General features: G+C 41.1%; 2 protein-coding genes and 1 long non-coding RNA gene across 10 annotated transcripts; 2 read left to right on the plus strand and 1 right to left on the minus strand.

The window, feature by feature from the left end:
* Positions 1-60,166: 60,166 nt before the first annotated feature.
* LOC140476252 (exocyst complex component 3-like) lies at positions 60,167-122,277 on the plus strand. Its single transcript, XM_072568559.1, has 12 exons — positions 60,167-60,249; positions 70,661-71,106; positions 74,372-75,026; positions 77,325-77,442; positions 84,426-84,554; positions 104,573-104,673; positions 110,228-110,308; positions 116,817-116,940; positions 117,016-117,138; positions 117,244-117,399; positions 121,052-121,170; positions 122,103-122,277. Exons 2-12 carry the CDS (start codon positions 70,707-70,709, stop codon positions 122,275-122,277), a joined length of 2,181 nt encoding a protein of 726 aa, XP_072424660.1. The 5' UTR covers positions 60,167-60,249; positions 70,661-70,706.
* Positions 121,169-141,395, minus strand: LOC140476254 (uncharacterized). Of its 3 annotated transcripts, none has more exons than XR_011960438.1 (8): positions 141,274-141,395; positions 140,744-140,794; positions 128,481-128,529; positions 125,340-125,399; positions 124,309-125,057; positions 122,859-123,012; positions 122,623-122,760; positions 121,169-122,141 (listed from the first exon to the last, which is right to left on the minus strand). It is a non-coding gene; the product is annotated as an uncharacterized lncRNA (long non-coding RNA). The 3 variants fall into 3 exon arrangements; XR_011960437.1 differs by lacking the exon at positions 121,169-122,141 and adding an exon at positions 139,782-139,863 and having other exon boundaries at positions 122,648-122,760; XR_011960436.1 differs by lacking the exons at positions 121,169-122,141; positions 140,744-140,794; positions 141,274-141,395 and adding an exon at positions 136,093-138,413 and having other exon boundaries at positions 122,648-122,760.
* LOC140476253 (tumor necrosis factor alpha-induced protein 2-like) lies at positions 141,252-211,531 on the plus strand. 6 transcript variants are annotated; one of them, XM_072568563.1, is made up of 14 exons: positions 141,252-141,369; positions 152,108-152,211; positions 153,709-153,818; positions 154,856-155,125; positions 173,263-173,902; positions 180,175-180,286; positions 180,483-180,605; positions 184,556-184,656; positions 197,461-197,559; positions 198,388-198,511; positions 198,842-198,964; positions 200,251-200,406; positions 206,210-206,331; positions 209,442-211,531. In XM_072568563.1, the coding sequence occupies exons 3-14, from the start codon at positions 153,794-153,796 to the stop codon at positions 209,596-209,598; spliced, it is 2,052 nt and encodes a 683-aa protein (XP_072424664.1). In that variant the 5' UTR covers positions 141,252-141,369; positions 152,108-152,211; positions 153,709-153,793; the 3' UTR covers positions 209,599-211,531. The 6 variants fall into 6 exon arrangements, with proteins under 6 accessions (XP_072424664.1, XP_072424663.1, XP_072424661.1 ...); XM_072568562.1 differs by lacking the exon at positions 152,108-152,211 and having other exon boundaries at positions 141,252-141,410; XM_072568560.1 differs by lacking the exon at positions 152,108-152,211.
* Positions 211,532-269,275: the final 57,744 nt, after the last annotated feature.

The raw sequence follows: 269,275 nt of genomic DNA on the forward strand, positions 1-269,275 counted from the left end.
CAAAATTGCCAGCTTCTCCCAAGCGAGGGTGAAGTAGAAACCTCCAAATGTGGCCTGCATGATTCCACTGCCAGCGCTGCATCCTAGTATTTCTTAACACACCCCCTCCTCACCCCAACACAACAAGACTTTATGCTCTCTGACCTTCAGTTTCCAACTCCCATCCTACCTCATCTAACTGCACCACTCCTGTGACCATTTCTTTTGCTTCACCAGATGCTAAGACTGAGCCCAAGGCATGGATTTTCCTCAGTATGGATGATGTCCTGGTCAATGTCTTCCTAATCCTGGCTGACTGCAAGACAACAGCCTCAAAATGATCTTAGCCCAGCCTAATGCTGACTGTAGTACACCTTTGGCTGACCCAGTGTTCATCTCCTTCACCACTTTTGACGCTCCTTGTTGCTCAGACATCACCATCCTCTCTGTACTGCTTTCAAGTCTCGATGTCCTTCAACCATAAATGACACCTTGTAGTGTTCTGCAAATGTCAGTCTGAAGCCTGCCCAATGTTTGCCGTGTGTCAGCTGGGCTTGGAGATAGTCAGTGTCACAGCCTTCCTCCAACCATTTCTGAAGGTCTTAAGACTTAAGAAACAAAAGATTCTCAATGCACTTAATCTCTTTGAAAGATTCATAGTCACCAGTGGGGCTTTTTTTGCCAACCATTGCTGTAATTTAATTTATGATTTATAACAGGATATTTTTAAAGCTGAGAAGTGTAGCACCTCCATATTTATGAAACATGCCCAGAAACAGATTTAACTGCCTACATTTTTGCCTGTTGACCATTACTGAAAGCACTATAATTGTTAGATAGTTATAAGGATAAATGTGCAAGTCGACTGACAATGATAAAGAAGATTGATAGCCCCTTTTATAAGTTAAACCTGATAAAGATAGATGCTGTAAAAGATTAGAAGAAGGAAACATGTAACAGGTACAGAATTAGTAAAGACTGACAATTTACTGTTAGCCACAAGCGAAGTAGCTATAATAAAACCAGGCACATTTTTCAAATTGTCACATCAACCCTTATCGGATAAAGTCAGAAGGGATACAACAAAGAAAGAGAAAAGTAGTTGTGATTAATGCCTTCCAGAATCTGGTTAATCTTATTCAACTTCAATTTCTGAATGATTGTAAGAATTTTATACATATGTTAAAGTTGGAATGAAGTTCTCAATAAATTCACGTATGGCCTTTGAATAAATAATTGAGTTTTGAATATCAGCAGCTACCAAATGTGATTCAACACCATTTAAAAGTATACATATAGCTAACACAAAAGCATTTTGCACAATAACATACTAGACAACTTGCAATAAGCAAGTGACTCATCAAGTTTCTATTTCTTACTATGGAATAAACACTTGAGTAACAATGCAATTCACAAAAGTCATTTTTGAGCCTGGGACATAGTAATAACATCCCTTCCTCTGAGCTAGGAGATCCAGGGATGTGTAATAACATCACTGAACAGGTTGATTGGAAAACATGAGAAGTAGGAGTTGGTGTGGCTGAGGAAGAGTGGGTGGTTGTGAAAGGTTTATGCTTTGGAAGGCATGATGTGGAGGTGCCAGTGTTGGACTGGGGTGGACAAAGTTAAAAATTACGCAACACCAGGTTATAGTCCAACAGGATTATTTCGAAGTCCAAGCTTTCGGAGTGCTGCTCCTTTGTTAGGTAGCTAGGGGCAGGATCATAGGACACAGCATTTATAGTAAGAGATCAAAGTGTTATACAACTGATGAGACGTACTGAACAAATCTAGATTGCTGTTAAGTCTTTAATCAGTTAGGATGGGGTTGCAGGTTTCAATTCATTAATATGTAAATCCCAGAACTTCTTTCAAACCACATTTCCAAGATAATTTAAAGTTTTATTTAAAAAGATGCCACCTCAGCTCAGAAAATACATTAAAGGTGTGAGGTTAGAGTTTGTCTGTATCCCAACCTTGAATCAGGCTGGTTCTATTTCAAAGTAGGAATTGATCAAATGTCACATGGACTGACTGCCGACAGATTGTGTGCTTTTTGAACAAAATAGAATGTATCTGCAAACGCAAATTCACCCCATACATTTAAAGGTATTTGTGTGTGCACACACACTTGAGGGAAAGAGAAAGAGAGAGAGAGTGAGTGAGTGAGTGAGTGAGTGAGTGAGTGAGTGAGTGTGTGTGTGTGTGAGTGAGTGAATGTGTGTGTGCATGCACGCTTGATAGAGTGAGTGTGCAAGAATGACAGAGTATATGCCTGTGAGAGGATGTGCGCGTGAGTATGGGTGTGTCTCTCTGAGAGAAAGTGTGTATGAGAGGGGTGTGTATGTGAAAGTGTGTGTGTAAGAGTGTGTGCAAGTTTGTGAGAGTTTCTAGTGTAGCTCCCTCTCAGGTGGGGAACACTTCAGCGGTCAAGGACATTTGGTCTTGGATCTTCAGGTGACCGCCCTCCAAGGCAGACTTCAAAGGCTGACAGCCAAGTTCAGTACCCGTGAGGACAGCTTCAACCGGGATCCTGGGTTAATATCACACTATAGGTGACCCCACTGCACTATACACTCTCTGATACACAAGCATACATACACACACACTTTTACACATGATCGCATTCACACAGATCCTCTCTCATACATACACACACCCTCTCACAGGCATATACTCCATCACACATGCACACTCTTCATCAAGCATGTGCACACTCTCACTCCCTCACACACATGCATGCAAACAAATATAAGTCTATGGGGTGAATTTGCACTTGCAGATACATTCTATTTTGTTCAAAAAGCACACAATCTGTAGGCAGTCAGTCCATGTGACATTTGATCAATTCCTACCTTGGGAATTGAATCAGTCTGACTCAAGATAGGGATAGACAGACTCTAACCTGTAATGTATTGTATGAGCTGAATTGTCACCCTTTTTTTCAATAAAGCCTTACATTATCTCAAGGCTGTGACTTGAAAGAAGTTCTGGGATTGGATACACATTAATGAATCGAAACCTGCAACTCCATTCTAAGCGTCTGAAGACTTAACGGCAATCTAGGTTTGACCAATACATTGCATCAATTGTATGACACTTTGATCTGTTACTATAAATTTTGTGTCCTATGATCCTGCCTAGGTAGCTGATAAAGGAGCAGCACTCTGAAAACTTATATTTCCAAATAAGCTTGTTGGAATATAACCTGGTATTGTGTAATTTTGTTACTTTGGCAGACAGAGTCCTATAAATGATTTGAAGAAAGGAAGTGAATGTACTCCCACTATTGCTTAAATTTGCAGATAACACAAAAAAAAAGTGGAAAGGCAAGGAGTAAGAGGGAAACAAACAGTTTACAGAGACATTGATAGGTTAAGTAAGTGAGCAACAAGTTGGTTTAATAGAGTATTATGTGGGAAAATGTGAAGTAGTTATTTTTGGAAGGGAGAACAAATGAACTGAGTATTATTTAATAGAGAAAAGCTGCCAAAAGTTGCAACACAAAGTGATATGTGCACAAACACAGAAAGCTATCACTTAGATGCAGCACTTAATCAGAAGGTTAATAGAATGTTGGTCTTTATTTCAAGCAGGTTGGAGTATAAGAGTAGAGAATCTTACTGCATCTGTACAAGGTGCTGATAAACTACATCTCAAGTACTGTGAGCAGTTTTGGTCCCTTTGTTTAAGGAATGATATCATTTCATCAGAAGCAGTTCAAAGAAGCTTCACTAGGATGATCCCCAGTATGAACAAAGGCTAAACAAGATAGGAGTCTACTCATTGAACTTTAGAAGAATGAGGTGTGATCTCACTGAAACACACAGGATTCGTAAGGGGCTTGAAAGGGTAAATACTGAGAGGATGCTCCCCTCATGAGAGAATGTAGGACCAGAAGCATTGTCTCAAACTAAAGGGGCACCAATTTAAGACTGTGATGGGGAGGAATTCCTTCTCTGAAGGTTGAGAGTCTTAGGAACTCCTTACCAGAGTGAGCTGTGGGCTCAGGGACCTTACATATGTTTAAGACTGAGACAAATAGATTCTTTATCAGTAAATGAATCAAGGGTTACGATGAAAACACAGGAAAATGAACATGAGGAATTTGGATTTGCCACGAACCTACTGAATGGCGGAGCAAGCTCAAGGGGCCAAATGGCTTACTCCTGTACCAATTTCTTATCATCTAAATAATAAAATGATCATTCAAATACTCCAACACCCACTCTCCGCTCCCTGTCCTCTGAACATTTCAATTCAATTCAATTAGTTACCCTTCACTTAGTCCATACTTTGTTCTCCTCTGCATTCTCCCATGTGGTGTCTTCCCAAAGGATTCCTGAAAATTGAACTATAACATGTGCACTATTTGTGTCTCTTCCATCCATTAAGTTTGTCATTTTCTCAAATTAAACCAATCAGGACTGCCAGCCCAACCTTCCTTTGTGAAAATCATGTTGGCTGCTTCTAATTATTTTCCCCTTATCTACAGTATATGCAAGTTGATCATTATCAATTGAATGCATGCAGATCTGATAAACAGCGCATCAGCAACAATGGTGCTTAGGCTAATCTTGCTGAGGAGGAGCCGGTGTTGGACTCAGTGTTGGACTATAATCTGGTGTCGTGTGATTTTTAATTTACCATCTACCAGGCCTGCTGTCAAGGAAAGGCGACCATCATTCTCAAAAATTCATCCCAGCCTGGCATTGTTTTTCTACAACCTCTATCATTTGGGGAGAAGGTACAGAAGCCTGAACACATGCACCAGCCGATTTCGTAACAGTTTCTACCCCACTGTTGTTAGAATACTGAATGGACTCACAAACTCTTAACGTTTGCCTGTACCTGTGTTTTTGTTTTTGCCACTGTTTACCTATTATTTACTTATCTTTGCTACTTAGCTATGTGATCTGCTCACAAGACAAAGCTTTTCACTGTGTCTCGGTACACATGACAATAAATTCAATTCAACTCAATGAACCAACCCAACATATTTGCTCAGCTCTTAAACAGCAAACATCCTGTTACAAACAAATAAACTTTTGCTACAATAAATTAGTAAGTGTAAACTTATCATTTTTAATCAAGCAGGTTTCTTTTGGTCGTAGTAATAAAGAGAATAACAAAATGTGACAATAATTCTGCTTCCATTATGGCTGTACACTAAGGTCATTGTTCTGTTGGCCTTTCAACGCTGTGATGTCATTGCATAGATTGCACATAATGAATTTCTTCAGCTGAAGAACATTCTTATTCCCGATATTCAAAACTAAAATATTTGCTTGCATGCAAATTATTTCATATAACACTGCTACGCACAATGTAGGTTTGCAGCACACCAAAAAAGTTGTGGCAATCAAAACATTAGTTGCACATTGTTTCAACATTACTGCTGAATAGCATTTTACTGTCAGAGAAGCTGATTTAAATATAATTACAGTCTGTTTGACACATACCTGCATGTAAATATATCTGATATTCATCAATTCTTTTAGCATCACTAATTTGAATATCTGTTGAAAGATAAAATACAACCATATCATAATAACTGCAGGTTCTTAATCAGCTAATTTTATTAATTGTGATTGTTACATACGTAACATGCTGATCTTGTGTACCTACATAACAATGCTGGAAGCACGGTGGCTCAGTGGTTAGCACTGCTGCCTCACAGCACCTGGGTCCCAGGTTCAATTCCAGCCTCGGGTGACTATCTGTGTGGAGTTTGCACATTCTCCCCGTGTCTGCGTGGGTTTCCTCCGTGTGGTCCAGTTTCCTCCTGCAGGCCAGGTGAATTGGACATGCTAAATTGCCCATAGTGTTAGGTTCATTATTCAGAGGGAAATGGGTCTGGGTAGGATACTCTTCGGAGGGTCAGTGTGGACTGGTTGGGCCGAAGGGCCTGTTTCTATGCTGTAGGGAATCTAATCTTATCATTAGTGGGCGGCATGGTGGCTCAGTAGTTAGCACTGCTGCCTCACAGCACCAGGGTCCCAGGTTCAATTCCAGCATCTGTGTGGAGTTTGCATATTCTCTCTGTATGGGTTAGTGGTAGGTTGGTGCAGAAGAGTCCCTCTTTAATGTACTTCTGGGTACATTATATGAACTGATCCCCATTGTTGCCAGTCCCCCTTAGCCTCTGAAACCCAAGTCCCCCTGCCCATTCAGCCCCTGTTCCCAAGGCCTGCCAGCTTATCCAAATCCCCATTCAATGCCTCACGGTTCTGCTACAAAGTTCGAGTGAGATGTAAGCCTTGGATTGGTCTGCATTTTTCTTATGCAGGACATCCGGTTCCTGAGAGGTGAAAATCTCCCCTCCAACTGAAATGCTGCATGACAGTCATTGTTGCCCTGAATAGAGTCTCCCCCAAATTTCTAGCCAGAGTAGAGAATCTGGCATCTTGTAAGATTCAGCTTCACATAAACACATGTTATGAGGTTCATATTAAATGGTACATAAGACATATTAAGGTTGAAGGAAGTAGGCCACTTTATTTCATTTTTCTATAATACCAAAATTACTGTCTTCCCATTAGAATTTTTATTTCTCAATGAAATCTAGAATACTGGTTCTAATTGTCCTCTGAAGAAATACAACCTGATATCTCTGCTAACTTACCTTCCAAGCCTCCCCATGTACTTTATCTTTATGCAAATACAAAATACTATGGATGCTGGAATACAGAAGTGCCAGAAAACTCAGATCAGGCAGCATCTATGGTTAGAAGCAGAGGTCTGGGCTGAACTCTCCACTTCCTTAAGCAGCATGGAAAACTGTGAGAATGTTGAAAAAATATGGCAAAAATGGAAAAATATGATTTTCACCCTCATGCAAGAAATTTCTGATTTGTCCCTTGATATTTAACCCAAGTTCTGAATCTCACTAATGAGTGGCAATTACCATGCATTTATACCTCAATAATGGCTAAACTCACCTCGCTTCTATGGCGCTCTTAAGTCTACTCTTCTTACCTGAGAAGCTAGATGGCACCACATCCTGACGTTCAAAACTAACGGGAGAGGAAAAAGATTTAAAGGGACCTGAGGAGCAACTGCCAGAGGAAGTGGTAGATGCAGGAAAAGTTACAACATTTAAAAGACTTTTGGATAGATACGTGAACAGGAAGGGTTTAGGGGGATATGGACCAAATACAGGCAAGCGGGACTAGTTTAGTTTGGGAAACTTGGTCTGCATGGACAAGTTGGACCAAAGAGTCTGTTTTCGTGTTTTGTGACTCTATGACTGTCTAAAAGACAGAATGTTTACCTGGCAGCAATAGTGTGCTGCTTACTTCTCTGGAGCTTCAGACAACTCTGACCTCACCACAATGTCCTGCATTCTCCATAATTCTGTACTCTTCTAACCTTTAACCACAGAAATGAGCATTGCCAAATTGTCAGCCTCATTACATCGTTAGGGGTAAGACATTCAAGACTGAGATGGGGAAGAATTTCTTCACTCTGAGGGTTGTGAACCTGTGGAATTCTCTCCCACAGGAAGCTGTTGGGGCAATTTCACTAAATATATTCAAGAGGGAGCTGGATGTGGCCCTTGCAGCGAAAGGGATAAAAGGAAATGGAGAAAAAGTAGGAATTGGATACTGAAATTGCATGATCAGCCATGGTCATATTGAATGGTGTTGCAGGCTCAAAGGGCTGAATGGCTACTCCTGCACCTATTTTCTCTGTTCTTATTTGGCTGATTTTGAAGCAGTATGCATCACATCAGTCACTCCATACTCCACTATGGAGCTCAGGGACACACGACTTACATTATTTTGCCAGGTTGTTCTACACACGGGGGTAAACAAGCATGTCATGCATACACATGGGATGAATCTTATGGCTGTTAGCTTACTTTCCTTGTGCTGACTCACTTTGTGCATACTCACAGGCTGCCAGCCTATTTGACTTGTACTGCTCTCCAGTGTACCGAGTGGGCAAGGTAATGTCTGTCTCTTCACACAGAATAAAATTGTTTAAATGGGAGGCCCTGCAAAGGCCAATAGCATTATTCATGTATCCACAGATTCAATAATGCAACCCATTAGATATCAAATTGCAATTCATGGGAGGTCATTCTTTTTGAGGAATGAACATTAAAAATTATGGCCTCAAACAATCAAGGCTATTTCATATTTTGTACTAATTGCCTGTTTGTCATATCAGGTAAGCAAATCTATTTGGGTACAAACTTGAAAGTCTCACGTGGATTTACAATTTCTAAATCACATTTTATACATTTTACATCTGACAACATTTTGGAGCTGCCACATTTGCACGCTGAACTGTAAGTATGTAAGGACATGGTTTGTGATGGTCAAGGGTGGGTTCTTTTGGATGCAGATGCTGGCATGATGGATTAACTCCAGAATTTCACTTCCCCAATGTAGTTCTTGCACTTTGAATCTGCAACATGCATCTAGATAATGCTACACAGCTCAGAGCTACTCATTGAGACCTGATATTGCATTCATTGTAAAACCTCTGTGGCCCACTGTGTGATGCTATATGTCATGCTTCATTGTGATTCACGCGAGACGTCAGTACTGTTAGTAAAATGCTGTTCTATTTCGGACACTCCCCACAAATGATCAGCTCGCGAATCTGATATGGACTTGGCAATTGGTGGACTCCTTGCAACTTTGCTGCACAGATTAAGATTGCTTTGAAGGAGAGAGCAGTTATAATGTTGTCAGGAAGCTCAAAAGAACAGTAACCTCCAATGGCTGCCACATAGGAGAAGACCACGTCCCCACCCCTGATCTCTGAGGAGGCAGACGGGATGATATGACCTAAATTCCTTGCCGTCATTTTCCACAGCTTTCAGGAAGACATTGTAGTTACAGATTAAAGATGTCTCAGGTCATCTACTGGAGCAAGGGTCCTGAAGAAGGATTACACCTGAAACATCGACTTCTCTACCTTCTGATGCTGCCTGGCCTGCTATGTTCTTCTAACCTCCTGCCTGTCTATTTTGGATTTCAGCATCTGCAGTTTTCTTATCTCAAATCTACTGGAGTAAGATTTGCACTTGGAGGAATGGGTGACCAACGTTAAACTGCCTTGAATTTTTATGCCGAGATTTTTGTTTCAGAAAGTATCCAGGGACCTGTGTGGCACTGCCCGACCTTTGACCCACAAATGCAAGTGACTATTACTGATGTTACTTTCTCCAGTTGAGACCAGTTTATAAATATTTTTAATCAACCTGTCCAGACACGTTATGACATATGTCTGAAGCAGGTGGGACTCAAACCCAGATCTTCTGACCCAGCGGTTGGGACACTAGCACTGTGCCACAATACCGCCAACACAATTTATATCTTCCATTATGACAAGGAGAGTCAAGGAGCTTTGCCAATGGGTTTCTCCACCATTGCTGACTTCCTATAAGTGTAGGCACAACTGACTGCACCCAAATTGTTCTCAGAATGCCCAAATTACCAAACTGCGGAGTCCAGCAACAGGAAAAGCTTCTATTCCATCAATACTCAAATTATTTGTGACCATCAGTGGTAGATTTTGGATATATGCACCATATAATCTGGGAGCTACCATTATGCATGTATTCTACATATTCCTTTCCAAGTCCTTGTGTCACACAGGAATGGCTATTGGGAGACAAGTGGTACATCCTCTAAAAATGGCTGATGACCCATTTATGTAATCCTCAGACTGACACTTAATGGAGATACAACACTGCCCACAATTCCACCTAAGTCATTGTGGAATGGACTAAAGGCCTCCCTAAGATGAGATTCCAATGTCTGAACTGCACTAATACCTAGAAATGCTATGCTGCATCATTATGACAAGCTGTGCAATTCACTACAGAAGCTGACAAAGGAAGGCTATTTCCTCAATGCAGAAGAAATGTGGCTTAATAGAAATTTTCTAACAATGGAGATGAGGATATTGACTGAGAGGGAAATCCAAGAGACCAAGACAGTGTTATGAACTGTTCAGCAGGAGAAGTCTGACAGAACCAAATTTAAAACTGTTTCCAAGATGAATGAGCTTCATTTCAAATTCACTTAGTTACATAGCGTTCTGTTGGTTATATTGCCTTTAGGTCCTGGTCCTCAGTAAGTTTTATGTTCCTTAACCTTCCACTCAATATAAGTGTAGTCCAAACGACCACAGCTGAGGTGCTCTGTATTTGGACCTGTTGGCCTAGAAGACTCAACTGGTTGTCCAAGAAAACTCAGGCCTGCTAAGAAGCTCCTGTCCAGATACATGCTTGTCTTTTGTAGGCTTTAACATCATTTGTAAGAGGGAAGTGGACAGGCCAAACACCTCTGGTATGTGCTGAGAGGAAGCTTCTAGAAGCCTCTGAATGTGACTCCTCCTCCCTATGGGTGCTACTGACATTAGTTTATCTCTGAGAGGAAGGGGAATCTGGAGTTCCCTCTTCCCACTCTCATCTTGCCATTGATGCTGAGCATCTGTTACTATAGTGATGGAGTGCAGGTTTGTATGTATATATCCAGCAGACACAGAGTACTGGATATGTGTTTCAATGGTGGTAACCAGACTCCCAACATTCCAGAGCCAGCACGGCACTGTTAACATCAGTTGATAACATTATACTTCAATTAGCCTAATGAGTGCCTCAACCAAACCTGCTGCTCCTGTTCCCCTCTGTACATTTTGATGAAATCATTAACTGCCCAGACCAAGAGGTCAAAGACTGTGTGGGCCTGAGGAGGTAACTGGGCTCCTGAGGTTCCCTGACTGCCCAACACCTGGGCATTTCTTACTCAAACAGCTGTAGACATTGTCAGTGATGCATTCACCAGATTAATAAAAAAATGATGGCCTAGTGGTGTTATCGTTAGAGATTAGGGTGGTGCTAGAAAAGCACAGCAGGTCAGGCAGCAAGCAAGGAGCAGGAAAATCAACGGTTCAGGCAGGAGCCCTTCATTAGGAATGAGGCTGGAAGCCTTTGGGATGGAGAGATAAATGGGAGGGGGTGAGGCTGAGGAGAAGGTAGTTGAGAGTGCAATAGGTGGATGGAGGAAGGAGTAAATGTTGGAGAGGAGGGTGGAGCAGAAAGTGGGACAGGTTATGAGGATGGTTCTGAGCTGGAAGTTTGGAACTGGGATAAGGTGGAGGGAGGGGAAATGCGGAAACTAGTGAAGTCCACATTGATGCGCTGGGATTGAAGGGTTCCGAGGCGGAAGATGAGGCGTTCTTCCTCCAGGCATCGGGTGGTTGAGGGAGTGGCAGTGGAGGAGGCCCAGGACCTGCATGTCCTTGGCAGAGTGGGAGGGGGAGTTGAAATGTTTGGCCACAGGGTGGTGAGGTCGATTGGTATGGGTGTCCCAGAGATGTTCCCTGATGCGCTCTGCGAGAAGGCGTCCAGTCTCCCCAGTGTAAGAGACTGCATTGGGAGCAACGGATACAATAAATGACATTGGTGGAAGTGCAGTTGAAACATTGATGGCCTCCTTTGGGGTCTTGGATGGAGGTGACGGGGGAAGTGTGGGTGCAGGTTTTGCAATTCCTGCGGTGGCAGGGGAAGGTGTAAGGAGGGAGGGTGGGTTGTTGGGGGGCATGGACCTGACCAGGTAGTCATGGAGGGAATGGTCTTTGAGGAAAGCGCATAGGGGTGGGGAGGGAAATTTATCCCTGGTGATGGGGTCTGTTTGTAGGTGGCAGAAATATCGGCGGATAATGTGGTTTATGTGGAGGTTGGTGGGGTGGAAGGTGAGGACCAGGGCCGTTCTGTCCTTGTTGCGGTTGGAGGGGTGGGGTTTGAGGGCAGAGGTGTGGGATGTGGATGAGATGCATTGGAGGGCATCTTCAACCACGTGGGAGGGGAAATTACAGTCTTTAAAGAAGGAGGCCATCTGGTGTGTTCTGTGGTGGAACTGGTCCTCCTGGGAGCAGATACAGCAGAGGCGGAGGAATTAGGAGTACAGGATAACATTTCTGCAAGAGGTAGGGTGGGAAGAGGTGTAATCCAGGTAGTTGTGGGAGTTGGTGGGTTTGTGAAAAATCAACGTTTCGGGCAAAAGCTCTTCATCAGGAATAAAGGCAGAGAGCCTAGAGAGAGAAGGAAAACTTCTTCAAAGCAGGCATCCTTGCAAGAGGATTCACAGTAGGGTTAAAATCAACTAGATAAAAACAATGACTGCAGATGCTGGAAACCAGATTCTGGTTTCCAGCATCTGCAGTCATTGTTTTTACCGGGTTTGTAAAAAATGTCAGTGTTGAGTCGGTCGTCATTGATGGAGATGGAGAGGTCCAGGAAGGGGAGGGATGTGTCAGAGATGGTCCATGTGAATTTAAGGTCAGGGTGGAATGTGTTGGTGAAGTTGATAAACTGCTCAACTTCCTTGCGGGAGCACGAGGTGACGCCGATGCAGTCATCAGTGTAGCGAAGGGAAAGGTGGGGAGTGGTGCCGGTGTAACCATGGAAGATGGACTGTTCTACTATGCCTGTCTCTTTGTCAGCTACGCTGGGGCCCATACGGGTGCCCATGGCTACCTCTTTGGTCTGGAGGAAGTGAGAGGATTCTAGAGAAATTGTTGAGGGTGAGGACCAGTTCAGCCAAACAAATGAGAGTGTCAGTGGAAAGGTACTGTTGGGGACATCGGGAGAGGAAGAAACGGAGGGGGTCAGAGGCCCTGGTCATGGCAGATGGAGGTGTAGAGGGATTGGATGTCCATGATGAGGAGGAGGCATTGGGGGCCGGGGAAATGCAAGTCTTGGAGGAGGTGGAGGGCGTGGGTGGTGTCCAAACATATGTGGGGAGTTCCTGGACTTGGGGGATAGGACAGTATTGAGGTAGGAGAGGAGTTCGGTGGGGCAGAAACAGGCTGAGACGATTGGTCAGCTGGGGTGATTAGACTTGTGGATCTTGGGAAGGAGGTAGAATCGGGCGGTGTGGGGTTCCCAAACTATGAGGTTGGAAGCTGTGGGTGGGAGATCTCCTGAGGTGATGAGATTGCGTATGGTCTGGAAAATGATGGTTTAATGGGGGGTGAGGTCATGGTTGAGGGGGCGGTAGGAGGTGTCTTCGAGTTGGTGCCTGGCTTCAGCAGTGTAGAGGTCGGTGTGCCAAACTACCACTGCACTCCCTTTGTCTGTTGGTTTGATGGGGAGGTTGGAATTGGTCCACTGGTTTGATGGTGAGGTTGGGATTGGTTCCGCTGGTTTGATGGTGAAGTTGGGATTCCCAGGAATGGTCTGGGAAGCTGGGTTTGAATCCCACCATGGCAGATTGTGGAATTTGAACTTAAAAAAAATGAATCTGTAATTAAGAATATAACAATTACCATGAAACCACAGTCGATTGACAGAAAAACACATCTGGTTCACTCATATCCTTCTTTTAGAAAAACTGTCATCCTTAACTGATCTGGCCTATATATGAGTCCAGACCCACAACCATGTGGTTGAGTCTCATCTGCTCTCTAGGCAAATAGGGATGGTCAATAAATGCTGACTTATCCAGAGGTAACCTCATCCCATGGATGAGTAATAAAAAGGATTATGCCTCAGAGTCTAATCTAAGTAGTGAACCCACCAAGGTGAAAGTCTCCAAGTTGGTGAAAGTTGTAGGTGAAGGTGCTGGTGCTTCCTCTGAGGGTTGAATGACTTCCTCCTGAGAGATAAAGATGAAGGTGAGACTGAGGATCTGTGATGCTCTCAGCCTCTTTGGATCAAAATTGTGCTGGGTTGTGCAAGTAACTGCGTACGAGAAAAGAGAGAATTAGCTGTTTATAAGATATAAAAGGTTGTGCATGTTAAGAATCAGTTGGTGTTGGTGATAGTGGGAGAACAGAACAGGACAATGAAACTAACTGGGTTGGTTGCTAGTGGAGGCACTCAATGTCACGCCATCATGAGAGGTGATGTATTCTTCTTCAGAAAAATCCAAGATCTTCCCTTCATTTGGAACAAGGAACTTTATGTCCGTCATGACTACCCATGCCAGTCTTCACCTTCTTGGTCCAATTGTGAGATGTTTTATTCATACAATGAGACAAAAAGGAGAAATGTATGGGACAGAAATTGACTGAGTAGGAAATGCAAAAGGAAGTAAAGGTTAGTAGTTTGGTGGGAGATTTACTTGTATGATTCGGGAGGGTTTAAACTGGTTTGGCAGGGGGGTGGGAATCAGAGCCACATGTCTGAGAGGGGGTCAGTTGCAGATGGGGCAGTCACAGGATGTATTGAATCTATCAGGAAAGTTTCTCACGCAATGAAACAAAGGGATCGGTTAAAGTGTGTCTGCTTTAATGCAAGGAGTGTCTGAAATAAGCGTGATGAACTTAGAGCATGGATCAGTACTTGGGGCTACGATATTGTGGTCATAACTGAGACATGGGTTTCACTGCGGCAGGAATGGTTGCTTGATGTTCCAGGGTTTAGAACGTTTAAAAAGAACAGGGGCGGGGGGGTGGAAAATGAGGAGGGGATATCGCATTGCTAATCAGAGAGTGCATCACAGCTACAGAAACGAAGGTTGTTGAGGAAGGTTTGCTACTGAGCCAGTATGGGTGGAAGTTAGGAACAACAAGGGAACAGTCACCACATTGGGGGCTTTCTACAGACCACCTATTAGCAGTAGAGAGATTGAAGAACTCAATAGGCGGGCACATTCTGGAAAAATGCAGAAGTAGCAGGATTGTTGTTATAGGTGATTTCAACTTTCCCAATATCAACTGAAACTTCCTAAGTGCAGATGGTTTGGATGGAACCTTTTTTGTCAGGTGTGTTCAGGACGGTTTCCTTATTCAGTATGTAAACAGACCAACGAGGGGAGAGGCCATTTTGGATTTGGTGCTCAGCAATGAGCCAGGACAGGTGTCAGATCTCGTGGTGGGAGAGCACTTTGGTGACAGTGATCACAACTGCCTCACATTTACCATAGCCTTGCAGAGTGAAAGGAGCAGTTACTGAGGGAAGATATTTAACTGGGGAAAAAGAAATTATGACGCTATCAGACAGGAATTGGGAAGTGCAGACAACGAGCAATTGTTCCACAGAAAGGGCATAGCAGACATGTGGAGACTATTTAAGGAGCAGTTGTTGCAAGTGATGCAAAAAATTTGTTCCTCTGAGATAGGTAAGAAGGGGTAAGATTAAGGAACCTTGGATGACGAGAACAGAGGAACTTTTCGTCAAAAGGAAGAAGTCAGCTTACGTAAGGTGGAGGTAGTAGTGGACCCAGCACTGATCCTTGTGGCACACCACTGGTCACAGGCCTTCAGTCTGAAAAGCAATCCTCCACCACCAACCTCTGTCTTCTACCTTTGAGCCAGTTCTATATCCAAATGGCCAGTATTCCATATGATCTAACCTTGCTTACCAATCTACCATGAGGAATCTTGTTAAACAGAAGTCCATATGGAGCCGTAGAAGAAATGGAAGAGTGTGGAAGGTTATCTGGTACACTTAAATAAAACCCTCTCAGATTGAGAAAGGAAGGAACATCTTACAGAGTCAAATGGAGACTGTAGAAAATTAAAAGTTGTCTTGTAAAACTGTACAACAAAAGATATGTAACCAGTCAAGATTCTGTAAGAACCTGAGCCAGCATCATTTTTAAGGAATTCAAGTTCCCATTCTCATCCAATCCTAACTCCATTTGTAAAAGAAATGTACCCTTGACTGCACTGTCCCTTATTTTTGACCATGAGTCTTGGAAACAAATTGAAAAACATTCCATCATTATCTTTATCCCTCAAAATCAATTCACCAACATTTGCTCTCCAGTTCACCAGCAATGGTAGATCTTGTGGCACATTCAAAGATCTGAAGATTAAAATCCCAATAAAGCAGTATGTAAACAGACAAACGAGGGGAGAGGCCATTTTGGATTTGGTGCTCAGCAATGCACCAAATGGCTTCACATAATTCAGTGAACAACAGCAGAATTTCTATTTTCCTCTATATTAGGAGTGGGCTCACTGAATGGACACTGGAATCTGGTTGATGCAAGAGTATTGTTTAAATCAAAACTGAAAGAAAAAGGTTTCCTAAAATAATAAAAAAAAGAGCCTTTCTTAGGCTGCAGTGTTGGTTTGCATCACAAGGAGGATTTTAGCATTAGCAGGCTGTATAGTGCTAATATTTGGTATGTGGTTTTGACCAGTGAAAATTCAAATAGATAACTGGAAAGCTAAATGACTTGATTGTGGATTATGGAGGCTCCACTGAAATTACAAAATTGGGAAAAAATCAAAACAGCCACAAATATTTTGCCAAGGTGATTTTTTTTCTGAAAGATTGTCAGTCTCAATGAACTAAAAATTTATATCTCCCATTAACTCAAATATTTGAATCACAAGCTACTATTCTGCAGAGTTTAATTATTTTATCTATGAAGTACTTTTCTAACAAGTTGTTTACTTGCTAAATTCCGCCAGATACAAATTTTCATGAAGAATAATCCATAGGTGATGAATTTAGATCTGTATCTCATCTGACAATTTGGTGTTTGTAAAAGATTCCATGGCACTACTTTAAGAATAGCAAGGAAGTTACCAATATTCCCTAATTCCTCAGCAATCCTCAATTAACATCACACATAAAAACAATTCTGGTCATTAGCTCTAAACTGTTTGTGGAAGTCTGTTGAGCACGTATTGATTGCCTTGTTTCCCAATTACAACAGTCACTACATTTTGTAAGTACTTAATTGACTGTAAAACATTGAGACATCTGGTAGTTCTGCAAAGTGCCATGTAAACGCAAGTGCTTCTTTTTAAAAAAATGTATATACAGTGTGGACCTGTCTTGGTCAAAGTTTATACCTTTTTTGGAATGCCTTTACAGACTCTGGGATGCTAGGTCAGCATTTATTGCCATTATTAGATATCAAAACAGCTCAAGTATTTAATGGGAGGTTAGAAAATATTATTGAAACACAACAAAAGCATGGAGGGCAGTAGAATGTAGAGATCAATGGACAGTGTCAAATACGAAATGTAGGAAACTGAAGGCTGTACAAATCTGCACTTGTGATCTGGGCTTTTGCACACTGCAGAGAAAGGGGACCGACTACCTGGAGCACGCAAGGGTGGAAAAGATGGTCTACTGGATGACTGAATTAGACAGGAGCTGAAATTTTGATTACCTAATGATGCTTTAAAATTTAGAGATTAAGTCAGTGATATGTTTGTGGCATGTTGGCTTCATGCTGTTTGCTATTGACAGTTCCCCATTTTTAATACCTTTGCATGTCATGAATAGCTATTGTGAGAAACGAAGCTCACTCACTTCAATAATTTCAGTCCGAGACAAGATCTGAAGCAATCAGTATGTTTATTATACACTTGCAAGCGTGGTGCCTAAAATAGATGCACAGAGTTCAGCAAGTACATATCTTATATAGGATTCACTACTCCAAACCCGGTGCCCATTACTATTGTTTATCTCTTGCCTTATCCGGCCTTGTGCATAACAAAGTACAAGTTTTACTTGGCCATTCATCACATCCTGCTGTTAGCTATATCCTCCTTCACTGCTATCTACTTCCCCCACTTGTGACATTTCCTCCCTTTCCCCAACCATATTGATCCTTACGATCTTTTAATTGGGGTTTGTTTTTGTTTTTGCAAAAGCGGGAAACAGATGCTTATAACTACTGCTTGTAGAAGCTTATCTGGCTTAACCTACATCCTCACAGCACCTTATCTATTTGTCTGTAACATCTACCATTGTTTGCAGGCACGTTTCATTCTTGTATGCACATTTTAGCTAATACAAAAACAATTATGTATTTCCTTCACATAGTTTTCGTTCTTGTTGACTCAGCTCTTGGTTGAAACAATTATACACTGGTGTGAGTTCAGTTACCTTGCATAAGTAATTATAATTGCAAAAGTAACACAACTTTACCTACATTCCACAGTTATTCATGGGGAAGCACACCAGATTCAGTCCCACCTTCCAAGATTTAGTCAATGGTGCAAATGAAACTCATATATTCTGTTTCTAAAACAGCTTTTAAAAAAAAGGCATGCACCAGTGAGGTTGCTCAATCTTTTCATGAGTTGAAGTCTAGTCTTTGTCTAAATCAGCAGCTTAGGGAATGTTAGCAGGGGAGGAGAACACAGTGGATAAGGTGGGACTGCAAGATATGATGCTCAATTAGCATAGCAATTGGGTTGGTCAAAGGGCGGGATTTGTGGTCTGGTTGTGAAGCAGCAGCACACCAAGGCAGTGGCGTATTTGGGGACTGGAACAAATAGTAGACTGAAGGGAGCCAGAAATAGCTTAGAGATTGGGACCATCATTAAAATAGTCTTGTTTTACATATCCAGAGGAGACAGTATGGAAAATAAAGAACATGAAAGCAAGAGAAGGGTTAAAGCATGGAGACTGGACTCGGCAAGATAGCGGCGATTCTGTAGAACTGCTGTGGACAGCTCTGCCTAACAGCCAAGGCATACTGCTGCTTTTTGCCATCCCCGGCCAACTTATGTGGTGGAATCATTAGTTTAAAAACTTACAGAACACTTATTTGTTCATATTTGGGAGTGGGAAGGATGCCAAAGGGAAAAGGAACAAGCAAACAGCAGCAGGGAGGACACTCCCCTGCAGCACCTACGACACCAGAGACTGCAGCAGCAGCAGCTTCTCCTGAACCCCCCGGGGACCTGACAGACTCACAGGAATGGGCTACAGCGACAGAGAGACTTACCTTGAAAGTTGCGGCTGCGATTGAGGAAATCTGTGGGGAGATTCGTGCCCAGGTCCAACTTATCGCATCCATGCTGCAGAAGCATGAGCAGGAGATCCAGGGCCTCGGGGAGAGGCTAGAGGAGGTGGAGGGTCGAACTAAGGCCTCAGAAGCTGCAATGGAGTCCTCATCCAGTCGGATCCAGGTGCTGGAGAGAGAGGTCTTGTGAAACCATATCGACAACCTCGAAAATCAAGGTTGGAGGATAAATCTCCGAATTATCGGGCTCCCTGAAGGTGAGGAAGGTGAGCAGCCAGTCAGCTTCTTTGAAAGCAGGCTGCCGAAGTTTTTGGGCCTTCACATGGAGTCCAGCAGGCTTCAGATTGAAAGGGTGTATCGGGTTACAGTGCACAGGTCAGGGCTGGTGCAGCATCTCTGCTCGGTCCTAGTGCACGTCTATTCATATAAGGACAAGCAAAAAATCATTGAAGCTTCCAGATCCCTGGGAAAAAGATCCACAGTCACTGCTGTACAAGGGGTCAAAAATCATGTTTTTCCAAGATTTTTCAGCAGCTGTAATTCGAAAGAGGAAGTCCTTCGATGAAGTTAAAAAGAGGCTGAGGAACCTGGGCATTCAGTACTCCATGAGATACCCTGCAGTGTTTCGTTTCAGCCACGAGGACTCAGTTTATACATTTGACTTGGCGGATAAGGCTAAAGACTTTGTGGACACTTTAAAATAGTTGAATTGGCCTAAAGAATATGGTTAATGTTTGTTCTCTTTTCTATTTTTCCCCATGTTTTCCCTTCCTTTTTTTTTATTCCTTTCTGTCTCCCTAATCATTTCCTTTTTGGAAAAGGGGGAAAAGACTTTGGAATAAGTTGTTCCTATTTTTTTGAATAACTGGATTTTCTGATGGGAAATTTTGTGGATGTTCTTTGTTGTCTCTCCCTTTTTTTTGTTTGTTCTGCTTCTCTTTAGTCACAAGTAGGGGTGACATCAAGCCAGGGATGGGTGGAGTGCTCATCCTGACTTTGTCTATTTTTTTGTTGATTTAAGGATCATCTCCTTGTTTTTTTTCTGGCCTAAGGCTGGGGCACAGTCCAGGTTTGAAGGAGCTGTGAAGGAGGGGATGGGTAAGGCGAGTGCCCCCCATGGGCAGGGGGAAGAGTCTTCCATTCAAGGTTCTATAGTTGGTTTTCTTTGTAGTTTTTTGGTATAAGAGTTGTTTATAGTTATGATAGAGTAGTTTTTGTATATATAGTTTTTCAATTCTATGAGCCTTTATTTACTTATGCTCAGCACTTTGTAAGCAGGGTTCTCCCTCCGAGGGGTTCAAGGGTGTCTGAAAGGGGATATGGCTAAGTGTCTTATTAAATGGTGCACCTGAAACATTAAGGGAAGTCATTCGCCCGTTAAAAGGAAAAAAAGTGCTTTCTAGCCTTAAGAGGGAAAGGGTTGATATCGCTTTGTTGCAGGAAACCCATCATGGTGATGGGGAACAGCTGAAATTACAACAAGGGGGTTATGACCGGGTATTCTTTTCATCCTTTACTACTAAAAGTAGGGGAGTGGCGGTACTTATCCAAAAAATCTTCCGTTCACATTATTAGAGCGGATGAAAGACAAGCAGGGATGGTTTGTGTTACTTAAAGCCCTGATACATGGGGAGGAATATGGCATTTTAAACATTTACTGTCCTCCGGCACATCCCCTCAAATTTTTGATTAGTGCTTTCTCTAAGTTGAGTGCTTTTGGAACACGGCACATTATTATAGGGGGATTTTAATTGTTTTTGGATCCGACAGTGGACAGGATGCCTTGTGGGCCCCCAACTATTTCTTCGCAGGCCAAGCAGGTGGTTGACTTACGTGGGGAGTTGGGTCTGGTGGATATTTGGAGATGTCTTCACCCTACCGGCAGGGACTTCACCTGTTTTTCAAACCCACATAAATGTCACACGAGGACTGACCTCTTTCTGGCTCCCTCAGCCCTTCCGGATTTGATTATAGGTTGTAAAATTGGGAACATAGCTATCTCTGATCATGCGGCAGTATATTTGGAGGTTAAGGCCAAGAGTGAAGGGCTAGGTTTGCGGCACTGGCGTTTGGACCTTTTCTCCTTAAGGATTCCAAATTTGTGGAATACCTTTTGAAGGAGTTTCAGGAATTCTTGACTATCAACTCAGGTACGGCTAGTAGTCCATCCATGCTATGGGAGATTGTTAAGGCCTTTGCTAGGGGATGAGCTATCTCCTATTCGGCTAGCCAGAAACGACAGAAGGAGGAACAGCAGCGTCTACTTGAGACACGGTTGAAAGCCGCGGAGGCAGCACATTTTGCACAGCCTTCGGTGACTAAGCTACAGTGGATCACAGTCCTTCGGGCTGACTTGAATTCAATACTGACACAAAACGCAAAGAAAGAACTTCCTTTTGCTAAACAAAGGCTGTTTGTATATGAGGATAGGCCAGGGAAGTATTTAACGTACCTGACTAGGAAAAAGCGTGCTCCCCAATCCATTACTGCAATCAGAGACAGCGCCAGGGTCCTTACATACGATGTTAAAAAGATTAATGAGGCTTTTCGGAGCTTTTACTCTGAATTCTATCAGTGTGAAGGTTGCGAAGACAGGAGGGCTAAAATTGAGACTTTTTTAAAGAACCTGGACCTCCCAGGGGTAACGTTTGAACAGGCCTCTCTCCTTAATGTCCCCTTGACAGTTCAGGAAATACAGAAGGCAGCTAGGCAACTTCAGAGTGGGAAAGCGCCTGGCCCTGATGGTCTTCCGGGTGAGTTTTATAAGGAGTTTATAGGGATTCTTTCAGGGCCGATGTTGGAGATGTACAATCACTCCTACATGCATGAATGTCTACCACCATCTTTGAGAGAAGCTAATATTTCCTTAATTCTTAAGAAAGGGAAGGTTCCTGAGGATTGTACCTCATACAGGCCCATCTCTCTATTAAATTCAGATGTCAAGATTCTGTCCAAGATCCTGAGATTGGAAAGGGTGTTGCCCCATACTATTAAATAGGACCAGACAGTCTTTATAAGGGGCCGTAGGTCCTCTAATAATATTAGAAGGTTGCTGAATGTGGTCCAAGTTGTCAGCAACGATCGATTCAGGGGTTGGTGATTTCCTTAGATGCAGAGAAAGCATTTGACCGGGTGGAATGGCCGTATCTTTTCTATGTCTTAGAACAGTTCAGGTTGGGTGGGGTCTTTGCTCAGTGGGTGGAGGTTTTATATTGCCACCCTCCGGCTGCGGTCATCACCAATGGGGTGAAGTCTGGGAATTTTACGATTGGTAGGGGTAGTCACCTTCTCACCATTGTTGTTTACGTTGGTGATAGAGCCGCTGGCAGAGGCCATTCGTCAGAACATCCACATAACTGCTCCGGAAGTGGGATCGAGGATACACAAGATTACACTGTATGTGGATGATGTCCTTCTGTTTTTATCGAACCCGATGACCTCTGTACCCTATTTGGTACAATGTATCCATTCATTTGGGGCTACTTCAGGATATAAGATTAACTTTGCAAAATCGGAGGCTATGCCTTTGGGGAGCCTTAAGGATGTGCCAGAAGTTGAAGGTGGCCCTAAGTTCCCTTTTAAATGGTCATGGGCAGGGTTCTAATATCTAGGTATTTTTATCACCCCCAAGTTTGATCTGTTATTTCAGACTAACTTTGCTCACTTACTCGACAATATTAGGCGGGATCTCCAGAGATGGGACACTGTTCGAATTTCATGGTTGGGCCGAATATCTCTCATTAAGTTTAATGTTCTTCCTTGTTTGCTTTAGTCCATGCTATTGCTCCCTATAATGTTTCCCAGGTCAACACTGTGGAAGCTTATGGGGTGGTTTGGTTCCTTTGTCTGGCATCATGGGCAGCCCCTCATCAAACTTACTAAATTGTGGTTGCCTCAAGGAGGGAGACGAGTTGATTTCCCAGACATCAATTGAATTCCTTGCTGTCCTTTATCTGCGATTGGCTAGGTAACGATCCAAACTCAATATGGCTGGATATTGAGGCCTCCCAAGCAAAGTGCCCTCTTATTAACCTGTTGTTCAAGGATAAAATGAGGACAGTTATGGACCACTTCCGGAACCCCATTGTCATTCGTACAGTCAGGGCTTGGAGGGCGATACATCAGAGTGAGGGTTGTTTATCCAAGACTTCACCACTTACACCTATAGTTGACATGCCAGGGTTCCGACCAGGGATGATGGACTCAGGGTTCAAACTATGGGCAGCGAGAGGAGTTTCTAGTTTGGGAGACTTTTTTTGAGGGGGAGGTTATGATGTCTTTTGAGCAACTGAGCTGCAAATACGGGTTACTCAGCAGAGATCTTTCTGTTTTTTTCAGATTAGGGATTTCATCCAGAAGAAGACTACGTTTCTCACTAAGCCCTATAAACCAGATACAGAGAGGTTGTTGCTACGTTCCACAAGCACCCTTTCGTTTAATGCCCTCTATTGCTTGCTGGGTGGCAGGGCCTGGCAGGATATTAACCGGTTATGTGAGGTCTGGCAGCAAGAGCTAGGAGTGAAGATCTCTTCTGAATCATGGGAGAACATACGGGAGAATACTCGAAAGATCTCAATCTGTAATAGGACATATGCTATGCAGTTAAAAGTTCTGCACAGGACTCATATGGCACCAGACCATCTAGCGAAGTTTAATAAAGGGGCGTCTTCAGTGTGCCCCAAATGTAAAATAAGTGCAGATACTCTTACTCATTGCTTCTGGACATGCCACAGGCTCCGTGTTTACTGAAGTGCTGTGGTGGGAAGAGATAGGGAGGGTATTGAGGACTAAAGTCAAAGTAGACCCGATATCTCTCCTCTTAGGTCTACCAAATTTACCATCTTTAGACGGGCATGGGAAGAAACTATTTAATATTCTTGCATACTGTGCACAGAAGAATATTTTGATGAATTGGGTGTCTGAGAACCTGCTAGGCTTACTGGGATTGCAGAAATTAATTATGGAAATTAATTAACATTCCTTTTGACCTTTTTACAAACATGGTGCACCACACAACAGACTGTTTTTATAAGACATGGCAGCCCTACTTGAGTTATTTGGAAACAAATTTGTCAGTTGTCTTAACGAGGGCATTTGTTTAACCAGGATGGTTAGATTTGTCAAGGCCTGGGCCCTGGAGGGGGTCTCCTGAGTTAATACGGGTATGTATACAATGTTCCCGTTCCTCTGTTTGGGAGCTTTGTGCAGAGCATAGCTGTTCTGTATTTTTCTTTTGTTTTTTGCTTTTTTTTTTGGTATTGCTTTGCACAGTGTTAGGGTTTGTTTTGTATTAGAAGGTAAGTTACTAGTTAGGAGACAGTAGTTGTATTGTTTTTGTGTTTGTTATCTTTTTATTATACTGATATTTATTATTGATTGTATTTTTCAATAATTTTATATGTTTGTAAAGTTAAAAAAAATTTGCTTATAAATATTTTTACAAAAAAAAGGCATGAAGACCACTGCCGATCTGGTGCAAGGGGTCTGTGGAACGCAGGATGGGATAAGAATAGTGGAATGCTCTTACACCAATTAGCAGAGTAAGGCTAAGTCTGAAAGGTCACTATGGTGAGATGAGATATCTCAGTTAGTAAAGTTAGCCTCCCTGTTAAGTATCATTATGACAAGACTGGGACCATAAATATTTGGAAATGATATTAAATATCTAATTAATAGTTAATAGAGTCAGCCTGCTTGAGACTATTAACAATAAATATCTAATCATGGCATTAGGAAAATATTAAGTATGGTCTGGAATGAAAGACCATTGTTGCAAAAGCTGACATTAGAATAGCATTAAATAGAATGTAGGAAAAAGTATGGTGAGACAACTAAAGAGATAATGGGAACTAACATCACTAGTTTATTGTGTAGCTAGAATGAGGTACTTTGATTAACATGGTTGGACATGCTGATCAGCTAACAGAAACATGATAAAAAAAATATAAAAAACCATGAACCCAGAGGTTCGGGGGCATTCAAGAATCTGCTTTCTCAGTGTCACTGTGTTTTGTTTGCAAATAAAAGACCTACTTCTTGAAGAACTCTTTGCGTCTCCTAGTGATTCACTACATTTTCTCCATGACAACAGCTGCATCAAAGATGACAGGTCAGCAAAATGATATTGAAGCCAGAGCAAATCCAGCTGCAGGATCTCACTGTTGGTGTCCATTGATGGGGCTGCTAAGAAAATGCTGCCTTGCTGGAGATCAGGTGCCGTAAGGAAACTTATGCCTTATCGACAGGTTGTTCTGAGAGGCAGCCACTGTGGAATGAGACACATTCTGTTTGTGGCTGATCAGAGTATCATGGAAACCCATTGGTCAGCTGTAATTGACTTAGAAATTAAAGCCATGTCAACAGAGCGCTTGTATTCCTTCTTGCCACCTTCTCACAGTTCAATTTATAGATTTACAATGGGCTTCATACACCCAGACATTTTGCAACCTCGGGTGGTGGAGGAGAGGATTCTCCAGTTGACAGCCTTACTGGCACAGTATAGGCCATAAAATTGATATGTGGCACCAGTCAAGGGGATGGAACCCGGGAGAAACTGAACCAAATCATTATCATTGAAGAACATTGGAACATCAGCATGCACTCCAATTATCTCCAGGTGTCTCAGAGTCAAAAACAGAGATAGCTAAGGTTTACAAACAAGATGACCACTTGCCTGACTATGCACTCTTAATGAGATTTGCAACTCTGTAGCTGTGAAGGAAACCCCATGCCAGACATCCCCTGCCCTGTACCCTCACCAAGTACAAGCTCTAAACATCTCAAACACTTGAGTGCTCTATGTGTCATTTCATAGGCTGCAACACAGATGTATATAAGAGATGACAAAGGCTAGTCATGTCATCTGATTAGCAGTTGCCAGAAGCGAGGCAGCTAGACCAACTGACTTCAGGCCTACAGCATAGTTCACATAAGTCCATGATGTAATCAAAAGGACACAATTGGCCAATTGAGTTCTCTGTCAGCAACAAGTTGCATTTGTAAAGAAGGAGGTTCACTCCTATAACTTTCAAGATGTCTGTAACTACCAAAAAAGTATAACGTAGGTGTGTACTAATTTTCTGATGAGCTCCAATAGCACATAAATCTTAAACTCCTAGCTGCCTAATCATAGGGTTGGATCCTGAGCAACAAGGGCTATTACCTCAGAAAGCAGTTTATAAGAACAGCCTTTTTACCCCTTTTATTGTATTAGTTAATGGGATTGGGTAGGATTTTCTGGATAAATTGCACTTATTTCCCATTTCCTATTGCCCAGAGGACATTTAAAAGTCAATTGCTGTGGGTCTAGAGTCACATGTAGGCTCTGCCAGGTAGGAGTAGCAGATTTCCTTCTCTAAAAGGACATTAGTAAACCAAATAGTTTTATGTGGTAATCAACAGTGGTTGCATGTAGTTTTCTTTATCCTCTAGATTTTCCATTGAATTCAAATTTCACCATCTGCCTTGGTTGAATTTGAGCCCATGTCAAAACATTAAACTGAGTTTTGGGATTACTAAATCGGTGACAATATCATTACATTATTGCTTCACTCTGAAAGCCCTCTAGACCAGTGTTATAACACTGCACAGTGTTCAACATGGGCAATCTTAGAGCATACTACAGAGTCTCAGAATTTTTACAGCATGGAAAGCATGTCTATCGTCTCCATGCTGGTCATGAAACATCCATCTGTTCTAATCCCATTTTCCAGCACTTGAACAGTAGCTTTGTATGCTATGCATTCATTTAAATAGTTCTTAATTGTGTTGAGGATCCTTACCGCTGCAATCCAGTGAGTTCCAGATTGCTACGGCATTCTTGGTGATTTTGTTTTCATTCAAATTCCCTCTCAACCTCCTGCTCTTTACTGTATCCATAATTATTGACCCCCCTACCAAGGGGAAAGATTCTATCTATTCTATCTATGCCCCTTAGAAATGTCTACACAATCAAATCAGATCCCCCCTCAGCCTTCCCTGCTTCAAGGAAAAAAATTTCCAGAATTGCATACTCTGAGGAGTGCTTTCTAGATCTTAATCACTCACTGTGTGAAATTATACTCCCTCAAATTGCCTCTATCTCTTTTACAACCATCTTAAATTGATGTCATTTTAACTTGTCTGACAATGAGAACAGTTTCCATCATATACCATCTCAATCACTCTTGATTGGAAAATAGCTTCAGCTTTGCCAATCCACCCACGTAACTAAAGTCTAAAACACTTATTGAAAATAAAATCACTATATGTTGAGCTTTTACAATAACATCATAAGAAAGTTATTTACCTCATGTGAATTTCAGGTCACACAAATTATTCACCAACACATTGCTTCCAGTAAAGGCCTGAAAGGAGACTGCCATTTATGCAAAACTCCGCTAATAGCATGAACCTCTCTTGGAAGCTATGGTCAGCTTGTGAAACCAAAGCATGCAGGCTGGCTCAGTGTGCTGCATTTTGCAACCACGAACATCATCAAGGCTTTTTGGAGACTACAATACTGATCAGAGCAATCCTCATTAAAATTTAAAATTTCTATAAATTTAGGTTTTGCTACTGGCGCCCTTCTCACCCATAAGAAACTACTGAAATGGGGACAGCAGCAATGAATTTTAGGGATGGGATACTCAAAAGTGAATTTTACTTGTTAACAGTTGCTGTCTAAGTAAATTGGTCAAGACCAATCTTCACGACGATTAAAATAACTTTTTTTCCTGCAAATTCTCCTCAGACTTTAGACTTGCACAGCTAACCATACCTTTAAATTTGATCTACTATTCAGAATATATGCCTCCTATAATTAAGACAGCTCTCATTCAGTGTCATACTAGGGGTTCATAGTAATTATTTGAATCTCCTGTTATGGATCAGACAAAACTCCCTCAAAATATGTCAAGGAGATGGACTAGACCCTAACTTTCTCTTATTTAAAGGCATTGCCAGCCCATTGCATTCTGGGTGCAATTCAATTGGTCAAACTATTAGGCTTAAAACAAAATACACTTTATTAATTCACTATAGTAAAAATACAGACAAAATTTAAAAATTGCTTAACTAACTTTATTGAAATACTTAATAAAGTAATGAACTAGTCATTAACTCTTCAATAATAGTAATATCCCATAAGTACACCCTTGCCAAGGATAAAGTCATTAAAATAGATTGCCTCACATGCAAGTCTAGCAGCAGGAACAGAACTCTGGGTTTTAGCTGCAACAAAGAGAGGAATAAGAGTTTCCACATCCAGCTTTAAGACCCCATTAACTGCTACTGAAAGCTAAGCTAAAGATCCTGGTTCAGTGAGAACTTGACCACACCCATTCAGGCTGCTTCTATTGTTCCAACTTTTAAAAAAAAACCAAGGCCTCACAAGCCCCCCAAAACATGAAAAGGTGCCTTAAAAGTTTTTAACCTGGTTTTGAATAATTCCAAGCATAGATTGTCCTGGAACTGCAGAACTGGGCTAAGATGAGATCTGCAAATAGGCAAAGAAAATTAGGATATTTTAAATTTATGATTGAAATGTATAAATACATGTGAAAATCTCCATCAAATCACTTACTAAAACCAACAAAGTTGTTGCAAAGTATTTGAGCTTCCTTGGCATATATTTTTGATTATATTTATTATCTGACCTAACCATGATCAGCACTATATACATACCAGTACTGAGCCAGCCATACATGTCATAATAATAACTTGTTTTTGCAGAGCATTTTTTGTTTAGTCACATGAATGCTTATAAACAATTTTTGATACTAAGTCAAAGGGGGAGATATTAAATTGAGGGGGGAGCAGAAATGAAGATTTGTTTAAGGGAGATTTAAGGACAACATTCCAGAGTTTAGGATCTAGGCAGTTGAAGACACAGTTACCAAAGGCAGAGTGAATAGATTTGGGGATATACAAGGAGCCAGAATTCAAGCAACAAAGATCTGAAATACTATTAAATTAAAGAAGATTATAGGGGTAAGGAGGGGCAAGCTATGCCATAGAGGAAGCAAGATTGAAAATGCTAAGACTCAAGTAATTGACAAACCAGAAGTCACTACTGATCAGTAGGCACAGAGTTAAGTGGTTAACTAAGCCTTGTGAAAGCTAGGTTATAGATAGCAGATTTTTGGATGAATTCAAGTTAACCAGAAATCAGGCAAATGTCAATTTTTTTGAGATCCATGGAGGTGTTCTCTGCCCAAGTCCTCGCATGAGAAAATTTGCTGCTTCCTAAAACTTACCTCATTACCTATATACCACAGCCCTCTCCTAGTTTCTTTCTTCTGAATGCAGGTGGAAGAACTTGCCACTGCTCGGACCTTCCAGGATTTCTGGCCATATTTAAAGTGCACCAGTTTAGGTCATGTTAGTGCAGAGGTACCCTGCATGGTTTGTTTGAATTGCCCAAGCATGTCGGAACAGAAAGAAACTAGCAACTTGTTTTGCTGATAAGGACCTGGAAGTCCTGCTAGACAGGGTGACACAGAGAAAGGCCATCCTCTTTCCTCAGGAATGGCAAAGAAAACCACTACTAGATCCTGACATGCTGAAATGAGGTTCCAAAGTCTGGAGGACTGCCCAATGCAAAAAGCGGGTCAATGACACTCCACTGAGGTAAATGTCACCATCTTCTCTCTACTACCTCACACTCACTTCTATCACTGCTGCAGCATCTACCTCCCCACCAAGATTTATGATTTACCATTCCCACAATATCTTCTCTCCAGCTCAGATACTGACACCTCTGAGAGTATTTTCGTGAGATTAGACTTGGGAGCACAGGCAGATGAGTACATCACTGCCACATCTCTGCAGATGGTAGATCTAAAAACACCCCAGGTCACTGGCACTTAAAGGCCTGCAGAAACCAGACACATGCATGGCTACAGACAGGAGAAGACCCATGATGATGGCAATTCAGATCCTCACAGAAATGCAAAAGCAGACTCAGGAACATCAGGCTCATTTGTTAGAGGCACTGGGTGAAGGGTTCAAGGGATGAAGAACTTCACAAACACTTTTTTGCAGTTGTGAAGTATCATCTTGTTTCAAAATGTTAATTCTTTCTCTCTTCATGGATGCTTCTAGACCTACTGAGTTGCTCCAGCACTTTGTTTTCATTAGCCCCAAATGGTGACTGACCAGAACCCGATTGATCTGTGTGCCACTTTTTGAATGGCCAGCTCGAGTTGTGGATGGGATTTCTATCACATGCATTAATATTATCCTATGGTTCTGTCCAGCAAGTGCTTTCATTTCTTTCAGGTAGAATTACCTTAACTGATACAGAAGGCATAAACTGGCACCAACCATAAAAGTAACATCAGGTCAAAGAAGGGTATCTGGGGCAGAATGCAGTACTGCACTCGTGTGCCCTTTGGCTTGCCATAATAATGTGCTCTTTACTACAAGCAGACATCCAAATCAATAAAGAGGCGGTATAAGCTAAACTGTCACTCTGTAATCTCACAACAAAGGGTGAATGGAAAGAACATTCTGGTTTCCTTCTAAACCTACTCTCTAAAAGTGCACAATTTTAATCAGATTCTTAATGCAATCCAGGAAATATATTTTATATATATATATGTAACCAAGATTACTCACTAAACTGCTAATTAAGCAGAACATTAAGCAATTGGAAGGTGACACAACAGTTGTCATCCTTTTATGAAAAATAAATTCTGCACAATGGATATAATTTTCCCACAATTAACTTTCTAAGTGAGGTAGGTGAAGTCATGAGTCGTTGTCAATGTTTCAAATGAATCTAAAGCTACTGAATTCAAGTCAGATGTCACATAATCATGCTCATGGACATTTCAGATTACCATAGTAACATCTTCTGTACCTTGTCAGTGTATCTCATTGTAAGTCATCTTTCTTACATTTTTCTCACAGTTGTCATTTTGCTCACAAAATTGAAAGTGATGTGCATGGATTATATTTTGATTTCAAGTCAATGCAAGGTGTATTCCTACTGCTCTAACCATTGGTGTTCAGAACAGCCTGGCAGGCAGTCAAGAGTACAATGCCATTTATACATGTTCCTTGACAGTAGCATTAATCTTGGTGCAAACTGAAGAATATTTATTGTTTAATCAGCAAATCAAAATCTATTTTAAAAATTAAAGTGAGTAATACTAAATAATTTTGTTAAAACCAATAGGAGAAAAGCATAGATTGTCCTTAGAAAATGCTAGATGGAAATGTTAGATTATTAAAAAGTGTTTTTAGAATCAGGGCATAGACCAATAACTTACAATTAGTTTATGCGACAAATATACAAGTAATAGGTGTAATTTGTCTGGAATTTCAAAAGGCCTTTGATAAACTGCCAACAATACAAAATGATAACATCAAAAAAAGTGAAGTCTGAGGGATAGGTGGCACAATAGATTGCTAGTTGGCTTGAAGAAAGAAAGCGGTAGAAACAAAGGAGGGTTATTCAGAGTGGCAGAAAATGGGAAGTGGATTTCCCCGAAGCTCAATGCTTAAATCATTGCTGTTCACAATTTACTGTTACATTAAAGATTTGTACTTTGGACTCAAAAACACATTTTCTAAATTTAATATGACACCAATTTGGGAGTTCAACAATACTGGAGATTCCTGCAACAAGTTACAGAATTGCATTAACTTGCATAATAGGCAAATAATTGACAAATGAAGTTCAATACTTATAAACATAATGCAGTACATCTTAGGTGGTCATGCATTATTTGGAAAGTGCAAATCTATGTAGTGTAGGGGAAGATATTCAGAACTAGGAGTAAGATGTAGCAATCAGTAAAAGTTGTGTCACACATTATCAAGTATATAAGATGAACAAAGAAAGCACTAAGTTTAATTTCCAGAAGGATAGACTTGGAAAGGGAATTATGCAAAGCCTTACTGAATCTTGGTAGGTGACATTTAGGATATTGTATGCAGTTTGGTTGCTATATTGTGAAACAAATAGGGAAGCACTGGAGAGAGTACACAAAACGTTTCCAAGGACAAAACTAGAAATGCATAGTTATACTTATCAGGAAAGAATTGATAGGCTAGGCTGGGACTCCTGTTTCTTGAATCAAAAATGTTGAGAAGTCTTTAAAATTATTAAAGATTTGATAGAATAGATACAGGTAAAATGTTTCCAGTTGTGGGAAGGTGTATAACTAGAGTCTATTAATATAAGATAATCATCAAGAAATCCAATAAGAAATTAGGAAGAAAGTGCTTCACCCAAAGAGTGGTAACAATGTGGACCTTGCTCCCATAAGAAATGGCTGAAGCCCAAATAGTATGGATGCATTTAAGAAGCATTAAGAGGAAAATATAGATGATTTAGAAAACAGGTTCAAGTGAAGTATAAACACCAATAAGAGCTAATGGACCTTTCTCTATGCTGTATATTCTATGAAATCCTTTGAAACAAATGTAATTGTTTATCACAAAATACAAGGAAGTAAAAGGCAGATATAATGACGAGAACAGGAAGCACTGTGTGGGTGTGGAAGTGAAAATGTAGAAGCAGGGAAATGAGGCTTTTGAAAACAGAGGGGTGGAGCCACAAAGGATGGTACAATGCTGTTTCACCAGATTCAAAATAAACTATAAAACTTAAATGCAATATTACCAAGTTTTCTGAGTTTATCATGAGAGATGTAATTTGCAAAGAAATTATTTTATGATACAAATTCTCAAAATTTAATCTTTGCAATTAGTTGCTGATGTAGTTAAAAGTGGATTTACAACTTCAGTGGTTCTCAAAAGGGGATCTGTAAGGACTTTGAAAAGGTTCTGAGAAGGTACGTGGATGAGACCTTTTGCTGAAACAGTGCAGATTGGGCACACGCCATTAACCATTACTTAGATTTCCTTCAGCCACTTGCACAAGCACAACCAATGGTTCACACAGAAGAGAGCTAGATATTATGTTCAGGGACACGCACACAAAGACACTGATAAGCAATTGCTAGGTGGGCATTCAGGTCCATTAAATGCCTGCTTCCAGAGACTCCTAGAGGAAACTGAAAATAAATTGATTTATCCTACTTGAGCTGACTGAAAACCTTGAGAGAGGAGACAGAGGTCTCATGGTCATAGTTTTGCTCAGCTGAGGATGGAAAAGGATAGCAGGAAGCCTCAAACTGCCCAAAGGCCTATAATGATGATCAAGCTGGGTCTTGTTTACTCAGTTCAGCAACTGGGATTGTGACTTTACCCAGATTAAAACACCCATCCTAATTACTGGTGTGTCCTAATGGCAGAAAGGTCACATATAGACCGTCAGCTGATGGAAGTGAACTGCAGAAGTAGTTTGCGGTTGTGGATCAGGTTGCAAATTTGCTCGCTGAGCTGGTAGATTTGTTCTCATTTCATTGCCACGCTAGGTAACATCATCAGGGAGCCTCCGATGAAGCACTGGTGTTTTGTTTCGCTTGCTATTTGTGTGTCTTAGTCTGTTGTGGTGGGTTATATCATTTCTGGTTCTTTTTCTGAGAGGTTGTTAAGTGGGGTCCAATTCAATGTGTGTGTTGATAGAGTTCCTGTTTGAATGCCAGGCCTCTAGGAATTCCTGTGAGTGACTTTGTTTAGCCTGTCCCAGTATAGATGCATTGTGCCAGTTTACTTGTGTCCCTCTTTATCTGTGTGTATCGATACTGCTGATAGTTGGTCATGACTTTTGGTGACTAGTTGGTGCTCATGTATCCTGGTGGCTAGTTTCCTGCCCGTCTGTCCAAAGTAATGTTTGATGCAGACCTTGGAGGGTGATTTGTATATAATGTTCCTTCTGCTGGTTGTTGGTACGGGGTCCTTTAAATTCATCAGGAGTTATTTCAGTGTGGTGGTAGGTTTGTGGGCTACCATGATGCCTAGGGGTCGGAGTAATCTGGTCATCATCTCCATCTGTATGGCAGGGTGGCTAGAATTTCTGGATGTGTTGTTTAGGTCTGTTTAGTAATCAGCGGACTGCACTTAATCAAGTTACCCATTGTTCCTGAATACGTTATACAGGTGTTTTTCCTCGGCTTCTCTTAGTTCTTGGGTGCTGCAGTGTGTTGTGATTCTTTTAAATAATGTCCTGATGCAGCTCTGTTTGTGGGTGTTGTGATGATTGCTCCTGTAGTTGAGTGTCTGGTCAATTTGTGTGACTTTCCTGTAAACACTGGTCTGTAGCTCTCCATTGGCTTTGCGTTCTACTGTGATGTCTAGGAAGGGGAATCTGTTATTGTTCTCTTCCTCTTTGGCGAACTTTATACCAGTAAGGAGGTTATTTATGTGTTTGTGGCTTTTTTCTAATTTGTTGCATTTCATGATGACAAAGGTGCTGCTAGAAAGTTGTTTTTGTCTACTTACCTGTGGTTGAAGTTCATCTCTCGTACTAGGACAGCTTTTTCCGGTTTCTATTGATTACCAAAGGTACATAAACAAGGGACCCCCCTCAGACCGGTACACCGGTACTTCCCGGTACACCGACGTACAGGCTAGCAAAGGAACTGCAACGCAAACTGAAACACCAAGTAGAAGACTCAACTAAGTCTATCCACTCCACCCAGGAATTCCTGAACATCAAAAACACCAAGGTAGAGGACAGCATGGTCATGATTCCTTCAACATGACGGCCCTATTTACATCAATAAACATCACCCTAACTAAAGAAATACTGACCTCACTGTTAGACGAATCAAGGACACAAGCACTTGACAGCACCAACTTCATCAGCAAGGACAGTCTCCAAAAACTAGTAGACCTGTGCCTCACAACCCACTTTCCCTTCAATGACAAGGTCTGCAAACAAATCAATGGGACGCCTATGGGATTACCAATATCAGGACTCTTAGCAGAAGCAGTTTTGCAGAGGTTAGCATGAACATCCCTTCCCAAGATCCAGCCCAAGCTTTGGGTCTACTTTGTGGTTGACTCCTTTGACATCATGAAACACAATAAATTAAAAGAAACCCACAAACACATAAACAACATCCTTACTGGTTTAAATTTACCAAAGAGGAAGAGAACAATAACAGACTTCCCTTTTAGACGTCATGGTAGAACGCAAAGCCAATGGACAGCTACAGACCAGCATTTACAAGAAAGCCACACACACTTCCCTGATATTCAGCTACAGGAGCAATCATCCCAACTCCCACAAAATGGAGCTGCATCAGGATATTATTTAACGAGCCACTCTGCAACACCCAGGAGCTAAGAGAAGCCGAGGAAAAACATTTATACAACATATTCAGGAACAATGGGTACCCAATAAATAGTCTGCCAATTCCTACACAACAAACCTAAACCAAGACGATACAACACACCCAGAGACTGTAGCCACTCTGCCATACATGAAAGACATCTCGCAGATGATGATGACCAGACTACTCTGACCCTGAGGAATCATGATAGCCCACAAACCTACCACCACACAAACAGCTTCTGATGAATTTAAAGAACCCCATAACAACAATGAGCAGAACGAATATCACATACAACATGCCCTGCAAGGACTGTAACAAACATAGCATTGGACAGACGGACAGGAAACTAGCCACCAAGATACATGAACAACAACTAGCCACCAAAAGGCATGACCAACTATCATTGGTGTCCATACACACAGACGAAGAGAAGCACCAGTTCGACTGGGACAAAACATCCAGCCTGGGACAGGCTAAACAAAGTCAGGGACAGGAATTCCCAGAGGCCTGGTGTTCAAGTTGGAACTCCATTAACAAACACATAGATTTCGACCCCATTTACCAATCTCTCAGAAACACAAATATAAATGATATCACCCACCACAACAGACCAAACGGATAAATTCCAAGCAGAGCAGAACACCAACCCTTCATCGGAGGCTCACTGATGATGTTACCTAGCATGGTGACGAAACATCTCGGAACAAATGGGCGGTACAGTGACACAGTGGTTAGCACTGCTGCCTCACAGCGCCAGAGACCCAGGTTCAATTCCCGCCTCAGGCAACTGACTGTTTGGAGTTCGCACATTCTCCCCGTGTCTACCTGGGTCTCCTCCGGGTGCTCCAGTTTCCTCCCACAGTCCAATAATGTGTAGGTTAGGTGAATTGGCCATGCTAAATTATCTGTAGTGTTAGATGAATGTAGGGGAATGGGTCTGGGTGGGTTGCGCTTCGGCAGGTCGGTGTGGACTTGTTGGGCTGAAGGGCCTGTTTCCACACTGTAGGGAATCTAATCTAATCTAAAGAAAATCTATCAGCTCAGTAAGCAAACTTACAACCTGATGCAGAAGTAGTATTGTATATACGGGCCTGAAAGGGTTAATAGTCGATTGGGGTAAATGTTACACTTCTTATTGTTTACTCTGTAAAGTTTCTCTCATTAGACCAATAAGGAGGATGTACAAATCCAAACTGGGTCACTTTGAAAGTCCTTTGGGCCTTGAAAGAATCCACATGCAAGACGACATCTTGAAACTCTCAACAGCTGTGTAATAATGTCAGAGAGTTCTACATCACAGAGACAGGCCTTTTAGCTGAAACTGGTTCATGCCGGCCAAAATGCCCATCCATGCTAACCCCATTTCCCTGCTTTTGGCTCATATCCTTCTAATCCTTTCCTATCCATGTATTTGTCCAAATTTCTTTTAAATGTTGTTAATGTACCCGCCTCAACCACTTCCACTGGCAGCTCATTCTACATGCATAATACCCTTTTGTGTAAAAATGTTGCCCCTCAGGTTCCCTTTTATTCTTTCCCCTCCTCTAACCTTAAACTGATGCCCTCTAGTCCTCGATTCCTCACCCCTGGGAAAAGGACTGAGTGCATTCACCCTATCCATGCCTCTCATGATCTTATACACTTGTATAAGATCTTCCCTCAGTCTCCTACGCACTAAAAGAAAAATGTCCTAGCTTGTCCAATCTCTCCCTATAACTCAGACCATTGACTCCAGGTAACATTCTTCTACATTTCTTCTGCACTCTTTCCACTTAATTAACATCTTTCCTATAGCAAGGTGATGAAAACCAAATACTCCAAATGAAAACCAAATGAAAAACAATACTCCAAGTGCAGCCTCACCAACGTCCTGTACAACTGCAATATACCTTTCCTACTACTACACTCAATGCTCTGACTGATGTGACTCCACTTTCAGAACTGTGAACCTGAACTCCAAGATCCCTCTGTTCTATGAACCATTCAACATGAAACGCCTACCTTGATCTGACTATCCAAAATGCAAGTCCTCACAATTATCTATATTAAACTGCATTTGCCATTTCTTGGCCCACTTCTCCAGTTAATCAAGGTTCTGCTGTAATTTCTTTTAACTTTACTCATTGTCCACGATACTGCCTATTTTAGTGTAATCAGCAAACTTATTAATCATGCCTAGTACATTCTCATCCAAATCATCGATATAGATAACAAATAGCAATTGGCCCAGCACTGACCCCTGAGGCACTCCACAGTCACAGGCCTCCAATCCGAAGAGCATCCTTCCACTATCACCCTCTGCTTCCTATTATCAAGCCAAATTTGTATCCAATTTGCCAGCTCACCTTGCATTCCATGTGACCTAACCTTCCAGAGCAGACTACAATGTGGAACCTTATCGAAGGCCTTACTGAAATCCATATAGATTACATCTAATCACCCTGCCCTCATCAACCTTCCTGAAAGAACGTTAACAAATCTGTGAGGCATGATCTCCCATGCACAAAGCCATGCTGACTACTCTTAATCAAACCCAGTCTTTCCAAATGCATGTATATCTTCTCAAGTATCTTACCTACCACAGATGTTAGGCTTACTGGTCTATAGTTCCTAGGGTTTTCTTTGCAGCTGTTCCTGAATAATGACAGAACATTCACTACCCTCCAGTCTTCCAGGCCCTCACCTGGGGCTAATGATGATGCACAAATATCAGCCAGGGCCCCCGCAATCTCTTCTCTAACCTCTAGCAGTGTTCTTGGATATACCTGGTCAGGACCGGGAGATTTATCCACCTTCATACATTCTAATACATCCAACACCTCCTCTACTGTGATATGGACTGTCCCCAAGAGGTCACCACTAACTTCCGCAAGTTCCCAAGTCCTCATGTCTTTCTCTATGGTAAACATAGGTAATAATTTGACTGTTGATGAAGGATTACACCTGAACACCGCCAACATTCCCAATACAGCTCACTGAGCTGAATCTCACTCCAGGATGATATGGGAGGCTTCATGTAAAGAAGTGCAATATTTAAGAGGCAGTCTGCTAAAATTCTGGGTTTACTTTTCAACTGAAGGAAAGATAAAAAACATTCTCATCACCAATCACAGCACTGTTCATGATATCAGCAAATGTTCATTCCTATATTTTTTTAAACAGGACATTGAGGAATTTTTATACTGACAAAAATTCTGGAATTGATCAGGTGGTCACATGAATAGAAAAAAGTTAACTTTAAACTTTATAATTTTTCATTAGTGCTGGGAAAAATTCCAGATGTTACTTCAGTAAACAATAGGATAATCCCAGCAATTTATGATTTATCTATAATAACTTAAGGAGCAGTTCAATCAAAAATATTTAAATGCTCCTGCAATACTTGCACATTGTAATCCCTTTAATCCATTCTGTTACCCAATTTTTTTTCATGCCCACCAACAGATATCTGCTGATTGCCACAGCCAGCTTCTCCCTCTTCACATTTACTTGTTTAACTTCTCATTGCAATTCCTTTTCCTTGGAGCTGAGGCTCAGAATGCTCCTGAACTGCGGGTAGCTACTTGTGTAAGTGGCTCTTAGAGCCATATGTTGCACACCTGCCCATGAATGGGTGATTTTAGATCTAATGCGTAAGGAGATAGGATTTATAGAGAGAGCTCATAGTTGAGAATTCTCAGAGGGGTAGCAATCGCATTTTTTTTCACTCATTCAGGGGGTGAGGGCATTGCTGGCTAAGCCAGTATTTATTGCACATCCCTAATTTCCCTAAAAGAGGGCAAATAAGAGTCAACCACATTATTGGTCTGGACTCACATGTAAGTCAGACCAGACACTAAGGGTGGAAGTTTCTTTCCCTAAAGCACCTGAGTCAACCAGATAAGTTTTTCTGACAATCGACAACGAACTTATGATTATCATTTACACGCTTAATTTCAGATGTTTATTGAATTCAAATTCCATCAGCTGGCATGATGAGATTCAAACCAGAGTTCTGAGAACATTAGCTGGGTCTCTGGATTAACAGTCTTGTGATAATACCACTAGGCCTTCGTCTCCCAATCTCAAATTCAGTTTGAGGGAGAACAACTGGTTCTCAAATAATTTCTTTCAATTTAAATAAGGGCAATTACAGAGATAAGAATAAAATATTATCTAAAGTAGGCTGGGTAAATAGACAAAGGGAAAGTTCAGTGGATGAGCAATGAAGTTAATTTAAAATTAATTTAAACATTTAAACAGATGACCTATGAAATCTAGAAACATAAGAAGTAAGACCAGGAGTAGGCCATTCAGCCCTTTCAGCCTGCTCTACCATTCAATTTAATCATGACTGATCATCCAACTCAGTACCCCTGTTGCTGCTTTCACCCCATATCCCTTAATCCTTTCAGCCCTAAGAACTCTGTCTAACTCCACCCTGAAAACATTCAATGTTTCGGCCTCAACCACTTTCTCTGGCAGAGAATTCCATAAGCTCACCACTCTCTGCGGGGGGGGGGGGGGGGGCGGGTGGAGGGGTAAACGTTTATCCTCATCTCAGACCTAGATGGTTTATGGTTAACTAAGGTGGTCAAGGAGAGTATCCAATCAAAGACTAAGCACATAAAGTGGCGAAAGCTAGCAGTAACCCAAACAATTGTTTTTTCTTAAAAAAGGAACAACAGTGGATATCTAAAGAGTCAATAAAAAGGGAGAAAGTTGATCATGAAAGTAATTAAGCAAGAAACAAAAATGAACAGTGACAGCTTCTACTGATACAAAAAGAGCAGTTAAATTGAGTGTGGGACCCTTTGAGGATGCGAGTGGGGAACTGATAATAATGAGGAATAGGGTAATTACAAATAAATTTAATATTATTTTGCATCAGTCTTCATTGTGAAGGATCCTATAAAAATCCCAAAGTTATCTGATAAACAAATAATTTGACAAACTACGGTGATGAATGGTAGGCGAACTTGCAGGATGCAATGGCCTATACCTGGAAGTTTTAAAGAAAATGACAGCAGAGATAATGGAGTTTGTGATCAAAATACTCCAGAACTCACTGGATCCTGCAGGGATCCAGGTAATTGGTAAACTACTAATATGAGGGCCCTGTTCAAGAATGGAAGGAGCAGAAAGAAGGAAACATAGGCTAGTTAGCCAAACATCTGTCACTAGGAAAATCCTAGGGTCCATTACTGAGGAAATAATAGCAGGACATTGAGAAAAGTTTAACACAATCAAATAGAATTAGATGATTTTGTGACAGGGGAATTGTGTTTTACAAATTTACCAGAGTAGTTTGAGAACAGAACAAGCAGGGTTGATAAAGGGAAACTGGAAGATAGATTTTCAAAAGGCAGTTGATAAGATGGCCCATAGAAAAGGTTATTACACAAGATAGAACCTCATGGTATTGACAGTCATGTGTTTGCATGGATTGAGAACTACCATAGTATGTGTTGGATCCAAATGGGTCTGAAAGCTGCTGTCTAAGTAGTCTTGGTGAGTTGCTGTAGTACATTTTGTAGATGGGACAGACTGGTACTATTGGTGGTGGAGGGAGTTAATATTTGTGTGTGTGGTGCCAACCAAGTGGGTTGCTTTATGCTGGATGGTCTCAAGTTATTGGAATGTTGTTGGAGCTGCACCCATTCAGGAAAGTGGTGAATATTCCTTCATACTCCTGATGAGTGCACTGCAGATTGTGGACAGGCTTTAGACAGGCAGATGCTAAGAATTCTACAGTGAGTAACTTTAATTCCCCAATGACTATCCACTGTCTACAAAGCACAAGTCAGGGACTGAGGAATACTATCCAGATGGTTGGATGAGCACAGCTCCAACAAACTCAAGAAACTTGACACTATCCAACACCACATTAACATTCAGTCCCTCCAATACCCATCAGCGGTGTATAAAAGCTAAAAGATGCACGGCAGAAATTCCCAAGGTTCCTTAGACATCAGTTTCCAAACCCTCAACCACTAGAAGGACAAGGGCAGCAGCTACATGGAAATGCCATTTGCAAATCCCCTCCAAGCTACTCACCACTCTCACATTCCTGGGTCAAAATCCTGGAACTCACTCACTCTCAGCAACTATTTTTAAAAATCAGATTCTACTATGTGCTGTGGTGAGATTTGAATCCAGGTCCTGAGGGATATCTGGATTACTAGTCCAGCAATAATTCCATAATACCATCATAAACCCGTGTCAGGTTGATGGAGTCAAGGCAGAGGGATTGTAGGTGAGGGACTTTAGACAGGAGGGGATATATGGATGAGACCTGTGACCATCATGCCAGAGGCAGATTTGAAGGGTAAAACTGGTAGGAGGGAATTGTTTAATCCACAGAGTTCTTAAAATGAGCAGCACTTATTTTTCATAGAGGGTTTTGCAAGAAAGCAATCAGACCTCAAAGACCGACAATTTGATCTTGCCTACTACTGGAAAATGTGTTGAATGAAAAGCATTATAGCTGTTTGCACTCAGCAGAGATTCCACAGCAAACATTGCTAACTTGCAGCTGGCAATCTCAAAATTTCAGCTGGTAATTCCAGAAGGGGTCATGACCAAACTGTTGGTGAAATACTTCCCTTGCTGCAGATGGTGGGGTTGGTGGTGAAAGGGCGAATAATTGGGCGAGTTAACCCTGGAGAAATACTCACCCACTTCTCACCAATTAAGGGTGAGAATGTCCACTGGGCTTTCTTTACCCACCACAAAGTAAGACCCTTAAATGGTTAACTAATTCAATTTTAGAAATTCAATTCACTTCTGAAAGCTACACAACTGCTCTTATCTCCAAACCCATTGATCCCAATCTCCTAATGACAAGAAGATAAAGGCTAGAATCCTTTAGAATGACATGGACAATGGTGAGAACTTTGGCAGAATCACACAATAAGTTCAGCAAGGTCAATCTTGATGTCAGGAACAACTGTCTGCATGGTTTAATTAAGCTCTGGGTGTCAAGGAGAGATTGTTGTTAAGCAGTGGCAAGTTACCTATTTGAAGGGAATTATTACTTATTTACAACCTGGAGTTATGGAGTTCAACCTGGATAAATGCGAATTGATGCATTTTGGAAGGTCGAACTCGAATGCTGAATATAGGATTAAAGGCAGGATTCTTGGCAGTGTAGAGGAACAGAGGGATTTTGGTGTGCAAGTACATAGATCCTCAAAGTTGCCACCAAGTGGAGAGGGTTGTTAAGAAAGTATATGGTGCTTTAAGAAAGCACCGTGGCTTTCACTAACAGGGGGATTGAGTTTAAGAGCTGCGAGGTTTTGCTACAGCTTTACAAGTCCCTGGTGAGACCACACTTCGAATATTTTGTCCATTTCTGGTCACCCTACTATAGGAAAGATACAGAGGCTTTGGAGAGGGTGCAAAGAAGGTTTACCAGAATGCTGTCTGAACTGGAGGGCTTGCGTTATGAAGAGAGATTGAATAATCTCGGATTTGTCTCTCTAGAGAGAAGAAGGAAGAGAGGTGACAAGAAGTATCGAGGTATACAAGATAATGAGAAGAATGGATAGAGACAATAGCCAGAGACTTTTCCCCAGGGCAGGATTGACTGGTACGAGGGGTCATAGTTTTAAGATATTAGGAGCAAGGTATAGAGGGGATGTCAAAGGAAGGTTCTTTACACAGAGAGTTGTGAATGCATGGAATGCGTTGCCAGCTGTGGTAGTGGAAGCAGAGTCATTAGGGACATTCAAGTGACTGCTGGACGTGCACATGGATAGCAGTGAGTTGAGGGGTATGTAGGTTAAGTTATTTTATTTTACATTAGGATTAATCCTTGGCACAACACCGTGGGCCAAAGGGCCTATGCTGTACCTTTCTATGTTCTAACCTACAGGTCTCACCTCATTAATAAACAATCCCCTATTATAGTACGCACCACGAGCAAATAGATGTGCAGAATTCTTGACAAGGAAGTCAGAGTGGGGACCTTGAGACTTTGGCTCACCACTTACTCCAACACACCTTCTTGCTGGACACCACAACAACTTAGGGCACACTCCATGGTCACTGAGCACACTCCCGTGGTCATTAGCTTCTAACAGGTACTAACCTCCAAGAATCTCATGACACATCTCTGATCCACTCACTGCACTTGCAACCATTCTCCAGCCATATATATATATACAGCTCTTATGAAATTAGCCACCACCACTCTCCATTCAGTGCATTCCAAATGCTAATAACCCTGATCTCACTCCTAGCTCTCTGGCTGACACAATCTTGAAATTGCTACTACATACTAACTTGTGGAAACAGAATATCATTCATTACCCTATCAAAATTGTTCATAATGTTAAATGACTCACCTCTTAACCTTCTCTGCTACAAGCAGAATAAGCCCAATCTAACTAATTTTTCCTTGTATTATTCTCGGCAATCTCCTTTGTACTCTGTCCAGGGTTTTAACATCTTTCCTTAAATGAGGTGCCAAAACTTAACCCAACACTCCAAATGATTTATAGAAGTATAGCATCACTTCTTTGCTTTTATACACTATGCTTCTATCTGTAAACCCAAGAATCACATAAGCCTTCTTAACTATTATCTCAACTTGTCTGACAACAAAGAACAAAGAAAATTACAGCACAGGAACAGGCCCTTCGGCCCTCCAAGCCTGCGCTGATCCAGATCCTTGATCTAAACCTGTCGCCTATTTTCTAAGGATCTGTATCCCTTTGCTCCCTGCCCATTCATGTATCTGTCTAAATACATCTTAAGTGACACTATCGTGCCTGCCTCTACCACCTCCGCTGGCAACACTTTGCAGGCGCTCACCATCCTCTGTGTAAAGAACTTTTCATGCATATCTCCCCTAAACCTTTCCCCTCTCACTTTAAATTGTGATCCCCAGAAATCAAGTCCCCCACTCTGGGAAAAAGCTTCTTGCTATCCACCCTGTCTACACCTCTGATGATTTTGTAGACCTCAATCAGGTCTCCCCTCAACCTCCACCTTTCTAATTAAAATAATCTTGATCTACTCAACCTCTCTTCATAGCTAGCACCCTCCACACCAGGCAACATCCTGGTGAACCTCTGCACCCTCTCCAAAGCATCCACATCATTTAAGTAATGTGGCAACCAGAACTGTACACAGTATTCCAAATGTGGTTGAATCAAAGTCTTATACAACTGTAACATGACCAGTCAACTCTTGTACACAATACTCCGTCCGATGAAGGGAAGCATGCTGTATGCCTTCTTGACCACTTTGTTGACCTGATTTGTCAGCTTCAGGGAACAATGGAGCTGAACACCCAGATCTCTCTGTACGTCAATTTTCCCCAGGACTTTTCTATTTACTGTTACGTTTGCTCTTGAATTGGATCTTCCAAAATGCATCACCTTGCATTTGCCCAGATTGAACTCCATCTGCCATTTCTCTGCCCAACTGTCCAATCCATCTTTATTCTGCTGTATTCTCTGACAGTTCCCATTACCATCTGCTATTCCACCAATCATAGTGTCATGTGCAAACTTGCAAATCAGACCATCTATACCATCCTCCAAATCATTTATGTATATCACAAACAACAGTGGTCCCAGCACTCATTTTGAGAAACACCCTTACACTACTACTTTCTGTCTCCTGTTGCCCAGCCAGTTCTCTATCCACCTAGCTAGTACACAACCTTCAGAGATTATGCACGTAAACCCAAAGGTTGGTAAATGTGGTCCAGATTGATGTTTTCATTAATGGAGTTCCAGTTTGAATGCCAGGCCTCTGGGAATTCTTGTGCATGTCGTTGTTTAGCCTGTCCCAGGATGGATGTATTGTCCCAGACAAACTGGTGACTCTCTTCATCTGTGTGTATCGATACCAGTTTTTGGTATCTTTTGGTGGCTAGTTTTCTGCCAGTCTGTCCAATATAATGTTTGTTCCAGTCCTTGCAGGGTATTTTGTATATGATGTTCATTCTGCTGGTTGTTGCTACAGGGTCCTTTAAATTCATCAGGAGCTGTTTCAGTGTGGTGGTAGGTTTCCGGGCTACCATTAAGCCTAGGAGTCAGTGTAGTCTGGTCGTCATCTTCGAGATGTCTTTAATGCATGGCAGGGTGGCTAGACTCTCTGGGCGTGTTGTGTCTTCTTGTTTAGGTCTGTTGTGCAGGAATTGGCGGACTGTGCTCATCAGTACCTGTTGTTTTTGAACATGTTGTATAAGTGTTTTTCTTTGGATTCTCGTAATTCCTGGGGGCTGCAGTGCGTTGTGGCTCCTTTAAGTAATGTCCTGATGCAGCTTAATTTGTGGGTGTTGGGATGATTGCTCCTGCAGTTGAGTATCTGGTGAGTGTGTGTGTGTGGTTTTCCTGTAGATATTGATCTGCATGTCTCATTTAGCTGTTCATTCTACTGTGATATCTCGGAAGTTATTGTTATTGTTCTCTTCCTCTTTGGTGAACTTCATACCAGTTGTTTATGTTAAGTATGTAAGTTAGCTCGCTGAACTTGAAGGTTTATTTTCAGATGTTTCATCACCACACTAGTTAGCATCATTAGTGACAGTCTCTGGTGAAGCACTGATGGTATGTCCCACCTGTCTATTTATGGATCTTGGCTTCTTAAGGTGGGTGATGCCATTTCTGGTTCTTTTTTTTCAAGGGAAGGTAGATAGGGTCTAAATCAATGTGTTTATTGATGGAGTTCTGGTTAGAATGCCACGCCTCTAAGAATTCTCATGTGTCTTTGTTTCACCTGTCCTAGGATGTATGTTGTCCCAGTCAAAGTGGTGTCCTTCTTTGTCTGTATGTATAGAAACTAGTGATAGTGGGTCATGTCTTTTGGTGGCCAGTTGGTGTTCATGTATCCTGGTGGCAAGTTTTCTGATAGTTTGTCCAATGTAGTGTTTTTTTTACAAGATACCATGCAAGAACTCGAAATGATGTTAGTTTTGCTAGTGATATCTATTGAATCCTGTAGGTTCATTAGTCGTTGTTTAAGTGTGTTGTAGGTTTGGGGGCCCCTTGTTTAGGTACCGTTGGCAATCTGTAGAAACAGGGTGTGTTGGATCCTTCAGTTTTCATTCTTTGGAAGTCTGTCTTGTTAATTTCACCTGTCTTGTGTAGTTTCCTCAGGGAATGCTGCACTGCAGTTTTCTAGCTGTGGAGTCAGGTCCATCATCACTTGTTGGTGGGTATCGATGTCACATCCCGTTTCTATGGACTACCAAAGGTACATAAACAAGGGGCTCCTTCAGACCCATAGTCTTACTTCCCAGTACACCAACATTCAGACGAGCAAAGGGACTGCAATGCAAACTCAAACACAGAGTAGAAAACTCAACTAACTCCGAGCCAAGTTCGGTACCCATTGACAACAATGCAAAGTGGCCGAGCAGAGGCGATAGCTAAGTTTGCTATCCATGGGGATGGCCTCAACTGGGACACTACAAGTGACCCCATTGCACCACACACACACACACACACACATATACATACACACGACCCATACATCTTCTGGATTAGTGGTGCTGGAAGAGCACAGCAGTTCAGGCAGCATCCAAGGAGCTTCAAAATCGACGTTTCAGGCAAAAGCCCTTCATCAGGAATAAAGCACTCAAGCAGACCCTCTCTCATACACTCCCATACTCACACATGCTCCCTCTCACAGACTTATACCCCTTTACACTCATGCACATACACACACTCTCTCAAAAGATACTCATAACCCCTGCCTCCCCCCTACCCCACACACACCCACATGCACACATACAAGTTAACGGGGTGAATTTGTACTTGCAGAATTACATTGTATTTTGCTCAAAAACATCATGAATCCATGTAAGATTCTGTAAATGCATTTTTAGAATCGAATCAGTCTGACCATTGTGACACAGACAGTCTCACACAGGGCAGCTCACATCTTTTTATATATAGATATTTTTATTAGAAATTTAACATTTTTACAAGTTTACAAAAATAAACAAAACTCTCAAGTACAAACATGGATATACAATTAAATCTTAAATATATAATAACCAAAATTTAACAAAAGAAAAATACCGAGAAAAAAAAACTCAACTAGCTACTAATCTAACCTACAACTAACCAAAGTGTATATTTAAGTCTCTTACATTATTCAAATAAGAGAAAGAGAAAAAAAAAGTGGATAACATAGAAATTGGGTAGTGAGATACATGCTCGGAATGTGTTAATATCAAATGTAACAAAACCCGTATTCGTGCGGGATTCCTCTCCCAAGGGGCCCCGGACCAGCCAGGTTCATAATCTCAATTAAATAAAAGCCCTTGTTAGGATAGCCGAAATATCTGTATTCATATAATTCAAGAAGGGCTGCCATAATTTATAAAATAATTCGGTCTTTCGGTGCACCATACTTGTAAGGAAGTCAAGGGGAATACATTCCATAATTAATCTGTGCCAATTTGAAAGTCCAGGGGGGCCCTCAGCCACCCAGTTTACCAAAATATTTTCCTTGCACGGAAAGAGAATAGAAAATAGTCTCTTCCCATGCATATCCAGAGAAGGTAAGTTTGAAAAGCCCAAAAGGAGAGAGATACGGGGTCCACTTTAATTTCCATTCCTAAAATTTCTGTCAGGGCACTTGCTACTTTAGTCCAGTATCTACGGATCTTATGACAGGTCCATAGGCAATGAACAAGAGTGCCCACCTCTATTTTACATTTGGGACACATTGGCAAAATTTAAGGCAGGGGCATCTCCAATCGATCCGGTGCTATATGGGCCCTATGAAGTATCTTCAGCTGGATAGCCTGAGTTCTGTTACAGATGGTGATTCTTCTGGCGTTTTCCCAAATGTCATTCCACGTTTCTATAGAGATTTCTAGTCCCAATTCCTGATCCCATGTTTTAAGCAGATTGTCCATATCTCCCGATATTTCATCATGTAGTAAATGATGAATAGTACTGACGGAAGATACCCCCATTGGTCATAGTACTCTACATTCTCTATGTGATTTATAAAGATTATCTAATAACATAGTCTTCTTCTGAATATAGTCTCGAATTTGGAAGTATCGATAGAGGTCTCCATTAGGTAATCCAAATTTCTGGCGCAGCTGTTCAAAAGACATCAAGACCCCATCTTTAAATAGGTCCCCTAGACATGAGATACCCCTGGATCTCCAGAGTTTAAAAGTGGCATCTGTAAACCCCGATTGGAATCCCCATGCTCCCACTATCGGTGCATAGGGGGATGTTTTATGTGAGTTGCCCTCATTTTGCCGCATTATATTCCAAGCTTTAATTGTATTTAGTATTATAGGGTTTTTACACTGATCCGTAATGATTTTCCTCTTGTCTGAAAATAAAAGGTTAATAAGTGGGCATTTTACTTGAGAAGCCTCGATGTCCAGCCAGATTGATTGAGGGTCAGACAAGACCCAATCAGCTATGTAACTTAATAGGGAACTTAACTGATATTTCCTAAAATCTGGGAAATCCAATCATCCCCTTGCCTGTGGACTCTGTAACTTCTTCAGCTGAATGAGGGGCCGTCAATGATTCCAGACAAAGGAACCCAATCAGCCACATAATTTACGTAGTGCCTGCCTCGGCAGCATCACCGTTAGCATTTTCATAGGGTATAGGAGACGGGGCAGGATATTCATTTTAATTAGTGCTATTCTACCCAGCCAGGAAATTGGAAGGTCTCCCCATCGCTGGAGATCCTACCTTATCCTTTCCAGTAAATGCACAAAGTTAGCGTTGTATAACTGACCAAATACTGGGGTACTAAAAATGTCTAAATATAAGAAACCCTCCAGGGACCAACGAAAGGGAAAATGGGATCCATCCACTAAGTGGGGTATCATAGCAAGGCCACCCATTGGCATAGCCTCCGATTTTAAGAAATTAATTTTATAGCCTGAGAATGCGCTAAATGTATTAATAACTTGGATTAAGCAAGGTACGGACATCAGAGGATTACTGAGGCAGCTCACATCTTAAGTGCATTATCTGGGACGACATGACACCAATTGTTAAAGTTCACTTGAGAATGTAGCTTTTAAATAGAGTCAAAAAGTCATAGAGATGTACAGCATGGAAACAGATTCTTCAGTCCAACCCGTCCATGCCGACCAGATATTCCAATCCAATCTAGTCCCACCTGCCAGCACCCGGCCCATAACCCTCCAAACCCTTCCCATTCATATACCTATCCAAATGCCTCTTAAACGTTGCAATTGTATCAACCTCCACCACTTCCTCTGGCAGCTCATTCCATACACGTACCACCCTCTGTGTGAAAAGGTTGCACCTTAGGTCTCTTTTATATCTTTCCCCTCTCACCCTAAACCTACACCCTCTAGTTCTGGACTCCCCGAACCCAGGAAAAAGACTTTGCCTATTTATCCTATCCATGCCCTTCATGATTTTATAAACCACTAGAAGGTCGCCCCTCAGCCTCCGACGCTCCAGGGAAAACAGCCCCAGCCTCTTCAGCTTCTCCCTTTTGCTCAAATCCTCCAACCCTGACAACATCCTTGTAAATCTTTTGTGAACCCTTTCAAATTTCACAACATCTTTTCAATAGGAAGGAGACCAGAATTACACGCAATATTCCAACAGTGGCCTAACCAATGTCCTGTAAAGCCACAACATGACCTCCCAACTCCTGTACTCAATACTCTGACCAACAAAGGAAAGCATATCAAACGCCGCCTTCACTATCCCATCTACCTGTGACTCTACTTTCAAGGAGCTAAGAACCTGTACTCCAAGGTCTTTTTGTTCAGCAACACTACCTAGGACCTTACCATTAAGTGTATAAGTCCTGCTAGGATTTATGCAGGACAAATGCAGCACCTCGCATTTGTCTGAATTAAATTCCATCTGCCACTTCTCAGATCCTGTTGTAATCTGAGGTAAACCTCTTTGCTGTCCACTACACCTCCAATTTTGGTGTCATTTGTAAACTTGCTAACTGTACCTCTTATGCTCGCATCCAAATCATTTATATAAATGACAAAAAGTAAAGGACCCAGCACTGATCCTTGTGACACTCCACTGGTCACAGGCCTCCTGTCTGAAAAACAACCCTCCACCACCACCCTCTGTCTTCTACCTTTGAGCCAATTCTGTATCCAAATGGCTAGTTCTCCCTGTATTCCATGAGCTCTAACCTTGCTAATCAGTCTCCCATGGGAACCTTGTCGAACACCTTACTGAAGACAAAACAGGTCACATCTATTGCTCTGCCCTCATCAATCCTCTTTGGTACTTTATCAAAAAACTCAATCAAAAGTTTGTGAATCATGATTTCCCACACACTAAGCCATGTTGACTATCCCGAATCAGTCCTTGCCTTTCCAAATACATGTACATCCTGATCCTCAGGATTCCCTCCAACAACTTGCCCACCACCGAGGTCAGGCTCACCAGTCTATAATTTTTTGGCTGGTCTTTACCGCCCTTTTTAAACAGTGGCACCACGTTTGCCAACCTCCAGTCTTCCGGCACATCACCTGTGACGATTGATGTTACAAATATCTCAGCAAGAGGCCCAGCAATCACTTCTCTAGCTTCCCACAGAGTTCTCGGGTACACCTGATCAGGTCCAGGGGATTTATTCACCTTTACCCGTTTCAAGACATCCAACATTTCCTCCTCTGTAATCTGGACATTTTGCAAGACGTCACCATCTATTTCCCTACCGTCTATATCTTTCATTTCCTTTTCCACAGTAAATACTGATGCAAAATATTCATTTAGTATCTCCCCCATTTTCTGCGGCTCCACACAAAGGCCGCCTTGCTCATCTTTGAGGGGCCCTATTCTCTCTCTAGTTACCCTTTTGTCCTTAATATATTTGTAAAATCCCTTTGGATTCTCCTTAATTCTATTTGCCAAAGCTATCTCATGTCCCCGTTTTGCCCTCCTGATTTCCCTCTTAAGTATACTCCTACATTCTTTATACTCTAAGGATTCACTCAATCTATCATGTCTATACCTGACATATGCTTCCTTCTTTTTCTTAACCAAACCCTCAATTTCTTTAGTCATCCAGCATTCCCTATACCTACCAGCCTTTCCTTTCACCCTGACAGGAATACACTTTCTCTGGATTCTTGTTATCTCATTTCTGAAGGCTTCCCATTTTCCAGCCGTCCCTTTACCTGCGACCATCTGCCTCCAATCAGCTTTCGAAAGTTCTTGCCTAATACCGTCAAAATTGGCCTTTCTCCAATTTACAACCTCAACTTTTAGATCTGGTCTATCCTTTTCCATCACTATCTTAAAACGAATAGAATTATGATCACTGGCCCCAAAGTGCTCCCCCACTGACACCTCAGTCACCTGCCCTGCCTTATTTCCCAACACTGGATCAAGTTTTGCACCTTCTCTAGTAGGTACATCCACATACTGAATCAGAAAATTGTCTTGTACGCACTTAGGAAATTCCTCTCCATCTAAACCTTGAACACTTATGGCATGCCCAGTCGATGTTTGGAAAGTTAAAATCCCCTACCATAACTACCCTATTATTCTTACAGATAGCTGAGGTCTCCTTACAAGTTTGTTTCTCAATTTCCCTCTGACTATCGGGGGGGTCTATAATACAATCCCAATAAGGTGATCATCCCTTTCTTATTTCTCAGTTCCACCCAAATAACTTCCCTGGATATATTTCCGGGAAGATCCTCCCTCAGCACAGCTGTAATGCTATCCCTTATCAAAAATGCCACTTCCCCTCCTCTGTTGCCTCCCTTTCTATCCTTCCTGTAGCATTTGTATCCTAGAACATTAAGCTGCCAGTCCTGACCATCCCTGAGCCATGTTTCTGTAATTGCTATGATATCCCAGTCCCATGTTCCTAACTATGCTCTGAGTTCATCTGCCTTCCCTGTTAGGCCCCTTGTATTGAAATAAATGCAGTTTAATTTATTAGTCCTACCTTGTCCCTGCCTGCCCTGACTGACTCACTTCTGTTCTCAACTGTACCAGTCTCAGATCAATCTCTTTCCTCACTATCTCCCTTGGTCCCACCACCCCGCCCCCCACCTTACTAGTTTAAATCCTCCCAAGCAGTTCTAGCAAATTTCCCTGCCAGTATATTAGCCCCCTCCCAATTTAAGTGCAATCCGTCCTTGTTGTACAGGTCACTTCTACCCCAAAAGAGATTCCAATGATCCAATAATGTGAATCCTTCTCCCATACACCAGCTTCTCAGCCATGCATTCATCTGCTCTATCCTCCTATTCCTGCCCTCACTAACTCGTAGCACTGGGAGTAATCCAGATATTACTACCCTTGAGGACCTCCTTTTTTAAATTTATGCCTAATTCTCTGTAATCTCCCTTTAGAATCTCAACCTTTTCCCTTCCTATCTTGTTGGTTCCAATGTTGACAATGACCCCTTGCTGGCCCCTCTCCCCCACAAAAACATTCTGCACCCTCTCTGAGACATCCTTGATCCGAGCACCAGGGAAACAACACAACATTCTGCTTTTTCTCTGCTGGCCACAGAACCATCTGTCTGTACCTTGGACTATGGAATCCCCTAACACAATTGATCTCTTGGAAGCCGACGTACCCCTCATTGCATTAGAGCCAGTCTCAACACCAGAAACTTGACTGTTCGTGCTATGTTCCCCTGAGAATTCATCACCCCCTACATTTTCCAAAACAGCATACCTGTTTGAATTGGGTATATCCACAAAAAACTCCTGCACTTGCTGCCTACCTCTCTTACCCCTCCTGGAGCTAACCCATCTATGTGACTGTATCTGAGACTTTCCCCACTTCCTATAACTGCCATCCATCACATATTGTTGCTGTTGCAAATTCCTCATCAATTATAACTGTCACTCTAACCGATCCATTCGATCTGATAAGATTTGCATCCAACAGCATTTATGGCAGATGTAATCCGCAGTAACCCTTAAACTTCTTTAAACTCCTACATTTGACAAGAAGTGCATATCACTGCAAAGGCTATTTTTGCTCCTCCACAATCCACAGACCCAGAAAATAACACCGTCCTATTCCTCTACAAAATACTGCACCAGGTTAAATTAATAGTTATGGCTTATATTTTAAGTTTAATCAAGAGACTTATCTCCAAAAACACATAATCAAGAAAGAACCCACTGTACTCACTACTGCAGCCTTTCTATTGGACAGATTTAAAACAACGATTAACTTATCTGATTCTGTGTTGTGAACTTTGCCCAAACCGGTTCCTCCAAGATTAGTTGTGAAATTCACTGTTTGCTCATTTTCCCAGATGTCCAGTGCTCTGATGTCCAGCGATATATGAATTCAAAAACAGCAAAGGCAGTAACTGTGCAGGTTCTCTCTCTCTCTCTCTCTCCTGCACTGTCCTCACTATGTGCTTCCTTTGTCTGTTCTTCTCCCTTTTAAAACTGCTGTTGTTTTGACTGTTTTTCCCCAAAGTTCTAAAACAATGCAGTAGCATATAAAACAGTGATTGCTGCTCCTGGAATTCAAGGAAATCACCTCCAGCACCTAAAATACCTCAAAAAAAAAGGAGTAGCTGTTACAGCCAGAATTTTTTCCCATCCTCCATCTTGGATTACCCAGAATGCTCAAACTTGGTTCTGTATTGAATTATTTTTGAACACCTCCCACTGATCTACCCATTCACAGGTTTAGATTAGAATAGATTCCCTACAGTGTGGAAACAGGCCCTTTGGCCCAACATCAACCCTCCGAAAAGTAACCTACCCAGACCCATTTACCTCTGACTAATGCACCTAACACAATGGGCAATTTAGCATGACCAATTCACCTAACCAGCACATCTTTGGACTGTGGGAGGAAACCGGAGCACTCGGAGGAAACCCACGCAGAACGTGCAAACTCCATACAGACAGTCGCCCGAGGCTGGAATCAAACCCAGGTCCCTGGCGCTGTGAGGAAATATTCTGCAATTTACAAATGAAAGAACTGAAACCAATATGTTCATTCTAAAAGATGATAGACTTTACAAACAATACAGGTCTTTTTCAAGATATAATTTCAGTTAAATCACACTGTAAACTTTTGCGATAAATTCTGTGTCTTACAATCTTATACTCCACAACCACCTGATAAAGGAGTAGCGCTCCGAAAGCTAGTGCTTCCAAATAAACCTGTTGGACTATAACCGGATGTTGTGTGATTCTTTAACTTTGTACACCCCAGTCCAACACCGGCATCTCCAAATCACAACTAACTCCATTCACTCCACTCAGGAATTCCTTAACATCAAAGGCACCAAGGTAGGGGATGGTGAGGTCATGGTTTCCTTCAGTGTGATAGACTTATACACATCAATAAACATCACCCTAGCCAAAGAAACACTGGCCTCACTGCTAGACGAACCAAGGACACAAGCACCTGACAGCACTAACTCCATCAGCAAGGTCAGTAAGTTCAACCTAGAAGACAACCCACTTCACCTTTAACAACAACATCTACAAACAAATCAATGGGATATCTATGGGATCGCCAATATCAGGACTTCTAGCAGAAGCAGTTATGCAGAGGTTAGAACCAACAGCTCTTCCCATGATCTAGCCTAAGCTTTGGATTGGCTATGTAGATGACACCTTTGTCATCACAAAATGCAACAAATTAGAAGAAACCCACAAACGCATAAACAACATCCTTACTGGTTTAAACTTCACCAAAGAGGAAGAGAACAACAAGATACCCCTTCCTAGATGTCACAGTAGGACACAAAACCAATGGAGAGCTACAGACTGGCATCTGCAGGAAAGCCACACACACACTGACCAGATATTCAACTACAGGAGCAATCATCACAACACCCACAATCACACTGCATCAGAACATTTAAACAAGCCACAACACACTACAGCACCTAGGAACTACAAGAAGCTGAGGAAAAATGCCTATACAACATATTCAGGAACAATGGGAACCTGATAAGTGCTGTCTTCCAATTCCTACACAAAACACCTGAAGAAGCCACATCATGGCCAGAAACTCTAGCCACCCTGCTATACATCAAAGATACCTCGGAGATGACGACCAGACTATACCAGCCCCTAGGCAACATGCTAGCCTAGAAACCTACCACCACACTGAAACAGCTCCTGATGAATTTAAAGGACCCATACCAACAACCAGTAGAACGAACGTGATTTACAAAAATACCCTGCAAGGACTGTAACCAACATAACATTGGACAGACTGGCAGGAAACTAGCCACCAGGATGCATGAGCACCAACTAGCTACCAAAACACATGACCAACTATCACTAGCATCCATACACACAGACGAAGAGGGACACCAGTTTGACTGCGACAATACATCCATCCTCGGACAGACTAAACAAAAACACACACAGGAAATCCTGGAGGCCTGCCATTCAAACCAGAATTCCATTAACAAACATATCAATTTGGACCCCATTTACCAACCTCTCAGAAACAGAACTAGAAATGATAGCACCCACCATAACAGATTGAGTCAGATAAATAGCAAGTGGGACAGAATACGAACACTTCACTGGAAGCCTACCGAAGTTGTTACCGTGTATGGTGACGAAACGTTTGAGAACAGATCTACCATCTCAGCAAGCAAATTTACAACCTGATCCACAATCTGAGCTATAAATCTTCTCCAAAATTTCATAAGAAACATCTGGATGATTATTTTAAAATTTTAGGCTATGGGCCCTAGTGCAGGTAAATGGGATTAGTGTAGTTTGGTGGTTGTTGGCCAACAGCCAGGGGATGAGTCAAAGGGCCTGATTATTGCCGAATTACTATGATTACTTGCAATACAAAAGGCAGCCACTCAGTCAGCAACACAACAGGGAATATGAAGGCTACAGGAAGGCAAGGACTGCTAGTCAATTCCATGGCTTCACCCCCATTCCCCCCACTCCAGTTACAGGTTCCGCCCTGACTCCCAGCTCCACACACACACCAGATCCCAGCTCCCACCCCTGCAGAGTTTTCACCATCCCCCCCCAGACCTCCCCCTCACTGAGGATGAACGATCAGTCCTCAGCAAAGGACTCGTCTTCATCCCCCTGCGTCCATGCATCAATGAATTTAATACACGCCGTGACATCGAACAGTTCTTCCGTCGCCTCCGCCTCCGAGCTTACTTTCACAATCAGGACTCCTGCCCACCTTCCGAAGACCCCTTCGCCCACCTCCAATACACTGCATCTACCTGGATACCCCGCACTGGCCTATTACCTGCCCTCGACCTCTTCATTTCCAACTGCCACCGGGACATTAACCGCCTCAACCTGTCTACCCCCTTCCCCCACTCCAACCTCTCACCCTCACAATGCGCAGCCCTCCAATCCCTCTGCTGCAATCCCAACCTCACCACCAAGCCAGCGGATAAAGGGGGCGCAGTGGTAGTCTGGCGCACTGACCTCTACACCGCTGAAGCCAAATGCCAACTTGAGGACACCTCTTCCTACTTCCCCCTCGACCATGACCCCACCCCCCATCACCAAACCATCATCTCCCAGACCATACAGAACCTCATCACCTCAGGAGATCTCCCACCCACAGCTTCCAACCTCGTAGTCTGGGAACCCCGCACTGCCCACTTCTACCTCCTTCCCAAGATCTACAAGCCTGACCACCCTGGCCGACCCATTGTCTCAGCATGCTCCTGCCCCACTGAACTCATCTCTACCTACCTCGACACTGTCCTATCCTCCCTAGTCCAGGAACTCCCCACATATGTTCGAGACACCACCCACGCCCTCCACCTCCTCCAAGACTTCCGTTTCCCCGGCCCCCAACGCCTCATCTTCACCATGAATATCCAATCCCTCTACACCTCCATCTGCCATGACCAGGGCCTCCAAGCCCTCCATTTTTTCCTCTCCAGACGTCCCCAACAGTACCCTTCCACCGACACTCTCATTCGTTTGGCCGAACTGGTCCTCACCCTTAACAATTTCTCCTTTGAATCCTCCCACTTCCTCCAGACCAAAGGGGTCGCAATGGGCACACGTATGGGCCCCAGTTATGCCTGTCTCTTTCTTGGTTACGTAGAACAGTCGATCTTCCGTAATTACACCAGCACCACTCCCCAGCTCTTCCTCCGCTACATTGATGACTGCATTGGCGCCATCTTGTGCTCCCGCGAGGAGGTTGAGCAATTCATCAACTTCACCAACACATTCCACCCTGACTTTAAATTTACCTAGACCAACTCTGACACCTCCCTCCCCTTCCTGGGCTTCTCCATCTCCATTAATGACAACCAACTTGACACTGACATTTTTTACAAACCCACCGACTCCCACAGCTACCTGGATTACACCTTTTCACACCCTACCTCTTGCAAAAATGCCATCCCGTATTCCCAATTCTTCCGCCTCTGGCGTATCTGCTCCCAGGAGGACCAGTTCCACCACAGAACACACCAGATGGCCTCCTTCTTTAGAGACCGCAATTTCCCTTCCCACGTGGTTAAAGATACCCTCCAACGCATCTCGTCCACATCCCGCACCTCCGCCCTCAGACCCCACTCCTCCAATCGTAACAAGGACAGAACACCCCAGTGCTCACCTTCCATCCTACCAACCTTCACATAAACCAAATCATCCGCCGACATTTCCGCCACCTCCAAAAAGACCCCACCACCAGGGATATATTTCCCTCCCCACCCCTTTCCGCCTTCCGTAAAGACCGTTCCCTCCGTGACTACCTGGTCAGGTCCACGCTCCCCTACAACCCACCCTCCCATTCTGGCACTTTCCCCTGCCACCGCAGGAACTGCAAAATCTGCGCCCACACCTCCTCCCTCACCTCTATTCAAGGCCCCAAAGGAGCCTTCCACATCCATCAAAGTTTTACTTGCACATCCACTAATATCATTTATTGTATCCGTTGCTCCCGATGCGGTCTCCTCTACATTGGGGAGACAGGGCGCCTCCTAGCAGAGCGCTTTAGGGAACATCTCCAGGACACCCGCACCAATCAACCACACCGCCCCGTGGCCCAACATTTCAACTCCCCCTCCCACTCTGCCGAGGACATGGAGGTCCTGGGTCTCCTTCACCACCGCTCCCTCACCACCAGACGCCTGGAGGAAGAACGCCTCATCTTCCACCTCGGAACACTTCAACCCCAGGGCATCAACGTGGACTTCAACAGTTTCCTCATTTCCCCTTCCCCCACCTCACCCTAGTTCCAAACTTCCAGCTCAGCACTGTCCCCATGACTTGTCCGGACTTGTCCTACCTGCCTATCTCCTTTTCCACCTATCCACTCCACCCTCTCCTCCCTGATCTATCATCTTCATCCCCTCCCCCACTCACCCATTGTATTCTATGCTACTTTCTCCCCACCCCCACCCTCCTCTATCTTATCTCTCCACACCTCAGGCTCACTGCCTTAATTCCTGATGAAGGGCTTTTGCCCGAAATGTCGATTTCGCTGCTTCTTGGATGCTGCCTGAACTGCTGTGCTCTTCCAGCACCACTAATCCAGAATCTGGTTTCCAGCATCTGCAGTCATTGTTTTTACCTAGTTGATTCCATGTGCCTACTTTAATGCCCACTTGATTGATCATCTCACAGATGTTGCAAGTGTTGGAAGATTTGAGCTACAGGGAGAGGCTGAACAGGCTGAGGCTGTTTTCCCTGGAGCGTCGAAGGCTGAGGGGTGACCTTATAGAGGTTTACAAAATTTTGAGGGGCACGAATAGGATAAATAGGCAAAGTCTTTTCCCTGGGGTCGGGGAGTCCAGAACTAGAAGGCATAGGTTTAGGATGAGAGGGGAAAGATATAAAAGAGATCTAAGGGGCAACTTTTCCACACAGAGGGTGGTACGGGTATGGAATGAGCTGCCAGAGGAAGTGGTGGAGGCTTGCAACATTTAAGTTGCATTTGGATGGGTATATGAATAGGAAGTGTTTAGAGGCATATAGGCCAAATGCTGGGCAAATGGGACGAGATTAGGCTAGGATATCTGGTCGGCATGGACAAATCGGACCAAAGGATCTGTTTCCATGCTGTACATCTCTATGACTCTATGACTCTGCTGAGGCACCTAAATCTTTCCCTTCCTTACTTCTCAGAAACCCATCCCTGTCCTGAGACTGCAAACCTCCCTTTCTGAATCCCTTCTTCCAACCCCAAGCTGAATATCCCTGCCAAGGCCCTAACAGGTGTCACTGAACTCCCACCCTCTGATTTCCCATTACATTCCTTCCTCACTCCAAAGACTGCTATCATTCAGAAGGCATCAGACTCAAAATGTTAACTTTGTTTTTCTTTACACAGATGCTGTGAGACCTGCTAAAGTTCTCCAACACCTTTTCTTTTTGTAAAAAGCGAAGAGTAATTATTTTAATTACTTCGCTGTCTAAGAAGCCTTCAACCTGTTAGGCTGCTCAGCCTGGAAGAAGACTGTTGCTGTTGCTATACAGTTCCTGGGTGCTAGATATCACTTTTGGACCGGGCTAGAATAAAACCAACATTGGGAACAGAACATAGAAACCACAGTAAACCTGCTAAACCTTTGTTGGCAGGTTCATTTCAGATTAGTGGTCTTCATTTTTTTTCATTACTCACTACTAAATCTGCATCAACAATCATTTTTGAGAATGTTCTAGAATACAAACTTTTGCTGTGTTAAAATTTTTCTTCATCTCCTTTCTAATCATTTCGCCAATTAACTAAAAATTGTATCCACGGTTACTGATCCTTCTAACAGTGGGTTAGGACCTGACAGTAATTTACTTGTTAACATGAATAGAACTAAGTAAAGCATTAATCCCTAGTTTCAGCTAAAAAAAAAAGTCCCTAAAAAATCAGCTCTTCTCTAGTTAAAATTATTTTGATTTATATTTAAACCTTTGGACAATATGACACTGCCACACATGCAAGTGTCCAGGGTATGATAACCAGTTAGTGTTGTATATACTTGGACTCAAATCTGCTTAAGTCCTGTACAGCATTTTCAGTGAAAGAACACTATCAAAGCTGAATCTTTTTGACGCAAATTGGGAAATTAATAGTTATAACCATACAATTGATAATTATTTAGCTTTACGCCGATCGACCTATTTCTAGACCTATGACTAGTAAAGGCGATTTGACTGATGAATTTAAACAGACACTCCTCACAATGAAATAAGAAGCTGATTACAGTTCCCACTCTTAAAAGGTTAAAAGTTGGGTGGAGCATATCTCCAGTTGTTTATTTAGTCCTTACCGATTCTGGGAAACTGCCATAACGAGGCGAAGGTGAGAGGTATTGTTTTCTATCGCGGTTCATAGGGTGGGGGAAGAGAAGGTGATAGCGGTTAGAAAAGGATCCTGCACTTTCTACTTGGGTTCACAAACCTCAGCCACGCGGAGCTCCACCTGGTGTAATCAGCAGCCGGAACTCGCTTTAGGTGCTGGCCTCGGGCAGGTTTCTTAAATGACCTGGACCCTGACTGACTGGTAACTCAGATGGATTCCAATTTAGCATTGTCCAAGCCTAATGTTCTCCTCTTATGTATATATTTTCGTGTCTCCAAATTGTTAACAGTTTTGTAAAGAGTTCAAGTTTTAATTGTCTTTGTTCTACTTCCTTATTTCTCACATTTTGTTTTCGTTTTCGTTTTCGTTTTTATTTTCATCTTTTATTTTTTTAGGTTTGTCGAAAAATATGTTTATAGTTTTGACAAGTGAATTGAATCTTAGAACGTTTGCAAGTTTTCTTACTACTAAGCTTCAGTTTTATTTATTTTAAAGAGTGTATGTATCATTTTCTAGGTCAACATTTGATTGCCCTCGAGAGGGCGGTGAATGTCATGAACAAAAAAAAATTTTGGTTGGAACTTCCCGTATTTTTTTAAATGATTGAGGTTTGGTAACATGCTACTTTTTAAGTGTTTGCATTACACTACTGACCTGTCTGATCAAAAACTTTTTGCCTTTCAATGCTTGCACTACTAAAGTAGGCAGCAACTTCAGAAATCCAAATGTGTAAAAATCCAGAAGTTGCTTTGAATCTGAGTTTCTCCAAATGATATGCAGTCGAAGGCCTCATCAGTACAATCCCTAAGCAGTAAGTTGACCAACCAATTTTTCCAGTTAGTTTCAACGTTAAAAACCTTTGAAAACATTACCTGTCTTTTGCACTTCTAATGTTTGAGTGTAATAGTTATTATCCCAAACCATCACTGTTTTTTGATGGTATTGCCATTGTTGAAGCCCCGTGATCAATATCCTTTTAGGAATCAGGAAGTGGAGGTGGGGAAGGAGTTGAGGTTTACTATTTGAAAGAAGCTGAACTGGACCAGCTAACTAAACACTATGGTTACAAGAGGATGTTAGAAGTTAGGAATTCTGCATTAACCATCCTCCTGTCTTCCCAATGCTGTTCCTTACGAGGCACAAGTCGTGAGGATTATAGAATACTCTCCACTTGCCTAGACAGTTGCAACTATCTCCTGCAAGGGTTTGGAGAAGTTACTGGAGGAACTGCAACATGACCATATGGATGGTTTGTATGAAAGCAGTAGTAATAAGTTGTTTTTGATAGGTTAAGAAAGTTTAAAAATCACAGGTATTAGGCAAGAACTTTTCAAAAGCTGATTGGGGGCAGATGTTCACAGGTAAAGGGATGGCTGGAAAATGGGAAGCCTTCAGAAATAAGATAACAAGAGTCCAACAACAGTATATTCCTGTTAGAGGTGAAAGGAAAGGCTGGTAGGTGTAGGGAATGCTGGATGACGAAAGAATTTGTGGGTTTGGTTAAGAAAAAGAAGGAAGCATATGTCAAGTGTAGACAAGATAGTTCAAATGAATCCTTAGAGTATAAAGGCAGTAGGAGTCTGCTTAAGAGGGAAATCAAGAGGGTGAAAAGAGGACATGAGATAGCTTTGGCAAATAGAGTTAAGGAGAATACAAAGGGTTTTTCCAAGTACATTAAAGACAAAAGGGTAACTAGGCAGAGATTAGGACCCCTCAAATATCAGCAATGTGACCTTTTGTGTGGAGCCGCAGGAGATGGGGGAGATAGTAAATGAGTATTTTGCATCGGTGTTTACTGTGACAAAGGACATGAAAGGTAGAGAATGTAGGGAAATAAATGGTGACATGTTGAAAAGTGTCCATATTACAGAGGAGGAAGTGCTGGATGTCTTGAAAAGCATAAAAGCAGATAAATCCCCAGGACCTGATCAGGTGTACTCTAGAACTCTGGGAAGCGAGAGAAGTGATTGCTGAGATAGTTGTATCATTGATAGTCACTGGTGAGGTACTGGCAGTTGGCTAATGTGGTGCCACTGTTTTTAAAAAAAGGTGGTAAGGACAAGTCAGGGAAGTATAGACCAGTGAGCCTGACATCGGTAGTGGGCAAGTTGTTGGAGCGAATCCTGAGGGACAGGATGTACCTGTATTTGGAAAGGCAAGGACTGATTATGGATAGTCAACATGGTTTTGTGCTTGGGAAATCATGTCTCAGAAACCTGATTGAGTTTTTTTTTGAAGAAGTAACAAAGAAGATTGAGGACAAAGTGGTAGAGATGATCCATATGGACTTGATTAAGGCTTTCAAAAAGGTTCCCCATGGGAGACTCGTTAGCAAGGAATACAGGGAGAACTAGCCATTTGGATACAGAACTGGCTCAAAGGTAGAAGACAGAGGGTGGTGGTGGAAGGTTAAGGCCTATGACCAGTGGAGTGCCACAAGGATTGGTGCTGGGTCCACTACTTTTTATCATTTTTTAAAAATATAAATGATTTGAATGTGAGCATAATAGATTTACTTAGTAAGTTTGCAGATGACACCAAAATTGGATGTATAGTGAACAATGAAGAAGGTTACCTCCGATTACAGCAGGATTTTGATCAGATGGGCCAATGGGCTGAGAAGTGGCAGATGGACTTTAATTTGGATAAATGTGAGGTGCTGCATTTTGGGATAGCAAAACTTAACAGGATTTATACACTTAATGATAAGGTCCTGGGGAATGTTACTGAACAAAGAGACCTTGGAGTGCAGGTTCATTGGTCCTTGAAAGTGGAGTTGCAGGTAGATAGGATAGTGAAGAAGGCGTTTGGTATGCTTTCCTTTACTGGTCAGAGTATTGAATACGGGAGTTGGGAGGTCATGTTGCAGCTGTACAGGACATTGGTTAGGCCACTTTTGGAACATTGTGTGCAATTCTGGTCTCCTTTCTACTGAAAGGACATTGTGACACTAGAAAGGGTTCAGAAAAGATTTATAGGATGTTGCCAGGATTGGAGGAGTTGAGCTATAGGGAGAGTTTGAATAGGTTAGGGCTGTTTTCCCTGGAGTGTCAGAGGCTGAGCGGTTAGCTTATAGAGGCTTATAAAATTGTGAGGGACATGGATAGGATAATAGACAAAGTCTTTTCCCTGGGAGGGGGGAATCCAGAACTAGAGGCATAGGTTTAGGGTGAGAGGGGAAAGATATAAAAGAGACCTAAGGGGCAACTTTTTCACACAGAGGGTGGTACATGTATGCAATGAGCTGCCAGAGGATGTGGTGGAGGCTGGTACAATTGCAACATTTAAGAGTCATTGGATGAGTATGTGAATAGGAAGGGTTTGGAGGGAAATGGGCTGAGTGCTGGCAGGTAGGACTAATTTGGTTTGGGATATCTGGTCGGCATGGACGCGTTGGACCGAAGGGTCTGATTCCATGCTGTACATCTCTATCATTGTATGACCAGGTTATCGTCCAACAGGTTTACTTGATAGTACAACATTTGGACTGCTGCTCCTTTGTCAGGTAGCTAGTGGGGCAGAATCATAGGGCACAGAATTTATAGTAAAAGATCAAAGTGTCACACAACTGATGCAACGTATTGAACAAATCTGTAATCGCTTGGAATTGGGATGCAGGTTTTGATTGATTAACATATAAATCCCAAACCTTCCTTCAAGTCATGTTCCTGAGATAATTTGAGGTTTTATCAGTATTTTTTAAAAAAGTAACATCTCAGCTCAGTGCATTAAAGGTGTCAGGTTAGAGTCTATCAGTATCCCAATCTTGAGTCACACTGGTTCTACTTACAAAATAGGCATTTATAAAATGTCACATGGACTGACTGCGTGCTTTTTGAACAAAATAAAATATATCTGGATATGTAAATTCATCCCATAGATGTGTTTGTGTGTGAGTATGTGTAAATAGAACCAGTCTAACTCAAGATTGGGATACAGACAGCCTCTACCCTGACACCTTTAATGCATTGTCTGAGTTGATATGTCACTTTTTTTAATACAGATAAAGCCTCAAGTTATCTCGGGAACATGACTTGAAAGAAGGTCTGGGATTTAATCAATCAAAACCTGTGTCTCTATTCTAATTGATTGATTAAAGACTTAACAGCAGTCTAGGTTTGTTCAATACATCGCATCAGTCATATGACGCTTGATCTTTTACTGTAAATTCTGTGTCCTATGATTCCCCCCCCCACTAGGTACCTGATGAAGGAGTAGCAGTCTGAAAGCTTCTACCGTCAAATAAACCTGTTGGACTATAACCTGGTGTGTGATTTTTTTTTTAACCTTGTCCACCCCAGTCCAAAACTGACACCTTCACATCATGGATATGTAAAGGTTGATGGAGATATTAGAATGGTTGAAAAGTTGCAAAGCGGTTCTCAGGATGAGAAATGACTCAACCAATGTTAAACATAAAACTGTACAACTGAGTACATATCAGTTTGTTTGAATTGGACTAGAAAGTTTTTTTTGATTGATAAATAAGGTGGATAATTTTGAATATAGGCTCAATGTTACAAGTGCCAATGGTATTCAGGCCTGAGATGTTGGTTTGCAATTCATAAGTTACCAGATATATTAGCGTCAAATAATCCTCTACAGTTTAGAGATTGAAATATTTCAGAGTAAGAAGGGAACCTAATACCACCATATGACTGTACGTTAAATGCTGCACAAAGAAGTGTACACGCTGAGAAAAGACCTATTGCAGAAGTGTTTTGTCAGTCACAAACAACTGGATAATTCTGTGTTCACTTATGGCCCAATTCAAGATTACAACAGGAATTAAAACACCATCTTAGGATAAGACTTTGTTCAATGTAAAATTTAGGCAAACTAACTGAGAGAAAAGCAAGATAAAGTGAAGATTGTAAAATGACCTCAGATTCTCTGATTAAGACAGATCAGCCAATGTCACAGTCCAAACCATTAACTTTGATTACTGACTCAAATCTAAAGTTTAACCCAGAGGTGTTGAGAGAGAGCAGAGATAAATTAGTGGAAAAGGAAAGATATACTCTGATAAATATAGGGCAAAGTCAGCATAGCTTCATCAAGGGGAGTTCGTGCCTGACAAATCTGTTAGAACACTTTGAGGAGGTAACAAGCAGGTTAGACCAAGGAGAGCCAATGGATTTTATCTATCTGGACTTCCAGAAGGTCTTTGATAATGTGCTGCAAGGAGACTGCTGAGTAAGATAAGGGCCCATGATGTTAGAGGCAAGGTACTGGCATAGATAGAAGATTGGCTGTTTGGCAGAAGGCAGAGAGTGGGAATATAAGGATCCTCCTCAGGATGGAAGCCAGTGACTAATGTGCTCTATAAGGGTCAATGTTGGGGCCACAACTTTCACTTTATACATTAATGATCTTGAAGAAACTGAAGATTTTCTGGCTAAGTTTGCAGATGATACAAAGATAGGTGGAGGGGCAGGTAGTATGAGATTAGATTCCCTACAGTGTGGAAACAGGCCTTTTGGCCCAACAAATCCATACCGACTCTCCAAAAGGTAACCCACCCAGACCCATTCCCCTATATTTACCCCTGACTAATGGACCTAAACTATGGACAATTTGGCATTGCCAATTTGCCTGACCTGCACATGCTTTGGATTGTGGGAGGAAGTCGGCCCCTGGAAGAAACCCACACAAACGCAGGGAGAATGTGCAAACTCCACACACAGTGGCCCAAGGCAGGAATCGGACCCTAGTCCCTGGCGCTGTAAGGCAGCAGTGCTAACCACTGAGCAACTGTGCAACCTGAGGATGCGGGAAGACTACAGAAAGATTCAGACAGAAGATTAGGCAAAGAAGTGGCAGATGAAATATAATGTGGGAAAGTGTTAAGTCATGCACTTTGGTAGACGGAATAGAGGCATGGACTATTTTCTAAATAGGAGGAAAATTCAGAAATCAGAAGTACAAAGAGACTGGAGTCCTAGTTTCTTAAGGTAAACTTTTAGGTTGAGTCGGTAGTTAGGAAGGTGAATACAATATTGTCGTTCATCTTGAAAGGACTAGAGTTTAAAAGCAGGGATGTATTCCTGAAGCTCTAGTCAGACCACATTTACAGTATTGTGTGCAAGCATGGACCCCAAACCTCAGGAAGGATGTGTTGGCCTGGAGAAGATCCAGAGGAGGTTCATGAGCATGATCCCAGGAACGAAAGGCTTAACATAGAACATAGAACAATACAGCGCAGTACAGGCCCTTTTGGCCCTCGATGTTGCGCCGGTCCAAACCCACCTAACCTACACTAGCCCACTATCCTCCATATGCCTATCCAATGCCCATTTAAATGCCCATAAAGAGGGAGAGTCCACCACTACTACTGGCAGGGCGTTCCATGAACTCACGACTCGCTGAGTAAAGAATCTACCCCTAATATCTGTCCTATACCTACCACCCCTTAATTTAAAGCTATGCCCCCTCATTATAGCAGGAACATATGAGGAACATTTTGATGACTCAGACTATACTGTGGAGTTTAGAAAGATTGGTGGGGTGGGGGGTGAAGAGATCTGATTTAAACTTCTAGAATACTGAATGGCCTAGACAGAGTGGATGTTTCCATTGGCAGGAGAGACGAGGATGTGAGGTAACAGCCTTCAAGTACAGGGAAGACTTTAAGAACAGAAATAAGGGAAAACTTCTTTCATCAAAGAGTGGTGAATCTGGAATTCATTGTCACTGAAGGCTGTGGAGGCCAGGCCATCGGGTATATGGATGGCACAGTGGCTCAGTGGTTAGCACTGCTGTCTCACAGTGCCAGGGGCTTGGGTTCGATTCCCGCCTCGGGCCACTGTCTGTTTGCACATTCATCAGTGTCTGCGTGGGTTTCCTCTGGGTGCTCTAGTTTACTCCCACAGTCCAAAGATGTGCAGGCCAGGTGAATTGGCCATGCTAAGTTACCCATTGTGTTAGGTGGATTAGCCAGGGGTAAATATAGGGGAATGGGTCTGGGTTGGTTGCTCTTCGGAGAGTCGGTATGGACTTGTTGGGCCGAAGGACCTGTTTCCACACTGTAGGGAATCCAATCTAATCTGTATTTAAAACAGAGATCGATACGTTCAAGATTGCCAAGGGAATCAAAGGTTATGGGGAGAAAGTTGGGAAAATGGGGCTGAAAAACCTATCAGCCATGATTGAATGGTGGATGACACTCTATGGGCCAAATAACCTAATTTCTGCTCCTATATCATATGGTCTAAAAAGCAAAATAATTCGGAAAGGTAATTGAAAGTTTTTGGGAGGTGTAAATGAAAAAAACATAACTCCTCTGGCTTCATTTGAGGTTTTGGTCAATTCCTTGGTCTCAGACTGGGGAACTGGACTTTGAGATAAATAGATTTATACTTACCTTGGGTGTGTGTTTAGCTGAAATTCAAAGGTGACTAGTAGATGTAAAAATAGAAAATGTCTTCCTATTTGGCTCTAGCATGGATAGCAACAACACAATGATCCAGTGCTTACTGAAATATTATAGTACTCAGAATTTGACATTTCGATTCCTGGGTAGCATTTCACTGCACGTGCCAAAACATGGGTTGAGTGTAATGAGAAGGATGGTGGTCCTTTTGTCAATGGCAGCACATTACTTGAATTACAATTGTACATGTGAAGACACACACATTTTTGTTTGAACTTTTGTCCTACCTTGGTTTGACCTTCTAAAGTGCAATATCTCTCTCTTATTTGTGCTGAATTGCATTTGCCAATCCTCACCTTTTCAACTTTTGTTTGAAATTTTTGTTCAAAGATAGGAGTAATGATCCTGATGATGAGGTTTATGGTTCAGGGAAGAATAATTCTGCTCTTAAATGAAGCACTCCTCAAGAAGTAGAAATTGACATTAAGAAATATTTTTGTATAAAGTATCTTCTTTCCTTCACTTTTTAAGACTGGGTTTTGAGGTTCATATAAGGCTGTCTACCATTTTTCTTTAAATTAAGTTTCATTTAAAATTAGTTGAATCTTGATTGACTGACTGATTTGCAAATTTATTTAATGCTCCATGTGTGATTATGGAATCCAAAGTAGACAAAGAAGGAGATTGGAAGAACATAGCAAGCCAGGCAGCATCAGGAGGTGGAGAAGTTAACATTTCTGATAACTCTTCTTCAGGAATATCTCACTTAGAGTCACAGAGTAATACAGCATGGAAATAGGCCCTTCAGTCAAAACTGGTCCATGCTGATCATGATGCCCACCTAGCTTTGATTGCCTGCATTTGGTCCATATCCGTCTAACCCTTCCCATCTATGTACCTACCCAATTTGTTTTTTAAATGTTGCTATTGTACCTGCCTCAAACACTTTCTCTGGTAGCCTATTGTACATATGCACCAATCTCTGTGAGAAGGTCCTACTCAACCCTTTCTCCTCTCTCCTTAAACCTATGCCCTCGGAAAAATACTATATGCATTCATCCTATCTATGCCCCTCATGATTTTATACACCTCCACAAAATCATCCCTCATTCTCCTACATTCCAAGGAATAAAGTCCTATCCTGACCAACTTTCCCTTATAATTCAGGCCTACTAGTCCTGGCAATGTCCTTGTAAACCGTTGCGCTCCTTCCAGATTGACTGTGTCTTTCCTATAACCAGGTGACCAAAGCTGTACATAATACTCCAAGTGCAGCTTCACCAATGTCTTATACATCTGTAACAGTGTCCCAACTCCTATACTCAGTGCCTCAACTGATGAAGGCCAGCATGCTAAATACCTTCTGCACCACCCTGTCTACCTGTGACACCACTTTCAAGGAACTATGTAATTGTACTCCTCGTCTCTCTGTGCCACAACACCCTTCCGTTTACAGTATAAGTCCTATCTTGGTTTGACCTTCCAAAGTGCAACACCTCTCACTTACCTGTGTTGAATTACATTTGCCAATCCTCAGCCCACTTCCCCATCTGATCAAAACCCCTCTGAAAGCAAGAAAAGTTATCAAAAATTAGAATGCTACTTCCTAATTTTGTATCATTTGCAAACTTACTAATCATGCCTTGAACATTCACATCCAGATCATTTACATAAATAACAAATAAGAGTTTTCAGCACTTACCCATGTGGCACACCACTAGTCACAGTTCTCCAGTCTGAGAAACAACCTTCAACAGTCACCCTCTGCTTCCCCTTCCATTGAGCCAATTATGAATCCAATTAGCTAGCTCTCCCTGGATCCCTTGTGACCTAACCTTCATGACTAGCCTGCCATGTGGGACCTTGTCAAAGGCATCAAACTTGAATTGTTTCTTCTAGCTATATACTTTATTTAAACTTGGAACTCATAGTATAAATCACCTCTCCATATATGGTTTAACTATCATTTTGTGATTGAATTTCTAAGAAATTAACTCAGCTGTGACTGTAGCAAATTCTAATACGTTGTTTAATTTGGTGTAAGATTTAATAGTCTCCAAATTGTTTCTACTCCCTGGTAATGTTACTGTTTTTGGCTTTGATCCAGAATCTGAGAGCTTGAATAGCATAGTTGGTATATGTATTGGTCATGTCCCTCAGTGCTATCTGAGATACCCTGGGTAGATTCACTGCCACCAATGATCCAATTAGGTTTCATTTTTGTTTGAGATATTGAGACCATGGACCATAAAATGGAAAAAGTAGTAGTGGGTCATCCAGCCCATTGAATCTGCTCTACCATTCCATGAGATTATTGATCAATAGTCAGCTCCACATTCCTGATGTATCTCCACATTAAGAAGAATCACTACTTTTTAATGATCAAGAATTGCTGTCTCAGCCTTGCATATACTTAATGACCAGGTCTTGTCAGCTGTCTGTGGTAAAGAATTCCAGATTGACTATCTGCTGAGAGAATAAAATTCCTCCTCCTGTCTTAAATGGTGACTCCTTACTCTGAGATCATGCCCCCTGGTCCCGGTCTCAAAGAACCTTTATGCATTTACCTTATCAAACCCCTAAGAATCCTATATGTTTCAATAAAGTATCTCTTCATTCTTCTGAACTCCAATGAGCACAAGCCCAACCTATCAAGTGGAGAAGGATGCCCCCACTAAGATTTTGACAGAAGAGATGATTTGTCTATTTGAATGGATTTGTTTACTACATAGTACTTAGTCTCTTGCGAGACTCAATTATTATGTGGGCCAGACTTGAGAGTGGATATATTACTACTCAGCTGTATAGAACTTGGCACTGTAACAACACATGAGTGAGTATGTCTGAGGAATGGTTCTTTGTATCTTTAAAGGGCAAAGCTAATCTTGTATGCTAGTTACCCTTAAAGCTGCCTTTTGAATGTCATATAATCTAACTGTTTCAAGTTTGTTTTGGACAAAAGATTATGAAAATAGAATTTAACTGTGGCTACTGCACTCTGCAAGAGAAATTGGTCAGTGTTACTAAATTCCAACTCTAAGTATTTGGAAACTTTTTTCTTAAATTCTAATATCATTGTTCCATTTCTTTAGTTGATGCGGATTGTTCAAGTACATTACATGTAAGGCACTTGTATGACTAAAAATCTTTAACTCCGTACTGAACCATGTAAACTTTCAGAAATGATTAATTTTATTCTTTTGAGTGTCAACAAGATACTGAAATTTTACTCTCATTCAGAGGCACAACAGAAAATTGATGACAAAAGCTGACAACTTCGAAAATAATGTCAACTGATGGTTTACGTGGAGAGAAAGATTCACCTGATGGAAGCCAGGCCACTTGCAGTCCTTCAGGTGTTAAAACTGGAACAACCAAAAAGAAACCAAGCTCCTGCCATAATAGTAAAAAAGTATCTCTAGAAACCAATGACATAGAGGTTGATGAGCCTGATGCAGATCCAAGAGAAGAAACTGGATTATTTAGAAATTTAAGCAAAAGGTTAAGCAAAAGGTTAAGTTTGGCATCATCTTTCTATCCAACCAAAAACAAAATTCTCAATGTGTCAGATGGAAATACAGTAAATAATTTGAAAGTAGACGTCAAAGAACAGGAAGAAAAATGTGATTCAGTAGAAAACAAAGACGGTAAATGCTCAAGTGAGAACACAAACTTGCCACTGTCAGGTAAGAGACAAAGACAGATGATTATGAATAAATGGGTCTTTTCCAGAATGGGAAACAGTGACAACTAGTGAGATAGCACAGTGATCACTGCTGGGCCCCACCTATTCACAATATACAGCACTGATTTGGATGAGGGAATTAAATGTGATGGGCGAGATTTTCTGGGGAATGGCAAATCTCAAGCAGATTGCCATTTGCTAGAAAATCTCACCCATCATATTTCATGCAGATTGCCAGTCCAGCCCTATTTTCTTTCACTAAGAAAGGAAGGTCAACATTTCTGAGAGCGTATTCCACTAGGTCTCCCTCAGAAATGCAGAGCCATATTTCCATTCTGAATTTCTTCCATAGCATAGAACTGGCCGATGAGGCAAACCACACTTTCTTTTCACAGTGGTCACCTGCCATATTTTGAAGGTCCCAGTTAAGATCCTGACAGCCACTCTGACACCCACAGTAAGCAGGTGATTATGATTTTAAGGTGCCAAAAGGAGTGGGAGTAGGTCTTAGGTGTTCAGGTCCGATCTGGTGTGGGAGGGGAATTGCTGGTCAGTCTGGCAGCATAGATGTTAGTTTTGACAGTGGGGTTGGGGGTATGAGTGGGGATTAGTTCCAGTGGCAGGAGACCAGGGTAGAGTGGGTCAGGGGTTGACTTGGGTCTGGCAGAAGGGATGGGGGAGTCGGGTCCAGTGGCTACAGCAGAATGAGTTTCAGGTCCTGCGTAAGGTTATGTCATATCCCTGGGTTGGAGAATGTTGGACTTTGGGGCTGTCAGGTCAGACTCTGGGGAGTGTAGTTGATGGTGTGTGATAAAAGTATGGGGTCAGTTTAATAGTTACTCAGGAATTAGACTATTGAATACATAGCCAAACCTTTCTTAAGTGACAATTTTACTGAATTTCATCAGAACTATCCAAAACCTTAAATTTTTATGGAGGCTTTCAAAGGGTTTCAGACTTAGAGAAATTGGCCAGAAGAGATTTCAGTTTTCTAGGCAATTCCTTCAGTGTGCTACAGTGGGGATTCTGCAGGGTCCCCATGTGCAACTCTGATCTACTCTGGAGTAACAACTGTCCAGTCAGTAGAAAATCTACCCTAGTATTTGCTGAGAACGCAAAACCGAAATGGAGTTGAGTGATGGAGGAGGTTAAAAGGCTTCAAGGTAACTTAGACCAGTTGAGTGAGTTGGCAAAAAGCATGTAATATGGATAAGTCTGAAGTTATCCACTTTGGCAGGAGAAACAGAATAATGGATTTTAATTTAAAATGTGACCGGTTAAGGAAGTTTGGGCTTGAATTTCTGAAGAGTTGCACTCTCTCTCCGATTCCACTCCGGCCTTTCTCTTTCACAAAGGAAGGGTGGTCTGAATTTCTGAGGAGGTTCCAAATCAAGGCTCCCTAAGAAATGTGGAGCCATAATTCCATTTTGACAGTTCTTTAGAACACTCAGGAATGAAACCTACACACTGTTTCCAAGACAGTCAGCTACAGTATTCTGAAATTTTAAATGCCCTGACAGCCATTTTGACAGCTGCTGTCAAATCCTAAGTACATAAGGTAAGTGTGATGTTGGGGTGCTGAAAGGATAGTGTTAGGCAGGTAAGGTGCCTGCTAAGGAGGGGGTAGAATGCCAGATGAGTAGTGGTACAGTGCCAGATGGGTATGATGTGAAGTGGAAAGGATTATGGTGCCAGGGTGCAAAATGACATGGTAAGTTGATTCATTATTTAGGGTGGGACAAGATGGGGGTGAGAAATTTGGTGTAGGAGGGGAAGGTTTGGGTTAGGTTTGAAGCGTTCAGGTGCAGCGATGGGGGACACCTGGGGGTTTAAGTCTGGTCCTGTGGCAGGTGCATTGTCTGTTCCAGTCCAGTCCAGCAGGGGAAGGAGAGGTGACAAGCGGTCAAATTGGGTGTTAGGGAGTCAGCTCCAGCCTGTCCCCCAGTAGTTGAGTTGGGAGTTATTGTTGTCAGTCTTTGTAGTTACATATGAGTGAGGCAAGTGTGGCGTGTTTTTGTTAAATAGTTACTCAGGTGTTGTATTATATATTTAATAGTCTAACTGCTCCTGAATAACTACTTTAGTTAATTTAATCAGAACCATCTGTAGTCTCCAATTTAAATAGAGATTTTTCGAAGTTTTGAGTGTAATGGATTTGCCCAGCAGAGCAGAACTGGCCTGTTTCCACTGAGTTTCTGTTTCTAGGTTTTTCTGAAAATTTAATCACCGAATCTTGCATGCGTTAAAGAGCTGCATATAACTTGTATCAAAACAAGGATGCAATCACATTGCTTACACTTAAAAAAAACTTTCATCTCTGTCACTTCTGTAGCTAACTATAATCTTCAAACTTTAGAGCGGCTGCTACCAATAAAAATTAACTTTTTAATTTCTTGGGAAATCAGGAGGAGGAGGAATGCATCTTGACTTCATGCTCCTCCTGATTAGAATGTGCATGCAGATATAAATTAAGCCAGAGGACCAATTTTCAGCTGCCTTTTCCCCTTAATGTTAGGGAATGTACTCTAAGCACTGGGTATAAATCAATTTCCTTGCCTGTGGATCAGTTTTATTTATTTTATTTTGTATTGCCCAAACATCTGAATGCTTCCTTTATTTCTGGTTGCCAAAGAAACTGACTTCTCAAAGTGCGCTCTGCAAAACACACCATAGTCAAAGAATCTTGACTTGTAATCAATTGTTTAGGATATGACCATCGATGTTCTACTAAGTAATTTCTATACAGTGCAGATCTTTCAATCTATAAATTAATAGATAACTCATCTCATTTAAATGATGTATGAATTTTTATATCTTTTGTAAGATCAAAGTCTGAAGTGTGGGAATCCTTCAATGTCCCTCTTTTTTGGAGCTCCAGGTCAACAAAGATAGTTATAACTCCAAATCCCAGATCCACCTGAGCATAGCTAATTCATTAAGGATTGAACTTAGAAACTTACTGGTTACTGAGACTTAATGCCACACCACACATTTACAGATCAGGCCATTGAAGGAGCTTACAAATTTCTTTACTGAAAACCTACTCTGTTTATGATCAAATCTTTCTATCTCAGAAGGAGTTCCTAATACAGCAGAAACACTAGAATTTGAAATATTCTTCAAAGCCTTCATTCCTTATCACATATTGTGTGCACATTTATCCTTGAAACCCAACAGAGAAATAAAAATTACAACAAGTTGTTAATACAAATAGTACACAAAATGTAATGCTTTTAAATTACTTACTCTATTTAAATGTTTTGCAGTCATGGAAATAAACCAGTTAATATCCCAAAATCTGTTTCTGGAGGCAAATAAAAATATAAATAAATTGGAAGAAGAGTTGTTCCATGAAAAAGAGCATGAAAAAGATGAAAAATTCCGCCAGGAATACACAAAAAAAGTTCGCGATTTTAACTTACTCTGCGACAAGCTTACTGAGCAAATAATATCCATAGTCACAAATTCATTCACTATAGCTAAACAAGACAGCAGAATTTTGTGTATGGCATCAAAGGTTGTTGAACTGGAAGAAGCAGCAGACAAAAAATGGGAAGAAAGAATGAATCCTCCTGCCACTAACTGTTTCAGACGTCCCCGGAAGTGGAACGATTTGTGGAAAGAAACAGTTTGTAAAAGTGTGCAAGAAAGAATAGCTACTGTGCCTTTACTTACAAAGCAGCAGGATGTAAAATGGCTTGCATTACACTTGGAACAACTTCAGCAATCTATTTTGGAAGACCTCAAAATTGTGAAAGACTTCATACAAAAATGTTACCCTGAAAATTTCAAGGTTTTTAATGTCTATATAGAATGTTACCACCGTGCAATATCTTCTCACCTGGAAAGCATCCAACAGAAACACCTTGAATTGAATGAACTTTTCTTGTTTCTCAATTGGGTTCTTCATATCTACCAAAGGTATGTTATCTATATTTTTTCATTCATTTCTCTTTTTTGTATCATTCAATAAATTGATTTCATGTACAATGCACAGTTTTACAGTAACTATAGCTATACTGCTACTAATATAAAGACAAGATTCTGCAGATGCTGGAAACCTGAACGAAGACCAAAAAAACCTGAAAATACATAGCACCTCATTGTGGAGAGAGAATCGGAGTTAACATTTCAATCAATGACCTTTAGTTAGAAGAGTTTCTAAACAATAAAGGTAAAGTCGCCACAGTCCTTCTGGACCATAATGTGATGACTGGTGGTGGTTTAACCTGAGGGTCACCACACCTCAGACAAGAGGAGAGGTTGCGGAGGGGACTTCTTCATAGTAACCATAGCCAGTGTGGGAATTTAACCCACAACGTTGGCATCAGTCTGGATTGCAAACTAGCCACCCAGTTAACTGAGCTAACCAATGCCCATGTCATAGTATACCCCAGAGGACAGTACTGAACTTGTATAAATACACCTATGTAGCCAGCATCTGGAATCTCACTGGTGTGAAAAGCTAAACTTTCAGACTTACAGGCTCAGCAAAGATGCTTGACAATCTGACATTGATCTTTTTCAAAAATTTGTTTGATGACTTAGAGAAGAAAGTTTGCTTTTCTATTACTATCAAAATATGCTTCTTGCCTATTGATCACATTCTTGCTGAATTTCCATTGACTTCACTTCTGGTCCACTGAATCTGATTATTTTTTCACTCACTCAATAAGTAAACTGAGCTTGTATAACAGTTGCAAGTGGTTCATGGAGGGTCATCAAATTATATCTTTGCTCCCACTAAGAGTTCAACATATGTTTTATTTATTATTTAATTAGCATGTTTTTTTTTACTTAATATTTTCCATTTTTCTCCTCCGTATGGTCTGCATTCATAGTTACCAGGAAACTGAGCTGGGAGCCTGTTTTTAGGTCCCAGCTAGTTGTGTTCTGTAACTAACAACAAGGGAGTTATCAAAATGACAAATCATCCTCGCTATGCTATTTCCTACCCATGGAAACAAACATTGATTCCACCACTGTAGAATTCAATTTTCATGTGCACTTTTTATTTTGCAGGGATTTGACATGACCACACCAGGTATAGCAGCAGAGTGGTCCATAAAAGACAAATTTTTGGTTTTCAAATTTTCCAATTTAAAAATGATCAGCAAAGCCTTTGTCTTAAACTAACCACCCCAGGGAAAAGACTGTCTATTTATCCTATCCATGCCCTTCATGATTTTATAAACCTCTATAAGGTCACCCATCGGCCTCTGACGCTCCAGGGAAAACAGCCCCAGCCTGTTCAGCCTCTCCCTATAGCTCAAATCCTCCAACCCTGGCAACATCCTTGTAAATCTTTTCTAAACCCTTTCAAGTTTCACAACATCTTTCTGATGGGAAGGAGACCAGAATTGCACACAATATTCCAACAGTGGCCTAACCAATGTCCTGTACAGCCAAGCATGACCTCCCAACTCCTGTACTCAATACTCTGACAAATAAAGGAAAGCATACCAAATGCCACCTTCACTTTCCTATCTACCTGCGATTCCACTTTTAAAGAGCTATGAACCTGCACTCCAAGGTCTTGTTGTTCAGCAACACTCCCTAGGACTTTACCATTAAGTGCATAAATCCTGCTAAGATTTGCTTTCCCAAAATGCAGCACCTCGCATTTACTAAATTAAACACCATCTGCCACTTTTCAGCCCATTGACCCATCTGGTCAAGGTCCTGTTGTAATCTGAGGTAACCTTCTTCGCTGTCCACTACACCTCCAATTTTGGTGTCATCTGGAAACTTACTAACTGTACCTCTTATGCTCACATCAAAATCATTTATGTAAATGACAAAAAGTAGTGGACCCAGCACCGATCCTTGTGGCACTCTGCTGGTCACAAGCCTCCAGTCTGAAAAACAACCCTCCACCACCAGTCCTGAAGGCTGTAAACTGTTTAATTGGTAATTTGAAGATAATATCCTGTTCTTCGAGCGTGCATTGAGCTTTATTTAAGCAATGCAGCTACCTTGCTTCAAGTCTGAAGAAGAGCCCTATTCAACTCAAAATGTTAACTTTCTCCACAAATGCTGCCAAAATAGCATTTGCTGTTTTTATTTTGGTTTACCAGCAACTGAAATATTTTGCTTTTATCAATTATTGCCTTAATTAGCCTCTAGTTCTTCAAATAGATCAGGTTACTTCATTTGATGTACCAGTCTGAGTGTGATATTCTGAAGATCCGGTGCCTAAATGTACCATTTTGTTTGCAGTGATGATGTTATGAGTCATCCTGATCTTTCACCAGAGGTGAATATGAAAGAACTTGGACCTTTGTTAGACCAAGAGGTTATGGAAAATGTCATGGACAAATATGCTAAAGCATTGAAGGTATGAATTAGTGATGAAAAGTAACACTCAAGTAATTTACTAAAGGTGAGCAACATTTTACAAGTGCAGGATGGCTTAAATCAAGACCCTCATGCAAAATGCCTTCCTCATTTTGGTCAAATGTTTTGCATAACGAGGTTATTGTCCCCAAACTTGATCTCTCATACAGAAGACGTGACACTTTTTTTTTTGACCCATACCCTCCAGTTCCAGAAGAGCTGTCAATGGGCAGAGTAAGAAGGATTTGTTGTCAGCTTAACAAAATTAAACTTGAAACTAGGTCTCCAGCAAAAAATCATTTTCTTGAAGCCATGAAAGAAATGAAATCTTGCAGAGTTGGGAGTGGACAGTCAGGTGACCAATGTATCTCCACTCTGACGTTTTTTTTATCAAGGTTGTCATAACTATCAGGACCATTCATTATACTTTTTGGGGGTGGGGGAGCAGTGTTTGGAAACTAGCACAGCTTTGTAATTTAACTCTGCAGCCCCTAAATCAAAGTGGCTTTTTTTTTACTTGTGAGCACAAGGACATTGGAGAGTTGCTGCAATAGGGACAGAATTGCATTTATGCCGCTGGCTTCACAACTTGAGTTACTTTTTTCAATTGTTCATGCTCGTTTCTAGTCATTTATGATCTTGATTAATTGACCTTGAAGGTGGTGATGACATGCCTTCAACTGTTGCTACAATCAGTTTTGTGCAGGTATACCCACAATCCTGTTAGGGAGGGAGTTTCGGGGTTTTGACCCTGTGGCACTGAAGGAAGAGAAATTTAGTTCTAAGTGGGATAGTGACTGGCTCGGATGGGAATTTGCAGGTGGTGGTGTTCCCATGTATCTGTTGTTCTTGTCCTGCTAGATGGTAGTGTCATGGTTTGGAAGGTGCTGTTAATGAATTTATGTAATGCATCTTCTAAATGATATACTGTAACAATGCTGTCACTTTTAAAAAGGTTATTTTGGGCCTTGTTTTTTTTTGAACAGAGATTGTAAAGGCAGAGATAACAAAGTCTAGGAAGTAACAGTTTAACAATGGAAGGGGATTGGACAGTTCTCCCAGTTCAGGTCTTTTCTGGGGTTTTTATTTTAGCTGTAGTAGTCGCAGTGTGTTTTGACTCCAGGGAGTTGTAAGCTTCAGTAAAGAACTCCTGACATTTTCTCTGAAATCTCTCTCTCTCTGAAGGCTGTTTCCTTCTGCCTGTAAGAATCTGTTGAATTTAAGAACATAAGAACTAGGAGTACGAGTAGGCTATCTGGCCTTTGGAGCCCACTCCACTTTTCAATGTGATCATGACTGATCTTTCCATGGCTTCAGCTCCACTTGCCCACCCTCTCACCATAACCCTTAATTCCTTTACTGCTCAAAAAATGATCTCTTAGCTTTAAAAACATTTACTGAGGAAGCCACTGGCACGGTGGCTCAGTGGTTAGCACTGCTGCCTCACAGTGCCAGGGACTAGGGTCGATTCCAGCCTCGGGCAACTGACTGTATGAAGTTTACATATACTTCCCCTGTCTGTGTGGGTTTTCTCCCATAATCCAAATATGTGCAGGTTAGGTGGATTGGCCATGCTAACTTGCCCATGGTTTTAAGGGATGTATAGGTTAGGTGCATTAGTCAGGGGTAAATGTAGAGTAATAGGGAATGGGTTAGAGTGAGATATGCTTTGGAGGGTCAGTGTGGACCTGTTGGGCCGAAAGGCCTATTTCCACACTGTAGGAATTCTACTTCACTGGACATGGAATTCCACAGATTCCCAACCCTCTGGGTGAAGAAGGTCCTTCTCAATTCAGTCCTAAGTCTGCTCCCCCTACTTTTAAGGCTGTGCCCTCATGTCCTAGTTACACCTGGCAGTGGAAACGTCCTCTCTACTTCTATCTTATCTATTTCCTTTTAATTCTATACATTTCTGCACCCTCCCCACCCCCATTCTTCCAGCTTCCAATAATCATAATCCCAGTCTACTCAGTCTCTCCTCAAACCAGCCTCCTCAACTCCAGAATCAACCTAGTGAACCTCCTCTGCACCCCCTCTTGTGCCAGTACACCTTCCTCAAGTAAGGAGACCAAAACTGTATGCAGTCCTCCACCAGCACCCTATACAGTTGCAACATAACCTCCCTGCTTTGACACTGAATCTCTTTAGCAACGAAGGACAAAATTATATATCTGCCTTCCTAATTACCTGTTGCACCTGCAGACCAACCTTCTGTGATTCATGCACAAGGATACCCAGGTCCCTCTGCACAGCAGCATGTTGCAATTTTTTTGCAATTCAAATAGTCCTTTTTACTATTATTCCTGCCAAAATGGATGACTTCACATTTATTAACATAGTACTTCATCTGCTGGACCTTTGCCCACTCACTTAAACAATCTGTCCCTTTTTTCTGGAGTAGAGTGGTGCTGGAAAAGCACAGCACTTCAGGCAGTATCTGAGGAGCAGGAACACTGACGTTTTGGGCAAAAGCCCTTCAGGAACATGTCCCTCTGCAAAGTTTCACAGTCCTCTGCACACTTTGCTCTACCACTCATCTTAGTGTCATCCACAAACTTTGACACAGTATACGTGGTTCCCAGCTCTAAATTATCTATGTAAATTGTGCATAGTTGCAGTCCCAACACTGATCTCTGAAGCACGCGAATAGTCACTGATTGCCAACTCTTTTGTCACAAAGCTAGTCTCTTTTATTTTTTCTATAAGCTCTTCCTTGGCTCTAAGACTGTGTCCTTTTTTCTCAGAGGGGCAATAAACTGGGCCGGACTCCAATCAGTTTGGTTTGGTACAGAGATGAAAAAAGGTTGTGCTTCTGTTCGCCGAGCTGGGAATTTGTGTTGCAGACATTTCGTCTCCTGTCTAGGTGACATCCTCAGTGCTTGGGAGCCTCCTGTGAAGCACTTCTGTGATCTTTCCTCCGGCATTTATAGTGGTTTGTCTCTTTCGCTTCCGGTTGTCAGTTCCAGCTGTCCGTTGCCGTGGTCGGTATATTGGGTCCAGGTTGATGTGCTTATTGATTGAATCTGTGGATGAGTGCCATGCCTCTAGGAATTCCCTGGCTGTTCTCTGTTTGGCTTGTCCTATGATAATAATGTTGTCCCAGTCGAACTCATGTTGCTTGTCATCTGCGTGTGTGGCTACTAAGGATAGCTGGTCGTGTCATTTCGTGGCTAGTTGGTGTTCATGGATGCAGATCGTTAGCTGTCTTCCTGTTTGTCCTATGTAGTGTTTTGTGCAGACAAAACACTACATAGGACAAACAGGAAGACAGCTAATCATCCACATCCATGAACACCAACTAGCCACGAAACTACCCCTAAACTGAAACCAGAGCACCCGGAGGAAACCCACGTAGACATGGGGAGAATGTGCAAACTCCACACACACAGGCGTGAATAGAACCCAGAACCCTGCTGCTGTGAGGCAGCAGTGCTAACCACTGAGCCACTGTGCTGTCCTTTACTGATGATCAGGAGTGGGCAAACATTATAGTAATTGACTGGGTTGGATTTGTCCTGAATTTTATATGCAGACTAGCAATAGTCAATTTTCAATGTTATTGGAATATGCCAGTGTTTATATTTCTGGAGCATAAATCTTCAGTACTGTTAGCAGTATGTTTCAGAACCCATAGCCTTTGCAGCATTCATTGTTTTCAGCAATTTCTTCATCACATGAGGTGAAGTAATTGGCTGAAGGCTGACATCTGTATTGCTCAGGACCTTTGGAGGAGCCTGAGATGGCGCATTAACTCTGCTCTTCTGGCTGAAGGTTGTGGTGGCAGTTGTTGATGCAGATGTTTCAGCCCTGTTGTTTCCACTTGTTTGGGCTCTCCCACCATTTGAGAATGGAGATATTTGTGGAGCCTACTCCGACAGTGAGATGTTTAATCCTTTTACCACTATTTAGGACTGGATTTGGCAACTCTGGAGAGCTTAGATGCTAATCTTTGTTTGTGGAATTGCATAGCCCTATCTGTCATTTGCTGCTTATGCTGTTTTGGCACACACTTAGTCCTATATTGCAGCTTCACCAGGTTGACACCTCATTTTAGGTACACCTGGTGCTGATTGTGGCGTGCCCTTTGACCCAGACTTGATCCCTTAGCCTCAGAGTAATGCAATACTCAGGACAGTGGGTTTGAAACTTTTTTTTCTATTTAGCACAGAGATGGTGCCACAGGACATGATGGAAATTATCCCCAGTGTGGGGACATGATCTCTAAGGAATGTGTGGTGGTCACACCTACTGATACTGTCATGGATAGATGCATCTCTGATAAGGGGGTTGGTCCTGCTATTGGGACCAGGCATAACCAGGGATGCTGATGGTGTTACCTGGGGCATTGTAAGGTCTGATTGTGATTATGGCCATGTTGGCTGTTGTTTAACTACTCCCCTAATGTTACTAATAGCTCCCAGAACTTAGCAAGGAGGGCTTTGCAGGGTGGACAAAGCTGAGTTAGCTGTTGTTGCTTATGGTGCCTAGGTTGATGCCAGGTGGTCAGTCCCATTCTTTTTTTTTCTTGTTGATGGCTTCATGAGTATTTTCCTTGACCATTTCAGAGAGCAGTCACAAGTCAAACACTTTGCCATAGGTCTGGCATCTTTGTAGGTGTGACCAAGAAAAGACAGCAGATTTCCTTTCTTAAATGGCATTAGATTGTATTTTTTTTAAGTCAAGAATGGTTTCATGGTCACTGTTAAGCCTATAATTCCAAACATTTTTTTTTTAAAATTCAAATTCCACCAATGTCCAAGTCCACGTAGCAGAGACCCTAGCAATGTATTAATAGTCTGACAACAATACTACGACACCATTAATCTCCTTCACTGTCTATATCCAGTGAAATACTTTTTCTAAAACGTTAGTGGGCGGCACGGTGGCACAGTGGTTAGCACTGCTGCCTCACAGCACCAGAGACCCGGGTTCAATTCCCGCCTCAGGCGACTGACTGTGTGGAGTTTGCACATTGTCCCCTTGTCTGCGTGGGTTTCCTCTGGGTGCTCTGGTTTCCTCCCACAGTCCAAAAATGTGCAGGTTAGGTGAATTGGCCATGCTAAATTGCCCATAGTGTTAGATGTAGGGTTAAATGTAGGGGAATGGGTCTGGGTGGGTTGCGCTTCAGTGGGTTGGTGTGGATTTGTTGGGCCTGTAAGTAATCTAATCTAATCTGTGGTTGGTACCACTGTTCCAAGTGCCTTCAAATTCTTGGTTTCTTTGCAGAGGCTTTAATGGCCCAAACAATTAAACTTCATGACAATGGAGTGATTCATCAGTGAGGAAAGCAAGCAATATTTGGAATACTTCAGGCTTAGCACAGATCATGGTAGTCTGTTCTATCTCCATCCATACTCATATGAAATTGAGCAACCTGAAGACATGGAGGACAGATCGCTTTGAAAAGATTACAGCTTAATAAGCACATTCACATTTGTAGATGTACTCCCTTCAATATTGAGCTCCATCTACACTTACCAGGAATGTGCATGATGCACGATGATACTCATCACATGACATTTGCAATGGTTCCGTTACTCTTCGACTTAACATGAAAGGAAGCGGTACAAATTTCACATTACTGGTGACAGAACATCACCTAAGCTATTATCTACATTAATAAACAATTGCAGATACCGGAGTTAAATTCCATACATTCCAACTCTATTTTTAATCCCTGCCCTCCCTTTCATTGATCATGCAGGCTTGCCCTTTGAGAAGGATCATGCATGTCACTGGCCACTCAGGTGTTTTCTTTCTTCCTGGTGGTGGAATATAAATAAAGATTTACTCTTTTTTTAAAAAAAAAATCCATACATTGTCAAGTAGGGATTCTCAGACATCCACATTATTAGAAGAGAAAATGATCCATTACTAACTGCACAAAACAGCTATTAGTGATGGCAACACTAGGTTTCAGCAATTTTCCCACCCTGAATAAATAAGAAATCCTCCAGTGTTTCAGTAAATGCACAGGAAAATCAGTAGAAGATGGTAAAAATAAGAGATAAAGAACAAATTAGTTCTCAGCCTCCATATTCTTGTGTGCTTCAATTTTTTGTAGCAAAAACAAATTTCATCACAATATATGGTCACACTCTGCATTGAAATTGCTATGATTACTGTACTGCCCACTGTTCTATCATTTTTAGATGTGTTACAGCAACAAGCAAAGGAAAAGCAGGAAGAAGAATCCCTGCCCCTGTTTTAGGGCTGAATAACTCCTCCTCAGATGATTGTGCATAGGTTATGATTTCTTTATCTCGGCTATACAGTAGTGTAGATGATAGGCATGAACCCTGAGGGGGAGAAATGCCACAAAGTTTGCATAGCATAATCATTTTAAATGCTGGATATACCAATGACATGGCACGCTGACCAAAGTGTAAGGTGATATCTATCCTTTTCTGATGGCACTTGGACAAGTCTCAGTGTTGACAAGTAGGAGGTTTGTAGAACTTGTATGGACAACTAAAGATGTGAAACTGTTTGAAATCTATAAATACCAGCTTTTTGTAATCATATGCCTTGCTCTATCTAAGCACCATATGATCTATATGTCCTTGTTTGTTATTATCTGCCTGTACTGCTCACAAAACAAAGCTTTTCATTATACATAGGTACATGTGACTACAATACATCAAATCAACTCTTGATCTGTCAGTTAAGATTTTAATTGGTATTTTTCAAGGCCTAAACTCTTTTAATTTCTTTGAAAGTTTGTTAATTTATAGTAGGTGCTATCATTGAAGCTGAACTGTTCTGAGACAGATGTTCTAGTGATCAACTAGATTTGCTTATACAAAGGAAGTGATAGTTATGTGTGCAGCTATTACAAGATGAAAAAAGTCAACATTTTAACATGAATTACTGTTCATAGAATATTAAACAATCACCTGAAATTATTGAATCTGTAGTTCAATCATAAAATCACATCAAATGTCAAGGTTTATAAGTGAGAATTTTGGCCCTCTGAATTTACAGGTGATAATTTCAAACTGGATGAAAAATTCTTTGGAGGAAGAGAAGACAAAATTGCTTGAATTTGAAACACGAAAGCCAGAATTAATGACGGATTGTTACCATTCTAATATGGCCTATGATATCACTCAGGTAAGCATCCCAACATTCCATACTTCAGTATATGCAAACAGAAGAAAGCCATTCAGCAACTCCTGGCTTGTTCAAAGATTCATTGTGATTAGAGTTGACCAGTAACCTAATGCCATCCACATTATTGATTTCTAATGCTTAGCTAACAAAAATCGATCAGTGTCCGATTTAAAATTTTTAATAGAGCAATTTTGAATGTTCTTTCTCTGGAACTCCACCTTCTGAACAGTAATTACAGAAGGTGGTGGATTGGCTTGTTGAACTACTGTTGGAATGTGGACACCCGACAGTCCTGTTTGGAGGAAAATTCAAGCATGTTTCCTCGGCAATAATGAAAGAATGTTAATCTGGAATAACTTGTGGTTTAGAGGGGAGCTTGCAGATAATGGTATTCCCATGCATCTGTGGCCCTTGGCCAGGATAGTGGGATTTTATGGGTTTGGAAGATACTGTCAAAGGAGCCTTACCTACAAACTTGTCAGTCAGGAGCAGGAATAGGCCATTCACCCCATTGGACCTGTTCTGTTATTCAATAAAATCATGACTGATCTGACTAACCTCAAATCCACATTCCTACCTGCCCAGATGGTAACTTTTCAAACCTTTGCTTAACAACCATCTATCCACCTGTATGTTTTAAAAATATTCAAATACTTTGTTCCTGAAAAAGGATGGTGAAGCAGAGTTCCAAAAACTTGTAACTCTCCAAGAAAAAAATCACCCAATGTGTTCTAAATGGACAGCCTCTGATATTTTTAAATAGTGATTCATACATAGGACATTACAGTGCAGTACAAGCCCTTCGGCCCTCGATGTTGCGCCGCTCTGTCATACTAATCTGAAGCCCATCCCACCTACACTATTCCATGTACGTTCTTATGCCTGTCCAATGACTACTTAAATGCACTTAAACTTGGTGAATCTACTACCGTTAGATTCCCTACAGTGTGGAAACAGGCCCTTCAGCCCAACAAGTCCACACCGACCCTCCAAAGAGCAACCCACCCAGACCCAGTCCCCTACACCTAACACTATGGGCACTTTAGCATGGCCAATTCACCTAACCTGCACATTTTTGGACTGTGGGAGGAAACCAGAGTACCCGGAGGAAACCCATGCAGACTTGGGGAGAATGTGCAAACTCTACACAGACAGTTGCCTGAGGCAGGAATTAAACCCAGGTCTCTGGCGCTGAGGCAGCAGTGCTAACCTCTGTGCCACCATGACCCCCTAGTTCTGGATCCGTTCAGAAGACGAAGCCTCTTTTCCACATCTAATCTTTCAAGATGCCTCAATGTTCATTTCAACTAACTTATCTCTTCCTCTTCTAAACTCCCAATGGATGAAAGTCTAACCCTGTGCAACCTTTCCCTCTAAGACGAACCATGCACGTCAGGCATTAGTCTCATAAACCTTCTCTGAACTCCTCCAACTACTGTCCTTCCTTAAATAAGGTAACCAAAAATGTACAAAGTAACTAATGTTCTGTTGAACTGAAGCAAAGCCTCCCTTCCTTTGTATTCAATTCTCTTTGCAATATATGATAACATTCTATTCACTTTCTTAATTATTTTATGTGCTTGAATACTCTCCCTTTGAGATTTTATGCCTGAAGATACCTCTGCATCTCAGAGCTCTGAAATCACTCTACTTGGAAATTATGCTACTTTTTTATATTTCCTGCCAAAATAAGCAATTTATCATTTTCCTATAGTATATTCAATTTGCCACCTCTTTACTTGCTCAACCTATATTTTTGTAACTACCTTGTGACTTCCTTCACCAGTTACCTTCCTACTTCTATCGTGTCATCAGCAAACCTAGCAGCTGTCCCTTCATCCAAGTAACTTATAGAGTCATAGAGATTTATAGCACGGAAACAGATCCTTCAGTCGAACTCCTCTGTGCCAATCTGATATCCTAACCCAATCTAGTCCCACCTGACAGCACCTCTTCTCTACCCTTTCTACCTGCAACTCTACTGTCAAGGAACTATGGACTTGCACTCCAAGGTTTCTTTGTTCAGCAACACTCCCCAGCACTAAGTGTATAAGTCCTGCTAAGGTTGCTTTCCCAAAATGCAGCATCTTACATTTATCTAAATTAAACTCCATCTGCCACTTCTCAACCTATTGGCCCATCTGATCAAGATCCCATTGTAATCTGAGGTAACCTTCTTTGCTGTCCACTACACCACCTATTTTGGTGTCATCTGCAAAACTTACTAACTATACCTCTCATGCACACATACAAATCATTTATATAAATGACAAAGTAGTGGACCCAGCACTAATCCTTGTGGCCCCCATATAAATTGCAAACAGTTGAGGTCCTAGTATTGGTTTGATTTATTGTCACATGTATTTTGTTAGAAAGTATAATAAAGAATGTTAAATAGTGTTGCCAGTCTCAAGAACCCATCTTAAAGCACAGAAAAATAACCCAAAGCACTGAATATAGAAATGGACAAAATGAAGAAAGTGTTCAACTTTATAGTCCTCCTTGTGAAATACTCCATGGGCCTGGAGGCCAGACACAAATCCACTTGGCCACCACTGCTGGCATGAAAGTCGCCACTCTTTAGTGCCATCTTGCGTCCACCAACATGCTCGCCATTGAGACCTTGTTGGACCTTGCCAATGTAGATGCCACTAATGCTGCCAGGTACTGTGCCAACCCAAACTCTACTCCACTGCCACCATGAGTCTGCTTTGGGCCCACCTCACTGCTGCTGATGTCACTGGGTCTCTTGCTGGGCCCAAACTTGCCTCCGTCTCCATGAGTATGTGCAGACTTCGCTGGAACCCAAACACACCTCAGCAACAGCAGCCAACAGTTAGTGCTAGGACTGCCTTGACAAGCAGAAGCCTCTAGGAACCCAAACATGGCTTCATGCTGATAGGCCTATTTGCTGCCACTGCTGTCACTGTGACAGAGCTCTTCAATAAGCAGTAAGAAGAGAGAAAAGAGAGGGTGGAACAAACAAAGAAATGAAAAGAAAAGCAGATGGAGCAAATGAGGCCCAAGCTCAGGTGGCACACTGCTTGTTATGTCTTGCCATCCCAAAAAAAGACCGACTTACACCTACTAGGAAAAAGTGAGGACTGGAGATAAAGGTCTTATGCCCAAAATGTCAATTCTCCTGCTCCTCAGATGCTGCCTGACTGGCTGGCTGTGCTTTTTCAGCACCACACTCTTTTTGACCTATTTACATCTGCTGTCTACTACTTGTATTGGAAAGTTGTTGCAGTGGAATTTGCTACTGACTTTGGAAGCAATGTGTGCCATTACAATAAACAAAAAACTGCAGATACTGGAAATCAACAACCGAAATTACGAGAAAACCTCAGCAGCTTTGGCAGCATCTGTGGAGAGAAAATAGAATTAACATTTTAGGTCCAGTGACACTTCCTCAGAACTGCACCCGAAATGTTATCTCTGCTTTCTCTAAACAGATGCTGCCAGACTTGCTGAGTTCTTTCCGGCAATTAATGTTTTTGTACCAGTATATCCTCTAAAGTGTAGTCTCCAGTATAATGCAGATCTAAATTGTAACAATTTATCAGGTTTTTTCAACAAACCCTACTGTATTGTATTAACTTAAGTTGCTAATAAAGTCCTCTGAGACAATTTCATAGCATCCAAAGCAAGCTACTTATTCGTTGAAAAATGTTATAGAAAATATCAGGAATTTCTATGGCTGCAGCAACATCGCCCTCTAGTCATCACCACTAACATTCCATGAGCTGCTTCCGATTATGCTTTGTACCTGACTTCTATATTTTAATGAACTCTGTAAAAATATCCACAAGTTTCTTTGGGTCTTCAACATTCTTAGCTTCAATATCACTTGAATAATAAATAACTATCTTTTTTGGTTCTACACAAACAAAGTCATACTTTTTTCTGCATTTAAATCATTCTGGCACAGTTTTGTACGCTTATTTAATCTATCAATTTTAGCTTTTATGAGTACTTGCTCCTGCTTAACACTATTTACTGTGCCATCAATTTTTTGTCTTTTGACATTCTTAAATATTTGGTCTCTGTGCTATCTTAGTTACAAATACAGTGAGTAGTTGAGGTCTCTGAATAGATATTTTGTGGTACATCATTCGTTACTTCCTACCAACCTTTTTATAATTTTTTTTCACAATATACATGTTGCTGTCTAGGGTAGCACTTATTGCCCATCCTTAATTTCCCTTGAAGGGGATGATTTGATCTTCTTGCTTCAACCACATGTCCTGGGAGTGTGTACACATCCATAATGCTGTTAGGGAAGAAGTCTGCAGTTTTGACCAAGTGAAAGCGAGCAAACCATGATAAAGTTCCAAGTCAGGATGGTGTGGCTTTTTTTCTTTGGAAGGGAGCTGCTCTTGCCTTTTGAGGTGTTAAGAGGTCATAGTTTTGGATGGTGCTGGTGAAGGGACTAGTTTGAGTTTCTTTCATTGCATCTTGTATATGATATACAAAATATGAAGGTGATACACTCCCCCACCCCACCCCCAATACCGTCACAACAATATTGCTTCAGTATTAGTATTCATATCGGTGTGGGATAAATGCCACATTGGCCATCTCCAATCCAAAGCCAAGAACACTTTATTACAATCATGCACACAAAAGACTGTGTCTCCTAATGCTCTTGCCCTCTGTCTGACTCTCACATACTCTACTCTGTATGGAACCTATCACCTTTTCTCAGACACAGACTAGTGGACAAGATCAGAAGTGAAAAATCAGATGAAAGCCTTGGGCTTATGGATTACAGTAACTTTATCTCCAACAAATCTATTAACCTTCTTAATTCTCCACAGCCTCAGTTAAGGAAAAGCATAGTAAATATTCATTGAGTTGTTAACAGAAAGGGGAAGGACTTGTCTCACCAACTTTATTAATTTTTCTTTGGAAAGGGGTAAACAATAGAGCAGACTAAATTCTGCAGCTACAAATTATTAAATCGTGAAATCATTGTTGACCGTTGGGAAAAGTCATCTAGCTCACTTATGTCCTTCAGAGAAGGCAATGTCGTTGATTCTCAACTGCTGTCTGAAATGGCTTAGTAAACCACTTCAGCAGCATGGACCCTCCTCAAAATATACGCATATATTAATGAAGTAAACAGCCAACAAATCGAAAAGCAAATGTTAGAAGATAACTAAGCCTCACATATTGTCAATCTCCTACATCATGTCAGCAGTTTAACAGGAGAAGAAAATTTATGCCTATCAGCATCAAATGTCACCAAAACTGCAGGAGCTGGTGTTGACATTACCACGACACATGTTAACAGATGTCTACCCTAACTGGTGGCACTCTATACTACAGCCCATGAAAGAGATTCACCAAGTTATAAGATGGAACTTTGATGTGCCACTGCACAGAAATCACTTTCTAGCTCCAGTGTGCAAGTTCAGCTTGGATTCCTGACATCATTGATCTGGTAGATACCAATGACTCAACAGTGCCATTGTTACCAGTATGGAAAGATCTTAACATCATAACCGTTTGGGAGATTCAATCCACACCCATGGTGCTGAGAATGGAAGAGCCATATGGCTTTACTGTTCTAAGAGGAGAATGAAACAGAGATACCATCAGCAAGCAGATCAAGAACTACCACAAATATGTATCAGAGAGAGCACTGTCAGAAATACATTGTAATACCTGGATGCCAGCAAAAGCCTCTAAGATATGCAGTCAGCCCCAGTTATATGAAGTAATTATCAATCATGTTGTTACATTGTGAAGGAACATAAGTTACTCAGACCAAAGAATAAGACATCACTTTTACACACACAGTAAAGAAAACTGATGGTATCCAGCAGTAAGACAATCAAGTTGCCAGCCAAGAACCAGTGGGAATAACACATTCCTCTCCAGATGCAAACAGTTTCACTTGATTGAGGGGAATTGGCAAACCTCCAATGCATTATCAGAATTCTAGCTATTTTGCATATTTAACTGTCGAATTGATGGTGTGCCTATGACTAATGATGTGCAACTTGTTGGGATTTCCTTTCTTTGAAAAAAGTGACATGTTTTGTTATGCCTCACATTAGATGTGTGATATGTTTTAAAGTACATGTTCACGATGCCAGCATCATATCGCAGACTCCCATCTTGACATACTTTGTTCTCTTCCATTACGACACACTAACAGAAGCATGCTGCATTTCATCCAAATTGCTTAGGTTAAGCCAAGACATGCATGTGTTTGTAATTACACAGCACATGCTAGGTCCTAGGTGCCTTAAGAATGTTTATTGCATTTTTCAGTACTATGTGACCTATGTCTTGTCCTTTGTATTACATGTTATAATGGTAGATCACCAATATTTGTCACAAGTTGGCATAACATCTCATTTGGTTTGTATGCATACAGACTATTATTTACAGTCCTAGCCACCATATTGTAAAAAGCTGATAGAGGCACTGAACACTGGGATACCAGAAGGTATACGAGGCTGAAGCATTTATCAAGGAAGTTTGGCATGTTGTGTCTTTTTTTTTCTTCAGAGAATGAAAATAAAGGCTGAGCAGTGATCTAATGAAGGTCATAAATTACTGAAATGTTTTGTGAGAGCAGATACAGAGAAAATGTTTCTTCTTGGGGCATAAAGCATAATTGGAGGCCATTGATGATAAAATAATCACCAAGCTATCTGTTAGGGACTTCAAGAAAAATGACCTTACATGTGGAGTGATAAAAATGTGGAACCAATAACCACAGTTGAAGTAAATACTACCCATATATGAGGGCGAGGGTGTAGAGTATTAGAGTTGATAGATTTAAATGTGAAAAGCTGGGATGAGGTTTATGGGGAGCATAAATTTTGGGCAAGGCCAATGGCCTGTTTCTGTGCCATGTGCCCTACGTGCTTGGGAAGAGGGCTCAGTGTTGGGTGCTTTTCTATTGTGGTGTAACTTAATGGTTTAGATCTAAAAGTAGGAGGCATGAATGGAAAGTTTGCACATGACACAAAAATAGCTGATAGTGAAGAGGATGATCGTTGATTTCAAGGTGATATTAACGGTTTGGTTGAATCTCTGGAGAAGTGGCAAATGGACTTCAATCCAGAGAAGTTTGAAGTTATGCATTTGAGGTGGGCAAACAAAGCAAGAGAATACATAACAAATGTTAGGATAATGGGAGGGGTAGAGGAAGTGAAACCTAATTACATGTCCACAGTGCTCTAAAGGTGGCAGCACAAATAGATAAGGTGGCAAAGAAGGCACATGAAATACGTTTCTTCATCAGAAAAGGTAGTGAATACAAAAGCAGGGATTTAATGCTGAGATTCACATCTGAGGTTTTGGTATACAGTTCTTCTACATGCATTGCAGAAAGGACAGAAATGCTGTAAATAGAATATGAAAGAAATTTGCAGGTATATTGCAAGGAAAGATAGAATGCTAGGGCTTTTTCCTTTTAGAATAGAGGAAGCTGCGAGTGACTTAATGCAGGCATATAAAATATTGAGAGATTTGGACAGAGTAGAAAAGGAAGACCTGGTTCCCTGAGTGGAGGGGTCAGTTAGCACAGCACAGATTTAGAAAGAATGGAAGAAGGCTTAGAGGGAACTGGAGGAAAATCTTTCACCCACACTGTGGTAGATGTCAGGAAATTGCTGCCCTGTTTGGTAATCAAGGTAAAACACCAACCTAGTTTTAAGAAGAATCTGGATCTGAAGGTGAAGAGCTGTAACATTTAATATTACAGGCCAGGTGATAGCAAATGGGGTTGGAGCAAGTGGCTAATCTATTCAGCTGGCACCAACATGATGGACTGACTAGTCTCTTGAAGAAATAACAAAGAAGATCGATGAGGGCAGAGCGGTGGGTGTGATCTATATGGACTTCAGTAAGGCATTCAACAAGGTTCCCCATAGACTGATCAGCAAGGTTAGATCTCATGGAATACAGGGGAACTAGCCATTTGGAAACAGACCTGGCCCAAAGGTAGAAGACAGAGGGTGGTGGTGGAGGGTTGCTTTTCAGACTGGAGGTCTGTGTCCAGTGGAATGTCACAAGAATAGGTGCTTGGCACATTACTTACCATCATTAATATAAATGATTTGCATGTGAACATTAGGAGATTTGTTAATAAGTTTGCAGATGACACCAATATTAGAAGTGTAGTGGACAGCAATGAAGGTGATCTCAGAGTACAACAATCAGATGGGCCAATGGGCTGAGGAGTGACGGATGGAGTTTAATTTTGATAAATACGCGGTGCTGCATTTTGGAGTGCAGGTTCATAGATCCTTGAAAGTAGAGTTGCAGGTAGATAGGATAGTGAAGAAGATATTTGGTATGCTTTCCTTTATTGATCAGAGCATTGAATACAGGAGTTGGGAGGTCATGTTGCAGCTGTACAGGACTTTGGTTAGACCACTGTTGGAATATTGAGCGCAATTCTGGTCTCCTTCCTATTGGAAAGATTTGTGAAACTTGAAAGGGGTCAGTAAAGATTTACAAGGATGTTGCCAGGTTTGGATGATTTGAGCTATAGGGAGAGGTTGAATAGACTGGGGGTGTCCTCCCTGGAGCATTGAAGGCTGAGGGGTGGCCTTTATAGAGGTTTATAAAATCATGAGGGGCATGGCTAGGATAAAAAGACAATGGCATTTCCCTGTTGTGGAGGAGTGCAGAACAAGAGGGCATAGGTTCAAGGTGAGAGGGAAAAGATACAAAAGAGACCTAAGAGGCAACCTTTTCACGCAGAGTGTGATAGGTTTATGGATTGAGCTGCCAGAGGAAGTGGTGGAGGCTGGTACAATTGGAGTGTTTAAAAGGCATCAGGTATATGAATAGGAAGGTTTTAGAGGAATATGGGCCAAGTGCTGGAAAATGGGACTAGATTATGTTGGGATATCTGGTTGGCATGGATAAGTTGGACCGAAATGTCTGTTTCCATGCTGTACATCTCTATGACTGTATGACTAATAGGGTCCTTTGCAGCCATATGTGAAGCTTCTGGTATGGGCATTTACACCACACTGCAAGTCTGACTGACAATCCTAAATTATCTCAGCAAAATTCTTCACTTGCTCAGGAATATTGAGCAAATGTTGGCCCTTGCAGAATCAACAAGGTAATGCATGGCTTAGAAGGGTGGAAGCTGAGAAATTATTTCTGTTAGGCGGGGATACTAGGTATCATCGGCACAGCCTTAGGATTAGAGGGGATCAATTTAGAACAGAAATGAGAAGACATTTCTTCAGCACGAGTGGTGGGCCTGTAGAATTCATTGCCATGGAGCACAGTGGAGGCTGAGGCGTTAAATGTCTTCAAGACCGAGGTTAATAAATTCTTTATCTCACAAGGAATTAAGGGATACTGGGAGAATGCGGGTATGTGGAGTTGAAATGCCCATCAGCCATGATTGTTTGGCAGAGTGGACTCGATGAGCAGTATGGCCTTACTTCCACTCCTATTTCTTATGGTCTAACATTTCTATGATGGCGCTTGAAAATCATTCTTTACTTCCTGACAGATTTTCTGCTTCGTCTTCCTAGCCAAAGTGAAAAATAGAATTTGGATGAGCTTGTAGTTTGTCACACATACTTTTAAATATTTAAGGAAATACACTCTCTGAAAAAGGGCTTAACTCATAAGGAGCTTTAGTAACTGTGGCTCTGTTTGACAAGTTTAGTCTCACTCCCTTCCTATCCTGAGCGATGTCGGGTGGCTAACTGTGGCAGTGCAGTGTGGTGTGAACACAGTCTACTTCACACCAAGCCCTCTTTCAGCCACTGATTGTTCACTTGTTCTGACTATTCACATTGTCCACCTGTAAGGCCGGACTTGCTCGATGAGGGCTTTCACATTACTTTGTGGATCCCATGAAAGTCTCTGTTGCCTCCCAGCAGTCCACAGGCCTTTGCTTTGGGCACTGCTGTTTTTAATTACATCTGTGGATACTTTTTGACTTGCTTAGTTCCTTATTCATTCGAATAGATTTCTCAGATATGATGTCTTTTTTTACATTAATGGATCTCTCTAATCAGTTCACATTTATCTTAGTTACTTGGAAACTCTTTTCTTAATTTAAATATTTCAATAACTTTCCTGCAACAAATGTTCGACTAATTACAGTATTTTCCTGATTTGTCCCTCTCACCATTCTACAATAATGGAGCTATGTTTGTTACAATTTTCTGGCCTAAGTCTTAAACTGAGAGAAATTCGGAAAATTGTGGCAAAAGGCCAACAATATTTTCACCCATTTCTCAAAATAAAAACTCAGCTGGGTGTCAGTCATCAGGCCCTGGTCGTTTTCTGGCTTTAGTGCTGTTTTATTTTTGAATATGGTTTCATTGCTCACATTGACTTCAGTAAGTTCTATAATCTCTGAATTGTTACAGTGCTGAAGGCAGCCATTCAGTTCAGCATATCAGTGCCAGCTCCCCCGATATGAAATTTGCTTAGTGTCACTAAACTGTCTTCTTCCCATAGCCCTGCACACTCTTCCTTTTTGGATAAAAGTCTAATTTTCTTTTGAAGCTTTGATTAAACCTCCACTCTCTCGGGCAGTGTGTTTCAGATGCTGAACCATGTTTTCATGGTGCCTTTGCTTCTTTTACCAATTATTTTAAATCTATGCTGCCTTTTCCAAATCCTTTCACAAGAGAATATTTTCTCCCATTCTACTCTGTCCAGGCCCTCTGGTGGAATCTTCTATTATTCAGGTTAAAATGGATGTGAAAACTCAATTATCGCAGCCTGTGGTTATCATCTTGACATATTTGGGATCAGAGTTGATAAAGGCTACTTGAACCTGGGCTGCAGGTAAACATTATATTTTATTGAACATTGTCTTTTATTTACAGGAAAAGGCTTTGCACAAGCATAGTACCATTTCTCCATAGTCCAATTTGTCAAGTAATCCTGGACCACAGATGTAGACCACTCTTATTTACATAATTAGAAATTTCCATATTTATTTACATATGACATTAATACTTTACACTGCAGCTGTACCCATCGCTAGTTTACAAAGAGAACTGTTGTTGTGGTTTCACAAGTCTACCTGATCTTGTTCATTGCTCTCTGAGGAGTTGGAGAATCCAAACTCATCAAGTTTTCTTTGAGATTCTGTAGACTAATATGTGAATTTGCAGGTAATACCAGTTCATCATTTCAGGGTTTTTGAATAACTGATCTATTCTGTTGAAGATCTCCTCCTTGGCTCAGGCCTTGATGAGACCACATCTTGTTGTGTGTCCATCTTTGGTCTCCTTTTCCTAAGAAATGATGCTCAGTAATAGAGGGTGTACAATGAAGTTTTACTAGACTGATTCCTGGGTGGACTTCACCAGTTTCCTCATTTTCCCTTCCCCACCTTACCCCAGTTCCAAACTTCCAGCTCAGTGCCATCCTCATGATCTTTCCCACCTGTCAATCTTCCTTTCCACCTATCTGCTGCACCCTCCTCTCTGACCTATCACCTTTATCCCTTCCTCCATCCACCTATTGCACTCCCAGCCCCACCCCCTCCCATTTATCTCTACACCCCTGAGACTTCCTCATTCCTGATGAAGGGCTCCTGCCCGAAACGTCCATTTTCCTGCTCCTCGGATGCTGCCTGACCTGTGCATTTCCAGCACAACTATATTCTTGATTCCTGGATTGCAAGGCTGATGTATGAAGCAATATTGAATTGAGTAGGATTAAATTCACTGGTATTTGGAAGAATGAGGGGAGAGATTACTCCCGAGGTTATGAGCTAGTGAGGGCAGGAATAGGAGGATAAAGTAGATGAATGCATGGCTGAGGAGTTGGTGTATGGAAGAAGGATTCACATTTTGGGATCATTGGAAGCTTTTTTGGGGTAGAAGTGACCTGTACAAGAAGGACTGATTGCACCTATATTGGAAGGGGACTAATATACTGGCAGGGAGATTTGCGAGAGCTGCTCGGGATTTAAACTAGTAAAATGGGGGGTGGGACGCAAGGAGATAGGAAAGATTTCAATCCTAGACTGGTACAGTTGAGAAAAGAAGTGAGTCAAACAGTCACGGGAGGCAGGGACAAAGCACAAAACAAGGTAGGACTGATAAATTAAACTGCATTTATTTCAATGCGAGAGGCCTAACTGGGAAGGCAGATGAACTCAGGGCATAGATCGGAACATGGGACTGGGATATCATAGTGAATACAGAATTGTGGCTCAGGGATGGACAGCTTAATGTTCCAGGATACAAATGCAATAGGAAGGACAGAAAGGGAGGCAAGAGAGGAGGGGAGTGGCGTTTTTGATGAGGGATAGCATTATTGCTGTTGTGAGGGAGGATATTTCCAGAAATACATCCAGGGAAGTTATTTGGGTGTAACGGAGAAATAAGAAAGGGATGATCACCTTATTGAGATTATATTATACACCCCTAATAGTCAGAGGGAAATTGAGAAACAAATTTGTAAGTGTTATCTGTAAGAATAATAGGATGGTTATGATTGGAGTTTTTAACTTTCCAAACATAGACTGGGACTGCCGTAGTGTTAAGGGTTTAGATGGAGAGGAATTTGTTAAGTGTGTACAAGACAATTTTCTGATTCAGTATGTGGATGTACCTACTACAGAAGGTGCAAAACATGACCTACTCTGGGGAAATCAAGCCCAGGACCTAATCAGATGTGCCCTAGAACTCTGTGGGAAGCAAGGGAAGTGATTGCTGGGGCTATTGCTGAGATATTTGTCTCATCGATAGTCAGATGATAGCCAGAAGACTGGAGGTTGGCTAACGTGATGCCACTGTTTAAGAAGGGTGGTAAGGAGAAGCCAGGGAACTATAGACCAGTGAGCCTGACGTCAGTGGTGGGCAAGTTGTTGGAGGGAATCCTGAGGAACAGGATTTACAAGTATTTGGAAAGATAAGGACTGATTAGGGATAGTTAACATGGCTCTGTGCTTATGAAATCGTATCTCACAAACTTGATTGAGTTTTTTGAAGATGTAACAAAGAGGATTGATGACGGCAGAACGGTGGATGTGATATATGTGGACTTCAGTAAGGCATTCGACAAGGTTCCCCATGGGAGACTGGTTAGCAAGGTTAGATCTCACGGAATACAAAAAGAACTAGCCATTTGTATACAGAACTGGCTCAAAGGTAGAAGTTGCTTTTCAGACTGGAGGCCTGTGACCAAGCGGAGTGCCACAAGGATCAGTGCTGGGTCCACTACTTATCATCATTTCGATTAGATTACTTTACAGTGTGGAAACAGACCCTTCGGCCCAACAAGTCCACACCGACCCACCGAAGCGCAAACCACCCATACCCCTACACTTACCCCTTACCTAACACTACGGACAATTTAGCACAGCCAATTCACCTGACCTGCACATCTTTGGACTGTGGGAGGAAACCGGAGCACCCGGAGGAAACCCACGCAGACAAGGGGAGAATGTGCAAACTCCACACAGTCAGTCACTGAGGCGGGATGATTTGGATGTGAGCGTAAAAGGTATAGTTAGTAAGTTTGCAGATGATACCAAAATTGGAGATGTAGTGGACAGTGAAGAAGGTTACCTCTGATTACAACAGGATCTGGACCAGATGGGCCAATGGGCTGAGAAGTGGCAGATGGAGTTTAATTCAGATAAATGCGAGGTGCTACATTTTGGGAAAGCAAATCTTAGCAGGACTTATACACTTAATAGTAACATCCTAGGGAAGTGTTGCTGAACAAAGAAACCTTGAAATGCAGGTTCATGCTCCTTGAAAGTGGAGTCACAAGTAAATAGGATAGTGAAGAAGGTGTTTGGTATGCTTCCTTTATTGTTCAGAGTATTGAGTACAGGTGTTGGGAGGTCATGTTGTGGCTGTACAGGACATTGGTTAGGCCACTTCTGCAATTCTGGTCTCCTTCCTATTGGAAGGATGTTGTGAAACTTGAAAGGGTTCAGAAAAGCTTTACATGGGTGTTGCCAGGGTTGGAGGATTTGAGCTATAGGGAGAGGTTGAATAGGCTGGGGCTGTTTTCCCTGGACCATCGGAGGCTGAAGGGTGACCTTATAGAGGCTTATAAAATCATGAGGGGCATGGATAGGATAAATAGACAAAGCCTTTATTCCTGGTGTGTTGGAGTCAGAACTAGAGGGCATAGGTTTAGGATGAGAGAGGAAAGATATAAAAGAGACCTAAGAGGCAACTTTTTCACACAGAGGGTGGTATGTGTATCGAATGAGCTGCCAGAGGAAGTGGTGAGGCTAGTACAATTGCAACATTTAAAAGGCATCTGGATGGGTATATGAATAGGAAGGGTTTGGAGGGATATGGGCCAGGTGCTGGCAAGTGGGACTAGACTGGGTTTAGATATCTGGTCGGCATGGACAAGTTGGACAGAAGGGTCTGTCTCCGTGCTGTGTATCTCATTGAAACCTATGAAGTTATGACAGAACTAGACCAGTTCAAGATTGAGAAAAAAAAACTAGATGCTGGAATCCAAAATAGACTAGCAGGAGGCTGGAAGAGGTCTTAGACCCAAAACAATGATTCTTCCACCTTCTGGTGTTGTCTGGCTTGCTGTGTTTGTCTAGCCTCTTGCTAGTTCAAGATAGAAACCGCATTCTCATTGATTGGCAGAGTCCAGGCCAGTGGCAACAACTTGAGATGGGATAGACCATGCAGAACTGAGTTTAGGAGAGAGTGGTGAGTCTGTGGAACTCTCTGGTTGTTTTGGCGTAAACCACTTCCTCATTGAATGTTTTCGAAGAGTTAGACATCCTTCTCAGGGCTAAAGAGATCGAAGGACATGGGGGAGAGAGGGAGCTGGGTACTGAGTTGGATGGTCATGTTGAATGGCAGAGTAGGCTCAAAGGACCAAATAGCCTGCTTCTGTTTTCTGTTTGTATGTGCAGTGTATAGGAAGCAAAGACAATATCAACACAGTATCTGCACTGACAGTGTAAAAGTATCCAATTTTAGTAAAACTATCTGAAGTTTTCAACAACATAGTGCCATCTACGGGTTGAATAAAAATACAATTGAACAAAGGAGGAGTTTATTTTATTTTAAACAAAAACAAGACCTAACAACAATGAAAATTTAGATTTATGCAATGGGATAGAATCTGTGTTTTCAAAGCTTAGACTTTTTTGGAACAGATCCTTATAGGAAATGGAAATTTGAGGACACTCCTGGTTCCTGAAGAAAGTAAAATCTTCTGAACAGCAGTCGTACTGGACTCAAACTGTTAATTCTGTTTCTCGCCCCCCCTTTGCTGCCAGACCTGCTGAGTTTGACCAGCGTTCTGTGTTTCTTTTAAAACCTACACAATGTTGTAAACAAAACATTATTAAGACTGAAACTGGGTGAAAAATATAAAAAGACAGAGTCCTCCAAACTCAGATTAATGTGTTCAAAGATACAGTATGTACAAGCTGAAGGACATTGGGGCTAGGTACAGAAGCAGAACATAAGCAAGGGTATAGCTGCTGTAAATATTTCTCTTGCTTGAAGATACATTGGATCAATGTCACCTAGGCTGAGGTGGGAAGCTTCTGCAGATGTGTGATGAAGATGTGTTTATGGAACTCTAATTTGCTGTGTGTTGTTGTCTATTGGTGATCAGCCCAAGAAGAAGAGCTGAAATTCTTCAGAAAGAAGACCATTTTGAAGAATTTTGTGACTATAGATTGACCTTAGCGAGTTTTGAGAAGATTTGTAGCTCAGGTTGAGGTTTTGGATGTAAGTTTGCTTGCTGAGCTGGAAGGTTCATTTCAAGACTATTAGGTAACCTCTTCAGTGGGCGTCAGGCAAAACACTGCTGATAATTCCTTCTTTCTATTTATATGTTTGGGTTGGTGATGTCATTTCCTGTCATGACATCACTTCCTGTTCCTTTTCTCAGGGGGTGGTAGTTGGGGTCTAACTCGATGTGTTTGTTGAGAGTTCCAGTTGGAATGCTATGTTTCTAGGAATTCTCGTGCGTGTCTTTGTCTTGGCTTGTCCTAAACTGGATGTGTTGTCCCAGTCAAAATGGTGTCTTTCCTCATCCATATATAAGGATAGTAGACAGAGAGGATCATGTCTTTTTGTGGGTAGTTGGTGTTCATGTACTCTGGTGGCTAGTTTTCTGTCTGTTTGTCCAGTGTAGTGTTTGTTACAGTCTTTGTACGTATTTTGTAAATGACATTAGTTTTGCTTGTTGTCTTTCAAGTTCATTAGGGTCTTTCAAGTTCATTAACTGCTATTTTAGTATGTTGTGAGTTTATGGGCTACCATGATGCCAAGGGGTCTGAGTAGTCTGGCAGTCATTTCCAAGATGTTTTTGATGTAGGGGAGAGAGGCTAGGGTTTCTGGATGTGTTTTGTCTGCTTGTTTGGGTTTGTTGCTGAGAAATCAGTGGACTGTGTTCATTGGGTACCCATTTTTTTTGAATACACGGTATAGGTGATTTTCCTCTGCTCTGCGTAGTTCCTCTGTGCTGCATTGTGTGTTGGCTCATTGAAATAATGTTCTGATGCAGCTTCATTTGTGGATGTTGGGATGATTGCTTCTGTAGTTGGTCCGTATGTGTTGTTTTCCTGTAGACACTGGTTTGAAGTTCCCCATTAGCTGTTCGCTCGACTGTGACATCTAGGAATGACAGTTTGTTGTTGTTTTCTTCCTCTTTAGTGACGTTTATGCCAATAAGGGTATTATTGATGGTCCTGAAGAGTTCCTCTAATTTGTTTTGTTTAGTGATGACAAAGATGTCATCCACATAGTGGACCCAAAGTTTGGGTTGGATGGTTAACAGAGCTGTTTGTTCAAGTCTCTGCACTACTGCCTCTGCTAAGAACCCTGATATCGGAGATCCCGTTGGTGTTCTGTTGGTTTGTCTATAGGTTTTGTTGTTGAAGGTGAAGTGTGTAGTGAGACATAGGTCCACTAGCTTGGTGATACTGTCCTTGTTGAAGTTAGTGGTGTTTGGTGTATGTGTCTTTGGGTCTTGTAATAGTGTAGTCAGTGTTTCCTTGGCCAGGTTAATGTTGATGTAAACAGGGCTATTACATCAAAGGAGACCATTATTTCATCCTCTTCTATCTTAGTGTCTTTGGTCTTCCAAGAATTTTTGGGTGGAGTGGATGGAGTGGCGTGAGTCTTCTACTGAGTGTTTTTGGTGTAGCTCCTTGGCCAATCTGTAAGTTGGTGTTCCGGGTAGTGAGACTATGGGTCTGAGGGGGGCTCCTGGTTTGTGAATTTTGGGTAATATGTAGAAGCGTGGTGTGTTGGATCCGTCTGGTTTCATTTTTTGGAAGTCCATCTTATTTATTTCTCCACATTTCTGAAGTTGTTTGAGTAGGGCTGTGATTCTGTTCTCTCGTTGTGGGGTTGGGTTTATTGTCACTTGTTGGTATCTGTAAGTAGTGCGTTCGCTTTTTCAATGTGGTCTCTTCATCCTTTGTCTGCGGGTAGGATAACAATGTTTTTATCTTTTTTTAGTCTTTCCAGTGCTTTCCTTTCTTGTATATTGAGTGTGTTTCCTTCCTTTTTTCTGCTTAATGTTGGAGCGACTACCTGTCTGATGGCTTGCTGGGTTTCTTCTGTGAGTTGTCTTTTAGTGTTGTGTCTAATGGTCTAATGCTGCTAAGAAATCATTCTTGTCCGCATCCTGGCAGTTGTAATTTAATCCACTTACTAAAACGGCTTTTTCAGTGTCTGTTAAAGGTCGGTCAGATAAGTTATTTTTTAATCTATGCTTCTGTGTTGTCAGTGTTATTACATTGTGTAAGTTTGTCTAGTTTTTTGTGCAGGTCTAGGTTTTTTTCATTTTCTGTGTTTGTCGCTGTCTAATATCTATGGCTTGTAATGTGTCTATCCATTCATGGTCTGTTGCATGAGTGAGTAATTGGACTACATTGGACAAACAGGCAGAAAACTAGCCACCAGGATATATGAACACCAACTAGCCACAAAAGACATGACCCTCTCTCACTAGTATCCTTACATTTGGATGAGGAAGGACGCCACTTTGACTGGGACAACACATCCATCCTAGGACAAGCCAAACAAAGACATGCATGAGAATTTCTGGAAGTGTGGCATTCCAACCGGAACTCTATCAATAAACACATCGAGTTAGACCCCATCTACCACCCCCTGAGAAAAGGAACAGGAAGTGACTTCACTACAGGAATTGACATAACCAACCCAAAGAAACCCAAACATATAAATAGAAAGCAGGAATTATCAGCAGTGTTTTGCCTGAGGCCCACTGAAGATGTTACCTAGTAGGGTGACGAAAAGTCTGGAAAAGAACCTTCCAGCTCAGCAAGCAAACCTACATCCAATAGATTGACCTGATTGCTGAGACCATTTGTAAGACTTGTTTTATCTATTTGTGCCATTGATGCATAACCCGATAGCTTGCAATCAATTGCACTTTGCCCATGAATATGTTTGTAATGTTGACTTTGTGTTTTAGAGAGTAGAAGATCCACTAAGATAGTTTAGTGCTTGTTTTGTTTGACTTTTTTTAATATATATATAGTAGTAATTCTTGTGTTGAATCTCATGGTTTCATTCTTCCAGTAAATAATGAAATTTCAGGTTTCTTATTTTCGAAAAAAGTTGTTATTGATTATCAGAAGGTCAAGGCACTTCACAGGAACATTTATAAAACAAAGTGCGACAAAGAACTATGTGACGTGGTGGTGTGAAAAGTAATCAAAGTTTGGGCTGGGCACATTAGGGTGGCAAGGTGGCTTGGTGGTTAGCACTGTCGCCACACACGCCAGGGACCTGGATTTGATTCCAGCCTCTGGCGACTGTCTGTGTGGAGTTTGCATATTCTCCCATATCCTCTCAGTGGTTTCTTCCTATAGTCCAAAACTGTGCAGGTTAAGTGGACTGGCCATGCTAGATTTCCTAGAGTGGCCAGGGATGTGCAGGCTAGGTGGATTAGTCATGGGAAATGAGGGTAGAGGGTTGGGTCTGGGTGGGGGATGGTCTTTGGAGTGTTGGTGTGGAGCTGGTGGGCCAAATAGCCTGCATCCACTCGGGAGGTTCTAAGATTCTATTCTGTGTGTGGTTTAAGAGGTGCCTCAAAAGAGAATAGTGAGGTGCAGAGCCAGAGAGGTATAGGAAGAATACTCCTGAGCTTGAGCCTTTATAACTGAAGGCACAGGTGCCAGTGGTAGATTAAGTATTGTTAGAAATGGAAGATCATCTAAAATTGGAGACCAGATGTATCAGTGAGCCTCTGTAGAGGGTAGAATGTGGGAGATGGTACAGACAAGGATTTGAGGTAAAAAATGAGCTGAGACAGGGATGAAGTTGAGAAAATAACATGTGACAACAACCCACAACTACGACAACTAGCACCTGAGCTACAAATGTTTATGCAAACCTTGAACAGCAGTTCCAACTAGAACTTTCAAGTACTTTTTTGTTTTTGTTTTGTTTTCCTTTTTTAAAACTTTAAGGTGAAGGAAAGTCATAGAAGTCTACGGCACAAAAAAAGGCCATTTGGCCCATCAAGTTTGCGCTGATTGAAAACAACCACCTGACCCATTTTCCAACCTAATCATGTGAGCCATGATCTTTTAATGGTGGAGCAGGTTCAAGGGGCTGAACAGCCTACTCCTGTTTCTGTTTGTTATGGTTTTGTAGTCACTTGGCCCATAGTTTTGGCATCACAAGTGTACATCTTAATATTAAAATGTTATCAACATGTCTGCCTCTACTGCCCTTACAGGCATCATGGCCTGGTTTCCCATCATCTTCACATCTCTTGTAAACATCCCACCTCTTAGCTTAAAATTCTGCCTCCCATCATTGATCCCTCCACCAAAGGGAAATGTTTCTTAGATGGAATTCATTCTTGAAGATGCTGACAATTCACCCTAGTGTCAGCACAATAAGAGTGGGTCTGGTATCTTGTATAGTAGTCACCACTTACTCACTGATTTCGTGAATCATTACATTATATACATTTTGTAAATTTAGTTAGCTCTATTAAGGTAGATAAAGTATGAATGTACAATAATTGTAATGTCTTTCCTGAATGATTTTATTTTGCAGATGGTTTATGAATGTCTGAAAAATGCAGACCACATCAGCAAAAAACTGAAGGGCAAAGCTTTACATATCTGCTTTGATGAATTAGAAAATTTAATACACTGGTAATTTTTATACTAACATTGTAGTCTGTTTTAGAGTCATTTGTTTCATAGTCTTGATGGCACTGGAGATTTTGTACCAGAATCACTTAATTTTTCCAAGCGAAACTGCATTGATTAAAGTGCATGGCTATTAAACCAGTATGAAAGTAGAAGTTGTTCCACAGGAAATAAATCAAATGTACAAACAAAGGAACAAGGGGAAGGAACAGGCCTTTTAGCCCCTTAAGCTTGCTGTCCTATTTAAAAATATCATAGCTGATCTGATTGTAACCACAAGTCAATTCTGCTACTTACCTCTGATTAACTTTTTCATCCCCTTGCTTACCAGGGGTCTATTAACCTCTGTTATACAAATATTCTCAAAGGTTCTGCTTCCACCACCTTTTCAGGAAAAGTGTTCCAAAGACATTCTACCTCTGAGAAAAAAAATTATCACATTACTGTTTTAAATAGTTGGCCCCTTTAGTTTTAGACAGTGACCCCTAGTTGTCTATTTTTCCAGAAGAGGAAACATTGTCTCCATATTGAACTTGCCAAGACTTCTCGGATCTTGTATGTTTCAAGCAAGTTGCTCCTTACTTGAGTGCAAGTTTATCCTGTCCAAAATAAAAACTCAGTGCTGGAGGAATTCAGCATCTATAAAGAGAGAAACAAAATTAATATGACTCACTGAAAGAAGGGTTTATATAGGACTCAAAAGCGAAACTGTTTTGATATCCACAAATTTTGCCAGAGCACCTATGTTTCTCCAACATTCTTTTTGTTCCTGATCCCCAGCATCTGCAGTATTTTGTTTATTTTATCCAACCCTTCCTCCGAGGATAACACATTCAATCCTTCTCTGACTTTCCATGCATTTACATGCTTTTTCATATAAGGAGACATAATGCTCCAACTGTCATCTCATCAATGCCATATATAACTGAAGTCCAAACTAACCTTGCAAAAAAAATCTATTAGCTTTCCTAATTATTTACTGTATCTGCATACTAGCTTTTTGCAATTTGCAGATCCCTGTGTGTCTCAGCTCTGCAAACTGACACTATTTAAATAATATACTTTATTATTCTACCTGCCAAAGTGGACAGTTTCTCATTTTCACGCATTGTACTCTATTTGCCACATTTTTGCCCAGTCACTTTTTTTTAGATTAAATTACTTAGTGTGGAAACAGGCCCTTCAGCCCAACAAGTCCACACCGACCCTCCGAAAAGCAACCCACCCAGACCCATTCCCCTACAAACTAACACAATGGGCAATTTAGCAATGCACATTTGTTTTTGGACTGTGGGAGGAAACCAGAGCACCTGGAGGAAACCCACGCAGACACTGGGAGAATGTGCAAACTCCACACACACAGTTGCCTGAGGTGGGAATTGAACCCAGGTCTCTGGCACTATGAGGCAGCAGTGCTAACCACTGTGCCACCATGCCGCCCTGAAACCTATCTATATCATTTGTAGCCTAGTATGTCCACTTCAAAACTTATCTCTTTTTATCTTCCTTTTCATTACTTACCTTTTGTTTCATCAGTAAATTTGTCAACTGTACATTCCATTACTTCATCCAAATCAGTTTTAAGAATTATAAGTAGTTAAGGTTCCAGCACTAATCCGAATGGAACACCACTCATTGCAATCTCCCATCCTGAAAAAGGTCAGTTTTTGCCCACTCTTTAGTTGGCTAACAGTAAGCAATCTTCAATCCATCCCAATATTCTGTGCTCCTACACCATAAAGTTTTATTTTCTGCAACAATTTTTGATGTGGCACTTCATCAAATGCTTTCTGGAAATCTAAGTACATTTACAGTTCCCTGTGTCCACAGGACATGTTATTTCCTCAAAGTACTCCAATTTGGTAAAATATGAATTTTCCAGTGTGAAAGCACATTGACTCTGCCTGATTACGTTGAATTTATCTAAAGCCCCTGCTACAACTTCTTTCAATGTAGCCTCTAACATTTTGCTCTTATCAGATGTTAAGCCAACTGGCTTGGAGTTTCCTGGTTTCTGTCTTTTTTCCCCTTTTTAGAAATGAACTATTATAAAATGTATTTCTATTATAAAAATATAAACTAACTAAATAAATTATCTTCCAATCTAATCGGCCCTTGCCCAAATAAAGGTTAACTCTTTCAGCCCTGTCACTGACTGATTTTATATCTGTGTTAGCGGTGCAGCCAGGAACATAAGGAATCTTAATTATCCTCATTGAAAAGTTTTCAATCCTAATCTGCATGCTTTCAATCTTTTTATCATTTTTGTTACTCATCTTTTGAAAATAATGTAGTCATAAATAATGAAATGCCGTGCCATTCAGTATTTCCTTTCATTCAAAGTGGTAGGAGGCTGCAACTTCAAGTTGCAGGGCAGAGGAAGAATCCTTCATCGCATTTAATAAAAAAAATTTGAATTTATACTTGAGGTGCCATAACACCTGTAAAACCAAGAGCTGCAAAGTAGGATTATTTGGGTCTTTTTCAGTTGACATAAGCACAGTAAGCAATTAGCTTCCGTGTATTCTATAAATCTTACTTTATTTTTGGGTGTAAATTTATCGCTGTTAACAGGGTATTTGGTCATTTAGTCTTTATCAATGTTTATACTTTATGTGAGCCTCCTATCCTACTTCAACCTTGCAAGTCATTCTGTTACAATGCACAATTCATCAGCACGAATTGGCTATGATGTGATTGATGAATTGTGGACATTGTTTGGATAATGCAAACTTTCTACTGAAAGGATATAGTGATTTTCTATTAGCAGTCTTTTACAGGATGATTTTCCATAGCAGTTTTCATAATGTGATTTCCTATAATGCAAGGTTGCAGAGGAACACAACCGTCATGTTACAGCAGAACAACCTGTATCTACATAATTTGGAGCTGCCGGTATTGTACTGGGGTGTACAAAGTTAAAAGTCACACAACACCAGGTTATAGTTCAACAGGTTTAATTGGAAGCACTAGCTTTTGGAGCACTGCTCCTTTATCAGGTGGTTGTGGAGTACACAATTGTAAGACACAGAATTTATAGCAAATGTTTATAGTGTGATGTAACTGAAATTATACATTGAAAAATACCTTGATTGTTTGTTAAGTCTCTCATCTGTTGGAATGACCATGTTAGTTTCACTTCTTACAGATGTAAATCACAAAACTTTTTTTAAAAGTTATCTTCTTAGGATAACTGTAACAATTGGTGTCAGCCCAGATAAGATGTTGAAGGTGTTAGCCCCCTGTGTTCTGTTGTCTGTGCCATAATGGTTAAACTGATTCTAATCTAAAAAATGAGTTCAGAGACTTGCATGGATTCATGCAGTTTTTGAGCAAAGTACATTGTAAATCTGCAAGTACAAATTCAACCCACAAACGTGTTTGTTTGTGTGTATGTGTGTGTCTCTGTCTGTTTGTGAGAGAGAGTGTATATGTGCGTGTGTGAGTATAAAGGGATCTAAGTGTGTGTGTTTAGGAATCTCTGTGTGTAGGAATCTCTGTGTGTATAGTGCAATGGTGGTCACCTGTAGTGTGACATGAACCCAAGGTCCCGGTTGAGGCCCTCCCTATGGATAATGAACTTAGCTGTTAGGCTCTGCTCAGCCAATCTTTGCTGCTCCCTGTCCCGAAGTCCGCCTTGGAGGATGGTCACCTGAAGGTCCAAGGTTGAATGTCCTGGACTGCTGAAGTGTTCTCCAAGTAGGACGGAACACTCCTATCTGTTGATTGTTGTCCAGTGCCCATTCATCCGTTGCCATAGCCTCTGCTTGGTTTCACCAATGTACCATGCCTCAGGGCATCCTTGTCTGCAGCATATGAGATAAACAACGTTGGCTGAGTCATATGAGTACCTGCCATGTACAAAGTGGGAGGTGTCCCCACACATAATGGTGGTATCCATGTCCACACTCTGACGCATCTTGCAGCGCCTGCCATGACAGGGTTGTATGGAGTTGTCCTGAAAGCCGGGCAGTTTGCTATGAACAATGATCTGTTTGAGATTTGGTGGTTGTTTAAAGGCGAGCAGTGGAGGTGTGGGAAAGGTCTCGGCGAGGTGCTCATCCTCGTTGATAATGTGTTGCAGGTTGCGAAGAACATGGCGTAGTTTTTCAGCTCCTGGGAAGTACTGGACAACAAAGGGTACCCTGTTGGCTGCAGCATCTGTCTGTCTCCTGAAGAGGTCATTACAGTTCCTTGCTGTGGCACATCGGAACTGGCAGTCGATGAGTTGCGCATCGTACCCCATTCTTATGAGGGCATCCCTGAGTACTTCCAGGTGCCCGTCATGTTCCTCCTCATCTGAACAGATCCAGTGTACATGTAGGGCTTGTCTATAGGGGATGGCTGTTTTAATGTTTTGGGTAGAAGCTGGAGAAGTGTAGCATTATGAGGTTGTCTGTGGGCTTGTGGTAAAGTGTGGTGTTGAGGTGCCCATCCTTGATGGAGATGCACGTGTACAAGAATGAGACAGATGGTAGAGAATAGTCCATGGTGAGTTTGATGATGGGATGAAACTTGTTGATATCGCTGTGTATATTTATCAGTGACTCCTTGTCATGGATCCAGAAAAAGAAAATGTTGTCACTGTACCTGGTGTATAATGTTGGTTGGAGGTCCTGCATAGATAAGAAGTCTTGTTCGAACCTGTGCATGAAGATGTTGGAAAATTTGGTCTCACTCACTCACTCACTCTCACACATCCTCACTCTCTTACACATCCACACTCTCTCTCACATACTCTCAACTTTACACTCACACACACATATACACTCTCTCACAGACACTCCCAACCCCCACCCTGACACAGACACACACACACAAACTTTGTGGCACAGAACACAGGGGGCTAACACCTTCAACATCTTATCTGGGCTAACCTGAGTTACAGTTAACCTGAGAATGTAATTTTCAAAAAAGGTTTTGTGATTTACATTATGAAAATAGTGAAACTATCATGGTCATTCTAACAGATGAGAGACTTAACAAACAATCAAAGTATTTTTCAATGTATAATTTCAGTTACTTCACAAAGTAAACTTTTGTTATTAATTCTGTGTCTTACAATTGTGTACTCTACAACCACCTGATGAAGGAGCAGCGCTCTGAAAGCTAGTGCTTCCAATTAAACCTGTTGGACTATAACCTGCTGATGTGTGATATTTTTAATGATCTTGTTAGCATTAACAACAGCTTTTATTTAGATAGCGCTTTCAGTGTAATAAAATATCCTAAGACAGTCCACAGGAGTGCTTCAACCAACATGTAACACTGTTTGGAAATGGGATATAAAAAATATATTCAGGAATTTTGCCCTTTCCATAATTACCTTTGGCAAGTGATTCCACCTATTAGAAGTATTCAATTTAATCTCTTGTTTACACTTTTGATGTCACCATTGAGGATTAAGTATGCTGGTAAATTGGGACTTGGTTAAATTTGGAGTAATTATTTGTGGAGGGGTAAATTATTTTATGTTGGAGTAAATGTTTTATTATTTAAAATACCACACTTTATTTTCATTACGATTAAACAGACTAATTTTGGTTTATTTTTCAAGCTATCATCAGGACCTCGTAATGAGCAAGCCAAATGTAGTGCCTGTTTTGGTGGTAGGCCTCAACACCTGTATTGATTTGAGGTAATTTATTCTAATGATTGACTGATTATTAAACAGCATAATTAACATTATATTTCTGTTAGTACCATTCTTGAAATCTGGAATTAAGAGTCTATTGATCACCATGAATCCATTGTCAATTGTCAAAAAAGCCCATCTGGTTCACTCATGTCCTTTAGGGAAGAAAACTGCAATCTTTACCTGATCTGGTCTACATGTGACTCCAGATCCACAACAACATGGCTGACTCTTAATCACCCTCTGGGCAATTAGGGATGGGCAATAAATACTGGCCCAGCTAGCAACGCCCACATCCCATGAATGAATAAAAAATAAGGAAGAGTTAGAATGCCAAAATAATTCATTTTCAATTAACTGCTTTGAAATGTAGTTGCTGTTCCAGTGTACAAATGGATCTAAACAAAGAGTGAGAAAATGCCCCTGTACTTTGGGCTTTTTATTAATGATTATTGATCATTGGAAAGCTGGAAGAATTCCCGTCCTCCTCATCAGATAATAACTGTTGGATCTTTTATGTCCAACTGGACCTTAATGTGACACTATGTTAGTCTTGCATTAAATTGTCAGCCCTGAAAATGTTCTGAAGGCTTCAGGGACACGTTATGGACTGGAGTGGACCAGCATCTTCAGCGTGCTCTGCCATTTGATTAAGTGTGGTCTGCAACTTAATTCTGTCTACCTATTAGGGGAAAGTGAGGACTGCAGATGCTGGAGATCAGAGCTGAAAACATGTTGCTGGAAAAGCGCAGCGCAACACATTTTCAGCTCTGTCTACCTATTGCCCAATACGTTAACTGTGAATTACTCTACATGGAAGAGTTTCAAATTTCAACTACCCTTTTGGTATTTTTTCGGCGGCCGTTGGAGTGGGAGAAGCAACAGCAAGGACCAGTGCCCTGACAGGAAGGTAAACTTTGTAAATATAAAAACTTGTCTCGGAAGTTTCAGGTATATATTTTGGCAGCAGCTGAATCCCGAGACACTATATGTGTAGTGTCTCCCACCCACCCTCCACCTCTAACCAAAAAAAAGGTCTCTCGTGTTGCTAAGGTAAGGTGTTTGAATTTATATTTCTTGTGTATTGTGTGATTGATTGAAAGTTTACTATTAGTTGGTTAATTGAATAAGACGACAGAGAAGTACTAGAAATTATTTAAGTCATATATTTGTATAATTAATTAACTAAGTAGAGCTGGATGGACAGGTGATGTGCTGGAGCTGTAAGATGTGGGTGCGGGCTGATCCCATTGTGAATGGCAGTGACCACATCTGCAGCTAGTGTTCATTGTTGGAAGAACTCCGGATCAGAATTGATGATCTGGAATCTGAGCTTCAAACACTGCGGCACATCCGGGAGAGTTACCTGGATGCTTTGTTTCAGAAGACAGTCACACCCAGCAGATTATATAATTCAAATTCAGTTAACGATCAGGAACAACAGAGTGTAATTGTAAGTGAGGCAGGTAGGGTGATTCTGAGTTCAGGAGTGGAAGAGCCTCAACCCTTGATCTTGTCCAACAGGTGTGAGATTTTTGTTCCCTGTATGGATGAAGAAAAGGGCTGTGGACAGGATGAGCCAGCTGACCACGGCATCATGGTGCAGACGGCCATTTAAGAGGGGGGAGCAAAAAGACAAGTAGGGATATAGGGGTTTCAGGGGACACGGGATTTATAATTTGGGGGACATGTAGTATCTTTTGTGAGCCGGATTGGGAGTCCCGCATGGTGTGTTGCCTGTCTGGTGTCAGGGTGCAGGACATCTCCAACCAGCTTAAAAGGATATTGGAGTGGGAGTGAGAGGATCCAGTTGTTGTGGTACATGATGGCACTAATGACATAGGCAAAGCTAGGAAGGAGGACCTGTTTGGTGAGTATCAAGCACTAGGAAGGAAATTGAAGAAAATATCCTCGAGGTCATAATCTCTGGATTACTGCCCAAGCCACATGCAAATTGGAATAGGGAGAAGAAAATTAGAGAAGTAAACACATGGCTAAGAGATTGGTGTGGGAAAGAGGGATTCCATTTCATGGGACATTAGGATCAGTTTTGCCACTGGGGCGATCTGCACCAATGAGACAGTCTCCACCTGAACCAATATGGAATCAGTGTTCTGGCCAAAAGGATTAATAGGGTGCTCACTAGGACTTTAAACTTGAGTCTAGGGAAAGGGAAAGCAACAGGGAGTATGGAGTCAAGTAGAAAGATAAGCAGCAGGTTAGCATGTGTGAAGGGTTTAAGTCCGAGGCAGACTAGGAATGAAGCAAAAAGGAAGAATAACCTAGGACATATTACTAGAGGTGATGGAAATGATGAGGATAAGAAAATTAGCTTTACGGCACTTTACCTGAATGCTCGTAGTATTCGTGACAAAGTAGATGAATTACTGGGGCAAATCATCGTGAATGACTGGCAGTTAAACATCCAAGGATTTACAATTTATTGAAAAGACAGGGAGGTGGGCAGAGGGGATGGGGTTGCCTTGTTAGTTAAGAATGAAATTCAATCTATGGCACTGAATGACATAGGGTCAGATGATGTGGAGTCTGTGTGGGTGGAGTTGAGGAACCACAAGGGCAAAAAAACCATAACGGGAATTACGTACAGACCTCCCAGCAGTGGTCAGGACCAGGGGCACAAGATATACCAGGAAATAGATAGGGCATGTCAGAAAGGCAAGGTCATGGTGATCATGGGGGACTTCAATATGCAAATTGACTGGGTGAATAATGTTGCAGGTGAATACAAAGAAAGGGAATTCATGGAATGCTTACAGGATGGCTTTTTGGAACAGCTTGTGATGGAGCCCACAAGGGAACAGGCTATTCTGGTCTTAGTGCTATGTAATGAGGCAGACTTTATAAAAGATCTTAAAGTAAGGGAACACTTAGGAGGCAGTGATCATAATATGGTAGAGTTCAGTCTGCAGTTTGAAAGAGAGAAGGCAAAATTGGATGTAATAGTGTCACAGTTAAATAAAGGTAATTACAGGGGCACGAGTGAGGAACTGACAAAAATCAACTGGAAGTAGAGCCTAGTGGGGAAGACAGTAGAGCAACAATGGTAGGCGTTTCTGTGTGCAATTGAGGACACAGTACAGATGTTCATCCAAAAGAAAAGAAAGATTATCCTTGGGGAATTAGACAGCCATGGCTGACAAAGGAAGTCAGGAAATGTATCAAAGAAAAAGAGAGAGCCTATAAAGTGGCCAAGAAGTTTGGGAAGACTACTAAAACAAACAGAGGATAACAAAGAGTGAAATAAGGAAGGAGAAGATCAAATATTAAGGTAAGTTAGCCAGTAATGTTAGAAATGATAGTAAAAGTTTCTTTCAGTACATAAGAAACAAACGAAAGGCAAAAGTAGAAATTGAGCAGCTCCAAATTGATGTCAGAAAGCTAGTGATGGGAGATAAGGAAATAGCTGCAGAACTTAATAAATACTTTGTGTCAGTCTTCACAGTGGAAGGCATGAGTAATACCCCAACAATTAAGGAGAGTCAAGGGGCAGAGTTGAGTATGGTAGCCATTACAAAAGAAGAAGTGCTAGAACAGCTAACAGGCCTAAAAATTGATAAATCTCCTGACCCCGATGGGCTGCATCCTCAAGTTCTGAGGAGGGTCGCTGAAGAAATAGAGGAGGCGTTGGTTGTAATCCTTCAAAGATCGCTGGAATCAGGGAAAGTGCCAGATGATTCAAAAACCGATGTTGTAACCCCCACCTCATTCAAGAAAGGATCAAGACAAAAGATGGAAAATTATAAGCCAATTAGCCTAACCTCGGTTGTAGGTAAAATTCTAGAATCCATCATTAAGAATGAGATTTCTAAATTCTTGGAAGTGCAGGGTCGGATTAGAACAAGTCAGCATGGATTTAGTAAGAGGAGATTATACCCAACAAACCTGTTTGAATTCTTTGAAGAGGCAAAAGGCCTTTGATAAGGTGCCTCATGGGAGGCTGCTGAGTAAGGAGGGGGCCCTTGGTGTTTGAGGTGAGTTACTGGCATGGATTGAGGATTGGCTGTCTGACAGAAGGCAGACAGTTGGGATAAAAGGTTCTTTTTCGGAATGGCAGCTGGTGACAAGTGGTGTCCCGCAGGGTTCAGTGTTGGGGCCGCAGCTGTTCACTTTATATATTAATGATCTGGGTAAAGGGACTGGGGGCATTCTGATAAAGTTCACCGATGTTAGGAAGTTAGGCAGACAGGCAGGTAGTTCTGAGGAGAGAGGGAGGCTGCAGAAAGATTTAGACAGTTTAGGAGAGTGGTCCAAGAAATGGCTGATGAAATTCAATGTGAGTAAATGCGAGGTCTTACACTTTGGAAAAAAGAATACAGGAATGGACTATTTTCTAAACTGAGAAAATTCATAAAGCCAAAATACAAAAGGATCTGGGAGTGCTAGACCAGGATTCTCTAAAGGTTAAGTTGCTGGTTGAGTCTGTGATTATGAAAGCAAATGTATTGTTGTCACTTATCTCAAGAGGGTTGGAATATAAAAGCAGTGATGTACTACTGAGACTTTATAAAGCTCTAATTAGGTGTCATTTAGAATACTGTGTCCAGTTTTGGGCCCCACACCTCAGGAGGGACATTCCAGCATCGGAGCGTGTCCACCGGAGATTGACACGGATGATCCCTGGAATGGTAGGCCTAACATACAATGAATGGCTGAGGATCCTGGGATTGTATTCATTAGAGTTTTGAAGTTTATGGGGAGATCTGATAGAAACTTACTAGATAATGCATGGCTTGGAAAGGGTGGACACTGAGAATTTGTTTCCATTAGTGGGGGATACTAGAACCCATGGGCACAGCCTTAAAATTAAAGGGGCTCAATTTAAAATGGAAATGAGGAGACATTTCTTCAGCCTGAGAGTGGTGGGCCTGTGGAATTCATTGCGATGGAGCACAGTGGAGGGCGGAACATTAAATGTCTTCAAGGCAGAGATTGATACATTCTTAATCTCTCAACAAATTCAGGGATATGGGGAGAATGCGGGTAAGTGGCACTGAAATGCCCATCAGCCATGATTGAATGGCAAAATGGACTCTATGGGCCAAATGGCCTTACTTCCACTCCTATGTCTTATGGTATAAAAGTGTTTCCCAGTTTCATTCCTCAAATGACTAGTTGTAATTTTTAATTTGTGCTACCTATCCCTATACTTCTGGACCAGAGGAAATAGTTTGTTCATGACTTCCTTTCTTCCCCTTAAAGCTCGGTATTCTAAACTGAAGAGGATATAATCCTGTTCGTGAAATTTTTCCTTGCAAGGGCCTTTGGAGCCCCTGAACCCTTGTAGTAAACCTTCTCAGCATTTGGTTCAAAGACACTAAATATCCTCTTTTGAGGTGTGCACCCCGAAACTATGCGTGTGTGTCATCTAACAGGGCTTTGTATAGCTGCCATATGAATTTTACAGCCTTTGCATTTTAGTCTTCTTGACATAAAAACAAACATTCCATCAGTCTTTTTGATTATTTTATGGACCTTTTCATGACATATTAATCATCTGATTTCACGGACCCTCCCATAACTTTTGTGTTTCATTATTTCTAGTTTTTATTTCAGCATTTAGAAGAGGCTTTGTTTTATTCTTTATAGGTCCAAAGTAAATAAGCTGACAGCTTCCTGCATTAAAATTAGTTTTACACAATTGTCCCATTCATTGGATCTATCTGTGTTTCTTTATTAGTTTTATGCTTTTGTCTATACTGCTTACAATGGCACCTATTGTATCATTAGAGTGTTTGAATATGGCTTTTTATTTCAGCATACAAGTTATCAATAAATGTGTTGAATAGTTGAAATCCTAACACATTTTTACAGGATGCCACTTATAACCTCCTGCCAGTTTGAGTACCTACACATTATCTCTACTCTTCCCTGTCACATTTTCCCACATCAGCATTTTGATCTGCCAACAGTGAAGGAATGGAGACATTGTTGAAAGAGAGGATGTTGTGAGAATTACTAGGGAACTTGTTGTTCCCCTGCACCTGTTACTCCTGCCTTCTAGAAAACGGTGGTTGCAAGTTTGGAAGGTGCTGTTAAAGGAGCTTCTCGCAGATGGTGCTAATGGCCTTATTGCGCCAATGCTGGAGGGAATGAATGTTTGTGTTAGATGGGTTGTCATTGCAGTGTTGTCCTGGATGGTTCCAAGCATCTTGAGTGTAGTTGAAGTTACACAGTGCAGAATTCCCAGCTTCTGACCTACTGTTCCATTCATCTGCATCTATCAAATCACAGCTTAATCTCAAACAAAAGCAATATATCATATGTGATGGTAATAGCAGCAGAAAGGCTAAGGAAAATCCAGCCTCGTGTTGTAACACAATGTACACTCCAGGTGGCACTCAAAATCATTGGAAACAGCTAAAACTGAAAAAAGACTATCTAAAGCATTCTATATTTTATTCAACCCACCCATCGACTGTTTTCTAATACATAGTAAGAATTTGGTATATTAAAAATGATAACTATCTTTATCTTCCTTCTGTTCCACCAGAGAAAATGTAGAGAAACTGAAGCAGGACAATGATGTACATGCCAACCAAATACAAAAGACATTAAACAATGTTGTGAAACAACTCAATAACAGTATCTCAAATGAAATTTTGCTTCAGTTGAAGGTATGTTGAGATTTGTGTTTTTAAATCGTTTAATCAGGAAGAATATTCAACTGAAATGGACATTTTACTCTCCAGCTTTGTTTTAAGAAGTTAATCACAAAGAAGTGGCTGTCCAATAGTGAGGATTTTAATCAGATAATAAGCATTGCTGAAAAGTACTGTGAGGAGTTCAAGAAAATGAAACCAGCCAATTACCAGGTATACTGTTTATAGTTCTTAGATCAAGCACTTAAATTATTTAATATTGTAAAAACAATGGCAATTAATAATAAATGAAAAATAATTATTGCTTTTAATTAAAAGGTTTTGATATCTGGTATCCACTATCAGTTTGTTAAAGAATACATTGCACAAATCATGAAACAACGCTTTAACTGCAAATCATCTAAGGAGCGTGACAAAGCAGCAAATAAAATCAGGGAAGAACTGGAGACAATAAATAAGATGTATGAAGAACATGTAAGTAATATAAATGTTTTTGTTTTGTTGACTATGTGCTGCAAACACTGGCTTATCTTAAACTTAGTTTTCCCTGGGGAGCCAAACCTCTTCAAGCATTATTCACCAACTGTGTACAGATTAATTTATGCTTCATCTTTATTTTCTTTAGAAGTTGAACATTTCTTCAGACCTTCATACCAGTCATAAATATCACAATGACCTTGTGTGCCATATTTCATGTTCTTTGCATGTTTAAAACATACTTTCTTATCCAGAATATTTTTGCACTGTACTGAGAAGTAACAAAAAACCTTTAAGGTCAGCATTCAGATATTTTCTTAAACAATAACTCATGACACAGAACTTTTCACATTTAGTGTGGTTAACCAGTTAAATGTTTCATTGGTCCCTGGAAAGAAACAAAAGTCCTTGAGGGGAGTAATCTATAGGTCCCCAAACAGTTATCACGCAATAGGGCACAGGATAAACCAAAAATACTGGGGGCTTGTAAGAAAGGTATGGCAACAATCGTGGGTGATTTTAATATGCATATAGACTGGATTAATCAAATTGACATGGGTAGCCTCAAGAGAGAATTTATTAAATGTATTAAAGACTGTGTTTCTTAGAGCAATATGATTTGGAACCAACCAAATAGCAGCCTGTTCTGGATTTGGTATTGTAATGCGTTGGAATTAATTAATCTAATTGTAATGGATCTTATAAGGAAGAGTGATCATAGCATGCTAGAATTTAAAATTCAATTCAAGGTCAAGAAACTAGAGTCCAACATTATCATTCTGCAGTTAACTAAAGGTAATTCCCTAGACATGAGGACATATTTGGCTCAAGTACTCTGGACAGGAAAACTAAAAGGTAGGACAGGGTTAATGAGCAGTGGCATGTGTTTAAGGAAATACTCAATTGCCCCCAGCTAAATCTATATTCCAGAAAGGAAAAAAAAAGTTTGTAAGCAGGCGAAAAGATCATCCATAGCTAAGCAAAAAAGTTTTTTGACTTATTATAAAGACAAAATCTAAGGTATACCATATTGTAAAGTCAAGTGGCAGGCTGGGAGATTCAGAAACTTCTAAAGATCAACAAGGAGTAACTGAAAAAAACTAATAAAAAGAATGAAGGTGAATTATGAAAGAAAACGAGCACAAGATATGAAAACAGATAACAAACGCTTTGATAAATAACATTTCCTTTTAAGGTGTGCAGCTTCGAGTGAATGTTGGTCCCTTAAAGGACAAGTCTGGGGAGTTAATAATGGAAAACACAAAGGGCAGGGGCACAACATTAGTAGTTTCTGTCAGTTGTCATGGTAGAGAACACTGAAAAAATCCCAGCAGTATCAGATAATGCGGAGGTTAAAGAAAAGGCGGAACTTAAAACAATCACAATCATTAGGTGAAAAGGTACTGAGAAAATTATTGGGAGTAAAGGCAACCAAGTCCCCAGACTCTAATGGCCTGTGTCATTAGATTACAAATGTTTCTATTGCTGTGGTGATTTTTTTAACATTGTTTTCAGCTCTCTCCTATCATATATATTCTTGCAGAGTTTTAGGACCAAATAATTTAGACAAGTTCCAGTTCAGAGGGTTAGAAAGTTTGTTTTTAAAAAATAAAGCTTTAGGAAACATTTCGAGAGTTTTGTTTGTGTTTCTAATTTTTGATGATTCTGTGAAATTCTTAAATAGAGTTGCATGGACAGAGCAGTGCTAATGAAGACAGAATATAATTAAACTAGATTATCTTGGAGCAGGGAGTTCATACAGTCACAACCTAGAAATATTGGGATAAAACTCTGAAGAGAATTTGAAACTGCATTTAAACTGATGTGTATAATAACCAGAAATACATTATCGGAGGTTTCAATCAGAGGATTTAACACAATAGTTACGTTAACATAATCAAGGTGTTAGGAAAAGATTTTGTTTTCCTCTGATGTGAAGTCTGTAAAAGGTTGCCTTTGGGCACTGTATAAGGGATATCTTTGAATTTATAAAGATTTTCTGGGCTAAATGACATTATACTGCACCATGTAATGTCCTGTCCTGAATTTATGTTATAAGTAAATAACTTGGTTTATTGTGTTTTATCTTCATCTCCTTTGCTAAATAAATTTGTTTTATTTTAAAATAAAATTTGTGTGCCCTGCTTGTAAGAGAAGACTTCATTAATAATAAAACATCATAAAATATGATTCATCAAGTTGGGTTTCAGTCTGGCATCTGACATGTTCAATAATAGCATCAGCTAGGATCATAATATGTTAAATCCATTTATATTCTCCATCTCATTCATGTGAAAAATTTGTCTTTCTCCTTTCTTTTAAGCAACAGATGTTCAGTTAACTGAATTAGAAGTGATTAATTAATAGCACTTAAATTAGACATAGTTAGTTTATTTCATTTATTCACTATTCCTTCCCATTATGATCCCAGCTAATGGTAATACTGAACAAGTTGGATCCCAGAGTAAAATTAAATAATATTTGTTTTTATATTTCTTTTACAGTGGAGGTTAGTGACTAAACCTGTTCACAAGAGGTTACCAAAATAAAACAGCATAACTTTTAACAGAAGCACATAAGTTTACTGCACAAAAAGAAAAACTTATGAACTATATTTACAAGAACTAGCTAAAATCATCTGATTAGAAATATCAATAGTTTTAACCCTCCTACCCCAACAACACATTTAGAGACCCAGCGGTCAATGACTGCATTGTAGGATGTCTTTCTGTCTTGCACCTCCACAAATGTCGGCTTTTGCAATTTTATTCTAAGCAACTCAGGTTCCCACCTCCAGTCCTGTCCTCAATTGTTTGAAGACTTCTACTAAGAGTACTGCTGTTTATAAATCTCTGTCACCTAAACTTGTTTCAGTTCCTCTTCCTCTTCCAGATTAAAACTCAAGTGAGCAAAAACCTTTACACTGTATGTACCTCCTTGGAGGGTGGGGTTATGCAAGACATTCAGATAAACATATTTTGGGATGCTATTTTTAGCTTGCTGAACAAAGTAACTTTCTGATCTCTATACTTAAAAAAAAGACTGATTTTAATTAACCAAAAAGTTATTCTTTAATACACTTTAAAACCCAAGTTGTCAATTAATAAAAATGTATCATAAGCCCCTGTCACATAGTCTTATTTGAAATTTGCTAATTTTATGTACTACTTTTTTGGTTTGTTTTTCTGTAAATTCCTGATATTAGTGGATTCCTAAATTTAACTTGAAAGCCTGATGAAAGGTATAGCTTACAAAAAGTTTTTTGTTTTAGGAAACACATCTGCAAATATTGGCAAGTCCAAAAGTGCATGTCAGAAATTCCAAACAGCAGTGTCAGACATGTTAGGCAAAATGTGGAAATCACTGCAGATTTTGTCATTAAAGTAACAGAAATATGTTTCAGAGAATGATCAAAAAAGGTTTTAAAAATGGTTTAATTAGCCAAACAGCACTGTTTTTCTGTAACAAGTTCTGGTATATTCTAAAAATGTAGATGCACATCATATTGGTTAAGGACTGCAGAAATTACTAGTTTGTAACTTTAAATATCGCCAGTCATTGATAAAGGATAGATATACTGATGCAACTTATAAGTTTAGGTAATATATTTTCAATTATCAGACTAATGAAGTAAATCTCTGTTTTCCAGGGAAGTACTGCTTTGTGGCTTTTGCCTATAACCCAAGAGTTGTCCGATTTTATTGGTTCAAACGAAAGTGAACTTGAGACAAAACTGAACACGTTATATATGGACTATCCAGATATTGGGTAAGTTGTTGTGCTTAGTATTTGATTTATCTAGATATACTTTTAACACTCTTGAGGGTTTCATGGAGTGGGGGGTAGTGTTGAATTCCATCCCACTGAATCTCACCTTCTGGGGATGCTAAGTAAGTTAAGACCCAACCTGTCAAACGACGACTGTTCCATGACCATTATCTCTTGGCAGGGTGTTAACTGATTCAGGCCCAAGACTTGCTGACCAAAATGTCTGTTCAATTGACAGACAGTTATGTAGTCCCAACAGCATCAGGTTTGAGTAGTTGCTAGTGTGGAGATTGCATACAGTCCCGAGCTAATTGAAGCCGATGTACAAATAAGTATGAATTATCATGCGATCCAGGCTGGCAGCCCCCAGCAAGTGGATTTGCACATCTTTGGAATGTGGAAGAAAACCCACACAGACACGGGACGAAAGTGAAAACTGCACACAGTTGTCTGAGGGTAGAACCAAAGCCGGGTCCCTAGTGCTGTGAGGCAGAGGGCTAACACTGAGCCACCATGCAGCCCTGGTTACTGTAACTTTCTTGAGTTCTTTCCACCCGCCAACTTTCAATTCCTGATTTGCTGTTTCCATGATGCTACCTTAGCCACTTCCTTTTTCTCTGTTGCATTTGCTCTTGGTTGCTAAGTTGAAACTGAGCTCACTACTATTATCTCTCTACTCATTAAATGCTTCCCTTTTGATCTTCCCTTAATCTCTTTCATCTCTACACTATTTTTTACCCCTCTTTTCCTCACCACTCAAACCAATTCCTACTCCACTATACCTTAGTTTCCTTTACTCCTGCTGTTACCTGTTTGAATTTGTTGTGAACTGTTGTCCTTTGTACTTCATGTGCATTTCAGCCAAATATTTATCAATAATCTTTTAGTCTATGAAAATGTTTTTCTAATGTTTGCATTTCTCTAATTTACAGTGAAAAACATCTTTTAGCTCTTCTTCATTTTCGTGGAATCTTGAGAGGGAAAAGAAAAAGCAATTTAATTAAGTATTTCAACCAACTGGTAAAAGAATCAGAAGACTCCATAACACTAACCCACCCACTTTTTGAAGAAATTAAATTTGACGGACAACTAAACTGCATGTCTTAATTAACCTGAGAGTTTAAATGTATTTTGAACTGACCAAGCATCTTTGGGCACAATGTATTTAATATACATGCCTCCAATATATAGTGGATATGTTGATTTAAAAGTTTCATTTATTTACTTATTTTAAAATCTGTGGGTCCACTGTCCACACTTCTCTTTGCTATTGGTCTTAAAATGTTGATTACATTGACGTGATTTAATTTGCATTCAAACTGCCTCTATATGTTAATAAGAGAGTCCGTTTTGTAGAAAGGTAGGATTTGAACATTTTGGTATCTTGATTCTATAGTAATGAATTCTGTCAGATAGCAAAGAAAGTTGAAAGCCTCCGAACGAATTCCATACCCTTTGTCTGCGGGGGAAATAAACAAAATTCTGGTCATGCACCATTCTCTTTTATAAGGAATCATCGACCGTTTCTGTTCCAATATTATTGAGTGCAACTACTAAGAGGAGTACGGGCTAGTCCAGAAATAGGGACATCTGTGGAAAAACAGAATCAGAGGAAGTTCTTGAGCTTTAATTCACTTCAGGTCACTTAACTTAAGCAAAACTTCACATTTGTTATTGAGACCACAAACCTTGATAATTGGTGATGTGAACTGATGGAAGTATGTTTGACCTTCATTTGAGATTACAGTCTTCTTTCATCCAACTTTAAATAGAAGCTGTCGCAGCAAAAATGAAATTTTGTCTGCAGTACATAATTGGGTTCCTTCGTTCACGTAATGGTATCTTTGACGTTAAAATAAGATGCAATTGAAGGAATAACATTTAGGTGCAGCACCAAGTAACATCATAAATTTTCTATAATTTGCTTAACACTTTTAAACAAAAATCCTCTAGCGACTAAGTAAAACATAATGCAGAAACAAAGGAAATATTCAGATGAATAATTTTGGTCAAAGAAATGGTTTAAGGGCCAGCAGTGAGGATGCGGAGAGTTAGATTAGATGAGATTACATTACAGTGTGGAAACAGGCCCTTTGGCCCAACAAGTCCACACCGACCCGCCGAAGCGCAACCTACCCATATCACTACATCTACCCCTTACCTAACACTACAGGCAATTTAGCATGGCCAATTCACCTAACCCGCACATATTTGGACTGTGGGAGGAGACCGGAACACCCGGAGGAAACCCACGCAGACACTGGGAGAATGTGCAAACTCCACATAGTCAGTCGCCTAAAGCGGGAATTGAACCCGGGTGTCTGGCGCTGTGAGGCAGCAGTGCTAACCACTGTGCCACCGTGCCGCTAGATGATTCTGATACGCTTGATCTATTTTACTATTACTTGCGAGATATATTTCTTACCATATGTCAGAGGCTGAGGGGTGACCTTATAGAGGTTTACAAAATTTTGAAGGGCATGGATAGGATAAACAGGCAAAATCTTTTCCCTGGGGTGGGGAGTCCAGAACTAGAGAGCATAAGTTTAGGGTGAGAGGGGAAAGATAGAAGAGATCTAAGGGGCAACTTGTTCACACAGAGGGTGGTACGTGTATGGAATGAGCTGCCAGAGGAATTGGTGGAGGTTGGTACAATTGCAACATTTAAAAGGCATTTCGATGGGTATATGAATAGGAAGGGTTTGAAGGTAAATGGGCCGGGTGCTGGTAGGTGAGACTAGATTGGGTTGGGATATCTGGTCAGCATGGATGGGTTGGACCGAAGGGTCTGTTTCCATGCTGTACATCTCTGACTGTATTACTCTATGTCTATCAATCTCTGTTTTAAAATGTGAAATATCCAGCATGGTCAGGCTTCCAGACTTGCATCCTTTGTGTCAAGAAAAAAGCTTCCATCTTGTCTCAGTCTCACTTCACCTATTAGTCCATCTCAAATTGTAATTAGTCTGAAGCCAGCAGAATGATGAACCAAAAGCACTGGCCAACAGCACAGTAGAAATCTGTTATTTAGGCATTAAAGAAAATAGAAAGGTTTGTGAAGGTTTGTAGCTCAGGTTGAGGTTTAGGGTGAAGGTTTGCTCGCTGAGCTATAGGTTTGATATCCAGACGTTTCATTACCTGGCTAGGTAACATCATCAGTGGCGAACTCCAAGTGAGGTGAAGCTGTTGTCTCCTGCTTTCTATTTATATCTTTCTCCTGGATGGGGTTCCTGGGGTTTGTGGTGATGTCATTTCCTGTTCGTTTTCTGAGGGGTTGATAGATGGTATCTAGATCTATGTGTTTGTTTATGGCGTTGTGGTTGGTGTGCCAGGCCTCTAGGAATTCTCTGGCATGAGTTTGCTGAGCCTGTCCCAGGATAGATGTGTTGTCCCAGTCGAAATGGTGGGTTTTTTTCATCCGTGTGTAGGGCTACGAGGGAGAGAGGGTCGTGTCTTTTTGTAGCTAGCTGGTGTTCGTGTATCCTGGTGGCTAACTTTCTTCCTGTTTGTCCTACGTAGTGTTTGTGGCAGTCCTTGCATTGAATTTTATAGATGACATTGGCTTTGTCCATGGGATGTACTGGGTCTTTTTAAGTTTATAAGTTTTTGTTTGAGAATGTTGGTGGGTTTGTGTGCTACTAGGATTCCGAGGGGTCTTAGTAGTCTGGCTGTCATTTCTGAGACTTCTTTGATGTATGGTAAGGTGGTTAGGGTTTCTGGCTGTGTTAGGTCTGCTTGTTATGATTTGTTCCTGAAGAATCTGCAGACTGTATTTTTTGAGTATCCGTTCTTCTTGAATACGTTGTATAGGTGGTTCTCCTCTGTTTTCCGAAGTTCGTCTGTGCTGCAGTGTGTGGTAGCTCGTTGGAATAGTGTCCTTCGTAGCCCTACACATGGATGAAAAAAACCCATCATTTCAACTGGGACAACACATCTATCCTGGGACAGGCTAAGCAAAGACATGCCAGAGAATTCCTAGAGGCCTGGCATTCCAATCACAATGGGATAAACAAACACACAGACCTAGATACCATCAATCAACCCCTCTGAAAATGAACAGGAAATGACATCACCAATAACCCCAGGAACCCCATCCAGGACAAACATATACATAGGAAGCAGGAGACAACAGCTTCGCGTCACTTGGAGGTCGCCACTGATGATGTTACCTCGCCAGGTAGTGAAACGTCTGGATATCAAACTTACAGCTCAGCGAGCAAACCTTCACCCTAGAAAATAGAAAGTTTATAATTATCGAAAATATTTTATTATGCAAAATACAGTTCACTAGCCTCTTTAATGATAGGTAACTATCTCTGCTAATGTATAACCAGACAATCTTTTGGTTACAGATGGTATTGTGACAAACCTTTTTTGATCATGAAATCATGCTAGATTTACCGAGCTATTGAATACTGAATCAATTAATGTGAATGGGTGATGATGCTAAAAGTAAGAGAAATACCCAGTCTATCCAGGAATCCAAAAACATAATAGTCGTCTTGCATGACATATATTTAGACAATTGTGACCAGATGCAGTAATTTTTGGAAATTTCTGAACATCAATTGCATGGCTAAAGTCATGAACTTGTCATGAACCCATACTTTCCCACTTGAAGACATAGTTCAAGGGTTCCATTTTGAGTTGACTCAGTCAACTGAAGCTAACTTTTTAAAGCAACATCTAAGTGTGCAATTGTTGCAATAGAATTTACAATAACTGCATCTATGAAAATCTTCACAAAGGTTACAAATGCTTTTACACAAGGAGAATTTCATTTACAGATCAGAAAGTGTATTTGTAATGAAAACAACTGTGCTGGAAATAATCAGGCTGATCATCAATGTGAAGGCAATAAGCATAATTCTTAACAGATGTTGCCTAACATCCTCAACATTCCCATCAGTTCATCTTTTTAATAAGAAAATTTCCAGCATCTGCAGTGTTTATTTTTCCAAATATTTACAGTACTTCTGACATGATATAGAACAGAAAAGTTTCACTTGAAAGATGTGCAGTGTAGAATTTGGGACTGTTTCCTTAATTGATTAGTTCTGCTTTTTTGAGCTGAGCTTTCACCAAACTGCGGTTTTTTTAATGCGTTCCTTTTTTCCTAAAAGAACTTATTGTGCTGAATGCATTCTTTATCACAACATCAAAATGGTGTGTTTTTCTTTCATAATTGGTTAATATGTGACTATTTTTTAATCAAGAAAAATGTTTGCAAGATCACAATGATGAAGGGTTGGTTACACGAAAATTCTCAGTGTAATCCTACTTGGTTATGTTCAGTTTAATGAAATCTCTGGTATGTTTGAAACTGACGAGTTGGCTTCAAGAGTCCAGGGGAAGGTTTGAATGTAGTAACTGTCACTACGGAGAAGCTGCTAGGAAAGCTGAAAGATCTGAAGGTGGATAAGTCACCCTGAACACATGGACTACATCCCAGAGTTATGAAGGAGATAGCTGAGGAGATTGTGGAAATCAGAAATCACTGGACTCAGGGAGGTACTCCAGAGGACTGGAAAATAGCTAATGGAAGGAAGCAGAAAATGCAAAATTTATAGGCTGACCTCTATCATAGTTTAGGGTGATTAGAGTCTATTATTAAGGATGAGATTGTGAAGTACTTGGAAGGACATTATAAAATAGGACTGAGTCAGAACATTGTCATCAATGGGAAGGTCGTTAGAATTCTTTGAGGAGGTAATAAGCAAATTAAACAAAGAAGAGCCAGTGGACATGATCTTTTTGGATTTCCAGAAGATCTCTGACAAGGTGTCACACAGGAGGCTGCTAAATAAGAGCCCATGGTCTTAGGGGAAAGAGGATTGGCTGACTGGCAGAAGGCAGAGAGTGGGGTGAAAGGGGTCTTTTTCAGAGTGGCAGCTGGTGACTAGTGGAGTTGCATAGGGGTCGGTTTTGGGACCGCAACTATTCATGTAAAACAGAAACAATCTAGATGAAACTGAGAGCATTGTTGCAAAATTTGCAGATGACAGAAACTTGGGTGGAGGACAGGTAGTGTGGAGGAAATGGGGAGGCTGCAGAAGGACTTGGACAGATCAGTTACAATGTTAGCATTAATTTCAAACAGGCTAGAATACAAGAGCAGGGATATACTTCTGAGATTGTATAAGGCTCTGGTCAGACCATGTTTAGAATATTGAGTGTAGATTTGGGTCTGTTTCTAAGGAAGGATGTGCTAGCCTTGGAAATGTCCAGAGGAAGTTCACAGGAATATGAGGCAATGTCAAACACTCTGCATCTGTACTTGATGAAGTTTAGAGGGATGAGGGAGGATTTCATTGAAACTTACAGAATATGAGAGGTCTGAATAGAGTGGATGTGGTGGAGATGTTTCCATTTGTAGGAGAGACTAAGACCCATGGGCACAGCCACAGAAGGAATGATCCTTAGAGCAGATAAATAATTTCTTCAGCCAGTCAGTGATGAATCTGTGGAACTCATTGCCACAGAAGATTGTAGAAGCCAAGTCATTGAGTGTGTTTAAGAGAGGGATAGACAAGTTGTTAATTAGGAAAGGGGATAAAAGGTTATGGAAAGAAGGACAAAGGACAACCTGTTGGACTGTAACCTGGTGATATGTGATTTTTAACTTTGTCCATCCCAGTCCAACACTGGCTCCTCCACATCATGAGGAGAAGGGGTTGAGGTCTATAGGACTTCCATTATCCAGTTTGCTTGTTACATGTCCAAAGAACTCAAGCATAATAGTCAAACACTATTTATCATACTTAAAATTATGATGACTCTGGACACAACCTTGTGATTTGACTTTCCAAGTGTCCCACTACTACTTCCCTTATAATGAATTACAATTTCTTAATGATGGATGTTAAACTTAACTGGTCTACAGTTTCTAACTTTCTGCCTGCTCCCATTTTGAAATGAGAACATTGCATTAACAGGTTTCCAATCCACTGGAAATTTCCTAAAATCCAGAGATATTTGGAAAGTTGGAACCAAGTATCCACTATCTCTGATGTAATTTCCTTTTATAGCCTAAGACGTAAGCCATCAGGCTCTGGGGACATGTCTGCCTTTACTCCCAATAATTTGCTCAGCACATTTTACATAGTATGGCTATTGTTTTAAGTTCTTTTTCTTTAGTCACTGCATTACCTGTTAGTATTGGGTTGATTTTAGTATCCCCACCATGAAAACGGAAGCAAAATTTTGATTTTGTATTGGTCCCATATCTGTGTTCCCATTAACTCTCCAATCTCATCTTTTTAAGAGACCAGCATTCACTTTAGCTACGGTCTTCGATTTTGTATACTTACAGACAGTCTTCCCTCTAATTTTCATTTTAGTTGTGTGGGCCTCTGATGCCTGTAGATGAAATCAGAAGTCATTGTCACATTTGGTGTGCTGATGCTGATTGCTACACACAACCTCCAGAGTGGCTGTGCACAAGCATAATTGCACAGCTTCTGCTTTTTGTTTTTATATTGTGCACTAGTTTCCTTTTATAATTCACCTTCATTCTTTTTATAACTTATTTAAATTACCCCTTATTGATCTTTAAAAGGTTCTCTGTCCTCCAGCCTGCCATTGACATTTGCAATACAATATGTCTTAGTTTTTGCCTTTATGGTAACACTAACTTCCTTGCTTAATTGTGAAATCTCACTTCCACCCATCACGTGCATGCACATGCGCACACATACATCCTTCCTCTCCTGAATATCTCCTTACATGACTGCTACTGTTCATGCAGGGTCTAAACTTGTTTTCGTGCCTATGTACAGCAAACTTTGTTTTAACCAGCACTCTTGATAAACCAACAAAAATTATATACCTCAAACATAATCCCACAAAAGTATTTATGTGGTAAATAAAGTACAACATTATGCTTCTGTTACTTACTCTGTATTTTAACATTGTTTTTTGGAGGTGTGTTGATGCCTCAAAGCTTCACTTGGTCAGAGTTTACTGCAGCTATGCTTACCTTTTTGATTATCCAGAATATTTGATCAACTGGCACACTCATAGTCCCATAAGTGCTGGTTAATAAAATGTTTGGTATAATTGCCTTTGTTTAACACCAGAGCATTAGTGTGGAAACCGGTATCTCATGTTCAAACTTAATTTGAAATTCAAGTTTGCAATGATCATTCTTCCCAAGACAATCCTTTACTCTGAGATCATTAATTAATCCCATCTCGTTACACAATACTAAATCTGGTTGGCTTTCCAACATATTGCTCCAAACAACAATCTCTAGTACAGTCTGGAAAGGGTAACCTTGCAGAAGAATTCACAATATGATTAATTCATTTTATGTGCATATTAAAATGATTAATAATCATGTGTATGTGATTATTGTTGTACCTTGTAAGTGAGAGTTAAGTATTCAATTTAACTTTTCAATCTTTCAATCGTAGAGGGTAAACAAAGACAAAGATATTAATAAAAAATATTTGAAGTATTTTATATTTAATTGTTGTCTCCAACATGTACGTGATAACATAATCCAATATACTACAATAAAACTCCATTAGCATCTGAACTGGATTTTCATTTGAAAGATGATGGGCTAAATTCAGTAAATAGTGAAGCAGATTATTTTCATTATCAGGGCCAGCTCATTTTCACTTCCAATCCATTACTTACATTTGATAAAATGTATAATTAAAGTTAACTCCATCTCTATTTCAGAAAGCAAGTTAGGTTGAGATGGAGAAATGTTTCATGTAATATTTGTAAAACTTTATTGCATATACAGTGAGGATCATACATGTATTTTTATGGAGAAGGCAGATGGAAATGTTAAAATATTTATTTCACAATGAGTGAGCAAGCAAAGTGAGTCTTGTGAATGTAGACATATAAACTTCACTAGTAAAGCCTTAATTAAGAATTTAAGCTGCTACACTCACCCACATTAGTGGATCATTTTGCTTGATTTGACAGTTTCTGGTTGCATTTGCCTTAGAATCCTAAAATTATCCAGTGGAGTCATGAATCATTTGACCAGTGGTGTCTCATCCAGCTCTTGGTGTGAGCTACAAATTCTTCTAAAACAGAGAAGCTAAACCTGGAAAATACTAGACAAGCGATTCAAGATATACTGTTGTAACATTGTGTTTTTTCTCTGAATTCTATATCTGCCCTACCATCATTTTGGGTATGTGTGTATGCAGAATTGATGCATAGCACGTAATATTTTCCATTAAATTAAAATTAAATAATACCACTGTCAGAATCTTCACTCTATCAGTACAAGGCGGGGTTTAATAAAAAAACAATTTTCTGTGCGCTTCTCATAATGGATTTGTAAATATATTAAGGTAACTTATCTACATTATGAAAAATTTGCTGTATATTCCTTTGAAGCATGATACGTTTTATTGACTATTCAGAGCAGTTCTACAAAAAAACCTCTCACTTCTCTCCTTCCCCTTCCTCATTTAGTCTTTTTTCTGAAACAAGGATTGTTCTTTTTAATTAAGTGTTTTATCAAATTTCTCATAAGCTTTGTGCTGTCATTTTTAAGACCACAAGCTGCCTTGTGCAATCAATAGCAGATTGTTAATGTTTAAATTATAAACAGAGTTGGAACATGTGAAAGTTAATGATAACATTTTTTCTTCTCTTGCACATAAGTAAAATCTCCCTTTTGTTTTTAGAACTTTCAAGATCCTTTGATTATAAACAAAATTTCACAACTATTCCTATTTTTTTCAAGTAATTTTGAGGAAACAATGTAAGAATGATAGTTAGAAGCAGAAGAGAAATGATTAGCAAGTGACTAAATTCTGTTGGTGCCATCTGAGTTTCGACCCCAAATGTTATTATGAAAGAACAATTCGGTTTGCATCACTTGAGGGGTTACAAAATCAAATAGCACTTCTGGTTTCTCCTATATCATAAAGTTGTGCAGCACAGAAATAGACACTTCAGTCCAACTTATTCAGGCTGACCAGATATCCTAAATGAATCTAGTCCAATTTGCCAGCATCCCTCTGAAAGCTTACTCTTTATAACTCTTGCTTTTCACTTAATATTTTGCTTGTGAATTCCTTTATAATCAGCAGACAGAACAGCCATTATAAATACGCACTCTTCTTACTGCAATGACTGAAAGAAGATAATTGCTTGTTGTTCTTGTGCATTTTTTTAAGAATGTCAGAATGTTTTCCTCTATTAGTTGGTTGCTTTACTGCACACAATCTTGCCAAATGGACAAATATGAATGGAATGTGTCAATAGTTCTACTGAATTAACTATAAATATGCTAACTGATTGTATTATTTTCATCTTAAAGCTAAGCCAATCTTGAACTTCCTCAGCCTCTCACCATTTTATGGCTCAATGTGCCTCAGCGTGAAAACATTATAAAGTTTTTATTGTGTCCGAAATATTACTTGAGAAGATCTGATGCTAAATTTTCTGCGAGCCATGCTGCTGGATCCCTCTAACATTTCTGGGATTCCCAACAGAGGTGATGGGCATGTATGTGAAAGTGACAAAAATGTATCAACTAATGTATTTTTCGGAACTTGTAGCTTACCAATAGCCTGACCTCACAGGAGGGCATTCTAAAAATGAAATGATGAGAAAGCCAACAATTGAAAGTTTATTAATCACACTGGCTGTAATACATTCATTTTTTAAAAATCCAAATTTGTCAGCCACCTGGAACAGATGCCACGGATCTCCAAGGCTGACAGCATTAGCATGCCATTTCTGAGTTTCCCATCAATAACGAAGATGATAGCACACATTTGTCAATGACATGTTTCCTATTTAAAGGTACCCCAGAATAGATCAGAATAAGTGTAAAATGGAAGGAGAAGAATTCCTTACAGATCAGTTGAACAAGAAGGCAAATTCAATTTTGAGAAGATGAAAATAATCTATAACAAAGGCTGGAAGTTGCGGAGGCTGTGAGCAGCAGAAACGTCTTGCCTCGTACCTGGACAGAGTATGAAAGGTTTCATGACAGCATTGTGAATGACATTCCAATATCAAATGCCAACTAACATTCTTCGAATTTGCCATCATTATCCTACAAAACACCCCTTTGACCAACACAACTTTTACTTAGCTAAACAAATCTCCATCTCAACAATCAACTCTGCAGCTTTGTACCCATTCCTTACAATTGCATTTCACTTAAGTTGCCATTCCAGCCTCTCTACTTCACACTTGCAGAACTCTGCATGCAAGAAAAGCCTGCTTACAACTCAAAAGAGAGGCTGAACACCAAGGATAGCCCTGCACCCATGGTCATCCTGACAGCTAATAGAATGCTGTGTTGTGGTAATACAGGTACCATACCACCAGTGGAGGCAATGAAGAGAACAAAGTCTTGCAAAATGCTGGTGACAGATTTTGATGTGCCAAATACAACATCTTGTATTTATACAGTCTCTTTAATGTAATGAAATGATCCCAGGTGCTTCACAGAGGCATTATAAAACAAAAATGTGACAACAAGCAATATAAAATGGTATTAGAGCAGATGATCAAAGTGATTACACATAGGTTTTAAAGAGCGTCTCAGAGATGGAAAATAAAATAGATCTAAACATGTAGTGAGAAACTCCAGCATTTAAGCACCGATGATAGTTATTAAAATCTTCAATGCTCAAGATGTTCAGGAATTAGATGAGTTCAGATGCCATGTAACATTGGGAAACTTGAAATTAGAATGGCCTCAAGCTTGTAGAAACCAGATGTGGGAGGCTGGACAGGAATGCATTGGAATAGTCAGATCTGAATGTAACATATGCATGTATTGCAGTTTCAGCAACAGAAGGGTTGGGGCAGGAATGGAGTCAAACAATGTAAAGAGGTAGAAATCTGCAGTCTTAGTGATGATACAGATATCAAATTGAAAGTTAATCTCAGGATCAAATGTGACACCAAGGTTGCAAATAATCTGGTCCAACCAGGTTATTTGCCAGGGAGGAGGATGATGAAATGATGTGAGTAACTGCCCTTGACATCAAAGCAGCATTTGACTGAGTATGATATCAGGAGCCCTGGAAAAATCTGGTGTCAGTGAGAATCACAAGAGTAGCTGAAGATTGAGGACAATGTCATATTAGGCTGAGGAGAGACTTGGGAGCATGAGAATTCCTTGCCTTAAGTGAATTGACACAGATCATTGTTATATCAAAATTTCACTGTAGTTTCATGTCAGAATGGTTTGCATCTTGATGGGGAACTTGCAGATGTCGTATTCCATTGGATCTGCTGACTTTGTCCTTGTCCTTGTTAGAGATTTCATAAAAACACCTAAGGGTAGAGGACAATGGTGGATTGGCCATCTAAATAGCCTGTTGTGTGCTGGAATGTGCAGGCAATATGGATTGGCCATGGGAAATGTAGAATTAGAGGGTTAGGTCTGAGTGGGATACTCATCAGAGGGCCATTGCTTCCAAACTGTAGGGATTCTATGATTCTTACTCTCCACTACCAGCTCAACTCCCTTTTAGTCATTATTTCCCCTTCCGCTCAATTTTCTTTATTTACTCCTGCAAAGCATTAGATATCTGTCATTCAGTTATAATAGTTTCATTTTTTTGGACCCCCAACCACCATGTTACAATGGAATTTCACTATCATCATTCCTGTACCATTGTGGGGCCAAACTTCTGGAATTCCCCTCTTAAATAGCACTATGGACGTGTCTACACTACATGGATTGCAGTGGTTCAAGAAAGCAGCTCATCATAATCTTCCAAAAGGTAAGTAGAGTTTAGTAATTAGGCCTAGTAGGTGAGACCCACATCCTGTGAGTGAATAAACATTTTGAAAAAACTGTTAATATGATCTGGAAAATGCTTTCTCAAAGGATGATGAATACAGACTGTATTTTGGTCCAAAATAAGTGAAGTCACCATGGTCGCAGTAGAACATAGGACTGCTGTCTGACTAGAGAGAAAGAGACAACTGGTGGGGGCTTAACCTTTGGGTCAGCACTCCCTAGGTTATAGAATCACTACAGTGTGGAAACAGGCCCTTCAGCCCAACAAATCCACACCAACCCTCCAAACAGTAATCCACCCACACGCATTTAGCTCCCCTATTATCCTATATTTACCCCTGACTTTTCACCTAACCTTCACATCCCTGAACACTATGCGCAATTTAGCATAGGCAATTCACCTAGCTTGCACATCTTTGGATTGTAGGAGGAAACCCACACAGACACAGGGAAAATGAGTAAACGCCACACAGACAGGTGCCTGAAGCTGGAATCGAACCTGGGTTCCTGGCGTTGTGTGGCAGTAGTGCTAACCACTGAGCCACCATAAAGGGAGATGTTGAGAAGGAGAGCCCTCCGTGGTGACCTCAGCTTGAATTGAACCCATGCTCTTGGCATCATTGCGTCAGAAGCCAACTAACTGTGTAGTCAGTGATAATGGAATGGGCCTTTCCACTGACCTCGAAATCCTGGTGTGAGATCAGAGAATCTTTCTAATCCATCTCTATTGCTGTGCAGTGCAACTGGGGAATGTCCACGTGGAGCTGAACTGATGTCAGGCTGTCCAAGCAGCCAAGCACAATAAAAGGTCTTCACAGACAACACCCTTCCCTGCAAACAGGAAACTGAAAGCAGTTTTAACACTGAACAAATTAAAGATTGAGACATATACATGATTGAAAGAAAAGGATAGAATATTCTGAGCAAGCATGTTTAGGATAATATTCAAAACTTAGCTTAGTGGTTTACTTGGTTAATAGAAGTTCACAATTTTGACATTATTTTTCATCAGTTGTTCTGCTGCTGTCAAATTTTGGTGTGCAAATGCTAGTTATATCTGTCAGAGTATCTTTTGATGGGGTTCCTGAGCATTGTTTTCATCAACTCAGGCAGTAGGTGGGAGCAGGTTTGATGGGCATGAAATGGGGCAGTATATCTGCAGCCAAGTTCCCACAGTTGTCTACTGTTGTCTGTACACTGATATTGTAGCCTTGGAAGGATTGGTTAGCTCATTTGGCTGGGTGGCTAGTTTGCTATGTAGAGAGCACACCAATAGGGGTGGCACAGTGACTCAGTGGCTAGCCCTACTGCCTCAGAGCACCAGGGACCTGGCTTTGATTCCTCCCTCTGGTGACTATCTGTGCGGAGTTTGCACATTTTCCCCTCTGGATGCTCTGGTTTCCTCCCATAGTCCAAAGATATGCAGGTTAAGTGGATTGGCCATGGGGATTGCAGAGTTTTAGGGATAGGGTAGGGGATGTGGGTCTGGGAAGGGATGCTCTTCAGAGGGTCAGTGTAGACTAGATGGGCCAAATGGCCTGCTTCTGCACTACAGGAATTCTATGATAGGATGGATTCCATTTCCTCTCTGAAGAACTCTCCTTCTCAACTTCTTCTATTTGTGGTGTGATGACCCTCAGGTTAAACCAATACCAATAGTTGTTCCTCTCTCTAATGAAACAGCCCTATGGTGTGGTAGGGCTGTGACCACTTTACCTTTTAATGAGAATGAACACTGTCAATTTACCATCAGCCTCCATGCTCCCATGTCGGCCACCAAAGGCAAGTGTCCAGTTAAATAACACCAAAGCAATTAGAATAAATGGAGAATAATTTTGAAGATAACGGGTGTCCGCGCTAATTTGCTTACTAACACAAGCACTAATCATCTTCTGTCTAGTATTATGTCTAATTTTCTGACTTCATGTGCTCGTTATTTTTTTTCTTTCCGATGTGAAATACTACAGTAAACTTTTTATAATCCAGCACCTATGGGACCAAGATTGTGGTGATTGATCAAGTATTCCAGACAATCAAGAAGTCCACAAAATCAATGTAAAAACATACACTCAGTAACAGAAATGAAATGCAGGGAGTATAGACAAACTGCTATACTTTATTTACAGCATAAATCACTTAAATAATAATGCAACTTTGCCTTAAGTAAAACTTACCGCAGACAGCCTTCTCACTCCCACCCTCAACTGACACAGGTGAGGTCCTGGGTGAGCCACAGGCGAGGTCCCAGAAGACTGGAGGGTAGTGAATTTTTTGCCATTATTCAAGAAGGGCTACAAAGAAAAGCTTGGGAACTATAGACCAGTAAGCTTAACATCTGTGGTGGGTTACTTGAGAGGATTCTGAGGGACAAAATATACATTTGTTTGGAAAGACAGGGTTTGATTAGAAGTAGTCGGCATGGCTTTGTGAGTGGAAGATCATGCTTCACAAATTTGTTCGAGTTCTTTGTTGATGTGACCGGGAAAGTTGATAAGGGCAGGGCTGTAGATGTAGTCTTTATGGATTTCGGTAAGGTGTTTGATAAGGTTCCAGATGGCAGGCTGTTCTGGAAGGTTAGATCACATGGAATCCAGGGCAAGCTGGCAAACTGGATGCAAAATTGGCTTGATGGTAGAAAGCAGATGATAAAAAATGGAAGGATGCTTGTCGGACTGGAGGTCTGTGACTAGTGGAGTGCCTCAAGGGTCGATGCTGGACCCATTACTGTTTGTTATCTATACCAATGATTTATTTGAGAATGTATAAGGCATGGTTAGTGATTTTGCTGATGACACTGAAATAGACGGTATCATGGACAGTGAGGAATGATGTCAGAGTAGGTTATTTACTCAAAGAGTGGTAGGTGCGTGAAATGTACTGCCAGCAGTGGTAGTAGTGTCAGGTACATTAGGGACATTAGGGACTCTTGGATAGGCATATAGAAGATAGTACAATAAAGGGTATGTAGGTTAGTCTGACTTTAGTGTAGGATAAAAGGCCGGCACAACATCGAGGGTGAAAGAGCCTGTACTGTGCTGTACTGTTCTATGTTATCAGAAATTGCAGCAGGACCTTTATCAGCTGGGGAAGTGGGCCAAAAAAATGGCAAATGGAATTTAGTATAAATAATTGTGAGGTTTTGTATTTTGGAAATTCAAACCAAAGTAGGAGTTTCATGGTGAATGGTAGACACTAGCCAAAGAAACAATAGCCAACTTGCTGGACAGACATAACAAACAAGAGGACGTTGAACCTATCAACAAAGATGGCATACTTAAACTACTGGACTTGTGCCTCACAACACACTTCACATTCAATAACCAAATATACGAACAAATCAACGGAACACCCATGGGCTCACCGATCTCTAGACTCATAGCAGAAGCAGTAATGCAAAGGTTAGAAGAAACAGTCTTACCACAAATTCAACCCAAACTGTGGGTCAGATACGTGGATGACACCTTTGTAATAATTAAAAACACAGAAATAGAGAACACACACCAGATCATCAACGCCACACTCACAGGAATCCGATTCACTAGAGAGGGAGAAAAGGACAACCAACTCCCATTCCCATTCCTCTGATGGTACAGAGAACACCGAACGGAGAATTCACCACAAAGGTTTACAGGAAAGTCACACACACAGACCAAGTACTAAACTATGAAAGCAACCACCCCAACACACACAAACGAAGTTGCATCAGGACACTATTCAAAAGGGCCACAACACACTGCAGCACACCAGAACTACAAAAAGAGGAAGAGGAACACCTATACAAAGTATTCGCCAAAAACGGATATCCTCGCAATTTCATCAACAGATGCCTAAGGGAGAGACAACGGAACGAGGACATGCCGCAACCCAAAGGACTAGCCACACTACCATACATCAGGAGCATTTCTGAACTGACAGCCAGACTACTGCGACCACTAGGACTCATAACAGCACACAAACCAACAGCCACGCTCAGACAACAACTCACCAGAACAAAGGACCCGATACCCAACATGAGCAAAACTAATGTAGTGTACAAAATCCCATGCAAGGACTGCAGAAAACACTACATCGGACAAACAGGAAGACAGTTAACGATCCGTATACACGAACACCAACTAGCCACGAAACGACACGACCAGCTATCCTTAGTAGCCACACACACAGACGACAAGCAACATGAATTCGACTGGGACAACACTACCATTATAGGGCAAGCCAAACAGAGAAGAGCCAGGGAATTCCTAGAGGCATGGCACTCATCCACAGACTCTATCAACAAACACATCGACCTGGACCCAATATACCGGCCACTACAGTGGACAGCTCGAACTGACAACTGGAAGCGGCAGAGACAGGCCACTATAAATGCCGGAGGAAACAGCACAGAAGCACTTCACAGGAGTCTCCCAAGCACTGAGGATGTCACCTAGACAGGGACGAAACGTTTGCAAAACAAATTCCCAGCTCGGCAAACAGAACCACAACATGGACCAGTTTGTTCTCTGTGCTATAGGACTCTACGACTCTATGATTATTTGAGCATTGCAACAGATTGTGGTATTCCAGGAGACATTGACTTGAAATTTAGTCAATTATTGACATTTCATGTGGCCATTTGATTGAACTACAAATATAATTACATTGAGGTAAATAAATTTTTAAAAATAACAATTTGACAGAGCACAACAAAACTTTGTGGTATTTGAGGGATATAATTTTTGCCAGTTTTCAAGAGTGCCAGTTCATAAGGTGCTGGTTAAAACAACGTTTGCTGTATTTCATTTTATTTTCTCCTCTTAAGGTACAAAGACCATGCAAATCTTGCCTGTCACATGTGGACGGCTTTCAGGAGTCAGCTTTTTGATCAATGCCAGAACTTTTTTAAAAAAGACTGTTGCACTGTTATTGGTAGTTTTCTCTATTGACCTTGTCAACACTCTGACCCCTATCAATGATTTCTTTTTTGTTTTGACAACAATCTGCCATCCTTTGGAAACCATTTAAAATGCAGCTTTACAGTCAAAGGCCCTGTTGAAGCTCCCATTTTATAGTATTTTGCACTCTATGTTTGTATTGCCTTCTTCGTAAAAAGAGACAGTAAATTTTCAATCTAGAGGAGAAAAATGCTAAATATAATTCATTAAATGCAAATTACTGTGGCTACTAGAGATCTGAAATAAAAAGCATAAATTGCTGGAGAAACTCAGCAGCACTGGCAGCTGCAGAAATAATCATACCAGGCTAGAAATGTTAACTTTGATCTATATTTTGGTTAAATGTCAATTTTGTCAAGTTTCATTCCATGTGCCTTAGCAAGAGTTTTTGCTGTACTGTCCCACACTCACCCCATTACCTCCCTGCCCACACCCACCTGTCCTCTAGTCCAATGCTAGCCAAATTCTACCACTTACTGTAGCTGGAAAAACTCACCACTCATCAGCAAATTTCTCTCTAAGCTGCACAGCTGCACACATGCACACAGATAATCCAATGTTCCATGCATGATAATCAGTGTTGACTTCAGTTCCAGGAGTCACTGCCATGCATAACTTGGAGGTCTGTACTGCTGATAAAAAAAGTTTGAGGAAACGCTGCTCACCAAATAACCTGGAGAGACTGATACCATCTTTAAACCCAACCAAGCATCAGGATTCCAGAGTCGCCCTTCACTGAGTACGTAACAGCATAGCAGCCCAAAACACATGCTGCTCACAGCACATTGCTAGCATGGGTGGCACTTGCTGGCACTTGGAGATCCACTTTCTTGCCCTAATCCATATCTAGCCACCAGGTCACACAGCCCACCTATCATTATGTGTATCCCATCGACCACCCTCTCGCAGTCACCACTACAAACGATCACCTTATTATTGTCCAGTGGGGATTCATCACAGACAGGCAAACATTCAGGCAATTCCAAAGGTGATCCTTTTATTTACAGTCATCTGAAGAAAATACAAATAAAACAAATCAAGACTCCAATTTGCCCCCTCAGTGGAAACAATATACTGGCATGGCAACCAATGATTATTTTAGGTTCCAAGGTAATCTACTGGTCCTAGCTCTCATCTATTGGAACTGGCTGTCAATCAGAACACTCTGACAAATGGCAAGTGAAAGCAGGAACCACAGCCCGTGGTGGACACTCTCAGCACCAGATTTGACCCGGGTTGCAGGGTATACTCCTATCCCACCCCACCCTGGGGACTCCATTTCCCCTTTTACCTTGCTCTGTTCAGACAGCCCATTTCCACTGATTCCCCCTCCCCACCCCACCACTATGTAGATACCCACCACATAGAGTTCCACCTGCAACTTTCTGCTTTACCTCATGAGCCCTGACATTACCATGGTCCTGTACTCCTCTTATTGTGACCACATCACATCTAATGATCTCCTCATGTAGCCTTCCATGCCCTCCCATTTTGTCCCACTCATCCCCCTTATACCTCATCTTTCCCTCATCACCATCCATGTCACCACATGCTTCAGTGTTTCCTTCCCAGCTTTGATTGGCACCACACCCATGTCAAAACAAAAATAATGCATTGATAGGGGTCAGAGTGTTGACACCATGCTTTAGGAAGGATATGCTGTGCTTGGAAAACATGGGTTAACAAGAATAATACCTGGACTTCAGGGGTCAGGTTATAGGGCGAGATTATCCAAATTAGGCCTGTTATCCCTAGAATTTCGAAGGTTGAGGAGTAATACGATTGAAGTCTTCAAGATATTCACAGAAAAAGACAGGATAAATAAAGACAAACTCTTTCCACTGACTGGAAATTCTCGAACGAGGGGTACAGTCTAAAATTAGGGACATACCATTCAGGAGATGTTAGGAAACACTTTCACATATAAAAGTCGAATAGGAATCTGCATTTAATGAGGAAAAACACATTAGTAATGAGGCTGTTAACAATTACCCTCATGAACACGGCATCTGACTGGCCCCGGTGGGAACTTCATCTTGATGCTCAGAACACCCGACCTTTCACTCCTCTCTCCCAGATTCGGCATTAGAGCCCATGTATCAGACCCCGACAAGAGTCCCCCCCCCCCCCCCCCCCCCGGTTTCTCTTTTGGACATGGCAGGCCTGCCAAATGTCTCCAGCACTTTTTGATTCGTTTTTATTTTAAATATAATTCATTCCTCTCGAATGATTTATGTTCTGCGGTTGCTTTCGGAGTTATCTTTTTTCCTCTGTATATTTGGAACAGCAGACCCAGCTCTGAATTCCCCACGTAATTTCCCCACACTAACCCCTCCCCTCCCCTCTTTGGTGGCACTGAGCTGCGGATATATAATATAGAGCTCAGCCAGAGACGGCTCAGAAGTGAGTCAGCGCGGATACCTGGTTGGCAGCATCTCTCTGAGATCCGTTACAAAATCCAGCAAAATCCTAGCAGTGGCAGCATTGAATCCATTCTGTTGAAGAATTTGAAGTTTGGTGAGTAATCCGCACTGATGAATGGGACCCTGAATCTCAAGGTTAGTTTAGGTGTAATTGTCTGGGCTGTGTTTGTGAGCTCGTTTGGGGGGGGGGGGGGGGGGGGGAGAGGGAGAGGGGGCGGTCAATAGTTAGACGATAAAAGGAAAAATGGAGCCAACATTTTACCCCCATGTCAAAATAGACACTCTGGAATCTCGCAAAGAAATAAAGCTAATCCCAAAGCGCAAAAAAAAATTGCCGCAAATTCTAGTTTGAAATACCAGTCTGCTTCTAATCTTGCTGAAAATTTCCGCAATCTCCCGCAAACTCTGTTTCCTATGTCAGGGTTTCGGGATGATCGCTCTCATTCTCACAAATGAACAAGAAGTGACAGATAGCGAAAGTTAAACCGGGCATTTATATAATTAATGTATAACAGATTGGAGATGTGGGGCAGGAGGATTTCATATTGCGCAAGCGGGTCAATAAGGAGAAGGCGTAAGGATTATCTACAAAATAAATAGTTGTTCTTTGTCCTAAAGACCCCCCCCCCCCCCCCTCCCCTCTTAAGCGGTATTCTGATTCTTTGATGTTTAGAGTCTGTCCGTTCTGAACCTTCGTTGATCCCAGTTGAACTTGTGACACGGTACCCCCTACATATCGGTACTTGGCTTCTGGGGCGAGTAGGTGTCTGTCTGAAGGAGCCATGGAGCAAAAGGCTATGGGGAAGAGAGTGAGCTAACTGCTGAGAAAGAGGTCACCTCAAAGAGTGTGAGAGACAATAGAAAGGGGTGCAATCCGTTGGTATATGCTTCTGATACTAACTCATAAGCACTTAAAATAGCAACTTCTCAAGTTCAAAATCTCTCTTTGTCTCTCCCTTTCTTCCCTCTCTCTTTGCTCAGCAAAGAACCTTCACTCTTTTTTCTCTCTCTCTCTCCCCCCTCTCTCCCCCTTTTCTCTCTCTTTCTCCCTTTGTTTATCTTCCAACTCAATTTTCCTCAATTGTTATTTAAGTTTTTCTACCTCTACTGCACTTGGCTGTTTCTCTGACATACCTAAGTGTTTGAGTAATTCCCTTACGATTTCAGCTTTACTTTTGTCCTTGGTTAAACACAAATCTAACTTATTTGCTAATTCTAGAAGTATGATCTTTTTCTTTCCTTCTAAACTTTCTTGGCAAATTTAAGAATCATATTCAAATCCCAGAACCTCTTCAGGAATCTTAAGAGCCACTTCTCTTACTTTTAATTTAATCAACCACAAGTCACCGAAATTAAGGAAATTGTCTCACTTACATTTTATTTAAAGATCTAGGACACTATCATGCAAGTGTTTAAATCTACTGGGAGTTTTTGTGCCCCCAAATCTATTCAAATCTGTCTAAAACAGTTCAAATCAATGACCTGAGCCCCCAAACAGTTATGGCACAGAGTAAACTCTCCTGCTAAATTTAAAACCAGCAACACAGAAAAGATTACATTCTTACGACCCACAACATGTATGCTTTTAAAAGTAAAAGTCTGTAACGTAAGACTCCAGCAAAATAGTCTCATAGTCTTGTCTTTAAAGCAATCTAAGAATGTAAGCAGATTGTGATCCGTGTACACATTTATCTCCAACTTTGTTTGTGATATACACATTAAAATGCTGTAAGGCCGGTACCAAACTCAATAGTTCATATTCGATTGCAAAGTATTTCCTCTGGTGGATGTTGATCTTCTTCAAATAGTAACCAGCTGGCAGTTCAAACCCATCATCATCTTCTTGTAGGAGTACAGCTCCAACTCCAGTGTCACTAACATCAATGGCGAATTTAAAAGGTTTTGAAAATTTTCGTGTAGCTAAAACTGGTTTGGTGGTTAATATGGCTTTCAAATGGTCGAATGCCTCCTGGCATAGTGCTGTCCACTGAAACTTTGTGTTCTTCTTCAGCAAATCAGTTAAGGTGCCACTACACTGCTGAAGTTTGGAACAAACTTCCGATAGAATCTGCTGAGTCCGAAGAATCGAAGCACCTCTTTCTTTGAGGTTGGTCGTGGAAATTCCTTGGTGGCCTTCGTCTTTGCATTCCATGGGGTCAACCTTGTATGGCTGATGTTATGCCCCAAGAACGTCACCTCTGCTTTCGCGAATTCAGTTTTATTTAAGTTTATCACCAGTTTTGCTTCTCTTAGTCATTCAAAGAGCTCTGCCAACTGTACCATGTCATCTTCCCAGGACGTAGTAAAGATCACTACATCGTCCAAATAGACTGCACAGTTTGTTAACCCAGCCACAATTCTGTTCATGAGTCTTTGAAATGAGGCAGGTGCGTTCTTCATTCCAAAGAGCATCACTTTAAATGGATATAGCCCATTTGGGGTTACAAATGCAGAAATGTCTTTCGCCATCTCTGATAAAGATACCAGCCAATAACTATGCTTTAAGTCCAACTTGGTGATGAAACTGGTTTGTGCAACTTTCTCAATAGAATCCTCCAATCTAGGAATTGGATTTGAGTCCGATGTTGTAACAGCATTGACCTTCTGATAATCTATGTAGCCTTGTGGGTGGTTCAGTGGTTAGCACTGCTGCCTCTCAGCACCAGGGTCCCAGGTTCGATTCCAGCCTCGGGTGACTGTCTGTGTGGAGTTTCACGTTCTCCCCGTGTCCATGTGGGTTTCCTCCCGGTGCTCCGGTTTCCTCCCATAGTCCAAAGATGTGTTGGTCAGGTGAATTGGCAATGTTAAATTGCCCATAGTGTTAGGTGCATTAGTCAGAGGGAAATGGGTATGGGTAGGTTACTCTTCAGAGGGTCGGTGTGGACTTGTTGGGCCAAAGGGCCTATTTCCACACTGTAAGGAATCGAATTGTTCAGTCCTGTCTAGTTTGGGAACTAAGACAATCGACGAACTCCACTCGCTCTGGCTTGGTTCGATGATGTCCTCGTTGAGCATGGCTTCTACCTTCTTCTGGACCTGACTGCTTTGAGAGGATTAAGCCAATAGGATGTTGTTTTATCGGAGCAGTAATTCCTATGTTTATTTCGTGTACAATAGCATTAGTCCTCCCATCAAATGCCCTTATACTGCAGTAACAAATCTTTCAACTGCATCATATGCTCCTGAGATATATAACTTATATATATATATATATATATATATATATATCCCACTCCTCAAGAATATCTTCATTTTTTAAAATCTATTTTGAGACACATCAAAATCCACATTATCTGGATTTGATTCCTCATCCTGCGGGCCAGTAACTAACACCTGTTTCTCCAGTTCTTTCTCTCTAGTATAATAAAGTGTCAACATGTTCACATGACATACCTAATACCTTTTTTTCCTATTTGGCATCATTTCTAGATAGTTCACTTGACTCAACTTTTTCTCAATTTGATAGGGACCACTAAACCTGGCTTTGAAGGGATCTCCTATCACTGGTAACAGTACTAACAAGTCATCCCCTCGGGAAAACATCCGAGTCTCAGAGCTTTTATCTGCCACCTTCTTTATTCTATACTGTGCCCTTTTTAGGTGCTGTTTAGCTAAACCACCAACTCTAATTCATCTCTCCCTCACCTCCATTACATAGTCTAAGTGTGAGATCTCTGACTTTGGTCCTGTCAATTTTTATTTAATTTCAAACTTTAATTTATCACTTCATAATCGAATATTAACTCTTATGGAGTGACCTGAGTAGATTCATTTAGGGCATTTCAAATGGCAAACAATACGAATGGGATACCTTTATCCCAATCATTCGGTAATCCTGACAGTATGCTCTCAACATGGTCTTCAAGGTCTGATGTCACCTTTCGAAAGCTCCCTGGGATGCAGGGTGGCATGCAGTGGATTTAAAGTGTTGTGTACCTAAGCTATCCATAACCTCCTTAAACAGCCGAGCAGTAAAATTTGGTCCAACTGAATCTCTCTGGGTAGCCCATACTGTGTGAAGAAAGCTACTAACTCCTCTATTACCATTTTTGCCTTGATACTCCGTAATGGAATTGCCTCCAGAAATCTGCTAGACACATCCATTATGGTTAACAAGTACCAGTTCTCACTTTTAGTTCTCGGGAGGGACCCACACAATCAATTGTAACCCGCATAATAGGTTCTTCAGGTACAGGCATTGGCAACAAAGGTGCTGGGTTTATTTACTGCCTGTGGCTTACCTACCATTTGGCATGGATGATATGTATGGCAAAAGTTAACCACATCCTTGTGCATTCAGGCCAATAAAATGTTTTTGTACTTAGCCTGGGTCTTTTGTACCCCTAGGTGACCTCCTATGGGTAGTTCATGTGCTACCCGTAACACCTCCTGTCTGTGTGCTACCGGCAACATAATCTGGTGTACTTCAGCCTATTTCTCCTCTGCACTAATGTGCCATGGTCTCCACTTCCATTATAGGATGCTATTTTTCAGATAATAACCCTCTGGAATATTTTCTGCCTCCTTTTTGGAGTATACATCCATATTATATATATATCTTTTATCATCTTGTCTTGCTGTTGTAAGTTTCTTAGCCTTTCAGGACTAAACACTTCTGTCTGACCCTCTGCCTGTTCAGGTTTTTTTTCTGCACCATTATGTCAAACAGGATATCTGCTAACTGAACCTCAACTCCTTCATCCTTCTCTTTACGTTTCACTTTGTGTGTGACTTGTGATAGTGGGATCTGGTTACCACACAGTCTGGGAAAATACCAGGATATTTCTGTTTTAAGTCCGCAGTTTCTTGGTTTTCCTTGGACTTCTCCACAATAAATGGTGTCAATCCCATCTTGGATCCTGCCAAATCATTCCCAAGAACAAACTGAATTCCTGGAACTGATACAATAGACAATAGACAATAGGTGCAGGAGTAGGCCATTCTGCCCTTCGAGCCTACACCACCATTCAATATGATCATGGCTGATCATCCTTAATCAGTATCCTGTTCCTGCCTTATCTCCATAACCCTTGATTCCACTATCTTTGAGAGCTCTATCCAACTCTTTCTTAAATGAATCCAGAGACTGGGCCTCCACTGCCCTCTGGGGAAGAGCATTCCACACAGCCACCACTCTCTGGATGAAGAAGTTTCTCCTCATCTCTGTCCTAAATGGTCTACCCCATATTTTTAAGCTGTGTCCTCTGGTTTGGCACTCACCCATCAGCGGAAATATGTTTCCTGCCGCTAGAGTGTCCAAACCTTTAATAATCTTTTATATGTCTCAATCAGATCCCCTCTCAGTCTTCTAAACTCAAGGGTATACAAGCCCAATCGCTCCGGTCTTTCAGCATAAGGTAGTCCCGCCATTCCAGGAATTAACCTTGTGAACCTACGCTGCACTCCCTCAATAGCCAGAATGTCTTTCCTCAAATTTGGAGACCAGAACTGCACACAGAATTCCAGGTGTGGTCTCACTAGAGCCCTGTACAGCTGCAGAAGAACCTCTTTGCTTCTATACTCAATCCCTCTTGTTATGAAGGCCAGCATGCTATTAGCCGCCTTCACTACCTGCTGTACCTGCATGCTTACCTTCATTGACTGGTGTACAAGAACACCCAGATCTCTCTCTACTGCCCCTTTACATAAATTGATTCCATTTAGGTAGTAATCTGCCTTCCTGTTCTTGCCACCAAAGTGGATAACCATACATTAAACTGTATCTGCCGTGCATCTGACCGCACACCTAACTTGTCCAGGTCACCCTGTAATCTCCTAACATTCTCATCACATTTCACCCTGCCACCCAGCTCAGTATCATCAGCAAATTTGCTAATGTTACTATTAATACCATCTTCTATATCATTAACATATATTGTAAAAAGCTGCGGTCCTAGTACTGATCCCTGCGGTACCCCACTGGTGACTGCCTGCCATTCCGAAATGGAGCCCTTTATCACTACATTTTGTTTCCTATCAGCCAACCAACTTTCAATCCAAGTTAGTACTTTGCCCCCAATACCATGCACCCTAATTTTGCTCACTAACCTCCTATGTGGGACCTTATCAAAAGCTTTCTGGAAGTCCAGGTATACCACATCTACTGGATCTCCCTCGTCCATCTTCAGAGTTACATCCTCAAAAAATTCCATAAGATTATTCAAGCATGATTTCCCCTTCATAAATCCATGCTGACTTGACCTATCCTGTTACTGCTTTCCAGATGGGTCAGAATTTCATCCTTTATAATAGACTCCAGCATCTTTCCCACCACTGAGGTCAGACTAACTGGTCTATAATTTCCTGCTTTCTCTCTCCCACCTTTCTTAAAAAGTGGTATAACATTAGCCACCCTCAATCCACAGGAACTGATCCCGAATCTATCGAACTCTGGAAAATAATCACCAACGCATCCACGATTTCTCGAGCCACCTCCTTCAGTACCCTGGGATGTAGACCATCAGGCCCCGGGGACTTATCAACCTTCAGACCTAACAGTCTCTCCAACACCAATTCCTGGCAAATATAAATTCCCTTTAGTTCAGGTCCTTCAGCCACTGTTACCTCAGGGAGATTGCTTGTGTCTTCCCCAGTGAACACAGATCTGAAGTACCAATTCAATTCTTCTGCCATTTCTTTGTTCCCCATAATATATTCCCCTGTATCTGTCTTCAAGGGCCCAATTTTAGTCTTCACCATTTTTTTGCTTTTCACATACCCAAACAAGCTTTTACTATCCTCCTTTATATTTTTGGCCAGTTTACCTTCATACCTCATTTTTTTCTTTGCGTATTTCCTTCTTAGTAATCTTCTGTTGTTCTTTAAAAGCTTCCCAGTCCTCCGTTTTCCCACTTATCTTTGCTATGTTATATTTTTTCTCTTTTAACTTTATATGTTTCTTAACTTCCCTCGTCAGCCATGGCCACTCATGCCTCCTGCTAGGATCTTTCTTCCTTTGAGGAATGAACTGATCCTGCATCTTCTGCATTATACACAGAAATATCCGCCATTGTTCCTCCATTGTCATCCCTGCTCAGGTATTGCACCATTGAACTTTGGCCAGCTCCTCCCTCATAGCTCCTTAGTTTCCTTTATTCAACAGAAATATTGTCACTTCTGATTGTACCGTCTCCCTCTCAAATTGCAGATTGAAGCTTATTGTATTATGGTCACTACTTCCCAATGGCTTCTTCACTTCGAGGTCCCTGACCAATTCTGGTTCGTTGCACAATACCAGATCCAGAATTGCCTTCTCCCTGGTCGGCTCCAGCACCAGCTGCTCTAAGAATCCATCTCGGAGGCAATCCACAAAGTCTCTTTCTTGAGGTCCAATACCATCCTGATTCTCCCAGTCTATCTGCAGGTTGAAATCCCCCATAACAACTGTAGTAACATCTTTGCGACAGGCCAATTTCAGCTCCTGATTCAACTTACATCCGACATCCAGACTACTGTTTGGGGGTCTGTAGATAACTCCCAAGAAGGTCTTTTTACCCTTAGTATTTCTCAGCTCTATCCACACTGACTCTATGTCCCCCCACGCAAGGGACTGAATATCATCCCTTACCAACATGGCCACCCCACCCCCTCTGCCCATCAGTCTGTCCTTACGATAGCACGTGTAGCCTTGAATATTCATTTCCCAGGCCCTGTCCACTTGAAGCCACATCTCAGTTATCCCCACAATATCTTATCTGCCAATTTCCAAAAGAGCCTCAAGCTTATCCATCTTATTTCTAATGCTTCGTGCATTCATGTATAGTATTTTTAATTTGTTACTGCTCTCACTCTTCCCATCAACTCCTATTTCACTCAGCATGATCCCTTTTTGAGTTTTCTGCCTCATTGATACAGTTGTCTTTCTTGACTTCCCTTGTTCTAACTTTCCCTTCAATTTCCTTCTTAAACATCCAGTTTGTCCCCTCACCCCCCCCCCCCCCCCCCCCCCCGTCGCCCCGCTACTTAGTTTAACTGTAGCTGTGTTGCAGTAGCAAACCTGCCTGCCGGAATGCTGGTCCCTAACCTATTAAGGTGCAAACCGTCTCTCTTGTAAAATTTATGCTTACCACAAAATATACCCCAGTGATCCAAGAATTTAAATCCTTGTTTCCTGCACCAGTTCCCCAACCACACGTTCAAGTCCATTATCTCCCTGTTTCTGGCCTCACCAGCCCGAGGAACTGGAAGCAAACCGGAGATAACCACCTTGGGACGTCCTGCTTTTCAGCCTTCTTCCTAGTTCTCCGAAGTCCCGCCCTGTAGTATGTTCCTCCTCTCTTTCTGACATCATTTGTGCCAACATGTACCACCTCCTCTGGCTCTTCACCCTCGTCCTTGAGGATTTCCTGCACTCTGTCTGTGATGTCTTTAACCCTGGCACCAGGAAGGCAACACACCATCCTTAAATCCCGTCTGCTGCCACAAAAACCCCGGTCAGTTCCTCTCACGATGGAGTCCCCTATTACCACGGCTGTGTGCGATGTCCGACTCTTCCGCTCTGCCTCTGCGCCAACGTTTGATTGACAGACCTGGCCGCCTCGCGGACTGGCAGTGTCATCTGTCTCTACTGTTTCCAAAAGATTCAACTTGTTCCTGACAGGTGCTTCCCCCGGGATCTCTTGCACCTGTCTCCTCTCTGCCTTCCTCATCGTCTGCCCTCTTCTGCTCTCTTTCGGTATGATTGGTGTAATAACCTCACTGAAGGTCTTGTCCAGAAAGATCTTGTTCTCTCGGATGAGCCTAAGGTCCTCGAGTTCTTTCATCAGTGCTGCAATATGCTCGGTCAGTAGCTGAACGTGCATACGCTTTCCACACTTATACAAGCCAGACACACCAGAGTCGTTGACCTCCCACATCAAGCACGTAGCACACTGAGCCAACTTGGCAGTCATGCCTTCACCCTCTTCAACTGTGGCGTAATCACTTCACTCAACCTCCTTGTCAAAGACTCCTAGCTAAAACCTCACTCTTCAATCTACAGGAACTTCCTTGGACCTTCTTTTTGGGGAAAGTCTGTGGACTCTTAATTTAGGTTAGAGGAGGAGGGAGGGAGGGAGGCCCTACTTTGTAGGACCTGGGGTCTAGAACACACCCACTCTAATAACAATCACTTACCTTCCCGACTGGCTTTGCGCTATGCCTTCACTTCCGCCCAGCTCCCGCCGGTCTCTGTCAATCACTCCCACTGTAACTTCCCAGTCTTGAATTGGCACTCCAACCTGAGCTTACATAGGGGAATGCTAAATTTCTGTCCATCTATCCTGCAAATAACCACACTCAGTGGCTGATTACATCCTGAATCTCTCAAAATTATAACGTCTTGTCCTTGTCCCCCTGTACTTTCTGAGTAAACTTTACCTACAGATGCAAATTCTTTGTAGAGATCGGGTACTAACTCCATACCCAACCCCTGCGCAAGCAATGCACTGTCCTGCAGCTCCTCGGCTCTTCTTGGGGTCTCCTTTACTGCCTTCAATAATGCCACTGGCTTAGTTTTTTTTAACCACATCTTTTCCCACAGTGCCTTTCTTTAACAACCAGCACTGTGACTTTCCGTGTCCCACTTTACCATAGTGGAAACACCTGAGGCCTTTCACCTCCTGTCCACCTTCTTGGGCTTTTTTAACATGTGGCAAATTCTTACCAGTGTTCTCTATTCTTGGTTTAGTAGTGTAGGATCTCCCCTTTTTCCAACTTCTATCCCTCCCAGGACAAAATTCTGGCCGGACGCTTCTCTTACGCACCAACATGTCCTCATCTGCTAATTCTGCTGCCCTTCTCACTTCCTGAACTTTCTGTTCCTCCATGTGAATACTGACAATATCTAGAAATGACTTTTTAAACTCTCCAGCAGAATAATCTCTCTTAGAGCCTCAAAGGCCTTATCTATTTTCAAAGCACGTATCCATTGATCAAATTGACTATGTTTAATTCTTTCAAACCCAACGTAAGTCTGACCTGGTTCCTTCTTTGTGTTTATGAACCACTGTCTATATGATTCTGCTACCAATTCATAAGCACTTAAAATGGCCTCTCTAACCTCTTCATAATGTCTTGACACCTCATCTGACAGTGCGTAAAATATCTCACTAGCTCTGCCTAGCAGTTTAGTCTAAACTAGAATTCCCTAAAAAACCTCAGACCACTCTATCTGCCTGGACAATTTTTCAGATGAAATAAAGAAGGCTTCAACATCTTTCTCATCAAAATGTGACAGAGTTTGACATATTTATATATATCACTACCTTCTGTTTTAATCTCCATCCTATTAACTTGACTTTGCTGACTAAGTTGCAACTTCTCAAGTTCAAATTCTTTCTCTTTTTGTCTCTCCTTTTCTTTCGCGAGGTCAAGAACTATTTAAAGTAAAAATTAACAACTTCATTTCTTAAAGCATTACAGAGAATAATTAACTAACAACTATTTACAAGTCCTTCCTCTAACCTATCTTTTACTTTCATTTCTATAGTACTAATCCCATTAAACCCCTCCCATTAAAATTTACAAAACAAAACTCTTTATCTCAAAACCAGGTAGCTTTCGGCTCATCTCTGTATTCCTGTCTACTTTTCTTCTTGGGGATTCTGCTTCACAGTTACTGATTGATAAAGGAACCTTTAATTGAGCTATTTTTCAGGCAGTCTTTACATGCTGGTAGATTGGCAGTTCTCCTCTCAACTGTTCAATTTTCCCTGGTCTTATACCCTCAAAGCATCAGATTGTGTCATTAGCTTTTAAGATTCTCAATATACTAAATTCAAACTTGATTAGAGGTTGGTATTTTCAGGTATAATTTAAACTAATTGGCCAAATTCGAATTTTTTTGTCTTGAGGCAACGAGCTGCTCGAGTTGTTCGACCAAGTGTAACATTGCAACCTTATTAAGAACACTTGATGCTGTGTCTGGTAGTTCTGCTAGCTGCTAACTCTCTTAAAGGTACAGTACACCCCCATCTTCATAACACCGGCATACTTCTGTCAGGATGGGATCAGAATTTCCCATTGGTTAAAGACTACTGAATCAGGGTTTAAACGAAAGAGTGAATTTGAATGTGAACGAGTGAACAGAGAAGTGACCCAAATTTAAAGAATAAGGATGGCCATTTTTTGACAACAAAAAAATATGTGTAACACAGCGTTAATCAGAGAAAGTGAGTGTATCTGTGTGTAACTGAGTGAGAATTTATGGCAGTGACTTCCAGTCAGAAAAAGAGAGTTGGTGAGTGAGTACAGGATAATGAGTGTGGGACAGAGAGTGGGTCGGAAAGAGAGTCAGTAACTCATCCTGATGTTGACCTTCAGCAATTGCTTTTCAGCTGCTCCACACAGTCCCACAATCATGTTTGAAATAATCAGAAATCACATGACATCACATTATAGTCCAACAGGTTTATTTGAAATCACAATCTTTTGAAGCACTGCCCCTTCATTACCTGACCATCCCAGTCCAACACCAGCACCTCCACAACATGTTTGAAATAGGAAAAGAAGAAAACAAAATTCAGATCCAACCAAGTGTAAGTGCCACTCTTGCCTTCATATCACTTCTGTCATCTGATTATACTCTGGTGAAGAGTTTCAAGACATGTAACAATGTCCAAAAAGTTGTATAATTGTGGGCTGTTGCAATAAATACTTTTGTTTGAAATATGATGGATACAAATTTGTAACTGTTTATAGAGTCATAGCATCATAGAGTTATACAACATGGAAATTGACCCTTCAGTCCAACTCACCCATGCTGACCAGATATCCTAAATTAATCTAGTCCCATTTGCCAGCACTTGGCCCATATCTGTCTAAACACTTCCAATTCATATACCCATCCAGATCCCTTTCAAATGTTGTAAATGTCTCAGTCTCCACACTTCCACGTAAGTTGCCCCTTACGTCCCTTTTAAATCTTTCCCATCTCACCCTAAACTTATGCCCTCTAGTTCTGGACTCGCCCGCCCTGGGAAAAAATCCTTGTCTATTTGTCATATCCATTCCCCTCCTGATTTTATAAACGTCTATAAGGTCACCGTTCAGCCTCCGACGCTTCAGGGAAAATAGCCCCAGCATGTTCAAGCTTTCCCTATAGTTCAAACTTTGGCACTACAAAACATAAATTTAACTAAAAAGAGAGTTGAAGTCAAAGCATTTCATCTTACATTCATCAGACTAAAATATAAGAAAAGTAACTTTTGAAAATGATGTAGCATGAGAAGGAAATGCCTACCGATAGTGAAAAAAATCTTAGTGTAACTAAATAATTCTTTGTATAGTTGAATGCGACACCATTGCTAGTTTTATCATGTTGCTAGACTGCCTCTTGCTGTTCGCTTTTACACTCTAAATGTTTAGAAAGGATTGACCAATTGGAGAAAACTACCAAATGCTATTGTTTTAAATCTATGCAAGAAAAGTTTTCTTTCTCTGTGTTGTTATTTAGGTTTACAGTGAAGTACAAGTCTTTAAAATTTTTGTCATTCAGACTGAAGCTGAAATAAACACTTTAACTACGACTGCTTAGAATCATGAAGAAATTTAAGAGACTCTTCGGTAAGCTTTTAACATAAAAGACCATTTTCTTCACTAACTTTTAATACTTGTTTCCCAAATGAATGAGGCATTGTTTCTGTTGGTCACTTGAATAGTAAAAATCAATGTTCAGAGGTCTAATAATTTTATTTCCATCTCCAGCAAGAAAAGCAAGCCTAATAATGTTAACATATTAACTCACTTGAAAGTTAGCCCACCATCCATCCTGAGGTTGTCATCAAGCGAAAAGTAACTATTATAATTGCTATTCTTATTGTACTGCAATTGGCATTGCCTTATACTGAAACCCGTGCTTAAGTCTGAGTAGACTTCAGTACATGCTTATCCAAAGGCTAGTACATTTACTTTTCTTTGCAAAAGATAAATAAGAGCAGGGGTAGGAAATTCAGCCTCCTCGAGCCTGCTGCACCATTCTATATGATCATGGCTGATATCATCTTGGCCTCTTGGAAACTCCAATTTCCTGCCTAATCCCTTCAACCAATAACTGATTACAAATCTGTGTACCTCCTCCTTAAGATTACTCAATGTCCCATCATCCACCACACTCTGGCATTGTGAATTCCACAGATTCATGATCCTTTCAAAGAAGTAATTCCTCCTCATCTCTGTTTTAAATCTGCTTCCACTTAGTCTAAATCTATGACCTCTCATTCTAGAAGTCTAAGTGTCCTTGTTTTGTTATTGATAATATTTAATTGGAATATTGATTCACAAGATCTCGCATCTAGTTTCCAAAGCTGAAACTTTGAGAAAATTATTGGTTGCTAAATTGGTCTATAATGTTTTTCTCCTACTCTCTCCCTGCCTCTTTCTTTCTCTCTGATGGTTGCTAGGCTAGGTTAACTCCTATTATGTAATAACACGTGCCAGATAAAAAAGAAGAGATGAATAAGAATAAATTATCTTTAGCTCTAATTTAAACTATTCCTTATGGTTTGAGTCCAAACAAAGGTTTGAGAGTCAGAAAATAGTTTCTCATTTTTCTCCTCTCCACTTCTATTTTATAATTAATTGTTTTTTTGTTTTTTTTTGAGACACTTCACATTTTGCAAGGACAACCATTATTGAGGAAGTTGGCAACAAAGTTACCACCAGAAAAGATCTGAAACCACAGAAAGCTGACCCATCAGGAAAAAGTTCCAAACGAAGCACCACTAAGAAATATAATCTCCTCACAGCATGTTTTTCAGTACCTTCCCACAATATGATTTCAAACTCTGAAGAGCATTTGGATTCAACAGATGACATTATGGATATTTTAGAAATCAATGGCCATCTCTGGCATTCAATAACACTGCTACGAGGTAGGTTTCTCTTTTGGTAATGATGGAATGATAACTTAGGACGTATTAATAAAGATGTTGGAAATCATGAGGTTAAGAAAATTAGCATTAAGATGTTTTATCTAAATACTCATAGTATTCGAAACAAAGCAGATGAATTAACAGCATAAATCATCGTGAATGCGTCACAGAGATGTGGTTGCAGGTGTTTCAGGGCTGGCAGTTAATCAAGGATTTACAACTTATCGAAAAGACAGGGAGGCAGGCAAAGGGGGCGGGAATGCTGTGTTAGTTAAGAAAGAGATTAAATCTATGACACTGAATGACACAGGGACAGATGATGTGGAGTCTGTGTGGGTGGAGTTGAGGAACCACAAAGGCAAAAAAACCATAATGGGAGTTATGTACAGACCTCCCAGCAGTGGTCAGAATAAGCGGCACAATGTGTACCAGGAAATAGATAGGGCATGTCAGAAAGGCAAGGTCATGGTAATTTCAATATGCAAATTGACTGGGTGAATAATATTGCAGGTGAATACTAAGAAAGAGAATTCATGGAATGCTTACAGGATGGCTTTTTGGAACAGCTTGTGATGAAGCCCACAAGGGAACAGGCTGTTCTGGTCTTAGTGCTATGTAATGAGGCAGACTTTATAAAAGATCTTAAAGTAAGGGAACACTTAGGAGGCAGTGATCATAATATGGTAGAGTTCAATCTGCAATTTGAAAGAGAGAAGGCAAAATCGGATGTAATGGTGTTACAGTTAAATAAAGGTAATTACAAGGGCATGAGAGAGAAACTGATGAAAATCAACTAGAAGCAGAGCCTAGTGGGGAAGACAGTAGAGCAACAAAGCAGGAGTTTCTGGCAGTAATTGAGGACACAAGGTTCATTCCAAAGAAAAGAAAATTTATCTGGTAGGGTGCTGATACAGACAGCCATGGCTGACAAAGGAAGTCAGGAAATGTATCATAGAAAAAGAGAGAGCCTATAAAGTGGCCAAGAGCATTGGGAAATCAGAAGATTGGGAAGACTACAAAAACAAACAGAGGATAACAAAGAGTGAAATAAGGAAGAAGAGGATCAAATATGAAGGTAAGCTAGCCAGTAATGTTAGAAATGATCGTAAAAGTTTCTTTCAATACATAAGAAACAAACGAGAGGCAAAAGTACAAATTGGGCCGCTCCAAATTGATGCAGGAAGGCTAGTCCTGGGAGATAAGGAAATAGCTAAAGAACTTAATAAGTACTTTGTGTCAGTCTTCACAGTGGAAGACATAAATTATATCCCAACAATTAAGGAGAGTAGGGGGTAGAGTTGAGTATGGTAACCATTACAAAAGAGAGAGTGCTAGAAAAGCTAAAAGGTCTAAAAATTGATAAATAACCTGGCCCCAATGGGCTATATCCTAGAGTTCTGAGGGAGGTAGCTGAGGAAATAGCGGAGGCACTGACTGTGATCTTTCAAAAATCACTGGAAACTGGGCAAGTCAGAGATGATTGGAAAGTCACTGTTCAAGAATGGATCAAGACAAAAGATGGAAAATTATAGGCCAATTGGCCTAACCTTGGTTGTGTAAACTTCTAGAATCCATATTAAGGATGAGATTTCTAAATTCTTGGAAGTACAGGATCGGATTAGAACAAGTCAGCATGGATTTAGTAAGGGGAGATTGTGCCTGACAAACCTGTTAGGATTCTTTGAAGAGGTAACAAAATAGGTTAGACCAAGGAAACCCAGTGAATGTTATCTATCAAGACTTCCAAAAGACCTTTGATAAAGTACCTCACAGGAGGTTGCTGAGTAAGGTGAGGGCCCATGGTGTTCGAGGTGAGCTACTGGTATGGATTGAGGCTTGGCTGTCTGACAGAAGGCAGAGAGTTGGGATAAAAGTTTCTTTTTTGGAATGGCAGCCGGTGACAAGTGGGGTCCTGCAGGATTCAGTGTTGGGGCCGCAGCTGTTCACTTTATACATTAACGATCAGGATGAAGGGACTGGGGACATTCTGGCAAAGTTCACCGATGATATGAAGTTAGGTGGACAGGCAGGTACTGAGGACGTGGGGAGGTTGCAGAAAGATTTAACGAGGTAAAAACAATGACTGCAGATGCTGGAAACCAGATTCTGGATTAGTGGTGCTGGAAGAGCACAGCAGTTCAGGCAGCATCCAAGTAGATTTCGAAGCTACTTGGATGCTGCCTGAACTGCTGTGCTCTTCCAGCACCACTAATCCAGAATGCAGAAAGATTTAGACAGTTTAGGGAAGTGGTCCAAGAAATGGCTGATGAAATTCAATGTGAGCAAATATGAGATCTTGCACTTTGGGAAAAAGAATACAGGCATGGACTATTTTCTAAACGGTGAGAAAATTCATAAAGACAAAATACAAAGGGATCTGGGAGTGCTAGGCCAGGATTCTCTAAAGGTTGGCTTGCAGGTTGAGTCTGTGATTAAGAAAGCAAGTGTAATGTTGTCATTTATCACAAGAGGGTTGGAATATAAAAGCAGTGATGTGCTTCTGAAATGTTACAAAGCACTAGTTAGGCCCCATTTACAATACTGTGTCCAATTGTGGGCCCCACACCTCAAGAAGGACATACTGGCACCAGAGTGTGTCCAACAGAGATTCACACGGTTGATCGCTGGAATGGTAGGCCTAACATATGATGAATGGCTGAGGATCCTGCGATTGTATTTATTAGAATTTAGAAGGTTGAGGGGAGATCTAATAGAAACTTATTAGATAATGCATGGCTTAGAAAGGGTGGAGGCTGGGAAGTTGTTTCCATTAGGCAGGGAGACTAGGACCCGTGGGCACAGGTTTAAAATTAAGGGGTCGATTTAGAACGGAAATGAGGAGACATTTCTTCAGCCAGAGAATGGTGGGCCTGTGGAATTCATTGCCAGAGAGTGCAGTGGAGACTGGGACATTGCGTGTCTTCAAGGCAGAAATTGATAAATTCTTAATCTCGCAAGGAATTAAGGGCTACAGGGAGAGTGCAGGTAAGTGGAATTGAAATGCCCATCAGCCATGATTAAATGGTGGAGTGGACTCGATGGGCTGAATGGTCTTGCTTCCACTCCTGTGTCTTATGGTCTTATGGTCTTTTTTTTTAATAGATATTTTTATTAGAAATTTAACATTTTTACAAGTTTACAAAAATAAACAAAACTCTCAAGTTCAAACATTGATATACAATTAAATCTTAAATAAATAATAACCAAAATTTAACGAAAGAAAAATCCCGAGAAAGAAAAAAAACAAAACTCAACTAACTACTAATCTAACCTACAACTAACCAAAGTGTATATTTAAGTCTCTTACATTATTCATATAAGAGAAAGAAAAAAAACCCAACAGATAACACAGAAATTGGGTAGCGAGATACATGCTCGGAATGTGTTAACATCAAATGTAACAAAACCCGTATTCGTGCGGGATTCCTCTCCCAAGGGGCCCCGGACCAGCCAGGTTCGCTATCTCAATTAAATAAAAGCCCTTGTTAGGATAGCTGAAATATCTGTATTCATATAATTCAAGAAGGGCTGCCATATTTTATGAAATAATTCGGTCTTTCGGTGCACCATATTTGTAAGGAAGTCAAGGAGAATACATTCCATAATTAATCTGTGACAGTTTGAAAGTCCAGGGGGGCCCTCAGCCACCCAGTTTATCAAAATATTTTTCCTTGCACAGAAAGAGAGAATAGAAAATAGTCTCTTCCCGTGCATATCCAGAGAAGGTAAGTTCGAAAAGCCCAAAAGGAGAGATACAGGGTCCACTTTAATTTCCATTCCTAAAATTTCTGTCAGGGTACTTGCTACTTTAGTCCAGTATCTACGGATCTTATGACAGGTCCATAGGCAATGTACAAGAGTGCCCACCTCTATTTTACATTTGGGACACATTGGAGATGCTCCTGCCTTACATTTACCAATCGATCCAGTGCTATATGGGCCATATGAAGTATCTTCAGCTGGATAGCCTGAGTTCTGTTACAGATGGTGATTCTTCTGGCATTTTCCCAAATGTCATTCCACATTTCTATAGAGATTTCTAGTCCCAAATCCTGATCCCATGTTTTAAGCAGATTATCCATATCTCCCGATACTTTATCATGTAGTAAATGATAAATAGTACTGACGGAAGATACCCCCATTGGTCGTAGTACTCTACATTCTCTATCTGATTTATAAAGACTATCTAATAACGTAGTCTTCTTCTGTATATAATCTCAAATTTGGAAGTATCGAAAGAGGTCTCTATTAGGTAATCCGAATTTTTGACGCAGCTGTTCAAAAGACATCAGACCCCATCTTTAAGTAGGTTCCCTAGACATGAGATACCCCTGGATCTCCAGAGTTTAAAAGTGGCATCTGTAAACCCCAGTTGGAATCCCCATGCTACCACTATCGGTGCATAGGGGGATGTTTTATGTGAGTTGCCCTCATTTTGCCGCATTATATTCCAAGCTTTAATTGTGTTTAGTATTATAGGGTTTTTACAGTGATCCGTAATGATTTTCCTCTTGTCTGAAAATAAAAGGTTAATAAGTGGGCATTTTACTTGAGAAGCCTCGATGTCCAGCCAGATTGATTGAGGGTCAGACAAGACCCAATCAGCTATGTAACTTAATAGGGAACTTAACTGATATTTCCTAAAATCTAGAAATCCAATCCTCCCCTTGCCTGTGGACTCTGTAACTTCTTCAGCTTAATGAGGGGCCGTCAATGATTCCAGACAAAGGAACCCAACCAGCCATATAATTTATGTAGTGCCAGCCTCGGCAGCATCACCGTAAGCATTCTCATAGGGTATAGGAGATGGAGCAGGACATTCATTTTAATTAGTGCTATTCTACCCAGCCAGGAAATTGGAAGGTCTCCCCATCGCTGGAGATCCTGCCTTATCCTTTCCAGTAAATGCACAAAGTTAGCCCTGTATAACTGACCAAATACTGGGGTAATAAAAATGTATAAATATAAGAAACCCTCCAGGGACCACCGAAAGGGAAAGTGGGATCCATCCACTAAGTGGGGTATCATAGCAAGGCCACCCATTGGCATAGCCTCTGATTTTGAGAAATTAATTTTATAGCCTGAGAATGCGCTAAATGTATTAATAACTTGGATTAAGCAAGGTACGGACATCAGAGGATTACTGAGGAATAGAAGAACATCATCTGCATAAAGGGTAATTTTATGTTTACCTGTACCAATCCTCGGGGCCGTTATATTAGGATCGTATAGCTTCTGCTAGTGGTTCAATTATTAGCGTAAATAACAATGGTGAGAGAGGACATCCCTGACGGCAGCCCCTACCCACACTGAAGCTGTCCGAACCTAATCCATTGGTAACCACAACTGCTTTGGGATCACTGTACAATGTTGAGACCCATTTGGTAAACACCTGTCCAACGCCAAACCTTTCCAATGTGTCAAACAAATATGATCATTCAACCCTATCGAATGCCTTTTCCGCGTCCAATGAAACTACTACTCCTGGTATCTTTTCCTGATGGCAGGCTTGAATCATATTCAAAACCCTTCTAATATTATTGGATGATCTACGGCCCTTAATAAACCCCGTCTGATCCTCCTTTATGATATGTGGCAGTACCCTTTCTAGTCTCAATGCTAACGTTTTAGAAAGGATTTTAAAATCTACATTTAGCAAGGATATTAGTCTGTATGATGTGCAATCTTCTGGATCCTTTCCTTTTTTAAGGATAAGAGAGATATTTGCCTCTTTCAGCGAAGGTGGGAGACAGCCTTGACTATCTGCATAGTTATACATGTCCATCAGTGGACCAGCCAATATTTCTGTAAATTCTTTATAGAATTCAGCTTGAAAGCCATCTGGGCCCGGTGCCTTATCGCTCTGAAGTTGCCTGGTTGCGTCAAGTATTTCTTGGGCTGTTAGGGGAGCGTTTAAGACCGATACCTGTTCCAGAGTTAGGTCTGGAAAGGTCAAATTTTTAAAAAGTGATTGCATCCTCCTAGTCCTATCTTCACAATCCTGCGATTTATATAAATCAGAATAAAATTTTCTAAAGATTGCATTAATCCTTTTATGATCATGAGTCAAAATGCCCGTACTTTCCTTGATAGACGTGATAGTTTGAGGGGCCTTTTTTGTCTTTGCAAGAAATGCTAAGTATCTACCCGGGTTTGTCGCCAAATTCATATAACCTTTGTTTTGCAAATACTATTTCCCTCTTAGCCGTTTGGGTAAGGTGGTGTTTAGAGCTGTCCTAAGGGCCGTAATCCTTTGCAATTTGATAATAGAAGGTCTATCAGCTTATGCTGTTTCAGCTGCTTTTAAGCGAGCTTCGAGCAGACGCTGTTGTTCTCCCTTTAATTTTTTCTGGGTCACTGAGTATGAGATGATCAAACCTCGCGTGTAAGCTTTGATGGTCTCCCACATCATTGATGGGTTGCTAGCCGTACCTAAATTAATTTCTAAAAAAGTTTTAAATTCTTGAGAGAAGTACTTTACAAATTTACTAACTTTCGTCAGGAAGGGGTCCATATGCCAATGCCGAGAGGATGTCTCATTGTTCCTCGCCTTGATTTCCATATATACAGCAGCGTGGTCGGAAATTGCTATACTATTTTACAGGATGATATGGAATTTTAATAAATCGAGGGGGCAAAAAACATATCAATTCTGGTATGACATTTATGTGGATTGGAGTAAAAAGAAAAATCTCTGCCCTGTGGATGAAGACATCTCCATACATCTTCTCATCCTAATTCTTTGTTCAGATCCACCAGTTGTCTAGATCTGGGAGATACTCCTGCAGTATTCTTGGGAATCCTATCTATTTCCGGATCCATAATACAATTAAAGTCTCCCCCTATAATTGTATGACAGGCACCAAGAGCCATCAATTTTGAGAAGGCTTCCATTATAAATTTAAAGGGGTGTGCCAGGGGGCAGTACAAATTTAAAATCCCATATTCCTCTCCATGTTTAAGGGCTTTAATCAGAATATATCGTCCAGATTCTTCTTTTATCTGATTTAGCATTTTGAAAGGGAAATTCTTCTGAATAAGAATAATAACTCCCCTACTTTTTGAGCTAAAGGAAAAAAAAAAGGCCTGATCAAATCCACCCTGTCATAATTTCAAGTGTTCTTTATCCATCAGGTGTGTCTCCTGTAGGAGAGCTATATCAACTCTTTCTTTCTTGAGATTTGATAATATTTTCTTCCTTTGACTGGCGAATTTCTCCCCTTGACATTAACCGACTGATCAACCATAATCATCCAGGCAAATCCGAGACCCCTAGGGAGGGGAAACCTTATCCAGAACATCCCAAGCATAGAGCATATAAAATTCACAAAAATAAAGGCTCTCTAATACACTCAAAACAGTATAATAAAAAACTATTTCTAAATAATAAAAAAAACATATTTGAAATGGACATGATTTGGAGATGCCGGTGTTGGATTGGGGTGTACAAGGTTAAAAATCACACAGCACCAGGTTATAGTCCAACAGGTTTAATTGGAAGCACACTAGCTTTCGGAGTGACGCTCCTTCATCAGGTGATTGTCAGTCACCTGATGAAGGAGCGCCGCTCCAAAAGCTAGTGTGCTTCCAATTAAACCTGTTGGACTATAACCTGGTGTTGTGTGATTTTTAACTATTTAAATGAAGATTTTCCCCCTTGTTCCCAGGGGGTGTCACTTCCTTTCCAAAGGTCCATCGTATCCTCTCCCAACCAGTGCCCCATCCTTGACCCAGGTGCTCCTCAATAGGATGGGGAGAATTCAAATATACTACAAAACTAGAGTTAACAGTGAGCACCCTACCCCCACCCACACCAACACCTGGGTATATTTGGTAATGTTAATATCATGTATAAACATATAACTATAAAATTACAACCTCAACAAATAATAATTAAATATAATAATACAAAATAACAAGGGAAAACAACCCCGCTCCTAGAGACAGAGGTAAAATAGAATAAGGTAACCACCTCCCCCCACCAACATTAACTAGACCCCCTGGCTTTTAGAATAATTAAAAAAACCCAAGGGGGGGAGAAAATCACTAAATAGAGAACAAATAGATAAATCCCTCTCTCTACCCCCCAAGACAATATTAAACAGTAAGGTAAAAAAAAGAAAAGGGGGGAATATAAACCGGAGTGGGGGGAAGGCAAACCAACATCCATTATCTCTTACAATTTATCTAAGAGAGTCCAAAAATTCCTTAGCCTTTTCCGGCGATCCGAAGTTATACATGGATCCTTCATGGTTAAAGCGTAGTGTCGCTGGGTAGCGTAAGGAGTACTGAATATTTAAGTCCCTTAAACACTTCTTTGCTTCATCGAATGCCTTCCTCTTTCGGGCCAGAGCTGGGGAAAAGTCCTGGAATAACATGATCATGGATCCTTTATAGATCATGGCTTGGGAATCTTTTCCAAGATTTCTAGAGGCTTCTAGGAGTATCTGCCTCTCCCTATAGCTCTGCAGCCGGAACAGGACCGGGCGGGGGCGCTGGTTCGAGCCTGGCCCGTGTATTGCGACCCGGTCAGCCCATTCCACCCTGACCTGCCCTGATCCAGCTTCCAGATTTAAAAGCTGTGGCAGCCACTGTTCAAGAAACGCTATAAGCTGGCCTTCCTCTTCCCGTTCGGGAAGGCCCAGCAAACGAATATTTTTTCGACGACCTCGATTATCGAGGTCACCAATGTGATTCTCTAAGGTCCGGACTCACTGTTCGAGAGTCTGGACCCAATCCACGGCCGATTGTGCTGTAGTTTCGGAGGTCGCGGCCTTTAGCCCCGTCCCTCCAACTCGGCGCTCAATTTCCTTAATGTCTCAGTCGTGCTTTTGCAGCGCGGCCGAGAATGAGTCCCATCGACTTCGGGATTCTTTAATAAAAGCGTCAATCTTCACATCCAGTTTGGAGATGATTTCCACGAGGCTCGCCACCGTAGGTAAGTCCCCTGGGGCAGCTGCGGACGCCTCAGCTACAGCTGGAGAGGGTGGGTAGGGGTTCCTGCTTGCTGAGAGCTGCAGGCTCCCTTCCCTTTAGTCATTTTTTCTGAAGATTAGATTGTTTGAATTTAATACTAAGCAACTAATTAAATTAAACAACTATTTTAAATGATTTGGTGAGTGTGGTGGGGATGGGTGACCCACTTTGCCCAAGTCTTGGGAGGAGCACTGTAGACTCAGACTTGCTGGATCGCCGCCATCTTGGATCCCCCCAGTCTCATGGTCTAATGCCTTTTGTAAGTAATAAAACTTTGGATGATCAGGGTACCAAAGATAATGCACCTTCATCTAAGAACTTCAGAATGGTTGGAATTTGTCATTGACACGAGGTATCTGGACTTATTGAAAAATCTTGTTGGAATTTTGCACTTTTTAGAGGAAGTATCAGTTTATATCAGTTTCTAAATACCTAAGTTTGTGCACTGAGCTTGAAGGTTTCAGACATTTCGTCACCATACTAGGTAACATCATCAATGAGAGTCTCCAGTGAAGCACTGGTGGTATATCCCTCCTTTCTATTTATAGGTCTTGATTTCTTAAGGTGGGTGATGCCATTTCTAGTCCTTTTGTTTTCAAGAGAAGGTAGATAGGGTCTAAATCGATCGGTTTATTGATGGAGTTCTGGTTAGAATACCATGCTTCTAAGAAATCTCGTGTGTGTCTTTGTTACGCCTGTCCTAGGATGTGTGTGTTGTCCCAGTCAAAGTGATATCCTTCTTTGTCTGTATGTATAGAAACTAGTGATAATGGGTCAGGTCTTTTGGTGGCCAGTTGGTGTTCACGTATCCTGGTGTAACGTGACATGCAGGAAACCATCAGAAGAGAAATGTTGTTGTAATTGGGGATAGTATAGTTAGAGGCATAGACACTGTTCTCTGTGACCAGATCAAGAGTCCTGCCTGGTGCTCGGGTTCAGAATATCTCATCTAGACTTAGAGAAACTTGGAGTGGGAGGGTAAAGATCCAGTGGTCGTAGTCCATGTAGGTATCAATGACATAGATAAAACTAGGACAGATAAGGGAGTATGAACAGCTAGGAGCTAAATTGAAAAGCAGAACCAAAAAGGTAATAGTCTCTGAATGACTATGTGAGACATGAGCTAATTGGCACAAGTCAATAAGATTAAGCAGGTAATCTTAAACAGGCTCAAAGATTGCTGTAAGAGAAATGAGTTTGAATTCATGGGACATTGGCACCAGTACTAGGAAGAATGGACCTGTTCTAATGGGACAGTCTTCATCTGAACCATGCTGGGACCAGACTCCTAGCAAACTGCATGACCAGGGCTGTGAATAGAGCTTTAAACTTATTGTGTGTGTTGGGGGTGGGGGGGCGGGGGTGTTGGTTAGCTATAGGAGTAATTAGAAAACCCACATTAAAGGAGGAGATCATAGAGATGTGCAACATGGAAACAGACCCTTTGGTCTAACCTGTCCATGCCAACCAGATATCCCAACCAATCTAGTCCCACCTGCCAGTACCCAGCCCATATCCCTCCAAACCCTTCCAATTCATATACCCATCCAAATGCCTGTTGAGGAGAAGTTATTAAAATCTCCAGCACAGACACAAATAGGACAGAGCCTATGGAAAGTGTAAGCAATCAAACTTTAAGCACACTGGACAAATGAATGACAATGCAAAGAAGGACAGTTAATACAGGACTAAAGGTGTTATATCTGAATGCATGCAGTATAAGGAATAAGGGATATGAGCTTGGAGCGTGGATCGAAATTGGGAGATATGATGAAGTGGGCATCATGCAGATGTGGCTGCAAGTGGATCAGGATTGGAAGCTGAATATTCAAGGTTGTGTGTCCTATTGAAAAGATAGGTAGATGGGCAGAGGGGGTTGGGTTGCCTTATTAGTAAAAAATGAAAATAAATCAATAGTAAGAAACAAAGTAAGGTCTGATGGTGTAGAAAAGGTGTGGGTAGAATGGAAGAACCACAAAGGTGAAAAACAACATAGTTGGTTATGTACAGGCCTTCAAACAGTATCAGAAACGGAGGTGCAAGATACACCAGGAGGTGGAAAAGATGTATAGGAAAGGTAAAGTTACAGTGATCATAGGTGATTTCAATATGCAGGTGAACTGGGAACTTCAGTTTGGTAGTGGACTGCAAGAAAAGGAATTTGTGGAATGTTTATGAGATGGTTTTTTTTGTCGCAACATGTGGTGGATCCCACAAGAATTTAGTGTTGTGCAATGAGGCAGACTTGATAAGGGAGCGAATGGTAAAGGAACCCTTAGGAGGCAGTGAACATAATATGATTAAATTTACTCTGGAAGACATCCAAAAAATTCAAGAGTGATGGGGCAGAATTGAGTATGGTGGCCATCACCAAGGAGAAGGTGCTAGAAAAACTGAATGGCCTGAAGGTGGATAAACCACCTGGACCAGATGGACTACACCCCAGAGTTTGAAGGGAGATAGTTGAAGAGACAGTGGAGGCGTTAATGGTGACCTTTTCAGGAATCGCTAGAATCAAGGAGGATCCCAGAGGACTAGAAAATCACTAATGTGACACTCCTGTTTGAAAAGGGAGTAAGGCAAAAGACGGAGAATTATAGACCAACTCATCTAAGATCCTGGAATTCATTGTAATGGATGAGATTTCTGAATACTTGGAAGTGTGTGGTAAAATAGGGCAAAGTTAGCATGCTATCATCAAGGGGAGGTTATGCCTGACAAATCTGTTAGAATTCTTTGAGAAAGTAACAAATAGGTTAGACCAAGGAGAACCAATAGATGTTATCTCTCTGGACATCAAGAAGGCCTTTGACAAGGTTGCACCTAGGAGGCTACTGAATAAGGTAAAGAGAATGCAAAGACTGCTGATGTTGGAGTGTCAGAGTTGAAAAGAGTGGCGTTGGAAAAGTACAGCAGGTCAGGTGGCATCCAAGGAGCAGGAAAGTCAAAGTTTCAGGCATAAGCCCTTCATCAGGAATGTGGAAGAGGAAGGGGAATGAGAGATAAATAGGGAGGTTAGGGTGATTGGGGGAAAGGTGGGTGGGAAGGCAATAGGTGGTTGCAAACCTGCATCTACCTATTGCCTTCCAAGCTTACCTTCCCTCAGTCCCACCATCACCCCCAACCCCCCATTTATCTCTCATCCCCTTTCCCCTTCTACATTCCTGCTTTTCCAGCACCACAGTTTTCAACTCTGAGTAAGATAAGGCCCCATGGTGTTAGGGACACAATGCGAGCATGGATAGAAGCTCGGCTGTCTGGCAGAAAACAGAGTGGGAATAAAAGGGTCTCTATCAGGATGGCAGCCTGTTACAGGTGGTATTCCGCAAGGGTCAGTATTTTCACTTTATACATTTACAATCCAGATGAAGGAACTAGGGCATTCTGGCTAACTTTACAGATGATACAAAGATAGGTGGAGGGACAGGTAACATTGAGGAGTCAGGGAGGCTGCAGGAAGATTTGGACAGGTTAGGAGAGTGGGCAAAGAAGTGGCAGATGGAGTACAATGTGGAAAAGTGTGCGGTCATGCACTTTGGTAGGAAGAATACAGGCATGGACTATTTTCTAAATGGAGAGAAAATTCAGAAGTCTGAAGTGCAAAGAGCCTTGGGAGTTCTAATCCAGGATTCTCTCAAGGTAAACTTGCAGGTTGAGTCGGTAATTCGGGAAGCAAATGCAATGATGGCATTTCTTTTGAGAGGACTTGAATACAAAAGCAGAGATGTACTTCTGAAGCTTTACAAGGCTCTAGTTGGACCACATTTGGAGTATTGTGTGCTGTTTGTGCCCCATGTCTCAGGAAGGATATAATTCCTCTAAAAGCATGTTCAGAGGAGGTTCATGAGAATGGTCTCAGGAATGAAAAGCTTAATATTTAAGTAACGTTTGAGGACTCTGGGTCTGTATTCGGCTGAAAGTTAGAAGGATGAGGAAGGATCTAACTGAAACTTACAGAATACTGAATGGGCTGGACAGAGTGGATGTTGAGAAGATGTTTCCATTGGTAGGAGAGACTTGGACCCGAGGACACAGCCTTAGAGTTAAAGGGAAGACCCTTTAGAATGGATATAAGGGGAAATTTCTTCAGACAGAGAATGGTAAATCAATGGAATTCATTGCCACAGAAGGCTGTGAAGGCCAGGTCATTGATTATATTTAAGACTGAGATAGACAGGTTCTTGATTGTCAAGGGGATCATGCGTTACGGGGAGAAAGTTAGAGAAAGGAGTTGAGAAACATATCAGCCATGATTGTTGGCGGAGCAGACTCAATATACTGAATGGCCTAATTTCTGCCCCTATGACTTATGATCTTAAAACTAGACAGACTGACTAAGCAGTGACACTTTTGACTCAGCATTGCTGTTAATTTATATGAACTACTTGTTTTTAGGTTTTGCTTCAGTAAGCAGCGGGTTGTCTGTTTATATTTAGAAAGTATCAGAACTTCCAGTGGTCACCCTATTTAGCTAATCCCACTCAACCGACCTTTTGGAAACATTTTTTCCTTTTATAGGTTGAAGCTCATACCTTTCTCACCTTCTCTTCATTTGGTGGTTATTCAGGGAAAAAGAATGTATGAATATCAACTCGTGAGAGCGGTTGAGGTGCAGGGCGTTGGGGATGGGAGTGTTAAAAGAAGCCATATCATACTGAGATCCAAACCTCATTCAAATTAAATTGATGTGCTGTAAATCCCAAATTGATATCTCAATACAGCTTTCAAATTTCAATATCAGGAGGAGCAAAGACTGCTGAGTTAAGAACAAACATATTCAAGTGAGGCTAGGATGTGGTTGGTGGGGACAGTGTTGAGGTTGTGAGAGTGGGAGGATTCAGAATCCCAGTGCATCAAATTAGTTTGATGGTGATCAAAGTCAAATTTCTGCTCCTGTTGGCTAATTGACATAATTAGTTTGGATCTTTGTAAGGCCCCTGTGTCCACACACCTCAAGAACCGCAAGTGGAGTTCTGTGGATGTTTCATATTTGTAAAGCAGCCTGTTACCTATACCAGGCAGGCCCTCCCCCTGCCCCATAGCAGTGGGCCTTTCTGTGTTAGCAGCAGGCTTCAGTGCAAGCTGCCTATTGATTCTCAAGGCCACTTTGCCACACCAACACAAGTCTTGGCAATTATTTTAAGAATCAGACAAAATCCCATGTCTGTCTCTTACACATTTACACTGTTTATTTTCAGCAAGATTATTAAATGTCATTATCATAACTGTATATGCTGAAAGCTTGTGACAAGTCTAAAACAAAAACAGAAATTGCTGAAGAAACTCAGCAGGCCTGGCAATGTCTGTGGAGAGAAAGCAGAGTTAATGTTTCAAGTCCAATGACTGTCCTTCAAAGCTGAGAGTAGCTAAGAAATGGTGATCTATATTGCTGAAGACAGGGTTGGGGGCAGGAAGGAGAGGAGTGAGCAGATATGTGCAGATGGAACCCAAAGAGAGGGGACAACAGTTAGGCAGACAGAGGGATGGATGATATTACGCCAGGGAGAAAGAAAAACTGATCATGGAGACCATAAGTAACTAAAATGGTTTGGTTGTGTTGAAAGCAGTCCATGTCATAACAGAACCTGCAGTAGGCGTGGGTATAGGACATAGAGGAAGGTGTTCAGGTTCTAAAAGTATTGAACTTGATACGCAGTCATGAAGGTTTCAAGGTTCCAAGTAGAAAATGAGATGCTGTTCTTCCAGATCATGCAGAACTTTGCTGGAGCACTGCAATAAGCTTGTGACAGAGATAAGAACAGAAATTGCTGGAGAAACTCAGCAGGTCAGGTAGCATTTAGTGAGAAGAAAGCAGAGTTAGCGTTTCAAGACCAGCGACTCTTCATCAGGATGCTATAAAAAGTTAACTCTGCCTTCTTCCCACGAAATGCTGCCAGACCTGCTGAGTTTCTCGAGCAATTTCTGTTCTTGTTTCAGATTTGCAGCATCTGCAGTTCTTTATTTTATTGATGTGCAGGTAAATTACTGCTTCATCATGAAGAAATGTCTGGGGCATTGGATAGTGAGGACTAAGGAGGTAAATGGGCAAGCGTTACACCTTTTGTGAAAGCATGAGAAGGTGCCATGGGGATGTTGGAAGGTTAAGGAAGTGGAGAAGGAGTGGACCAGAGGGAACAGTCCCTGACAGGGTAGGGGAGGGGCATATGTTCGGTAGTGGCCTCCCATTGGAAATGGGCTGATGAGGTGGAAGGTAAGGATGAGAGGGAAGCTGTCATTGTTGTGGAGGGAAGAGAAGGGGTGAGGGCAGAAGTGTAAGGAAAGGGTCAGACACTCACCCTATCAACTACAGTGATGGGGAATCCTTGGTTGAGGAAAAAGGTGGACCTTTCTGAGACACCCCTGCAGAAGGTGACATCATCAGAAAAGATGCAATGGAGACAGAGAAACAAGAACAATGGGATGGATTAGATTAGATTAGATTACATTACCTTCAGTGTGGAAACAGGCCCCTTCAGCCCAACAAGTCCATATCGACCCTCCGAACAGTAACCCATCCAAACCCATTTTCCCTCTGACTAATGCACCTAGCACTATGGGCAATTTAGCATGGCCAATTCAACTGGCCAGCACATCTTTGGACAGTGGGACACAGGGAGAATGTGCAAACTCCACACAGGCAGTCGCCAGAGACTGGAATCGAACCTGGGACCCTGGTGCTGTGAGGCTGCATTGCTAACCACTGAGCCACCGTGCCGCCCATAAGGTTAGATTCCCTATAGGTTGGAAACAGGCCCTTCACCCCAACAAGTCCACACCAACCCTCCGAAGAGCAACCCACACATTTACCCCTGACGAACGCACCTAACACTGTGAGCAATTCACCTGACCTGCATAGCTTTTGGATTCTGGGAGAAAACCTTCTTTATAGGAAGCGGAGTTTGAGGATGTACAGACCAGGTAACCGTGGAGTTGGTTGGTTGAAAGTGGATGTTGGTGGCCAGCCTATCTCCAGAAACGTAAATGGAAATGTCGAGGTAGGGAAGGGAAGAGTCGGAGATGGACGAGGTAGAGGTGAGAACAGGATGGAAATTGGAAGCAAAATTGATAAATTTTTCCAATTCCAAATGAGAGATGGAAACACCAGTAATAACATCATCAATGTTGGGGAGAAAGAATTGTGGGTGGGGGCGGAGTAGGATTAGAACAAGGAATGTTCCATATACCCCACAAAGAGACAGGTATAGGCTGGCCCCATGCAAAGACCACCCCTTTGATCTGAAGAAAATGAGAGAAGTTATGGGAGAATTCTTCAAAGTAAGGATGAGCTCAGTCAGGTGGTGGATGGAGACATGTCAGGCCCTTTTCCAAGCATAAGCAGATAGCCCTGAGATCATCCTGCTGGTGGAATAGTCATTTAAAGGGATTGCACGTCCAGGGTAAAGAGGAGCCCATGAACTGGAAATTCTGAAGCTAACAGATGGAAGTGGGAATGGACTGGACAAGGGGAGAAAAAAATCAAGTCAAAAGTAGGAGTTCTGTGGGGCAGGAATAGGCAGCAATAATGGGTCTGTTTGTGCATTTGGGAAGAAGGTTTTCTGGGCTATCCATCCTCGCACTCTATTGATTGTACTCCATTTTCCCACTTTCTCCATTTTTTTCACATCTGTTCTGATGTTGCCAACTTCCAGTGGAGTCTTAAAAATCCACTAACGATTCCACACCACCATGATTGGCTGGGTCCTTAGCCATGTCCAATCCATTTCCTACACTTCTTCCCCTTCCTCTTCCCTTCCATAAAATCAATTGGGTTTCCTCGGTCCTTACCTTCCACCCACCAGCATCCACATACAAAGGATCATTAGCACCATTCCTACCACATATTCCACATCCCTCTCTTGTCAGTATTCCTCGGGGACTGTTCCTTCTGGGATATCCTGGTCCAATCCACCTTCACTCCCAACACCTGTCCACACCAAATGGCATCTTTCCATGCAATTACAGAAGGTGCAACACCTATCCAATGACCTCCCCTCCACACTATCCAATATTCCAGACACACCTTCCAGGTGAAGCAGTGATTCATTCAATCTACACAACTGTATTCGCTGCTCACAATATGATATCCTCTAAACTGGGGAGATGAAATGCAAACTGGATGACTGTTTTGGAAAACAGTTATGTTCCGTCTCACAAAAATGTCCCTGAGTTTTCAGTCGCCAGCCACTTCAACATGACACTGTGGTCTCTGGCTAACATCTCTATCTCAGGCTTGCTGCAGCGCTACAGCGAGACTCAGCACTCTGGAAGAGCAGCATCGCATTTTCCACTTGGGGACCCTACAGCTTTCAAGACTCAATCTCGAGTTCAATCATTTTAGGGCCTGAGCACCTTCCTCCATGTATTTTACCTACTCCAGTACCCCAGGCCCTGTCATAATATGCACTGCTTTCAACACAGTCTGCTAACGTTCAGCGACTTATGCTCCCCATTATCAGTTTGTCTTTCTCCCTGGCATATTATTATCCATCCCTTTGTCTGCCTAATTGTTTTCTTTCTCTGGGTTCCATCTCCACCTATCCACTCATTTCTTTCTGGCTCCATCTTCAGCATATGTACCACATTTTCCTTCTACTATTAGTTTTGAAGAAGGATCACTGGACTTGAAATGTTAGCTCTGCCTTCTCTCAGCAAAGTATTTATTACAGTTTTAACAGTATTAAAGCAAGTTAGTGCTGAATTTAATATATATATTCACAGGTTAATGCTCTTGAGATTACATCTTTAATAATTGAGCATGCAGGTGACTATCACCTGATGAAGGAGCATCGTTCCGAAAGCTAGTGTACTTCCAATTAAACCTGTTGGACTATAACCTGGTGTTGTGTGATTTTTAACTTTGTACACCCCAGTCCAACACCGGCATCTCCAAATCAGGATATTTATAGTCAGCTAAGGGATATTGTTTTCTCTACAAATGAACTGCTCATAGTTTTAAAAACTAAGGAAATATTTGCTTAAAGGTTACCTAGAATTAAAACTGCCAATGTTTGCATAGTAATAGTTTTACTGGCACGCAAAATGTTAACTCCAAGCTAGTAATCAACTTGTTTTTTAATTATTGAACCAGTTTTAATTGACATTCAAGCAGAAAAAAATGGTTGATATTATCTGAATATTAATAATGATTCTCTTCTGCCTAGAAAAAGACATTAAAGAACTTATTGAGCAACAAAGATATTTCAAAGCTGACCAGCATCTCATCAAGTTAGAATATGAGCGATACACTAATGATGTGGCAAATGACGAAAGCACCAAAAAGGAAGAGAAAGACATTAATTCATTGTACGAGTTGCTTAGTGCTGAAATTTTCAATGTGGTAAAAGAATCATTTAACATTTCCAAAGAACACCCAAATGTCTTGAAAATGGCAGTCCAAGTGAAAATCCAAGAAGAAAAAGCAGACCAAACATACCTGGAAGAAAAGGAAAAATCTGGAAATGTTCCAGAGTTTAGGCCAAGGCAATGGGACGCTAAATGGCTGAGCATTTTACAGCACTCCGTGAACGAAAGGATAAGTGAACCACTCAGTGGTTCTGAAGACAATAAGACTGACTGGCTCACACAGTGTTTAGTGCAACTTCGTAGCCAACTCAAAGCAGATTTTGACACCATTGTGAACTGCATTAATCCATGTTACCCTGAGGAATACAATATATGTGTGAAGTATGCTGAATGCTATTGTAAAACAGTTTCTTCTCATATCTCATTATTAGCAGAGAGTGGACTGAAAGGAAAAGAAGTTTATCCACTTCTGTATTGGATTAATAAGTGCTATCCAGAGTAAGTCACTCTGATTCTTTTCTTACTATATTATTTTCTTAACCGTTGGAAATTTAAATTACTTTGAACATTATAAATTTCTCAGATGCCAATCTCTTTTCACGCCGAGAAATGAATAGAAAAAGTGCTATCAACCAAACAGTATTTCCTCTATAATTTAATTTGAAGTTTAATCACTGACCTCAATTACTCATAGAACTCAGCATTTTTAGCATATTGATTTCTTTGTGGATATTTTCAGTAAATTGCTGTTCCATTCAAATTTGACCCCCTTACATACACACAATTCTCTGCCCGTGTAGCCTCTGTAAATCTCCCTGGTTTTTTTTCATAAAGAGTTTAAGGCACCAGGATGAATTTTTAGAATTGTTTTCTGCATTCTTTACGAAGAAACAACTTCCACTGTTTGACATCTGACACCACTTACGTGTGGAGTTATAAGTGAAATGAAAGGTTGACAATTCTGTTACTTAAAATGCTACTGCATTATTATCACCAAATTGCTGCCTGAGTTAAATAACTTAAGTATGTATTTTAGTGAAGATCATATTTGGTTAGATGCCATAGACTTAGTGCATTACTTTGTATAAAAGAGTTATGTTTTGCAATTGCCTAATTTATCAGTATTCATCATTTAACTCGCTGATAGGAGATTTTGATTTAATGCCACTGTCAAAGCTGACTTGCAAAGCCAAAACATCTAATATCAATCCATGCTATGCTCGAAATGTATTATGGGCCTGATGGAAGAGGGTGGTAGAGAGTATACCTGGGGTGGGAAGGGTCTTTGATGTTGGTTGCTTTCCTGAGGCAGCAGGAAGTATAGATGGAGTCAGTGGATGGAAGGCTGGTCTGCATGATGGACTGGGCTGTGTTCACGACTCTGTATAGTGTCTTGTCTTGGGCAGAGGGTTGCCGTACCAAGCTGTGATGTATCCAGATAGGATGCTTTCTGTGGAGTGTCTATATAAATTGTAAGAGTCATTGCCGACATGCTGAATCTTCTTAGCCTCCTGTGGAAGTAGAGGCATTGGTATGTGTTTACTTGACAGTAGCATCGATGGACCAGGACAGATTGTTGGTGATATTTACTCTGAGGAACTTGAAACTCTCGGCCATCTCCACCTCAGCACCATTGGGGTATGTCCTCCACTCGGCTTCCTGAAGTCAATGACCAGTTCCTTTGATTTGCTGACATTGAGGGACAATTTGTGTCTTTACGCCATGTTGTTAATGTTCCAACACAGCAGTGAACCCCTCTGCTAATTAAACCAAACACCCAGAAAATCTCACCTTGCCTCGTAATCTATTAAAGTATGAGTGACAGAGAACTCCCTAAATTCCCTACCTAAAGAAAAATATTAATTTTATTCTTTAACTCTAAAGTGAACATTAAACAACAACTATTTATAACTCTAAGCCCCTTTTCTCTTAAAGTCTGTTTTTTTATCTCCAACTCTATAACAGTAAACTGATCCAATAAAGGCCCATATTAAAACTGCATCAACTTAACTTTCAAAATCAGACAGTGGCTCTCATCATCAGTGTTGGTCTTCTTTCAGCTGCCAATCCCCCGGGTCGTCTTCAGTCTTTTCTGCGATGATATTTCATATGAAAAAGGTATCTTTGATAGAGAGTGTTTTGAATGACAGTCTCTCTTAAATGGCAGGTTGCACTCTCTCTCCTGCTAAATCTCAAAATGTCAGCTTATGTATAGCCTAAACATTGGATTGTCTCATTAGTTCAATGTTGTCAAAAGAGTAAAAGTCAAATTTGATTGGGTTTTAGTATCCTGGGCATAATTTAAGCTGATTGGTTAAATTCAAACTGTTATGAACATAGCAGCCAAATGTTACATATTTTCAATTTTCAGTACACTTTGAGACTGCTAGTCAGTCAATGGCAGGTGCCTGCAAACTCTCACTGCCAAAACAACTTTCACTCTCTCTTAAAGGTACAATATACACCTTCAGCTTCATAACACTAAGCTGTCTGTCTCTTTTCTGTTCTCCGTCTCATCATTATTTGAAATCCAACCCACAACAGTGCTGTCATCAACAAATTTGTGAATGGAGTCAGAGCTCGATTTGGCCACACAGTTGTGAGCGAATAAAGAGTACAGTAAGTGGCTGAGAACGCAACCTTGCAGGGCACTGGTGTTAAGGATTATGGTGAAGGAGGTGTTGTCGCCTGTTGTTTCTGATAGTGGACTGTGGGTCAGGAAGTCGAGGATCCAGTTACAGAGGGAGGAGCAGAGTCTTAGGTCTCGGAGTTTGGAGATGAGTTTGGTTGGAATTATGGTGTTGAAGGTAAAGCTAAAGTCAACAAGTAGGAGTCTGACATAGGTCTCCTTGTTGTCCAGATACTCTAGAGATGAGTGTAGGGCCTGGGAGATGGCATCTGCCAGTTGTGATGGTAGCAAACTATAGTGGATCAAGGCGTTTTGGGAGGCTGGCATTGATGTGAGCCATTACTAATCTCTCAAAGCATGTCAGAGCCACCAGGCAGTAGTCATGAACGAACATTGGCTGATTTTTCTTTGGCAGCAGGATGATAGTGGTCGTTTTGAAGCATGTAGGAGTCTCGCATCAGAGTGAGGAGAGGCTAAAGATGTTTGTAAGTAATTCCACCTGCTGGTCCATGCAGGATCTGAGTGTATGCCTGGGGACTCCATCCAGCCTGTCGTGTTTGAACTAAAATCTAAAGCCTGTTTATCCCCTACTTTAGAACTGAAGCTTCCAAATACTGATAATACATTGTGAGCTTTCATTGCAATGCAATTGGTTCCCCCATCCAAGTCCTTGAGGTAGATTGTAAATGGTTGAGACTCCAGCATCAATCCTATGCCATTCTACCAATTTGCCAAACCCCCCCAGAAAAAGATTTATTTAATCCCCACTCTCTGCTTCCTGTTAATGAACAGGATTATGTGCTCTTATATGAAGCAATTACTGGCTTAGTGGTGCTGGAAGAGCACAGCAGTTCAGGCAGCATCCAACTCGTGCTCTTCCAGCACCACTAATCCAATATTTGATTTTCAGCATCTGCAGTCATTGTTTTTACTTTATATGAAACAATGTACTGCAGATGCTGGAGACTGCTGGAATGGCTCAGTGGGTCTGGCGGCGCATGTGGGTTGAGAGGTAGAGTTGGCATTTCGGGTCCACTGACCCTTCTTTACAACACTGGACGGAGGGTCACTGAACTTGAGATGTTGGCTCTGTTTCTCTCTCCACAGTTTCTGCCCAGCCTGCTAAGATTCTCCAGCAGTTTCTGTTTTTGTTTCACATGTTTGTATGCTGACAGTAATCTCCGATGTGGAAGCTCACCTACTGATGTTTGGAGATTCAAGTACGCCACTTCTGTCAGTTCCCCTCTGTCTACTTTAATTGGTATTTCATCAAAAACTCTAATAGATTACTGAAACTCATTGGGTCAAGAATTCATATTTTTCTTGCATCTGATATATGACCATCAACACTTTTGATGTGTTATCAGCATCAAACCCTTTTCTAGCCTGTAATTAATATTGGCTAGTGTTGTGAAACATTGCTATTTGAGAAGCCTGTGTGACAATCTTACAGCGATACATGTGACAGCAATATCTCAAAGTGGTGAAGAGCACACAAAAGTCAGCTTGTTCCTGTTTGGCAAGAGAGAACTGGTGGTTTCAATATCACAAGTAAGATCGAGCAATGCTAGGGTTCAACATTGCCTGTGTCGTTGCATCATATAAACAAATGGGAATAACATCTCGGCAAAACTGTGATTCACATTGCAAAATGGCCTGAACTTGTCTCTGTCTGGCCTGAATTTATTAGTATTTGTTTTCAATGCAAGTTAAAGAAACCATCTCACTTTTCCTGTGTACCATTTGGCACTAAACCCTGCCAATCATTCGGGGGGTTTGCTCATGAAATGGTTAGGTTTATTGGAGACTCATTCTTGGAGATTGATGCCATGATTGATCAGTACCAAGATGTTTAAAAAGTGAACTGGAGGCACATTGCTATTTCCTCGTTTGCAATCCCTTCTACTGGCTGAAAATAATTGCATGGAATTTATGTCTTGACTTTGAGAAGGATTTGTGTGTTGGGTAGCTGAAGGGGGTCAGTAAAGGCTTATGGTGGTAAATATGTCACAGAGCAAGGGCGCTGACCTCGCATTGCTCCGATGCCATGACTCCAGATCCAAGTGAGACTGTCCATCAAACTTCGATAAAAAATATTGGCCAGGATTTTTCTTGTGGTCTTTGGAGCCCTTCTCTCAGACGCGAGAATGAAAGGTAAAAGTACACAGTCTGAAGTATTTAATTTACAGAGACATACTCTGTAAGTTAACTTAACTAAAATGTTTCAGTCTGCTGTGCCAAACTGCTCCAAAAGACAGGATTTCCTGCAGCAAGTGGTAATCTGTGTTGACCATGGCTCTGTTAATTGCCCTTGTACCTGTGAGGCTCCAGGTTCATGTTTCACTCCTGTGATTGAGCTGGTCCGCAGTGCACTGGTGAGGGAGAGCTGCTCAGTTTCAGATACTGTCATCTGGAAAAATCATTGAATCAAGGCCTCATCTGCTGGGTTGGTACAAAATACCTCTGCTGCTATTTTGAAGAAGAGGCGGGAACTTACCCTGGGTGCCCTGGCCAATATTTGTCCCTCAGTCAATATCACAAAAAAGGATTGGACAGCACAGTGGTTAGCACTGCTGCCTCTCAGCGCCAGGGACCCAGGTTCAATCCCAGCCTCGGGCATCTGGTATCTGTGTGGATTTGCTCCAGTTTCCTCCCACAATTCAAAAATGTGTACATGGATTGACCATGCTAAATTGCTCATAGTGTTCAGGGATGTGTAGGTTAGGTGCATTAGCCATGGGAAATTAGATTCCTTCAGTGTGGAAACAGGCCCTTCAGCCCAACAAGTCCACACCGACCCGCAACCCACCCATACCCCTACATGTACCCCTTTTTACCTAACACTACAGGCAATTTAGCATGGCCAATTCACCTGACCTGCACATCTTTGGACTGTGGGAGGAAACCGGAGCACCCAGAGGAAACCCACGCAGACACAGGGAGAATGTGCAAACTCCACACAGTCATTCGCCTGAGTCGGGAATTGAACCCAGGTCTCTGGCGCTGTGAGGCAGCAGTGCTAACCACCGTGCCACCCACAAATGTAGGGGGATGAGTCTGGGTGGGTTACTCTTCAGAGGGTTGGTGTGGATTTGTTGGGCCGAAGGGCCTATTTCCACACTGTAGGATTCAGTGTCTACAACATTCCAACATATATATTTGCAGTAAATGAGATAAATTGTATCCCAGCACAGCGTGGCATCCAGTTAATTTTCTGTTTTTTTTGGTGATATGGTAATCAATATCCCTTATTTTTTACAATATTTGTACAAATGGCATACATTGTGTATATATTACATGATAACATGGGTGGAATTTAATCAGGTGACAAGAGATGTGAAAGATGTGTTATCTCTTTGTGGGAGGGTCGTAGCATTAAGGCCGCATCCACCTCATTAGGGGTTATCTTTCTCTGACATCAAGATCCGTGGGGAGTGGAGAGGTGGAGTGGAATTCCTTCCTGCTGGGAACTGCCAGCACCTCATAATTGTCATGTGGTGCACTGCCAGCTAGGCAGTGGCTGCTTTGTAATGCAGTCACCCAAGAGTCCAAGCCACAGGTGACTGATGGTATAAGGAGGTTGAGGAGTGGGATTACATGCATGAGGAAATCCAGGATTGGCAGCAAGGCCAAGTGTTGACTTTCCAGCATTCCTGCCCCTAGTCTTTCCTAATGGTAGATTTCTTGATCAGCCTCAGAGTGCTTTGACTGAAGGATCACCCTATTCCCACTCCCTGGGGAGCTCACAAGGAACTTTGAACTTACTGCATCAAGCGATTGAATACCAGCAGCAGAGAGATGAGCTCTTTAATTGGGCATTAACATCCCATTCAAGGGCCTCAATTTCAAGCAGGATAGCAGATCTGTCAATGAGAATTCAGGGAGAGATGGGAGATGGTGGTGGGCACAACCCTGCCACCATTGCACTTGAATAAATGACCCCCCTCACCTGGAAATACAAAAGGGGGCGGCCTTTAAATTCTGCCCTGTATGTATGCTGTTGATGCTTCTACCAATAGTGTATGCTGTATCATGATGAAAAATGAGAATTGAAGATTGATTTAATTTTAACGTTAATTTAATTAATTGCATTTATCACACATCAGATTTGTGAAACTTCCTCTTTTTTGATATTGCTTAGCATAATGATTGCTGTTATACCATCTGAAGATACACGTCAGCAACTGTTGAACACATTGCTCCCAGAAAAGACAATCAACCATTTGAAAAATGAGTACTTTTCTGTTTTACGGGTAAATGTTTAATACTTTTTTACATATTTTGAAATAAGTTCAAAAATATTGTACATACAGTAACACCACGATGAATGTTGATCCATTTATCACAAGTATTTTTTGCTACAATATTTTGCAGGTAACTTTTGTACACACTAAATACTTTATGGACAATGTTTTTGCGTTATTTAATTGTTCTATTTTAAAATTTTAGTCAGATGCTAGAATGTGTATGATTAAAAGCCTGCATATTGAAGAAGAGAACTGGAGAAGTGGAAAAGAGCCTTTGGTCCTAAATGATTGTTACCACAGCGAATTACCGATTGATATAATTCAGGTACCTACATCAGAACTCATTTTCAAAACAAGATATAACTAATTCCTTCGACATTTATTGTTGCAACATGCCCCAAGCAGTGCATAGAACATAGAACATTACAGTGCAGTACAGGACCTTTGGCCCTCCATGTTACACAGACCTGTAAAACCAATCTAAAGCCCATCTAACCTATACTAGTCCATTATCAGCCATATGTTTATCCAATGACCATTTCAATGCACTTAATGTTGGTGAGTCCACTTTTGTAGCAGGCAGGGCTTTCTATGCCCTTACTACAATCTGACTCTGTCCTAGATCTATCACCCCTCAATTTAAAGCTATGTACCCTTGTGCTAACCATCACCATCCTAGGGAAAAAGGCTTTCACTGTTCACCCTATCTAATCCTCTGATCATCTTGTATGCCTCTATTGAGTCAGCTGTCAACCTTAATCTCTCTAACGAAAACAGCTTCAAGTCCCTTAGCCTTTCTGCATAAGACCTTCCCTCCATACCAGACAACATACTGGTAATTCTCCTCTGCACGCCTTCCAAAGCTTCCACGTCCCTCCTATAATGCGGCGACCAGAACTGTGCACAATACCCCAAGTGAGGCCGCAACGGAGTTTTGTACAGCTGCAGCATACCTCATGGCTCTGAAACTCAATCCCACTACCAGTAAAACATTACTCACTGTATGCCTTCTTAACAACCCAATGTGCCTGGGTGGCAACTTTCAGAGATCTATGTACCTGGACACCGAGATCTCTGCTCATCCACATTAATCTTACCATTAGCCCAGTACCCAGTATTCCTGTTGCTCCTTCCAAAGTGAATCACCTCACACTTTTCCACATTAAACTCCATTTGCCACCTCTCAACCCAGCTCTCCAGCTTCTCTATGTCCCTCTGTAACCTGCATTGTCCATGACTCCACTGACTTTAGACTAGATTAGATTCCTTACAGTGTGGAAATAGGCCCTTCAACCCAACCAGTCCACACCGACCTCCGGAAGAGTAACCCACTCAGCCCATTTCACTCTGACTAATAGGCCTCTGGCTAAATTGTAACTCTCAAGTGCCCTAACTGAGCCTTCACGTCTCATCTTTACATAAGCCTCCTTCTTCCTCTTGACAAGAGATTCAACTTCTTTAGTAAACCACGGCTCCCTCGCTTGACCAGTTCCTCCCTGTCTGACAGGTACAACCTTATCAAGGACTTGCAGTAGCTGTTCCTTGAATAAGTTCCATATTTCAAATGTGCCCATCCCCTGCAGTTTCCTTCCCCATCCTATGCATCCTAAATCTTGCCTATTTGCAACATAATTGCCTTTCCCCCAGTTATAACTCATGCCCTGTGGTTTATAGACTATCCCTTTCCATTGCTAATGTAAATGTAACCGAGTTGTGGTCACTATCACCAAAGTGCTCACCTACTGCCAAATCTAACACCTGGCCTGGTTCATTACCCAGTACCAAGTCCAGTGTGGCCTTGCCTCTTGTTAGTGATCTACATACTGTGTCAAGAAACCCTCCTGCATACATTGCAAAAACTGACCCATGTAAAGTACTCGACCTATAACATTTCCAGTCAATAGTTGGAAAGTTAAAATACAGCCTGGAAAGGGCAGCAGAAGACATTTAGATGATTTATAAAATACAATGGAGTTTCCAAATGAGCCATTATCTATCAGATTGGGTTACATCAAATCCAAACAACTGTGTGCATGAATTTATTTGCATTTGACCATCTGTAATATTTTACACTGGCTTGTAAACCCATCACACATATACATGATCATAAATTCTCTTCCTATTAAAAACAATCTGTAAATAATTAAAATAGACACCTTAGAATTGCTTACTTTTCTATTATTGTGGAATTGGATAGAAATTTCCAGCCTTCTGGAGAACAGGGGGTGTCTTCACGCTGAGACACTCTATACCCAAATGAACAACTCAGTATCAGGAACATGCAGGATGGGTCCGAGAAACTGTGCCCTGCTGCTTGATGTGTGTTAATTTCTAGCAGCAGTCAGTTTTTGAAGCCCGTTACCAATTGACTACATGCATCCAAATTGGTTAGGCCATCAGCTGCCCCAGCTTTGTAGTGATGGGATTTTAAAGACACATCCCAGTAACTTGATAGTTACCTCCCAATTGTCCAAATGTTCCAATATGTCACCTTTCCTTTCACACGGACACAATGTCTTCCCTCTTCTTCTGAGTTCCCTCCCTATCTCTCTCATTCTGCTTATGGACAGCAAACCCGGAGAAACCCTGCAAATTAGAATGCTGGATAAAAGCAAATTACTGCAGATGCTGGAATCTGAAACCAAAAGAGGAAATGCTGGAAAATCTCAGCAGGTCTAGCAGCATCTGTAAGGAGAGAAAAGAGCTGACATTTTGAGTCTAACTGACCTTTTGTCAAAGCTAAAAAAAAAGGCAGAAATAGGGAGGTATTTATACTAATCTGAGAGAAGGTGAGTCATGGCTCCAAAAGCAAAGGTAGCAATAAAGAGGTGACAATGACAGTGCATAGAGAGATTATAGGGAGATTGGGAGCTGGGAATGACCAAGGCTGAAGCCAGTGCTATGTGACAAAATATGGAGGGGATGGGTGAAGCAGAGGCAAAATGGAAAACAGGGGAGAAGGGTAGCAAAGGGGAAAGAGAAGAGGAAAAAGGTGATGAGAGAGTGGGGAGCGAGAGAAAGACAATAAAAAAAATGAGGAATTAAAGAAATTAAAATGCTACCCACTCGCCAAACGTTAAGTAGCTGGTGCACCCACAAAATTCCTTCCCCTGAGCATCCAGTGCCAGGAGGCAGTCAGCCTCTATTTACAGGTGAAGATTGCCACTAGGTTTGCAGTCAAAGAGATAGTCCTTCTGTGGTGGGAGAACTGACACCAGGCCAAAAATAAAAGGCAGTTCAGGGAGGAAGAGGTTGATGACTGGGGGAGTTGGGCAGGGAGAGTAGTGGATGGCAGTGTTACCCCACCAATATGAACAGGAAGCCCTACGATTGATGTGATTTCCTTCCCACCCTCCAACCCCTCCTACCATATCTATCCCCTCCCATCTTTTCAAAAAATCACTTGCAAAAGTTTCTTTTGCACTCTGGCCCACCTGCCACTGCCCAAAGTTTTAATTTATTTTCGAAATATAAAATATTTTTTAATGGACAAAAGTAAGTGTGTCAAGGGGACCAAAAGTATGATGGAGGTCTAATGTTCACGTTTTCTCCTTTCTGCAGAGATTTTCTGGACTGGTAAATGTCCACTTAGCCTAATTGTTTCTCTTGCTGTTCTTCCAGGACACTTCAAATATGCTCAATTTCTTGGGTATATTGTAAATGGCTATCAATGTGACATCATATGCAACCTTGTTTTTTATAGCAACTTCCAGGTTCTTCCTCAATATCTGCTGTTGGGCTACTTGAGTTGTCTTTGGAGCAATTATTCCCCTTGTCTTCCAGGGCCTTGTTCACTGTTTTATGGCAGTACTGATAATTGATGACTCTTAGTTCTGATTACTTTGGGCAATTAAGGGCCTCAGAAGGCCTAAGGCTAAATGGTCTAGCATTACCCACTCACCATGTTATGGGAACATCTGGATGAAGAGAGGGTGGGCTCACTACTTGACATATTTTACATGAAAACATGACCAGTGGGGGTTCGTACAATTCAGCACCATTTTTCCTTCATTTAACAACAGCAGTTTTCAAAACAAAATTGTAGAATTACAGGGTGATAAGCATTTCCAATCTATTGCTTTGGTATAAATTTCACCTTGATCCCATTCATATTTATCCACACCTAAATTTTATTGCCTTTCTAGTTTAAACTTGTCTGTTTAAGTTTCATCAAACTGTGGTAATTTTATAACATTGATTTATTCATTCTAAAGGTCTAAAGCTTTTGCAAACTTTCTCCTTTCAGTATGCTAATATTTTCCTTTTATTTGTCAGATAATTGAAGGAGCAGTTCAAGACGCCAGAGCACTCACTTGTGAACTGGGTGATCAAGCACTAAATATTATGCTGGAGGAAACAAATTACTTCTTGAAAAGGTACAGCAAACCCTGTGAAATTAGATAATATTATAGATTAAACTATGAGTCCGAACAAATCCTGAAATCCTAGATGGCTTTATTGAATGAAGAGTTATTCTTCATGTCAATATTTCTAGGCCAGAAATTATTCATATACTTTATGTAGGGTGTGAAACAGCAAATATTTATCATGCATTAGGGTGTATTGATTTCAGTTTGGTGTGTGTGATCACCCCTCAGAATTCTAGCTCATGGCAATTAACTCCATGTGCAGTCTTTTAATATGGGATGGTTGTTGTACTATAGCTGCCATATGGTACCATATGAAGGGCTTATGTGTGAAACGTCGATTCTGCTGCTCCTCGGATGCTGCTTGACCTTCTGTGCATATCCAACACCACACTCTTCAACTCTAACCTCCAGCATCTGCAGTCCTCACTTTCTCTTATATGGTTCTACAAGTCTGACCAGGAAAATCTACTACTCTTACTAACTGCCAGAGGCATTTGGAAGACTTCACAGATTGATAATCAAGTAGATAGTATGTCAAACTCTAAATTTGTAAGCTCTGGGAGCCACACTTTAGAAATACTGTAATATGAATGCATTGAAGACAAAGCAGATAAGGCATATGAGAATGGTTTCAGGGATGAAAAGCTTCAGTTATGAAATAGATTAGAAATTGTTGGGACTTTTTTCCTTGGAGAAAGGAAGGCTAAGATTAATGTTTTCAAGATCATGTCCGTGCAAGGTATATAGGGAGAAACCGTTGCAGTTGTATCAGGATCCAGATTTAACGTGTTTTTTACGAAAGGAGCAAGTATACTGTGAGAAAAAGCTTTCACACAGTGAGTGTTTAGGTTCAAAAATGCACTACCTGATAATGTTGTGAGGATTGTTTAATTGAAGCTTTCAAGAGGGCATTGGATTTTTAAAAAATTCACTCATGATGCAGACGTCCTGGCTAGGCCAGCATTTATTGTCCACTTCTAAATGTCCAGAGAGCAGTTAAGAGTCAATCACATTATTCTAAGTCTGGAGTCACATCTCAGCCTGACTGGGTAAGGATGGCTGTTAACTCCCCTGAAAGGTATTAGTGAGCTAGATGGGTTTTTCTGGCAATTGATAATAATTTCATGGTCATCATTGGACTCTTTACAATCAATACCCACTACTTTGTTGAAGTCTCCAGCTAAGGGCTTAATTTCGATTGTCTGTCATGGTCTCCTTTGATAAATATTTTTAAGTGTCTGACATCAATCACTTCTCTCTACTCAGGGCTATTTTATATCCCTCCCCTCTCCCTGCGCCCTCTACTAAAATTTTAAATATTTTAAAGGACAAATTGGTAAATTACCTATGTAATTTTTTTCTCCTAAATTTCGACCACTGGTGTCACTAATACTTCTTTGATATTTTTAATGGAGAGATAATGTTCCATTACGGGAAAACAACAGTGGCCTGATTGTGTAGGGCTGTGTTTCCTGAAACCCCAGTAGGTTCATATTGTGCTTGTGGAAAGTTCTGCATATGCACTTTGTGAAACACTGTGCCAGTAAAAGACATGCCAGCTCTCACAATAAATGTGAACAAAGAGGATAGAATGATGTCACTAGCAATACTGGCAATGGTACTGCACAACCACATTTTGCACGTGTGCACTGACAGCATTTTCAGGGTCGAAGCAGACACTCTTACTGTGTAAATCGCATTTTAATGGATTTTCCAAATACAATGGCTTTGTTGTTTTCCATATGAAGTTTATCAGTGCTTTCTTCACAAATAATCTACTTAATGACACTGCTACATCTGTGCTAAAAAAACAAATTGATTCCAACTACTTCACAGGGAACGAATGCTGTTTTGCGGGATGTTAATGTGTTATCAAGTCCAATTCAGAAACTAATGGAACTTTCAAATTCCTTACATTTGCCCTGTCCAGTGTTGCCTCTAATTTTACAAAGTGAGATTTCTGCGATGCATACAATCTACGGAATTCCATTATTTACTCTTCCATGGTGCTGTCCTCCGTTTCTCTAAACTTATCAAAATCTGACCACACCCCATAAACAGTCAATAAATTAACCCTTTAATAATTTTTTTCATGCAAGTTAACAGTATTATTTAATTTCTGTTTTTATTGCTTCAAACCTGTCCAAATTGTCACCTATATTCAAATTGTTAGGCTGTAATTCAGCTAGATGCATTTGTATGTGCAAGAACTTTTGCAAACAAATCACGGCTCCTTTCCCATTTTCACTGTACATTCTCTCAGAGTCCTGTAGAAACTCAATTTTGAGAAAGGTATGGTTCTAAACTTTTACTTTCATTCTTTTACCTCTTACCATCTCCTTTAGAGTATACTTTTCACACATCTCTGCTGTCATTTCTCTCCTTCAAACTCTTTGTGTGACTCTCAGCCCTTTCATTATCTCCTCTTGATATTACTGCACTTCTCCTGATCTCACTCCCCATACCCAGCTTCATCCTTACACCACTGCTTATTAAGTTTACTTGCTTGCTTTCTCTCCTGATTACCTCAGTATGTTCCCCACCCTTAATATGCAGCTTCCATTCTTCACTGCCCCCTTACCCCATCACTGTGACTCTCTGCTCCCTCCTAAGGACATTTATACTGACTCCAACAACCATTAAGTTCCATTCCCTGCTATTCTTTTCCATCAGCCCACTTTCTGTAAACCTTTGCAGTTGAGTCTCTTTTGAAATACAGTAGTCTCTTCATTTCAGACCTCCTTACAGTGGCATTCTGCTTTCCCGCCCTTGTCATTTTGCTGGTATCAGCCAATGTGGCTGCATTATTTGGGTAAGCTAATGAGCCCAGTTACCCTCCACCTATTACATTGTAAACAATTAGCTATAACAAACAAGACCGCATATGACAGATTTCTCATAAGCTGCTCAACCTGGTGAGGCCTCACCCCTTACATGTTAAGTATTTAGAATCCCAGCAGGACTACATATGACCAACATTCCCTCTCAGGTGCATGGCCATGCAGCTATGTAGACCTCAGAGATCTGTGCAACAGCAGGAAATATCCAATGGAATGTAGTGAAAGGTTGAGACCCCTTAGGAGCTGGTTGATCCAGTAAGTGGCTGGGAGGAGACATTGAGGTGGGCAGTCAGCGTCACCTAAAGGAGCACCTGAGGAAAATAACAGGTGAGAACCTGCAAAGTTGAGATCCCTGTGGATAGGATATTTAACAAAGTGGTCACATTGTAGATTAGGACCAGACAGTGTAGAAAGACCAGGCATGCAGCACAGTACATCTCACTCACTAATCAGTTTTCCATTTTGAATACTGGTGAGGGTGATGGTTTATCAGAGGGATGTTGTGAAAGCCAGGCTTGTGGCACTGCAAGTAGTTCAGCTCAGGAGAATGAAATGTGGATGGGTAAAGGGCTCTTGTGATACAATGGTAGTGTGTCTACCTCTAGACCTAGTGGCCTGGGTTCATATCCCACCTCCTCCACAGGTGAGGAGTAACAACTGTGAGCGGTAATTAGAAAACATCAATTTTGAGGGCTCTTGCAGCACAATGGTAGCTTCCCTACCTCTGGACCAGGAGATCTGGGCTCAAATCTCACCTCCTTCAGAAGTGTTTAATAATATCTCTGAATTGGTCGATGATAAAAAATACAAATCACTTTCATATGGTCGAAAGAGATGCCTGAACAATAATAGGGAACAATACCCCACCACCAACATCATGGGGTTTATTTTTGATGAGAAATTGAACTGTGCCCATTATATAAATACTGGCTACAAAAGCAGGTCAGATGCTAGGAATCTTGTGTAGCTCACCTCCTGGCTCCCTGATACCTCTCCACTGTCTCAGTATCCAATTCCTGCTTTCTCTCCCTATACTCCTTGATCCTTTTAGCCATAAGGACCTCATCCAGCTCCTTCTTGGCTATATCTAATAAACTGGCCCTCAACAGCTTCATGTTGGGGAGACTTCCACAGGTTCACAACTCCCTCAGAGAAAAAAAAATCTTCCTCATCGTAGTCCTAAATGGCTTGATTTATAGTTGTAAAACATTAGGTACTTTGTTTAGCATTGACTGTAAATTATTTTCTTCCCTTTGCACCAAAGCTTTCTTTTCAGCATTCTGACCAAAGCAATGGAGTTGCACAGACCTTTAAGAGGTCTCTACTTCTGTGACTCAAACTTCATTTTCAAGGGGCATTTGTCCATAACTGAGATGTAGAGGGGCTATATTATGCTGATTGACTCCTGAAACCCAACATTCTAGCTTAAGTTCCCACTTTTTAGAGGCTATATCCCTACTTGAGGACAGCAGAGAGCAAGAGCACCGTTGTTTATGATACATATGTGAATGCCGAGAGTGATCCCATGTTCCCAGGGTCTGGAGGACTACAGCCTTTTGGGAATCCCCTGCAGCCATCCTTGGATTGACCTGGTGGGGATGTTTAGGTTCCTGGCAGAGGGGAAGTGTTGCAGCAGGCACTACTGGATATCGTGAGATGGTGACAATCCTTGAGTGAGTGCCTGTGGTTTTTCATTCCTATTGGTGCAATTTGTTTGTGTTGTGAGCTACCAGCCTTACCCAAGGGTTTTATTGAGACTTTGCTGGATGATGTGCAGCGGGGAATAGTGGATTTGAGGCTTTCTCACGAGATGGCCACAGATATCCAATCCCCCGATCCCTTCCCCTTGCTGTCCTGCCGGCTCAGCAGCCTTCTGCTTAAAGGCTTGAGGAGCCTTACATCTGGAAACCACCTCCACAGCCGTATCTGCCCAGGTTGCCCTCAATAGCTGGGCTGGCCTGCTGTATAGTCATCGATAGGGAAAAGCACTTTGTTTCTCTCCTGGACAGACTTTGGGAGAATACCAGGTGCTACGTTTTACCCAGTGTCAGACACCGCCAGAGGTGGGTGGGAGAGATGAGCAGAAAACGAGTGATGCTTCTGGAGTGAAGTGCTGTGCGTGTACCTTTTAAATATGGCACTGGGAACTTTGAGACCAGTGGTCCCAATAGGAGCCAGAATGTAAATAAAAAAAAAGAAAAAAAAACTGCAGATGCTGTAAATCGGAAATAAAAACAGAGGTACTCGAAAATCTCAGCTGGTCTGGCAGCATCTGTGAAGAGAAATCAGAATTAATGTTTTGGGTCCAGTGACCCTTCCTCAGTATCTGGCTGCAGTTCAAGGGTGTGACGATGACAATTGCTCTGTACACTAGGATTGTAGTGAACTCACTGAGACCTTGTCAAAGGTTCGCTGCCAAGTCTATACCCACACTGTTCTCACACTTGTCATCCATTGTCATACATCTGGATGAGCTTTCAAGAAAAACAGCTGCCAAGTTATAGGAAGTACTCAAAATAATCCACAGCTAACTTATAAATATTGAATATTTTACTGACCAAGTGTGAGTTAATATATGAGGTTTTTTAAGGCAGTGTTCAACAACAGACTGGTTTTCTTCTATGCAGAATCGAAGAGATGAAAAGTGACTTGCAAATCTGTTGCAGAATGGGCAATGACACTGCAGTTGTCTGTGAACTGTAGTTTGTCTGCAGTTGTCAGGTTAGCTTTGCCATGGAGGCATCCCCTGAAGTCATCAGTTAGTGGTCAAAGGCCAGATGGGTGCGCAGCTCATGAAGATGGAAGGCCAGAGGCATGACTACCAGCTCAGAGAGAAACAGCTGGCTTCAAATCAGTTCAAATAGAAAAGCCACCTCTATTTCAAAGCACAGCCTCAGCAACATTTTAAACTTTAATGTTAAGAAGATAGACTCAGCCAATAGGTCACTGTTTAATCCCACGACAAGAGAAATAAACATTTTTTTTTGCGTTCTAATTTGTAGGACAGAAATTACTGTATCTTTTCAAAAAAAAAAGGTTTTCCTTAGCTTCCTCTGATAGAATTCAAATATTTTAAGAGAAATGTGATGGCTGAGCTAATGCAAAGTTTTAGCTACAAAGCTATAATTTTCTGTAAACTGTGGTAAAGTCACAGCACATACTCAACTTCAGAACTTTTTATTGGACAATATTATATCAGAATTGCTGCTGTAATGTCTGAAGATTGCAGTCAACAGGAAGTGTTGAGGTTCTTCTTAAATGAATGGTTACATTCCATGAAAGAAAACCACACAAAATTATGATCTAAGGATGGAAATTTCCTCTCGCAAATGAAAGGGTCTCACTTGAGGTCTTAAGTGATGCTTTTCATTACTTCTTGTAGAACAGAGTAAATGTTATGGTCTTTATAAATGCTCAAATGAAGTCCTCAGTTGAACTAGTATTAAATTAGCTGCAATTTAACTGCCCTGCGTCAGTGTTATAGAAAAAGTGTCGCTGTGAGTCAGTACGCAAACATAACATGGTGCTAATGTTGTTCATTTGTTAATCTAGGCTAAGACCTATGCATCATCTGTAGTCCACACCTTCATGAGAACTAACTGGGTTGATATCAACTTGAAAAAAGTGAGGACTGCAGATGTTGGAAATAGAGTCAAGAGTGTGGTGCTGGAAAAGCACAGCAGGTCAGGCAGTATCCGTGGAGCAAGAGAATCGATGTATCAGGCATAAGCCTGATGAAGGGCTTATACCCGAAATGTCGATTCTCCTGCTCCTCAGATAATGCCTGACCTGCTGTGCTTTTCCAGCGCCACACTCTCGGCCTCACTAGATTGACAGTAATGCTGACAAAGCTCCTCTTGACTCTTTCTTCATCTATATCCCTTCAATGTTTCTGAGTGTGCAGAATCTGCTTGAGCATCCTCTATAATGGTGTTTAACTATGAAAAGCCCCATGCTTTACACCTTCTCAGTATGGGGCATTGAGCTATGAGGAAGATTGAACACACGGGCTGCACACTGAATGTGTCACACACTTGAATGTCAGTTCATTCCTTGAAAAGCTCATACATAGGAAAACCTTTAGGTTCAATTCTCTGCAGTATGGAAACAAACCCTTTGGCCCAACAAGTCCACACGTCTCGTCTGAAGAGTAACCCACCCAGACCTAATCCCCTACCTTATATTTACCCCTGACTGATGCAGCTAACACTATGGACAATTTAGCATGGCCAATTCACCTAACCTGCTCGTCTTTGGATTGTGGGAGGAAACCGAAGCACCTGGAGGAAACCCACACAGACACGGGGAGAACGTGCAAACTCCACACGGACAGTCACATGAGGTGGGAATCGAACCCGGGTCCTGGCGCTGTGAGACAGCAGTGCTAACCACTGAGCTACACTTACCCCACTGAGATGTGTGGAATCACCAGTGATTTCCCCCCCTTTCACCCATAACACAACATGGGTGAAAGTGTCAAAAAAATGTGTGTAGGCCAGTTTCTGAGACTTTTTACATCGTCTTTGGCCTCAGTGTTGTTTGCATTCAAAGTTAAAGTTCAGGGATCTCTGAAGGATAAAGCTAACTGTATTCACCAACGCGATTACTTGTGAATCAATGCTTGGTGTTTGCAATGTCTTAAATCCCTTCCGATGTATGAAGATGTTCCTCACCTATCATGTGGATCTCACTTTACCTGGTTCAATAGCAACAATGCTACCACATCAGATGCTATAAACAGTGCAAGTGCATATATATTTACAATGATGTAGCACCTATGTGCCCTCAGTATATTTTCCTCTTCCTCTCCTTGCCACTACGTATGGATCGAGGCTTTCTACTGCAGCTGGGGTGGAAGGAGCCTGCTCTCTGGATCACCCTGTTGACTTGAAGACTTGGGTGGTCATCCCTTGGTGCCTTTTGCTTAGAGGTGCACCTTGCTGAGAGCCTCATCCTCAGATCCAAGTTTACCCCCCTTGACCTGAACTTGAGGACAAAGGCAAAGAAAGGGCTGTACAGAGTGTGATTAAGGTGCCTTTCACCTTTCTTACCTTGACATTAATGCTTACCATTCAAGGCTAGAGCAATGGATTACAGATCTGAATGCATATCAGACAGCTATTAGGCATTCTACTGGACCTGGGTCTCCAGTCACCCTTTCCATGAAGACAGCCAGGTGCTCATATTCTAGAACCACACAGCAGTGAGTGTATCGAAGTGCTCCTGCCTGCCCAAATCTGATGTTCCTGTACTTGTCTCTGCAATTTAACTATGTCATTTACAACCAATTACAGGGGCATGTCCTCTGCGTAGAGCTGATCAGGCGCCTGTTGACAATCCAAGTGTCAGAAACCTCAGGCATTGCTTCCTCCATTCAGCCAGTGATGAGTTCATCAGATTGTGCCCCCAAATCTAATGTAACTACAGTATGCACCACAGTGCTAGTCTCTGTTCTAGTGAGTATCTTCTGAGGAATTCAAGCGGTGGCTTCTTCCTTCTAAATGTTACTTGCGTGCTGGTCGTGCCTGTGTAGCACAAGAGAGACTCAGTTGGAGAGGATAAAAGCTTACGTAGAATAAGGATGTGTTAGTACTGGTGATAATCAGAGATGAACCTAGTACAATGGAGTTTATTGTGCTGTTTTCCTAATGTCTTCCCGTGAGCAATCCGGTTCTCCCTGGTCATCTCCATTATCTTGTTCCCAAAGTCATAAACAGCCTAATGTCTCTCACCTCCCACCTTGGCTGATCTTGAACCTCTCAACTGGGTTGTGGGCCAGTTTTTCTTTCCTGTAGTGAGAGAAACAGAAGGTTTGTGAATGATGGAGGTAGATGAAAGAGCAGTTAGTGATCACATATGAGCTCAGGAAGGGGTAAAGTGCCCCCAGTGAGTGGGTGGGAAGCATAGAGGGCAGAATGGGTTAGTAATTATAGACCATGAGGTGAGTGTGAGTCTTTAAGTGGGCATGATGCAGATATGATTCCGAGAGTGTAGTCTGTTAGCCTTGGTGAGAAACATGTGCAGTGTCGGTGAATGGTGGCACTGAGGCAAGATGTTGCCATGTACCCTTGCAGAGTACGGGAGATCATTGACCTTGTTTCTGCATTGCTGGCCACCATTTTGTATGGAATACTGCCCCAAGCTGCTGTCTCTGCCCAGGGTGGCTGGTTGAGGCCTGTTGGCCTTCTGTTGCAGTCAGCCGTGAAGAAGACTCCACATCTCTCTATTAGCATCCATCAGCATTCCAACAGCTTTGGTTGTGAAGCAAGAAGTGCGCTTATTTCTTCTCTGTGTCATCAGTTGAGATTTTTGGGGCAGACCTCACAAGCTGAGGGGTAATTCCTGGCTTACTGTGACTGAACTGGTGTCCAGTTGGGCTTTTAACATGGCACCAGAGCCTTGGTAGCTGGAAGGGCCCAGCTGTTGTGAGAACATGCACTGCATCAACCTTGTAAAAATAGTGAGCTGCAAAGTAAGTGATCATGGAAGATAACTCATCCCAGGTCATGGCAGAAAAGACGCCAGACAATTCACTGGCTGCTAAACTTTAATTTCAGATGGGAAAATCCCAACCTACATATTAATATGTTATTTGGTTAACAACCCTGCCCATCTGCTGGTATTTAATACCTCAATTTTTGGCATTCAGCTTCTCTAGTTTTGAAATTAATTTCATTGAAGGAAAGAACTCGGGGGTAAAAGGCTGAAGGTCTAAATCATGGCATATGGGGAGGTGCTGATGTAGCAGTGACTGAAGTAGCAGTCTAGAAACCCAAACTAATGTTCTGGAGACATGGATTCGACTCTCACTGTGGCAGCTGGCAAAATTTATATTTAATAAGAATAGAGAAGGACGAGTTGGTCTAATGGCAATCATGTATGGCACTGTCAATGTTTACAATCTGCCAACCTTTCCTCATCTGACTTATATGTGATTCCAGACTCACATCAATGTGCTTGATTCTTAACTGATCTCTGGACAATTAGTCATGAGCAGTTAATGGTGGTCTCATCAGCAAAGCCCATCAACAAATTGAAAGGCAATGGAAAATCAAGTTCACTAGGAATAGACATGACAAAGACTGAAGCCCCAATTAGTGGATGGAGTGCTATAACTGAACTGTGCAGATAAATTGGTTAATATCACTTCTGAGTCAGACCTGGACAATGAGTGCAACACTTCTGAATTAAGAATCCAAGGAGCTCCACATCTTTGCAATTTCTGGGAGTCTGTGTGCTAAAACACAAGATTGCAGGGAATCTCAATCTGAACATATAAAGAACCAGACCCTCTGGTTTCTGAATAATTGAATATCAAGTGTATTAAGTATTGAGACCCATTGGAAACTGTGACACACCACAATCCAGTAATTTCCAACTGGATAATTACCCAGGATATGTTGGAGGGATAAAAACTTGCTCTAACTCCTGAATAGCTATAACGCTGAGCCCCTAATCTAACAATCAATCACACTGACTCCTGGAAATCCAAAGTGTGCCTGAACACACCAACATCTTCAAGGCCTGACCCATTGGACAGCTGAACTCTAAACCCAAAACCTGACCACTGTGCTGACACTTGATCCAACCTGAACACATAACCAACCATCCCGTGCCTATTCAATATTAAAGTCTTTGCCCTGATCATCTGCATCCATCCCACCCATCATCCAACCAGCCTGCCCACCTGCCACCCTACCACGTCAAACATTGATCTGCTACACAACTCCTTTATCCACATGGCATCCTAACTTCTTATTTGTTTGTCCTACCTCAATCAACTTACCAACACTGTACAATCTAGCCCTTACCTTACACACTGAACTGGTCTCAGTAGCCTGTCAAAAGGCTTTGGCTTTTAAAGATGAGAAAAAGGCAACAATTGTCACGAAAAAGTGAAAACTGGGAAGGTCCACTCTGATACAGCCTGTGTAGTTTGCTTTGGAATGTAAGGAGGTAACGTTTTGTCTGATCCAGATTAAATACAGACATTTCAACCCAGATCAGGAGAGTTTGGCTGTGGAGTCTATTTGAAGGAGTTATTAATTTGCTCTCACTACAACACTTTTTTTTGTTGTCTAATTTAACTTATCTACATATCACAGGATGAAACAATTGGGATAAAACCATTTTCTACCTGTGTTTTCAACAAAATGGATTTTAGAAAAACTGCAATGGCTTAGTTTGAGCTGCAAGATTTAAATTCCTGCAAAATAAGAGCTAGTCTCAACACTGAGCCTCAGGAGAGAATTTTGTAAAAAAAAGCCAATTTTTATTGTGTTGCATGAAAACTGCGTTTAGGATGCCTGAAGAAGGCAATTCATAGGAAGGGTGTAAATAAAGGTGCAAAGAGGAGGATGATCAAGTCGGATAATGTATTTGAAGCTTAGGAGAAACAGAGTGGCACATTCAGAGCAATATTGACTATAGTACGTTGCAACTTTGGAAAAGGTCTAACCTATTCAATCTTCAAGGCTGTTTCACTATCTAATCAGAGCATAAAGGTGTATTAGTAGTGTCCCTACCTCAAGTCCCATTGCAGGATGCGATGAATACAAAGATGGGTTGTAACAAGTTTAGACAAGTTCATTAAAGTATAACAAGAAGATGACTTACTTATCATAGAGCCATAGAGATGTACAGCATGGAAACAGACCCTTCGGTCCAACCTGTCCATGCCGACCAGATATCCCACCCAATCTAGTCACACCTGCCAGCAGCTGGCCCATATCCCTCCAAACCTTTCCTATTCATATACCCATCCAAATGCCTCTTAAATGGTGCAATTGTACCAGCCTCCACCACTTCCTCTGGCAGCTCATTCCATACACGTACCACCCTCTGTGTGAAAAGTTTGCCCCATAGGTCTCTTTCCCCTCTCACCCTAAACCTATGCCCTCTAGTTCTGGACTCCCTGTCTCCAGGGAAAAGACTTTGTTTATTTACCCTATCCCCTTATAATTTTGTAAATCTCTATAAGGTCACCCCTCAACCTCCGACGCTCCAGGAAAAACAACCCCAGCCTGTTCAGCCTCTCCCTATAGCTCAAATCCTCCAACCCTGGCAATGTCCTTATAAATCTTTTCTGATCCCTTTCAAATTTCACAACATTTGCTTTCTTTGCCTAACACATATTTTTCAATCTCAGTCAGCCTAAATAAGAGACAACACAGATTATCATTGGCCTTTATGTAAAAAGAGTTGATTCTACGTTCACTTTTCATTATCCTCACTCTAATTCTAAGATATCCCCTTGATCTTGATTTCCCATCAAAGGAAATAAATTATTTTGTTCTACCCTATTAAATCCTTGTCAGATTTTGAACATTTCAGAAATACGTAAAGCAAAGAAACCTAATAATCTAATTAATTAAACTGAATTAATACATACAATATTTTGTTTACTAGGAGAAAGTGAGGACTGCAGATGCTGGAGATCAGAGCTTAAAAATGTGTTGCTGGAAAAGTGCAGCAGGTCAGGCAGCATCAAAGGAACAGGAGAATTGATGTTTTGGGCATAAGCCCTTCTTCAGGAATGAGCGCCTCATCTTTCGACTAGGAACCCACCAACCACAAGGGATGAATGCAGATTTCTCCAGCTTTCTCATTTCCCCTCCCCCCACCTTTTCTCAGTCCCAACCCTCAGGCTCAGCACCACCTTCTTGACCTGCAATCTTCTTCCCGACCTCTCCGCCCCCACCCCCACTCCGGCCTATCACCCTCACCTTAACCTCCTTCCACCTATCGTATTCCCAACGCCCCTCCCCCAAGTCCCTCCTTCCTGCCTTTTATCTTAGCCTGCTTGGCACACCCTCCTCATTCCTGAAGAAGGGCTTATGCCCGAAGAGTGGATTCTCCTTCTCCTTTGATGCTGCCTGACCTGCTGCGCTTTTCCAGCAACACATTTTTAAGCAATATTTTGTTTACAGTGATACATATAATATGGAATAAAATGTAAAATGTTTTTCAGTTTTCAGGTGTCAGCAGAGAATTTTGAAAAAAGCCATTTGAACCATCCAAATTTCATTCCTGTTGTAATCTCAATAATCAACAGCTGTGAATCTATCAGGTAAGTTTGATATACTAGCTGATGTACTGCCTGTCACATTGAAAACAGGAGCAGTGTCATGCATGGTCAAGTATAACCATTCTGTAGATTTCTGTGTAAGGCAGAAAGATCTAACAATTTCTGCAAAATGCTTTTAAATATTTATGTTTGGACAACAGTCAGCGAAAAGGTGTCAGTTAGATTTCTCAGATTGATCAATAAAATAGAGTGTCGTCCTCCCAGAACACAGGGCTGCTGTCTCATTAGATAGAGGTGACTGGTGGTGGTTTAACCTGAGGATCATCACAGCTCAGGTGAAGGAGAGATTGAGAAAGACTGTGCCCTTCATGGTAACCTCAGCCAGGAGGAGGAATTGAACCCATGCTGTTCATGCTGAACCAACTGTCCAACCAACTGAGCGAACAGACTTTCCATTAATGAAGTAGTAATGTACAAGAACTTGTTTGCAATCATCACACAACCCTATCTCAACAGTAATAGTTAACATGATGGATTTATATCAGACCTTGATGCACCATTATCAGGGTGAAGACAGAGACAAAAATCACCTACTTTTCACATAACTATGTCTGGTTCCCCAGTAACATGAGTTTTCCTCACCAACCTGAGAGCTGGGATGGGGCCGACGGGTCAGTTCCACAGCACTACTGAGAAGTCCTGATGGTCCTCAGCTGATTCTTGTCCCATTCTCTTCACTAGAAAGGTCACACATCAGATATCAGATAGTTGTTTTAACTATTAACCCAATAGGGTTATCTTTACAAGTCTCCTCTCAATGCTCTGCCAGTTTAAACATGTGAGATTTATGCATTTTTCATCTGTTTTCAGGAATCACAGTACAAATGAGAAAATCACAAACCTTGTGTTGAAAGAGAGCATCCTTTCAGTTCTGAATGAAATGGAAAAGAAGAAAAAAGACATTATTTTAAAGACTTTATTTTGTAAACTAAAGGTACAATAAGAACAAAGTAAACTAACCTAATTTGCAAGGACTGTAGAAGTAGCTTCTTATAAAATTGTGAAAGGTTAACTAATAATCTTCATCTTCTTGAGTATATAGTCTATAAACACTTCATTATGCTTTGCTCAATTCCTGTCATCTTCTGCAGTTTTTACTTTTGACAATATGCAAATCTGCATTAAGTAGGATTCTGTTAAAATTTGGAAGCAGCTAGCTGAGCAACCTGTTGATTTTTGGTCACAGTCAGATTTTGAAAGAAAGTTGTTTTACATTTAAATAATTTGAGTTAAAATAGTTTCAATCTTTTATATTCTCCCTCAGCCTCACTGTAAAAAGCTGGTGACAGAAAAATGGCTTGAGTGTACAGAACCAATAGATGAAATACTTGAAATAACAGAGAAGCATCTCACAAAATTAAAGAAATTGAAAGCACCACATTATCAGGTATGTCACAGACAATGTATTGTTGATATGAGAGAAAACACATCATGGGAACCAACTTTTCAAATAACCGTAGAGCTAACAAGCAATGGCTGTGTAAACGTTCTGCTAACCTTTTGAGAGAATGTTAGCATACTGATAGTAAATCAAGTTGTAAAAGCATTTATGATGGAACACTAAGCCATCCAAAGTTTCAGAATCATTCTAAACTATCTTAACTAACCTCAAGCAGGAAAACAAATGGGACACTTAGTAGTCTTGGGTTAGGACAAGAACAACAGTGGGACTCACTTCTGTTCAACACACCTCACGTAAAGGGATCCGTGTTGAATCATGAATGGATGTAGACAAAATCAAGTGTAAAAAGTTTGCTATCACTGATAAATTTGGGGTATCAATATTGCAACCCTCATGAAAACATAAGGGAAATTTCTCCAGAGATATAGAGGCACCTTTGGAGAAGGAGGAGCTGGGACCGATGTTGACAAAGTAATGGTGAAAGGCAACGTGCTGGATTCCTGACAAACTGATGCCTCCTTGTGGTTTTACTGGAGGCGGCATCAAGGAAATGATGGTAAGCAGCAGAAGACAAAGTAGTTGATGTAAGGATTGATTAGCAGGGTGCTTTCACACTCGGGAGATCCACCTTCTCTGTAAATCTTCCATTCATAGGAGGTATGGGGCATAATGCTGGGTCCAAAGAACACAATATGTTTATGCAGTGATCAGTTTGAAGCCAGGAATTAGCGAACCTTAGCCATTCACCTAAAAAGACTTGAAATTGAATTTATGTTCTCCTGCAAACAGAGCTGCTGAATAATGCTGGGAATGAGGAAAATGGCTGCTGAGCTCATCAGAGATATCACACCTCTATCTGTTGCCACCATCTCCACCCCCAGTCAACGCAGGAGACCACCAACCACCCCTCATTTCAGCTGCTCTGATTGGTCATCATTCCAAATATTAAGTGGGTAGACTTGCTGCATTGTGAAATCAAGACCCAAACATAGGCCCCCTGATTATTTTCTATCTTGAAAAAATGTAACCCTCATAACAATAACAGTCTGCGGAATGTGCTCAATCTGAAAAATCAACCTGTAAAAGAGAACTGGCAGCAAGAAACTAGAGGGAAAAGTATCAACTTTAAAGAAAAGCTCTGTCATAAACATTTTACTTGGATCCAGAAGATTCATAAGAAAAAATATATTTTCAAGCCTGATTATAATGTTAGCTTTCAGATGGGAATAGAATGTTCACCCTACTGTAATTTCCTTTATTTATTTAAACAGGATCTATTGATGGAAATCCATCAGCAGCTTATTACAGAATATATCCTTCGAATTATGAAGAAAAAGTTGAGCTGTAAAACAGAAAATCAGGAGAAACAAGTGGCAGACCAGATACAGAATGAAACTCAACATTTACAGAAATTATTCAATTTCTATGTAAGTAAACACAGTGACTTATGAAAATGATGCAGGCTAGGATGTGACAGTAATAAAGGAAAACAAACTGCCCAAAGGATTGGGAGAAACTGATATACAGATAGCACAACTGTAAAAACATTGTGAGGAAATCCAAATTAAGTTTATAGTGCAACACACAAAGCTAATCAAATAAGGTTGGTAAGCTACAGGCTGAGACAATCACTTTGAGTGAAATGATAATGGAGACTGGCTCAATAAAAAGGACGACCGAACACAATAAGGTCACTAAAAGTCATAGTGAACCCCCCTGAAGAAGGGCTCATGCCCAAAACATCGATTCTCCTGCTCCTTGGATGCTGCCTGACCTGCTGTGCTTTTCCAGCAACACATTTTCAGCTCTGATCTCCAGCATCTGCAGTCCTCACTTTCTTCTAGGATTTTACAACAATCCATAATGGTATCATTGGCACCTTTGCTGAGACTAGATTTATATTCCAGATTTATGAATTAAGTTTAAACTCCATCAGCTATAAAGTAGTGCTTTAAGCCCTGTTCCCTGGATCTCCTGTATTGTGAGCTAAAAAAAAGCAAAGAACCACAATGCTGGAAATCAGAAACAAAAACAGAAACTGCAGGAAAAACTTCACATCCAGAAAATCTGAAGTGTTCTGAAGAGGGGTCACTGGACCTGAAGCGTTAACTCTGCTTTCTCTCCACTGATGCTGCCAGACCCACTGAGATAATACAGTAGTTTCTGGTTTTGTTTCTCTTTGTGGGTTGTCGCAATACCATCACACCACTCTTTTTTTTCCCTGAACTTTCTCCACATACTGATGGACCTCTGTTTGTGGATAGCATGTTGAGCGAGCTGGTCATACCATAAGTAAGGGCTGCACTGATAGTAAAACATTGGGTGACCACAAGGAAGACGAGTAAGTGTGGGCCGGCAGTGCAGAAGTCCTGTGTGACTAGCCCCCTTTCAAATAGATATTCCATGTTGGATACTGTTGGGGGAGAATGGCATCTCAAGGATAGCAGCAGCAGCCATGTTTGTGGCACTACAGTTAGCTCTGTCACACAGCAGGGGAGGAAAAAGACTGGGAGAGCTTTCATGATAAGGAATCACGATTGTAAGGGTAAGTGGTAGGTAGTTCTGTGGCAGCAAACAAGCCTCTTGAATGGTATGTTGCCTCCCTGGTGCCAAGTCAGGAATGTCTCATAGTGGCTGCAAGGTGTTCTGAAGGGAAAGGATGAATAGCAGCTGTGATATATGTTGGTACCAATGACATGGGTTTAAAAAAAGAGGTCCTGCAGCAGGAATTTGGAGAGTTCGGTGGTAGATTAATGAGGAAGACTGTTAACGCTGTAATCTCCAGATTACTTCCGCTTAGTACCATGTGCTACTGAGTATAGGAACAGAAAAGTAGGTCAGATGAACACGTAGCGAAAGGGATAGTGTAGGAGGGAGGGATTTAGAAATTTGCATCACTGGGACAGTTTCTGGGGTAGGCGGGACTTGTACAAGCTGGACAGGTGGCACCTGAACTAGAATGGCTCCAATATCCTTTGCTCGTGCTGTTGGGGAGGTTTTAAACTGATTTGGCAGGGAATGGGACACAGAGCAGATGCAAAGTCAGGAACAAGGTCCAATCAGACGTAGAAGGAAGAGAGTCTAGAAGCCAGAAAGGACATGGGCATGATAAGGCACATTAGAGGTCTAGAAAACTGCATTGTATCTATTTTATTGCAAGGAACATGACTGATAAGGCAGATTAGCACAAAGGAATATGATATTGTTGCAAACACTAACACATGAAAAAGAATAGGACTGGCAGTTCAACATGCCAGGGTAAAGAAGTTTCAGGCACAATATGGGATAAGTCAAAGAGGTGAGGGCAATACTTTATTGATAAAGGAAATCATCACTGCAGCAATGAGAGAGGGTGTCCTCAAAGGGTCTTCAAATGAGGCCATCTGGGTAGAGCTTAGACAGAAAAAAAGGGGTGATTACTGGGATTGTACTACAGGGAGATAGTCACAGGGAGATAGAGGAACAGATATGTAGGCAACTTACAAAAAGATGTGAGAAAACTTGGGTTACAATTGTAGGGGACTTCAACTTTGCTAGCATTAACTGGGTTCACCTAGGTGTGAAAGGATTAGACGAGGTGGAATTTTGAAAGTGCATGCAGAGGGTTTCTTGCACCAGTATGTACATAATCCTGCTAGACTTCATCCAAGGGAATGAAGCTGATCAAGTGGTTGCAGTTTGAGTGTGCGAGCATTTTGGGAATAGTGACCATAAATCTGTAAGTTTCAAAGTCATTGTGGAAAGGGTTAGGAATAGTCTAAAAGCTTAAGTTAACTAAATTGGGGGAAGGAAATTTTTAGTATCATTGGACAGGATCTGGCAAACATAGACTGGGAGCAGATACTTGCAGGTAAGTCTATATTTGGAAAGTGGGAGTCTTTTGAAAGTTATATATTGGGAATTCAACGCCAGTGTGTACCTCTAAGAGTGAAGGGCAAGAGCAGCAGATCCAGGGAATCCTAAATGTCAAGGGATATCAAAAATTTGATAAAGGAAAAGAAGGAAGCATATGTCAGGTACAGCACATTTAAGTACAGGGGAGGCCCTTCAAAAGTACAGAGAATGTAGGAGGTTGCTTAAAAAGGAAATGAGGAGGGCATGGAGGACCATGAAATAGCTTTGGCAGTTGGGATTAAAGAAAACCTCAAAGAATTTGGCAGTGGCATGGTGGCTCAGTGGTTAGCACTGCTGCCTCAGCACAAGAGACGCAGGTTCGATTCCAGCTGTCTGTGTGGACTTTGCACATTCTCCCCATGTCTGTGTGGGTTTCTTCCCACAATCCAAAGATGTGCAGGTCAGGTGAACTGGCCATGTTAAATTGCCCATGGTGTTTCGGTACATTAGTTAGGGATAAATGTAGGGGAATGGGGCTAGATGGGTTACTCTTTGCAGGGTCGGTCTCAACTTGTTGGGCCAAAGGGCCTGTTTCCATACTGTAAGGAATCTAATCTTATAAGTATATTAAGAGTAAGAGAATTACCAGTGAAAGGTCCCTATTAGAGACCACAAGGCAACCTGTGCATAGAGCTAGTGGATGTGGGTAAGATCTTAAATGATGAAGGGCTTATGCCCGAAACATCAATTCCCTACTCCTCGGAAGCTGCCTGACCTGCTGTGCTTTTCCAGCACCACACTCTCGACCCAAGCATAGTTCACCATCTTTCAGGTCTGATATTGATCAACTGGTAAATATTTCAGAGCATTGACAGATGGAGTTTAATCTTGATCAGTGCAAGGTGATATATTTTGGGGATCTAATAATGGAAGAATATACACAATGAATGGTAGGTTCCTAGGGAGTACTGAGGAACAAAAGGACCTTTGTGTACAAGTCCATAGATCCATGAAGGTGTCAGCTCAGGTAGAAAAGGTGGTGAAGAAAGTCTACAGGATGCTTGCCTTCATTAGCTGGGGTGTTGAACATAGGAGCAAAGAAATTTTGTTAGAACTTTATTAAACTTTGGTTAGGTGACAGATGGAGTACTGTACAGAGTTCTGAACACCACACTATTAGAAGGATGTGATCGTACTGGAGAGGGTGTAGAGGAGACACACCACATTGTTACCTAAAATGAAAAGTCTAGTTATGAGGAGAGACTGGATAGGCTTGGTTTGTTTTCCTTGGATTAGAGGAGGCTGAGGGAGGATATGATTAAGGTATACAACATTATGAAAGGCATAGACAGGATAGATTATGATAATCTTTTCCCATGGCAGAAATGAAGAAGACAACATGGCACACATTTAAAGTGAGGAGTAAGTAATTTAGAGGAGAACTGAGGAAAATTTGTTTGCCCAAAGGGAGATAGAAATATGCAATATGCCACCTGAGAAGATCATGGAGGCAGCTACTCTCACTACATTAAAAAGCATCTTGAAGAACACTTAAAATGCCAGGGCATTGTTGGATATGAACCAAGTGCAGATAAATGGGATTAGTATTATTTGGTGTTTGTTACTCAATATAGACATGTTGGGCCAAAGAGCCTATTTCTGTGCTATATGATTCCATGACTCTGTGGTCAGCTAAGTAAAAACCCACTCATTTAGGGCTTTCTTCACAGTAGAAGACAAAAATAACATATCAGAAATTATGTAGAATCAAGGTTCTAATTAGAGTGGGGAATTTAAAATAATTGCTTTTACCAAAGAAAAACTAATTGATGAAAGCAGTGTAACCAAACCTTGATGGCCCATAATCCTGGATTTTGCATGACATGCCTCTAGACACTGGGGTTATTGTGATAAAGTTAGCCAGTTGGACCTCTTAGAATATGAGTTCCCTGATTGGGTCTGTTAATCAGGTCCAATCAGGGAGCTCTGGCTGACATAAAAGGATAAATGTTCAGGATATTGCACTGCTGAATGTCCAACTCATTGACGGCATTGCTATTATCAAAGACTATACATTTGTAAATATGGGTGATTGGTGATAGGATGCTTTCCCTGAAGAGTTATTTCGGGGGATACATCAATTTTGAAGTTCTGACATTTCCTCAACTTTCTGCAACTGTAAGCCAGCTATTCAAGAAAGGTTAGAGAAAGGAAACAGGGAACTAATGACCAAAAAATGTGAAATAAATAGTATGAGAAATGCTAGAATCTACTGTTAAGGGAGTGATAATATGGCACTTGAAGCATTCACCATATCAGCAGGTTTTATGACTAGGAAACAATATTTGACAAATCTATTAATGTTTTTGATTGATATAATTAGAAAACTAGAGAAAGGGTAACCAATGTATGTAGTACTTTTGGATTTTCAGAAGGTATTCAAGGTACCACAAAAATATGTTGTTACATAAAATAAGGGTGTGTGGAATTGCAAATAATTTATTAGGTAAAAACAATAACTGCAGATGCTGGAAACCAAATTCTGGATTAGTAGTGCTGGAAGAGTACAGCAGTTCAGGCAGCATCCAATGAGCAGCGAAATCGATGTTTCGGGCAGGCCTTTTGCCCAAAACGTCGATTTCACTGCTCGTTGGATGCTGCCTGAACTGCTGTACTCTTCCAGCACCACTAATCCAGAAATAATTAATTATTATGAACTGAGATTGAACACAAAACAAATTAAGAATAAACAGGTCATTTCTGTATAGGCAGCATTGTAACAGGATCAGTGCTTGGGCCTTAACTGTTTCCAATCTAGGGAGATGAATGTAATGTATTCAAGTTGCTGGTAAACAAGATTGACTAAGGCCTTTTCAAAACAGTTGTAAAGGACTATAGAGTGGTTTTCTAATTGAACAAGAATAGTTGGACCATGTCATGGGGGAAGTGAGGAAGTATTCACTTTGGTAGGATTACCAGAGTCACCCCATAGCCTTCCCCCAAATCTCAATGCTGGCTTCCTCAATCATACACTGGGAACTTTTGAACACGAGACCCTGTCTAGAGCCCGCAAGAAAATATTTGCATTTTGGGCTCCCCGAGCGGTGACGTTCTTCCAGCTGCTGGTGAATGACAGAATTGACAAAATTGCCGTTACATTCAATCTGTTTTGCAACAAAGTGGAAATCTGGTGGTGTACCATCATCAATAATAACAAAAATGAAAGGATGTATTGATCATTGTATCAATTTATATCAGGTTTTGGGTAATGGTTACAGCTCATTTCAATTCACCACATTATCAATACACATTGATAACTGTTCTGTCACCAGTGTCATATAATTTCTTTTTTAAAGTAGCTAAGAAGAGAAGTGTTTTTCTTTTCCATTTAACCAGGGACCTGAAGACACAGTTTTCGAATCAGCCCTCCTTAAAATAGCTGAAATCATCAGACTAAAAGATGTTGATGCAATTATCGTGGAAGTTGCTGCACTTTTTCGAGATTTCCCAGATATTGGGTAAGAACAGTCAGAAAATACAACTATACAACTCAAAAACACCAATACATCTGAACCTAACACTTATAACAAAGGAAAAACAGTGACCTCTTACTAATTGAATTCTGTTCTTTTCCAAAAAGAAATCAAATTTCCAAGGTAGTTAATCATATCATGTAGATTTTAAAGATTTCGAAATGTTCTTCTCAGTGTTTTAAGTTTTGTAGTCATCCTGATTATTTTGATAAGACATTTCCATTTTTTGAAAGATGCAAGAGTGTAAGGACAAAAATGTCTTTGTTTATTAAAAAGTAATGTTATTATAATATTTTCAGCAAAATCCTAAAAGTATGTATTCAATATATGGTTAAGTGGAGCTAAACATAATAGCAAAAAAAATCCCAATTCACAAAACCAGACAACTGCTATACATGACTCAGCCATGGTTTACTCAATTAAATGACATTTTCATGCAATTTCCTGTTATTTCTTATTTTCCTAGAAAATTCTGGCAATCAGATCCAGCAAAAAATCTTTACAGGAACTGAGCGCATAGTCAGTTTCTGTAGATATTACAGCTCCTTTCAGATATTCCAGACTGAATTTGAATTGTTCAAAAGTGTTTGTGGCATTGTCCGAGAGCTAACTAAATGACACAGGATGCTGTCATGCCATCATCAGTTGCCATGCAAAAGCTTCAGTATATTTGCAATATAAGTAAATCTCTGCAAACTGACTAATGCACAATAGGGTATGATTCTTTTTGGTATGCAAATAGCCTGTATGCAAATAATCTGTTGTAACTCCATAAAGACCCTTTCTCATTCAAAGATTTGTCTGGTGCTGCTTTTGACGTGAAGTCTTACACTCTGCATTGAATTAGCATTGGTCTCTTGATGTCATGTAATGATTGGAATTTGTGCTATGCTGTAAGGCTACAGGCAAAGTCTCTATTAAGTTCTACATGAATGAGTTTGGACTTTCCAAAATTGTAAAACTATAGTGCATCACATGCAACAATTGCAAACCTCTGACTCAAGCCTCTCAATCCAGACATAGCATCTGTTTCAAAGGGGCCCTGCAGCCACTTCCAGGGAGTTTTCCTATAGGTGACATAAAGTATCTGCTTCATTTTTGGAATATTGAGACCTTGGAGTTTGATATGAATTTAGTTGGCAATCCTATGGCATGATACAAATCAAAATAATTTTTAAAATGCTTGTGCAATTAATACAATCAAGTACATTTAACAGTTCCTTTAAAGCAATGGCATTATCAGAGTGAAAGTGGTTAAAGTGTGGGATCAGTCAACCTAGACAGCAATGTTCCTACAGAGTACTGTAGCTAATGTTGATTCTTTAGCATCCAGTATGGAAATTTCTTAAGTGCAATATCATACGCAATTGAAACAAAAATTCAAAGAAGGCAATGTGAGAAACAAAGCCCACTCACTTCAATAATTTCAGTCCGAGACAAGATCTGAATCAGTAGTGTCATTTATTTTACACTTGCAAGTGGGTGTGATGTCCAGTGCCTTTTAGGTAGAGGACATACACACACCAAGTTCAATTCATACATAATATTTATATGATTTGATGTCTTTTGTTTTACATTGCTCCTCCCCTGTCCACTTCCCTAAGACCGGCCCCCATTACCCCTGTTTACCTCTTGCCTTATCCGGCCTTGTCTGTGATAAAATGCTTATTTCTGGTCTCACAAGGCTGTTTGACCTCATCCTGCTGTAGGTCATTGTTAGGCAGATCCTTTCTTCATCATTATCTACCCCCTTCATCTCTGCCTTTCCCGAGGCCATTCTGATCCCTATGACCCTTTTAATTGGGGTTTGTTCCTGTGTTTTTGTAAAAGTGGGAAGCAGATGTTTATACTTACTGTTTGTACAGGCGTATCCAGCTTAACTTCATCCTCTCACAACATCTTATCTATTTGCCCATCGTGCCTACCATTGTTCATTGGCACATCTCATTCTGACATACAATTTTAGCTAATACAAAAACAATTCTACATTTCCTCTACACTGTTTCCATTCTTGTTGACTCAGCTCTTGGCTAAAACAATTACACACTGGTGTGAGCTCATTTCCTTTGTAAAATGGAATTGCAGAAGTAACATTAATTTACCTATATCCCACAGCAAGTTCCAAAATTGAGAATTCTGATTCCTGTTTAAGCACAAGGATTTTATTATAATTGGATGATTCACTTCTAGAATTTTTGATTAAGTTAGCAATTCCCACATATATGCAGTCAGCTATTGACCATAGATTGTCAGTGTGCTGGACAGAATATTATTCTTCAATTTTCTGTTGATTGTGTGAGAAACGAAGCTCACTCACTTCAATAATTTCAGTCCGAGACAAGATTTTAATCAGTAGTTCATTTATTTCACTGTTGCAAGAGGGATGTGGTGTCTACTGTGTACAAAGGCAGTCACACACACACACACTGAATTCAACAAGTCCACAATATTTATGTAATTCATTCCTATTCCCTCCTCCCATTGCTCCTCCCCTGTTTACATCTCCCACTTCTCTAAGACCGGTGCCCATTACTCTTGTTAATCGCTTGCCTTATCCTGCCTTGTCTATGACAAAATGCTTATTTCTGGCCTCACAAGGCCGTTTGACCACATCCTGCTGTGGTCCATTGTTAGGTATATCTTCCTTCACTACCAACTGTTTCCCTTACTTGTTATGACCTTATGACCTCATGACTTCTTGATTGTGGTTTGTTCTTGTTTTTGCAGAAGCGGGAAATAGATGCGTATAACTACTGTTTGTACAGGCATATCTAGCTTAACCCCCTCCCCTCGCAGCACCTTATCTATTTGTCTGTAACGTCTACCATTGTTTGCAGGCACATTTCGGTCTTGTATGCACATTTTTGCTATTACAAAAACAATTATGTATTTCCTTCACATAGTTTTCATTCTTATTGACTCAGCTCTTGGCTGAAACAATTATACACTGGTGTGAGTTCATTTACCTTGCATAAGTAATTATGATTGCAGAAGTAACATGACTTTATCTATATCCCACAATTTTAAATGTAGCTTTTGTTTCAATGAAACTCTTTTCAACTATTCATCCTAATCAAATGGTCCATTCTCTGCAGAAAGGAGCATGTTAGAGCCATCTTGTCCATGAAAGTCAGCATGAAAAGATCAGTTGAAAAGAAGATTCTGAAAATTCTCAACACACCAATGAATGACTCCAATTCTTCCATAAAGAGGAAACTCTTTTCCAATCCTACCTTATTTAAGGCTCTCTAGAAATCATCGAGAAAGCAACAAAAGAGTGATTTATGTTACTAAACAACAAACAGATCATTGTTGGATATCGTGCAGTTGAATGGTAACTTGTCACTTTGTTTATACAATGGAGTGTTTCCTATTGTGACACACCCACCAGCCTGTGGTTGCTGTCTAATTAGAAAAATAAGTACTTGCATTTTATGGAGCACTTTTCCTCAGCATATCTGAAAGAACTTTATTTCTTTAGGGATTTCTGACTACATTGTTACAGAACATTCCTGTGGTAAAATGCAAATTTACCTCTAACTTATATTTGTACATTTGGATTCAAACAGTGTATTGCAGATATATTGACACTCTACTGTTAGTTCAGATTCTGTTGCTGCTTTGATATTATTCATCAAAGCAAGTGGCAGTAGTGGTGAGAGTCATTATCAAATTATGTTGACTGATTCTGCTTTTGCATAGTTGGAGCAGCAGTGGATAAGAAATAGTCTATCTGACTAATAATAGACAGTAGGGACCGGCTGACATTAAACAGAACAACAAACTGCTGCATAACGAGGTCCTGATCGGGTCTGAAGGCCACACTGCAATGGTTCACATTCAAGGCAATTTTTGTACAGAAAGCAAAGTCATTCTGAAAATGTCAAGAATATAATCCATTCAAAGTTTTTTTCAATTTTTTTTTACATTTTCATAAGATGTGTGTATTGTTGGCAAGGCCAGTGTCTGTTGCCCATCCCTAATTGTCCTTGAACTGAGTGACTTGCCATGCCATTTCAGAGGGTAGTCGATAGTTAAACATCTTGCCAGGGGTCTGAATTGACATGTCGCTCAGACTTAGTAAGAACAGTAGGTTTTCTCCCCTGAAGGATAGTAAACAAGATAACTTTCTACAACCGTTTGGTTGATTCATGATTACCATAAAATCGAGTCTTTGTTGTTAGATCATAAAACCCCTACATTGTGGAAGCAGGCCATTTGGCCCATTGAGTCCACACAGACCCTCCGAAGAATTTTAGAATATTTTATATACAAACAATTTTCACACTTTGGATTATGAAGTTTGTTATTATTTTCCAGGCCAATTGTCACAGATCACTAGGTGTTGCATCTTAGTAGGAGAGGCACAATTATTGAGTTAAAAATCACACAACACCAGGTTATAGCCCAACAGCTTTATTTGGAAGCACTAGCTTTCAGAGCGTTGCTCTTCATCAGGTGGTTGTGATGAAGGAGCAGCACTCTGAAAGCTAGTGCTTCCATATAAATCTGTTGGACTATAACCTGGTGTCGTGTGATTTTTAATTTTGTACACCCCAGTCCAACACTATCATCTCCAAATCACAATTATTGAGTGTCTTGTGACATAACAATAAAACAGGGATAGCTGTAATTTTTTTTTAAAATGTACTGTCTACTAATTACATTTGGTGCTAATGAGCTTCTTTGAAGACAGTAAATTAGAAATAACTAATGATAGTACCAGAGAGTGAACTGTCAATACTTCTGTGTCCTCTGTGTAGCATAAGTTAAATGGTTTAATAACCACACTAAACAGAAGGAAGGGGAAAGCCAAATGGAACATCATAAACATTTGTTGATACTGTGAACAATTATTTTGGGCTACTCTGTTTAAGTTGTCAGTATTTTAATAGCTGGTTACCTGTGAGAGCATTTAATAATTTTTATGTTATAATTCATGTTACTTTTCTTCAACTGTCATTTAGTTAAAGTATATAGATACAGCTGCATAAATATTTCTGCACAGAGTTCTACAGAATTAAAAATGTTTGTGTAGTTTCCAAATATACCTAAAACTAAAATATGCAATGTAATAGACTTAAAATTTCCAAAGCAAATATAATTGCTATGTTAGATGCAAACTCTAATTGTGCAGACTTGTGTTCTAGCATTATTTATACAGTATTAAAAATCTTTACTTGTGTTTTTTTTCTAATGCATATATAAAATAATGTGTCTCTTAAACAAATTTCTGTAATATTCTCTGTTGGAAGCACATTGAAAGTCTTAACCACATTGTTATTGGCTGTGTTCTAGTTCTTCAACAATAAAACAAAATGTAGAACATAGAACATAGAACATAGAAGAATACAGCGCAGTACAGGCCCTTCAGCCCTCGATGTTGCGCCGATCAAAGCCCACCTAACCTACACTAACCCACTATCCTCCATATACCTATCCAATGCCCGCTTAAATACCCATAAAGAGGGAGAGTCCACTACTGCTACTGGCAGGGCATTCCATGAACTTACGACTCGCTGAGTGAAGAACCTACCCCTAACATCAGTCCTATATCTACCCCCCCTTAATTTAAAGCTATGCCCCCTTGTAATAGCTGACTCCATACGTGGAAAAAGGTTCTCACTGTCAACCCGATCTAACCCCCTAATCATCTTGTACACCTCTATCAAATCACCCCTAAACCTTCTTTTCTCCAATGTAGTAGTTATTCAACTTATTATTTGGGTTTTTCAGTGTCTTAACCAGACATGTTATATAACACAGTTTCTAGTTTGCAAATTGAAGTTCATACACAGTGTTGGCTCCAAGCTCCATTTGAACTCTACAGCCTTCTGGACTCAATATCACAATGAACAATTTTAGGGCATGAGACACCTTCTCCTATGTCATTACCGAACCCCCATACAAGACGCCTTGTTATCACATGGTCTGCTATTACACACAACCCATTGTTAGCTACTGATTATGGAAAAGCGCAGCAGGTCAGGCAGCATCCAAGGAGCAGGAGAATCGACGTTTCGGGCATGAGCCCTTCTTCCTGATGAAAGGTTCATGCCCGAAACGTCAATTTTCCTGCTCCTTGGATGCTGCCTGACCTGCTGCGCTTTTCCAGCAACACATTTTCAGCTCTGATCTCCGGCATCTGCAATCCTCACTTTCTCCTCCTAGCTACTGATTATCCCCATTAGTAGCTTTTCAGCCTCCTAGCCAGATCGTCATTCACTTCTTTGTCTGTCCAACTGTTTTCTCTCTTTGGGCTCTATCTCCACCTATTGTTTACTCCGTACCCTTTCCCCCCCCACCCTATCTTCTGCTTTAAAAAACATTTTCCCAGTTACCATCAGTTCTAAGGAAGGGTCACTGGACTTGAAACTGGACCAGGAGAAATCAGCTGGCGGCATTGGATGAGCAATCAATCTTAAGCCATAGGGTGCCAAGGTAGAAGACAGTTGTCATAACTTGAATTAAAGCAATATATGCATGTATCCTGTAATACAATTGTCTGCGTTAAACACCATCCATGACTTATTTGAAGTAATTAACAGTTTATGCAAATGTCAGTATTTCAAGCCCCATGGTGGAATTTGTATGCACTTTTTTTTCTTATTTTGGGGAGTCTGAAATTACAATATGATGTAAATTGTCAGACTAGTTCTTTTATATAACTTAAATTAGTCAAATAAAACAGCTGATTTATGGAAAAATAAGTATGCTGTGCCAGATGGATAGAAACAAATTGGTCTTTTAAAATCTCTTACCACACTGGAAATGTAACGTCAGTGGGTATTGGAGGGGATTTCTTTCTGAAAAGCAACAGGCATTGTAGTAATGAATAGAAATTGTTATCAGCATTGATTCCAAAATTATAGGAAGTTGCATGCTTAGCAATTGTCCTAGTCATCACTCTTTGAAAGACAACAGGGTGCTGATAAAGTACAAAATTAAATTGTGTTGGTATATGTCAATCCAGTTCAAAATCACTGATGATATATCTATAATTAATACTTTTGGAAATCTGAAATTTTTTTGTAGTGCATTATTTAGCCGGTAAGCTGAGAAAAATCCTATACAATCCAACACACAGCAAATTTCACAAACATTTTTATTACCTGGACTTCAGCAATCAGTTTTTTTTTTGAAGTTCAGATTTTATGGGGCCAAAATAAACTAGATTGGAACAGTTGTTGACTCTTCCGTACATTAATCCCAGCCACTGGGCTTCCACTTTCTATCTCAATTTAACTATCTGTAACAATCCGACCTCTACAGTGTTCTGCAGTAAAGAATTCTGCAGATTCACTACCCTCTGCAAGAGAAATTCCTTCTCATCTCAGTCTTATTTGGGAGACCCCTTTCTTTGAGATTATGCCTGACAACCCACAACATGTGCACCTAATCTGCAAAGTCCCCTAAGAATCTTGTATGGATAATTCTTGTCCAAAGATTACTTCTCTTTCTTCTAAGCACCAAAGACTACAGGCCAAACTATTCAACCTCTCCTCATCCTTCCATACCCAGAATAAACTTAGTGAAGTTTTCTAGACTGCCTCCAATGCCAGTTTATCTTTCATTAGATAAGAGGACTGAAACAATCCACAGTATTCCAGTGTGGTGTAATTGGTGCCTTGTATGGTTTTAGCAAGGCTCTCCAACATTTTACTCTAAAAATAAAGGGATAAAGGTCAATAGTTCTTTTTCCTCCCCTATTTTCTGCTGAAATTGCAAGATAGTTTTTTTGTAATTTATACATGAGGATTTTCAAATAGCCTCTGTGATATTGTTTTCTGTGGTCTTGCTCCATTTAAATATCATGCAGCTCCTCTATTCTTCCTGCTAAAGTGCATAACCTCACGTTTTCCTCATATCTCTTCTTCCTCAGGCAGCTGAGGAAATTTGGCATTACGGCGAATACCCTTGCCAACTTTTATAGGTGCGCCATTGAGAGCATTCTATCTGGATGCATCACTATCTGGTGCTGCAACTGTACCATTCAAGATCCGAGACAGTTACAGAGAGTGGTATACTAGGCCCGGACAATCACAAAGGCCAACCTCCCATCTATAGAATCCATCTACCAGGCCCACTGTCAAGGAAAGGCCGCCAGCATTCTCAAAGATCCATCCCACCCTGACAATGTTTATCTACAACCTCTACCATCGGGGAGAAGGTACAGAAGCCTGAACGCATGCACCAGCCGGTTTCAAAACAGTTTCCACCTTACTGTTGTTAGAATACTGAATGGACTCACAAACTCTGAACATTTGCCTGTACCTGTGTTTTTTGTTTTTGCCACTGTTTACCTATTATTTACTATCTATGCTACTTAACTATGTGATCTGCCTGTATTGCTTGCAAGACAAAGCTTTTCACTGTGCCTCACGCATGACTATAAATTCAATTCAATTCAATTCCCACACTATATTTCATCTGCATACTTGCTTCACCCGTTTATATTCCACCTGTTGTGTCATCCTCAACACTTTCTTTCCCATCTGCTTTTGTTCATTTGCAAACTTGGCTACAGTACATTCAGTTTGCTCATCAAGGTCATTAATATGTTTCAGTATTGTAAACATTTGTGGCTCCATCACTGATCCTGTGGCACTCCACTAGTTTCAGGTTTCCATGACACACATAGCTGATGCCGACCCATGCTAATAAACCACCTGCAGAACCATGGAGTCCCACATTACTAAGTAGCCTAATGTGTGGTGCCTTATCAAATCAGATGTTCAACAGAAAATTCCAGAAGGTCTTGATCTGAGTTTCAAAATTTACTTGGAGCATGAGGAACGATGCCAAAACTGTGAATCTTCCAAGCAATTCCCCTAAATCCTCTCAATATCAATGTCTAAAATTGTCTCATTGAAAAATGAAACCATAGATGTAAATATTATATAACTGTAGAATCATAGAATTTTACACTCGAGAAAGAGGCCATTCAGTCCATCAAGTCTGTATCAGCTCCTGAAAAACCGACCCAGCTAGTCTCATTCCCCAGCCCTATCTTTGTAGCCCTCTAAATCATCTCTTTCAAATACATATCCAACTCTCTTCTAAAACCTCCTGTGGAATCCACTTCCACCACTCTCCCAGGCAGCACGTTTGAAATCCTAACAATACTTTGATTTAAGAAATTTCCCATCATTTCACTCCTTGCTAACAATCTTTAAATTGTGATTCCTAGTTACTGACATCCTATCTAGTGAAAACAGAATATCCTTATTTGCCTTGCCTAAATTGTTCATAATTTTGACCTCAATAAGGTCTTTAATCTTCCCTTGTATCTAAAATCGCTTATTCCTGGAATCTAGTAAACATGTTTGAACTCTCTCCGGGGATTAAACATACTTCTTTAAATAACATGCCCAGAACTGAATGCCATACTTCAAATGTGACCTGACTAATGATTCGTAGAGGTGTAGCATCACTTCCTTGCTTTTATACTCTATGCCACTGTTTATAAATCCAAGGATCCAATAAACCTTCTTAACAATTGTTTCAACTTCCCTGACCACCTTCAGAGAATCATGCTTGTGACCCCCAACATTCCTCTGCTCCTGTACTCCGCTCAAAGTTGTACCATTGATCCTACATTATCTCTCCATGTTCCTTTTACCATAATGCATATATTTTTCTGCTTTGAAATTCACCTGTCAGGTGGCTGCCCATTTGGTGAACTTATCTATGTTTCTCTGATGTCACTCAGTATCATCCTCATAATTCACTATGCCCTCTAGCTTAGTACCATCTGCAAATTTAGAAATATTGCTCTTAACATCCATCTCTAAACTGTTTATGTAAATCAGAAAAAGCAAGAACCACAACATTGATCGCTGGGGAATATCATGTTCAACTCATCTCCAGTCTGAGAAACACCCATTTATACCTACCCACTGTTTCCTATCTTTTAGCCAACTGCTAATCCATGCGGCTAACGACCCATTAATCCCAAACATTTCTAATTTGCTAACCAACCTGTCATATGGCACCATATCAAATGCTTTCAGAAAGTCTAAGTATACAATATTAACTGCATTATCTTCATCTACTGCCTGTGCCATCTTGTCAAATAACTCAATTAAATTTGTCAGACATGACCTGCCCATGACAAAGCAATGTGACTTAATTTGTTTTTCTCTAAATGTATATTTACCTTATGCTGTAATTTGGCATCCATCAGTTTTCCCACTATTAATGTCAAGCTGACATGTTGTAGTTTCTTGGATTACTCTTTGCCCCCTTCTTAAATAATGGCATCACATTTGCAGTCGTAACATGCTAATGAATATAAGAATATCATCCAGTCTATTCATATAAAAGCAAACAAGTATTCTATTTGATCATGTTCTTAAATATAGCCATTGCACCAAATATTTCAGTGATTAATTATAACTACTTACAACAATTGTGGTAAAGGTATTCAATATACTTGGGAATTTGATTATTAAAGTACGAGTAAAATATATGCATGGTTTCAGCTTTGAGAATGTAATTCTTGTTGTAAAGAGGTCACAAACACATTTGGAACAGTGAACTAAAGACATAATTGCCAAGAAAACGTGCAATTTATGTTCCTAGCCGAATATCTATGTTGTCAATTGAAGAAACATTTAAAAAGTTGAACTTTTATGACAAGCAGAGAAAGAAAACTAGGAATTACTAATAGTTTGAGTTCATTTCAGAATCAAGTTTCACTTCAAAAGAACTAGTTTTTCAGTTAAGAAGAACTGCTTACCCTAGCAGCAGTGTAGTTTAGTTTTGTGAAGTCTTCAAGCTTTGAGGATTTGAGAAGATGTTTTCAAGCTGTCACAACCAAAAGAGGCTTAGGCCATTAGAACTGAAAAGAAATCCAAATCTTCAGAACGAGAAAGATGTTCTTAGAACATTGAAATTGGAAAGACTTAGTTAACTATGAAATAAAGAATCAAGATTAGAATAATGCTTCAATAAGATTGAGTATCTGTAAAGAAAAAGATTGAAATTTTGTTTTGTTCTTCATATTAAGATCTTTTTTAACTGTCATATAAAATATATATGATGGTTTTGTTTAAATAGTTATGTGATACAAAAGTCGACCATTGCTGAAAAACTACACACTTTATTGAAACTTGTTGTCATGCATTCATCGGGACATATTGTTAGAATACTGATGTAAATCAAAAAACTATACAGTACCTAAGATGTCCTTTGACCCTTCAAGTGTGTATTGCCAAAACTATGCAAAATCTACACTGGTCACTCTAGAACTTGGCCCACTGCCTTGAAGGTTATGACATTCTAAATGTTCATCCAAGGATTTTTTTAAACTACCCTCCCAGATAGCGCATTCCAGACCTTCACCACATCTGGGAGCAAAACTCTTTCCTCAAGTCGCCTTTTAACCTTCTGCCTTGCATCTTAAACACCTTATTGACCTCAACTAAGGGGATCAACAACTTTCTATGCATCCTCTCCATTCCCCTCATAATCTTATGCACCTCTATCAGGATCTCCCTCAACCTTCTCTGCCCCAAAGAAAACAACCTAGATTTCCCAGCCTCTCTAAATAGCTGAAATGTTCAATCTCAGGCAACCTGCGAGTGAATTTTCTCTGTACCCCAACATCAATGGAGTTACTTTTAATCAACCTGTACATGTGTTTCTAAGAAATTGATTTTTCTGATTCATAAACAGATCCTTTATATATAATAAAATGCCACTATCATAGTATAATATGAGTAAGGTGGACCATCATCCTTTTGTTTAACTGCATTTTAACAGTAACCACAAAACATTTACTGATGTTCTTCTGTTTTGTTGTGTGTCATACAGTCATAGAATTGTACAGGACGGAAACAGACCCTTTGGTCTAACTCGTCCATGCCGACCAGATATTCCAACCCAATCTAGTTCCAGAACCCAGCCCATATCTCTCCAAACCCTTCCTATTCATTTACCCATCCAAATGCCTCTTAAATGTTGCAATTGTACCAGCCTCCACGACATCCTCTGGCAGCTTATTCCATACACGTACCACCCCCTGTGTGAAAAAGTTGCCCCGTAGGTCTCTTTTATATCTTTCCCCTCTCACTCTAAACCTATGCCCTCTAGTTCTGGACTCCCTGACCCCAGGGAAAAGACTTTGCCTATTTATCCTATCCATGTCCCTCATAATTTTGTAAACCTCTATAAGGTCACCCCTCAGCCTCTGACGCCCCAGGGAATACAGCCCCAGCCTGTTCAGTCTCTCCCTGAGGGAAATGAGTATTATCCTTTGGCTGTTTTCTGGGCTAGGTCCAACATTGCTCAAGCTGTTTAGCAATTGTTCTAGCTGTGTTTTATTCTTTTTTGTTGACAGCGTTGGACAGAAACATATGTTCAGTGGTCACCCAAAGACACTTACTTAGCAACATTCCTTCAGTGTGTTATTGCTGTTTGGGGTGGGGAGAAATTCAAACAGATTGAGTGTTTCAATCACCAAGGTGTACAGCTAATCAATTTCTCCCCATGTGAAAGGCATCTAATTTCTTTAATACTGAGCTATACTTCTCTATATATATATTCTCAATTTTAACTTTCCATTTGTAACCAAAATGTAAGTATTGTAGTTTTGCTGCAGACATAAACATTGAAATATTTTCAACCATCTACTCAAGCAGTTGGCAATAGACTATTCATTCTACAATCCTTAAACATAATTGTATCTTCATTTAGTTTATATATATAAAAGAGGAAGATGCAAATTGAAAGGCAAATTAACAGTACTGTACTTCAAGACCATTTGAGAAAAACAGTGCATTGAGTACTAAATAGTTGTTACTGGTGTAGGTTGTAAACATAGACAGTAATAGGGAAACAGACATTTGTGGAAAAAAGATAAAATTTCATAAAATGCTATGAAATATACTGAATGTTATAGGAATTGCTGATTCGGTCATATAAGGAATGTTCCCACAGCAGTTTCCTAGACTGGCAAACATGGCAATGAAAGCCCCTTTCTCTGTCAAGGGCATGTTTCAACCTGTTTGTGCTGGAGACAAGGCATTGCTAATCCTGAGAGGTAGGGGTGGGTGGTAGATGACCTCATGATCCATATGTAAACCAACTGTCTGAAGGCCAAACAGGAAGCTCTAACAAACATGAGACACAAGATGATTTATTGGACTTCTGACAGATATCCAAAATGGATTAGTTTGAATATCCATTCCTTGTCAATCAACAATTGAATAGACGATTAATATAAGATTCCATGCATTTAAGGTATAAACAGGCTGAAGACGAAACAGATATTGCGTGTCTTTGATAGGTATGTCCCTGTCAGGCAGGGAGGAAGTGATAAGGTAAGGGAGGAAGTGCTAAGGTAAGGTAAGGGAACCGTGGTTTACTACAGAAATTGCATCACTTGTTAAGCAGAAGAAGGAGGCTTACGTATTGATGAGGCAAGATGGTTCAAATGAGGCGATGGAGAGTTACAGATCAGCTAGGAAGGATTTAAAGAGAGAGTTAAGAAGAGCAAATAGAGGACACGAGCAGTCTTTAGCAAATAGAATAAAGGAGAACCCTAAAGCTTTCTATAGGTATGGAGGAATAAAAGGATGACTAGGGTAGGAATAGGACCAGTCAAAGACAGAAGTGGGAAGTTGAGTGTGGACCCTGTGGAGATTGAAGAGGTGCTAACCAAACATTTTTCATCAGTTTTCACTCAGGAAAAGGAGAATATTGTAGAGGAGAAGAATGAGGTACGAGCTATTGGACTAGAAAGGATCAAGGTTAGTTACGAAGGTATCATCAATTCTAGAAGGAGTGACAGTAGACAAGTCCCCCGGCCAGATGGGATTTATCCGAGGATTCTCTGGGAAGCTAAGGAGGAGATAGCAAAGCCTTTGGCTTTGATATTTGAGTCATCATTGTCTACTGGTTTAGTACCAGAGGATGGGAGGATTGCAAATGTTGTGCCCTTGTTCAAGAAGGGCAGTAGAGATGACCCAGGTAATTATAGACCAGGGAGCCTTACTTCTGTTGTAGGAAAGGTTTTGGAAAGGATTATAAGAGATAAGATTTATAATCATCTAGCAAGCAACAATTTGATTTCAGATAGTCAACATGGTTTCGTCAAGGGCAGGTCGTGTCTCACAAACCTCAATGAATTTTTTAAGAAGGTGACCAAGCATGTAGGGTAGGGCAGTTGACATGGTATACATGGACTTCAGTAAAGTCTTTGATAAGATTCCACATGGTAGGCTGTTGGAGAAAATGCAGAGGCATGGAATTGAGGGTGATTTAGCAGTTTGGATTAGAAACTGGCTTTCTGAAAGAAGGCAGCGACTGGTGGTTGATGGGAAATATTCACCCTGGAGTCGGGTTACTGGTGGTGTGCCACAAGGATCTGTTTTGGAACCACTGCTGTTTGTCACTTTTATAAATGACTTAGACGCAGGCATAGGTGGATGGGTTAGTAAGTTTGCAGATGATACTGAAGTCAGTGGCGTAGTGGACAGTTTGGAAGAATGTTACAGGTTGCAGGGGAACTTGGATAAACTGCAGGATTGGGCTGAGGGGTGGCAAATGGGGTTCAATGCAGCTAAATGTGAGGTCATTCACTTGGGAAGAATAACAGGAAGGCAGAGTACTGGGTCAATGGAAAGATTTTTGGTAGTGGGGATGTGCAGAGGGATCTTGGAGTCCATGTACATAGATCCCTGAAAGTTGCCATGCAGGTTGATAGTGCTGTTAAGAAGGTTTCATTGGTAGGGGGATTGAGTTCCGGAGCTGCAATATCATGCTGCAACCATACAAAATGCTAGTGCGGCCACACTTGGAATATTGTGTACAGTTCTGGTCACCATATTTTGGGAAGAATATGGAAGCATTGGAAAAGGTGCAGAGGAAATTTACCAGGATGTTGCCTGGTCTGGAAGGAAGATCTTATGAGGAAAGGCTGAGAGTCTTGGGTCTGTTCTCATTGGAAAGAAGGCTAAGAGGGGATTCGATAGAGACATACAAAATGATCAGAGGATTAGACAGAGCAGACAGTGGAAGTCTTTTGCTTGCTAATCCTAAATGTGCAAAGAATTATGCCAACAACAAATTTAGGATTGCTAGTCGGGTTCACAGTGTGATGTAACTCTGTGAACTAGAAGCTACATATATTAATACACAGAGCCCTCCTGTACCTTTTCAGACAAAAATATCATGAATACACATTTCACCTATTGGAACTCCAGAAAATAATGCCCTGATAGATCAAAATCAAACTGTTTTATTTAAGCAAAGCCCTATGGTTAATTGTCAGTTAGCATTAATAGTTGCATTCTTTTTGTCTCTATCAATCAGAGTCCACTTGCTAACTATTCAGCTCTCTCCTCTCATACAGTGTAAATGTTGACTTCTTTCTTAAATTTCATATTGATTTGATGAGTTCAAAATATAAAATTTTGACAAAATGTGTCTTTTCTCAGCAATATATTTGTTTTTCTGTCTTTTGTGTAATAAACCAGTATTCAAGAACATTGGCAGTCTCACGTGAAGATGCTATCACAACTGGTCCCCAGGCGAGGGGCTCCAATTCATTATGATTCAAGGTGAGGTGGGAGGAACTGCCTTCTCTTCATTATTCAGTCCCCCTTCTGCTGGTTGCAACAACATTAACTTAAACCTTAACAAAAACAATGGACCCTTCCTATCTTTCCCAGTTCCAATATGGTTGTGTTTTAAAATTAGCCAATTTAAACATGATTTCTTGAATTAAAGAAATACTGAGTTTATTAGTTTCTATACTGTAAGAAAAAGGAAATGTAATGCATATATATATATATGCAGATTAGAAATGAGAAATAAGTAAAATGATAAAAATTAAAAAGATACACAAGTCAGTGTTTGGTTTATCCATACGGAGTAGATAGTGTAATGTTGTGACCATTAAGTTGGGCAATTCCAGTTTGTGTTGACTTTAGCAGTTGAGCAGTTCCTTTTTGATTTGAAATTCTGCAGATTGGCAGAAAGACGTGGTTTGGTTTCCTGTTTGATTGTGGCGTTTGGCTGGTGATTTGCTTCCAGCAAACAAAGAGAGAGAGACTTTCATACATTGACCTGTCTAAAAGGTCAGAACGAGTCATAAATCACATCAGGCCAGGCTGACCTGTGAGAGTGGACCCAGAGTAGAAAGTCCCACAATGTGCAGAAGCAAAGAAGCTTCATTCGAAACTACAAGAACAGAAGGAAATTGGAAGAACGAGGTTAGCGTAAGGTCAGAATCAGTGCAGTAAGGATCAGTTGAACTCAAGGAAGCTAATATCACGATTGACGGTAAATATGGAAGTACGGATATCTAGATGAGTATCAAAACTTTTAAGTGTCAAATCTACAGTATCTTTAAAAAAATTCCATTTTCTTTCTGATAGGTTTAGTTGAGACTTAAATAAATAGATGCATGGCAAAGTACTTCAGCCTCATGGTGTGTACATCCTGTTACACACAGGGATTTCAGGACAGGTCCTGATAGACTGGGTAACAATAATAACAAATTAACTTTATATATGATTTGGAGATGCCGGTGTTGGACTGGGGTGTACAAAGTTAAATATCACACAACACAAAGTTATAGTTCAACAGATTTAATTGGAAGCACACTAGCTTTCGGAGCGATGCTCCTTCATCAGGTGGCAGTGGAGGGCTCAATCCTAACACAGAATTTATAGCAAAAATTTACAGTGTGATGTAACTGAAATTATACAATGAAAAATTGATTGTTAAGTCTTTCATCTGTTTGAATACCATGATAGTTTCACTTCTTTCATGTGTAAATCGCAAAACCTTTTCTTAAAAAGTTGCCCGGGTTAGCTGTTAACAATGGTGATAGTTCGACAACATGTTGAAGGTGTTGGCCCCCGTCTTCTCTGTCTATGCCATGATGTTTAGATTGATTCTAATCTAAAAAGTGAGATAACGGAGTTTTACATGAATTCATGCAGTTTTTGAGCTCAGAGTTCTACATGAATGCATGCAGTTTTTGAGCAAAGTACAATATAACCCTGCAGTACAAATTCACCCCACAAAATATGTGTGTGCATGTTGGTCTTTGTCTGTGTGTGTGTGTGTGTGTGTGTGTCTGGGTTCGGGGGTTGTGAGTGTGAGAAAGTGTGTGCGTGTGTGTGTGTGTAATGAGTGTAGAGTGTCTTAAGTCTGTGAGGGGGTGTATGTGTGAGTGTTTGTAAGGGTGTGTGTGGGTGTCTGTGTATGTGTGCCCATGTCTATGTGTGTATAGAAGTGCCTGTGTGTGTGTGTGAGAGAGAGTGTGTGTGTGTAGGAAGGTCTGTGTGTGTGTATAGTGCAATGGTGGTCACCTGTAGTGGTCCCAGTTGACAGGAGTGTTCCCTCCCAGCTGGGGAACACTTCAGCAGTCCAGGACATTTGAGTTCGGACCTTCGGGTGACCATCCTTCAAGGCAGACTTCGGGACAGGCAGCAGCGAAAAGAGGCCAAGCAGAGGCTGATAACTAACTTCGGTACCCATAGGAAGGGCCTCAACTATACACACTATCCCCAACCCAGACAGATACACACACACACAGACAGACAAAGACCCGCATGCACACATATATTTTGTGGGGTGAATTTGTACTTGCAGGGTTACATTGTACTTTGCTCAAAAACTGTATGCATTCATGTAGAACTCTGAGCTTAAAAACTGCATGAATTCATGTAAACTCCGTTATCTCACTTTTTAGATTAGAATCAATCTAAATATCATGGCATAGACAGAGAACACAGGGGGCCAACACCTTCAACATATTGCCTAGCTATCACCATTGTTAACAGCTAACCTGAGAATGTAACTTTTTAAAAAAAGGTTTTGTGATTTACACATGAAAGAAATGAAACTATCATGGTATTCAAACAGATGAAAGACTTAATAGATAATCAATTTTTCAATGTATAATTTTAGTTATATCACACTGTAAAGGTTTGCTATAAATTCTGTGTGTTAGGATTGAGCCCTCCACTACCACCTGATGAAGGAGCGACGCTCCAAAAGCTAGTGTGCTTCCAATTAAACCTGTTGGACTATAATCTGGTGTTGTGTGATTTTTAACTTTATATAGTACTTTTAACATCATAAAATATCCCAAGGCACTTTACAGGGGTCACTACAAAGGAAAATATGGCAGCTAGCTACACTAGAAGATATTGGATGAAATGATAGAAAGTGTTGCTCATCTTTTACCTGCAGGTCACATCATTCACTGAGTATCTGGAACTCTAGGTTTTTGGAGCTTGAACATCAATTGACATTGGCATTGTGCATCCACAAGATTGAGAGCTTTGTGAATAGTCTTTTTCTAGATGTCGTCACCACACAGCTTAAAATAAACAGGAAAAAATGCACTTGGTGACTGGCAGACAGGCAAGCAGGTCATGTAGGAGTGCACTTAGTACATGTTGCTCTCCAACTGGTATTCAGTTCTGAATAACAAAGTAAGTGATGATTCCTCAGGACAGAGTCAAGTTCATGATACCACAAATGACAAAATGGTATGGGAAGACAGCAGGAAGATTGGGAAAACAATTATGAAAGGACATTTTGTCATTATGGAAACACTGGCATTTCTGTAGCCACTGATTTGATTCTCGAATGGTAAGCTACCTCTCTGGTGCCAGGGATGAAGATGTCACTAAGCCTCTGCGAGGATTCAGAAGGGACAGCTTTAACAGTTGGTGGTCGTATTGTATATTGGTACTAATAATATGGGTAGAAAATGGGTATCACAAACCCATTTTAAGGAGGCAGGAAGAAGACTTGGCAGGGAATCCTGATGTATGGTTAGAATAGAGAAACAAGGTGCACAAGACATGGGAGAAAAAGATAGTAGCAGAATAAGACATAGTGAGATATTAGTAGAGACAGAGCAAGAGGAAGTGTAATAAGTTTAAATTAGATTTGAAGTGCATCTATGTGAATACATGGTGACAATTAAGGTTAATGGGCTGTGGGCACAAACATCCATATGGGAATAGGATGTTATGGTTACAAAGACCTCAAAAAAGAGAGCTGGATTAGATATTGAATATCCCTGCATATTATGTGTTCAGAAAAGATAGGAAGGAAAGATAAAGGGAAGGGATGCCAGCATTAATTAAATGCTGGAGCACTAGATAGAGAATTTCCTAAACGGTCAAAAACAGAATCTATTTGATTAGAATGAGGAATGTATAGAGGTATTACTACCATTGTGTGTATACTATTGGGCCAATGATAAGTGAGAAAGATATAGTGGAGCAGAATTGCAAGGATTTTACAGAAAGATGTAAAAGCTAGAGAGTAGTGATAATAGGAGGCTTTGATTACCTTATCACAGAAGGAAATAATAAGAGAAGAGTTTCTGAAATGTCTTCAGGAGAATTTTCTTCAGCAGTATATTTCATGCCTAACAAGCACAAAGGCATTGCTGGGAACGGTTCTATGGAATGAGGTGGGATAAGTGAATCAAATATCAATAAGTGAACATGTAGAGATTGTTAATCATAGAATCATGTGTTTAGATTACCAACAACAAAAAAAGGTTAAGGAGATATCCAGAATAAAAATAATTAATAGTGGAGGGTCAATTTTAAATGGTGAAAATGGATCTGTCCAAAGTAAATTGACATACAGCTCATCTCTTCAGTGGAAATTTGCCTTAGTGACTCTGATGAGATGTACAGTCAGAAACCTTGTATTAGTTCCATGTTCACTTGCATTAACAAGGCAGATAATGAGACCATCAACACAATCACAGCCTAAAGCCCACACATACATTCAAATACTTGTGTTAATAGGTTGATGGAAGGTGGTTGATCACCTGATGAAGGAGCGGCGCTCCGAAAGCTAGTGTGCTTCCAATTAAACCTGTTGGATTATAACCTGGTGTTGTGTGATTTTAACCTTAGAAAAATGTAGTGAGTCTGGCAGACATTACAATTACAACATTTAACATGCAATTATAATATTTGAAAGGCATTGGATGGGTATATGAATAGGAAGGGTTTAGAGGGATATGGGACAAGTGCTGGCAAATGGGACTAGATTAGGTTGGGATAACTGGTCAGCATGGATGAGTTGAACTGAAGTGTCTGTTTCTGTGCTGTACATCTCTATGACTTTATGACTCTAAATGAAATGTATTGAAAAAATGGTCTGCCCTTAAAGGTGAGATGAGGGATATAATGGAGGTACATTTCTATGAGGAGATAGATAGGACAATCAAAGTTAGACCTTCTCGTGTAACAGAAGAGACAGGGAGTAAAACTAGCCAGAAAATATAATTGCATGGCAGGTGTCAAGTTGATAATGCAAGTATTATAAAAACTAGGCCTAAAATAACAAGTTTGGAGAGGAAGTGAGAAATGAAATATGAGGCCAAAATAAGTGCATGAGAAAACACAAGCAGCTACCATGAAAGGGAATGCAAAAATCTTTTAAAGACAAATAAATAATTAAAAGAGAATATGATGAGGGTGGGGCTTCTAAAGACCCAAAAGTTGATCTGAAGGTGGAGGCTGAAGCATGGTTGAGGCACTAGATTCATTGAGTCATATAGCATGGAACCAACCTTTCAACTCAGCTCGTCCATGCTGACCCGGTTCCCCAAACTAAACTAGTCCCATTTGCTTGTGTTTGGTCCATATCCCTCTAAATCTTTCCTATCCATATAACTGTCCAAATATCTTGTCATTGGACTCACCTCTACTACATTCTCTGGCAGATCATTCATTACATTCACCACCCTCTGCGTGAAAACCTTGTCCCTCAGGTGCATTTTAAATCTTTCTCGTCTCACCTTAAACCAATGTGGTCTAGTTTTGGTCTCCCCTACCTTGCAGAAAAGACCTAATCTATTCCCATTATGATTTTATAAACTTCTGTAACGTCACACCTCAGCCTCCTACACTCCAGGAAAAAAGTCCCAGTCTATTCCCACCCCTTCTTATAACTCAAACCTTCCAGCCTCAGTAACATCCTTGTAAATCATTTTTGCACCCTTTCCAGTTTAATGACATCTTTCATATAGCAGGGTGACCAGAATTGTACACACTACTCCAAATGTTACACTCCACGATCTCCCTGTTCCTCAAGTACTGGCTTCTTGAGCACCTTTGATTTTAACAACAGCAGTAGTGGCTGTGCATTCAGCTGCCTGGGCTCCACGCACTGGGATTCCCTTGCTAAACCCCTCCATCTCTCCCTCCTTCTTTAGATTAGATAATCTAATCTAAGACAATCCTGATGAGGAACAATGAGGCCTTAGAAGAAATTATTATTGGTAGGAAGGTCATACTGGTGGAATTAATGTAGCTGAAAGTTAATAAGTCCCTAGAACCTGATATTCTACATTTCAGAGCATTGAAGGATGCAGCTACAATATATTGACGATCATTTTCCAACATTCTATGGATTCTGGAATGATTCCTACATATTGGAAGCTAGCAAATATCACCACACTGTTTAAGAAGGAAAAAAAGACAGTAAACAGGGATTTACAGACCTGTTAGCCTAACCTCAATAATAAAGAAGATGCTAGAATTTATTATAAAGCATGTGATGATAGAAACTTAGATAAAAGTTATCTAGTTTGATATATTCTGCATTGATTTGAAAATGGGTTATGATGCATGAGAAAGTTACTGGACTGTTTGAGGATATTACGAACAAAGTTGATAAAAGAGATATAAGGGATGTAATATATTTGGATTTTTGAAAAGTTTTTGACGAGTCCCCCATGGAAGGTTTGAATCAATCATAGAATCTCTACAGTGTGGACACAGGCCACTCTACCCATCGAGTCCACACCAACCCTCTGAAGACTATCCTACCTGGACTCAATCCCCCACTGTTGCTAGTTATCTATACTTGCGTGTTTTTTCCTTCTGTTAGCAAAAATAAGATAACAACGTTGTTCATAATAACGTATAGCAGTGTTCTGCAATAATCACATGGAATTCAAAACAGTGTTTTCAATGTAAAATGGATATTTGTAATATTAGATTAGCAAGACAGCGAGCCTGGATATTAATTTAATCACATTTTAAAATCTGAAATAGTGGACGCTGGGAGCACACAATAAAAGCTACAGATATTAGACTAAAACAAATGTGGACTTTGTCAAGCATTGGCAATTTGAAGCTGGAAAAGCACAGCAGATCAAGCAGCATCCGGCTGGCTCATTGACAGTAACAAAGTGAAGGTATCAGACAGAGAAAGAGATGACTGCATTCAACAAAAGGAACTCAGAGGGGACAGGACAGATATCCTGTTCTTGGAGGCCCACCAGAAGAGGTTGCAACACCAGACCTTGGCAGCCTGATTTCAGGTCAGCGTGGTCTTCATGGTTTAGATAAATGGTCAGCAATGTCACAAGAAGATCAGTGACCCTCAGCACTCCCCCAGGGTAAGGGCTACACTCCTATCTCTGTTATCTCACACTTACTCTATCTGTGCTATTGCATCCACTTCCCATCGTGACTCATACACCACCACCTTCACTATTGCTTGCAATATCATCCCCCCCTTGCTCTTGTAACACCACAACCTCCCACACCACTCCCCAGCATGGTCTCTGTGCTGCCTACTCACACATACTGGACACCTCACCACCTTTCATCCAACTGCAGAGCGTTAACAACGGAGCCATCCACTTTCACCCTACAATCCCTCCTTATCTCTCCTTTCAAGAGAAGACACAGCCACAATATATCCAGACCAAGTGAATGGGTGGGTGCCCAAAATCAGGTTCATCACCCCTACCTGGACAGAATCATGTCCATCTCAGGAGAGGACTAGAACTATCCTGTGAGGATGCAGAAACATCTAAATCCTGCCAATTGAGTAAATACTTCATTCCGTTGCAACTCACACTCAAATTCGCTGTCAGTGTCATTCATTGCCCACCATTTCTAACCACTGGATACAACACCTTCTCTCTCTTATGTCTTCCAGGCACTAGTGGGATGTTGTCTAATGGAGATATGTCCATCTCGTCCAGAAGCCACCTCCTCCATCTCTGAGGAGGACATTAGTGAGGCCTTACAGGAAGCATTAGCAAGATACTCTACCAGCTCAGATACTGACAGCTCAGTGGGAATGTCAGCTTTAGAAAGTTTGTGAGAATGATCGGGTGAGTACTTCACTGCGACAGCATTGCAACTGGCTCAGGAAAACATAGGATACTCAAAGGACTGCCAGAGATCAGGCCCCTGCTCAGCCCAGGCAGGAGAGGGCCTGTGGTGACTGCAATCAGGGATTACTTCCCCATTTCCAGTGAGGCACTGGAGCAGCAGCCAGGGATATGGGGTACTATGACATTCGTTGTTCAGAAGCTGCAGCTGGACAGAGTATCATGCATCCAGCAGTCTGCTTCCAGGGGCAGGTTGGGCCTCCTTCACCGCCGCTCCCTCACCACCACTCGCCTGGAGGAAGAACGCCTCATCTTCCACCTCGGAACACTTCAACCCCAGGGCATCAATGTGGACTTCAACAGTTTCCTCATCTCCCCTTCCCCCACCTCAACCTAGTTCCAAACCTCTAGCTCAGCACTGTCCCCATGACTTGTCCTACCTGCCTATCTTCTTTTCCACCTATCCACTCCACCCTCCCCCCGCCCCTGACCTATCACCTTCATCCCCTCCCTACTTTCTCCCCACCCCCACCCTCCTCTAGTTTATCTCTCCATGCTTCAGGCTCTCTGCCTTTATTCCTGATGAAGGGCTTTTGCCCGAAACGTCGATTTTACTACTCCTCGGATGTTGCCTGAACTGCTGTGCTCTTTACAGTGCATGACTCTGTGTGTAATGTTGTTTCCCTTTAAAAGGCCTCACATCACTGAACCCTGTACAGTCCTCTCTCACAGGGCAAGATTCTTACTGCAGGGGCGGTTGCTGCCATTTCCCTTCACATGTCAAATTCATATTCCAGTAAAATGTGAGGTGACAATGAGTGCTCTTCAGCCAGTAACATTATGCCTCCAACTCAAAGTGCAGGTGATCCCCTAACATCTAGATCCCCTTCCTGATCACTGTCTCTGTGAACCACATAGACTTCACACTGAACCCAGAGCCCAGCCAATGAGCCTACACTTGCCCATCAAATTAAGAAACTGTCCCAGATCTGTGACTGTGCTAATTGGCACAGCAAGGGAGAGAAAGGCTGAGAGCATGTGGCTGGGGGATTAAGTAAAAAGGCATTAAGAGAACTATTGAGCAGTGCTGAGATGGAACCTGGTCCAGTCTGTGAGCTGGTTGCTTAACCAGGCGCACAAAATATCCTTACAGCAGCCTTTTCACTGCTGAGCTCTAAAGAAAGGTCACTGAACCCAATTTCTTTCCACAGACACTGCCAGACCTTCTTAGTTTTTCCAATAATTTCTGTTTTTGTTTCTGATTCGGGTGTCCACAGTTCTTTCAGTTTTTTGGTTTGCCTTTTCAATGCTAGTTGCCACTGCAGCCTACAATGTAACGAGTGTGTGGTTCCTGAACAGCTGCTGTTGGATCAGCGAGGTGACATTATGGTCTTGGGCAGTTGGGAGATGCCAGCATCTGTGGATGGGAGGTACATGCAGCTGGTGTCAAAGGATTGTGCCCTCTGCTTCAGATGATCATAAGAACATAAGAAATAGGAGCAGGAGTAGACTAACTGGCCCAGTGAGCCTGCTCCACCATTCAATAAGATCATTTCATGGACTCAGGTCCACTTATCCACCTGCTCACCATAACCCATAATCCCCTTACTGTTCCAAAATCTATCCATCATAGCCTTAAGAACATTCAGCGAGGTAGTCTCAACTGCTTCACTGGGCAGAGAATTCCACAGATACACAACCCTTTGTGTGAAGTTCCTCCTGAACTCAGTTCCTCTCCTTGTTTTGAGGCAATGCCCCCTAGTTCTAGTTTAACCCACCAGTGGAAACAACCTCTCTGTTTCTATCCTATTTATTCCCTTCATAATTTTATATCTTTCTCTAAGATTCCCCCAATTCTTCTAAATTCCAGTGAGTACAGTCCCAGTCTAGTCAATCTCTCCTCATAAGGCAACTTTCTCAATTCCAGAATGAACCTAGTGAACCTCTTCTGTACCCGTTCCAGTATCAGTGAATCCTTTCACAAATAAGGAAAACAAAAGTGTACACTGTACCCTAGGTGTGACCTCACCAGCACCCTATACAGCTGCAGTATGACTTCCCTGTTTCAAAGCCCTGTAGCAATGAAGGACAATATTCCATTTGCCTTCTTAATTATCTGCTACACCTGCAAACCAATGTTTTGTGATTCATGCACAAGGCCACCCAAGTACCTCTGCACAGCAGTATGCTGCAATTTTTCACCACTTAAGTATTAGTTCTTTTTGCTGTTATTCTCAACAAAATCGATGACCTCACTTTACCAACACCATACTCCATCTGCCAGACCCTTGCCCACTCACTTAACCTATCTATATCCCTCTGCAGACTTTGCTCTATCACACATCTTAGTATCATCTGCGAACTTTGACACACTACACTTGGTCCTCTAAATCATCTATGTAAATTGTAAATAATTGCAGTCCCAACATTGATCCCTGAGGCAAACCACAAACTACTGATTGCTAACCAGAAAAGCATCCACTTATCCCTACTCTTTGCTTCCTATTGGTTAACCAATCTTCTCTCCATGCTAATGCATTATCTGTAACAACGTGCTCCTTTATCTTATACAGTTGCCTTTTGTGCAGCACCTTGTCAAATGCTCTCTGGAAATCCTAATACACCACATCCAGCAGTTCCCTGTTGTCCACTAGACTCATAATATCCTTAAAGAATTCCAGTACATTAGTTAAACATGACCTGCCTTTCATGAACTCATACTGTGTCTGCCCCATGGGACAACTTCTAACCAGATGTCTCACTATTTCGACTTTGATTAAACATTCAAGCATTTTCCCCACTACAGAGGTTAAACTAATAGGCCTATAATTACCCACTTTTTGGCTACCTCCTTTCTTAAACAATAGTGTTACATTAGCTGTTTTCCAATCTGCCGGAACCACTCCAGGGTCCACCGAATTTTCGTAAATTAATTATGAGCACATCTGCCATCTCCCCCACCATCTCTTTTAGTACCCTGGGATGCATTCCATCAGAGCCAGGAGACTTGTCTACTTTTAGCCCCATTAGTTTGCCCAACATTACCTCTTTAATGATAAGGGTCCTCACCTGCCACGGCTTCCTTGTCATCTATTATTAGCATGTTATTTGTGTCTTCCCCGTGAAGACCAACACAAAATATCTGTTCAACGCCTCAGTCATTTCCTCATTGCCCATTAATAAATCCCGCTTCTCATCCTCTAAGGGACTAATGTTTACTTTAGCCACTCTTTTTCATTTATACGCTTTTAGAAATTTTTGCTGTTTTTATATTCTGAGCTAGTTCACTCTCATAATCTATCTTATCTTTACTTACAGCTTTTATCACGGCTTTCTTTTGACATTTAAAGATTTTCCAATCCATTTGTTCCCCACTAATCTTTGCTATCAATTTAATACCCTCCTTTACCTCCTTAGTTATCTATGGCTGATATTGTCTTTTCCTACAGTCCTCCCTTCTTATATAAATGTTGATCCCAGCTAGTGGCGAGCAGAATCAGCTCTGATTTTTATGTCAAGTTTCTCTTGTTCTGCATGTTTGGTAACATAGGAAGCTGAATATTAGCGAGGAGTGTTGCAGCTTTAACAAGCTATATTCCCTGTCAATTGACAACTCACAGCTGTCTCATGACAATCTTGTTTTATTATTCATCAAATGCATAAAAGATGTAGCGAGATGCTCCCAACACAAAGATGGGCCTTGCCAAACTCCTCAGGCAATTTTGCCATTAATCCAACCATGGCTCATGTGGCTCGTACCCCAATAGAATTCCACCCAAAGGCATTTGCAAATTAATCACCGTTCTGCTAAGATAAAGGTGCAGTGTTACAAGTAACATAATAGCATGGACAGGAGATAGGCTAACCATTTGCAAAGCTGAAAATGTGTTGCTGGAAAAGTGCAGCAGGTCAGGCAGCATCCAAGGAGCAGGAGAATCGACGTTTCGGGCATGAGCCCTTCTTCAGGAATGAGGAGGGTGTGCCAAGCAGGCTAAGATAAAAGGTAGGGAGGAGGGACTTGGGGGAGGGACGTTGGAAATGCGATAGGTGGAAGGAGGCTAAGATGAGGGTGATAGGCCGGAGTGGGGGTGGGGGCGGAGAGGTCAGGAAGAAGATTGCAGGTTAGGAAGGTGGTGCTGAGTTCGACGGTTGGGACTGAGACAAGGTGGGGGGAGGGGAAATGAGGAAACTGGAGAATTCTGAATTCATCCCTTGTGGTTGGAGGGTTCCTAGGCGGAAGATGAGGCGCTCTTCCTCCAGCCGTCATGTTGCTATGGTCTGGCGATGGAGGAGTCCAAGGACCTGCATGTCCTTGGTGGAGTGGGAGGGGGAGTTGAAGTGTTGAGCCACGGGGTGGTTGGGTTGGTTGGTCTGGGTGCCAACCATTTGCAAAGGTAATCTGCAAGTGTTGTAACTTCAGAACTTGAGAGACAAGAATCCTCTCTGAAATTCTGTTCTACCTACTCAGTCCACATCTATAGCAACCTCAAATGATTGAACTACAGAAGATAGTGGGTGGCACAGTGGTTAGCACTGCTGCCTCACAGCACCAGAGACCCAGGTTCAATTCCTGCCTCAGGCGACTGACTGTGTGGAGTTTGCACGTTCTCTGGGTGCTCCGGGTGCTCCGGTTTCCTCCCACAGTCCAAAGATGTGCAGGTCAGGTGAACTGGCCATGCTAAATTGCTTGTAGTGTTAGGTAAGGGGTAAATGTAGGGGTCTGGGTGGGTTGCGCTTTGGCGGGTCGGTGTGGACTTGTTGGGCCAAAGGGCCTGTTTCCACACTGTAAGTAATCTAATATCACAGCTGCTGAATTCTGACTTTCACTTTTCAATTCCTTTCATCCTCTGGAAATCAGAATTTACAAGTAAGTTACAGGCTCACAATGATAAGTATCTTTAGTCCTTAAAATCTTATCCAAATTTAATATTTTATTGACTTTTAATCTTTGTTTTATAAATTATAACTGTTGTACCTTTGCTTCGTAACTTGCAGCATTTGTTACCTTTGGTCTTATTATAATTAAAAAGCTTTATAACTGGTCTTTTTTTAAATTAATACACTCAAAAATTAAAAGAAGAGCTAAGTGAGCTACATAAATTCAAAAAGAAACTGTGAACTGACCACTCTGAGACTACCACTACTTAGGGAAGAAGGATTTTTATGAAACAAACAGCTGCTGAAGCAATTTTTAAATCGTGTGGAATGTTAAGTCCAGACAGTGGAAAACTCATTAGAAATTGTAACTCTAGTGTTTATTGATTCATTGAGTGGTCCCAATTTCAGCAGAATCCGAGGGGAGGGTGCACCTCTGGTGTTTCTATAAGTTACATGTTCTGTATATCTGTTACACATTAGACTGGACTTCAATTGAAAGCACTCTTCAGGGACCCAGAATATCCTGTTCATCCTCATTTAGATAAGTTTCATAAGAAATTTTTCTTTACACTGTTCATGGGATATATCAACCTTTGCTGTGGAAACCAGATGCACAATAGGTTGCCATTATAATTTAGCTTTAGTTCGACATTATTCTACATTTGTGCAAGTAACAAGATGGCACTACAATACCATAGACTCTAAGAGGGATGATTTACCAGGTCTGCGGAGGTGGAGGTAATGGCGCAAACAAATGTGGGCAAACATTAATCTTCCTAATACTGTCCTAACCCCACCTTCTCCTGCTTTTCCAAGAGACTGTTTCTATGTGATGATGGTAACACATCCAGAGTGACAAGAGTCCAAATAAACCAGTTAAATGGACAATTTATTGCAAACTTTGAACGCAATGAATCTTTGATGGCACATCACATGGGCCCCATGGTATTTCAGAACTTCGGTACACAGAGACAACAATTGGATGCTAAAGCAAAATGAAAGTAAGATGCAATCTGACCATTTAATGGCTCATAGCAAGTCGAGGGTAGTCACAGGAAGAGGCTTGCCCACAGCAAGAGATAGCAAAAGTAAGTGGTGCAAAGATGTTTTGGGTGTTCTGAGTAAATGAATACAAGACAAAGAGGTCATGCAGGGTTAACAGAGTGGGGAGATTGGGTAGGTGAGAGTGAGTGAGGGAAAATGGTGACCTCGTGAGTTTTCTTGCACTATCATCCCAACCTCACCTCATTAACTGAGTTACACTTCTGTGCCTCTTGTCCAATGCTAAACTGATTCTCCCACCTACTGCAGACAAGAATACTCACCACTGCTGGGACATCCTGGGGATCCTGGCACCAGCATCATCATTGTGCACCTGGTCAAGTCCTGGCATCACAGTTTATGGCATTCACCCTGGGCATGGAAGATATGAGGAAATTAGCACATTGTTCTGCGGACAGGGATCTTGAGGTCCTGATGGATGGGGTGGTCTTGCCCCAGGACTGGCAGAAGCCATGACACCAGACTACACCAGCCTTGTCCGAGGTTGCCAGCCTAGTCCAAGTTTGCCACCTGGTCAGTATGGTCTCAACAGTTTGGAATATCATAGACCTTTCCTCTCCTTCTGTGCTAGTGCCACCATTTTCTTTCTGCTACCTCACTCTGATTCTATCTCTGCTACTAATCCTACCCCTTGCCAAGGTTCATGCCCATCTCACAGTTTCATGCATGAAAATCATCATGAAAATCAACAAAAATTACACTTAACCGATTTCTGGTAAGATTCATACCTTGGTGTTCCCAACCAATCAGTTAGACTTTTGCTCATTCTTTGGCACAATACCAACATACAATGGTGGTCTCTGCTCCTGACATGTTTGCCTGACCATTTTTTGTCTTGATGGCCATTGATTCTTCTCAACCAAATGAAACAAATTTCTAATGCTCCCATCATAGCTGCTCTCAATAGATTCTATCATAAAGCCCTATAAGATCTTCTAACATTTGTCCCTTGCTTAATTGCTCAACAACATTTCTTTGATCTATGGTTTCATAACTGACTGGTTGGTCTCTGACTGATATCTGCTTGAACATTCATGGTATAACTGGCTGCCTCTTGGTCAGTTTGATCATTATTGTAACTAGTTTAACTCTTTCCACCAGATTTTTCTTTTAATTGTCACATGTACTGCAGTACAGAAATACAGGAGTACTATGAAAAGTCGACAGATCCCAATTCTGCAGTGCCGTCTTAAAAATACAATATTTTGAATTCAGAATTTTAAAAAGGCAGGAGGAAAACATAAAAGAAACAGAGACAAAAGGGAAAAAAACTCCAGATCTTAATGTTCTTGTCCAAAAGAAAAGGAGAAACCCCAGACTTTAAAGTCTTATCACCCTGTGATTTGAATAAGTTTACCACCAGGTCAACAATTCATGTTTTCTATGTTTCTCTGCTCATGGATAAGATCTTGATTGTGAACCACATATACATTCTCTGCCATCTTATACCTCTTGTGAAGCAGAGTTGCTTGTAGCATACAGTGCCTTTATTCTTGAGGTCTGCATTGTTGCAGATTGTAATTTCACGCATACATTGATTTGATATGTTCTGGTACGAAGTTTAAAATTAATGAGTTATCTATTGACTTAGATTGTTTTATGTCAAAATGAATTGGTTGGATCACCGATTTACATTGGATGTTTCTTCTATTCCAGGTTTCCCTATCCCATTAACATCTTTGTAGCTATTTGAGCTTGTGTTTCTCTGTAACTGTTCCTACTTCTGTACATTTTCTGGAAACAACCTATTGTCTTCGTACCATTTTTTAAATTAGTAGCTGGGCAGTGTTTGTGCCCTTGAGTTTTCGTTGTTCCAGAGCACTGACCCAGATGCTTAATACTTCTTTCTGGCCTTCTTTCAGTATTGGTTTGTCACATGTATCCTTTAGGTTTTTTAATCTTACGAACTGGCTGCATTCTGCTGCTCTATTGTGATAAGTCTGATATCAGGGTTAGGATTCCTGCAGCACTTCAATGTTGCTTTACTCCTGTTGTTTTTAAGGACTCTCTTGTCCCTAACCCTGGATCAAGAGGCCTGGATTCAAGTCCCACATGCTCCACAAGTGTGTAATAGCATCTCTGATCAGGTTAAAGGTTTTTAATCCTGCAGTATATCAAAGTTACTTTATTCTCTTTACCTGACGAGCTTTTAAGTCTGCTACATGGCAATACCATTTTACTTTCCTTGTCTTTCTAATTGTGCAGCATAACAATTCCATTTCCCTGTGCTGCTGACTGGAATGTTTTCTCATGATTTTTCAGCCAAAGTAAAGGGTTCCCTGCCAACTGTGGATAAAGGTAGGTTTACCCGCCTTTGTAACTTAATAAATAATTCTTGTTCTTTTCTCTGACTAAATCAAATAAATTCTGCTGCTTATAGCAATACAGATGAAGCCTATGGCCTTAGTAGTTCATTGTAGATACATTGACTATATCCGCAGCTTATCTAGTAATGCTTTTGCCTTACAACTTTAATAGATGCCTAGATACAGCTGCTACAAATTAATACTTGCTGCTACAGCATTAAAAAATGTTTCTTTCACATGAGCTCTGGCTTCAATTACGGATCTCCCACTCTTCCTGAAGCCACAACAATTCCTTGCTTTCTCCATCTGTTCGATTCTGTCTGCTGAGGCTTCCATATTGTCTCTTTTTATTGCAGGTGGCAGCTGAATAAACTGATTACAGGTCTGCCAGCCCAATCAGAGCATGACATCTCTGATTCCTCACCAGCACCAACAGAAGAGGAAGCTGTTGCTGAGGAATGCAGGAGCATTCCCTATAGCAGGTAAATAAGAAGTAAACATTAAACTCACATGTCAGATAGGAAAGCGTTCTGAGGAAATTGTTGGGGCTATGGAGACTGCCTGTCCTGCCTGCAGCCCTTTCTTTATTTTCATAGATTGACTTACTTTTTCCCCGGAGTTGCTGGGAGGCTGACCCTGTTTATCTAGCATCCTCCCCTTGGGGTTCAGGGTTGGGGATTACTCTGCTATCCTCAAAATGGCACCCATAATATGGCCTTTAATGATGTAAGTTGGCAGCCTGCATCTCTGACTAGGCTTACGTCAATGAAATATCCCAATTGCAGGGTTAGGTGAGAGAGTCAATTTCTCCAAGACTTTATTCAGCTCTCCAGGGCCTCCCAGCCCACCTCCCAGCGACAAGTAAGCCTTGCCCCATGGCTCCTTCCTATCAGCAAGTATCTAAATGCTGTCTCTACCCTTGGCATATTTTTCATCTTCTTATTGTTTTTCAGTTTACTTCTTGGAAACTGTGTTTAGAATTTCTTTTTCTCTTTTCCAACAGCTGAAAATATTCAAATAGCAATGATACAATAAGGAATCGAGTGCAGACCATATGGAGTGTCCTTGCTGCCAAGTGTCTTCTTCTCAAGTGGCAAGCTTAAAATTCCATTCTAGTGACATGTGGTGGCTTTCAGTCTCTTTTTTTGTCGACCGTTTTGAAACCATATCACTGACAACATCCCAGGGTTTCTCATTTCATACAGAATCAACATTGGTGTCCTGTAGCCCTCAAGTTGAAGGGAGGCCCTTCTGTATCTGCCATACTCTTTGAGTTGTATGAATGTCTGTAAAATTCTAAAACAAAGCCTCCTAGAACTGTGTCAAAGTTCCCATGCCAATTGTTAATTAGATTTTTAGACATTAGCTAGATTTTAGAGATATATAATTATTTGGTTTATTTTGCTCTGTTTCCTATTGACCTTCTGACTATTTTCTGCTATAGAAATTGAATGTATAATAACCATATTATTATATTAGAAGTAATATGCTAATGTTAATTAACATATAATATCTGTTAATGTTATTTAAAATATAACAGCATTAAAGTTGGTATCGCTTAGATTCACCAGAATGAGAAAAATATGAGGACAAATTAGTTGTTATGGTCTTGAGTAAAGGAGATTGAAAGACAGTCTGTAATTAGATTACTTACAGTGTGGAAACAGGCCCTTTGGCCCAACAAGTCCACACCGACCTGCCGAAGTGCAACCCACCCAGACCCATTCCCCTACATTTTACCCCTTCACCTAACACTACGGGCAATTTAGCATGGCCAATTCACCTGACCTGCACGTTTTTGGACTGTGGGAGGAAACTGGAGCACACAGAGGAAACCCACACAGACACGGGGAGAATGGGCAAACTCCACACAGTCAGTCGCCTGAGGCAGGAATTGAACCCGGGTCTCTGGCCCAGTGAGGCAGCAGTGCTAACCACTGTGCCACCGTGCCACTCACCTGTGCCAGGCCCCATTGAAATAAAACTAAATTGGTCTTTTTGGGACTACACCCATTGGAATTTAGAAGAATGATGGGGGTGGGGGGATCTTACAGAAACATAAATTATGGAAGGGATAGATAAGATAGAAGCAGGAAAGTTATTTCCACTGGTGGATGAAACAATGGGTCATAGCTTCAAAATAAGGGGCAGCAGTTTTAGGTTTGAGTTGGAGAGGAATTACTTCACCCAAAGGATTGTGAGTCTCAGAGGGTAATAGTCATAGAGATGTACAGCTCAGAAACAAACCCCCTCAGTCCAACTCATCCTTGTCGACCAGAAACCCTAAACTAAACTAGTCCCATTTGTCAGCACTGGGTCCCTCTAAACCCTTCCTATTCATATACCCATCCAGATGCCTTTTAAATATTGTAATTATACCAGCCTCCACCACTTCTTATGACAGCTCATTCTATCCATGCACCACTATCTGCTTGAGAAAGTTGCCCCTTTAGGTCTCTTTTAAATCTTTCCCCTCTCACCATAAACCAATGCCCTCTAGTTCTGTATTCCCCCAACCCGGGGAAAGACTTTGTCTATTTACCTATCCATTCCCCTCCCGACTATAAGGTCACCCCTCAGCCTCTGACACTGGGAAAACAGCCCCAGTCTGTTCAGCCTCTCCCTATAGCTCAAACCCTCCAACCCTGGCAACATCCTTCTGTGGAATTCCCTGCCCAGCAAAGCAGTTGAGGCTACATTATGGAATGATTTTAAGGCAAAGATCGATACTTTTGTGAACAGTAAAGGAATTAAGGATTATGGTGAGAGGACAGGTAAGTGGACCTGAGGCCACAAGAAGATCAGCCATGATTTTATTGGACGGCAGAGTAGGCTCAATGGGCCAGATGGTCTACTCCTGCTCCTAATTCTTATCTTTTTATGTTCTTTTGAGCAGCCACATTGTTACAAGGCCATTTCTCCATCCAATCATTTTAAAATGTAGACATTCCTTTGCTATATGAATTCCTGCAATGCATTCTGTGAGAGCACAGCTGTCTATTGGAAATGCAAAGTTTTGATCGCAACCTTCATGAATATCTGGCCTTAGCCTGGGATGACATGCTGACAGGATACTTGTTCCTATTTGTTAATCCAACAATCCCTCCTGGGAGGTGTGTTGTGTGAAAAAATAGATAAAAACATTATAAAGTTGAGCTATGATTCTCCATAAAATCAAAAGATGTTGCCAGGGTTGGAGGAGTTGAGCTATAGGGAGAGGCTGAGCAGACTGCAGCTGTTTTGCCTGGAGCATCGGAGGCTGAGTGGTGACCTTATAGAGGTTTACAAAATTATGAGGGGCATAGATAGGATAAATCAACAAAGTCTTTTCCCTGGGGTCGGGGAGTCCAGAACTGGAGGGCATAGGTTTAGGGTGAGAGGGGAAAGGTATAAAAGCGACCTTATGGGCAACCTTTTCACGCAGAGGGTGGTATGTGTATGGACTGAGCTGCCAGAGGATGTGGTGAAGGCTGGTACAATTGCATTTAAGATGCATTTGGATGGGTATATGAGTAGGAAGGGTTTGGAGGGATATGGGCCGGGTGCTGGCAGGTGGGACTAGATTGGGTTGGGATATCTGGTGGCATGGACGGGATGGACCGAAGGGTCTGTTTCCATGCTGTACATCTCTATGACTCTCTATAAGGGCTGTCTGCACACTGCAATCTCACCTTAGTCATTGGGAAACAGGAAGACAATGCAAGAGAATGGTTGATATTAACCATTGACCAAATACTTCAACAGGGGGAATAAATTGGAACCACAGCACTAATTGACAGTGCAAATTATTGATATTAATCTGTCTGACTTTCTGCTAATTGAGCAAATAAGAAAGTTTGTGAATTATATTTTCCAAAGTTTTGTAGGACTAATTACTGAACATTATCGGTCTTATGCAATGTAAAGAACAACTTTCGTGACAGCCTGTAGTGATTTGCTATAATTTATCAAGTTATTTCTTCATTTTCCTGGAAATGAGAATTATTTTTACATTTGGAAATTCCCACATCACTTGGATATGACTGGGATTTCAAATCTGATAGTTCTGTCATGAATGCATTGCAGCACGCCCTTGTGATTCCATTCACATCAAACGGTTGAATCAGAAGAGCACGGAATAGTTTAGGTCAGAATGGAAACTATTCAGAGAGGGACCAGCGGAAATGATCTGTTTGGAATACAGCCTATTCTATTCTAAAAATTATTAACACAGTCCTCATATGCATGGAGCCATTTCTTGGGACATTCCATATACTGTAAACTAAACTGACTTCCTTTAAGCAGCTTCAGGATCCAAGGAAGCTTTGTAGGATTGTTTTTTACTGATGCTTCCTATTGCTGTCAGTCAATGGAAAATGCCGGCAATCATGCGAAGGTGACACCTGCAGGCAGCTTTGTGTTTAGCACTTAGACAGGAACCTTATGATACATGTGAACAATTCAAGCAAGTAATGTTCTTTACTTGGTCTTAGTGCACTTACAACAACATCAATATTTTGTATTTATTTATTGATATTAACACGGGGAAGTATGAACAACTAAACTTCAAGACTACAGGTAACCAATGATTTGGAAAAATGGAGCAATTAGAATTAGGGATAAGAATGTAACAGAGCCTGGGGGAGATCATTAGGCTGCTCGATGCCACTCTGCCATTCAGAATGATCATAGCTCATCTTCAGCCTCAAATTCACTTTCCTCCCCACTTCCAAACCCTTTTATTCCCCAGGAGATCAACGCTTTATCCCAACCTTGGAAATACTTGATCATTGAGCATCCACAAACCTCTGAGTTAGAGAATTCCAAAGATTCACAACCTTCTGAATGAAGAAATTTCTCCTCGTCTCAGAACCAAGTAATCAACCACTTATCTTGATTCTGTGCTTCTGTGTTCTAGATCAACTAGTCAGCTATTAAATTCTCAATGCCTACCCTCTCAAACAGGTTAGAATCTTAGATATTTCAGTGAAATCCCCTTTCATTCTTTTAATCTGCATAAAGGGAGTCTGTATTCTCAGCCTCTTCATCTAACAACACTGTCATTCCAGGACCCAGTCTCATGAAACTTAGTAAGTATATAATTCCTAATGTATGGAGAATAAGACTGCACATGGCACTCCAGGTGTGTTTTGACTAAAGCCCTGCAGCGACTGTAACAAGATGTAGTCAAAGACAGAGGAAAGGAAAAACATCTTGAAGTCACAAACATGTCATGGACGACACTTATACTTTTGCAAAATATCTTCACTTACACTATTAAAATGCCTGCTGTAGTGTAATTTTCACTGTTTAACCTGGTGAAGTCACATCATGTGAGAGATATGCAGCCTCTTCAGGCATCCAATGTATGAAATAAGTTGTAATAGCCAATCATTGCTTATCTCTCACAAGCAACTTACTTTTTGACTATAGACAGCTTCAGGAATCCTGGTACCATGTCATTGCTGATTGCAACCAAGGTATTATGAGGACAGCACTGAGGCTAGACACAATGTGCAGGGATTGTGCTAGAGATTAGTGGACATGCATCATCCCAGACTGTGAGTGAGGGTATGGAATCTGTGATTACTCATCTAAGGACTGGGCAGCATGGTGGCAAAGTGATTAGCACTGCTGCCTCACAGCACCAGAGACCTGAGTTCAATTCCTGCCTCAGGTGACTGTATGTGTGGAGTTTGCACATTCTCCCTGTGTCTGCGTGGGTTTCCTCTGGGTGCTCCGGTTTCCTCCCACAGTCCAAAGATGTGCAGGTCAGGTGAATTGGTCATGCTAAATTGTCCGTAGTGTTAGGTAAGGGGTAAATGTAGGGGTATGGGTGGTTTGCGCTTTGGCGGGTCGGTATGGACTTGTTGGGCCGAAGGACCTGTTTCTACACTGTAAAGTAATCTAATCTAAAAAAAACCACACGTTTTGTATTTGGAAATAAAAATGAGGAAATTGAAGTTTGGATTTTCAGTTGTTTTCTTTCACAATTCAAAGGAAAAGTGGAACTGTGTGACGGGCTTTTGCTGAAATTGATTTAGATACTTTTGTGGGACACTGCAGCATCAGAGTTCTTTGGGAAAAAGAAGTAAAACTGCCCAGAAACAAATTAGATGTAAGTGGCAATTTGACATAGAACTGTGAGGAGACAAAACACTTGAAACTCAGTCCTTTGCGCCTGCCAGTAAATAACGTCACTCTCTCTCGCTCTCTTTCACTGTGAGTGGAAAAGTAATAACACTCAAAGATTACACAAAAAGAAAGAAAACTTCCTACTGAAGTCGAGACCTAGGGATCCAACTGTCTGACATGCAGTCAAAAACAACATGATATCATTGCTTTAATAAAACCCCAAAATTGCAAGAATGTCATCTTATTTCCCCTTTTGGATTAGACTCTGACATAACTGACTTTGTACCTTTTTGCCTAGATCTTTCCTGTCTATGATATTCCTAAAAAGATTGTTTTTCTCTTTGTCTTGTCCATCCTGAATGAGCGTGTATGGATTTAAAAAGTACATTGTTTACGTTTGCATATTAGCAATTAGTAACTTATTTTATCATAGATGGTGGTGACAGTCAGGCATTACCTTTCCTAGATATTAAATTGATCATTTTCATACATGAAAACTCATGGAATAGTGGGACTTGATTTCCTGAACCTTATTCATTTTAGAGTTGTGATATTTCATACATCTCTACAGCAAAAGTTTCATGATGTGTATCAGATTCTTAAAGGAGCATACTGCCATTCCCGTCTGGGAGGTGTACAGTGGGCAGCTCACATACCACTCTCCTCCCCAGCGCATTACTTCGACCAAGTAAAGCTGCACAAAATGCTGCTCACAGATTCACAGGTCTTCTAGAGGATGTGCAAGCATTTCAGAGCACTTTGTTCAGTCTGAGGGAGGCAGAGAGCCTCTTCAAAGTGGGCATCCTTTGAAGAGACTTCACAGTGGTACAAACTTAGATCGAGTGCAAAAAAAATTGCAGATGCTGGAATCCAAAGAACTGATACTGAAAGCATCGAAAGCATATTCTTCATGATTCCTCTCTATCCATCAGCTATCATGAGAGATTTCACTACACAACACTTAGAGAGGACATCCTAATGGAAACATTGTGAGCCACCTAACCTTTGTACCATGAAATATTAATGCTCTATTTTACTTATTGTCGCTTTTTCCTAATGGGCTGTAAGAAATGCTACGTGTATATGCTTGGAAGTGGGAACAACCAAACATATCAAGTATACAATCAGATAGAAAATGAAATGTTTATTCAGCAAGAACAAAGAACATTACAGGATAGGAACAGGAACAGGCCCTTTGACTCACCAACCCTGCGCCAATTGCTATGTTCAAGTCCCACCAGTTCCAGAGGTCTGTAATAATTTCTCTGAGCAGGGTGATTAGAACAAAAAACCTAGAATTCAGTTTGATTGCTGATGGGTGGTATTACAGAATCACTTGATAAATGATTAATACAATTGGTCCTGCCAGGTTTTCACCTGCAAAGAATACTCTGCCTCCAAAGAGAAAAGAGTAACTTATTCCATCCACTCTGGATGTGTTGGCAGCTAATTTGTCTCCTTATTGCACTGCTGTGCTTGGGAAAAAGATGGCAGTTAGATTTCCGTGTCCTCATCGTTGAGTTGCAGGTTCTGCCTGAGACTATTGATGACTTGCCCCCAATTCTTTATGCTCCCTTTTATGTTACTGTCCCTGCTTCCATAGTAACCTTTCAACCTCTTCTAGTCTTTAGTCAACCCCTTTACATTGCTGTTGATGTCTCCAATTTATACCATAAGCCTCTGATATTGAAAGTTTCCATGACTACTTTGGCTATATACTCACCTTCTATTGAGGTCAGAATAATTGCAACTTGTGAAAATGCCCCTTCTGCAGCTTCCCATTCACTAATATGACCCTTGAAATCCCACCCTTCTTGAATTGCTCCCTAAGGGAGCGATGAACTATCATCATTCCCTCAGTTACCCAGACCAGTGGACCCCAGCTGGGATGTTCCCCACATGCTGACCACATGTCAACACATTGACTTCCGGAAGCTACTGCTGTGCATGGAGTCTGGGGGTTTATACAGAGACAGGAAATATTACATGGAAAGTAGGTGGTCAACCCTGGCATGAGGTCAGATCAGTCTTTGGCTGAATGTGGTGGCGCCTCATGCCTGACCATGGTTTCCCCTCATTTCACCGAGGACTGGTCCTCTTTGACATTCGGGCATGGCCAATTGGCGGAAGCACGTGCAATGTGTTCACTCCTAGGCTAATGTCACATTCTGTAGGTTTGACATCGATATAGCCCAGTGTCACACAGAATCATGTCCATCATCCTTGATTGTTCAGTTCTCTGAACTATGTCAAGCTAAACTGCTCTCCGACAGCACTGAAAAATAACCTAACAAAAGTTTAGTTGAGTAATAAGAAATGAGCTAAGAGGTACAAAAGATATTCAATGTAGATGCATGTGCCTTGCAGCCAGTGTCCTGGCAGAAGTAGGAAGGTATAAGTGGCTATGAGCTCCAGTGAAGTCCTGAAGAGCTGATGTGGTGTGTGAGTTGTACTAAAAGCAGCCACAATGATGTGCCGACATCATTGTCAACATGGTGCTTGTCAACATGGATAGAGAGTTGATGAGGATAATAACCGTGGAGCATGCAGAGAAATGGCATTGACGATAGATCTGGAAAAAGGCCTGGATTAGAAAATGGTGAACAGTGTCCCCAGGAAACTGCTGTGACTTGCCATGTCAAGAATTGGCACCATCTAATTTTTTGGGGAAGGAGAGAAGGGTTGGGAACTACGCAGAAGTAAAATGAGATAAGTTAACATGTAAATATGTAAATATATGGATATAAATATGTGGAAATAAAGTAATCACCACTTATTAACGAGATTTAGAACTTGCTGTTTAAACTTTCAGAGTTTAATCAGGAAATGTATTTGCTCAATATCAAGAAACTGATTTTTATAATCTGTTTCAATGAAGTTTTTGGAAACATGAATAATCAGCTTTATGATAGGCCAGCATTGCTCTAGACAATAAGGTGGAATGGCTACTTGCTGAGCAGAGCAAGAATGGACTTGCATTATGTTTTTCTTAGTTGGCACTGCAGACTAAAATAGCAGCAGTCATCCATTTAAAAGCTCCTTCCACTATTTTGTTATTTAATCTTCAGAGGAAATGTAATTACTAGTTCTTCTGACATTTTGCTTTTGAAAGCCAAGCCAAGAAAGTGTGTCTTTCTTGAATTTAAGTCACCTCAGAAAATCATTGGTTCATTCAATGCTGCTGCTAAACTGTTCCCTGAGATAACACACTTTTGATTACCAGGGAAATGTTGCTCAAAGTTAACGTATGCATTGCCAAGTGCATTTGATGATTTTTCTTATCAATTGTCAGGGTAAACACATTGTTGCAGCTCAAACTAAGACAGTAGTTTAAATCACAAGACTGCTGAGTTCAACACATGAAATTGTATCCTTTGCAGGTGAATGACCAAACAGTTTCTCGAGTTGTAGATTGTGGGAGTAGTCCTAGTAATATTTTCTAGTGAGAAGCTTACAGGAACGTTATTACTTGTAGTAATGCACCTTTAGACCTCTCATGAGTTTCTATCTTCAGCCTGCTAGTCATCACAAGCCCTACTTAAATACCACCACCCAACAGCCATCAGTGATATTGCTAAGATGTTGCTCAAACTTATTCTGTTTCAATAAAGTGAAGCAGCTATCAAGGTTGCATACACTCAGAAGTGAGGAGTTCCTCAAATAAAAGAAAGTAGAAATTTTTATTAAAGGTCTCTGAATAGTGAGAACCTTTTTGTCTACAGATTTGCTTCTGACTGCTTTCCAGAGAGTAGACAGATTTCCAGACCTTTTTCTTATTAGCCATCTAATATCAGGATCATTAATGTGAAAGTATTCTGTGTGAGGCCTATTATCACGTTTCCATGTACTATCTGAAAGCCATGTGGCAGGAGTGCTGAGGTGCTCAAGCTGCAAAGAGACTTGAAACAGGTCAGCTGGTCAGTTATTTGGAGAGTCCACTGATACTGAATGCAAATAGCACATATTTAAAAGCATAACTAAACACATTGAAACGACATGCATCTTTAAAGTCAGAAAAAGGGTATGAGGCAAGATGAAGCCAAAGGTGACTGATAATCACGTACAAAGGTAAATAAGACTTCCACACATCAGATAATTACCAAGACAGAGAGTAGAAGTGCCACACACAACTCCAGAAAAATAAAGCTTTTCATTAGATGAGTCAACGACTAATGGAAAAAGTGATAGTTGACAATTGTGATTGCAATCAGGAAAGGATTTTAGTTCTTCTGATGGTCAGAGGGCTGTAAGATGGTTTAAGGCCTTTGAAAAAACTTAGCAGGGTGTAGTGCAGGTATTCAATAAATTTTTTGCATTAGTCTTTACTCTTAAAAATGATCCTCAACTCTGGGAAATATATCAAGCTGTTATGCTGTTAATTATTTACTTTAAAACAGATGAGGATTAGTAGCTTTGAAGATAGATTGAGCTTCCCTGCATCACCACACCGCAACTGCACCAACCAATTTCACTTCCTAAGTTTTACTTTTCCAAGATCGCAGAGTTAGCAGTCTCATTTTTGTGAAATATGGTAAAGTCTCACGAGCTTTAGGACCTCTTTAATATAAACTCACAAGATTTAAAATGTCTAAGCACAGCAATCATTTAGACAAGAGACAATAGGTGCAGGAGTAGGCCATTCTACCCTTCGAGCCTGCACCACCATTCAATATGATCATGGCTGATCATCCTTAATCAGTATCCTGTTCCTGCCTTATCTCCATAACCCTTGATTCCACAATCCTTGAGAGCTCTATCCAACTCTTTCTTAAACGAATCCAGAGACTGGGCCTTCACTGCCTTCTGGGGCAGAGCATTTCACACACCCACCACTCTTTGGGTGAAGAAGTTTCTCCTCATCTCTGTCCTAAATGGTCTAGCCCTTATTTTTAAACTGTGTCCTCTGGTTCGGGACTCACCATCAGCGGAAACATGTTTCCTGCCTCCAGAGTGTCCAATCCTTTAATAATTTTATACGTCTCAATCAGATCCCCTCTCAGTCTTCTAAACTCAAGGGTATACAAGCCCGGTCGCTCCAATCTTTCAACATAAGATAGTCCCGCCATTCAGGAATTGACCTCGTGAACCTACACTGCACTCTCTCAATAGCCAGAATGTCTTTCCTCAAATTTGGAGACCAGAACTGCACACAATATTCCAGGGTGAGGTCTCACCATGGCCCTGTACAGCTACAGAAGAACCTCTTTGCTTCTTTACTCAATCCCTCTTGTTATGAAGGCCAGCATGCTATTAGCCTTCTTCACTACCTGCTGTACCTGCATGCTTAACTTCATTAACTGGTGTACAAGAACACCCAGATCTCTTTGTACTGCCCCTTTACCTAAATTGGCTCCATTTAGGTAGTAATCTGCCTTCTTGTTCTTGCCACCAAAGTGGATAACCATACATTTATCCACATTAAACTGCATCTGCCATGCATCTGTCCACTCACCTAACCTGTCCAGGTCACCCTGTAATCTCCTAACATCCTCCTCACATTTCACCCTGCCACCCAGCTTTGTATCATCAGCAAATTTGCTAATGTTACTATTAATACCATCTTCTATATCATTAACATATATTGTAAAAAGCCGCGGTCCCAGCACTGATCCCTGCGGTACCCCACTGGTCACTGCCTGCCATTCCGAAAGGGAGCCATTTATCACTACTCTTTGTTTCCTATCAGCCAACCAATTTTCAATCCAAGTTAGTAGTTTGTCCCCAATACCATGGGCCCTAATTTTACTCCTATGTGCTGACCTCCTATGTGGGACTTTATCAAAGGCTTTCTGAAAGTCCAGGTACACTACATCTACTGGATCTCCCTTACCCATCTTTAGAGTTACATTCTCAAAAAATTCCAGAAGATAGTCAAGCATGATTTCCCCTTCATAAATCCATGCTGACTCTGACCTATCCTGTTACTGCTATCCAGATGTGTCGGAATTTCATCCTTTATAATAGACTCCAACACCTTTCCCACCACTGAGGTCAGACCGACTGGTCTATAATTTCCTGCTTTCTCTCTCGCTCCTTTCTTAAAAAGTCGTACAAAATTAGCCACCCTCCAATCTGCAGGAACTGATCCTGAATCTATTGAACTCAGGAAAATAATCACCAACGCATCCACGATTTCTGGAGCCACCTCCTTCAGTACCCTGGGATGTAGACCATCAGGCCCTGGGGACTTATCAGCCTTCAGACCTAACAGTCTCTCCAACATCAATTCCTGGCAAATATAAATTCCCTTTAGTTCAGGTCCTTCAGCCACTGTTACCTCAGGGAGATTGCTTGTGTCTTCCCCAGTGAACACAGATCTGAAGTACCAATTCAACTCTTCCGCCATTTCTTTGTTCCCTGTAATATATTCCCATGTTTCTGTCTTCAAGGGCCCAATTTTAGTCTTAACCATTTTTTACCCTTTCACATACCTAAAAAAGCTTTTACTATCCTCCTTTATACTTTGGCCAGTTTACTTTCGTACCTCATTTTTTCTCTGCGTATTTCCTTCTTAGTAATCCTCTGTTGTTCTTTAAAAGCTTCCCAGTCCTCCGTTTTCCCACTTATCTTTGCTATGTTACACTTTTTCTCTTTTGACTTTATATGTTTCTTAACTTTCCTCATCAGCGACAGCCACCCATGTCTCCTCCTGGGATCTTTCTTCCTTTTTGGAATGGACTGATCCTGCATCTTCTGCATTATACACAGAAATATCTGCCATTGTTCCTCCACTGTCATCCCTGCTAAGGTATTGCACCATTGAACTTTGGCCAGCTCCTCCCTAGCTCCATAGTTCCCTTTATTCAACTGAAATATTGTCACTACCAATTGTACCCTCTCCCTTTCAAATTGCAGATTGAATCTTATTGTATTATGGTCACTACCTCCTAATGGCTCCTTCACTTCGAGGTCCCTGATCAATTCTGGTTCGTTGCACAATACCAGATCCAGAATTGCCTTCTCCCTGGTAGGCTCCAGCACCAGCTGTTCTAAGAATCCATCCCTGAGGCACTCCACAAAGTCTATTTCTTGAGGTCCAATACCATCCTGACTCTCCAAGTCTACCTGCATGTTGAAATCCCCCATAACAACTGTAGTAACATTTCCCTTGAAATCACTGACTTCTGTGGTGAGGAATCCTACCAGGAGCCCACGATGAATATGTAGTAAACACATTAGCCATCCAGTTCTGAAGAATGGTCACTGGATCCAAAACATTAATTCTGATTTGTCTCCACAGATGCTGCCAGAACTGCTGAGATTTTCCAGCAATTTTTGTTTCTGTTTCAGATTTCCAGCATCCATAATTCTTTCAGATAATTCCCCCATCCCAGGAAATTGATTGTGGTTAAAGTTGGGTTAAGCAGCTGACATAATTACCTGTATGGAAATAAAACCCAGTTGTTCATTTTATTTTGATAATCTCACTCTCCAAAGATGCTGTTGAGAAAACATGGAACAGTCTGCTCCTTTGAAATGATCAGTCAGCAGTAGGATAAATACATCCCTGCTGTGTGGATAAACTTTTCTCATTTCCTTACTTCAGAAAATAATCTCAGCAGGTTATATCCATGAAATTACTGTGACGTAGTGTTTGATGGGCATAAACCCATGATCTAATGCTTCTTAAATTTAAGGAAAAATGATTATGTGGAATCAAAAATCACTGAGGCTTGTGACAGAATGTTTTACAACATTACATGCAAAATTCAGTAATGCTCTTAACAAGGTGCCACAATTGATGGGTCTGTGAATCATGGTTACAGACCGTGCAGAGATCGTGGTTGGTTCCCTTTGTTATTCTACTCAACTGACCAAAAACCATTGTGTTTTAGAAAGAAAGAGCTTTAATCCTTTTAATACATTAACTATTAAGAACACACAGGTTGTCACATATGTTTTAAGAAAAAGTATAAATGCTTATTACTCACAATTGAAATGCATCCTCAAACAAGCACACATAAACACATAAGAAAGGGTGATTACATAAGAGATAATACACTCTTAGGTACTAAACATCCAAAAATTCACTGTTACACTTGTTTATCTCAAAACAACACCTTTGAATACTGAGAAATGTAGCTCCATTTCATTCCACTGAAGAAATAGAGATGAAAGGTTTATGAAGGCAGATCCACAGTGGGTTCTTACTTGCTGTTCTCTGACTACGTTCTAACCAAGAGCAGTTGAAACTCTTCAGTGAAATCTTGGTTTGGTTTGCCAGTGGTAGGTAAAGCCAGTCCAAGTTCTCCTCTTCCTGATGAATTTTTCAGCAGGTTCCTTTGCTGATCTGGAACTCTTCTTCTTTCTCTCTGACTACTGCTCTCCAAATGTATGACTGATTAAATGTTGCTTATTATATCTGATCTAAGACATATGACCTTGTTTTCTCATTGTTCACACAATGGTCTCTGATGACATGGTCATTGACACACAATAGTCTTCCATTTCCATCAGTTCATATTTCCCTTTGTGATGGAATGGTGTTTCTTCACACATATTCTTTGGCATTTCAATCCAAAGGTAAGAAGTCTATAATTCCATTGTGAACTACTTTCTGCAGTTATTTGAATAAGGGCAGCCATTAATTCAAGAGGAGAAATCTGTCCATTTTAATGCCATTTCAATGAAATGCCCCAAAATATTATTTGCATATTAATGACTTGTTCAGACATTGAAGCTTGCTTGCAGTTGTTTGTGTTACTCCATAGATATTGACAGATATATAAGTGGCAGACAATTACACTCTCGAACAAAAGAGAATCTAATCATCACTGCCTTGAATTCAATGGCATAACCATAATTAAATCCCCCGTTCTCAATATCCTGGGGGATGTTACCATTGACCAGAAGTGGACCAGCCACATAAATACTGTTACTGCAAGAGCAGGTCAGAGGCGAGACAAGCCAGTAACTCAGCTCCCAACTCCATAAGACTGTAAGAAAACAAGAACAGAAGTAGGCCATTCAGCCCCTCAAGCCTGCTTGGCCATTCAGTAGGATCATGGCTGATCCAAAATTCCTCATGCCCACTTTCCTGCATTTTCCCCATAACCCTTGATTCCCCTATTGATCAAGAACCTATCTATCTCAACCTTAAACATACACAAACACTCTTCCCTCACAGCTCTCTCTGTGGCAATGAGTTCCAAAGATTCACAAGCTTCTGAGAGAAGAAATTTCTCCTCATCTTAATCTTTTATTCTGAGACTGTGACTTCTGGTACCAGACTCTCCCCAGGAGGGGAAACATTCTCTCAGTATTTACTCTGTCAAATACCTTAAGAATTTTATTTGGTTCAATGAGATTACACTCTCATTTTTCTAAATTCTAGTGAGTCCCAATCTGTTTAGCCTTTGCTCATAAGACAATCCCTCCATATCAGGAATCATTTGAGTGAACCTTCTTTGAATTGCCTCCGATGAAATGGTATATTTTCATAAATAGGGCGACCGACCAGCTTTTTGCAGGTTTTTTTTCCATTTAAATAATATTCTGTTCTTTTGGTCTCCCTTCCAAAAATTAACAACTTCACATTTTCCCATATTATAGTCCATTTGTTAACTTTTTGCTCACTTAGTTAACTTATCAATAATTTTCTTAAACCACTTGTATCCTTCTTGCAACCTGTCTTGCCACCTATTTTTTGTCATCGCTGTAAATAGGGCTAAAGTATATTCACTTCCTTCCTCCAAGTCACCAAGTCATTAATATATATTCTAAAGAGTTGCAGCCCTTTTGGAACTTTACTGGTCACAAGTTCCCATACTGAAAAAGGACTCTTATCCCCATTAAACAAAAAACTTAGAGAACTGCAGATGCTGGAAACCAGAAACAAAAACAGAATTGCTGGAATAACTCAGTAAGTCTGGCACCATCTGTGGAGAGAAATCAGAGTTAACATTTCAGGTCCAGTGACCTTATCTCCACGTACTGTTGTTTGCTCATCAGTCAGTTTTCTATCCATGCCAATATACTACTTCCAATCCAGGGGCTGTTATCTTATCATGTGATTTTTTTGTGCAGCCTTGTCAAATGCCTCTGGAAATCCAAAAACAACACATCTTCTGGGTTCTGTCAATCCACTCTGGTTGAGACTTGAAAAACTCTGATTAGTCAGACATGGTTTCCCTTTCATGAAGCCAGGTTGACTCTGTTGGATTAGACCATGATTTTCTAAATTTTCTATTACTTCCTTAATAATTGTTTCCAATACTTTTCCAATAATAGATATTAGGCTTATCACCCTACAGTTACTCATATTTTGCCTCCCTGCTTTTTGAATAGAGGTGTCACATTCATAGTTTTCCATTCCTCTGGTACTTCTCTAGAATGCAATAGTTTTTAGAAAATTACAACCAGTGCTTCTATTATCTCTGTAGCCACCTCTTTTAGGAGACTTATCTGCCTTTAGTCCCACTAATTTGTCTTACACTACTTCTTCAGTGATGGCGATGGTACTTAATTCCACCCATATTCTATAGTATTAATGGAATGTTCAAATTATTTTCCACCATGCATCTGTTTAAGAAATGTACCATTTCCTTATTTGCAAAACTGTCTTCCTTGGGTCATTTTCTAAGAGGCCTATGTTTACTTTGGCCTCTATCTTCCTTTTTCATATTTAAAGAAGCTCAATTGTCAGTTTTTATATTTCTTTCTAGTTTGTCCTCATAGTTTATTTTCTCTGTCTTTATAGTCCTCCTTTGCTGGATTTTGAATCTATCCCAGGCTTCAGGGCTGTCACTGACTTTGGTCTCCTGATTTGCTTTTTCTTCCAAATTGTAACTTCCTTAACTTCTTTGGTTAGCCTGGTTTGTTTTTCTCCTAGAATATTCCTCCTTTTTGGGATGCATTTTTGCTAAGAGTCATGAATTGCCTCCTGAAATGTCTGTCAGTGTTTGCTCACTGTAATTCCTGCTAATATATCCCATCCAGTATATTTAACTAACTCTATTCTCATTTAATTGTAGTTCCCTTTACATAAGTTAAACACAATTCTGATTAAACACCCATTCCTGATGAAGGATTTATGCTCGAAACGTCAATTCTCCTGCTCCTCGACTGCTGCCTGACCTGCTGTGCTTTTCCAGCACCACACACTTGACAATTATTTCCGACCCAAATTTCACACTCTGAACCTAAATATTAAATTGCGTTATGTTATGATCACTACTTCCTAAGGGACCTTTTATTTAGAGGTAATTTATTAAACCTACCTCATCACCCATTATCAGTTCTAAGATAGCCTGCTCCCTGATTGGCTGCGTGACATATTGCTCTAGGAAACTACTCCTAATGCACTCTATGAATTTGTCGCCATAGCTACCCTTTCTGATTTGATTAACTCAAACAACGTGATATTCGAAGTTACCCATAAGTATTGTATATCCTTTTTACATGCTGCTATTATTTGTTAATTCATAGCCTTCCTCGCAGAGTGGCTACTGTTCAGGGGCCTGTACATTACTCCCACCAATGTCTGCTTTCCCTTGCTGTCTTTTACCTCGACCCAAATAGACTCTAGATTAACCAAGCCTTAGATCATCTCTCCCAACTGTCCTCATTCCATTCCTTGTTAACAGTGCTAACCCACCACAATTTCCATCCCTCCTGGCTCTCCAAAAGGTAAAATATCCCTGAATGTTAAGTTCTTGGTTTTGATCTCTGTGTAACCACCTTTCTGTAATGGCTATGAGATCCTATTCTTTTATCTTTTGTGGGTGGCACGGTGGCACAGTGGTTAGCACTGCTGCCTCACAGCGCCGAGACCCGGGTTCAATTCCCGCCTCAGGCGACTCTCTGTGTGGAGTTTGCACATTCTCCCCGTGTCTGCGTGGGTTTCCTCCGGGTACTCCGGTTTCCTCCCACAGTCCAAAGATGTGCAGGTCAGGTGAATTGGCCATGCTAAATTGCCCGTAGTGTTAGGTAAGGGGTAGATGTAGGGGTATGGGTGGGTTGCACTTCAGCGGGGCAGTGTGGACTTGTTGGGCCGAAGGGCCTGTTTCCACACTGTAAGTAATCTAATCTAATCTTGATTTGCATGGTCTAACGTATTCCATATGCTTTAAAAGACAAAGTTTTTAAGTTTGTTCTCTTCTTGAGTTTCCCTACACTTTTATGATTCCTTGGTAAAATATGACATTTGCACATTCTGTCCCATCCTTTTATCTTCTAGTAACAACAAATCGCATTACTAAACTATAGATCTACCTTTGCCCTTTATCTTTGATGTTATAATTTGCCATGTAACTGAAACCATACCCCTCCCCCACACACTCACTACTTAGGTTAAAGCCCTATCCAAAGCCCTAATCTTGTGAATTTGCCAGGATTCTGGTCCCAGCATGATTCAGGTGGAGCCTGTCCCATCAGAACAGCTCCCTCCTTCCCCAGTACTGATGCCAACATCCCATGAATTCAACCTTTTTCTCCCACACCAATCATTGAGCCACGCATTTACCTCTTTATTTTAATTTTATTGCCTCTGTGCTAATTAGGTCTTGGCTCAGATAGTAATCCAGAGATCGTTACTTTTTTGATTCTGCTTTTCATTTTAGCCCCTAGCTGTTCATATTCTCTCAGCAGAACCTCTTTCCTTTTTCTCCTAATATCGTTGGGTACCTGTGTGGACAATGACAACTGGGTCTTTCTTTTCCCACACCAAGTTCCTTTGCAACCCGGATGAGATATCCTGAACCCAGGCACCATGTAGGCAACACAGCCTTCAGGACCCTCAATCCTGGTCACCGAGAACAGTGTTGATTCCCTGACTATAGTCTCCTTGATTACATCGATAATTCTCTTTTATTGAATGGTACCTGTACCATGGTGCTTTGGTCAGTTTGCTCATCCTCCCTACAGCTTTCCGACTCTCATTCACACAGGGATCAAGATTCACAAACCTGTTAGATATGCTCAAGGGCTGAGGCTATCACCCAAACTCCCAGCTGTCTCATTCATAGTTACACCCTCCTGTCCCTGAGCACTGATTGAAATTGAGGTAGTTAATATCAGGGGTCTGACTGCCTCTTGAAACACAGTGATTTTCCAAAGCCAAGTACAAGTCAGGAATGCAGCATGCATTTGCCTGGATGAGTGCAGCTTCATCATCCAGGCCAAAGCAGTCCACTTGACTGGCAATACATCTACATTTATTCCTTCCAAAAGTGAGGCTCAGCAACAGTAGTACATACTACCTACAAGATGCACTGCAGAAATTCACCATGTCTCCTTCCAAATCCAAGATCTCTATGATGTAGAAGGACAATGGCAGGAGATACATGGGAACACAACTGCCTGTAAATTCCCCTCCAAGATACCCATCATTGTGACTTGGAAATGTATCACTTTCTTTAATGTAACTCAGTCAAATTCCTGGAACTCCATCCCTAACAGTACTGTGGGTCTCCTGACACCAAATTGGTTGCAGTAGTTCAAGAAGGCAGCTCAAGAAGGCTAGCTTACCTGGGAAGGTTTTTTTTTCTTATAAAAGCGCGCAGCTCCAAGCCTTCAGCCTCACTCTCTCGGCGGAGCAGGTAACGGCTGTCTGATGGTGCATTTTTTAAGTCGCGGTATAGTCCAGTTATTGTTTTTTTAACGGCTAAAATTTAAAGATTTTTTAAGCGCCTAGCGGACCCGGAAGCTGGTGTCGTGCTAGCTTACTTGGGAAGGTTTTTTTTCTTATAAAAGCGCGCAGGCGAGGAACCCGAGGCACTACAGGGGTAGAGCCTCCCACCCGCCCTCCTCCTCTAACCTAATAATACGACCCCTTGTGATAAGCAGGTAAGTGCTGCATTTTGCTTGTTTGTTTCTTTAGATCTAGTTTTTAAAGTTTACCTTTTAGAGGGATGGCAGCGAAGGCAGTGCAATGTTCCTCTTGCAACATGTATGAGGTGAGAGAAGCCATTAGCGTCCCTCCTGATTACACTTGCAAGAAGTGCACCCATCTCCAGCTCCTCCAAGACCGTGTTAGGGAACTGGAGCTGGAGTTGGATGAACTGCGGATCATTCGGGAGGCAGAGGTGGTCATAGATCAGAGCTTTAGGGAAGTAGTTATTCCGAAAGTTATAGAGAGATGGGTGACAGTGAGGGGGAGTGGGAGGAAGCAGCCAGTGCAGGGACCCCCTGCGGTCATTCCCCTCAAGAACAAGTATACCGTTTTGGATACTTGTGGGGGGGACGACTTACCAGGGGTAAGCAACGAGGTTCAGGCCTCTGGCACGGAGCCTGTCCCCGTTGCTCAGAAGGGAAGGGTGGTGAAAGGTAGAGCGATAGTTATTGGGGACTCAATAGTGAGGGGCACAGATAGGCGGTTTTGCGGGGGCGACAGAGACTCACGATTGGTATGTTGCCTCCCAGGTGCAAGGGTATGTGATGTCTCTGATCGTGTTTTCCGGATCCTTAAGGGGTAGGGGGAGCAGCCCCAGATCATGGTCCACGTTGGCACCAACGACATAGGTAGGAAGAGGGATGAGGATGTTAGACAGGCTTTCAGGGAGCTAGGTTGGAAGCTCAGAGCTAGAACGAACAGAGTTGTTGTCTCTGGTTTGTTACCCATGCCACGTGATAGAGAGTCGAGGAATAGGGAGAGAGAAGAGTTAAATGTGTGGCTACAGGGGTGGTGCAGGAGGGAGGGATTCCGGTTTCTGGATAACTGGGGTTCGTTCTGGGGAAGGTTGGACCTCTATAAACAGGATGGTCTACACCTGAACCTGAGGGGCACCAGTATCCTTGGGGGGAGGTTTGCTCGTGCTCTTTGGGAGGGTTTAAACTAACTCTGCAGGGGCATGGGAACCTGGAGTGTAGCTTTAGGGTATAGGACCTTGAGTGTAGGGAGGTTAGGAACATGGCATCGATCTCGAAGGAGGGTGCCTGTAAACAGGAAGGTGGCTTGAAGTGTGTATACTTCAATGCCAGAAGTATAAGAAATAAGGTAGGTGAGCTTGCAGCATGGGTTGGTACCTGGGACTTCGATGTTGTGGCCATTACAGAGACGTGGGTAGAACAGGGACAGGAATGGCTATTGCAGGTTCCAGGGTTTAAATGTTTTAGTAGGGTCAGAGATGGGGGTAAAAGAGGGGGAGGTGTGGCATTGCTTGTCAAGGATAGTATTACAGCAGTAGAAAGGGTGATGGAGGAAGACTTGCCATCTGAGGTAGTTTGGGCAGAGGTTAGAAATAGGAAAGGTGAGGTCACCATGTTAGGAGTTTTCTACAGGCCTCCTAATAGTCCGAGAGAAGTAGAGGAAAGTATTGTGAGGATGATTCAGGAGAAGAGTGAAAGTAATAGATTGGTTGTTATGGGGGACTTTAACTTCCCAGATATTGACTGGGAAAGCTATAGCTCGATTTTGTTAGATGGGTCGGTGTTTGTCCAATGTGTGCAGGAGGGTTTCCTGACACAATATGTAGACAGGCCAACAAGAGGTGAGGCTATACTGGATTTGGTTCTAGGTAATGAACCAGGCCAGGTGTTAGACTTGGAGGTAGGTGAGCACTTCGAGGGCAGTGACCACAACTCGGTGACTTTTACTCTAGTGATGGAGAGGGATAAGTGTGCACTGCAGGGCAACAGTTATAGCTGGGGGCAGGGGAATTATGATGCGGTGAGGCATGACTTAGGATGTGTGGATTGGAAAAATAGGCTTCAAGGGAAGAACACAAATGATATGTGGAGATTGTTCAAGGAACAGCTAATGGGTGTCCTTGATAAGTATGTACCAGTCAGGCAGGGAGTAAAGGGTCTTGTGAGGGAGCCGTGGTTTAACAAGGAATTGGAATCCCTTGTGAAAGGGAAGAGGGCGGCCTATGTAAAGATGAGGCGTGAAGGTTCAGCTGGGGCGATTGAGAGTTATAAGGTAGCCAGGAAGGATCTAAAGAGAGAGCTAAGAGCAGCAAGAAGGGGACATGAAAAGTCCTTAGTTGGTAGGATTAGGGAAAATCCAAAGGCTTTCTATAGGTATGTCAGGAATAAAAGGATGACTAGGGTAGGTATCGGTCCAGTCAAGGATAGTAATGGGAAGTTTTGTGTGGAGGCGGAGGAGATTGGTGAGACACTAAATCAATACTTTTCGTCAGTATTCACTCAGGAACAGGACATTGTTGCCGATGTGAATACTGAGTCACAATTAATTAGAATGGACAGCTTTGAGGTATGTAGGGAAGAGGTCGGGGAATACTGGAAAGGGTGAAAATAGATAAGTCCCCTGAGCCTGATGGCATTTATCCTAGGATCCTCTGGGAAGCTAGGGAGGAGATAGCGGAGCTATTGGCCTTGATTTTTATGTCATCGTTGTCTACGGGAATAGTGCCAGAAGACTAGAGGATAGCGAATGTGGTCCCCTTGTTCAAGAAGGGGAGCAGGGATAGCCCGAGTAACTATAGGCCAGTGAGTCTCACTTCTGTTGTGGGCAAAGTCTTAGAGAGAATTGTAAGGGATAGGATTTATGAACATCTGGATAGGAATAATGTGATCAAGGATAGTCAGCATGATATTGTGAAGGGCAGGTCGTGCCTCACAAACCTTATTGAATTCTTTGAGAAGGTGACCAAGGAAGTGGATGAGGGTAAAGCAGTAGATGTGGTGTATATGGATTTTAGCAAGGCGTTCGATAAGGTACCCCATGGCAGGCTAATGCAAAAACTACGGAGGTATGGCATTGAAGGTGCATTAGAGGTTTGGATTAGGAATTGGCTGGCTGGAAGGAGACAGAGGGTAGTAGTTGATGGTATAGGTTCATCTTGGAGCGCAGTTACTAGCGGTGTTCCACAAGGATCTGTTTTGGGACCATTGCTGTTTGTCATTTTTATAAATGACCTGGAGGAGGGGCTTGAAGGCTGGGTGAGCAAGTTTGCGGATGACACGAAAGTCGGTGGAGTTGTGGACAGCGAAGAAGGATGTGGCAGGTTACAGCGGGATATAGATAAGTTGCAGAGCTGGGCAGTAAGGTGGCAAATGGAATTCAATGTAGCTAAGTGTGAAGTCATTCACTTTGGTAGGAGTAACAAGAAGATGGATTACTGGGCTAATGGTAGACTACTTGGTAGTGTGGATAAGCAGAGGGATCTTGGTGTCCATGTACACAGATCTCTGAAAGTTGCCACCCAGGTAAATAGTGCTGTGAAGAAGGCATATGGTGTACTGGGCTTTATTGGTAGAGGAATTGAGTTCCGGAGTCCTGAGGTCATGTTGCAGTTGTATAAGACTCTGGTGCGGCCTCATCTGGAGTATTGTGTGCAGTTTTGGTCGCCATACTATAGGAAGGATGTGGAGGCATTGGAACGAGTGCAGAGGAGGTTTACCAGGATGTTGCATGGCATGGTAGGAAGATCATATGAGGAAAGGCTGAGGCACTTGGGGCTTTTATCATTGGAGAAAAAAAGGTTTAGGGGAGATTTGATAGAGGTGTACAAGATGATTAGGGGTTTAGATAGGGTTGACAGTGAGAACCTTTTTCCGCTAATGAAGTCAGCTGTTACTAGGGTACACAGCTTTAAATTAAGGGGTGGTAGGTATAGGACAGATGTTAGGGGTAGATTTTTTACTCAGCGGGTTGTGAGTTCATGGAATGCCCTGCCAGTAGCAGTGGTGGACTCTCCCTCTTTATGGTCATTTAAGCGGGCATTGGACAAGCATATGGAGGTTATTGGGCTAGTGTAGGTTAGGTAGGCTTCAGTCGGTGCAACATCGAGGGCCGAAGGGCCTGTACTGCGCTGTATTTTTCTATGTTCTATGTTCAACACCACTGTCTTAGGGGCAACTAGAGTTGGGCACTTAATACTGGCCCCGCCAGTTATGCGCACACCCGATGAGTAAATAACAAAAAGGGGATAGTCATCTGACCTCTACTTTGTTTCAAATGCAAAGTATCAATTCTCCATTTTGTTTATAGAAGTGTTTACTTTGAACTTTTACTCCATCAAGCCATGAGATTAATTATGAAAGTGGAACTACAAAATCATGATGAGAATGCTGAAGATCAATCTGTACTGACTTGCTGCTGGCTTATAAGGATTCAAAGTGCTAGCAATAATGTACAGAATAATTACAATAAATCCCAATTGAGCAAAGTAATTACTGAGAAATTATCGTCTGCATTCTTCTCAGCTTGACCAACTAGATAGTTGCTTTGCATGTGCCTATGGAGATTAATCATTGTGCATTCTTTACAATGTAAGTTTCTGGAACAAGAGAGATTTTACAAATATCTTAAATTATGCAGGTTCATGGAGCTGTCAGGATGTTTATCCACAAGATTAAGAAGTGAAACATTTCATTTTAGCCCCACACATTTCAAAATCAATCCTATAGGGAGAATGTGATGCCAATTAAATAAGAGGTGAATACAGTAAAGGTTGAGTGCTAAAGCTCATGTCCAACATTAGAAACACTTTGAGATATTATTCTCAGATGGGATTGCTCAGCATAGCTTTGATGAATGACTGATGATAGGTAAATTAGGTTAAGAAATACATCAATAAAGATGCAGTGGCAGACACTTAAGGGCATATTTCAAAATACACAGGATAGTTACACTCCATGAGAAAGGAAAAATTCCAAGAGAAGGACCCATCATCTGCAATTAAGTAAAAATTCTAAAGTTAGAATCAAATGTAAAGAGAAAGTATATAATTACACAAAGATGGATGGTCTCAGAAGATTGGACAGTATTGAAAGAGCAAATAATGACTAAAATATTAATAAAGAGGTGAAAATTTGTGTGAAAGAAAAAGCTAGCTAGAAATCTTAAACCAGATAGCAAGAGTTTATATAGACATTTTTAAAAAGAGAAGAGTTAACAAAGTGAGCATTACTCCTATAAAACTTGATTCTAGAGAATTATTAATGGAAAGTAAGGAGATAGCAGATGAATTGAGTAGGTATTTTGCATCAAAATTCATTATAGAGGATATAAGCAACATCCTAGGAAGACTATAAATCAGGAAGTGGAAGGGAAGGAGGAATTCAAGAAAATAACTACTACTGAGTAAGTAGTACTGAGAAAATTATTGGGGGTCCTAATGGGCTTTGTCATAGGGGCAGTAAAGTAGAAGCTAGTGAGATAGTTGATGCAATTGTTTAAATTTTACAAATTTGGCTGGATTGCTGGGGGGGGGGGGAGTGGGGGAAGTTCCATTAGATTGGAAAATGACAAGTGTATTATTTATTCTGAAAAGGAGAGAGAAAGGCAGAAAACTACAGGCCAGTTGGATTAAATTCTGTCATACTGAAAATGTTAGAAGCTATTATTAAACACATTATAGCAAGTGACTTAAAAAAAAGATCAAGGTAAACAGGCCACATGCAGTCAACAGATAAATCCCCTAGAGCAGAATTTTACAGTCCCCCACTGGAGGGTATACAATAAAATTCCCCAGCTGGTCCTCCAGAATCCAATTCAGACATTCAAGGTCTCCATTTAGAGCTCAAGGCTCCTTTGACTTTTATGGTCCAGCCAGGTCTCTTTGTGCCTCTGATGTACATTATAGCTCTCAGCTCATTTGTTTAGCACTCATTCACTTTGCACTTGCTTGGAAACTGCCAGCCTCTGAGGATTGCATAGCTTTTTAGCCAGAGGGCAGGAAGGGTTAGTGGTTATGGAGGGTGTGGTGAGTGAGAGCCATTGAGTGGAGATGTTGCATGTAACAGTGACATTGGTAGTCCATGAGCATTAGTGAGTTTTTGAGAGAGTTGGAGGTAGCAGGAAGAAGATAGCGGCACTTATTAATCACTTTCCTGCTCTGTTGTAAATTCCACATGATCCTGGAGACTGCACTGACTCAGGCTGTACTCTGTATCCACGCTAATTGTGTCTGCTGCCCTGGTCTCCTCTGGTGGTCCACCTTGGCATTCTTCTCAACCTCCCCATACATCAGTGCTTCCAGATTCCTAAATGGAAAGTGAGCTGGTAGATTCCCTTTCTGCAGCATCTTGGTATCTTAAAAGGTCAGTAAGTGAGAGTATTCCTGGTCTGCAGCACCCACAGTGACATGCAGTTGGGTTTTAAATATGCCACTTGTGGCTTCCTCACCGAAAGGTCCCAGCAGCAGTGGGAATTTCACCTCTCCTGCTGCACAATTGTTTGAAGATTGGCCAAAAAGCCAACTGCATAATTAATGTGGGGAGGATCTGAAGATAGTGTGAGAAACCTTTCCGTGAGCCATAAGGAAAAACCCACCATGAAATTTCCTGAAAAAACAGCCTATAAAAGGGAAAACCCAATCCTATATTTTTGTGGAGTAAATTACAGCAATAATCATATAATCAGCACAATCAAATTATATCAGTTGAAGACATGTCCTGTATTAACAGAAACTGTCATCAATCCTTATCGTAATCCAATTGTTTTACAAGTATCTGAAACGAAGCAAATTCAGATTTGGACAAAGCAATAAGTATACCTCATAGAGCACCTCAATGATAAATATTTATGCACAATGCATTTTGCTCATCTATTACTTTGTTTGATTCTACTTTCTCTGATTTCATCAGACTACTCAGTGTGCATCTACCAAAATAGTTTAAAATTAACCATCTTAAAATTAAAATTTAAAACATCCCTGGACCTGTCCTATTAACACTTCTACTCGTTTCTCAAATGATTCCAGCGTTTTCATCTTCACCACCTATTTGCAAGTTCAGGCTGAGAGTTGCTTGCTTTCCAGGTGGAGAACCTGCTGATATCAGTTTTAAAGTTACAATTAATTTGTTTGGACCTGTGGTCTCTTGTTCTGCATCTACTGCTGAATTTAAAATCAAATTCCAGATGAATTTTTCCAGTATCATTTGCTGTTTTATATTTACCTTTAGCTTACATCTGGGCTGTTTCCTTTCCGGGCTGAAAGGCTCATATCTTTCCAATCTTTCTTTCTGAGACTCTTGGTAGCTTGTAATCCTTGTAATCTGTCCAGCACTTGAACGCCGACACTTTTCTCTCAGATGTAGGCACAATATTAAAGGTTTAGTTCCAACTAGCGCATTTAGGAGCCTATAACTTTCCATAACTTGCGACCTACTTTCTTTGTTAAAGTACTCTTTATTGACGTTACTGACTATTGACATTATACTGACTGCGAACCCCTTTATATGGTCAGCAAAAACAATGTGCTCACCACAAACCGGATGTGCACCACCAACCATATTAACAACAAAGAATAACACAGCACAGGAACAGGCCCTTCGGCCCACCAAGCCATTGCCAATTCCTAGTCCTTGCTTAGACCCACAACTTACTGCCTTACATGATTTCTATCCCTCTGTTCAGTTCCGTTTGCGTGTCTAAGATACGCCTTTAACGTTGCTAATGTGCCCATTTCCACCACCTCCACTGGCAGTTTGTTCCAGGCAAACACCACCTTCTGTGTGAGAAAGTTTCCCTGCATTTCTCCCCTAAGATTGTCCCCTCTCACCTTAGACCTGTGCCTCTTGTAGTTGACTTTCCACCCTGGGAAAAAGCCTCTGATATACATCCTATCTATGCCTCTCATAACTTTGTAGACCTCTATCTACTCGACCTTCAGCCTCTGTCTTTCCAGTGAAAATAATCTGAGTTTATCAATCATTCCTCATACCTAAAACACTCTAAACCAGGCAACACCCTGGTAAAACTTCTCTGCATTCTTTTCAAAGCATCCACATCCTTCTAGTAGCGTGGCAACCAAAATGGTACACAATATTTCAAACTAAAGTTTTATTTAGCTGTACCATATCTTACTAACTTTTATATTCAATTCCTGGCCAATGAAGGCAAGCATGCTGTGTGCTGCCTTGACTACCTTATCAATCTGTGTTGCCGTTTTCAGAGATTTGTGGACCTGTATGCCCAGATCCCTCTGCATGTCGATTCACCAAAGGGTTCTGTCATTTATGGTATAATTCGCACCTGAATTTAATCTTCCAAAACACATCACTTGCATTTGTCCGGATTAAACTCCACCTGCCATTTCTCTGCCTAAAATTTGCAAAGTATCTGTATCTCGCTATATCCTTTGACCATTCTTCTCACCATCTGAACTCCACCAATGTTTGGTGTTATCCACAAACTTACTACCTACATTTTCCACCAGATCATTTGTATATATTACAAACAACAAAGGTCCAGCACTGATCCATGTGGAATACCACATCTCCATTCCAAAAAGCATCTTTCCACCACTACTATTTGTCTTTTATGACTAACACAATTCTGTATCCATCTAGCCAGCACACCCTGAATCCCATGAGAGTCTACCTTCTATACCAGCCTGCAATTAAGTACCTTATCAAATGCCTTACTGAAGTACATGGAGACAACATCCACTGCTCTTCCCTCATCAATCATTCTTGTCACCTCCTCAAAAAACTCAATCAAGTTGGTGAGACATGACCTTCCCTGCACAAACCAATGCTGGCTATCACTAACAAGTCCATCCATGTCCAAATGCAAATAAATCCTAATTTTCAGTATCTTCCCTACAACTGACATCAGGCTCACTGGTCTGTGATTACCTGGATTATCTCTGTTTCCCTTCTTAAACAAAGGAACAACATTGGTCATTCTCCAGTCCTCTGGAACCCTGTCTGAGGGCAAAGAGGATGCAAAGATATTTGTTAAGGCCCAGCTATTTCCTCCCTTGCCTCCCATAGTATCCTTTGATAGATCCTGTCTGATCCTGGGGTCTTATCTACTTTAATGCATTTCAAGATACCCAACATTTCCTTCTTCAATATGTTGACCTGCCCAAGAGTATTCACACACCTTTCCCTAACCTCAACATCTCTCATGACCCTCTCTTTGGTGAATATTAAATACAGCTCACCCATCTAGCTGTACATCCCCTGGACTATATGGGGCAATTCAGCATGGCTAATCCACCTAAGTGCTCTTCACATAATCTCCCTACTTTATCCTTATGTGGGCCTACATTTTCCCTAGCTTCCTTCTTGTTCCTTGTATATGAATAAAATGCCTTGTGATTCTCCTTAGCTCTGCTAACTCAGACATTTCATGGCCCTTTTTAACCCTCCTAACCCTCTATTTGAGCTCCTTCTACTTTTTCTATACTTTTCAAGGACTTCCTTTTCTGTTTGCCTAGACCTCAGGTATGCTTGCTTTCTCTTTAATGAAGCTGATAATTTCCCCTGTCATCCATGGTTCCCAAAACTGGTCATCCCTGTCCTTCATTTCCACAGGAGCATGCCTGCCCTACAGCCCAAACAACTGGTCTTTAAAAGACTCCGACATATCAGATGTGGATTTACCCTCAAACTCCCAATCCACATTCTCCAATTCTTGCCTAATTCAGTTACAATTAGTCTTCCCCCAGTTTAACACATTTGTCGGAGGTCCACTCTTGCCCTTATCCATAAGTATCTGAAAACTTGTGGAATTATGATCACCATTCCTAAAATGCTTCCCACTGAAACTTTGATCACCTGTTTGGGTTTATTTTCCAATACCAGGTTCAGAATGGCCTCCTCTGTCATTGGACTGTCCGCCCTGTATATACCATGACTAATCCACCCAGCCTGTACATCCCTGAAGTCTATGAGCAATTTAACATAGCCAGTCAACTAACCTGCATATCTTTGGACTGTAGGATTAACCCAGAGCACCCATGCAGGCACAAGGAGATGTGTAAACTCCACACAGGCATCGGAGACTGCAATTGAATCCTGGTCCATGGCACTGTGAGACAGCAGTGCTAACCACTGAGTCACCATGCTGCCCTGTCACAAACAGTTGCAGAAAATAATAAAGCAAGCTAATGGAATGCTGACCTTTATGACTAGAGAGCTGGATGTTATGCTGCAAGTATACTGTGGTTAGACCTCACTTCAAGCACTGTGAACAGATCTGGTCACCACATCTCAGGAAGGATATATTGGCCTTGGAGGGAGTACAACGTGGCTTTACAAGAAAAATCTTGGAATTCAGGTGTTAAGTTATGAGGAGAGATTATACAAATTAGAACCTCAGAAGGTTTCTTCAGAATTTACAAGGTTTAGATGGGTCCTGATCAAAGTCTTTGACATATTAAAAACTAAATAAACATATACTACTTTAACTTGCTGGAGATTCTCCAACTAGAGGGATAGCATGACAATTCAGGGCCAGACCGTTCAGGACAGATGTTACAAAGCTTTTTTGCCCACAAAGGGTGGTAGATGTTTGGTATTCTCTTCCAAAACTGCAGTGGATGCCAGCTTAATTGTTAATTTTAAAACTGAGACAGATGTATTTTTGTTAAACAAAAGGTATTAAGTAATGTGGGCCAAAGGCATGTACATGGAGTTAGGCTACAGATCAGCCATGAACTCATTGAATGGTGGATCAGGCTTGAGAGGCTGAATGGCGTATCCTGTTCCTATATTCCTAAATGAATTCAAAGGACACAGTAATGCTTGGCTGCAGATTAAAAAACATGACATTCCACTCAAACTTTCTCCCAAACTTACTCACCAAAATCTAGAATCAGAATCCCTACATTGTGGAAAGAGGCCATTCGGCCCATCAAGTCTCCATCGATCCTCCAAAGAGCATCCCACCCAGACCCCTCTATCCCTGTAACCTCACATTTCCCCTGGCTCACCCATCTAGCTGTACATCCCCTGGACTACATGGGGCAATTCAGCATGGCTAATCCACCTAACCTGCATATCTTTGGACTGTGGGAAGGAATCAGAGCACCCAGCCAAGACACAGACACAGGGAGAATGTGCAGACTCCACACAGATGCTCAAGGCTGGAACTGACGCTGTGAGGCAGCAGTTTGAACTACTGAAGCATTGTGCTATCTCCTGTACTTGTATTAAGATTTTTTTTGACGTTGCACAACTACATCCCAGGCATTAACTCTCTGAAGTAAAACAACTACCATGTTATTTTTGGCCATTTCCTAATAACAGCCATTGCCCTCTAAACAGCTTGCACTAAATGAACTGAACTTTTCCAAAGTTTAACATGTCATGTGACATTTCCAACACTAATTCACAAAGAAAATGAATGTTCCAATGTTGGGACAATTGATGCAAATAAGAAAACATTATTTTACTGGCTGAGTAGTTCCATTTCTCCTTTACTGTTAGTATTACCATCTACTTGCATAATCTCCAATCTGACTATTACAGTAGCTTTAGGGTCCAGTAGAAATCACTAGAATATCAAGAAAAAAGTACAGAAAATAAGTCAAAAGACAAATGGAAATCTGGTCTTTACATCTCGGGGAATAGAATATAAGAGCTCAGAGATCACGTGTCAATGATATAAAATATAGATTAGACCATACCTGGAGTCGGGATTATTCTGAATACTACACCCTAGGGAGGATAGAGTAACATTTGAGGTAGTGCATCCTATAATTACTAGAATTTTCTGATTCAGTATGTGGACGTACCTACGAGAGAAGGTGCAAAATTTGACTTACTCTTGGAAATAAGGCAGGGAAAGTGACTG

The sequence above is a fragment of the Chiloscyllium punctatum genome, chromosome 4, assembly GCF_047496795.1.
Source record: "Chiloscyllium punctatum isolate Juve2018m chromosome 4, sChiPun1.3, whole genome shotgun sequence".
NCBI classification, from domain to species: domain Eukaryota; kingdom Metazoa; phylum Chordata; class Chondrichthyes; order Orectolobiformes; family Hemiscylliidae; genus Chiloscyllium; species Chiloscyllium punctatum.

Coding starts and splice junctions, on each gene's coding strand:
- LOC140476252 (XM_072568559.1), top strand. CDS start 70,707: ATGTCAACTGATGGTTTACGTGGAGAGAAAGATTCACCTGATGGAAGC. Junction 77,443..84,425: donor AATATGCTAAAGCATTGAAG/GTATGAATTAGT, acceptor CTGAATTTACAG/GTGATAATTTCAAACTGGAT. Junction 110,309..116,816: donor AACACCTGTATTGATTTGAG/GTAATTTATTCT, acceptor CTGTTCCACCAG/AGAAAATGTAGAGAAACTGA.
- LOC140476253 (XM_072568562.1), top strand. CDS start 153,794: ATGAAGAAATTTAAGAGACTCTTCG. Junction 180,606..184,555: donor TACCGATTGATATAATTCAG/GTACCTACATCA, acceptor TTTATTTGTCAG/ATAATTGAAGGAGCAGTTCA. Junction 198,512..198,841: donor CTTTATTTTGTAAACTAAAG/GTACAATAAGAA, acceptor ATTCTCCCTCAG/CCTCACTGTAAAAAGCTGGT.